The sequence below is a fragment of the Hermetia illucens genome, chromosome 3 (assembly GCF_905115235.1).
Source record: "Hermetia illucens chromosome 3, iHerIll2.2.curated.20191125, whole genome shotgun sequence".
Classification (NCBI taxonomy): domain Eukaryota; kingdom Metazoa; phylum Arthropoda; class Insecta; order Diptera; family Stratiomyidae; genus Hermetia; species Hermetia illucens.
In genome coordinates, this window is record NC_051851.1 from 101,822,212 (window position 1) to 102,065,301 (window position 243,090).

General features: G+C 42.1%; 2 protein-coding genes across 2 annotated transcripts; one reads left to right on the forward strand and one right to left on the reverse strand.

Annotated features, from left to right (window-relative positions):
- Positions 1-31,824: 31,824 nt before the first annotated feature.
- LOC119652496 (glucose dehydrogenase [FAD, quinone]-like) lies at positions 31,825-33,528 on the forward strand. Its single transcript, XM_038056678.1, has 2 exons — positions 31,825-31,953; positions 32,005-33,528. The coding sequence occupies exon 2, from the start codon at positions 32,089-32,091 to the stop codon at positions 33,526-33,528; it is 1,440 nt and encodes a 479-aa protein (XP_037912606.1). The 5' UTR covers positions 31,825-31,953; positions 32,005-32,088.
- Positions 33,529-59,306: 25,778 nt separating this feature from the next.
- Positions 59,307-181,924, reverse strand: LOC119651044 (serine/threonine-protein kinase D3). Its single transcript, XM_038054366.1, has 10 exons — positions 180,825-181,924; positions 136,549-136,864; positions 115,370-115,514; positions 115,092-115,232; positions 96,650-96,816; positions 89,578-90,538; positions 88,774-88,985; positions 86,464-86,809; positions 62,808-62,990; positions 59,307-62,749 (listed from the first exon to the last, which is right to left on the reverse strand). Exons 2-10 carry the CDS (start codon positions 136,672-136,674, stop codon positions 62,550-62,552), a joined length of 2,481 nt encoding a protein of 826 aa, XP_037910294.1. The 5' UTR covers positions 136,675-136,864; positions 180,825-181,924; the 3' UTR covers positions 59,307-62,549.
- Between the last annotated feature and the right edge of the window lie 61,166 nt (positions 181,925-243,090).

Sequence of the window (243,090 nt, forward strand, 5' to 3'; positions counted from 1 at the left end):
GTTGTCGTAAAGCACCCCAGACATCCAAATGCAACGTAAAAATGGGGATGTTTCTCACGGTGTTTCTCCATGAGTAACTGCGCAGCGGATCACCCCCGTCAGTAGTTCCGCAGCTCTTGAAACCCGAGTTGATTCACGGATACTTGAACGATCATCCTACTGGGCTACCTTCCTTTTCCCATCTTGCAACTGTAGGGCTTTGTTGCCAGTCAGATTGTGTTCTACCTTAATCAATAACCCGATTTAAGTACTCACTGAGCCACGGTGTTGGGTCGCAGCTCTTCGCTTTCCAGAGCTCAAATGTGATGTCGTCAGGACCTGTTGTTATCCCCGATTTCATGTGTGCTATATATCCATGAAGGTCTGCTTATCCAGTGCTTTTGCGGACTAACCTTATATCCGTCTCGACTTTGAGTATATTATTTGCCTACTGTGCGGCTGCCTTCTTAGTTTGAAGATAATTGCCTGGTTATTGATGTGGGTATAGTCCTCGCTAAAGTCCCTGGACATGTAAGACGTCAGTGCAGAGCTAACAAAAGTCAGATCTACGATTAAAGCAGATCCTTCTTTCCGAAAAGCACTTACATAACATTGGCCAGGACTATATCTAACTGGGCAAGAGCCTCTAATTGCCTTTGGCATTCTACGTTAGAGTTGCTGCCTGTCTATCTGAGGGCCCACGCAACGACAATTAACTTCTAATTTCGTCCCCTTGGGTCGTCAGCAAAGTTGTAAAGATGTCTCGAAACCTAGATAATGTGAGACTGGGTGCATACCAATATAAAACCACTGGTCGACTGGCCCATGTTGCATTATATAGCTTGCCTGCAGCAAGTCCAAACATGAGGCAATTGAATGAAACCTGCTCTCTCAGACGCAGATACCCCACCAGATTCGAACTTTCCTTGCAGTATTAGGTTCTGCACTGCCTGCACTGAGACTTTCTTCATACTCACAATGGATTCTTCACCCAGTTCGCCCAACATAAATTGCCTTTTCAACGAAGTGTAAATTTCTCCTCTGTATGTTACTTCATCGAGGTCGTTGTACTGTATATAGATCTCATATTTTTATGCCCGAACTGTGGCATTCTCCCAAAGTGAGTTGGTAATTTGGTTAAGAAAGCCGGTAGTTTTGTCCAAACTTTTTTATGATCGGCGTACGACAGATCTCGCTTGCTGGAGATAACAAATTCCTCTGGACGAAACGGCAACTTCGATTTCTTCTTCGCGTCTTCGCGAATTATCCCGTTAGGGCTCTCCCTATGAAACCTGACCAGATCACCCGTGTTATCCAATGTGCTTTCCGGATTGTTTTTTGCATCAATTATATCTAGATATAGTGTAGAATATATATGCAAAGTGATTGTTTGATATTCGGAGTCGTTCGGAAATTATAGTGTCAAACCCGTGATAAGTAACATGCCAGATTTACGTCGATCGCCGTAATAAAGCACATATTTATCGATCCGAATGACGTTTGAATGACTTCGCTAAAAGGACAAAAATTGAACCCAAGGCTGCACATGTGTTTCTTCAAGAAACCTAAGGTTTATGGATTAGGTATAGCATAATGGTCAGTTAAGGTTTTATGACTAAAAATCACACTCTACTTTTTAAATGCGTTTTTCTCGAAACTGCATGTTGAAAATCAGCTGCTACCATGCAATCTATCCAACGAAATTGTATGAAATTTTCACGAATTATTGAGAACATGTTTCTACTGTCCGCAAACTAAAAAAGCCAAAAAAACGGTCTTCACATGGGATGACCTCCTTAACACCAAATTTTTGTATCCCCATTTATGAGGTTTAGCAGGTTTATATTGCTCCAATAATGTCTGGGCGCTGGTAATTTCACTGAATGGCCCAACTACCAATCATTTCGGTTTTGCCCCGAGGTCTACCACTGTAATGTTCCTAAAAGCTCTTTGCGTCCTAACCTACCCCATCGTTCCATCTCAGGCAACGTCTTCCTTTTCTACCATAGATATTGCCCTTACAGACTTTTCGGGCTGGATCATACTCATCCACCCGCATGGTATCGCTCATTTCGTCGATATGTAGGCTATGGAATCGTCCATCCTCATGTTGAGAGGATATTTCTCTCGGACGCGGCCAAGAGTTCACAACTTTTCCTGCTGAGAACTCAGGTCTCGGGTGAATACATAAGGACTGGCAAGATCATTGTCTTGTTCCGTAAGACCTTTGACCCTACGGTGAGACCGTTCGAGCAGAATAGTTTTTCTAAGCTGCAATAGGCTCTGTTGCCAACCAACAATCGTGTAGGGATTTCATCATCATATATTTTATTGATTGTGATTTTTTACACTAGATAGGACACATTTTAAGCGGTCTCAAAGTTGTCTTCCATCTTTATTGTTTGCGTTTGACCAGTGCCATTCCATGTTATTTGTTCTTTGACGCTGACGTTGCCGCCATGTACTTCGTCTTACCTTCATTACTGTGGAGTTCGAGATCTCGTGCCGTCTGCTCGATGTGGATGAAGGGCGACTGTACATCTCGGGTTGTTTTTCCCATAATTTCAATATCGTCAGCGTAGGCCAGTACTTGAAGGGAACGGTACTTCTTGCATTCACACCTGCATTGCGAATCACTTTCTCCAGGGCCAGGTTAATGCGGATGCATGATAGGGCATCCCCTTGTGATATACCGTTATAGATGGTACTCAGCAACGTGATACCTCTTAATTGCTGCACTGCGTGATATCCCCCTCTTTATATATGGGACCCATAATGCCCCGTCGCCAGCCGTTAGGCATTGATTCGCTATGAGGTTTGGTTTTTGTGTGGTATTTGTAGTCTATAGATATAGATAGACAAGGGTAGCTTCCTCCAAACTACAACTTTTAACGACTTTGGTTTTCGAAGATCACTTACCGCTTCCTTGATGTGTTCATTAAATCTAGTCATTATCAGGCGTTTAGCGTGTCCTAAGTATATCCTATAACAGTCACTGCATGTTATTCGGTAGATCCCGCCTTGCCAGGCTCTGCATGAACGAAAACTATTTTACGTTTCGGGACAGATTCTACAAAACTACTTCGGGAGTAGCGACGGGGAGCCCCCTCTCGCCGTTACTCACTCAAAGGTTCATGTCATCAATCGAAGAAGAAATTTATTCGAGTGGAATAATGCCTAAAGTATGACTTAGGTATGTAGGCGACGTATTTGCAATTGTTAGAGGAGACAACGATATCGACATCATGGGAAGAACCACCCGAGACGTACAAACTGCCTTCATCCAGATAGAGCAGGCGGCCCGAAATCTTGGGCTGCACATAAATGAAGGCAAGACAAAGTATATGGTGGCAATGTCAGCATCAAAAACCAACCAACCAACAACGTCAAACCGCACTGGTCAAACGAGAAGAATGAAGATAGGAGAATACTATTTTGAGACCGTTGATAATTTCTCGTATCTAGGGTCGAAAATCACAACCGATGACAGCTACGATGATGAAATCCGCACACTGTTGTTAGCAGCCAACAGCGCCTATTTCAGTTTACAAAAACTGTTCCGCTCGAAACGTCTCACCATAGGGTCAAAGCTCTTACTGTACAATGATCTTGCCAGTCCTCATGTATTCCTCGGAGACTTGGGTTCTTAGCAAGAAGGATTGCGAACTCTTCGCCACGTTCGAGAGAAGAATCCTCCGAAGAATTTTGACCCCCTACATGGATGGTAGAAAAAGAAGACGGGGCAGACCCTGCCTTAGATGGAGCGATGGCGTAGGTCAGGGCGTCAGAGAGCTGTTGGGGATATCGAATTGGTGGACCTCGGCGCAAAACCGGGATATGTGGAGTTCCTTATTAAGACAGGCCTAGATCGGATACCGGTTGTTGCGCCGTTGATGAGAGGACACAATATCGACATGGTCATCTCCTGCCGACACGCCGACCGCGGTTTCTGTCCAGCGAATCTCTCGCAACGCTGTTACATCAGGGGCTACAGGGACAGGGTATCAGCTAGCTGCTGAGCAGCATTTGGTATGTTATACATGCCGGTATAATAATTTTATCGTGGAGAGCCTTCAGATTTGATTGTTCCACTATTAAATTTATCAATCCTTGGGCGAAAAGAAAACTGAATAAGTCGGGAAACCGTAAGCTGGACGGTTCAGGTAAGAAAGGTTTTGTGTACTTCTTTCATAAAGACATTTCGGTGTGTGTTTATCAGATTAGTATGTAGCACGTAATATATGCAGATATTATTTGAAAATATCCACTTCCATTTTGAATTGAACATTGAAAGTCTTGAATTTGAACAGAAGCGACAAGTTGGACCTATTACAAGTTTGTTAGCAACAATGCGATATCCACCAAACCTGCAGGATTCAAATTTTATGGTACTAGGATGAAATTAGGGTGGATTTTAAAGCCAATTACTAAACATTATAATAATATATATTAATAACTACCTACTATTATCAACTTTATTTGAACAGATATCGGTATGGAGGGTATTTTGGAGCATAGGCACTATATAGTGGTAGCCCTTTTTTAAGGTTTTGTGTAAATCTTATTAAAATCGATTCAATGCCTGTCTGTCTGTCCGTCTGTCTATCTGTCTGCCTGTCTGTCACACACTTTTCTCCAAAACGGCTATCTGAACGAAATTTGGAGGAGAGATTGGAACTGTAAAATCCCACGCATGCAGCCAGTGGCATAAATTTAGGTGGAGTTTAAAGGGGGGCTCCCCATACATGCAAAAGGGGGATTTAAAAAAAATTTTCATTGGATATAGTCATGTAAGGTATCAAATGAGAGGTCTCGATTTGTGATTTCCGAAACTGGCATTGGTTTCGACGTGAACTGCAAAGTGCGTGAGTAAGGAGTCAAAATGTACGCACTTAAAGTGAGACAGGACCCATTGTCGGAAACTACCCAATCCAAAAATCCGAAAAAAAATCAGAACGGTGCGATTAGATAAAATCTAGGCTTCAAAATATGTCCCATTCCGATATCTGCTCAAATAAGCTTACTAATAGTATATTACTAACTTTCAGAAATTTACTGAAAAACCCCCCTTAAATTCATCCTAGGACTTCCAAATTTTGTACCAGCATAGAGGACAATATTTCGTATATTCGTGATAAATTTCATGGAAATCGGGCTATTAATGCCAAACTAATAGCAATTAACTGCCTTGCAACTCTGAAAGACCACCCACAAGCTCGATGAACGGGAGCAGCCTGTTGTATATCACCCTCTCCAACATCTTCCCCGTGGTGTCTAAGAGACAAATAGGGCGATATGAAGAGGGCACGCCGGGTGGTTTTCGAGGCTTCGGTAGCAAGACCAGTTTCTGCCTCTTCCACTGGGCGGGAAACACTCCTTCCGCCATGCACGATTCGAATGTGCTTGCGAACCACCTTGGTCTGGCCTTGACCGCCACCTTCAGAGCCCTGTTCGGAATTCCGTCCAATCCCGGAGCCTTGCTGTCCCCAATACGTCTGCAGATTTCCCAAAGTTCCTCTTCGGTAACATCAGGGATCGAGAAGACGTCCTGCTGAGCTGCCAGTTGGGGTTCCCTTTCGTCCTGCTCCTGCTGCGAGAAAAGAGTTGCAATTATTTGCAACAAGAGCCGTGGGCATGTCACCTGAGGTGATTTTCGACCGCGGATCTTCTTCATTACAACTTGGTAGGCTGTACCCCACGGATTCGTATTAGCCTCCATGCAGAGCTTCTGGTAGCATTCCCGCTTGCTTCTCCGAATGGCCTTCTTAAGGTTGCTTCGCATATCCCACATATCTCACGCTCCTGGTGCTCTGGCCTTCCTCTTGTCCTGTGGGAAAGTCTCCTCGCTCGGAGACAAGAGGATCTCAGGGCAGCGATCTCCGTGTTCCACCAGTAGTTTGGCCTCTTGCCGTGGTGCAAACGTCGTCGTGGCATCGTAGCGTCGCATGCTTCGGTTACACGCTGAGGCAGCTGTGTGACCCTTTCCACCGCTGTTCCATCCGGATCATGGGCTCCCTCCAATGCGGCCAGGAATGTCTCCTCGTCGAAAACTCCGATAGGCCAGCCAACTACCTTAGCCTTTCCACCTCCAGAGCGTCGTTGACTGCTTCCCCGGTTCCCAATGTGGAGGAAGATGGCCTGGTGGTCACTGTGGGTGTAGTGCTCGCTCACTTGCCAAACCATCCCCCTCACCAGTGAAGTGCTAACAAATGTCAGGTCAACGATCGAACCCGACCCTCTTCCTCGAAAGGTGGGCACGCATCCAACGTTGGCCAGCACGATGTCCAGCTCCGCAAATGACTCCAACAGAATTTGACCTCTGGTGTTCGTCGATCGGCTTCCCCACTCCAGGGCCCACGCGTTGAAATCGCCCGCAATGATTTTAGGGCTGCGGTCTCTAGCATCCAACACCAGACTGTCTAACATCTCCTCATATTGTGCTAAGGTTGCACTAGGAGGAGCGTAGCAGCTGTAAATATGGACACCGTTGACCTTCGCCCTTATAAAACCGGCTGCCGAGGGGGCCATGACTTCCTGAATGGCCTGTCTTCCGCACGCCCAGATTGCCGCGTTACCAGACGTATCCACCGCCCAAGCCGCCGTAGTTTCTGTACGGCTCGCAAATAACCGCGACATCGACATTCGACTCTCGAATGGTTTGCGAGAGCAGGTCCTGAGCTGCCTCACAGTGATTGAGATTGATTTGTATCAATCTCATTTTCCTGTGCGGTTCAGCTCCCTCCTATATACCGGACATCTGCTGCTTCCCGCAATATGCCGGCCGTCCACGCCCTCTTTCCCACTACATAACATACACCGTGGATCTCGGGTGCAATCTTTGATGAGATGGCCCTCTTCCCCACACTTCCTGCAACTCCTCGACCTATCATGCTGGTTATTGCATGCCGCCGCAAAATGGCCGAAATCGAGGCATCTGAAGCATCTCTTTAGAGAGATTTGTTCCCTGAGCCTGCACACGACCCAACCTACTCTTACCTTGCCCGCGGTAATCAACTTAATAGCTGATTCCGCCGGCAAACTAATAATAGCGGTCTGTGTGCCGCCATATGCCTTCTTCATCCTTTTTATGGCACTCTGGTCTATATCGCCAAGGTTGAACTGCTGCTTTAGCGCAGATGTCCTTCCGTGAGGTGACTTCATCTAGGTCCTTGCACTCAACCACTATCTCCTGTTTCCGAGCTCTTACCTCAGTCTCCAAGTACACTTTCCACCTTCCCGCGGAAGTTATCGGCCAACTTGTCGGCGGATTTACTTAACTCCAGCATCAGATCCCCTTTCTGTGTTCGCCTAATACGGCTCACATTATCCCCCAAATCCTTCAATTGCGGGTCTGACTTCACCTTTCGGAGGATGTCGGCATAGGACATATTTCCCTTCTTGGAAATAATTATTATTTCCGGGCGGAGCTTCTTTTTGTCCTTTTGCCTCTTGTTGCTCACCTTAGTCCATTGTTCGGGCCTCCGGGCATTGGTTTTTTCCACTTTTGTAGGTGTAGTGGCTGCAATCGTGAGATTACCGACTTTCGCGAGTACTCTCGCCGGCTCCGCCTTCTTTGGTGAAGAGGCTTTTTTCTTCTTCGGGACTTGCTGTGGTCCAAGAGGCTCGCTGGTACCATCTCTAGCCCGTTTTCCTGTCTCCCCGCCTGCTTTATCACGGGGAGGCGTCACCTGCGTTTCCGTTGTGACCTTGCCAACTGACGCTTGGGAATTCTTTTCTTCGAGTACCCTGATATAAGACAATTTAATGCCTCTTATCAAGGCTCGAATATTTTGGTGGATATTCCGCCTCTCCTTGATGAACTCGCACAGTTCATTTATTCGTTCCCCGAGTGTAACGAACGCCATTCCGGTATGTTCCCGTTTGCTCTCGCGCCTTGCGCCACAAGGAATGATCTCGATTAAGGGACTATTCGTATTTCTTTCAGAGTCCCGCGACGAATCTCGACTACCAAAAAGAACCATTGTTCTCGGTGGTGATCTCCCAAGCTTCGAACTCCTCCTAAAGGGATCCGGTGTGGACCTAATTTCCACTCCACCATTATCTCTTGTAGCATTAGATGCCACAGTAGCCAAGTTTCCCACTACTGAGGCACTGCGGTCGTTGGATATCGACGGCCGGGAGCCCGCTTGCTCACTCCCAAAAACCGCCGGCACTGGGTTTCCGAAGCCCTGCACCGTAAAAAAAACTACTTTTCTCCTCTTCCATATTTGGTTTAATTTCTGGGTGTCCTTCCCATAGCCAATTTTTATCCACGGGTGGGCGTTTACTTCCCACCTACCCGGCCTGCGCATAAGCATGCCCATACACGCACATCTCCGGATGCGTGCATGTGCATGCCCATGACACATTCGCCGAGCATTCCCTTATCCGCACGAAGGGACGCGCCTGATGGGAGATTTGGCAACTCCACACAGAGAGAGCACAGAGCGGCAATATGGGTTTCGGCGAACAGTAGCAAAGGTCGTGGAATTGGCTCGTAATGCGATGGCCATGGGCAAATGCTGTGCTCTGGTGACGCTGGACGTCAAAAACGCTTTTAACTCAGCCAACTGGGGCTGGATTAAGGGCGTTTTGGCCAAACTGGGTGTTCCTAGCTACTTGGCTCGGCTCATCGAGAGTTACTTTTCGGATAGACTTCTCTGGTACGAGACGGACGACGGGCCGAAGGAGTACATTGTGACAGCAGGTGTGCCTCAAGGTTCTGTATTGGGACCGCTGCTGTGGAACATAATGTACGATGGAGTGCTTGGCCTTCGCGTGCCGGAGGAGACAACGCTGATTGGTTTTGCGGACGACTTGGCGGTAGTTGCAATTGCAAAGCATCCCGAGGACGTGGAGCTTTATGCAAATGAAGCCATTCATACCATCAAGTCATGGTTACGAATGGTCAAGCTGGACCTGGCGGACGAAAAGACGGAGGCGGTCCTCATTACCAACCGTAGGAAGAACAACACGGTTACCATCCGGGTTGGTAATCGTGAGGTCGTCTCAAAATCGGTTGTCAAATACCTGGGGGTGATGATCGATGGCAAGCTGAGTTTCAAGAGACACTTGGATTATGCGCGAGAAAAGGCAGCAAATGCCAGCTCATCCCTTGCAAGGATGATGCCTAACGTGGGAGGGCCGAAGTATAGTCGCAGGCTACTCATCGCGGGAGTGGTGAGGTCGATCCTGCTATACGCGGCCCCTGTCTGGGCGGGAGCGTTGAACCACGCTGCCAACCGGAGGAAGATATGTTCGGCATACCGGCCAATTGCGCTAAGGGTGTGCAGCGCATTTAGGACGGCGTCGACGGAGGCAGTGTGTGTTATCGCAGGAATGATTTCTATAGATCTTCTAGCGAGCGAGGCACACTGGCTCTACGAAAAACGGAAGTCAAATCCAGCCGAGGTGAATGCAGATTTCCGAAAAGCCATCAGGAGAGAGTTGGGTGGCAAGTGGCAACAACGATGCGATAACTCCGACAAGGGCAGGTGGACCCATACATTGATCCCGTGCATCGAGAAATGGGTCAACCGAAAGCACGGAGAATTGAATTACCACCTGACACAGTTCCTTACGGGACACGGTGGCTATAGGAAGTACTTGCATCGCTTCGAGTTGGACGAGTCTCCCAACTGTCCTGAATGCGGTGCTACACTCGAGGACCCGGAACACGTTATGTTCTATTGTCCCAAATTTCTGCAGCAGAAAAGGAGGTTGAACAGCATCTTAGGGGCGGACATCGAGCCTCCAACCTGGTGGAAGAGATGTTGAAGTCGGAGGAAAACTGGATGGCGGTAAATGAGGCAGTAGCCGTGGTGCAGACAAAACTCCTGGAGTTGGATCGAGCTCGGAAGGCGGCGCTGACGGAGACGTAACATGGACGAGCTGGTATAGCGAACCAGAGCCTCCCCTGCGAAGTAATACTTCACGGTGGTCCCGCGGGGAGGGGCGGAAGAGTGGGGGCGGTTTTAGTGGGTGTTAATCCCACACACTGCTGCAACCTGGCGCAGCAGCGTCTTTCTAAGATTTCCACCTCCATCCATAAAACAAAAAAAAAAAAAAAACTGCCTTGCAAATAAGATACTGATGTCATAGTTAACGGGAATAATTGACATTCGCGTGAAATATTAAAGTCGCATTTATGAAGAATCTACTTATTTGCAGCGCTTTCTAAGGTTTTGGGTAAAACACTTATGTGAAATCTAATCTTCGAGAGATGTCCCATTCCGGTATTTGCTCAAATAAATTTACTAATAGTATATTATCAACTTATAGAAATTGACTGAAAAACTCCCCTTAAGTTCATCCTGGGTATGCTAAGTTCAATTTTGAATTCACAGAAAAAGTGGACTTACCGGAACGTTTAAATGGTTTGCAAATGGTGCAAATGCACACTTCGACACAATTTTATCATTTTTCACTACACTTCTTCGTTTCTTCGTAGAAGCTGATGTTAGGTTGACGTCGATAACTTGCTATTCATCATGCAAGGATTCACTTTCTGTTTCGAAGATGGTTAGTGATTCCCTTCCAAATTCAAGCACCTGCGGGACATAACATTCGTCATCCGAATCTGATGCAAAGACATCGTCACTTTCAGAACGAAGCCACATATGGCTTCTGTAAAACTATCACCAAAAACCACCCAACAATTTTTAAAACACTTTGCTTCTGAAGAAAAACCTGAAGCGTAGCAATTACAAAATAATTTTGTTACTTTTATACTTACTTCTCAATTAAAGTGAAAAGTTTTTGAAATTACCACTTTTCAAAAACTTGTAACACTGACTTACACTGGCCCGAGACAAACACGTTATGTTATGACACAAAGGCACAGCAAACCAAATGGATGAAATTTTAGATATAAGGATGCATCTCACCTTGTGAATGCGATTTGGGTCACTTGCAGCGACTTAAATAAAAAAGGATAATGAATTTGAAGAGTCATATATGGTTTCGTATGCAGTTTTTTTACCTAATATAGTTATGTTGGGTATCAAATGAAAAACCTCGATTAGTAGTCAGTCTTAGTTTTGTCAATCGTTGGAAAGGCGGAGAGTGTGGGGGTAGAAAGTGATGATTTCTTTAACGGGGCCATTCTCAGAAACTACCCAACCAAAACAAATCTGAAAAAATCATGAAGCTGCGTGTCCAGGCGTTAAAATACTATCCATGTCGGTGTGTGCTCCAATTAAATTAATAATAGTATATTGCTTTTTCGAGAAGAAATGGATTAGAAACCCCCTTAATTTTATCCTACAGTTACAAAAGTAGGCAGTAATATAGACTGTAGTATGAAGCATGATATTCCCAAGTTTGATCAAAATCGTACTAATACTAATAAAGTCACAGTAGCTCAAAATTGTCTTTTCTATGTGAACTTACTGCAACCCAAAATGTGAATATCACATTAAAGTGAGTAAGCTAACGTGCAAAATACATATACATTACGGGCTACGTAGAAATAGGATTATTCTGCACTCAAATATACTGACATCGGAAAGAAACAAAACCTTTCTTACCTGAAGCGTCCAGCTTCGGGTTTCCCGATTTGTTTAGCTTTTTTTAGTTATTTGTATATCAATATTAATTACACGAGAGAAACATATGTATGGTATGTGATAGAGTACAAGAGGATAGACTGTGTGCACGTTAGTACCAGCGGTATTTACTTTAATTAGGATGGGCAACGTTTATTTATTTAGGATTAGCGCATGTGCATCTGGAGTTTAGCAATTAATGAAAGAATATTTTACATTTTTAGCTATGTAAGAATGGAAAACCGTGCATTGGGAGTTCCTCACATAAAATGAACACAAAACCTTCTACCCGAAACGCGGAAATTCCTCTATCCTGACTTGTTTTTGTTCTCACGGACAAATATATGTCCGGGTGTCGTCATTCCAAAGCCAAATATATCGATTCATGAACCACTTACCAGCCCAATATGTCCAGCGTTTGGTCGATCCATGCAACGAAGAGTGAAGGCCGTATATGACGCTAAAAGTCTCTATTTGGACTATTAACTATTTAATCTCTTTTCGTTCTTCTCTCTTTTCGTTTTGTGCAAAACGAAACCATATCAAAATCGATTCACTGTCTGTCTGTCTGTCACATGCACTTTTCTCCAAATAGAGGCATAGAGGACAGCATCGTACATACGCACTCCAAGTTTCATGAAAATCCAACTATTAATGTCAAAGTTATAGAAGTACAGGATGAAGGCGAGTCTCCCCAAAATGGAACACCAGTTGGTCCTCTATGTTGGGGGTTGGGTAGTGCTAAGAACACTACACGAAAAACAACTTTTTATCAAGCCACAATAGAAGCCTCAGACCGGAGGCATAACACAACGACGAACCCGATAATGACAAAGTAATAACGATTTGCGCATTTTCTCATGGAACGTGCGCTCCCTGTACAGAGATGGAGCTGCCAAGCAGCTAGATGATGGCCTGTCTCAATATAGGGCTGATGTAACAGCGTTGCAGGAGGTGCGTTGGACGGGGACAGGTTTAATGTAGAAGAGCCGCTACACCATATATTATAACAGCCATCCAGTAAACCATGTGCTCGGAGTGGGTTTCTTAGCCAAAAAATGAAACCCGCTGTCATCGGCTTTGAAAACATAAGCCAACGGCTATGCGCTCTGCGCTTGCGAGGCAAATTTAGAAATATAAGCCTCATTAACATTCACGCCTCTACAGAGGAGACTGCAGATTCGGAAAAAGATACCTTCTATGAGGCACTAGAACCCTTGAATCCTGTCCCAGATATGATATCAAAATCATACTTAGGGATTTTAACAGCCAAGTAGGCACAGAGCCCATATTCAAGCAATACGTTGGCTCCGATAGCTTACATCAAAATACAAATGACAAGGGACTGTGATTATTCAGTGTCACGCGAAATGTTTGTTGAAAGTACCTGGTACCTGGAAAGCGGTCCAAAAAAATACGTGGGCCTCTCCAGATGGGACCACTTTCAACCAAATTGACCACGTGTTGATCGAACGCCGTCACCTCTCAGCCTTCATGAATGTCAGAACATAGAGGGGGCCAATATAGACTCGGATCACTATCTCGTTGGCATAGTCCTCCGAGCTCGAATAATAACACCACACAGAATCCCCTCCGACAATCGTGTGAGACACTGAAGCCATCCACAACACAGCCCTCAGCAACACTTATAAGAGCGAAATGGATGACGCAGTAACCGCAGTCAACAGAGATCCTATAGATGAAGCATCAACGAATAATCTTCACAATCACCTCAAGAATGTTATCGTAAATACGGCCCAAAAATAATTGGGCTCAGCCGCAAAAAGAGTCGGAACGGCTGGTTTGATGTTAAATGTAAGTTAGCAACGGAACGGAAGCAATGTTGCATTCGCAAAGAACGCGGGCACGCGCAGAGACTTATCACGAACTCCGTCGAGCGGAGAAGCGACTTCACAGACGGAAAAAGGAAGCATGGGAGAACCAACAAGTCTGTGAATTAGAAAAGTACAGGGAGCAACCGCACCAGGCGCGGAAGTTTTACCAACAAGTCGGCAGGATGAAGCTTTATACACCTCGATGCTCACCCTGCCGAGACAAAGCGGGAAATCTGATTTTCGACATAATGGGCATTTTGGAGCGATGGGTTGAGTACTTTGATGAGCTACTGAACAACCAGAACATCGGCGAGTTGGAGGTCCCGCCAACTGAAGACGACGGACAAATACTGCCACCACCAAGTTTAGGAGAAACAGTCCGTGCAATTCATGGGCTAAAAAATCATAAGTCGCCAGGAGCCGATGGAATTACAGCCGAATTGGTTAAATATGGAGGCGACCAGTTACACCAACTGGTTCATCGACTTGTGCTCAATTTGTGGAACAGCGAATCAATGCCTGACGACTGGCAAAGAGGCATTATGTGGTCCATACATAAAAAGGGAGATATCACGCAGTACAGTAATTATAGAGGTAGGACGTTGCTGATTACCATCTATAAGATATTCTCCGATATCTTACTAGGCCGGATAACCCCATACTCCCAGAACATTATTGGCCGATACCAAAGAGGCTTCATTTCAGGCAAATCAGCAACAGATCAGATTTTCTCTCTGCGGCAATCGATGGAAAAACTGCTAGAATATGCACATCAGTTGCACCATCACGGCCATGAGAGAATTCGGTATCCCAACGAAATTGATAAGACTGACTAGGCTGACCCTAACCAATGTGCGAGGCCAAATAAAAGTAACACAAGACCATTCGACATTAACAACGGGCTACGAAAAGGGGATGCCCTGTCATTCGTCCTCTTTAACCTGGCTGATTCGTGATGCCGAGGTAAATGCGAGGAGTACGATCCTCTTTAAGTCCACCCAACTGTTGACCTATCCTGACAATATTGACATCATGGGAGGAACAATCCGAGACGTACAAACTGCTGTCATCTAGATCGAGCAGGTGGCGAGAGATCTTGGGCTGCATATCAATGAAGGTAAGATAAAATATATGGTGGCAATATCAGTACCAAAAACCAACCAAACAACAACATCAAACCGCACTGGTCAAACCGAAAGAATAAAGATAAAGGAGACTACAAGTTTGAGACTGTTGATAATTTCTCGTATCTAGGGTCGAAAATCACAACCGATAACAGCTACGATGATGAAATCCGCACACGGTTGTTTTCAGCCAACAGAGCCTATTTCAGCTTACAAAAACTATTCCGCCCGAAACGTCTCACCATAGGGTCAAAGCTCTTACTGTGCAAGACAATGATCTCGCCGGTCCTTATGTATTCCTAGGAGACTTGGGTTCTTAGCAAGAAAAATTGCGAACTCTTGGCCGCGTTCCAGAAAAGAATCCTCTGAAGAAGTGTTGGTCCCCTACTTGAAGATGGACGGTTCCGTAGCCTACATAACGACAAAATCTATGAGCGACACCATGACCGTCAGGTTGTGGATAGAATCCGGCTCAATAGGTTAGATGCAGCCGGAAAGTTTAAAAGGGGGAGGGGGTGGGTGGTTGCCACACAGCTTTTAGGGATATCGAATTGGTGGACCCCAGCACAAAACAGGGATGTCTGGAGCTCCTTATTAAGGCAGGCCTAGACCGGATACCGGCTGTTGCTTCGTTGATGATGATGATATAGCAGTTCAAACTTATCAATTTGATGCGAATTAACTGCATCCTAAGCCATACAAATAAGATGCTGACGTCATAATTAACGAGAATATTTGGCATTCGAATGAAATATTAAAATAATTTTCATGGAGAATCTAGTTCTCCCCAGGCCTTTTAAGGTTTTGTGTGAAAAAGAAACTTTATTAGAATCGAGACGGTGTCTGTCTGTCCGTCTGTCTTTCTTTTTAAGGAGGCGGAAATTTTCAAAAGACTCTGGCCTGGGCACCCCAGAGTGTGGGATTTTTACTTATTAAAACCACCCCCGACTCCCCCCTACCCCGTGGAATTACCTTTAGGTATTACATCACGGGGCGGAGTTAGCTAACTTTAGCTAGGTCTCCTTCCGTCTTCCCGCGAGGTTCGTAACCGCGCCTTCCTGTGTTTCTCCTGGATTACTGCAATCATGGAATTGATCGCATCCCAGTGTTCCTGGCAAGCTACCATTCTCGGGACAAAATTTTCTGGTGATAGCACTTCACCTAGAGTTTCCTCTAGGTTCCTCCTTTCTTCCACGAACCTAGGACATTGGAAGAATGCGTGCGATGGGTCCTCTGGGACCGCGTCGCAGTTTGGACAATTAGGTGAGGTGTCCAATTTAAACCTGTACAGTCTGTCTGTCTGTCACACCCGATTTATTCGGAAACGGCTAGACCAGTTATCATGAAAATTGGTGAGAGTATGTAAATTGGTGTTCCCTTTACATGCAGTAAGTGGCGCCATTTTGTGTTAAGTTTAAGGGGGGCTCGTCATACATATGGGGTATCAAATGAAAGGTCTCAATTAGTACTTTTCAAAACTGGTTCAATATTTGATATCACTGTGTGCATCTCTACGAAATCTAGGCCTCAAAATATATCGGGTTCCGATATCTGCACAAATAAAGTTAATAATAGTATATTTCCACATTTTAGAAATTTACCCCGAGCACCCCCCCCCCCTTATGTTCATCCCAGAAGTACAAAATTTGGCATGCGTGTAATGAAATACATAATGCACAATTTGGTCAAGTTTGGAGAAAATCCAACTATTATTAACACCTTATCATTTTTTGCGAATTTCGTGCACTCTACAAACTGCATGGCGTCATCATCCCATTGTAGTTTGGGAAAATATGAAGGAATATGTTGAATTTGTAGCTATATACGGATAGAAAAATGTGCGTTGAATTTTCTTACATAAGATAAACACAAAACCTTTATACCCAAAGCGCGAGCTTCCGGTATTCCGACTTGTTTGTATCTGTTGTAGGTTAAGTTCTTCAGATTTGCTAATATTATTAAATTTCGAGGGTGAAGCGTATGGGGTTGACTATTTTCAATGCAGTGCTTTCCATCAAATGATTTATTTATAATAAATTGCTTTCTAAAAAATAGAGGGCAATGGAATTTGTAACTATGTGACACGCAACTGCCATACACTCATCGCTCCTCATATCTTCTTCTTTTCGGTTTCGCCATTTTATTTTATCAAATGCCTCATCGGGATGTAATCGTGAGGCTTTTCAATTCCCATCCAGCGTAACAACCCCCCTTTGCTTGGGTCAGCCTTTTGGTCGTTTAGCGTCGACTTCGATTTTCAGACTAATTTTGGCAAGTGAATTCTCATTAGCGCGAATTACGTAACCATAGCATCGGGGACGCGTCTCCCGCAATTTTTCCCCGTTCGGTTCAACCCCATATCGATCGCGGATATTCTCATTTCGGATGTGATCAAGACGTGTCACACCACTAATCCAATGCGACATCTTCGTCTCCATTAGCGCAAGACGCCATTTATTGTCTTTATAATAGTCCGTCAACCCTCAAAACCATAGAGAGCGACAGGACGGACGACATTGCGGTAAATTTTAAATTTGAGACATTCGCTGATGCATCGATCACAAAGAACACCAGCTGTGGAACGCCACTTCATCCAGGTTGCGTGAAGCAATTTCATTACGCAGTTTTCCATTGGCTGATAGCATTGACGGTAGATACAGACAAAACTGAGCGATTTAAATATCCCGAGTCAATGCTATCAACCAATGGAGAACTGCGTTATGCTCCTTACATAGGGATACATGCAATCTTTTATACCCCAAGCTTCAAGTTTCCCGACCTGTGATATCATTATTATCATTTTTTAGCACGATCCCCATTTCAATTTTCCCATTAAAAATGAAGTTTCTTTTCCTTTTCGTCGTCAGTAAGGGTTTTACTTTATCCACTTTCATTAATTTCCTTCGCATTGTGTCCAGCAGACTGTACGCTACGTTCTAGTAACAAAATACAGGGTGCGGCAGCATAACTTCCTTTTTTCAAAACTTAATAAAAACTATGCATCGGAAAATATTTATTTATTTTTTATAATGTAGGTACATGTCTAAAGTTTTTATTTACATTGTTTTGAAGATCAAATCTGTTAGGTGACATCCCCCATTCTCCATACATTGCGTAAACCGATTTCTGGCGTTTGTCATGACTCTTGTTAGCATAGCAGGTGTTATGTTGGCAATTTCTTCTTGGATGTTGGTCTTCAAATCTTGTAGGGTTGTAGGGGTGGACGGTTCACATAAACACGGGATTTCAAAAAATCCCATAGAACCAAGTGTCCCCCAAATCCAAATTTTCTAGCCGTGGGAAAAAAAAATTCTGTAGCATGTTTACATACCGGTCCGAATTCACTGTTACTGTAACCTCATTTTCCTCAAAAAGCCAGGGACCAATAATTCCAGCTGAGGAAATTGTACACCACACTGTGACTTTGGGTGAATGCAAAGGCTTTTGATGCAATTCTCGAGGGTTGGTGTCAGCCCAGTAACGCATGTTTTGTTTGTTAACCGACCCACACAAATGAAAATGGGCTTTGATCGCTAAAAAAAACAATAGCACCCTCGGGAACGACATCAAGAAGAAGCTCACACGCGTTCATCCGAGAATTGAAGTCACGTTCTGAAAGTTCGTGCACTATCGCCATCTTATAGGGATGAAAATGAAGATCATCACGAAGAATTCTTCTCACAGAACGATCGGATAGTCCAAGGGCAGATGCGTGTTTGCGCGCAGAATGCCGTGGCGATCGCAACATTGACGCTCTCACTGCTTCAATGTTCTTATGTGATCTAACGGGCCATGTAACAATTGATTTGCGGTCTGGGACGGGAGCCAACGGGGCTAAATTAAAGCGATTCCAAAATGCACGCTGTGTTGCAATAACCGAACATCCGCTTGAAAAGTAAACCTCAACGGCAAAGGCACGCTCCTCAGTATTCCAACGCATGATGGCGACTGAACCGTGTCGGGACAAAACTTTACAGTATCACCTCTTGAACGAAACCACTAGCGCTCCGCTATGACATCAACTAACTGAGTGGCGCGCATTTTAAAAAAAGAAATTTTGCTGCCGCACCCTGTACATACAACCCCTTTTACCTTTTGAAGACTTATTTCTTACGATGGTGTCCGGATTTCAATTTTGCTCACTATATGTATGTCCCGTGGCAAGACACTGCGAATAATATACAAATAAGTAATAAAAGTTAAAAAAGTCAAAATAATGTCTTAAAGCCTTCGTACGCATATGTATGTATATGGTTCTCTTGTATCTCAGTCCCTTAAAGTTATTGCGGCATTGTGGTGCTATATACTTCAAACATATTCTATATTCTATGTATGACGTCTTGTTATTGTAGGATTTACTTGAAACTTGCCTTGATTATGGTCCATATTACTGTTTATATGGATACGTTCAAGTGTTTCTCTGTGATTTTTTTTAGATTTTTCGATTGAGTAGGTTCTGGCAACGAGACATGTTACACTTTATGATACTAGGATTTTGGTTCTGAAACGTAAGGGAAGTACCCTTACGTTTCAGCTGACAGACAAGCAGATAGACTATACTATATTCTATATGTATAATGATATATATTATTGTCACAATGAAGTAAACCGTCTGAGATTATAAGAGCCGATATATACGAGGACTGCATGGGACCATCTCATTTCTATACAAGCCATAATAAGAAATAATTTAGATGCATACATACATATGTATATATGTGTGCACTTGTAGTCGATAATTGACAATGTTTGTTTATGGTCAGCATATTATGTCTTCAAAGTGAATATAAGTATGTTTAACTTGGACTTTCGAAATATATGGTGGAATATTTTGGATTTATAGCGACGTACGTACGGAAAACGCTTCAATATACGTTTTCCGTACTCCATATTACCATTCAGCAGTGCTAATTTCTAAAATTTCAGCAAACCGTTGCACAACACTATTCTAATATCCTTCTTCGACTGGTTTACAAAATTTTCATTCACGTAAAATTTAGCAATCTTTTTGTTAAAGCCAAAATGGTGGGTACTAATGAAAAGCACATACAAATAATTTTTAGATTAACAAGATTCATTACCGAAACAAGATATTACTTTTCCGACGTTGTGTCAAATTTACTCAGTTTACCGTGATTTTTCCGAGGTGTAACCAAAAAGGATTAATAAACATATTCATTGGTTAGATATCCTCCAATACCCAATTGTTTTATTACCCATTCATGTGTTTCATAGTGTAAATATATTCCTGTAAGTCGTAGAGGCAATTCTACCGCGTTTCAACAGGGCACTTTACTATGATTTTCAATTAAAGTCGATTCAATGTCTGTCCGTTTGTTACACCTGCCTGAACAAATTTTCACGAAATTTGGGGTGAACATTAGCTCTGCAATTCCCTTCACATATAGCAAGGCGCGAAGTTCGGGGGAAGTCTTCCCATACATGTGAAAGGGGGTGTAAAATGTTTTTTCATCGAATGTGGCCGTGAGGGATATAAAATGAAAGGGCTGATGTTGGATAAGGCGTAGAGAAGGAGGGACTCAAAATGTGAGTCTAAAATTGAAACAGGTCTCATTCTCAGAACCTATCCAACCGCAAAATCTGAAAAGAGTCTCAAAAATGTACATATGTGAAATCAAAATACATCCCCTTCCGATATCTGCATAAATAAAGTTAATTTTATATACTGATATATTACCATATTTTAGAACCTAGACCCCTTAAGTCTTACCCTAGGTATACAAAATAAGATCAATCAAAATATGGTGCCATAGGTATAGGTGATATTATGGGGCATAATCTAAATCCACCCTAAACCATCAGTAAACTAGTTATATAAAGCCAAAATGTTGTATTTCATTGGAATTTATTTCACTTTAAGACGTGTATAACGTCATCAACATACAAAGTGAACTCATATGAAAAGCGAGCTCCATGGAAACGCCTTAGTTTTCCGTTTTCTTTTCTTAAGGTATCGTGTAACACAAAACCTTATTAAAATCGACAAATGGCTGCCATAGACAATTCGACCTCCATTCATCGATCAGCTCTTGGTCGGGCTTCCGCCCACTCAGACGATTGAAAGATCGATCCTTGAGGTTAAGTGAAGTCAATCCATAGTCTGCCTTACAGACAGCCGCGTGCAAAGGACTCGTTTGCTCTTGGCTGTACAAATAAGCGCGCAGCGAGTCGACTTCACGATGATGTCGTGCCGCCACGTCAACCACGCCCCTACTTCCGATGTCACTTCTGTTCCGCTCCACGGCAGACTTTGGATAATGCATTCGGAATTTGGATATAGTTGTCCGTATCCGCCGCTGGACGTTTTCCAGATCGGTCTTCGTCCACGGCAATATTCCGAATGCATAAGCCAGTGAAGGGATAGCGAATACATTCAACGCGCTTATTTTATTCTTCCCCGAGAGATGCGATTTCAGCACCAGCTTTTCACGTCGCAGGAATTCGGACAGCAGAACATCCTTCAAATCATCAACTCGAGCATGGGTTCCATGCAGAATTCCTAGGTACTTGCAGAAGTAGCTTCGATGTGAAGATCATGTCCAGCATGCGGCTCGCGATGACCTTTGCAGGTGGTTTGGATTCGAAACTTGTATAATCCAAACTCCATCCGAATATCACGGATGAACATGTCTATTATTCGCAACAGACTTCTAAGATGGTTGTCAGTACCAGCATACCTCTTGATGTCATCTAAATACATCAAGTGTGTCAGTTCGCACTTAGAACGTAGGCCATATTTTATTGGAAAACCATGCCCTCTAGCATCATTCAGTAGCCATGAAAGGGGGTTCAGTGCCATATAAAACCAAAGGGGTTCAACGAATCCCCTCGGAAGATGCCCCTCCGTATACGGATGGGCTCTGTGTTATTAGCACCCTCAAATGTACGCACTGATAAGGTGGTATGTCACCCTTCCATAACTGTCGCCAAAAACTTACTGTGTATGCCGTTAAATTTCTTATACCAGAAATTCTGCACCCGATCCAGTCCTGGGCCCCTCCAGTTCTTCGAGCTGTTTATGGCTCATCGAACTTCCTCTTCGGTAACATCCGCAAAATTCATGCCGGGCGTATTGGCATGGCGGGTGTCTTCGGCGGTGATCCACTCAGCATGCTTAGCATGCTGGGCGGATAACCCCCAAAGTCCACCCCAAAATTCTTTCGCTTACGTTACCGAAAACTGCAGTGTCTGGACGCTCTGTTGGGATTCGTTGAGAGATCTGAAAAAGCTCCGCTGATTCCTCCCGTATGTTGCACTCTGGACACGTCCGGAATGACTTTCGCCATACCGTCGTAACCGACTGCATATGACAGAAAGTTTCTATTTTATTGTATCCAGAATTTTAACTACGGGTATCTCACTGGAGATGGCATAGTTCTGGTAAACCCTCTGTACTTTATTTCTCACTCGTCTGCTAGCATTGCCAGTGCTGATCTGAATCAATCTGGCAATGCCCTGCCTTAGTGAATCCCACCGACGTTCCAGACAAATTTTCTATGGTGGGTCTCATTGGCAACTCAAAGGAAGAACATGAAAGCGAATCTTCTGACCGTGCAATTCGATGCAACTGCACCCCAATACACGAGTGATTGTAGTTGCAGCAGCGACATATCAGCACACAGCCTGAGCGGAAACCTTAGCTGGACGGTGGAGAAGAGTGCTTTGGCGAGTACTGAAACTGTTGCCTGCAGTGCGGCGTGGTGTTGTTGATGTCGCCGCCTCTGCCCCCCTTGATTCTCGGTCATCAATTTCCCCGATGACTTCAAGTCGAACACGCTCCCTGATGGTGACCGGGATTGTCTCGCTGCGAATAATAAAACGGTACTGGTCTGCGACTCGCTGCACAGTTGCGTGCTCGAATTGAGGGAAACGTCCGAAGAATCTCTGGTGCAACAAGGGGCGGTAAGATGTTGTACCCGCCCCGCCGTTATTTCGTAGTAGGAGCGGTTGATGAAGAGGTTTATATCTTTAGTGCATTTCATCCGCTGCCCACGCGAACCTGCTGAAGTGGTCGCCACAGAATGTGGCGAAACAGCTGCAGCAGGCGGAGAAATGCTCCTTGTCGTCGTGCTGCCTAGACGTCGAACCGCCCCACGACTAGCGGGTTCAACGCCGTGCTGTCCATTACGAGAGCCCGACCCATTCACCAAGCCAGACGACTCAAGCCGGTTATCCGTATCGGACCTTAAGTTTCTCCTTCTTCTCATTAAGTTGATTTGCACTTTATACCTAACTGCCAGTTGTGGGGATAGCTTCCTCAGTGGGTAATCTGCCAGACTGCAAAGCTCCTGCACTTTCCTCACCTACCCCCTGAGACGCTGCGGTGGCGTACAGCCATTCAGACTGAAGCTATCCATCCCTCCTCCTTTCACAACCGGGCTTGGGACCAGCTATTTCTTAAATCGCAATTCTTTCAAAACATCGTTTTAATCAAATACGCCACGCAAAAGTAACATTAGTCAGTAGTTATAAATTATTTATTTGAAAGTGGCATATTTTTCGTACTGAAAAATGGCAGTTTTTCAAAGACCATCTGTAATCATTTATACAGAATGAGGTAGCAAATCCGATTACATTTGCTCGAAAGTTGACATCAATATTCTTAAATATGTAACGCAAATTCTTAAATACCTCGAAGTCAATACAAAAGAACTAATGCCATATTCAAATATCGGTTTTGCCATTGGATCAAAATGTTGTTCATATAATGGAACTTGAGAATACTCGTATTCATTAGCACATCAAACTACTAAATATTATATCAAATATTAAGCGTGCATGCAATAAAAACCGACACTAGAAATATGGTTGATTTGCGAAGTTTAAGCATACAGATGTATAAACATATAGTGACAGCTGAAAGTTTGCACGAAAAAACAGTGGATAATTGGCGGCAGAGAAAGTATTGAAATTCTAACTCTCCCAAACCTGGTTTCCGGACAAAAGTGACATCTTTCATGAACAGATACTTTTTGTATTATAATAAAAGCGTTATTCGCTTTTATTGTCTGACATTTCTTTCTTTCTTCTCATTAAGATATTTCTGTAATAACTGAGGGGCCATTTTCTATCAATTATAGACATTCTGCGTACTGTCATATAATTCATGAGTCTTTGATTATTCCAACTGAAGCTATTTACGACCTCAAATCACGGAATATATATTCAAAGCTGATTTTGTTCTGTTACCATAAAACAGAATCGGCTTGCTTTGAGTGTTTTCACCTTATTAGGTGTCCTACTCAATTCTAATAGGCTTCAATAGAAAGCTGGTGCTGCTCAGTTAAGGCCAAATACTCATTTTAAACTCTCGTTTTACTGAAGCCATCTTCGATTACAGATTCTTTTCTTCAAAATATGCAAATTTCTATACACGAGGTAGTGATTTAAAACGCAACGAATGGAGCGTTCTAATTATCAATGACCTACATACGTATTTATGGATGTAATTTTTTCAGAACATCCAAAGTTCATTGAGAGGAATTCCTAAAGCTTTGATCAAATATGAAGATCAACATGGCTCAAAGAAAGCTATCCCAAATTTGATCGTCTTACAACATTATAAAAGAACTAAAGATTCCGCTACCAATTGGTAAAAATTACATATACATATATTATGTTAAAAGATCTCGGCCCAATAGTTTACATATTTCGCCTCCGGAATATTTTTTGGATTGTGCCTCTATAAATGGCCGCTTTTCATAATTTTTATTCAGTTTAATTCGATTCTACTTTACGCTCCCGATATTCACGAAGATTGAAAGTTATTCGATTCTTATAATAATACACAATCGTAGTCTGTAATTGTGAATGTAATGTAATAAAAATTGCGGATCAAAATGGATTTTTTAACCTCAGCATGCGCAGCCAGAAGTCTCGGACCAGCTAACACCTTGATCAACACATTTCTTTCGACTATGATCGCAATCCATTGTAATATATCGACCACGCAAATATGGCCTAAAGATTACGGAGAACACGCTTTAGTGTATGGTGAGCCTATTTTATGTAATCGTGATTATTATTGCCTGTGCTTCCAAAAACTTCTGTCATGTTGACAAATCTACTTCTCCTTATTACTATGAAAGAAAACGTTGAGCATGATTTCCTGAATTTTTCTCTTCTTTAGTCTGTGCTCCTTTCGGTAGCGGGGTCAGCCCATCTAGATAAAATTCGCCAATTTTCTCGGTAATCGACCGTGCCAAGCGATCGCTTTTTCGGTCGGCCTTTTGATTTTCCTCGTCGACTTGAATGCTATAGCCCACTGTAGAGTCCCCAATAGCGAGGATAATATACCATGCCGTCAAGGATGCCTTGCTTGCAATTTTTCGATGGTAAATCCACGTTATACCATCGATAATGTCCTCATTTCGGACTAGATCTTAGTGTGTTATTCTACTGATTTAGAACATCTTTGTCCGCATTGCCGCGAAGGGGTTGGTGGGTCGATAGCAGTTGAAACTGTGGAAGACAACAAGACGAACGCAATAAAAAAATCCTTATTTCCATGGAGTCTCTACGATGCAGCAACGGAAGCCAGCATTTCAGCTGGCGTATAATAAATCAGCCTACCGTCGACAGCCCATGTCTTATAGCTATTGACCAAGTGACTGATTAGTTTAGTGGCCGCTTTAAAATGCTGTAAATATTTTTTTGCTATATTGGACGTCCGGGCAATACGACCAAAAAGAAGCCTTGCCAGCCCTTGCCTTGTATCGAGCGATGTCGTAAACGCAAAAACCGGAATGTCTGGAATTCCTTATTAATGTAGATGTAGACCGGATACTGATTGTTTCGCCATTGATGATGATGATGATATTGAACCTCATCTCTACTTCACATGAAAGTGAAGTGGGCCACGCTTCCCGGTTACTGACTTTGACAACCCGCTTGACTATTTCTGAAAATGGATCTTTGATAAGTGCACACCCAACCACTCCACTTTCCAAACAATTTCAAAACTAAGATCAGATCGAATATCTTTCATTTAATAACTCATATATCAGAGTCGAAACTTCTCGCCTTGGAATGAGTTTCCCCCTATTTTCTTCGCACCGCCCACAATCAAGAAAAAGCGAATTGGTATCGTAGCACAAGAAGCATCAATCGTTGGATTCAAAACCTTCATTTGCCGCTAAGGACTGAGTTCCGATTAGATTGGTTCCCTATCTGGGTCTTGACACAGGTTTTCTGCTTTTCGTTGTTCTATTTTGATTTGACTTAAGTGTTCACAGTTGATTGCAATGGCCTTGATTTGATTTGAATTGCAGTTCATCTCGGTGGAGCCCCTTGTTGCTGAAGCTAGAGGTCGTCTGTTAACAAAAATTTAATGTTCCCGGTTCAATTTGAGCTTTCTTCTCCTTCTAATTTCTTCCTTTTTAAAACGAACCGGTTCAAAGTCTGTCTTTGGGTATGTCGGTCTGTCACACGCACTTTTCTCAGAAACGACTATACCGATTGACACGAAATTTGATGAGAAGGTGGGAACTATGAACTCCCAAACATGCAGTGACTTACATCTTTCTATGTTGAGATTAGGGGGGGAGGAGGGTTCGTCATACATGAAAAAAGGGAATGTAAAAGTTTTTTTTCACATAATATAGTCATGTAGGATATCAAATGAAAGGTTTCTATTAGTACTTTTAGTACATTTGCTGGAAAGACAGGGAATTCGGGGGTCGAGAGTGACGATTTCTTCAACAGATCCATTCTTAGAAACTACCGAACCAAAAAATCTGAAAAAAAATTATAAAACTGCCTCTATACGGTGTCAAAATACTCTCCATGTCGATATCTGCTCAAATTAAGTTAATAATCGTATATTCCTATATTTACGTGGCGGGATATACGAAAGTCTTCTACACCGATGGTTCAAAAACAGAAGAGGGTTCTGGAGCCGGAGTCTACCTCTCGAATAAAAACGAGAAGTGGGCTTTTCCTTGATGACAGGTGGCAGAGCCTAAATGCTGCTCGACACACCAAACTTTTCCTGCCAGAACCGAACATACGTACCGCAAAGTTTATCCTGTCGAAAAGCAGGAGGACTTGCAGGTGTATTGTGGGCATTCTGACAGGCCATAATTCACTAGCTGGGCATATGTTCAGAATAGGAGTTACCGAAGATGATACGTGTCCCTCCTGTAATGAGGAAGCGGTAGCATTTCCTATGTGAATGCCCCGCCTATGGACGCATCAAGCATCATATCTTTGGTGCCGATGTTCTCCAATTGCGACGGGTAGCATCACATCCACTAACGGGAATCTTGCGATACGCTAACGAATCCGGAATATTCCGTTAGACGGGGGAGGCGAGTACAATGGGCCAACACGGCCTGAGTGGTTAGAAGTTGTAGCTTCTCCCCCACCATACACACACACACACCTATATTTGTGAGGAAATTGACTAGAAACTAAGTTGCTCCCGAAATATATATACATAATAAAATAAAATTGTAGTTTGGAGTAAGCTACTGGTCTATCAATTTTAGAAACTCGCTTTAAGTTTACTCTAGAATTATATTGCAGAAGAGTAGATTATATTATGAAGCATGTTATATCCAAGTTTCATCAAAATCATGCTATTAGTAACAAAGTTACAGTAGCTCAAAGTTGTCTTTACCGTATACAATCTTAAGTACTTAATATCAATATCGCACTAAAGTGAGTCGTCTGACATGCTAAATGCATATACATTACATCAAATATACTCACACAAACAAACAAAATCGTTCATACCTGAAACGCCGAGCTTTCGGTTTCTCGACTTATTATGGTTTTGTTAGCGCGCGACAGGATGGAGGACACTGCGGTAATTTTTTTTTATTGAGACGTTCGCTGATACGTCGATTACAAAGAATACCAGTTATGAAGCACCACTTCATCCAGGTTTCGCTAATGCTCTCTATTTGCCGATAGCATCAACCGGAGATATTTAAATCGTTCAGTTCTGGGTAGATTATAGCCACTAATAGTGCTTCCTTCATGGGAGTCAGTCCACCAAAATTGTTACAATAAGCGATCATTCCATTTTTAGACAAGTTGCTCAAAATCATTTTTGCTATGAGACGCTACATAGAGCGCTAGACGTTGCATGACCCGTTTGTTGGTTTCCATAAAAAGAACAAAGAGGAGTGGCTGGTTCGAGCTCTTTTGGCAATAGGAGTTATCGTAGACCAAATGCCTTCTCTAGAGACAAACATTCAACGCAAAGATGGTGATGCTGCTCACGATGTTTCTCCATGAGTAACCGGGTAGTGTGTATTGCGTCAATAGTTCCGCAGTTCTGGACAGACTCGACTTGATTCACGGTTATTTGAACGATGTCGCGAATACGATTGTCATGAATGCGTTCAAAAATCTTCATTGTATGGGACAGCAACCCAATCGGACGGCATCCCATATTAGATCTGTGGTACTGTCTTACCAATCAAATGGTGTTCTAGCTTCATCAATAACCCGACTAAAGAATTCACTGAGCCACAGTGTTGACTTAAACTCACTCACTTCGCCTTCCAGAGTTCAAAAATGAAATCGTCAGGTCCTTGTTTCAACGTCGGCGCTAACAGTTGGTATTGCTCCAAATGTCAGCAATGCTAGTGGAAGTGAAGAATAAACAAATTCTTCACCTGAAATCTGCTCGTCGTGGTTCATCGATAAGCAAAGTACCATTCTCGTCATTAACGCAACAAAAGTTTTCGATATCCTGTGTGTGTGTTGATGTCGGCTGTTAACAAGTCGATACAAATTTGTCTCACTATCACAAGTGTCCAATTTATCGTAAAGATCTTTGTAATGGGCCACTCGAATCACAGCGATTGCGTTCTTTATTTCCCAGTTGGCAGTCTGTAAATTTGCCAATTGGCCAGCGTTTTATTGTCGAGAAACTTATGGTAGAGGCTTTTCTTTTCACAGACTTTCATTTCAACATCGTCATTCTAAAGCCAAGTATCTCGGTTGGTGAACCGCTTACCTGTCTTCAAGCCCCGAAGTGCACAACCCTCGGGCTGCTTTGTGGACCGTGTCTTCAAATTAATTCCATCATTCTTCCACATTCGTAGCAGTCGGTAATCGCATAAGTGAGATCAGTTCTTCTTTCTTCTCACGAAATCGTCACCATTTAATGCGCGGCAGGTCCGTGCATTCCACACGCAGTTTTATCGGTGGTTTCTTCCACAAGGCAGTAATCAGCCGCCGGTGTTGAGATCCAGTCCGTGACAGTGGCAAAATATAGACGACTTACGGGAGTATACACGTTTCCGTTTTACTGTTCCCACTATAAAACGTAGGAAGATGAGACGTTTGATGAACTGTGAATTCACAATTACAAGGTCATGGGTGTCTGCAAAATCGACTATATGCTCGCCACCTTCATTGCGTACTCTACCCCCTTTCCCACATGACACCTGTTGCCATTTGCCTCTTCACCCGCATTCCTATTAAGATCATCCGCAATCACGCAGCACGTCAAAGTTTCTTGTGTCAAAAAGTTGCCAGGATGCATCTTCTGGGGATCAGGTGTCTGTGGTGAGTAGTGCCAGTCATTAAATCGTTGGGAAATTTTAATGGCACCACGAAAACCCTCAGAGATGGCAATGCCAACACCGTATTGAGTGTGTGGGCTACCAAAATAGAGAAGCTTATAAGCATTTTTACCGCGTTTGTGTTCTATATCGCAGCTTTTGGCACCAGAGCATCGGGTTTATTTTAGAGCACAGATACCAAGGGCTCTTGCAAGTTCCTCGGTTTTTCGGTCAACGGTGCAACAAGCGGTATTCGGTATGGGCCTGCCTTAATAAGGAGCTCCAAACATACCAACTTTGCTCAGAGATCCACCAATTCGATATCCCTGGAAGCTGTTTGCCATACTGGCCTAAGCCATCACTCCGATCCAGACAGGGTCTACCACAACTTTCAGAGCTGAATCATCCTCACCCCTACGGATTAAATAACTTGCCCGCAATAACCTACTGAGCCACATTTTATCCATAACCAGACAGGCGTGGTATCACTTATAGATTTCCTCGATATATAGGCTACGGAATTGTCAATCCTCTCTTGAACGCGACTAAGAGGTCGCAATTTTTCTAAGTAAAAACCCAAGACTCCAAGGAATACACGAGGACCATCAAGATCATTATCTTGTACAGTAAGAGCTTTGACCCTATGGTGAGACGTTTTGAGCGTAGTAGTTTTGCAAGCTGAAATATGCTCAGTTGCAGCCAACAACCGTTTGCAGATTCTCTCGTGGTAGCGGTTATCCTCTGACCCCAGATAAGAGAAATTATCAGCAATCTAACAGTTGAAGTTTCCTATCTGTACATGTTCTCATTTGACCAATGCCATTTGTTGTTTTTGATGCTTTGGTTTTTGGCGTTGACGTTGAAACCATATATTACATCTTGCCTTCCTTGATTTACAGCCCAAAATCTCGCGCTAATTACCACCTGGTGGACATGAAGAAAACACTTCCTGTCGCATTTTCTTCAGCATCACGGACCACTTTTTCCAGGGCCAGGATGCAAAAAAGGGCGTTCCCTTATCTTAGGCCGTTGTTCATGCCGAATGGTCTCTAGAGTGATCTTGCTGCTTTTAGCTGGCCTCGAAGGTTGGCCTTGTCGATTTAGTGGAGACACCGAATTCTCCTTCCCATGGCCGTGTTCACTTTTATCCTGGCTATGCTATCATAGTGTCCGGATGGCTCAAGTGGTTAGAGCGCTGGGCTGTCGTAGCGGAAGGTCGCGGTTCAAATCTCTCTGGGGGCAGAGGAATTTGTTATCGTGATTGGATATCGGACACCAGTCGACTCAGCTGTGAATGAGTACCTGAGTCAAATCAGGGTAATAATCTCGGGCGAGCGCAATGCTGACCACATTGCCTCCCACAGTGTACTGTGGTGTACCGTTACGGTCTTGAATGAAGTGCTCTAACACACTTCAAGGCCTTGATCCAATATGGATTGTTGCGCCAACGATTATTATTATTATTATGCTATCATAGGCGGCCTTGAAGTCGACGAAAAGATGCTGCAGTTAATGGCCATATTTCCATCTTTTCTGCAGAGGAAATCTAATCTATTGCTGATTTACCTGTCTCTTTGGTATGGGCTGATGATGTTCTGGGCATATAGGCTTACCCGTTCTAGCGATAGCGATAAATAGCGGAGAATATCTTATAGATGGTAATCAGCAATGTAATACCTTTACAATTGCTGTACTTTGTGATATCTCCCTTTTTATATATGAGACAGATAATGCCTCTTCGACAATCGTCAGGCATTGATTCGCTTTCCCACACTTTCAACATAAGTTGATGAATCGCTTGGTGAAAATGATCATTTCAATATTTAAACAGTTCGGATTGCACTGACTGTTTCTTCCATGCTTGTTGGCACTGATGGCATTATTTGTCCGTCGCCTTCAATTGGTAGGATCTCCTACTCGCCAATATTCTGTTGGTTGTACAGTTTATCAAAGTACTTCGGTCCAACATGCCCATTCTGCCGGAAATCGGATTTCCACTTTTCTCGGCAGGATGAGCATCGACGCATATAAAGCTACATCCTACTAATTTTTTAGTAAAACTTGCATGCCATGTACTTTTCGGGTACATAGACTTGTTGGTTCTCCCAGGTTTCCTTTTTCTGTCCGTGAAGTCGATTCTTCACTCGACGGAATTCGTGATAGGCCTCTGCGTGTACCCGCCTTTTTTTGAGCTTTCAGCATTGGCCGCTATGCAGAATTCTTCCATTCTATTGCTAGCTTAACATTCATTTATCGTCAAACCAATCGTATTGTTTTTTTTGCGACTGTGGCTAAGTATATTAGTGGCCGTTTCAATGATAACGCTCTTCAGGTGGTAGTGAAGATCATTTGTAGATGCTTCATTTTCAGTATCACTGTTAACTTCTATTGCGACATCCATTTCCCATTTATAGGTGTTATAGCTGTAGTTCGAGCCGAATGAATCTGAAAGTGATCCTGTCTGAAGAGGCCTATGTAACTTCTATGGAACTTCCAACAAACATTTCATGCAATACTGCTATTTGAATAATCTGCAGTCCGTTATCATTGGTGTTTTTATGTAAGCTATGGGAGCCGACGTATCCCTACTTGACTGTCAAACTCTCCAAGTATGATTTTGATATCATCCTGAGGTTAGTTGGCAAGCTTATACAGAGTATCCTTGTTAGATCATACTTCTTAATAATAGATAAAAAAAAAAAGTAACTTTCTGCTGAGATCGTTCTGAGTTGAACTCTTTAAGTTTCCTCAACTTCAAAGGAATCTCTATTAGTAGGAATGTTTGTAATTTAAAGGTCTCGACGATTACGACTACGTCATTATTGGAGCTGGATCGGCAGGATCAGTTGTTGCAGGACGGTTAGCAGAAAACATCGACAGCAAAATTCTCTTAATTGAAGCCGGGGGAAATACTTTTATTGAAAATGAGGTAATTATTTTTCTTAGCTGCTCCTCATGTAAGTAAGTAAATAACCCTCAGATCCCTGGACTGGCATTCTCCACATTTGGATCAGAAGTCGATTGGAATTACCCCACAAGGTCAAATAAAAATTATTGCTTGGGTATGAAGGACGAAACCTGTATATGGAACAAGGGTAAACTTCTCGGCGGCTCACATTCAATTAACGCAATGCTCTACCTTCGCGGTAATCCTCGCGACTACCAAGATTGGGTGAATGAAGGCAATCCAGCGTGGAGCTGGAATGATATCCAGTATTATTTCCAAAAGACAGAGAAGTTTAAAGGTAATCAAAGTGGAGTCCATGGAACCTATGGCCCAATGAATGTCGAAACATATCGCGGACCAAAGCTTGACGAATTTATGTTTATGAAAGCTGCTAAAGAGCTAGGATATAATGCAGTTGAAGACTTTTCCGCAGGACCATATTTGGGCTTTGGAAGAGTTTACGGTACGTTAAAAAATGGCAGAAGAATGACTACGGCAAAGGCGTTTTTAACTCAAAAACGACCAAATCTGCATATTATCAAACATGCTGTTGCTCGGAAAATCAAATTTACTCGAAAACTAAAGGCAGAAACAGTTAGTTTCGTTTATAAAGGTCGGTATCAAATGGAGGTAAAAGCACGGAAGGAAATCATTTTATGCGCAGGGTCCATTGAGACTCCAAAGCTATTGATGCTTTCTGGTCTCGGCCCCAGAATACATCTAAAAGCACTAGGGCTTCCAGTCATTAAAAATTTGCCTGTGGGAAACAATCTTCAGGATCACGTGAGAGTTGACCTTTTCTTCAAACTGAAAATTAAGCAAACGCTAGGAATGGACTCTGAATTTCTTGATTCAGTTTACAGTCAATGGGTGTACCGAAATGGACCGTTCGGAAAACCTGGCCTTGACATCACAGGCTTCATCAACACGGATGGAGTTGGGCTATATCCTGACATCCAATTAATATTATCGCGCATTGATAACATTACAGCATTCCAACCGAACTGGAAGCCATATATACTCCAAAGCTTTGAGAATCAGATTCATCCACCAGACACGATCTTCTTTATCTCGGTGATATTAGTTCGACCAAGATCTAGAGGTCTAGTCCGGCTTCAAAGTTTAGATTACCGGCATAATCCGTTTATACTTCCAAACTATTTTCAAGATGCAGACGATATGAGAAGATTAGTAAGAGGTATCCACAAGGTACTCGAATTTCCAAATACACCGATCCTAAACGATTTTGACGCAGAATTTTTGAGACCGAATTTGCCAACATGTGACGAACACGAGTATCAAAGCACGAGATATTGGAAGTGTTACTCCAGATATATGACAAATACAGTTTGGCATCCCTGCGGAACTGCAAAGATGGGTCCAAGGAATAGTAAAAGTGCAGTCGTGGATTCAGAATTGAGAGTCCATGGCGTGAAAGGTCTGAGAATAATTGATGCGAGCGTCATGCCCAACTTGGTGAGTTCCAACATTAATGCGGCGGTAATTATGATTGGAGAAAAAGGTGCGGATTTAGTGAAAACAGATAAAACAATATAAAGGATTTAAAAATTCAAAAAATTCAAATAATTAAGATTTTTCCTAATCATACGGCTTGTTAAGTTTGTTAATGTGACAAATAAAAGAATTGAAAACAATTTGAAATAAAGAAGAGTCTCTGGAGCATATTTTAGTAACATTTATGATAAAAATCTGAAGTCTAGACAAGGTCAAACATGTCACTCAATTATATATGCCTTCAATGTTTCCTCTTGGCAATTAGTGAGATTTCTCAACCAATTTTCAATTCTTTCTAAATGTTTGGTGTCAGGCGAGTTTTAAGTTCACCCACTGCCACGTTTCAGCGCAATCTGGATGAATTAAAACAATTGACAATTGGCTGCGATAACGCATCAATGAACCTCCCAAATCCAAAATGTACAATATGTAGAGCTATCCGTGCTGTCGCACTCTAGAAGGCATTGTCATCAGTCTTAATATCAGAATTACTGACTTGAATTTAAATAATAATAATAATAATAATCGTTGGCGCAACAATCCATGTTGGATCAGGGCCTTGAAGTGTGTTAGAGCACTTCATTCAAGACCGTAACGGTACACTAGGAGGCAATGTGGTCAGCATTGCGCTCGCCCGAGATTATTACCCTGATTTGACTCAGGTACTCATTCACAGCTGAGTCGACTGGTATCCGACGTCAAATCACGATACAAATTCCACTGCCACCAGTGAGATTTGAACCGCGACCTTCCGTACGACAGCCTTGCGCTCTAACCACTCAGCTATCCGGACACAATTTAAATATTTCACTAAAATCGGTCATTTTGGTCGAACTGATGGCAGACTGATAGTATAGCGCATGTTATCATTTTGTGGTCAGCAATCCAAAGCATCGGTACATCAAATTGTCGGTGTCAATCGATCGTTTCTGATTGTGAGGGAAATTTCAAATATGCTGTCACTTTCATGTGTTTTTCCACTGCCTAGGTTGAGACGTCAGAATAAAATTAGAACCTTTTTGTGCCAGACCGTGGCTTCCTTCTATTGAAAGTTATATCCCAAGCTAATCGATTTTTAATGTTTTGTTGAAAACAAAACGTTTGGATTGTCCGCTTGTTTGCTTGTCCGCCTGTCTGTCACACTCAATTTACTCGGAAAGAGATTAACCGATTGTCTTGAAATTTGTTGAGAATGTGTGGTTGTGTGTCCTTTTACATGTAGTAAGTAGCATTATTTTGTGTTGGGGTTAAGGTGGGCTCCACGTATATGCGAGAGGGGGTTCAGATTTTTTTGACTAAATAGAATCATGTGCGGTATCAAATGAAAGGTATCGATTAGTATTCTTCAAAACTGATCTTATCTTTAACACTGGATGAAAAACGGAGAAGTGAAGACTTAAAATGTTTGCCGGAAAAGCGAAACAGGTGCCGCTCTCAGAACCCACCCATCCGAAAAATCTGAAAAAAAATCACAATTTGCGGAACCACCTGTGGACTACGTTTTAGGCGGCCAAGCCTTCCGTTCTTCGTACTATACCATATACCAGTTTCCCTCCGACTTCAATACTTCCCCGGCAATTTTCTGAGCACTTGTGCTGATTTTCAGGAAGTATTCAAGGCTCCTCTTCTCTGAGCAGAATTGTGGACAGTAAAATATAACATGCTCCGGGTCCTCCGTGCGTAACCACATACAGGGTAAAAGAGGGAATCATCCAGCCTAAATCGGTTCAGATACTTCCTGTAACCACAATGTCCTGACAGGTACTAGTTAATTTCGTCGTGTCGTTGCTAAATCCACTCAGAGTCCGGCGAGCCTTCTACGAGTATTCCCACCGTTTCTCTCACTTTTCCAGCGACTCTCGCCTTGCCGCCCTTCGGTATTCAGTGTCCTTCTTAAATTAATTTATTCTATTTTTCAGATACATTTGCCAAAATGTCCATCGGAACTATTTTCGCAATAACACACGATGCCTCGCCTGAGATTCTTCTGAGACACTCTTAGCGCCACTAAGCGGTGAAACAAGCAGAACTGAGCGATTTAAGCGTGTCAACGCTATCAGCCAATGGAGAACTACGTTTTGAAATTGCTTCACGCATTAACGCAACCTGGATGAAGTGGCGTTCCACAACTGGTGTTCTTTGTGATCGACGTATCAATGAACGTCTTAAATCTAAAATTTACCGCAATGTCGTCCGTCCAGTCCCTCTCTATGGTTCTGAGTGTTGGTCGACTATAAAAGACAATGAACGGCATCTTGTGGTAATGGAGACGAAGATGTTACGTTGAACTAGTGGCATCACACGTTTAGATCACATCCGACATGACATCGTTATGGGGTTGCACCGATCGTGGAAAAGTTGCGAGAGAGGCATCTTCGATGGTATGGTCACGCAACTCGTGCCAACGAGAATTCACTTGCCAAGATTGGTCTGAACATCGAAGTCGATGGTAAACGACCAAAAAGCAGACCTAAACAACGGTGGCTTGATACGCTAGATGGGAATTTGAAAGCCTCCAGATTGCACCCAGAGCAGGCATTCGATAGAGCCAAATGGCGAAGCCGATCACGACGAGCCGACCCCGCTTGTGAACGGGACAAAGGCTGAAGTAAAAGAAGAGAATAATATCCTGGTGATCGCTATGAGTATAGTATTGACCGACCAACCAAACTATTCTTTTCGTCAATATGATACTCATATATTATGTCAGATCAACTATAAAGCCCGATCCTGTTCCACGAAATGTGGATTCATCTTCGGGATTTACAAGCACCAATTCTAGCTCCGTGATAAACTCGAGCAAAATTCGGCCCCTAGTTCGACTTCCCGAATCCACAGTCCACCCGTTGAAATCACCCGAACTATTTTCCAGGGCCACGTGTATATTCTCTTTCGCCGTGATTTCATCAATGACTTCATATTGGATCACAATCTCAAGTCTTTTGGCCCGTACTTATTCCCGATCCCCTAAGGATTTCTCCACCTTGCCGAGGAGATTTTCAGCCGTTTTGGCCGGGGGCTTCTTTAGCTACAGCATCAAATTTCCTTTTCGGGAGCCCACATATGCTAAAGGGAGGAGCAGAATTTCTTTTCACAGAATATGGTCATGTGGGTTAAGAAATGAAAGGTCTCAATTTGTACTTTTCGAAGAATGATTGAGGGCTCAAAATGTGTGCCCCCAAACGTGAAACAAGTCTCGTTCTGAAAAAATATCCAACCGAAAAATGATGCATCTATATAAAGCCTAGGATTCAAAATACATCCCGTTTCGATATCGGCACAAATAAAGTTAATCGTATAATACCATTCCAAAAGGCCCATGTTTTAGAAATTTACCGGAAACCCACCATAAGTTCATCCATCATCATATAAAGCGACCTTATGTGAACGAAAGGGTCAACGGGGACATTTTAGTTCCTGTTTTTTGGCTCTTCTGGTTATTTGCATACCAGTGTCAATTATTGGAGATAAGCATGTGTATGTATACGATTATGTATGGGCAAATGATAGTATTCAAAAGGATGGGCGTGTATATACGTTACTACCAGCGGTATTTAGGTTCTCCTTTTTCTTCAACCTTTGTGCCGTTCACAAGCGGGGCCGGCTCGCCGTGATCGATTTCGCCGGCTCACAGTGGCATCGAAATCTCTTACGATGCTAACAGTTAGGTCCACAGCCTTCTCCATTTCGCATCATCACGATCTTATGGTAGAGTAATTTACTGCATGTTCGCGGACTCAGCTGTGAATGAGTACCGGAGTAAAATCAGGGTAACAATTACGGGGATAAGTTTGAAGGCCTTGATCTAATTGGATTATCGCGCCAGCGATTATTATTAATCTATCTTTAGATGAATGCTCAGTAGTACTTCAGTTTCCCGATCACAAAGAGGAATAGACGAAAGAATAGCACCATGAGGGTGACCCGGTCTGATTATGCTTCAGGTTAAAGTTGCATAATTGGGCAAGTCCTCACACGACCTCCGCGTGATGGCCGCTGAACACCGTCTTCGGGCGGGCCAACAGTGTGTAGGGCCGGGCTGGGAGTAGGCTCATCGAACTGACGAGGATCTGCTTGTCTGCTGGTCATGTGTTAGGGGCAAGTAGATCTGGCAGGGGGATAGACTGAAGCAACAGCCCGGGGATCGTCCTCCCTGCACCGGAGAAGGTGCTAATGGGACCCCAAGCCAAGGTGGAACAGCATACGCGTGGCCAATGGGGAGCTTGGTGTTTAGTATGCGAACTCTCTCTACCTTGGGCACCTTCAGTTTCAAATAAGACCCTTACCCTGGTGGCCGGCCAGCCACGGTGGACATTCTTCCCGGACTACTCGTGGGACCAAGCCATGGACTCAATTATCAAAAAAAACAAAAACGACGATAGAAGAGGAGGCGATGATGCCAGGCGAATCATCGGAGGACGAGCTGCTGGCCTCCAGCCAGGAGACAGTGGCCGTCGAGAGTAGTACACTCGATGCCAGCCGTAGCACCGTTGTGCTGAAACCAACCGCAGGGACCTTCCGGGGCGAGACGTCAGACGGACTAGTGCCTTCCAGCCTGGAACCCACTGCCGTCAAGCTGGGTGTAGCGAGTACCAGACATAGTACTGCGGACCCGAAGCCCTCAGAGTGGGCAAGAGCGCAGACGCTAAGCAACATCCGAAGGAAATTGTACAGCAACCGTCAGCCGGCGAGCCACGTACTGCGGAACCCTTCAGCGACGTGGCCAGGAGTCACTTACGTGTGGCGCTGGCGGATGGCAATTCTGCTGCGAAACTAACGCTGAAGGTGTGGACCAGTGTTGAGGCTAGGCTGTCGGGCATGGTCTATGAGCATCTCCTGAAGACCGGAGGCAAACACCCGGGACTCACCCCCCACTTCGATTCATCTCAAGTGGTCCGTGGGTTCCACGTAATAGCTTGCATGGACCAGTTCTCTAAGGACTTTCTCGGTTCATGCCTCGCTAAGATCAGCGACGCCTGGGAGGGCGTTAAGCCGGTCGCTCGCGTCCGGTTGCCGAAGATCCGCATGGAGAAGGACAAGTTCGTCCATTTCCTGCGCCTTCACAACCCCGGGATTCCCATGGACGACTGGGTTGTTATCAAGGAAAAGGAACCTCAGATAAACAGCCAGCCTGTACTACTCCGCATAAACGAGGAGTGAATAGAGGCACTGAAAAGTAAAAGTGTTCCGCTCTGCAAAACCAGACGACGACCTAGACCCAATCGATGCCGCCAACGAGCTGTTGGAGGGGATAACGATCGACGGTCCGACGGGGGCTGACAAACCACCCACGACAGCGGATCATGCTGAGTACCCTCAGATAAATCTGCAGCAGATGAAGTGCGCTTCGGCTAATCTGCTCGTCTTCCTCTTAGAGGAAGACATTGAAATCGCATTAATACAGGAGCCCTGGGTCGGAAGCGACCGAACCATCAAAGGGCTCCAAAGCAAATATTTTAATTTATTCCACAGCACGGGAGATGCTGATCAGGATAGAGCTAGAGCATGTATTCTTGCGAGGAAGAGTCTGCACGCTTTCCTGTGCCCGGACCTGAGTTCCAGTGACCTAGTTGTGGTCAAGCTAGAGCAGGCAGGGGCAGAGAACGTGTATATTTCCTCGGCTTACTTGGCTAAAGACCGATCAGCTCCGCCAGAAGAACCACAGCATCTGACGAACACCATAACAACAAAGAAAGCCAACCTGCTGATAGGCTGCGACGCGAATGCAAGGCATACGCTTCGGGGCAGCTCCGAAATCAACGAAAGAGGTGAGTCATTCTTTGATTTTATTATTACTTCAAATCTATCGGTGTGTAACAGGGGCAGTACACCAACCTTCCATTTCCCTTGCTCGGAGAACTGCGACGATTGGGAGGAGGTCCTTGATATCACCCTAATAACCGACAACGGGATTCTTAGGGTGGAGGACTGGAGAGTGTCTGACCAGAGATCCTTCTCTGACCGCAGTTGGATACTCTTCAGTCTAGATCTCGCCGCAGAGGTCTCAAAGCCCTTTAGAGACCCCAGGAGGATCGACTGGAGAAAGTTTGGTCAGGTAATTAAGAACAAACTCTCCGGTGCGCAAATTGGTAGGATTGGCACGACAGACGAACTGGAGTCAAAGACCGGGGCTCTGAAGAAGGTATTTGACACCGCCTTCAAAGTCTCTAACCCTGCTAAGTACAGCAAAAAGACCCTGCCACCGTGGTGGAACGAAGATCTCTCTAGTCTCAGGAAGCTGACCAGAGAAATCTTCAGCATCTGCTACAGGCAAAACTACTGGCAGCCATACAAGGACTGCCTGAAGAAGTACAAGTCGTCCATCAGGACCGCCAAGAGGCAGTCTTGGCTAGACTATTGTCAGAGCATTGAAAGCACTAGTGAATCCGCGAGCCTCAGTAAGATTCTGTCCAAGGAATATAAGAGTCCATCCTTCCTTAAAAAGTCGGAAGGCTCCTAGACGGAATCTTCTAGCGAAACTTTGGAGCTTTGCAAACGCACTTTCCCTCCAGCGAGGAGGACTGTGAGTCAGAACCTTGCTTGGAGGGTTTGCGGCAACCCCAGCTGTGCGAGACTATCAAATCGGTAATTACCGAGGATAGGATCGGCTGGGCTATAAACAGCTTTTCCGCATACAAATCTCCAGGCCCAAACGGCATAAGTCCCAGCATGCCTACCTCAAAGAAAAATCCACAGAAACCGCCCTCCACGAGGTAATGGGCACAGTTGAGCGGTCGCTGCAGCACAAGCAGTATACCCTTGCTGCCTTCTTGGATATAGAGGGAGCTTTCAACAACGTCAGTACCAACGTCATCAAGGAAGCCTTGACCGGTATTGGATTGGAAGGGTATCTTACGCATTGGATTATATCCATGCTGAGTACCAGGATAATCCAGTCCGATCTGGGAGGCAACCACTTGACCAGAGCTGTGAACAGAGGCACGCCCCAGGGTGGTGCCATCTCACCGGTGCTCTGGTTAATAGTAATGGACAAAATTTTACGTACATTAAACAGCAGCGGGGTGAAGGTGGTGGCGTATGCCGACGACTTGGTGATACTAGTATCAGGGATGTTTCTGTCCATTATGAGCGACATCATGCAACGAGCGTTCCGAAAGGTGTGCCTGGCAGGCTTTGGAGAAGAAATACAATAGAACGAAGCTTAATAGGATTCAAAGAACCGCGTGTGCAGGTGCTACGGGGGCTCTGTAGTCCTGCCCGGCAGATGCTCTCAATGTACTCCTGCATCTCCTCCCCCTAGACCTCCACATCAAATATGTTGCAGCGTGCAGTACCGTCAGACTACATGAGTCCGGATGCTGGACAGCAAAGTCCTACGGCCACAGCAACATCCTAGATGAAATACCTCGAGAAATCTGGGCATCCCCCACGGACTATGTCACACGCAAGCTGAACTTCACGAGAAACTTTGCTGTGGACCTTGCAACCAGGGCCAAGTGGAAGACCGGCGGCGTGTTGCAAGACTGTGACACGGTATTCTTTACGGACGGATCAAAGATGGCCTATGGAGTCGGCGCGGGGGTTTTCTCGAATACACACGGTGTATCCAAGTCGTATGGTCTCCCAGGTTTCGCCAGTGTATTCCAGGCGGTAGTACTGGCGATATTGGAAGTCTGTCGATGGCTGGAGCGTAATTCGGGCCCCAACCGTAACATAGCCATTCTGACCGACAGCCAAGCGGCCATCAAGGCCTTGTACTCAACGACGACATCTTCCCGGTTGGTGGGGCAGTGCAGAAACGCGCTCAACCATCTGGGCGACACGCTCAAGGTCACTCTCCTCTGGGTTCCAGGGCATAGGAACATAGAGGGAAATGAGCGGGCTGACGGATTGGCCGGGCAAGGCTTTGCTATTAGCATTCCCTCGGCGAATACAGTCGGTGTTCCGCTGTCGGGGGCCGAGTCTACTCGCACTACCTAGCCGCGGGCCTGAGATGGCGAAGGCTTACAAGCTATGCCAAGTCAAGGAGAATTTGGCCCGCTTATAACATAGGCCTTTCACGAGAGCTCCTGTGTCAGACGTGCAAATGCATTCAAGATTACGGCAGTCTGCACGGGGCACTGGCCCATAGGGGACCATGCCGCTAGGCTCGGCTTACCCTACAACTCGCATTGCCGAAGCTGCGGAGAACGAAGGGAAACCCTCATGCACTTTCTCTGCGATTGCCCAGCTCTGGCTAGAGTCAGGCTGCGGACACTGGGTAAACCATTCTTTGGGGACCCCAGAGAGATTTCTAGCTGCTTTCCTTCGTGAATGCTACGGGCTGGCTCTGAAGATCCGAACCGGCTGGACTCTGCTTCCCTGCTCCCATAACAACAGTCACGGTCTTAGGAGTTTGTGGCATCAAAACGGTGCACCGAAGCGCTAATTGGGCTGCTCGAAGCGGCCACTGATACCTACCTACCTACCAGCACCATGAGTGCCTGTCCATTTTCACAATTATAAAGCACTGTTACTAGTTCTCACTAGAGGTTTTTAATATATAGTTTCTCCGCCGGTTAGTAATTCGTTTGTATAAAAATTCGGTTTTATTGATCCTACATGCAAATATAACTTTTCATCCTCTGCTAATTGATGCTGGGTGTATACAACGCTGGTTACTAGATTAAGAATTTCATTATTATGAAAATACTGTAGTGATATCAGATATATCCGGTTCCGATATCTCCAAGAATAAAGTTAATAATAGTATATTTCCACATTTTAGAAATTTTCCCGGCAACCCCCCTTAAGTTCATCCCAGAAGTACAAAATTTGGCATGCGTATAATGCACAATTCAAGTTAAGTTTGAAGAAAATCCAACTATTATTAACAAAGTTATAGGGGGTAAAATTTTACCATTTTCTCTGAATTTCGTAGGCTCTAGAACTCATAGATAGACTCATCATCACATATCAATTCGTCATACCACAACGAAGTGAGTTCTTATGAATGAAAGAATTATTTTGTTTTAGTTTTTTAGTCGTTTGTATATAATAATATAATATCAATTACTTCAACCAGATATGTGTATGTACATATATAGTATATGTATGCTAATGAACTTTGCGGGGAGTGCCTAATTCAGATAGATGTAAGAAGTAAATCGGAATTATGGGTACGATCAATATACGTGCATATATGTGTACAGTATTCGGAAATAGGCAGTTTGTTTCTTTAGGGTGAGCATAATATCTATGGCTGTAATATGTACGTATGCCTCCTAGTTTGGAAAAATATGAAGGAATATTTTGGATTTGTAGCTACATACGGATAGTAAAATGTTTGTTGAAATTTCTTACATAAGATTAACACAAAACCTTTATAACCGAAGCACAAGCTTTCGACTTGTTTATATTTGATGTTGGTTAAATTCTTGGCATTTGCTGATAATGTTAAATTCAGAGTGTGACTATTACCAATAAAGGGCTTTCCATCAAATGATTTCGTTAAAACGCGTTCTAGAAAATAGACAGGAATGGAATTTTTAGCTGTGTGACACGGAAGTGCCGTGCACTCGTCGATCCTCACATCTTTTTCTTTTTCTTCAGCCTTCAGTTCACAAGCGGGGTCGGCTCGTCGTGATCGGTTTCGTCATTTTATTTCATCAAATGTCTGATCAGGATGTAATCACGAGACCTTTAAATCCCCATCCAGTGTATCAAGCCACCATTGTTTTGTTGTTGTTGTTGTTTTGGCCGGCTTTTTGGTTGCTTACCATTGACTTCGATGTTCTGACCAATACTGGTTATTGAATTCTCGTTAGAGTGAATTACGTGACCACAACGCCTCTCTCGCAGTTTTTTCACGATCGGTGTAAACCCATATCGATCGCGGATATTCTCATTTCAGACGTGATCAAAACGTGTCACGCCACCAGTGCAATGCAACATCTTCGTCCCCATTACCGCAAGACGCCGTTCATTGTCCTTTATAGTCGGCCAACACTCAGAACTGTAGAGAGCGGCAGACGGATGACATTGCAGTAAATTCTATATTTGGGACGTGCGCTAATATGTCGATCACAAAGAACGCCAGTTGGGGAATGTTCACTTTATCTAGGTTATGTTAATGCGGAAAAACAATTTCATTACGCAGTTCTCCATTGGCTGATAGCATTGACTCGAAATATTTAAATCGCTGAGTTCTGGCACTGGCAATAACCTGCCCTTCGATATATTTAAATCGCTCAGTTCTGGCAATGGCAGTAACCTGCCCAGAACTGAACGATTTCAATATCTCGTGTCAATGCTATAAGCCAATGGAGAACTACGTTATGCTCCTCACATAGGGAAACACAAAACCTTTTATACTTGAAGCGTCAAGCTTCCGGTTTCCCGACTTGTTATATATATAATACTGCAGCCGCTGAATTTCTCACCGTTACTTGAGCCGTGAGCACTAGCATCAGTTGTGAATCCTATTCGCATCAAGTATTAACCAATTGATGGTTGGTTCAAAAAACGATTAACCGGTTGGTAGCTTTTTCGAGTTTTTGTTGCCGAGTAACTTCTGGTATAGATTTCTGCATGTACTGTACATATAATTCTAGAAATACACGGGCATTTGTTGGTCACAAGTCCTTTTTTGGGCAGCGGAAACATAACTGATGCCTTCTCACCGAATCCCCCGTTATCTTAAGGAGTTAAATGGGTTTCAAAGGCTTAAAGCGGGTACATTTTTACGATTTTTTGTTTTATATCCCCAGTGAAATATTTAATTCAAATATTTCATCATATAAAAGATGCATGTTTGTTAAGTACTTTGTGAAATTTTTATTAAAAAATTTTAAAAATTCAGTAGACCCCATCTTTTGTGACTTTTAAAAAAAGTTCTCTCGGCGTAGCCAGGATAACTCATGGCAGATTCATCTAAAATTCAAAAGCTAAAAATTTCCTATTAGTGGATGCCTATAGCTTATGCCTAAACGAGTTTAAAATTTGCCATAGCGACTTGTTTAGAATTCCACAAACTTACAAACTGCCCGAACTGGGTATATCTATAGAGGTCTCAACCGGTGATTGCCATAATTGTCGATATTTACAGTTCACTATTTGTGTAATTCAATATATTCTGAGTGTATTCCAATGGACTATACGTACACAGGTCAATTGTGCCCATGTTTGGTGGAAATTCAGCCGTCACCTCCATATACTGTCGTAAACTCAAAACGTAGTGGAACGGGGAGCAAAGCAGCAATGATATCAGCGCGCAAAGCATCGAAAACAAACAAAGGCCGACGTATGGGACAGCGTATAGTGGACCTGTTACCTCCTTCACTGGTTTGATATGGCTATGGTCAAAAATCAGCGCTGATAAGAACTGCTAATTAAGAAAGCTTTAACATCAAAATCGGCGGGAAACGGGCGATACTATTGAGCATGTTGGCCCCGGGAAAACTAACAAAAAAAACAGAAAATAAAATACAAGTCGAGAAATGCAAAATTATGACCTTCTATAAATTTGTTAGTAACGGTTAGATTGCTTTCAAACGTTCAAGAATTATGTCCTTTATTATCGCCTATATCGAATTTGGTACTTCAAGGACTAACTTAAGGGGGTTTCCTAAAATATCCTAATATACCATTGTTAACTTCATTTGTGCGGATATCAGAATGGGATGGACTTTGAGACCTAGATTTCATAAAGTTGATACACCACTATGATCTTTCGGGCTTTTTCAGTTGGATTGATTCTGAGAGCGAAATCAGTTTTACTTTTTAGGGCCTCACTCCCCTATGTTTCGCATATATGGCATACGCTACTTAAACGCAACACAAAGCGATGCCACTCCTTGCACATGTAGCGGTTCACAGATCTAAGAATATGTGAATTTCGTGACCATAGCTCCAGTCGTTTCGAAGTGAGTCTCGTGTGACAGACAGAGAGACAAACATTGGATCGATTTGCTTCACACAAAATCTTAAAAAGTGAAAGAAATGGTACTCAATAACTATTATACTAGCCTAGAGGAGATTGCTAGAGAACTTGCCAGAGTATATGGAACCGCGCAACTTATTATGGTGAAAATTTTCCGTATGAGACGTATCCCACCCCGTGGCGTCAAAAAGATCTGAATTTCATTCAAAAACAACATCTAAAGACGGATGCTGAGGACATGATTTCTGAAGCGAATAATGAGACGATCTTCATGAAACGCATAATTACTGGTGATGAGACGTGGTTCTACGAGTTTAAAAAGCAGACAAGCCAACAATCGTCCGAGAGTTGTTGGAATCTTCGGTCTTCTTTAAGGTTACTTCGTTTAAAATGTTGGTTGTCATTTTGACTCATGGTTGCACTTTTGAGTCAAAATGGGCTGCGTTTGGTGCTAATTTCCATTTTTAAGGTTTTGTGTGAAACAAAATCTTATTAGAATCGAGTCGATGTCCGTCCGTTTTTAAGGAGGTGGAAATCTTCAAAAGACCCTGGCCTGGGCACGCCAGAGTGTGAGATTTTTACCCACTAAAACCTCTCTCTATTGCCATCTGCCCATGGATCTCTCCCTTTAGGCTTTTTTCACCTGCGATAAGGGAGAGATGGACCTGGTGTTATAAATGTTCATCATTTCAATTGCCAGGATGTCAATCGGCATCATTCTCGAGATGACCAAAGTTGCATCGTCTGAGACGGTCCTGAAGGTAGAACACACGCTTAGGGATGTTCTTCTGTAAACCGAACTCAGTTTAAATGCATTGCCTAAAACCTGCAGCGCGTTTCCCCAAACTGGAACTGCATACAGCATGATAGAGCTCACCACCCTGGCTATGGCTATGGCCTCGCACGTTTGGTATCATCCTTGCCAGAGCAATACTCGTGGTGGATGCTCTTTTACAAGTATGCTCTATGTGCTGCTTAAAATTAAGTCCTCCCTCTATCACCACCCCAAAGTATTTGATGGGCGGCTTGGAAGTGATGATACGATTCCCGATTGTAATACAGCCATAATTTCTTTTGCGGCGCTTAGTAATGAGAACCGCTTCCGTCTTTTCCTCCGCGAGTACCAGTGCAGCACTCTCTAACCAAGCCTTAACAACACTGATTGCTTCGCTTGAGTACAACTCAGCATCCTCGAGACGCTTTGCGACCACAACCATTGCCATATCATCGGCGTAGCCCACCACCGTGGCCTCCTCTGGAACCGGAAGGTTAAGCACATCATTATATATGATGCTCCACAGTAGTGCGCCCAGTACAGAGCCCTGTGGGACACCCGCGGAGGCAATGTACTCCTTGGGTCCATCATCGGTATTATACCAAAGTGTTCGCAAATAGCGATTTTTAATAGCGGCGAGATAGGTGGGAACACCAATGGTCACCAGAGACTTTCGTATAAGGTTCCAATTGATCGGGTTGAATACATTCCTCACATCCGGGGTGACCACCACGCAATATTTGCCCTTCCGTGAATTGCATTTTCGGCCAAGCCAGTAACCATTTTGACGGCATCAATGGTTGATCTGGCTTTACGGAACCCATACTGCCTATCTGAAAGTCCCCCTTGGCTCTCCTCGACTCTATTATAAAGAACCCGCTCCAACATTTCCCCATAGTGTCTAGAAGACATACGGGTCTATAGGAGGACAGCTCCCCTGGCGGTTTGCAAGCCTTAGGCAGCAGCACCAGCTCCTGTCGCTTCCACGATGCTGGAAAGATACACTCAGACATGATCGATCCTACCTATTGCCCTGTGAGCCGTTCGTCTGGCTCTCTGGCAAATCGATCGAAGGCTGGCAAGCTCACTATTCCACCAATAATTGGGTCTTCTAGTGGGAAATGAGCATCTCCTAGGCATCGACGTGTCATATGCTTTAGAGATGCTTTGTGTAACATGGTGAGCTCTATCCGTGGAGGTACCTGCTTTGCTAGGCAGGTCTAGCCACACTTCCATGAATGTCTCCCCATCCATCGCTTTTGCAGACCATCCTGGTGTTCTTTTGGATTTCGGCTTCAGACTTGCGGGTATCCTGCCGTGTGGCTCCGTCCTTAGTTCAAAGGTGTTTGCCGGGTGGTAGCTGTACGTGAATTCCTCGCTAACTTGCCAGGACATGTCACGTGCCAGCGCAGGGCTGACGAAAGTCAGATGTACAATTGAACCAGTTCCCCCTTTCCGATAAGTGTTTACATCGCCTTCGTTGGCCGGAACTACATCTAAGTGGGCAAATGCTTCTAATAAGCACCGCCCCCTTGCGTTAGTGTCTTTGCTGCCCCACTGTTCGTCCGTCCGTCTGTCTGTTTATCCGTCCGACCGATTATCACGAAAATTGGTAAGAGTATGTGATCTGGTGTTCCTGTTACATGCAGCAAGTGGCGTCATTTTGTGTCAACTTTAAGGGGGCGCTCCCCATACATGTGAATGGAGGGTGCAAATTTTTTTTTGTAAAATGTGGCCATGTGAGGTATCAAATTAAAAGGCTCAATTAGTACTTATCGAAACTGGTTTCATATTTGATATAGGGAAGTGAGGACCCAAAATATGACCATCAAAAAGTGGTAGGTCACGTTCTCAGAACCTACCCAACCGAATAATCTGAAAAAAATCACGGTGGTGCATCTCTATTAAATCTAGCCCTCAAAATACATCCAGTTCCGATATCTACACAAATAAAGTTAATAATAGTATATTTCCACAGTTTAGAAATTTACCCTTATGTTCATCCCAGAAGTGTAATGAAGAACATAATGCACACAAACTTGACCAAATGTTTGATGAAAATCCAACCAAGGGGGCGAAAATTTACCATTTTTTGTGAATTTCGTGCATTCTACAACCTATAAATTGAAAAAGTGATGTCCCAAAAAGAAAACGCCTTAGGCGCATTTATGGACATCGAAGGTGCCTTCAATTATGCCTCATTCGCGGCAATTTGCGATGCGCCAAGACAGCATGGAATCGAACCGCTGCTAATCAGTTGGATCCTTCACATGCTACAGTGGAGAAAAATCCACATATCGGTCGGCCAGAAGTCTATTGAAGCGGATGTCTCAGGGGCTGCCCACAGGGAGGCGTTCTCTGTTATGGCTCTTGGTGATGAATACCCTGCTGTAGCTCCTGGAGGCCAAAAAAGTCTTCGCGCAAGCATTTGCGAACGAAATAGCCGTAATAATTACCGGCAAGTTTGCGGACACAGTATGTGACCGCTTGAATGCAACTCTGCATGTAATCCATAGCTGGTGCCTCCGCAATGGACTCACGGTGAACGCTAGGAAGACTGGACTAGTTATGTTCACTAGGAACGGCGGCTATACGCTACCCACCTTACCAGGGGCGGAAATCCAGCTGGCACAAACAGTGAAGTACTTAGGAGTACATTTCGACTTCAAGTTAACGTGGAAGCATCATATCCAGGAACAATATCAGAAATCCTGCAGATTGCTCTGGTGCTGTAAGAATACGATAGGTAAGACCTGGGGACTTTCACCTAAACGGATATACTGGATGTATACATCCATAATAAAACCCATTTTGATGTATGCATGCATCGTCTGGTAGCCAAGACTGAACTTTGCTAACAGCAGGAAGCTGCTAACGCAGATTCAGAGACTTGGTTGCCTAAGTATTACTGGAGCAATGAGTACCGACGGGTCAGTCATGGAGGGTGGACCGGGTGCAGGAGTGTTCTCGAAGAATCCGATTATAGAACTGGCCCGACCCCTCGGAAAAATGACAACCATATTCCAGGCGGAGATATATGCCATTTCATTGGCAGCAGAAGAATGTCTACGACAAAAATGCAGGGGTCGCACCATTCGAACACTCACCGAGGGTCTAGATCCACAATGGGGGGGTCAGAACCAGCTCTTGGAATCCGACCATCTACGGTCAAGTCTACTCTGAAGGGTGAAATTGCAAGGATTCACGCAACCGAGTGGAGAAATTTGGACTCTTGTCGGCAAGCAAAAATCCTTGTGAAGGAGCCTAGGGCCACTAAAGCGGCATTTTCGTGGTCCCTTAAGAAGAGGGACATGAAAACCCTAGTAGGGCTTTTGACGGGACACTGCCCCTAAACTACCATATGGAAAAGATTGGGGTAGTGGTTTCGGCTGTGTGCAGTCAATGTGAGGAGGAGGAGGAGACGGCCCTGCACTTTTTATGCAGCTGCCCGGCATTTTCAGATCTCAGATGAAGACACCTTGGTTTTCCTAGGTTTTCTTCAATGAAGAATCTGCACACTCTCTGCCTCTGGAGAATGTTCTCAGATTCGCTAAAGCCTGCGAACACCGTAGGCGGGAAGCCATTGAATAGGCAACTTACGGGGATAGTACAACGGGCCTAATAATGGCCTGAGTGCTCGGAGCTGCGGCTCCCCCCAGTTAACTAAATTTGACTACTTACGAACTGCCTTGCGGATAAGTACCCGGTAGCTCGGATCAGTCTACTTCTGATGAGCTTCCCGAGCCGGTATGCTGGCCTCCGCAGAACCACGATTTTCCGGGTGACAAGCTTATAGCCAAGTCCCCATGGGTCCTCATTCACCTCGTTGACAAGTTTCTGCCAGCCGTCAGCTTTACTTGTTAATTTGTTGAATGCAGATCATGCCATTTGCATCCTAGCCCTTTCCAATTCGGTCCTGAAGATTGGACACACACGCAGTGTGTGCAACGCTCTCGCCAGGCTCTCTACAGAACGCCACGTCAACGTCCCTTTCATTGCAGGTCTTTGCTTGATGATCTACTTGGCCGCATCTCCGGCAGGCTGCCCGGTCCCTTGCAAGTTGCTGGCGTGTGTCCATAGTGCAGATACCTGTAGCATTTGGTGGGGATTTTCCGCATTCGTACCCTGCATACTATCCATCCAATTTTTATTCTCCCGCTGTTAAGGTGCTCAGAGGTGGCGGTGAGGAAGACGGGGCGGCAAACCTGTCGGTTGAACCAAAACCAAGTGGCCGAGGAGATCCTCCATAATGGTGGCACCGGGAGACGCTGTACTCACTTTGGTTTGCCGGCCGTGATGCAGTAGGCGAATGCTCCAAAGGCCTAATTAGGGCGATCAGACCCGAGTCTGCACGGGGACTCATCTGAAGTGGCAAATTGGTCACGAAACCTTACCTATGGTATACTGGTACCATGGGAACCGGGAAAATCCCTGGGCTCTCATACTTCGGGTGAACTCCTGTTGTATGTGAGTACTGCTCGGTTATTTGCGGTTGGCCCCCCTAGTGGGAGTTTCATGGTGGTTGTGGTTGTGCTCAAGCGAGAAGAGACCTTCGGGCCTCGGCGTGATGTTGTGTTTCAACACGGTTGCCACACTCCTTAGTTCGATAGAGATTGAGGTAATTCTTGCATCCACCAGTATGAATGCTAAGCCATGCGCTTGGTATAGACTGGTACCGTTGTTGCTTGTCTCAGCGGAGCTCTGATGTGGTCACAAAATCAATCCCTGTCTGAAGACGACCGTAGGATTAAGTCTCCATGACAGGTTCCTACGTTAAACACCCAAGGGCTTAACTTCCTTACCCCCGGTGCTCAGAGGTGACGGTGAGGAAGACGTGGCGGCAACCCTGTCGGTTGAACCAAAACCAAGTGGCCGAAGGGAACCTCCATAGTGGTGGCATCGGGAGACGCAGTATCGCATTTGCTTGCCGATCGTAATGCAGTAGGCGAATGCTCCAAAGGCCTAATTAGAGTGATCAGACTCGAGCCTGCACGGGGACTCATCTGAAGTGGCAATTGGTCACGAAACCTTACCAGGGGTTTACTGGTACCATGGGAACCGAGATAACCCCTGGACTCATTAGTAGGCTGACATTTGTAGAGAACGGACGTGTCTACAAATTAATATTATTAATAAAAGTAATTTAAAATTGAAATTAAATTAACTTTTATCAAGAATATAAAAGATATTTATATTACTTAATTAATAATATATAATTTAAAACTTAATTGAAGCTAATTTACTTTTGATTTGTTATCTAAGTTACTTTTTCCTTAAAAAAATTGATTGAGAAAAAAATGTTTTTTTTGGCTTGGCGGAAATGAGCGGCGAGCCGCCGGCGGGTGGCGGACTGAAGCAGATGGTAAGGAAACAACTTTCTGTGTCAACTGCGGAAGCAGAGGGCATTCGGCTTCGTGCCGTGGATGTCCTGCATACCGCAATGTTAAGGTCACAGGGCAGCAGGCACCGAGATCGGCCAAAAAAAATCAGGTGTTAGCGGCGTTGAACGGTACCGTCCCTTCGGCACCAATTGTCTCGAGGATCCCATTTGCAGAAGTAGTTTGACAAAGGGGAACTAAGAAGCCCCAACAAGATGGAAGTGGCGGGATGAACACCATTCTCAATAAAATACTAACCATGTGTGAAAACATGCAGCATACGCTACACGTACACAATACAAAAATAAATAGCATAACAGAATATTTACACAAACAGCATGCCCGCTGCAAGGTCTGCAGTCACAGCGGTACCACTGGATGGTCTCCGGATCATCGCGATTAATGTGAATTCCATCGTAGGAATCCACCGAAGAGCGGAGCTCCTTGATTTCGCTGCCAGACAACAGACTGACATAGTCTTGATTTCAGAAACCCACCTCAATCCGAGGCATTCGATAACATTCAAGGATTTTGAATTCGTGAGGAACGATAGACGAAATTGTGATGGGGGAGGTGGTACCGGAATACTTGTGGGTCACCATTATCGTTTCAGGCATATTAATAGGCCTGAATTTGAAACCCTTGAGTGTATCGAAGTCTCATGTATTCTGTTTTCACTGCCTAGAGGAGGGAATTTATACATTCTGTCAGTCTATGCAGTGGGAAACAACCGAGCCAAGTTCAAGGAGGAATTCCATTCTCTGTTCACGATACTCGAACTGAATAGGCTGCATAATTATTATATTATAGCTGGCGAATTGAATGCTAAGCATACCTCGTGGCTAAACGCGACAAACAATCCTAGAGGGGTATTCCTCAAATCTTGGATAGAGCAATACCAGATAGAGTATAAATGCGAATTATATGGGTCAGAGAGTCCAATCTGGCCCAGGGCAAATTCCTATCTGGATTTGTGCATTGCTGACGCGCGCTTGAACTTTAATTTTAGGAATACTCAACGGAAACTACAGACTCTTCCTTACGATAGCGACCATAACGCTATTCTTATTGAAGCTCTGTTTGATGGACGAAGAAATGGAGGAAATACTTCAGTATCTTCTCAAGCTGGAGAACTTGACGCTGGAAACAATTGAACAAGTCGTCCCTAAAATTAAACCTCGCAATAATATGGAAGGATATGAAACTGCAGCCATAAAACGGTTGAAAAAAGTGAAAAGCCTTCTGCTCACTCGCGTCAACAAAATCTATAGGAGATATGGGGACTATCATCATCCCATATTGGTTGAGTTCAAATCACTTCTAAAGATCGCGCGGGATCTTATCCGTCAACATTACGGAAATGAAGTGAACTTCCAATGGCGGGAGAAGTTAAAGGGTATTTCACCAAGCGGTCCAGATTCCATGTTTACGAAGATAAATACGTTATTCCGGAAGAAGTCACGAATAACTGTACCGAGAATTAAAGTCGGTGGCAGCGAGATACAACACCATATTGACTCAGGTATAGACACGAATAGTGTAACTACTGATGCGCAAGGCATCATGATGGGTGATGCTCTGAAACTCGAACTTATAGGGGAGCACTTTGAATCGGTGAATCGGTGCATCGGCCCAGAACGGACTTAGAGCCAACGCGACTTTCGGAAATTGTAGAACGAGATGTCCACAATTTCTAATATAGCCTGAACGATACCACAGTTCTCCAATTTAGCTCTGCGTTGCAGGCTGATCTCATACCGAGTGATAACCTGCTTGATTACTTTGTCTCATGTGTAGAGTTAACTTCCATATTCAGAAGAGTAAACAATAAGAGATCATCCGGTATGGATGGCATTCCCAACGTGGTCCTCAGGCATTTACCAGACATTGCCATTCGTTATTATTGCATTTTGTTCAATAATTTATGGAACAATTCCTTCTTTCCAGAACAATGGAAGAAAGCCCGAGTATTCCCGATTTTAAAGAGGGGGAAGGATTCATCCAGCCTTCAAAGCTACCGCCCAATCAGTTTGCTGCCTAATATCAGCAAGGTGTGTGAGGTGTTGGTATTGAAAGCCTTGAACGGACATATCAAGAAGAAGGAATTATTGCCGAACGCGCAATTCGGATTTCGATCTGGACTTTCGACAATACATGCAATAACGAAGGTAACGCCTGATATTTGCTGGCGGATTAACAATGGTGAGTGCGTAGGCGCTTGCCTTATAGACATGGAGAAAGCCTTTGATACCGTCTGGTTGGATGGACTGATTTTCAGGCTCCTGAAGAATGAGTTTCCCAGCCACCTCGTAGCGATGATGTGTAGTATGCTGTATGGCAAGTGCATTGCCATTACGGACGGAAATCTCACTACTAGCAGAGAATTTCATGTTCTGAATGGATTACAGCAAGGGACAGTGACTGCGCCTACACTTTTTGCGGTATTTGCCGGCGAATTACTCAAATCTTTCGATTTTAATAAATCTCCGAAAAGGTTGTTGGTTGCCTTTGCTGACGATCTGATAGCCTACACGGCACACAAGAAGGTAACTGAGGTGCAAGTTGAACTTCAGAAGATGTTCAATGATATTAAGTTCTTCACGAACAGTTGGCGGATGAAAATCAATGCGCAAAAGTGTGGAACGATTCTGTTTCGAAATTCCGTGGCGTATGCCGGTAGGAACTTGAAAAGGAATTGGAGAGATTTCCACATTGTCACGAACGAGGATAGTTCTGAGCGCATTTCTCGTAAGCAATGCGTTAGATACCTGGGTGTGCGTCTTGACGAGCGTCTCCAATTTAACGAGCACGTTAAAGTCGCACTAGAAAGCGCTCGCAAAGCATTCATGTCTCTTCGAAGACTCTTTTATGCTCCACATCTTAGCCGGAAGGTTAAGATTATTTGCTATCTTACTTTGGTTAGACCGGCGCTCACCTACGGGTGTGCTACCTGGTTTAATTTGAGTGCTAGTCAAATGGAGAAAATAAGGATCTTTGAAAGGAAATGTCTGCGTGCTTGCACGGGGCTTAATAGGACTGCTTCGTCAAACTATGAGCACTATGTAACTAATGAAGTGATGTATGCAGCTGCTGCTGTGCCAAGAATCGACACAGTTATCGTCAGATTGATTCGGAATCATATAGTGCGATCTGCTTCGCACGGTGAGAACCCTTGGGTTTCGCAGCCGTTCTACCCAAATGATGGGTATTTCGAGAAAACTCTCACGACAGGCTTCATTCCTCCCGAAGCGTTCGTGTATCTTGACAGGAATGGTATAATTCTTGATTCCGCCGGTGATCCGGTTATGTATCATATACATAGACTGGCCACGGACAAAAGGATAGAATACCTCCCGAATTTGACAGTGGGGGCTCCGGAGTTCGACTGGAGATACTCCAGAGCGAGAGCAATTGATATTAAGCGGGATGAAAAAGAGAAATCCTGGTACTGGTGGCTGCGGGATTCCGGCTAACAGTGGCCGTGCTCAGTTCTGCCATTTGTTTCTTGGTGGGGCTTCGTAATACATATTGAACCGGTGCTGATACGTTATTATTCATTATTTCTTTGTAAATATTACAACTGTTATTATTACCTTTTATAACTATGGATGTTATTGTAAAAAAAAATATATAATATAAAATATATAATTATGATAGTTTTAAGCACAATAATTTGAGTTAAAAGTATCTTTTGAAGCGATAAAACATTTATTACTATTATTACTTTTATACAGGGTGCGGCAGCATAACTTCCTTTTTTCAAAACTCAATAAAAACTTATAATGTAGGTACATGTCTAAAGTTTTTATTTACATTGTTTTTAAGATCAAATCTGTTAGGCGACGTCCCCCATTCTCCATACATTGCGTAAACCGATTTCTGGCGTTTGTCATGACTCTTGTTAGCATAGCAGGTGTTATGTTGGCAATTTCTTCTTGGATGTTGGTCTTCAAATCTTGTAGGCTTCTTGGACGGTTCACATAAACACGGGATTTCAAAAAACCCCATAGAAAAAAATCACAAGGGACAGATCGGGAGAGCGTGCCGGCCATTCCAAATCGCTTCTAATTGAGATAAGGCGCTCTGGAAAGTGTTCCCTCAAAACAGCAATCGATGCTCTTGAAGTGTGTGCTGTTGCACCGTCTTGTTGGAACCAAGTGTCCCCAAAATCCAAATTTTCTAGCCGTGAGAAAAAAAAATTCTGTAGCATGTTTACATACTGGTCCGAATTCACTGTCACTGTAACCTCATTTTCCTCAAAAAACCAGGGACCAATAATTCCAGCTGAGGAAATTGCACACCACACTGTGACTTTGGGTGAATGCAAAGGCTTTTGATGCAATTCTCGAGGGTTGGTGACAGCCCAGTAGCGCATGTTTTGTTTGTTAACCGACCCACACAAATGAAAATGGGCTTGATCGCTAAAAAAAACAATAGCACCCTCGGAAACGACATCAAGAAGAAGCTCACACGCGTTCATCCGAGAATGGAAGTCACGTTCTGAAAGTTCCTCCACTATCGCCATCTTATAGGGATGAAAATGAAGATCATCACGAAGAATTCTTCTGACAGAACGATCGGATAGTCCAAGGGCAGATGCGTGTTTGCGCGCAGAACGCCGTGGCGATCGCAACATTGACGCTCTCATTGCTTCAATGTTCTCAGGTGATCTAACGGGCCGAGGGACTCCAGTTCTTCCTTTTGTCGCACTTGCAGTTTGTCTGAATGTAGTGACCCATGTAACAATTGATTCGCGGTCTGGGACGGGAGCCAACGGGGCTAAATTAAAGCGATTCCGAAATGCACGCTGTGTTGCAATAACCGAACATCCGCTTGAAAAGTAAACCTCAACGGCAAAGGCACGCTCCTCACTATTCCAACGCATGATGGCGACTGAACCGTGTCGGGACAAAACTTTACAGTATCCCCTCCGCTCCGCTATGACATCAACGAAATGAGTGGCACGCATTTGAAAAAAGGAAGTTATGCTGCCGCACCCTGTATTTCTTTATTTGCCACTAAGGCCAAGTGAATTCTGTCGGATTTTTTACTGTTTCCCGACAACTTATTGTAAAATTAGATTTTTATTTCTTACTGTTTCTCTTCTCTGCCTGTAAATTGTGATTCGAAAACTTTGAGAGCCCACAGTGGCCAGTAGATTTAAGTTATTTTTGTTATTTTAAAAGATTCTGTTTTATTGTTCATTTTTTCAATCTATATGCTATTGTTACCTATTTCTTAAAAATAAAAATGATTTTAAAAACAAAAACAAAACAACACATCCTTCAAGAGAATTCCTGTTGTATGTGCGTATAGCTCGGTTGTTTGCGGTTGGCCCTCTATTGGGAGCTTCATGGGGGTTGTGGTGCCGTTCAAGCGAACAGAGACCTTCGGGTCTCAGTGTGGGGTTGCGTTTCAACACGGCTGCCGTACTCCTCAGTTCAGAAAAGATTTAGGTAAGTCTTGCATCCACCAGTATGAATGCTGAACCATGCACTTGGTATAGACTGGTACCGCTGTTGCTTGTCACAGCGGGGCTCTGATTGTGGTGACAAAATCAATCCGTGTCTTAAGAAGACCGTGGGATTAAGTCTCCATGAAAGGTACTCACGAAAACCCCCCTAGGACTCAGTTCCTTACCCCACTTCTAAGGGGGCATGGAAGTTTTCATTCTTACCAGCACATTAGGAAGATGCGATCTCTTGATTGTGTGTTCTGCAATGAAAAGGCGGACGACGCTGAACACACCTTTTTCTCTTGTTAGAGGGAGGCGCCCCTTGCGTAAACGCATTTACCTATCCTACTCCCCAAAAAAAAAATGGTCGTGTTGATGAAAAGGCAAATGACAATGCATATCATGGGAGAAAGGGGCTTGGGACATGACGTTAGGCCGACCAACGCATAGTTCATTTTGCGGAAATTCACGATCTTGTATTTGTCAATACAACGTTTATTAAACCGCTGCCCCGTTGTCCCACATTTTATAATTAGAACAGTAAAACGTAAATCTTGCGAATCAAAACACCTTTAAGCAACGTGAGCAGCGCGTTGGCTTACCACCATTAGAATGATGGTTATTTCGTAACAAAAGAGAAAAAATGATATCACTTACGCAATTGCCATCCATTATAAACGTTAAAGAAACGCAGAATCAAACTGAAAAAATGACCCACAAAGCAACCCTCGGGGTGACTAGCCCTGGCAAGCGTTTCAAATGAAGGCCCTCCCTCCATATTGTGGGGAGAGCTCGTTGTGAGCTTAATGGAAGAGGTTGCCCTCTCCAAGTCGGGCGTCATCGCTGGCTTAGAAACGACAGGACTCTGATTGTGATTGCCAAATCAATCCGTGTCCGAAGAGAACTATAGGATTATGCCTACATGGCACATTTAGAGCCAGAAGTCGAGGAAGAAATAGAACCATTGAAGTCGAGCAAAACCACAGGGTCTGACGACATCGCACCGTTATTAAGAAGAATAGGATACCATCTGATTGGTAAGAAAGTATGACTATTAAAAAGGAAAGGGAGTCTAACAGAATGTTCAAATTACTTTCCCATTCGATTTTTGTCTCCTAATATAAAGATTTTTGCACGCATTCGTGTCAACCCTACATTTTTGCGACATCGTTCAAATAACCGTGCGCCAAGCTGAATTTGTACGGGCACTAATGAAGAGACACTATGAGAAGTATCATTCTCCCTACATTACATTTCTGTATCTAAAAAAGGCGTATAACCTTGTGCAATAAAAACTCATTTGATACGCTTTGCCTAGTGCCTAAGGGTCTGGGTGAAATTGTTTTACCCCAGGTGACAGCTATATTGAAGGCACTTGGTGTCTCTGTCGGGGTCCATCAAGAAAGTGGCCTGGGCCCTCTGCTCTTTATTAGTGTTATGGACACTGTTACACGGAACATCCGACATCCAGTGCTCTACCACCTCTTCTATGTATATAGAAGATGATTTCCTAGCATCTCATAACAAAGCTGATGTCGAAGAACTTGTCCAAAAGTCAAATCATTGCCTCATGCAACACGATCTGAGGCTGAACCTGAACAATACAAAAATTTTGACGAGCGACCCCAATGAAACAGACCTTATCACTGTCAACGGCAGCGACCTTTTAAGAACTCAGCGATGAAAATATTTTGCATCAATGATGTCAGCCAATGGTGAAGTACGATATAAAATTACTTCAATGATCGGTGCGTTTTGGTAGTGAAAACAAAGCAAAACTGCGAGAGGCGTCTCCGATATTCTCGACATGCAAATTGCGTTAACGAGAACTCACTTGCTAAGATTAGTATAGGCATCGAAGTCGAAGGAAAACGACCAAAATGCTGACCGAAACAGCGTGATTTGAAAGTGAAAATTGGCGCAATCATTCGAGACGAGCAGACCCCACTTCTAAATGGGACAAAGGTTAAGAAGAAAAAGAAGCGGTGCGGTCGGTGTGTAAGTGAATTGTAACGTGGCTGGCAGTGAGCTTTCAGGTTTATGGGTTGCTTTACGATCTCCCTTTATGTTCAATTAAGCTGATAATTACCTTTATGTAAAAGTCTAAGCTTCTACCAATTTCGCGTTTGTTTGCATTCGACCCTCCACACAGCAATCTGAGCTTTTTTCTGAAACTTAGAATGGCCCCCAAGAAATACATAGCCTCGAGCAACTCGAAATTTAAATGAAATCGTTCTGCCTCTTTCCTCACAATGTATACATGAAAGAGAAAATGATGAAAAGTAATAAATGATGATAAGTTGACCAGAGAAATAAGTGAAACAATTGTGGTTAAATGGAAAAAAAATTTATTAAATAATACACTCTGCTCTCCATAATAATATTTCGTAACTAATTTGACACATCAAGTTCACCCATTTGTTCTTGTTCATTTTATGATAAGACTAAATTCAAAGTTCTGTAGGCACTTCACAACATTTTTATTTACCTGGTGTGCAATTCAGCATTATCGCACTTACTTTCCCAATTCGCATTTACTTATATTTAAAGAAAAGTAAATGGAGTTCGAGATTGTTTTCGTTTCTGACTACTTATCTTTTCGTAGAGAAAAATACATAAGTAATTACATATCGATTTCGCATTGTATTTTATAATCTTTATTACGTGAGTAGTGGGTTGGATTAAGATTGAAGAGATAGAAACCTGTTGGCTTTTGGCATAAGTCTTATTTTACACATATGTATATAAATATATCAATTCACATATTATTTAAGTATATGCACAAAATAATAGGATATTTCTTAGGGTTTTGTATTGATTTGTTGAATATCGTCAATAATATAAAGTGAAAAGCGTAACCAAGGTGTTCCCTCCATATACGTCTAAGAGGAAGCCAACTTAACCATTGTACTGGGCAGCCCAGCTACATTTTCTAATCTAAATTTCGTCCTTTCCAAAATTCTTCGACTTAAATGCTTACAGACTACATAGTGAGTTGTATATTATGTATGTATATATATTGGAGTATATCCAGAGTATTTTGACCTAATAAAGTAATCAATAATAGTAGAAGGAAATGTTCCCTTCAACTTGGAGTTTTAACTGATATCCCGTAAGTTCCAGGAGTAATCATCATTGTACATATTGTTTAGAGAAAAGTATTATAGTACGGTTAATTCAAGGAATTCAAATATTTGATTTAATTATTTTTAAATCATAACATCGCACGTCAAGATGCCCCAACTCGTCCGGTATGACGGATAATTTCTCACTCGCACATGGAAAGTCAAAATATAATATAATATATTGGTTTGTATCCCTATTTCATTACTTTCCTGCAAAATAATGACTGCATTGCTTTCATTATTTTCTTTGTCCAAAGTTGCATGATTTTTAAAATGAGCCTTTTTTGTCAAAACATGATCAAATGATCAACTTTATAACGGATGCATTCTCTTGCACAGAACCGAATACCGTGGAAAGGTGCTAAAAAATATGCATGAGCAATTAAACTTCATTTTGAACTCACTTCCTAGGAGACTGACTTTCAGCCTTAACTAGCGTAAACAATGCTGAAGTTAATATGAAAAACATAAACAGGTAGAAAACCGAAAGGTTTTGTAACTTAGGTGAGCTTTTTCTTTTGCACATAGCTTCTACGTCGTAATATAATGTAATGTATGATGCTGACATTCTGTGATATTTCAGGGTACAAAAAAATAACTTGGGGGCATTATCATAATTTCATTTAAGAAAATTTACACCGATTGTCTGGCTAGCCCTTCGTCACTTTAAACTCAGTATTGAATAATGTCACACAGTATTCGTGGCGCTTAATAGAGGAGTCACCCTCTCAAGTAAGGTCAAATTATCACAGAAAATTTACAGTCAACAACCAGAAAAACAGAAAACCAGATATAAAACCAAGCGTTTTTAAAAAGTTTTTTTCCTACAAACCTACATTCAAAAAAATTATTTTGCAACGAATTTGACATCCAGCACGTTTTGACAGCTGAACTCACAACGCTTTGATATAACTATTTCATGGTATGGTATGGTAATTTCGGAAAATCATACAAGAAGCAAGTCCTCCATCATCACATGAAATATTTGTAAAAAAAATAAGATTAAAGTTAGCAGCAGGTAACCACCATGTTAAGAACATCGCATTGCTTTCACGTAAAAAGGACGCACGTCATACGCATGTGATATGCCCCGGTGCCATAAAGAATTAAATTATTTTTTATATACTCATATGTATGTGAATGGATATGAATGCTTGCGAATCCATCAAACTATGATGTATAGAAATGTGCTTTTTTTAAGTTACAAACAAGAATCATAAAAGGGTTTGATCGTCATGGCATGTCGGTAGTCCTCCGCACGAGGAGGTAACACTTAATGTGTTACCTCGGATGAAGCCGGTCGTTAGGATAACTTTTAAGCACTAACGTAATAGAGCATTTTTTCAAATAAAGGTTTTCCCACAATAGCACTTCATATGTCAGGGGGCAACTATTGAAACCATAAAATTCGAACAAATTGAACATAAGCTGAGATTCATTGTTCAAAGGTTGACAGCAGTTTTTCACTAGCCTACTTAGTAGCTATTTTTAACGTATTAAATAGAAGGCAATTGATGAATAATATGTAAGTATCTAGGTATTTGCAATATCTAAAATTCACAATACGCGAGAAATCACTCCGCACCTCTTTAGAAATCTACGCTTAAGATATTCGGAATGTTGAACAAAGAGTAAAAACAGATAAAATATCGCAAGACAATTAGAAAGTTTCTAGAAGCACAACTATGATGGTTCTGTAGCCTACCCGTACGCTACAAAAAAGCTAATAAATGTCGTTCACATTAGAGGTTTGTTTCCACTTTCGCATATTAGTCAATTTTTCATTCAAAATTTCAATAGGTTTGTTTCAATTTTTCATCAAGGACAACTTTGTACACGTAAAGTTCATTGATTATTTTAGTCAATTTAGGCCACAAAGCACCAAAAAGCCCTCACAATTACTAAGTCAACATGAACATGTGGTGTATGTGTCCGTTTCCTGAGAATTTAAAAATTTGCGCTTACTCTTCACAAACTAAACGTGAAATACAGAGAAGTTGTATTAAGTGCAACTACATCAACTCTCGTTTTTGTTGTAGCAAATCAATCTCAATTCCCTGACTTATCTAGGCGATTCTACATGATGGGACACTACCAACTTTGAGACTGTGAAGATAGAGTCCATTGTCAGAAAAACCAACCCTCCAACGGTATGAGTTTTTAAGGGTACTTTATCGATTTGGCCATCTGAAGCAATTCCTTTGTGTTACATTTAAGTATAATTCTAGATTTAAAATATTTGTTAAAGATTCTAAGATTCCAACCTTAAAAATATTTAGGCCTTTAGATTGCGGCACAATCGCCCACGCACCCATTTGAAAGCCTTTCCGCTGATTGCCTCGTATTTTGGAGTGCTAGGTAGACTATTGCAAATATTGTTTGACTTGCTTTCATCGGGGTCACTTTCTTCACAACTTATTCTACTGCTATTAGCTGATCGGCAAGGTGGTCAGGAGTGGTGATCCCCACAAGCGGCCCATCTGGCATCGTCCGTTTCATGAGTTAGATAACGGATCCCTACTGAAGCCTCCAACGCTCTTAGGTCCTGGTAAGTTTGCTTATCTTGTAGCCAATAATGTTGCAAACTCTTGTCCACTGTGTAACGTTTCCGCTGTTTTACTTGAAGCAAATTGTTGATTAAATCAATTGCTGAAATGGAAGCTTACTATAACAACAGTTCTTCTAGAATTCCGACAAAATTGCTCACCATTCGAAGATATTTCTTTCCAAGGGTTAGGAGGGTACATGAATCCAGCATTTTGAATTTGATCGTTGATATCTTCTTCTTCGTTGAAAGGAAACGTTCCGCTCAAACTAACATAGATTATGACTCCCACACTCCACATATCCAAAGATCGGTTATAGCCTTTATTCCGTAGAACTTCGGGAGCTAAAAAGTTGAAAACAGGTCAAGGTAAAATCATTGAAAAGCATTTATATGGGAACATCGTCTACACTCTCCTCTATAATCATATTAAATAGGACCAAAGTATACTGGTGGTTTTTCGAAAAGGTGGCAGCACTGTCAGGCAGACTTACATCTCCTTTTCAAAACGAGACGAATTTGAGGTCACTATGTTTTGAAGCAGGATCATTTTTTCCGAAAAATTGCCCAGTACACCCTTAAAACCAAACAAGTCGTATAAAGGTAGGTATAAAGGTATAAAGGTTATGTATTCATAGTAAAAAAAAATAAATTCACAGGAAATACCCAATTTTTAACTAAAACTTTATCAATAATAGTTGGGTTTTCTTCTTAAAATTTTGTATTTACTATGAAGTTAGTTCTTTTAAACTTTAATATGCTATTATCAACTTTATTTAAGCAGATATCGGAGTGGGACGTATTCTGTAACCTAAAGTTCGTACAGCTGCACCACCATAAATTTTTTCAGATTTCCCGATTTGCTAGGTTGGGTAGAACGAGATCTGTTACACTTTGCGAGGCACACATTTTGAGCCCTCACTACCCCATGTTTCACCCAATATCAGTAATAAGTTAAGTTTCGAAAAGTACTAATTGAGCCCTTTCCTTTGATACTCCACATGATAATATTCTATGAAAAAAATTGTACGCTCTCCTTTCACAGGTATTGGGAGCCTCCCCCTTAAACTCAATACAAAATTGCGCTAGTTTTAGTTCAAAAAGCCCACGGACCCTCTTCCCGCCCAACCGGACCGAGGGGCGACCAACCTAAGGATGGGCTGAAGGCAACATCCAAAGGCCCGCATCACAGCGATGATGCGTTTTAACGCAAAGTGTGTGCGACCATGTGAAAATGTATTACTACATCCCGATTGTCGCAAACACTTCAGCCAATGACGCGGAGGTTCTACACTACAGAGACATGGATCTTATATTGACGACAGTGCGGATCAAGACTGAAACCCATTAGGTCAGATTGTTACCGGACAGGACTCTTCGGACTATAGCACAGGTTGCAAGGATAACCGCTTTTTGCATCTCCATGTGTAGTCCAGCCCTAAGATCGAGCGTTTTCAGCGCTTTATGTAAGTTCTGCGGGACTAATCCCGTCGCTGAAATTACTACTGGGACTACTTCGATCTTTTGTAGTCTCCAAGTCTGCTTCATATCGTCTGCCAAGGGGCCGTAGTTCCGGATTTTTTCGTGCTGTTTTTCAACAGTGTTCCGGTCCAACGGTACGGCTACATCGATTATAAAGCACGCTCGTTCTTCCTTCAGAAGCAGAACTAGATCGGGTCTGTTATGATTAACACTGTGGTCAATAGTGTGATCCCACAGTAGTTTGACCCGATCATTTTCCAAGATTCTCTGCGGAGTATACTTATAGTAAGGATGGTAGGTTGCCACTAAGTTATACTTCAACGCAAGGTTCTGATGGAGAATCTTGCAGACGGAGTTATGACGATTGGTGTACTCGGTACCGCTCAACATCCTGCACGCAGATGTTATGTGCTGGATGGTCTCCTCTTCACAGTTGCATAACCTACAACTGGAGTTGGTGATTGAAGAGTCGTGAAGAATGTACCGTTTGTAATTTTTTGTTGGGAGCGAAGCATCCTGAATTGAAGTTAGGAATGCTTCGGTCTCATAGAAAAGTACACCATTTGTCAACCATTTGTTGGAGGCTTCGATGTCAATGCCTGACAACAACAAATTTTTTATATGACCTCCGTGCATGGGTTTCTCTTTCCACATGTCGATCTTCTGTTGGACTGAAGTAACATTCGACATGAGATCCCATTCTCTGCTTCTCAAGTTCAAAGGAGATAATTTATTATCTGCCATGACGGTAGCCTGATGTAGAGAGGCTAGAGGCTAGAGGATTGTTTCTCATAGAAAAACTCACGAAGAGAATGCACTTGATTGTAGTGCAATGTTTTTAAATCAAGTACCCCCCTTCCTCCCTGATGACGTGGGATAGTGATCCTCAATTTTTCGGCAGCTCTATTGTGCATGTTGTTGTTTGCAAGAACTACCCTTACTTACTACCCGTCTATTGACAGATTCTAAATCGGTATTACTCCACTGTATCACACCGAAAGTGTATAGAAGGACGGGAATGGCGAAGGTGTTGATTGCCATGATTTTATTTTTCCCGTACAGCTCAGTTTTAACGACAAGATCCAGACGCCGTGCAAATTCCCCCAGCAACTTAGATTTGATTATTGCCACAGCAGGTGTTGTTGCTTGCAATATGCCGAGGTATATGTAGACGTCGTCCGAATCCATGCCCTCAATTCGGATGTTATTTTGACTGTATCCTTCGTTGTCGATGTGTTTTCCCCGAACAATTGTTTTTATGCGACATTTCTCCAAACCCAACTGCATGCCGATATCCCTGCTGAACTGGATGGTGATGTCCAGCAAGGAGCGAAGTTGGTTCTCGTCTTTGGCATACAATTTGATGTCGTCAATGTACATTAAATGGCTTAATGTACATTTCGACAATATGCCATGCTTGACTTGGAACCCGTATTTGCTTTCATGCAAAAGATGGGATAACGGATTCAAAGCCAAACAAAACCACAGTGGGCTTAGAGAGTCGCCTTGGAAAATGCCATGCCTGATTGGTATCTCTCCTGATGTTTGCTAAGATACCGATAGCTTCGTGCTCCAATTCTTCATTACTGTTCTCAGTAGAAGAACGACATTCGGGTTGATTTTATACAAGCGTAACACTTGTAGTAACCACGAATATGATATGGAGTCAAAGGCTGATTTATAATCGATGTAGGCTGTCGAGATGTTTCGTTTTTGGTGGACAGCCTGCTTTACAGCAACCGTATCAATTATAAGCTGTTCTTTGCAGCCTCGGGAGCCTTTTGCGCATCCTTTTTGCTCCTCAGCTATCAATTTATGAACATTAAGATGTTTTGAGATGTTCGCGCACAGAACTGAAGTGAAGACCTTGTAGATGGTAGGAAACCAGTAGTTGGTCGACATTTTGAAGGGCAAGAGACACCCTGTTCCTTGGGGATGAGGAAAGTTATCCTCTTGGTGAAAAATGGTGGAACTAAATCAGGATCGGCAATCATCTGATTAAATTGATTTGCCAATATCCTGTGAGTGCTCTTGAACCGCTTCAGCCAGAAGTTGTGAATCTTGTCAACTCCTGGCGCCTTCCAGTTACCTGCCTTCTCAAGGGCTGCTTCAACGTCGACTTCAGTTACGTCAGGCATGGTCATTTCGGGGAGGGCCTCGCATGAACGCATAAGGTGTGGGAGCCACGCTGCTTCTAAATTGCAACGGCTACATTCGCTCCAAACACTTCTCCAGAAGTCTTCTGCCTGATCCAGATCGAGGTTACTTTTCCTATCTGAGCTGGTGAGATTTTTGTAGAATCTTCGTTGGTTCTGGAAGAACAAGGTGTTGTCTGTCCTTCGCTGAAAGCTTTTCTGATACCTACGGATGCGATTGGAGCATACCGCAAGTTTCTGCTTCAGCACCTCGAGGATTTCTTCGGTTGGCATATCATTGGACAGATGGTAGTTTCTAATGATGTTCGCAATGCATCTGTGCACTCTTGGTGATGGATTTCCAAGGAGTGCTTGCGTCACACGACCAATCTCCTTTCTCAACTTTTCGACTCTTTTGTTGAGTCGAAACACCCAGAACGGTAAAGTCCTTCTGCGCATACCTCTGTTATTCGCTCTAAGATGTTGGTTATGGAGACGAATAACCGTGGCAGCTGCAACGTAGATCAGGCTGTGAACCTCCGTAGCAGTAATCTCGCTAGCCAAACGATCAGCCAAAATTCTGTCAACGGCAGCAATGATGTTAGTAGTTGCCGAAGTAAACTTCAGTTTTGGGATCTTTGGCCTAGCGTCTGGGAGAATCTCAGCATACTCTGTGAATGCGACCTGAAATGCGGTCAAAGCCTCATTATAAATTGGGTCGACATCCCCAGTTACTAAGCTTCTCCTGACTACTGGATTCATGGAGTGCCTTACAGGTGGAGTACTTGTGTTACTCCTTTGACTAGTCCGGTAATTTGATGACTCCATGCCGAGCTCAAGTGAAACCTCTTGGAAGATTTGTTGCCTAGTTGGTAAGGCAACTCGGTTGTTATTCACGATCACCCGGTACTGGTTGACGACGTTCTGTTCCGGAACATGACTTAGCTCCGGAAATCGGGTTATGAACGCGTCATGTAGTCGATGTCTGTACCCTGATGGATTCCGTTCCAAATCCGTGACACGGTAATAGGCGCGGACGATAAATTCGTTGAGTTGGTTCGTCCAAACCATACGACGCCTAGGTCTCCCGTCCCTGGTGGTTGACGCATAACCGCCAAAACATCCAAGGGCGAAGAGCCGCTCTGATGTTGGTGAACGACCCTTAACCGTGTTGGGTACTGTCTTCGTGTCCCTGGGGTCCCATTTAAAGAATTTAAACAAAAGTCCCCAATTTTATTCCCACGAGTAATGGGGAACCAGTCAGCCCTGCAACAGAGCCCCAATGTTGCAATGCCCCACGGTTACCTCCAAAGGTAGGGAAGGTATTTGGAGGGGAGCCGCTGAAATACAGTGTAACGTCACTGCAATTCATCCGATAGGCGCGTCGATCCCTTCACCCCGGATTACGGATTTGTTAAGGAGGTTTACTCCCCCTGAACGGGAAGAATCGGTAAGGGAGGACGAACACAAAGGGAAACGTTCTGCTTGTTCGCGGCGACTTATTTACAAGACTAACTTGCGATATTCGTAGCTGACCCGGTGGGTCATGTCATTATCCGCAACCCATGACACGCGCCTGGTCGCATGCAGCTCTGCGTTTGCAACTCAGGTGAGGATAAACCTGGTACGCCAGGCATATATATATATATATAAAGGGATTCCAAGACCACAGCTCCTCGTCAAATTTCGTGACAATAATTTCAGCCGTTTCCGAGTAGATCGGGTGTGACAGGCATACGGACAACCTGTCTTTGAATCTATTTTAATGAAGTTTTGTTTAACACAAAACATTAAAAATCATTCAACATCAACATTCGTGTTTTGGAACCAGAAAAACAAAATTTTATTTGAATATCTGGCTGAGAGATCATAAAAAAATTTAAAGGGCGATTCATGCTGCACGACAATTCAATATCATACCCAACCAACGATACAAAACTACTCCTGGACTCTTTTGTATAAGACGTTTTTAACCACCACCCGCATCCTCCTGACCTGACGTCTTCAGATTCCCATCTCTTCCCTAAATGCCTGTATGAGTGGAAAAAGAAAGAGAAATGGGTAAAGGAACTGGCAGAAAACCTTCCCAAGGAGGCAAAGAAAATTATCCCCGAGCTTAGCACCTGCATCGAAATGGATGACGACCATGTTCAAACAATTCAAATAACTTGCGTAGGTACAAATTCACTTTGCGCGGCGTCATTAAAGGTTTACCCTGAGCAAGTACAAACCAGAGTTGGGCAAAATCATAATCATGATTATGATTGCATTAAAATCGGAAATGAGCGTGATTTTGTGATTACACGATTGTAATCAAAATCACATCATAATCAAGTAATCATGAAATAAGTCCGCCATGCTATTAACATAGTGAGCTGGTCCCAAGCCCAGGTAAAGGAGGAGGGTTTGAGGCAACGTAATCTGTACTATCCTCAAAAATAAAATGCTCAGGTGAGGGAAAGAGATAAATAAAGTACAATTGGAGTTATTTCATTATGCTAGATCCTACCTGATCTTTCTTGGTGGCAGACCCCGCGACAAGCCTGTCAGAAGATACATCTAATGTCGTTAGAAACAAGATGATCGCACCAAGTCACAAGCCATGGAAAAAATGCTAGGGCCTCCACCTCAGTCGACGCGGCAGGACGGGCCCCGATGCTGTCGAGAAATGGGCAAGGGTTCTTGACCCATGGACGGCGTCAGGGCGTAAGTAAGTTAGTCCGAGCAAAAGTAAAACAAATAAATGTCTGCATGCTAAATATTGGTACCCTAACTGGAAAGGCCGAGGAACTCGGAAGAGCTCTTCGAAAAAAGTGCATTGATATCTACGCTCTGCAAGAATCCGATGGTCTGGTGCCAAAAGCTGTGACATTGAACGCGAATACGGTAAAAATGACTATAAACTTCTCTATTTTGGTAGCCCACACACTCAATACGGTGTTGGCATTGCCATTTCAGAGGGTTTCCGTGATGCCATTAAAGAAATCGACCTATTTGATGATCGACTGATGAAGCTCAACATAATATCAGCTGATCGCACTATTTACTTCCTCACCTATACGCACCACAGACAGGTCGACCTGATGCCGAGAAAGATGCCTTCTGGCAACTTCTCGATGAAAAGACTTGTCAAGTGCCTGCTGACGACTACATAATCATTGCCGGCGACCTTAATTGTCATTTGGGTGAAAAGGCAGACGGTAACAGTTGCCATGAAAGTTGCCAGGAAAGGGGTTTGGAGTACGCAATGAAGGTGGCGAGCGTATAATCGATTTTGCTGACACTCATGACCTTGTACTTATGAATACCTGGTTCATCAAACGATTATCTCATCTTCCTACATTTTATAGTGGGAACAGTAAAACATAAATCGACTATATTCTCGTAAGACGATTCCTATGAGACCATCGCACCTCAACATCGGCCGTTGATTGCCGCCCTGCGAAATAAGCCACCGATAAAACAGCGTGAAGAATGCACTGGCCCGCCGCGCATTAAATGGTGGCGATTTCGTGAGAAGAAAGAAGAAATGATTTCACTAACGCGATTACCAACCAGTACGAATGTGGAAGAATCGTGGAACCAAATGAAAGATACGATCCATAAAGCGGCCTCAGAGTCAGCAAGTCAGGCAAGCGGTAACTTAACCGAAATACTTGGCTTTGGAATGACGATGTTGAAATAAAGGTCCGTGAAAAGAAACGCCTCTACCATAAGTTTCTCGACTATAAAACGCTGGTCAATTGGAAAATTTATAAGAATGCCAACTGGGAAGCAAAGAGAGCGATCGCTTTCACCCGAGCGAACCATTACAAAAGTCTTTACGATAAACTGGACACTCGGAATATCGACCGCTTCTGTTGCGTTAATGTCAAGAACGGTACTTTGCTTACCAATTGTCGAGTCGCGACGGATAGATGGCGAGAATACTTCGAGCAGATTTCAACTGAAGAATTTGCTCATCCTCCACTTCCACAATCATTGCCGACATTTGGAGCAGTTCCACCTGTCAGCGCAACTCCCACATACTCGAGGAGGGCGATCAGACTCGAGTCTGCAAGGGACTCCTCTGAAGTGGCCCTGCCACGAAGCCTCACCGGAGGATATTTGGTACCATGGGAACCGGGATGGCCCTCTAAGAGCATATGCTCCAGGAGAATTCCTGGAGGATGTGTTCTCGGCCCGGTTATTTGCGGTTGGCCCCCTAGTGGGAGTTTCATGGTGGTTGTGGTTATGCCTAACTCGCGGGCAGAGCTCCTCTGAGCTCGAGCGTGGAGTTGCGCTGTACAACTCGGGTGCCGTACTCCTTAGTTGCGGCAGAGGTGTTAGATAGGCCTCGCATCCACTGAATGCTGAGCTTGCACTCAGTATAAACCAATACCGCTGTGCTTGCATGGCGGAGCTCTGATTGTGGTCCCAAAATCAATCCGTGTCCGAAGAGGACCGTGGGATTTTGCCTTCACGTCAGGTACTCACGTTAAACCCCCAGAACTTTCATGTCAGCCCAACTGATGCTCAGAGGTGGCGGTGAGGAAGATGGGGCGGCACCCCTGTCGGCCAAACCAAAACCATGTGGCCGAGGAGAACCTCCATAGTGGTGGCACCGGGAGACGCTGTACTCACTTTGGTGTGCCGGCCGTGATGCAATAGGCGAATGCTCCAAAGGCCTAATTAGGGCGATCAGACCCGAGTCTTCACGGGGACTCATCTGAAGTGGCAAATTGGTTACGAAACCTTACCAGGGGTATACTGGTACCATGGGAACCAGGATAGCCCCTACTCACATACTTCAGGAGAATTTCTGTTGTATGTGCGTACAGTTTGGTTGTTTGCGGTTGGCCCCCTAGTGGGAGCTTCATGGAGGTTGTGGTTGCATTCAAGCGGGAAGAGACCGGGCTCTGATTGTGGTGACAAAATCAATCCGTGTCTCAAGAAGACCGTGAACCCCTAGGACTGACTGTCAATCCAACTAAAATCGAGGAGGCAATAAAACGAATGAAATCGGGGAAAGCCACAGGACCTGACGACATCGCATCTGAGCTCTGGAAAAGAAGAGCTGGGACCCAACACTGTGGCTCAGTGAATTCTTTAATCGGGTTATTCAGGAAGATAGAACACCATATGATTGACAGGAAAGTACCACAGTTCCAATATGGAAAAAGAAAAGGTAGTCCAGCAGAATGTTCAAATTGCCGTCCGATCCGATTACTATCCCATTCCATGAAGATTATCGAACGCATTCTTGACAACCATATTCGCAAAGTCGCTGAAATAACCGTGAATCAAACCGGGTTTGTCGACAGCTGCGGAACTACTAATGTAATACACACTACGTGGTTACTCATGGAGAAACACTTTTTACATTGCATTTCTGGATCTAGGGAAAGCGTTTGACCGCGTGTTATACGAACTCCTGTGATATGCTCTACGACACCACTTAGTGCGAGAAGAACTTGTACGCTGGGTTCAATTGCTCTACCACGATCCGAAAAGGAAAGTTCGAAATGTGGCGGGTGTATCAAAACCGCTTCGTGTCTCTGTTGGTGTTTATCAAGGAAGCGTCTCCTCATCATTGCTCTTTGTTCTTGTTATGGACACCGTCACACGGGACATCCACCGCAATATCGTCCGTCCTGTCGCTCTCTGTCGTTCTGAGTGTTAGCCGACTATAAAAGACAATAAACGGCCTCTTGCGGTAATGGAGACGAAGATGTTGCGTTGGATTATTGGCGTGACACGTTTTGAACATATATATATATATATATATATATATATATGTTTCTGAACTGGGCAATATTGAAAAATTTGGGTGATATTTGCGAAGGAATGCTGGATTAATGTTGCCGCCTTTGTTTTTATGAGGATGTCGTAATCAATGATATTATTTTGGGTGAAACGGTTGTACCTAGGAATGCCGCTTCGATTTTTTAGGCTGTAAATTTTCGGAAAAAATGTTGCTGTTTGGGAATTTCCGGCAAAGTGAATATTGCGACCTTCGGTGACGGTCAGCAGATTTTCATTTGGCAGACAATTCTCAAATGGCAACCCTTTTTTAACATTAATTAATATTAAATCTTAAAATTAATTATAATAAATAATAATCGTTGGCGTAACAATCCATATTGGATCAGGGCCTTAAAGTGTGTTAAAGCACTTCATTCAAGGTCGTGACGGTACACTACAGTATACCGGCAGAAGGCAATGTGGTCAGCATTGCGCTCGCTCGGGATTATTACCCTGATTTGACTCAGGTACTCATTCACAGCTGAGTCGACTGATATCCGACGTGAAATCACGATACAAATTTCACTACCACCAGTGAGATTTGAACCGCGACCTTCCGTACGACAGCCTTGTGCTCTTACCACTCAGCTACCCGGACACTAATTATGATAATTAATTACGATATTAGCCAAATAATGCTGCACAACATTAGTTCTCTCAAATGCGCCAAGCAATATTTTATCATTGCCAATATTGCTCCAAAAAATCTGCCGTGGCGTGTCGTGCTGTAACCATTGGGTGCGCTACTTGAAGGTCCAACGATCAGTTCTGAATGTCATTTGCACCTGAGATGAAAAAAACCGGCATGTGTGCGCGTTGATGCGGACTGTCGACGGTCGTCGCACACAAGTTGTACAGGCAGAGAGCAAGAACTTCATGTTTGTTTTGATTGTGAGCAAGAAATTCATGGATATCTTCATCGTTGGTAAACATTTTTTATAAATCCTCACACACAAAAGTATCTCAAATTTGCATCTGAAAGCCTTCCAAGCCAAGGTTAAACCAATGTTGCTGCTTGGCTTACCCATACATGGATGGTGCTTTCACTGAACTGAACGTGGATGCCGGCCTTAAGGCACAAAATCAATTGTAGTGATGACCACAGTTAGATATTAGACAGCTACCTCACTCCCCCTTGCCCCTCAAGGGGGGAAATCAGTGCGAGTACACACGATTTCAAATTGTTTTGCCTTTGAGCATGAGCGAGATGTACCGAAAACCCGATCAGCTGTGTTTGACATACCGCCCGGACTTGCCAATATATTGGTGAGATTGGCAATTTTTTGCTTAAGTATAAGTGAATACGTCAAACAACTTTTTGCTATATGGGTGAGCACGCCGTAGTACCAGAATAGCAAAAACTCACCGATCTCTCTCTTACCAATACGATTTGACGAAGATTATGCCTTTTCCTTGTTTAGCGTCTCTGATGTGTACAGATAAGCTTCTGCAAGCACATTTGCAAGTGGGGTCATTTTTGTAAGGGTACTGCCTACAGTAGATCACTGTGGTGATGACCACGAGAATTGACAACTGCGGCTGTGGTTGCAGTACAAAAATATATTTATATATATTTCAATTCACCATTTCGGCTGCTGCGATCACGGCTGTAGATATGTATTTGCAAACAAACTATAAAGCGCAAATAACCCTATACCGCGCGCATATAGGTGACCTGAAATGGGGATGAGGTCGATTGCTTTCAATTTGTCGGCATATACATGTAATGTATTTATTTCAAACAGGCATTTATATGGAAAGACACAGACATTTGTCTAATAGTGATTTCAATACGCGTATCCTGCCACGCAATATTCTGTCGTGTTGTGTCACTCAAATGTACCAAACTAAATTATCTTTAAAAACTTTAAAAACATACCAAAAACAAACTTACAAAATAATGCTCCAAACCAAAAATCCTAAAAGTACAAATCTCCAATAACTCGATTGTAAAGTATGTGTGTAATCGGTCTAGGCCTGCCTAAATAAGGAACTCCAGACATTCCGGTTTTGCGCCGAGGTCCACCAATTTGATATCCCTAAAAGCTCTGTGGCGTCCTGACCTACACCATCGCTCCATCTTAGGCAGGGTCTGCCTCGTCTTCTTTTTTTACCATAGATATTGCCCTTATAGACTTTCCGGGTGGGATCATCCTCATCCATACGGATTAAGTGACCCGCCCACCGTAACCTATTGAGCCGGATTTTATAAACAACCGGACGGTCATGGTATCGCTCATAGATTTCGTCATTGTATAGGCTACGGGATCGTCCATCCTCATGTAGGGAGCCAAAAATTCTTCGGAGGATTCTTCTCTCGAACGCGGCCAAGAGTTCGCAATTTTTCTTGCTAAGAACCCAAGTTTCCGAGGAATACATGAGGACTGGCAAGATCATAGTCTTGTACAGTAAGAGCTTTGACCCTATGGTGAGACGTTTCGAGCGGAGCAGTCTTTGTAAGCTGAAATAGGCTCTGTTGGCTGAGAACAACCGTGCGCGGATTTCATCATCGTAGCTGTTATCGGTTGTGATTTTCGACCCTAGATAGGAGAAATTGTCAACGGTCTCAAAGTTGTATTCTCCTATCCTTATTCTTCTTCGTGTTTGACTAGTGCGGTTTGATGTTATTGATTGATTCGTCGTCGGTGCTGACGTTGCCACCATATATTTTGTCTTGCTTGCATTGATGTGCAGGCCGAGATCTCGCGCCGCCTGCTCGATCTGGATGAAGGCAATTTGTACGCTTCGGGTGGCTATTCCCATGATGTCGATATCATCTGCATAGGCCAGTAGTTGAGCGGACTTGAAGAGGATCGTACCTCTTGCATTTACCTCAGCATCACGGATCACTTTCTCGAGGGCCAGGTTAAAGAGGACGCATGATAGGGCATCCCCTTGTTGTAGACCGTTGTTGATGTCGAATGGTCTTGAGACTGATCCTGCTGCTTTCATCTGGCCTCGCACATTAGTCAGGGTCAGCCTAGTCAGTCTTATTAATTTCGTTGGGATACCGAATTCTCCCATGACCGTGTACAGTTTTACCCTGGCTATGCTATCATAGGCGGCTTTAAAGTCGATGAATAGATGGTGCAACTGTTGTACATATTCCAACAGTTTTTCCAGCGCTTGCCGCACAGAGAAAATCTGATCTGTTACTGATTTGCCTGGAGTGAAGCCTCTTTGGTATGGGCCAATGATGTTCTGGGCATATGGGGCTATCCGGCCTAGCAAGATAGTGGAGAATATCTTATAGATGGTACTCAGCAACGTGACACCTCTATAATTGCTGCACTATATGATATCTCCCTTTTTATGTATGAAACAGATAATGTCTCGTTGCTAATCGTCAGACATTGATTCGCTGTCCCATACCTTGAGCACAAGTTGATGAACCATTTGGTGTAACTGGTCGCCTCCATATTTAACCAATTCGGCCGTAATTCCATCGGCTCCTCACGACTTATGATTTTTTAGCCGATGAATTGCACGGACTGTTTCTCCTAAACTTGGTGGTGGCAGTATTTGTTCGTCTTCAGTTGGCGGGACTTCCAACTCGTCGATGTTCTGGTTGTTGAGTAGCTCATCAAAGTACTCAATGTATCGCTCCAATATGCCCATTCTGTCGGACATCAGATTTTCCTCTTTGTGTCGGCAGGATGTGCATCGAAGTGTATAAGGCTTCATCCTGCTGACTTGTTGGTAAAACTTCCGTGCCTGGTGCGGTTGCTCCCTGTACTTTTCTAGTTCACAGCCTTGTTGGTTCTCCCAGGCTTCCTTTTTCCGTCTGTGAAGTTGCTTCCCAGCTCGACGGAGTTCCTGATAAGTCTCTGCGCGTGCCCGCGTTCTTTGAGAATGCAACATTACTCGGTATGCGGCATTTTTCCGTTCCGTTGCTAGCTTACATTCATCATCAAACCCGCCGTGCCGACCCATTTTGCGGCTGGGGCCAAGTATGTTTGTGGCCGTATCCATTATAACGTTCTTCAGGTGATTGTGAAGATCATTTGTTGATGCTTCATCTCCAGGTCCTCTGTTGACTGCAGTTATTGCGGCATCCATTTCCCTCTTATATGTGTCGCGAAGGGTTGTGTTGTGGATGGCTTCAGTGTTCACTCTCACCTGATTGTCAGAGGGGATTCTAAGTGGTATTGTTATTCGAGCTCGGAGCACCATGCCAACGAGATAGTGGTCCGAGTCTATATTGGCCCCCCTATATGTTTTGTCATTCATCAAGGCTGAGAGGTGGCGGCGTTCGATCAACACGTGGTCAATTTGGTTGAAAGTGGTCCCGTCTGGAGAGGCCCACGTATGTTTGTGGACCGCTTTCCGCGCAAACCAGGTACTTCCAGCAACCATTTCGTATGACCCTGCTAATTGAATAGTCCGCAGTCCGTTATCATTTGTTTTTTCGTGTAAGCTATGGGAGCCAACGTATCGCCTGAATAAGGGTTCCTTCCCTACTTGTCTGTTAAAATCCCCAAGTATGATTTTAATATCATATCTGGGACAGGCTTCGAGGTTTCGTTCTAGTGCCTCGTAGAAGGTATCCTTCTCCGACTCTGAAGTCTCCTCTGTAGGGGCGTGAACGTTAATGAGGCTTATATTTCTAAACTTGCCTCGCAAGCGCAAAGTGCATAGCCGTTCGCTTATGTTTTCAAAGCCGATAACAGTAGGTTTCATTTTTTGGCTGACTAAGAAACCTACTCCGAGCACATGGTTTACTGGATGACCGCTATAATATATGGTATAGCGGCTCTTCTCCAGGAAATCGGTCCCTATAGCCCTATATCAGCTTTATCTCTGTACAGGGAGCGCACATTCAATGAGAAAATGCGCAAATCGTTAGTCGGTTGTCGTTGCCGGGTTCGTCGTTGTAAAGTCCTGTCCGTGGCTCTGTAACATCGGTTTTCCGTGTAGAGTTTTCAGCCCTACCCAACCCCCAACCTGGAGGACCAATTGGTACAGTTTGTCCCGTTTTTAGGCGCGGGAGACTCGCCTTCATCCTTCTCCGTCTGCAGCTTTTCGTTACGAAAGAGCTGCCAGCGGTCACCACGTGGAGGTGGAGATAGGGTTTGGTAGTAGAGCTGTTGGTGTTGGTTCAGCAGGCATTTCCCAGGTTTTATGCTCCATCGTGGGAACCAATCCACGATTCGCCCTGGGACCTATATTACCCTTTGACCACTCTCACACAACTCTTATATGATTACATATTCTATTCCCTCTAGCGATTTCTTATGACTGATGATAAAATCAAAAATCACCAAGCGCAAAAAAGCATATTTAAATCATTCCTTCGAACTCATCTCAGCTGAAAGTCATGCCAATATTCACTTTCTTAAACAGCGAAATAAGGCAATCACATCTTAAAATGCAGAATTATGACTATATGATTACGTGATTACAACCTTTTTGCCTACGTGTTAGTAAATTCTTTAATAATTTGGTAGCTACTTTTGCTTTTTGGGTGACCACGGCAGTTCGATTGTTGTTTTCATCTCTGTCTTATCAACAGGCTTTGACGAAGAATCTGCCCTGTCCTTGCATGGGTGCTATGATGTGTATACATATATAGCTTGGGAAAATGCATTCACCACTCCGTACTGAGTATTGTACCTACCTATAGTACGAGTTAGCTATAAAGAACTGTTTGGTGATACAGTAAAATCCCTATATTTTATATCCCGTTTATTCGTATTTCTGACTAACTCATACAAATTTGCGGGTCGCCAGGGAAAATTTCAATAAGCGGTATAAAAACAATGCATTTAAACCCCTTAGTAATTCGCATCACGCTATCGAAATCTTTATCAAAGTCAGTGCAGTGACGGTCTAAACTCAGTGCCCTGCTCCAAAATTATTCGTAGGGTGTTGATGTGGTCAATGCAGGAAGATCCCGAGTGGAAATCATCCTGCTCTCTGTCGATCAAATTTTCGAGATGTTCTTTGGTGCGTTCCAGAATTAGTTTAGCCATTATCTTTGCAACAGCAGGGAGCACGCAGATACCCCTACAATTCTCACAGTCAAAACAGAATCTTGACGAACATCTCCTACTTCGATTCTCTGGGAAAGGTCTCAGATTCCCAACATTTCTGTGCGTACAAACAGCTGATCTGCAGTAACTGCAGGTGCAGCGATAGATAAATCTGAGGGGAGATCGTCAAGGCCAGTAAATTTATTCCGTTTGAGGGCATTGATGACCGAATAAATTTCCCTTCTGCTTGCAGGAACAGTCTGTATCCGCATATTACGGTGACTAGTTATTCTATCCACAAGAGGAGGAACTTCACCGGATGTGATACGATTAAAGACCGTGGTGAAGTGTTCTTTCCATCTATTCAGTTGTTCGTCATCGTGAATGAGAAGCCGACCGTTAACGACCTTCACAAGACCATCCAAAGATTTGCAACCACATGCAAGCTCTTTGTCATGCGATATGCATTCCCGAAACCATTGCGGAAAGGTTCGGTTGCGAATGGAATCGAGGAGCGAAGAGAAAGACTAAAGCTATATCCGCCACGCGACGAAATATTTTGCGGCGATTCCGTGGGGAAGAGGGCAGGAATCAGGGCGGTTTTAATTGGAAGAAATTTAAAACCAGATTTGATGCCCCACAATGGCAATATTGAATAAAAAAAACTTGTACACCCCTCCCTTGCATATATGTAGACTCGCCCCTTTAAAATTCCACATAGAACGATGTAGCTCTGGATGCGTGGGTCACAGCCCCCATCCTTCCACGAAATTTGGTGTCAATCGGTACAGCCACTTCTGAGAAAAGTGCATGTGAAAAGCGGGCAGGCAACCGGACAGGCACACAGTAAACCGATTTTAATTCGGTTTTGATTTACACAAAACCTAAAAAAGCAGAAACATCAGAATCTAAAACCCTTCCCTGAGAATCGAAAATCCATAAAATACTTTTTTTTGGAGAGCGACGAAAAAGGTCAATAAGCCAATCCTGCGCAAATCACCAATCCGAATCGGACGGAAGCTGGGTGAGGAGTGATGAGAAATATCCCGACCGATTCGCTTCAAAGTTGACGAATTGTTATTTTCGCTGTCAAAAATTGTTTTTCGATGTCACGGCCACTCCGATTCGCACTTGCGTGCGTTCGACACACAAGTTGCTCGCTCCACAACAACACTCCACCACCAACCGAAACCAAAGAGGGTTTCACCGAGAAACCAGATACACGGCTCCCTCAACTTGGATGCCTCAATGGATGCCTTTCCCTCTGATTGCGCTTTCTTCCTGGAAGAAGCCCTTTAGTCGGGCCAAGGAGAGGGTTCTCCCCCTGACGTTGGTGCTCAGAGGTGGCGGCGAGGAAGATGGGGCGGCAACCCTATCGGCCAAACCAAAACCAAGTGGCCGAGGATGCTGTAATCACTTTCGTTTGCCGGCCGTGATTCAGTAGGCGAATGCTCCGAAGGCCTAATCAGGGCGATCAGACCCGAGTCTGCACGGGGACTCATCTGAAGTGGCAAATTGGTCACGAAACATTACCAGGGGTATACTGGCACCATGGGAACCGGGAAAGCCTCTGGACTCACATACTTCGGGTGAACTCCTGTTGTATGTGAGGACAGCTCGGTTATTTGCGGTTGGCCCCTCTAGTAGGAGTTTCATGGTGGTTGTGCTCAAGCGAGAAGAAACCTTCGGGCCTCGACGTGGTGTTACGTATCAACACGGGTGCCGTACTCCATACTTCGGTAGAGATTTAGGTAATTCTTGCATCCACCAGTATGAATGCTGAGCCATGCACTTGGTATAGACTGGTACCGTTGTTGCTTGTCTCAGCGGGGCTCTGATTGTGGTCACAAAATCAATCCGTGTCTTAAGAGGACCGTAAGATTAAGTCTCACGACAGGTGCCTACATAAAACACCATGGGCTTCCCCCTGACGTTGAGGCTAGAATAGTGTGGGCCTCGATCGAGAACTTCGGAGGGGCCCCAGCAAGGTCGCTGCAGCAGCTTCCGAAAGGCATCCGTCCTAATTAAGATCTGCGTGCACGACTCGAAATTTCTGGTCACATCAGACAAGGTTTCCCCTGATTGGCGGATAGTGACGGCGTCAGTTTCGACAGTGTTGAGGTTCTCGTCGTATACCAGCTCAGTGGAACTTGCAGCAAGTTCGTCGCGACTAGCTGTCCGGAGGCCTAGTAGAACGAATGACAGGCCTGCACCCACGATAGGTCGCCTCGGGCTATTGCAGCGGCTTTCAGCGTCCTGTGCCACCTTTCAAGCATCCCATTGGACTGCGGGTGGTACGAGGAAACGGCGTCTGAAGCCGACAAGTTTGTCCAACTGTGACAAAACGGAGGACTCGAACTGTATTCCCAGGTTTATGATTATAATTGCCGCCACACCAAAGCGTAGAATCCATTCGATTCGGACAGAGCGCCTCAACAAGATTGTGCAGTAATGTCCTTCAGTGGTATCCCCACAAGCCACTGCGGGAAGCTATCGATGATTGTGAGGCAATACCTGAAACTGTGCGTGATCTCCAAATGGATTCTTTGGTAACACTTGGTTGACCGAGGGAACACTCCTACCTCTTTAATTACATGCTTTGTAGTCTTGCACTTCTGGCATGCGATGCACTGTCTAGCCCAAGAATTAACGACCTTGTTCATGGACGGCCAGAAATACTTTGCGGTGACCAACTGATTAGTTGCCCGAATGTATGGGAGAGATGTCTTTCGGAAATCGGCCGGAATATATGGCCTTGGTCCCTTGCCTGAGGTCTCGCAGTATATATTGGATGTCGATGCGAAGATAGGAAATTCCCCCCTGACAAAACGTCAGGAACCGCCTTATCTTTTCCAGATATGTGCTGAATGTCGGAAGTGGACTGGCTGATAAAACTCAAGTGGCACAGTTGGCGAAGAGACGCTTTGTCGGGCTTTTGTTTCAAAGCAAAAGTGAGTGACTTATGGTCCGTGAACACTGTGAATGGCATGCCTTTAAGGATGCCTTTAATACCGGAAATATTTAATTGCAACGTACGCAGTTAATAACTCACGATCGAAAGTGCTGTACTCTGTTGTGACCGGGATTCAGTTTGTTAGAGAAGAAGCTCACTGACTGCCAGATTTAGTTCACTTTTTGGTGAAAAGCGGCACCTACAGCAATGTCTGAGGCATTGACGAATACAGCTGAGAGGGCATTTTCCTGCGGGAATGCCTGAAGTGTAATATCCACCAGCTGTTGTTTGGTTATCTCAAACGCCTGAACAGTCTCCATTACTGCGAGGCGCCGTTCATTGTCTTTTAACATACAGTCGGCCAATACTCAGAGCCATATAGGGCGGCAGGGCGAACGACACCCGTTCATTGACACGTCCATCACAAAGAACACCACTTGTGGAACGCCACTTCCAAGTTGCGCTAATGCGTAAAGCAGCTTCATAACGCAGTTCTCCATTGGCTGATAGCATTGACCCGAGATATTTGCACAGCTCAGTTCTCACCAGGCCACTGCCGCTGACAGTGATTGTGCCTGTTTCATTAGAATCGGTCGTCAGAAATTCAGCTTTATTTTGATTCAGTCTGAGACCGTTTTGCATAAGGCGAGCATACCATTTTTGGCCAAGTTGCTTGAGATCAACTTCGCTATGAGAAGCGAGGTATAGGGCAGGAAGTGAATCGGATGTCAATTTGAACATTCTGCTGGACTACCTTTCCTTTTCCTTACTAGAACTGTGGTACTTTCTTGCCAGTCAGATGGTGCTTCTTCTTATTTCTGATAATACTACTGATACTATACTCTTCTTACCAATTGGAGACGCACATATTAGAACCCTACACCACAAATCATTCCATTACATTATCAACTACTAAAACGAATTCGCTATCTGGGAGCTGGCTTGGTATGTAAGACGCGCCGTCGCGTTAAGCAATACAGATTGCAACGTTTTGATGGGGGCCATACGGTATTTTTATTTGCATTTTTTTGCCTTTTACTCAATTGCAAAATAAATCCATAAGAAAACATATACAATAGAATCCCGATAATTCGTGCAGTCAAGAGACTGAGGATTCGGTACGAAATATCGGAATTACCAATTACGGGGAATGCAAAATAAAGAAAATTAACTCTGAGCACCGACAAATTTAAACGAATTAACCGAAAATACGAATTATCGATGTCCGCATTATGGGGATTTCACTGTAGTACCATTAAATTGGAATTAGCAAATGTGTCAAATTCGTCATCTTCGTTGGAACTTACTGGATTCGAAAATATTAGAAAATATCAGCGCCACATTGAAGCCAATATTCTGAAAAACGCTACACCAGAGTCCTATACGTATATGAAACGAACGTGTTTTTACTACCTCTAAATTATTGGAAAATTTCTTTAAAACGCTTTCAGGATAAAACCATTTACTAAATGTACATATTACCAATGATATAGGAGCTTATCCTGTTTTGGACCGGACAACGGTTAAAGAAGAAGAAAAACAGAATTGCCAGTTGCATATACACACCACCTAAAATTATCAAATATTGAAACCACTGAGGATTCGTTTACGTATTACCTAAAAGTGTGGATTTTGTGAGATTATAGTGATTACACCTTAAGCAGGCCAGATGTGAATTCAGAAAAAAGACATGTTTGCCTTTTTAAGGTTTTGTGTAGAACAAAACCTTATTAAAATCGATTCAATGTCTGTCTGTCTGTCTGTCACACACATTTTTGTGCAAAACGGCTAAACCGATCCGAACGAAATTTGGTGGACGGATGGGAACTATGAACTCCCACGCATACAGCGAGTGGCATAAATTTAGGTGGAGTTCCCCATACATACAAAGGGGGGATTCAAAAATTTAGTTCACCGGATATTGTCGTGTAGGGTATCAAATGAAAGGTCTCGATTTGTACTTTACTGACATTAGTTTTGGCGTGAATTGCAAAGTGCGTAAGTAAGGAGTCAAAACGTACGCACTTAAAGTGAGACAGGACTCATTTTCGGAAACTACCCAACCTAAAAATCCGAAAATCAGGGTGGTGCGCTTAGATGAAATCTAGGCCTCAAAATATGTCCCATTCCGATATCTGGTCAAATAAACTTACTAATAGTATATTACTACTTTTTAGAAATTTATTGAAAAACCCCCCTTCAATTCATCCTAGGACAATGCTGGACTTTGTACCAGCATAGAGGACAATATTTCCTATATACGTGCTAGATTTTGGGGGAACCTCGCAAATAACGCCAAAGGTATAGCAGGGGAGCAGCGGGAATTTACTGCTTCCAAAGCCAAGCAAATAAGATGCTAACGTCACAATTAACCGGAATAATTGACACTCGCGTGAAATATTAAAGTCGCATTTATGAAGAATCTATAATATAGTACTTATCTGCAGCCCTTTTTAAGGTTTTGCGTAAAACACTTATGTGAAATCTAATCTTCGAGAGATGTCCCATTCCGGTATCTTCTCAAATAAATTTAATAATAGTATATTATCAACTATTAGAAACTGACTAAAAAACTCCCCTTAAGTTCGTCCTAGATGTACTAAATTGCACCGACTAGGTGTACTAATTGCACCGTTTGCACCGACAGTTCCGTGCATACACATGCCGAGTTACATGAAAATCCAACTATTAGTGTCAAAGTTATAGAAGTTCAAACTTGTCAATTTCGTGCTAATTAACAGCGTCCTAAGCCATACAAATAAGATGCAGACGTCAAAATTAACGAGAATTATTGAAATTCGAGTGAAATATTAAAATTCCATTCAAAAAGAATCTAATTCTCCCTAGCCTTTTTTTATATTTGATGTTGGTTAAATTCTTGGCATTTACTAATAATATTAAACTCAGATTGTGAAGCGTATGAGGTTGCCTATTATCAATACAGGGGTTTCCATCAAATGATTTATTTAAATCGCTTTCTAGAAAATAGAGGGCACTCGTCGCTCCTCACATCTTTTTCTTTTTCTTCAGCCTTCATTTCACAAGCAAGGTCGGCTCGTCGTGATCGGTTTCGCCATTTTATTTCATCAAGTGCCTGATAAGGATGTAATCGCAAGACCTTTAAATCCTCATCCAGTTTATCAAGACAACATTGTTTTGGCCGGCTTTTTATTGCTTACCATCGACTTCGATGCTCTGAGCGTGAATTACGTGACCACACCGTCGAAAACGCCTCTCTCGCAGTTTTTGCAAGCCCATATCGATCGCGGATATTCTCATTTCAGACGTGATCAAAACGTGTCATGCCACCAGTGCAATGCAACATCTTCGTCCCCATTACCGCAAGACGCCGGTCATTGTCTTTTATAGTCGGCCAACACTCAGAACTATAGAGAGCGGCAGACGGACGACATTGCGGTAAATTTTAGATTAGTGACGTGCGCTGATACGTCGATCACAAAAAACACCAGTTAGGGAATGCCATTTTATCCAGGTTGCGTTAATGTGTGAAACAATTTCATTACGCAGTTCTCCATTGGCTGATAGCATTGACTCAAGATATTTAAATCGCTGAGTTCTGGCAATGGTAGTAACCTGCCCTTCGAGATATTTAAATCGCTCAATTCTGGCAATGGCAGTAACCTGCCCAGAACTGAGCGATTTCAATATCTCGGGTCAATGCTATAAGCCAATGGCGAACTACTTTTTGCTCCTCACATAGGGAAACACAAAACATTTTATACCTGAAGCGTCAAGCTTCCGGTTTCCCGACTTGTTTGAAAATAGATTCATTGATTTAAAGGAAATTTGGTAGGTATGAATTTATGTAAAGTTTAAAGGGGTTTGTCTATACATGCAAAAGAGTGGTACACATCTTTTCATTCCGAATATACTCGTATGGAGAATTAAATGAAAGGTCTCAATCATTACTTACACGATACTTTTAAATTGCTCAGTTCTGGCAATGGCAATAATCTGCCCAGAACTGAGCATTTTCAAGATCTCGGGTCAATGCTATAAGCCAATGGAGAACTACGTTATGCTCCTTACATAGGGAAACACAAAATCTTTTATACTTGATGCGTCGAGCTTCCGGTTTCCCTACTTGTTTAAGGTTTTGCGGGAAACTAAACCTTATTAAAATTGATTCAATGTTTGTCACACCCGATTTACTCGGAAAAGGCTGAATCGATTGTCACGAAATTAGCTGAGAACCCCTGCCCCTTTACATGCAATGGGCGGCATTATTTTCTGTTCAGTTTCACTGAATATGGCCTTGTCGGGTACCAAACGAAAGGGAGAATTTCATGGGGGCGTTTCACTTAACTTTTCTTACCTTTTTTAAGATTTTGTGTGAAACAAAACCTTATTAGAATCGAGTCGATGTGAGTCTATCCGTCTCTCTGCCGATTTATTCGAAGACGGCAGGACCGATTGTCACGAAAGTTGGTGAGAATGTGTGGTCTGTGGATCTCTTTACATAAAGCAAGTGGCACCATTTTGTGTTGAGTTTAAGGGGGAATGGTGCACAATTTGTTTTCACAGAATGTCTACAGGTCCCATATTTTATCTCGGATGAAAAATAAGGGAGTGAAGGCTCAAAATATGACCCTTGAAAAGTGTAACAGGTCTCGTTCTCAAAACTATAATATCTAACCGAAAATACATCCCGTTCTGAAATCTGCATAGATAAAGTTAATAATAGTATATTAGCATATTTGAGAAATTTAACCCGAAAGCCCCATGTTCCCGCTAGAAGTAGAAAACTCGGCAGTGGTGTAAGGGACACCATAAGCCATAACTATGGGGATTTTAACGGAAACCCAATTATTATTAACAAAGAAAGCGAAAGGTATTCAATATACGTACTTTGTATATACATATGCATCCTGTAATGCACGGAGTAAATGAAAAAGATATGAAGGAAATTTTGGGTTGTTAGCCGCATACGAATGAAAAAATGTGCGTGGAAAGTTTCTCAAATTAGATGAATACAAAACCTTTATACCCAAAGCGCCAGCTCCCGGTATTCCGACTTGTTTTTTTAATTATTTGTATATCAGTATCGATTACTTAAGATAGACATGCTAATGAAGTTTACGGATAGTGCACTATAAGATGGGCATGTGTACACGTATGTACCAGCGGTATTTAATTTATGCATATATGCGTATGCTTTTTAGCACGGGGTTTACATAAAATTTCTATTACGCATTGGATTGAATTCGGCAGTTCAAAAAAATTATTTTTTTAACGCGGCAATATCGCCGCCATTTTGGAGTAAAAAAAGACATTTTTTTTTATAATTTAATATATAATCGTTGTAATTTAACTAATAGCTCATTTATTCATGATAAATAAGTTTAGCAGTTGGCTCTTCAAGGAAGAGTTCAGCATTTAAGAAGATTTCCAGTATCTATTCTTTAATTACTTAAAAAATGTGGTGAATAGCACTGCAACCATTAAGCAATGTTAGAATTAAATATACTTACCTAAATATGCTGGTGTCCCCACCACCGATCTTCTGAATGATTTCTCTCCTATAATCCGCGCATAACCAAAGTCGCATAGTTTTACCTGCGGGAATTCTGCATCGGATGATAGTAGTACGTTCTCTGGCTTCAAATCACAATGCACAATATTTTTGCTATGTAAATGCTTCAAAGCGATCAATATTTGCGTGATTAGGAATTTCGTGACTCGTTCACTCAACCGCCCTCGTTCACTTGACAAAATCATCTCCAACATATCTCCTTTCAATTTCTCCATCACGACGAAAATCCTTTCTGGTGTTTCAAACATCCGTTCTAGATTCACTACGCCGCAATGAGAAATGTTCTGTAGAGGAAAAGGTAGTTAACACAAACAACGTCAAAGATAAAAAACCGAAGATGAAAATGGCAAATGAATCCTAACGCTACAAAACAACAGTAGCCGCTCGAAACTCGCCTTAAGGAGCCTTCAAACCAGGAAATTCGTTCTCCCAAAGGAGGAAGAGGAAGGAGGACGCTTCTTACAATGCTTGATTCTGTAGCACATAACACTCACATACATACCAAAATAAATTTTTATACAAAATATATATTACGTAAAACAGATCTTAGAACGCTTCAAATGGAGGAGGGGTTAACCGCTGTAGAATCAAAACGAATTTAAATATTGACTCACATATTCTTTAGTTACTATTCTATCGAAATATGTAACAAAAAACAAAACAATTAGGGGAATCGGTAGCAGGGCGGTTTAGGTATGAAAGGTTTTGTCTATTTCTTTTATAAAAAGAATATCCAGTTTCGGGTGATACTGACATTCATAGTCTTGAATTTGCATAGAAGCGACAAGTTTGACCTATTGTAACTTTGATCATGTTCTATGTTACAGCCAACATTGTTGCGCATTTTCGTGATTCTAGGATGAACTTAAGGTGATTTTGCAGTAAAATACTAAAAATTATATAATAGTAATATACCATTATTAACGACTGTTTCTACAAAATACGATCTATTGGGAAAGGTGCTAAGAATTCAAATCTGCTCTTAAATTCTCCATATTACTTTATCCCCCATTTGAGTAGATAAGGACAGAAGGTTTGAAAATGCTGGTGCTAGTGGAAATTTTAAAAGGAACAGAGCATGCAAAGACCAAAAAGGTGATGAAGTTGATTTCGAATGGTTCAGTTCAGTGTAAAGAATTTGGCGATCAGTTAAAACTTGCTGGTCCCAATACATGCTGTAAGAAGGAGCCTGCGCCTGCGACTCATGTCGGTAAACCGGACATATTCCCGTGACTAGTCCATGCTTGTATGCAAGGTCTTGATGAATCAGCTTACATACAAGCATTGTACCTGTTCGTGTACTGCACCGGTGCCATTACAGTGCAGGCAGAATTGAGATAGCCCAACGTCTCTAACCCCGAATCACATATTCTGCACTGGTCGTTCTCCACTTGCTCTTTCATTATGAGCTTTTTATCAACTCAGGTGGCAATGACGCCCACCAAATGCAAATCGACAAATGGCTGCCAAAGACAATTCACGTGTTTGCCGTGTAATTCGTTCGACTTCCATTCATCGACCCGCTCTTGGTCGGACTTCCCCCACTCAAAGGATTGAAAGATCGATCCTTTAATTTAAGTGGAGTCAGCCCACAGTCTGCCTTATAGATAGCTGCATACAAGGGACTCGCCTGCTCTTTGCTGTAAAATAAGCACATAGCCAATCGACTCGGCGATGATGTTGTGCCGCCACGTCAGCCACGCCCCTACCACAGATGTCACGAGGCAGGTTCATCCGCTCCACGGCAGAGTTTGGATGATGCATTCGGAATTTGGACATAGTAGTCTGTATCCGCCGCTGGACGTTTTCTAGATCGGTTTTCGTCCACGGCAATATTCCGAATGCATAAGCCAGAGAAGGGATAAATTTATTGTTTGTTTCAAGTATGGAATCTTGAAATTTCATTTCACATACATGCATATTTCGCTCTTGTATGCCTCCTTTGTATTAAATATTTTTAATTATTCAAGTCGCAATCTCTTAACTCGAACAATTTTTCCTGGCAAATTCGACTTAACGAGGTTCCATCCAATCCGATGGCCAATGATACGCAAAACATTATGCACAGACAGTTAATTTGTTCAGTATAAAACACAACAACAAAGTCATCATATTCTCATTGTTTTTATTTACGACAGTAGATTGTACCCACGACAGCAACAGAATCTCACGACAATTTAATGAATTTTGGATGAAGTGAGAAAGCATACAAATAAACACAAACGAACAAAAGATCGAAAACACTTACTTGTAATATGGCCACTTCGTTCTTAAGTTGAGCCTCTTGTTTGGTTGGAAATCGCAATTTGTCGATAACTTTTATGGCCACCTCTCGTTGTGATTTTTTATGGATGCCACCATAAACAACACCAAATTGTCCTGATCCGAGAACTTCGTCTGGAAATATTTGATAAAGTTGCCCCATGTCCTGAACATTTTCCTCGGAATCGCAGCATGATTCTGAAAATGTACGAATAGGGAAAGTGTATATTTCGGAGAAGAAGTAACGAATTCCCATGATTTATGAGGCGCATATCATGTTTTATTTCAAACCGTGTTAAGAAAGCACGAGCTCAATAATCCTATTTATTACCTCACGCCTGCACGGGGCTCAAGTCAGGTAAGTTTCCTCGGAACTTCTTAATGCGAGCAAATTTTATGATAAATGCGTTTTCATTAAGTAACTTTTTCATCTCATGATAAATGTAGCATTGACTACCTTGCGCAATGAACACAAGGTTTGCACGTGCTGGTGGAATGTTTATTAAACAAAGTTTTTTACATAGCGTCAGGACAATAACAACTCTCAATCAAATCTTAATTAAACACCCACCGCCAAAGAATCAGCCTAAGTAATTGAATTGAACTATCTAAATGAACTGCTAATTGTTATGTGCCACTGTGATTTGCAAAAGTTTGAAATGTGTTTAGATTTTAGAATTCACAAATTCTGCAAATGCTTTGTAACCCGATCTAGGCGTGCAAAGTCTTCCGCTGGTAAAAACGGAGTAAGTTGAATTATTAAGCTCGGAATATAGTAATGGATACGTACGTGTATTTGTCACATGCATATATGCCTGTCGAATAGATGTCTCCCAGCTTTTTGCGATATCGGTTCCGATTCCACTGTCAGGAGGTGGGATTCTTACAGGTTCCTCGGTGCAACCTACCATTGGATCTTGCCCGACGAAATAGTCAACATTCGCAGTTCGAATCTCAAAGCAATGATTTTTTTCCTTCGACACATCCTTATTTGTATCTATAGTCAATATTTCACTTAAAGGAATTTCTTTATGGTACTTGCTTCCTTGGTCAGCCATAAACAGTGTAATGGCTTTCGAGTCGAGTCGCCAAAAGTAGCGTTTAACCGTCTTGTCGAGGTTCGTGTAATGGACCAGCCACCCTTCCTTCAAGGCCTGTCCACCTCGTTTTTTTGTATGTTTTACAGATTGAACAATACGCATGAGAGGGATATTTGCACTAGGGGAGAGTGGGGAACCACTCCCGATTTTTGTCGATAGCGGTTCTGATTGTATTCCATCTATGTTCCCGTTTATTTTGGGCATTTCCATATTCCGTCGATTACTGTAGTTTAAGAACGAAGTGTCATCAAAGTCACTGTCGTCAAACTCATCCTTGAAGAAAGAGTCCCGTTCATTACTCACAGCTCCGTCGCTTAAATCTATACTCTGATTCTCTCCAGTACAATCTTGTGGAACCTTTTCAATACACTTTTTATGTGCGTTGTAATGACAATCGCGACACTGAACACCTTGTTTGAAAAGTCCTTTTAAAAGCTTTTTGCAATATTGGCAGACGGTAGGGAAGCGGTAGGTGTGAACCATAAAAGTGTGTGGTATTCTTATTCGACCAGGCATCATAAAGCCTGCAGCACCACCTGTGACTCCGGTGAATACTCCTCCGCCTGCTGTAACACCAATACCAGGACTTGAGCCACCACTTCTGCTTCCAAACGACGGCGAACGGTTTTGGCGATTTAATAGTGGCACTTGCTGGAACGATAAAAATAATATTATACATATTAAGTAGCACGCAAAACATGGGAACATAAAAGCTGTGATTACAAACCAGAACTGGTCAATTTATTATTAGCTTTGATATAATACAAAGCAATTTGCCACATCCACTACGAAGCAAGATAGTGGTCACTTCATATTGTATTGTAACAATTTACGATATCATTTTTAAGGTTTTGTGTAAAACAAAATCAGTTCAATATTTGTCTGCCTTTCTGTCTTTCAGTTTGTCGGTCACACCCAATTTACTCGAGAACGGCCAAAGCTAATGTCACTAGATTTCGTGAAATTATGTAGTCTTAGCATCCAATTAGTTGTACGAATTTATGCTGAGTTTGAAAGGGGGTTTCCGCATATATGGAAAAGTAAAGTGGACATTTTTTTTTCCAGGATATAATTATGTTTCACGTCTAATGAAAGGGTTCAGTTATTACTTGTGGTTGGTCCTCAAATAAAGTAAATAATAGCAAATTAAATTTACAAGAAAACTCTCCTTACATGCATTATAGGGGTATATGTGTGCTTAACATATGTTATATGACGACAATAGTCTGGCGAGTTAGGCTATCGGAGCAGAAATCGTGGTTCAAATCTTGCTGCTGGCAGAGGGATTTGTACCGTGTCGTCTATATTATGCCTCGGTAAATTAACTGGGCTAGATAATAGCAAACTGGTTTATCCAGGTGGTTTTGTAATTGGTTAAATTGAACTGCCGACTAGGGCTATTTCCCGGTGAAAATGAAAAAAGTCATCGATTATTGGTCGGAGTTTGCCCATTATGAAATATTTCTGAAATCTTTATTAAAGTTGAATGTCTTGTAAAATATTTCAAGCAACACTTTATTCTGAAATGTTTCGGGAATCTAGGGCAAAATTAAAAATTTGCGGAAATATTTCAGGTGGCGATGATGTCATGGTTGAAGTCACCGTGGCAATCGTAATTATTTTAATTTTCAGTTAATCAAATATTCTTCTTTTTTTATTTAACTGCAATTGATTAATAATTTTATAAACTTAAATTCACACATTTAAACGCCAAATATCATTGACCCACTTTTGCGCCAGGCAAAAATTTCGTGAAACCAAGTACTTTGTCCAATCTTTTTGCTATTTTTTCAGAGTTTTGTATATTATAGTTTGGCATTGTTTCTATTTCGTTTATATTCTTTTTCAGATTTGATTCCGCAGTTACTTATTAAGGTTTTGTGTAAAACAAAACCTTATTAAAATCGATTCAATGTCTGTCTGTCTGTGAACGAAATTTGGTGGACAGATGAGAACTATGAAATCCCACGCAAACAGCGAGTGGCATAAATTTAGGTGGAGTTTAAAGGGGGGCTCCCCATACATGCAAAGGAGGGATTCAAAAAATTTTTTCACCGGATATAGTTGTGTAGGGTATCAAATGAAAGGTTTCGATTTGCACTTTCCGAGACTGGCATTAGTTTTGGCATAAAGTGCAAAGTGCGTGAGTAAGGAGTCAAAATGTACGCACTTGAAGTGAGACAGGACTCATTTTCGGAAACTACCCAACCTAAAAATCCGAGAAAAATCAGGGTGGTGCGTCTAGATGAAATCTAGGCCTCAAAATATGTCCCATTCCGATATCTGCTCAAATAAACTTACTAATAGTATATAACTACTTTTTAGAAATTTACTGAAAAACCCCCCTTAGATTCATCGTAGCACTTCCGAATTTTGTACCAGCATACGGGACACTATTTCGTATATATGTGCTAAATTTCATGGAAATCAGGCAATTAACGCCAAAGTTATAGCAGTTCAAACTTAGCAATTTCGCGCGAGTTTACTGTTTCCAAAGCCATGCAAATCAGATGCTGACGTCATAATTACCCGGAATAATTGACATTCGCGTGGAATATTAAAGTCACATTTATGAAGAATCTACTTATCTGCAGCCCTTTTTAAGGTTTTGTGTAAAACACTTATGTGAAATCTAATCTTAAAGAGATGTCCCATTCCGGTATCTGCTCAAAAAAATTACTAATATAATAGTATATTATCAACTTTTAGAAATAGACTAAAAAACTCCCCTTAAGTTCATCCTAATTGTACTAAATTTTGCACCGACATAGAGGACAGCCTCGTGCATACACATGCAAACTTTCATGAGAATCCAACTATTATTGGGAAAGTTATAGCAGTTCAAACTTATCACTTTCGTGCTAATTAACAGCATTCTAAGCCATACAAATAAAATGCTGACGTCATAATTAACGAGAATAATTGAAATTCGAGTGAAATATTAAAATTCCATTCAAGAAAAATCTAATTCTCCCTAGCCCTTTTTTATATTTGATGTTGGTTAAATTGTTTTCATTCGCTAATAATATTAACCTGAGGGCGTGAAGCGTATGAGGTTGACCATTATCAACACAGGGCTTTCCATCAAATGATTTATTTAAATCGCTTTCTAGAAAATAGAGGGCAATGGAGTTTTTAGCTATATTACACGGAGCTGTCGTGCACTCGTCGCTCCTCACATCGTTTCCTTTTTCTTCAGCCTTCGATTCAGAAGCGGGGTCGGCTCGTGGTGATCGGTTTCGTCATTTTATTTTATCAAATGCCTGATCAGAATGTAATCGCGAGACCTTTAAATCCCCATCCAGCTTATCAAGCCACCATTGTTTTGGCCGGCTTTTTGGTTGCTTACCATTGCTTTCGATGTTCTGATCAATACTGGTTGTTGAATTCTCGTTGGCGTGAATTACGTGACCACACCATCGAAAACGCCTCTCTTGCAGTTTTTCCACGATCGATGCAAACCCATATCGATCGCGGATATTCTCATTTCAGACGTAATCAAAACTTGTCACGCCACCAGTGCAATTACCGCAAGACGCCATTCATTGTCATTTATAGTCGGCCAACACTCAGAACTATAGAGAAGAGCAGACGGACGATATTGCAGTAAATTTTAGATTTGGGACGTGCGCTGATACGTCGATCACAAAGAACACCAGTTGAGGAATGCCACTTCATCCAGGTTGCATTAATGCGTGAAACAATTTCATTATGCAGTTCTCCATTGGCTGATATCGTTGACTCGAGATTTTTAAATCGCTGAGTTCTGGCAATGGCAGTAACCTGCCGAGAACTGAATGATTTCAATATCTCGGGTCAATGCTATAAGCCAATGGAGAACTACGTTATGCTCCTCACATAGGGAAACACAAAACCTTTTATACCTGAAGCGTCAAGCTTCCGGTTTCCCGACTTGTTATTATGTATACTTATTTTAAATTACTTTACATTTTATAATTTTCATATTATTTGCATATTTTTCCCTAAGTTTTTAGTAGTATTCGGTTTTATAACTTTCTGCCCCAAATTTCCTTTTCATTCCTCAAATGTCAAGCTTCCGGCTTCCAGCTTGCTCTACATCTATCCTTTTTTAAGGTTTCAAACAAAGTCTTATTTAAATCGGTTTGCTATCTGCCTGCCCGTCCGTATATCTGTTTGCCCATCTGTCACACCCGAAATTTGGTTGAAAGGTGACAACTGTGAATTTTCTTGCAAGTAGTGAGTAACATTGCTCTAGGTTGAGTCTAAGGGGTGTAATTTTCTTTTTCACCAAATATAGTCGTGCGGAGTATCAAATGAAAGGTCTCGATTAGTACTATCGAAGCCGATCTAAGTTTGAACATTGGTTGAAAAGAGGATGAGTGCGGCGGTCCGAAGCGGGTCAATCAAAAACCCGTTCTCTGAAACTATCCAACCGAATAAACTGAAAAAGTTATGGCAATCCATTCACATAGTATCTAAGCCTCAAATTACTGCTACTTTATTCTAGAATTACCAACTTTTGTAGTAGTATAGGCTATATCAGTGAGTTTAAGTTTGTTGTAAATCACACTGTCACGAACAATCTTATATGAGTCAAACTTGTCTTTGTGCAAATTTATTGCAATCTAACACTTTAAACGTTAGCATCACACTAAAATAAATAATCTGACAGATTAAATGCATAAACATTACTAGCTAAGTACAAATGCCCATTCAAATATTCTCATATAATAGACATACAAAACCTCAAGAACATTGTGTTAAAATTTCAATTCGATCGGAAAAAATTGACGAAGTTATGAGGAATTCAACGTCCGTTGCTCTAGGCCGGGTCTTTTAGTCTGCAAAACTTTAAATCGCTTTTTCTAAACTTGCTATTTTAATTTTTTTTTTAAATATGGGGTGCTAAGTCCGCATCAACTTAATGCCGGACCGAACCAAATAGAAAGCAACTTACTCCCTCTTTTTTTGTAGTCCATGCACCCCTTGTTTAGGGCTTAGTACCCAAACTTTAAAAAAATATCCTCACATTTTTTTGCTCCTTTTTAAAACTCAATATCTACTGTCCAAATCGTTTTGAAACGTTGCTTGTTTTTATTTAATATTTTTTTATTTTAAATTTGTTTAAATTAGCCGATTTTTCAGCAAAAATCGGGTTTTTGGCCTCCAAGTGCCACGGAAAAAAATCCTCACTGAGTTACTTCGAGAACTATCTCCTTTATCGAATGCATTGTGATTTTTATGTTCCGGGTGATTCTATCGCGAGACATTTCCCGAAGTGCCTCCAACGATTAACAGTCACACATTCAATTTTAAATTTTTTGCAATAGAAATTTCGAAAAATATTGTTGGGTTGTTCACTATTATATGGAAATTGACTAAATAAGTTTGCACATCAGCATTCGCAAAAAAAAATCGTAAAAGCATCCAACGTTTTCACCGAATTAACCTTAACCTTTCATATAATACTCCACATGACTGGGCTCAATGAAAATAATAATAATCAGAACGCAAATGCCAGTGAAGGAATAGCAAGCACATTCACCGCCCCCATCTCATTCTTCCCTTTTAGCTCTAAACGTCCGAGAAATTCGAACAAGAAAACCTCCTTCAAATTACCAATTAAAGCACTCAATCTTCGCGATACCAACATATTATATCACCCTTTCATTACTGCCTCCCGCGAATTTACTAGGTCCAGATCATTGCGTACTGATCCCCCGATCGATAATGCTCCATGTTCCTTATGATTTTATAGAGAAGTTATCCATCTTTCATGTGCAGGCTTCCTTTTCCAGAGAAGGTAGATATTTCGCGCAGTGAAAAAGGCTAGAAATTCCTCCGTCCGATGACCTGGTTTATTCTATGTGCCATGGTAAGCCATTATATACGAGTACCTAATCAACTAATTTCCAATACATTATAGTTTTGCAAATTCCAGCGTTGTTCCGACAACTACAGTATCAGAATGAAAATGGACTGTCTTATGGACAACATATAAAATGCGACATAAATATTGGCGGAAATTCACTTCAGTACAATAGGATTTAGGATAGACAGGATCTGGTAAATTGGCATTTAAATTATAGAAACGAATGCAATAAAAACGAAATTTTCAAAATGAACCCTTTTATTCCAAAAAATAATCAATGTACATCAAAATACAATTACAAAAAAATAGGTAAATTGGTTTTCATTGTAAAAAAATGTGGAATTATAATATATAATTTTTCGATTTGATACAGAAGGGGGAAGTGGATTACTATATAATTTAGAGCCACAGTGACCAGACCATATCTAACAATGCTAAAATCTTTAACTTTCTTGAGTTCTTATTATCCATCACCATGCAGGGATATAGAAAAAATATTCCAAGAATATATAGAAAAACAATCCTTTGATACTTATGCTTAAAATATAGGTATCCTTAAAAATTATGTTAAGTAAATGGGCGGAATATTTGTCATTATTATAATTCACGAGAACTCAATCTGTGCAATACCTTACATTTTGCTCTTTGAAATAATTATAATTTAATGCGAAATCACGAAATGTTATAAACTTGTCAGCTTGACCGACCGACTGCTAATTTTTGGCAAAAATAAACAATTAAACTTAATCACTTTAATTGCAAATTTGGAAAACTGATTCGTACTAGGGAAATGTGATGCAAATTTTACATGCAAAAAAAACTGTTGAAAAAATGGAATGTCTCGAATTGTTGAGGGTTTTAGGGTTTTAATTCGTTATATCGTTCATAAGTTGTTGCATCTTTCTTACCAATGATGATCCCGTATTTGATTGTTCCTCGGAAATTAAAGAATTTGATGAGCCGCCCGAAGGACTTCTTGGGGGCTGCAGAGTAGATGAACGTCGAGTATTGTCTATTCTGTTGCAATTATTAGGAATTTTAACAACACATCGTTTGTGATAGTTTTGTCCACAACCTGTAATGAAGGAAAAAGTAAATTAATTTTTAGGTCAAATATTTAGCGCAATTAAGTAGCAGTAAAAGGCATAATTTTGGGTAGTTTAACATTTTTTTCCGTATATAGCCGTGTTGGGTGCCAAATGATAAATCCTAATTAGTACCGGCGGCGTAACATGAATGGGATGCAGTTGGCCTGTCAGTTTTGATTGTTCAGGTGGTCCATGATCGAATGAAAAATGATTCGGCCAACCGGCTAGACATGTTTGTTTAGGCTTTATCGTGCTCACACACAAAAATATCGCAAATTCTCGTCTGAATTGTCCAGAATTAAACTAATGATGTTGCAGCTTGCCGGTACGTGGATGGTGCTTTTAGTTGAACGGCGGCTGGGTGCATTGCGGGCTTTTCTGGCGAAACAGATAGGTCGAAATGCACGTGGATGGATGGCTTAACGTTAGATGAGCTGGAGCTAAGGCTTTTCTTATTATTTAGATTATATTTTTTGTGTGAGAATATTTGTGCGCACGATGGTTCCATTTGCACCTGCCTTGTAGTGTATATGCTTTGAGATTGTCATTTCAATAAGACACTGACATTCTATTCTTTAGTGTGCTGCAAATTTACCGGTAAATGGCAACTTTCATCTGTTAAAACTTTGTTCATAAAAATGAGATTTCCAACACAACAAATGATGTTCCACATCATGACCTGTGGTACCACAAAATATTATGATTCTGGAAGGATATTACGCGAGGTTTTAGAACAAATTTACAAACTAGACTAATATACATTTATGAACTTTATTTGGACAGATATCGAAATGGAGGGAGTTTTGAGAACTATAGCGCCGGTTGGGTAGTTCGTGAATGTAGGCCATTATAATAAATGATCTTAGACTTTTAGTATTCAGTTATGTGGTCTGTTGAGAATCGATTAAATTGGAGCTCCCAAGCGACTGGAATGAATAGACTGGTATTTATTTACTAGAACAGAAAAAAAAGTATACTCTAATATGATGTGGTTTGAGCCCCTTCTGAGGCATAGAGTAATACTTTATCTTCCAGTAGGACAACGATACAAAGTTTACCTCCTTCTCGACACGAGAATGGCCATTATATAATGTCCCGCACCGATTCTATATACCTCCCAAATCGATAGCTTTAACCTGGTTAAACAACTGTAGGATTTACTGAAACTACAGGCCCATATACGGCACATCTCCTCAAAAAATTGTAGGAAGCTAGAAAGGAAATTTCGCCCAATTTGATTCAACAACTCTCCAATTCGATGCAGTATTGTCTGTAACTGCGTACATAACATTAAAATTGAAATCCGAATTTGGTGGTGTTTAATTAAAATCCATTCATTTTTCTTACTGCGTCAATACTGCACTCGGTTATGCTTTCTTTCCCTTCATTGTGTGTATGTGACCTAATTTCTTTTTTGCTTGAAGTCAAGTACATTCATAACAAAGTACCCTCTAAGACTTTTTGCCACATTTTTTGAAATCATAATTTTTCCGATTCCAAAAACAACTTATTGTGATTAAAGGGCGTGTGATATACTGGCAGACAGACTGATAATGAATCGATTCTACTAAAATTTTATTTGCCACAAAGCATTAAAAATGGCAAAGTGAATTAATGGAGAACCTACGATCCATTCTATCTGAAGCGCAAAATTTAACATAAACATCAAAGCTTGAAAGTATTTATTAAAACCTAATGAGAGTTGACCTACTTATGGAACCATCCGCACCGTCGGCATCTTTTAACGACCGGCATAAACCCTGGTTCTAAATAATAATAAACGAAGATGCATCTGCGCATCTTCTTTCCTCCGTATGACCCTTATAAATATTTCGGTCTTTATCATTTGCCATATCTCGTCATACCCGACTCAGGTCAAATGTTTTCTTTCACAACATGTCCTGTTGTTGAATAATAAACGAAGGTGCATTTGCGCATCCTCGCCGCTCACCTGACCCTAATAAAAGGATTGGATTTTACGCAGATAAGAAGGATTTTTCGTAGATAAGAACCATATGTTAATATGTGTTATGTATTAGATAGTTTCATAGAAGATAAGGAACATATGTATATTATGTAAATAATTTTAAGGAAATATAAATACGAGGTGACCGAGAAGGAACCTCAGTCTTGTTTCGATATTACAATAGTCTTGTTTCTATATCGCAGTACGGAAGTAGTAAAAGAAACAAATGTGTAACAAATACACACTACGTGTTGTTACTTAACTGGCGCAGTCGGTTCGCGGTTTAACCGTGAAAAAGAATCTCGTTCGTAAGTTGTTTTTTTTTGGTCTTTGTGCGACGACAAGAAACCGGGAAGATCGAGAAACTGGAAGAATTATTAGAAAAAAAAATTCGATTCAGTCCAAATAAAAACAAACAAGTCGGGAAACCGGAAGCTGGACGCTTCAGGTACGAAAGGTTTTGTGTATTTCTTAGTACGTAGCACGTAATATATCCATATATTATGTGAGAGTATCCACTTTCGGGTGATATTGACATTCATAGTCTTCAATTTTGAAAGAAGCAACAAATTTGAGGTATTATAACTTTGTTAGTATAATAATAGTGCAATTTCCACCAAACTTGGTAAGATCATGCTCTTTATTATAGCCTATATCACTGCATGGTACTAGGATGAACTTAAGGGGGGTTTCTAACCAATTACAAAAAATTGCAGTAATATACTATTATTAACTTTATTTAAACAGATATCGGCATCGAAGGTATTTTGGAGCCCAGGCACCATATAGTGGCAGCCTCCTGATTTTTTTCAGATTTTTCGGTTTGGTAGTTTATGAGAATGGCCCCCTTAAAGAAGTGATCACTTTCAACCCCCGCGCTCCCCACGCTTCCAACGAATGTCAAAACTAAGATCGGCCTTGAAAAATACTAATCGAGACCTTTAATTTGATATTTCTTCTTCTTCTCTGTTGACTATATTTGATGAAAAAAAAATTTACACCTCCCTTTTGCATGTATGGGGACTCCCCCTTAAATTCGACGGAAAAGGATATAATTCACTGTATTCGTGAGCGTTCACACGTTTTGTGTTTACACAAAACCTTAAAAAGGACTAGGGAGAATTAAATTCTTCTTGAATGGAATTTTAATATTTCACTCGAATTTCAATTATTCTCGTTAATTATTAAGTTTGAACTGCTATAACTTTCCCAATAATAGTTGGATTTTCATGAAACCTGATATGTGTATGCACGAGGCTGTCCTCTATGTCGGTGCACTTAGTACACTTAGGATGAACTTAAGGGGAGTTTTTAGTCTATTTCTAAAAGTTGGTAATATACTATTAGTAAATTTTTTGAACAGATACCGGAATGGGAAATCTCTCGAAGATTAGATTTCACATAAGTGTTTTACACAAAAGCTTAAAAAGGGCTGCAGATAAATAGATTCTTCATAAATGTGACTTTAATATTCCACGCGAATGTCAATTATTCCAGGTAATTATGACGTCAGCATCTGATTTGCATGGCTTTGGAAACAGTAAACTCGCGCGAAATTGCTAAGTTTGAACTGCTATAACTTTGGCGTTAATTGCCTGATTTCCATGAAATTTAGCATATATATACAGAATATTGTCCCCTATAATAATAATAATAATAATCGTAATAAGTCCCAAGCCCGGTTGTGACAGGAGGAGGGATGGATAGCTTCAGTCTGAATGGCTGTACGCCACCGCAGCGTCTCAGGGGGTAGGTGAGGAAAGTGCAGGAACTTTGCAGACTTGCAGATTACTCACTAAGGAAGCTATCTACACACCTGGCAGCTAGGGATAAAATGCATCACCAAAAATGAGAAGAAGGAGAAATTTAAGGTCCGGTACGGATAACCGGCGGGAGTCGTCTGACTTGGTGACTGGGTCGGGCTCTCGTAATGGACAGCACGGCGTCGAAACCGCTAGTCGTGGGGCGGTTCGACGTCTAGGCGCCACGACGACCAGGAGCACAGCTCCGCCTGCTGCAACTGTTTCGCCACAACCTGTGGCGACCACTTCAGCAGGTTCGCGTAGGAAGCGGATGAAATGGACTGAAGAAATGAACCTCTTCATCATCCGCTCCTACTACGAAATAACGGCGGGGGCGGGTACAACATCTTACCGCCCCTTGTTGCACCAGAGATTCGTCGAGCGTTTCCCGCAATTCGCGCACGTGACTGTGCAGCGAGTCGCAGACCAGTACCGCTTTATTACTCGCAGCGACACAATCCCGGCCACCATCAGGGAACGTGTTCGACTTGAAGTCATCGGGGAAACTGGTGACCGAGAGTCGATGGGGGCAGAGGCGGCGGCATCAACAACACCACGCCGCACTGCTGGCAACAGGTTCAGTACTCGCCGAAGCACTCTTCTCCACCGTCCAGCTGAGGTTTCCGCTGAGGTTCGGGACGAATTCCAAAGAGCGTGTATAGAATTCTCGGATATGGATCCTTTGCATAGACCAGGCATTCCCAGGCTCTATGCATCTCCAGCAACTCCGGGAATTCTATCTCAAATCAATGATGAGATTGCATCTCGACTGTGTGCTGATATGTCGCTGCTGCAACTACAATCACTTGTGTATTGTGGTGCAGTTGCGGCTATCAGATTGCACGGTCAGAAGATTCGCTTTCGTGTTATTGGTTTGAGTGACAAAAGAGATCCACCATGGAAAATTCGTCTGGAACGTCGGCGGGACTCACTAAGGCAGGACATTGCTAGACTGATTCAGATCAGCACTGGCAATGCCAGCCGACGGGTGAGAAACAAAGTGCAGAGGGTTTACCGGAACTATGCCATCCCCTGTGAGACACCCGTTGTTGAAATTCTGGACACACTAAAACAGAAACTTTCTGTCATATGCAGTCGGTTACGGCGGTATGGCGAAAGTTATTCCAGACGTGTCCAGAATGCAACATACGCGAGGAACCAGCGGAGCTTTTTCAGATCTCTCAACGAATCCCAACAGAGCGCCCAGACAATACAGTTCTCGGTGACGGAAGCGAAAGAGTATTGGGGTGGACTTTGGGGGTTACCTGCCCAGCATGCTGAGCATGCTGAGTGGATCACCGCCGAAGGCACCCGCCATGTCAATACACCTGGCATGAATTTCGCGGATGTTACCGAAGAGGAAGTTCGAGGAGCCATAAACAGCTCGAAGAACTGGAGGGGCCCAGGTCTGGATCGGGTGCAGAATTTCTGGTATAAGAAATTTACCAGCGTACACAGTCGGTTGGCACGCAGTATAAATGAGGTCATGAGTCGGCCGGAGGAATTTCCACCTTTCCTCACTGCGGGGATTACCTACCTTATCCCTAAGAAGGACACGGTGCAGGACCCCGCAGACACAAGACCGATCACTTGCTTACCAACCCTCTACAAATTCATCACGTCCATTATTAGTGGAAGGATCAATGCGCACCTCGAGACCAACAACATTCTGTCCGAGGAGCAGAAGGGCTGCCGAGTTGGGTCAAGGGGTTGCAAAGAGCAACTCATTATCGACTCGGTAGTTGTAGGACAAGCAACTAGAGGCCAAAGAAACCTCTTCAGTTGCTATATCGATTATGCCAAGGCTTTTGATAGCGTTCCGCATACCTGGCTAATCGATATCCTACATCTGTATCGCATTGATCCGAAACTAATAAAGTTTTTGGCGACAGTCATGGAAGGGTGGCATACCACCTTATCAGTCCGTACATCTGAGGGTGCTAATACCTCAGAGCCCATCCGTATACGGAGGGGCATCTTCCAGGGGGATTCATTGAGTCCTCTTTGGTTTTGTATGGCACTGAACCCCCTTTCATGGCTACTGAATGATGCTAGAGGGCATGGTTTTGCAATAAAATATGGCCTACGTGCTAAGTGCGAACTGACACACTTGATGTACCTAGATGACATCAAGCTGTATGCTGGTACTGACAACCATCTTAGAAGTCTGTTGAGAATAATAGACATGTTCAGCCGTGATATTCGGATGGAGTTTGGATTAGACAAATGTCGAATCCAAGCCATCCGCAAAGGTCATCACGAGCCGCATGCCGGGCATAGCATTGGTGACCTCCACATCGAAGCTATGACCGAGACAGACTTCTACAAGTACCTAGGAATTCTGCAAGGAACCCATGCTCGAGTTGGTGATCTGAAGGAAGCTCTGCTGTCCGAATTCCTGCGACGTGTAAAGCTGGTGCTGAAATCGCATCTCTCGGGGAAAAATAAAATAGGCGCGTTGAATGTATTCGCTATCCCTTCACTGGCTTATGCATTCGGAATATTGCCGTGGACGAAGACCGACCTGGAAAACGTCCAGCGGCGGATACGGACAACTATGTCCAAATTCCGAATGCATCACCCAAAGTCTGCCGTGGAGCGGATGAACCTGCCTCGTGACATCGGAGGTAGGGGAGTGGTTGACGTGGCGGCACAACATCATCGCCAAGTCGACTCGCTGCGCGCTTATTTTTACAGCAAAGAGCAGGCGAGTCCCTTGCATGCGGCTGTCTGTAAGGCAGACTGTGGACTGACTCCACTTAACTTGAAGGATCGATCTTTCAATCCTCTGAGTGGGGTGAAGTCGGACCAAGAGCGGATCGAGGAATGGAAGTCGAAGGCAATGCACGGTAAGCACGTGAATTGTCTTTGGCAGCCATTTGTCGATTTGCACCTGTCGAACAGATGGCTGTGTGCTGGGGAGCTCTTTGCTGAGACGGAGGGGTTCATGTGTGCCATTCAGGATGGCGTGGTCGCCACCCGAGCTTATAAAAAGCTCATCAAGAAAGAACGGGTGGAGAACGACCAGTGCAGAATGTGTGGTTCGGCGTTAGAGACGTTGGACCATCTCATTTCTGGCTGTACTGTTATGGCACCGGTGCAGTACATCACCAGGCATAATGCTGTATGTAAGGTTATCCATCAAAACCTTGCATACAAGCATGGGCTGATCACGGGGACATGTCCGGTTTACCGATACGAGCCGCAAGCAGTACTTGATAGTTCTGCTTACAGCATGTATTGGGACAGGCAAGTTCTGACTGATCGCCATACCGCACACAACAAGCCTGACGTACTGTTAGTTGACAAGACAGGTCGCTCCGCGTATATTATTGATGTTGCTATCCCCCATAATAGCAACATTGAACGGAAATACGTGGAGAAGAAGGTGAACTATGAGCCATTGGCTCGTGAAATCAAAGAAATTTGGCGTCTCGAGCGGGTGGTTGTAGTTCCCATAATATTGTCAGCTACAGGTATTGTACCTAAATCCCTCACGGCTTCCCTTGATGTCCTGGGACTTTCGCACAGTCTGGTTCAAACCATGCAGAAGTACACCATTCTGCATACGTGCTCGATGTTGCGGGGAGTACTCGACGGATTCTCCCACTGAAACAAAAAAAAAAAAAACCTACCACCGGCCACCACCACCAGTGCCCCTTTAGTTTTTAAGTAGGTAGGATCGTCCGAGCCTAAATGCTTGGCACTTAGTGCTAGTATTAGGTAAAATCCGGCATCTGCCGAGATTGTGATAACTCGGAAGTAATAATAATAATAATCCCCTATGCTGGTACAAAATTCGGAAGTCCTAGGATGAATTCAAAGGGGGTTTTTCAGTAAATTTCTAAAAAGTAGTAATATACTATTAGTAAGTTTATTTGAGCAGATATCGGAATGGGACATATTTTGAGGCCTAGATTTCATCTAGGCGCACCACCCTGATTTTTTTTGGATTTTTAGGTTGGGTAGTTTCCGAAAATGAGTCCTGTCTCACTTCAAGTGCGTACATTTTGACCCATTGCTCACGCATTTTGCAATTTATGCCAAAACTAATATCAGTTTCGGTAAGTACAAATCGAGACCTTTCATTTGATACCCTACACAACTATATCCGGTGAAAAAAAATTTTGAATCCCTCTTTTGCATGTATGGGGAGGCCCCCTTTAAACTCCACCTAAATTTATGCCACTCGCTGTATGCGTGAGAATTCATAGTTGCCATCTGTCCGCCAAATTTCGTTCGGATCGGTTTAGCCGTTTTGGAGAAAAATGCGTGTGACAGACAGACAGACAGACATTGAATCGATTTTAATAAGGTTTTGTTTTACACAAAACCTTAAAAATGGATTGCTAGATCCAATCAAAACAGAAAACACGTTTATCTTGACGACAAATATAAAAGGATTTTCCAAATAATAAGTTAGATTTGAGATATGTAGTTGATAAACATAATTCTAACACACACCCTCAACGACAGAAAAAGCTAAGAAAACATCACAATATTTACAGGGATACTGGTGGTGATGCTAACAATATTCCCAGTTCTGGTTAGAACACAAATCACGATAAATGTATTCTTAGCATAATCACTGGAAACCCAAACAATTGTACTTTGATTGAAAACACACAAGAATCAATCACCCAAATTTCAAATACAATGTTTTTGTTAATAAATATTAAAGATAAGTATTCACAAACATTTTGTAACGAATCAAAATCTGTATACATAGAGTCTAAAAATTTCTTATTACAATCAAATAACTGTATTTTCTCTTGAGAACAACAATTAGCAATTATATACCTACTTTGAAACCTCAATTGTATCCTATGACGAACATAAGTTATATGGAACCAATTTCCATGCATTATATCCAAAACTTAGAAAATAAGACAGTAAATTTGTTAAACATAACTAAATTGGAAACACTTAAGGAAAATAATTTTAACTTATCAGTAGCCATATCATTACCCATAATCGTATTCGCCTTCATTATGATAATACTTTTCGTAAAATTTGTTTGTAAGAAAAAATCTGTAAAAATAACCATAAACAGTAACAGACAAAGTTGAGGACAACTTCAATCTTAAGGAGGGAGGAGTTATGGAACCGTCCGCACCGTCGGCATCTTTTAACGACCAGCATAAACCCTGGTTCTAAATAATAATAAACGAAGATGCATCTGCGCATCTTCTTTCCTCCGTATGACCCTTATAAATATTTCGGTCTTTATCATTTGCCATATCTCGTCATACCCGACTCAGGTCAAATGTTTTCTTTCACAACATGTCCTGTTGTTGAATAATAAACGAAGGTGCATTTGCGCATCTTCGCCGCTCACCTGACCCTAATAAAAGGATTGGATTTTACACAGATAGGAAGGATTTTTCGTAGATAAGAACCATATGTTAATATGTGTTATGTATTAGATAGTTTCATAGAAGATAAGGAACATATGTATATTATGTAAATAATTTTAAGGAAATATAAATACGAGGTGACCGAGAAGGAACCTCAGTCTTGTTTCGATATTACAATAGTCTTGTTTCTATATCGCAGTACGGAAGTACTAAAAGAAACAAATGTGTAGCAAATACACACTACGTGGTGTTACTTAACTGACCTTTCAGAGAATATTTTCTTAAAGTTCAATTGAAAACCAGCCTTGACGAAGAATCCAGCAAATCCCTAAAACCTCTGCAAGTCTATAAGAAGTTTACTTCATTGCAAACAAGAAAGCATTCAGGTATACATTGAAATGAAGCCAAAATATTATATTCAATTTTCATATAATAAAATCAAACTTAAACCGCAATTGTCTAAAAAATATATATATATTTCAATCAATAATTGGCTTAACATATCAGCTTCGTAGAGTGATAATCTACAGATCAAAGGATTTGTGAAATTCAATATTCACAACAATTCGGAGTAGCTCGACGCTTCAGGTATAAAGGTTTTGTGTCTTATGTGAGCAATTCTCAATTCACGCTTTTCCATTCCATAGCTAAGAATGCAAAATTTTCGATCATCATTGCCAAACAAAATATGCATATACACATATATATAAATGACATAAATATTGTACTCAAAACTGACCTTACGCATCTTAATGCCATTTCCATTTTACTCTGTGCAAGAAAGCATATATAAGTACACATACGTTTAACTTAGTGAACACTACCCGCAAATTTCACTAACATATAAAAATCCACACATGCCTGTCTCTAGTAATTGATACTGATATTAAAACTAAAAACGAAAAGCTGGATCCTTCCGCTCATATAAGTTCACTTCATATCATGATGACGTCATACACGTCCCAGAGTTCAGTAAATTTACGTGAAACGCTGGATTGCATTCAAACTTTCCATTATGTCCTGTATTATCAACTAAACTGGTGCCAAATCTTGTACTTGCAGGTTGAACTTAAGGGGGGCTTTCGGGTAAGTTTCCAAAATATGGTAATATACTATTATTATTTTTTTTTAGCAGATATCGGAATGTGTCTATCGGAGTGGGGTATACTTTGAGGCGTAGATTTTGTATAGATGCATCACTGTGATTTTTCGCAGAAGTTTCGGCTGGGTAGATTTAAGAACGAGACCTGTTTCACTTTCTAGAGCCCTCACTCCACTATGTTTCACCTAATGTCAGAAATATGATTAGTTTCGGAAAGAGCCTTTTCGATTCATGTTAATGTTACCATATTCTGGGAAAAAATTTACACCCTCCTTTCACATGTATGAGGAGCCCCATTCAAACTCTCCACAAAATAGCACTACCGGAGTAAATCGGGTGTGACAGCCAGACAGACGGACAGGCGGACAGACATACATTGAATGGATTTTAATAAGGTTTTGTTTCATAAAACTTTAAAAAGTGATGTTATTTCCACAGGAAACTAATCCATTGTAGTAAATTTACAGGGAAAAGACAACTTTGAGCTGCTGTAACTTTATCAGTAATATCAAACTGGGGGTATCATGCTTCATACTATAGTCTACATTACTGCAAATTTTTATAACTCTAGGCTAAAGTTAATGTCGGTTTCTAGTCAATTTGCCCAAAAACATAATCTTATACAACTATTAACTTAATTTGAGTAGATATCGATGTGGAGAGTATTTTGAGGCTTGGACACTGTATAGAGGCAATTTTGGGATTTTTTTCAGATTTCTCGGTTGATTTCTGAGAATGCGTCCGTCAAAAAATCATCATTTTCGACCCCCCGCGCTCCCCGCCTTTCCAACAAATGTTATAAGTAAAACTTGACTCAAAAAGTACTAATGAAGACCTTTCACTTGGTACCCTACATGACTATATATTTCAAAAAATTTACACCCCCTTTTTCCCTGGATGTATTTTACAAACAAAACCTTAAAAATGTAAATACACTGTGTTAATTAAATCATCACACACAGCCAAATTACCAATTAAATTCCCAGTTTTTTATTTATGAATTAAAGGTAAGGAAAAGGGAAATATGATTATGCTAATATATCCGTTTCAAAATGTTAGGAGAAATTCGTTACTCATAATTTCCGGAATTCTCCGCAGCGGACGCAAATATATGGAAATAAAGTTATCACATAGCAAAAAGAATATATGCTCTGTGTGTGTTGCTCTTCACAGGAATTTCAAATTTCACCTTATTTTTTCGCAGGTGTGTGTGGACTTTACTGTACATGCATTTAGCATATCAGACTACTCACTTTAGTTCGATATTGATATTTAGCACTTTGAGTTGCCATAAATTTACACGGCAAAGACAATTTTGAGTTTCTATAACTTCATCAGTAATAGTACGGTTTTGATCAAACTTGAGGATAACATGCTTCATGCTATAATCTGTATTACTGTTTATATAACTCTAGGATAAATTTAAGGGGGCTCCTAATAAATTTGCCAAAAACATAGTAATATAAGGATTATTAGCGTATAAACAAAAACAAAAGAGCTAGGAAGGAATAGATTCTTCATAAATGGTAAGTTTGGACCGCTATAACTTTGATACTAATAGTCGCCACGAAACTTGGTAGTATAATAACGTCTCCTGATTCTTACAATTTTTAGTTGCTTAGTGGTTATGTTTAATTGATAAAAATCTAAATTATCAATAGCTGGCTTGAATTTCGATTTCCCTATTTTAATTAAGACATACTTTATTAAAATGATAAACTTTACTTGCTGGCAGCTCCTTTTAGCAGCAGAATATAGCAGTATTAATCACTTTGAAGTATGATGTGAATTCCATCATAAAGTGAATTATTATATAATGCACTTATACTTATGAAATGCACTTTATAATAGCATACCGGGAGAATCAAGAACTAAACCATCCCTGTCTAGATACATGAGCATTTGATGAATAATGAACCCTGTGGTAAAAGTTGCAAAGCCTAAATGATTCCAGATTAATCACACCTTAGCCGTATTGATTGTATGACACAGCAGCAGTTGCATACATATACTCGTTAGTTGCATTGTGCTTGCAATTTAATGAAGCTGTCTTGCTAACGACCACACGAGCACAAAAGCAATCCCTTAATTTTTCCAGCACTCATGTCAGTACATGTCAGTGGAAAATAGCTAGTTACTTGAATTTTCTGCCTGTCTATATGAAGCGAAGGGCGATTTCTAGCGCGCCTTTAATGTATTTCTTAACCATCTTCGTCCTCAATAATATGAAAATCACTCCTATTCTTCCTCAAATCTTCCTAACATACGCGAAGGAGTTTTTATGTTGTGTGTTAGTATACTTGGGAATTTTGGCATAGTTTATTAAATGGATTTTACTAGGAGTGAAACGACTGTTAAGTACATATTTTACAGCTAGCAAGAATAGTGCGGATTGGTACCCACGATGAAGTGCAGAATCTGAAAAACGCCTATTGAACTAATACCAACCGTTCTGCTTCCAAGTCCTATCTTAACTCCACGTGATGATCACAAGGGGTTCTTTTTTAACGAAAAACTGCAGAGAACTGGAGAAGGATGAAAGTGGGTCTTCCCTGCCTAAAAATGGAACAAAAAGTACCAGCTAGTCTCTAGATTGGTCCTTAGGTAAGGCGAATATGTGAATAGGCATTGCCTCTTTTACCGTCACAGAATTATAGCGTTTTTCATGAATAGTGTCAAAAAGCTTGACCTTCCCAACAAAATCAAAATTTTCCACTCCCTCGACATTTAATCCCCGATTTGATACCTTTTCAGAAACTACATCAAATTTCTTATAAATGGATACTTTTCAATTGTAAAGACGGCCATGACTTCGAAGATACTTCAAACTTTAAAGAAATTTCGAAATAAATTTTCCATCTAAATTTCAAAATGCAGTATCGAATGGTACTTTAAACTTACAAACCTTCAAAGTCAATAAAAGTTGATGGGTTTAATTATGACAAAAGCTGAAACAAGTAGGAATCCCAGAAACTGGTCGCTTTGGGTATAAAGGTTTTGTGTTCATGTTATGCTTCTATGCACGTTTCCGAGTGAATCGGGTGTGACACACAGTCAAACCTTTAAAAGATTAGTAGTTCAAGCATCATATACCGCCATATATTCGACCAAACGATGGACATATGCCGCTAGAATTTTTCTCCATTATTCGAAGCGACGTTCCATCAAGTATTTTCACAAAACCTATCGCCGACAAAATCTGGCAGGTTCTTACTTATATTGGAGTCCGAGGATCGTGAAGAGGTTTTGAGTAAGTTCAGACAATCAAACAATACCACATGCGCGTTTTTCACGTTTTATATTTCGGAAAAAAAGGTTTTGTTTCCTATAGAGTATTTTTAAGAAAATGTTTGTATAATAGGCACGTTTTGCCAGGTGGGTTGCAAAGAAAAATAGAACCAACGTTGGAGAAGGGAACATGATGAGTAGATCGCATTTTTCTATTCGAATGGTGATTCGAAACTAGAAATCGTTCGGTTCGCATAAAAGTTCTACGCTTTAGATATGCTAAAGGTATCAAGGATAGCTTTCGGAAGACTGTGATGTGAAGTGATACTATGTGCAAAACTTTAAATAGAGGTGATTATCGTTTCCGAGCCGCACGGAGAAATCGCTTTCGTAAAAGAGTAAATTTTGTATTTTTGAACGAAAGCTCGTCTGGAGAAAAATAGGTACAGCGTTGAATAATGAAAATCTCGTATCCACTGTCAAACACGGCTATGGTAGCGTTATAGTGTATGGGTCTATATGCCAATGGTGTAGGTAATATAACTTTATTGAGTAAAAAATAGACAAAAGAATATATTTGGATATATTTAAAGCCAATTTGAAGCAAGGTGTTGCAAAATTGGATTGGGCAAATGGATTCATGTTCCAGCAGGTCAACGACCCAAAACACGTTGCGGGAATTGCTAAGCTTTCGCTGTTAAAATCTTCAGATCTCAGTCCTATTGATTATCTTTGGGACTTAGCCTAGTATTCGAGACCACAATATTTCATTCAAAGAAATGCTTAAGGACAAAATTAATCAATAATGGAGCAATATAACGTCTTAAGAGACGCCTAGCAGAAGTTGTCAAACGCAGAGAATATCCAAGAAGTCGTTAATAAAAATAATAATAAACTAATAAAGTTCTTGGCGACAGTCATGGAAGGGTGGCATACCACCTTATCAGTCCGTACATCTGAGGGTGCTAATACCTCAGAGCCCATCCGTATATGGACGGGCATCTTCCAAGGGGATTCGTTGAGTCCCCTTTGGTTTTGTATGGCACTGATCCCCCTTTCATGGCTACTGAATGATGCTAGACGGCATGGTTTTACAATAAAGTATGGCCTACGTGCTAAGTGCGAACTGGCACACTTGATGTACCTAGATGACATCAAGCTGTATGCTGGTACTGACAACCATCTGAGAAGTCTGTTGCGAATAATAGACATGTTCAGCCGTGATATTCGGATGGAGTTTGGATTAGACAAGTGTCGAATCCAAGCCATCCGCAAAGATCATCACGAGCCGCATGCCGGATATAACATTGGTGACCTCCACATCGAAGCTATGACCGAGACAGACTTCTACAAGTACCTAGGAATTCTGCAAGGAACCCATGCTCGAGTTGGTGATCTGAAGGAAGCTCTGCTGTCCGAATTTCTGCGACGTGTAAAGCTGAAATCGCATCTCTCAGGGAAGAACAAAATAAGCGCGTTGAATTTAGTCGCTATCCCTTCACTGGCTTATGCATTCGGAATATTGCCGTGGACGAAGACCGATCTGGAAAACGTCCAGCGGCGGATACGGACAACTATGTCCAAATTCCGAATGCATCACCCAAAGTCTGCCGTGGAGCGGATGAACCTGCCTCGTGACATCGGAGGTAGGGGCGTGGTTGACGTGGCGGCACAACATCATCGCCAAGTCGACTCGCTGCGCGCTTATTTTTACAGTAAAGAGCAGACGGGCCCCTTGCATGCGGCTGTCTGTAAGGCAGACTGTGGGCTGACTCCACTTAACTTGAAGGATCGGTCTTTCAATCCTCTGAGTGGGGTGAAGTCGGACCAAGAGCGGATCGATGAATGGAAGTCAAAGGCAATGCACGGTAAACACGTGAATTGTCTTTGGCAGCCATTTGTCGATTTGCATTTGTCGAACAGATGGCTGTGTGCTGGGAAGCTCTTTGCTGAGACGGAGGGGTTCATGTGTGCCATTCAGGACAGAGTGGTCGCCACCTGAGCTTGTAAAAAGCTCATCATGAAAGAACGGGTGGAGAACGACCAGTACAGAATATGTGGTTCGGCGTTAGAGACGTTGGACCATCTCATTTCTGGCTATACTGTTATGGCACCAGTGCAATACATCACCAGGCATAATGCTCTATGTAAGGTTATCCAGCAAAACCTTGCATACAAGCATGGGCTGATCACGGGAACATGTCTGGTTTACCGATATGAGCCGCAAGCAGTACTTGATAGTTCTGCTTACAGCATGTATTGGGACCGGTAAGTTCTGACTGATCGCCATACCGCACACAACAAGCCTGACGTACTGTTAGTTGACAAGACGGGTCGCTCCGCGTATGTTATTGATGTTGCTATCCCCCATAATAGCAACATCGAACGGAAATACGTGGAGAAGAAGGTGAACTATGAGCCATTGGCTCGGGAAATCAAAGAAATTTGGCGTCTCGAGCGGGTGGTTGTAGTGCCCATAATATTGTCAACTACGGGTATTGTACCTAAATCCCTCACGGCTTCCCTTGATGTCCTGGGACTTTCGCACAGTCTGGTTCAAACCATGCAGAAGTACACCATTCTGCATACGTGCTCGATGTTGCGGGGAGTACTCGACGGATTCTCCCACTGACCTGCCACCGGCCACCACCACCAGTGCCCCTTTAGTTTTTAAGTAGGTAGGATCGTCCGAGCCTAAATGCTTGGCACTTAGTGCTAGTATTAGGTAAAATCCAGCATCTGCCGAGATTATGATAACTCGGAAATAATCGTTGGCGTAACAATCCATATTGGATCAGGGCCTTGAAGTGTGTTAGAGCACTTCATTCAAGACCGTAACGGTACACTACAGTATATTATAGGAGACAATGTGGCCAGCATTGCGTTCGCCCGAGATTATTACCCTGATTTGATTCAAGTACTCATTCACAGCTGAGTCGACTGGTATCCGACGTCAAATCACGATACAAATCCCATTGCCACCAGTGAGATTTGAACCGTACGACAGCCTTGTGCTCTAACCACTCAGCTATCCGGACACAAGAAGTTATTATTTAAATTAAATAATTCTATTTTTAAATATTTTTTCTTGTATACAAACTTTTTCTGAAATATTTTTCGTGTACACTATACATTATTGTTTCTGTATCCCTTATTTTTCCTTTAATGCTTTTAAACTGTTTATGTTAACGAAGAATGAATTCCATTTAATGATCACAATATATATAAATCTACGTTTTTTAAAACTAGTTTTCTGGGAGTTTTTTACGTTTTCTTTACGATTCGATTACGATTCGTGTATACGCTAACTTTTTCTGACTAATGTATGAATATTTTAGAATTTGGCAATATATGAAGGAAGATTTTGTATTCTATGTACGAATGAAAAAACTTGCTAAGAGAGTTCCTCCCATAAGATGAACACAAAACCTTTATACCCGGAGCGCCGAGCTTTCGGCATTTCGACTTGTTAAAATTACTGACGCGAACTTGAATGCTGAGGACAATACTAAAATTTTTCTTTGAAGTTGACGCTGATTAAACCATATTTTAGATAATAATAGATAATAAGAGGTTTAAAAAAAAAATTGCTTTTTTGGTCCTATCCCATATACAACGTTCTTTCTGGATTGTTAAAAACGGAGGAAGTAATTATAAAAGTAATTTTTTTAATTTAAGAACCCCTCCTCTCCTCTCTCTCTCTCTCTCGTCCTCTTATTTAAACCTCCGTTATATAGAGGGGTGTTTTAACAGATTAGGACTGGACAAAAAAGCAGGATAAAGACAGTATGAGCCGCATTTCATTTTCGTTGATTTCGTGGATCTTTCACGACTGGGGCAACCCAGTACCCTTTTACATTTCATTAGAGACTAGCGATGTTACTGCAATGTTAGTTTTGTTCTGGGTCTTCTCTGGATTTAGGATATTAATTTTTGTAAATGACCCCGACCCGAACTGGCTAGCAGAGGTAGGCAAACACATGGGTTAGCGGGTCTGGACTGTTGTGAATTTTTGGTTTGTATCATAGCTCTGGCCTCGTGATTGACAATAGTCAACTTACATATATTATTGCATGGCTGAATATAATGTTTTGTAATCAATTTCCAGGTTAGGTCTTCCCGAATGTACAATAATAAATTTACAGATGGCTTATAATTCAGGGCAGCAGTACAATGCAATGGCCGAAATTTGGACGCTATTCCATTTATATTTAAAACAAGAAAATAATACAGGCTCGTTTTGAAATTTGAATATGATTAGAATAGAAGCTTAAACTATACAAACGAAGTATTTGTTTACTTAATCTTTCATTTATTTCTTCTTGACAAGATGATTTCACTCGGGGAAACAAAGTCTTTGTGGTAATCCAAATTAAAAAAAATGTATTTCTTTCTATTCTGAAGACTTGTCCCAATATGTGGAACTTGAAGTAAGTGAATACTTTTTAAAAACAACTCATGGCAAATTTATGAATTTTTTTAAAAATGTTTGTTATGCCAAATAGTTAAAACAAATATTTATTATTTCAAGATTAAATATTTTTGAGGTATCACATATCAACCTGGGTGTATAGAATATTGTATAGGCTTCTGTTTCATTTCAAAACGAACATCAACCAATTACGCGACTCGAGGCATTGTTTGCATGGTGAACATCAAGGGACTACAACTTGAAATTGTCATGTTGAATTCAATTCAACACTATCCGGACTGACCAACTTTAATAGCTCTAACTATTCCTGTTAAAGTTTCGGCCTCATTGAAAAAATATAGTTAAAAAAAAAAAAAATCTGTAGTCATTACTCACCTTCACATTTCAGTCCCTGGCGAACTAAACCAAAAAGCATTTCACCACAGAAATCACAGAACGTTGGAGCTTTGTACGAGTGTACATTGAGCGAATGCGGTCGCACCGTTGGCACGCTGTCCACAATTGGATAGGTAAGTGCTAATGCGTTCCAAGATTGTCCAAAAGAAGGTGCCAGCCAAGAAAGGAATGAAAAAGAAAAATAAACACATGGAATGTTTTGGGTTGTTCATTCATTGTAATTAAATGCGGTCAATCTGAATTCATGGAATACTTACGGCTAGCGGTTAAAACTATTTCTACAAGCGTCTCATCCACAATCTCGGCCGCTGAGTTGATTAACTGAAGAACGTTTGTGCTGTTGTAATCGTGCCTGAAGAGCAACAAACGTTCCGAAAGATGACTTAGTCCATTCTCGGGAATCTAAAATTCAGAAAAATTGCATATTTGAGATTTTATGGAAGAAATACCAATTATATATATTAGACTGAGAAAATGACAGAACTTTGACTTCCGAAATACCAAAAAAATAATCGAATTACATAGAATCCCTGACGCGTGTCCAATCTTTGGGAAATCCATGTTAATGACACCCATGCTATGATATATATACAATATATAGTACAAAACCTCTGTGAACCTCTACCCGACTAGAAATTTCAAGCCAACGAAAAACATTCTATTCTCTGCAGAGTGATCCACTTCACCGAGAATACACAATTTTAAGGCGAAATATATTCAATTCAATTGGCACAAAACACGGAAATGAAATTTACTAAAGTAAAACGAACTATCGGCTATGAGTGGAAAGTATCAAGGTAAAATATTGCAATGTGTAAGTTAAATATATAGTATACAAAGTAAAAACAAGTCGGAAACCGGAAGCTAGACGCTTCAGGTATGAAAGGTTTTGTGTATTTCTTTTATAAAGAGATTTGAGTGTGCATTTGTCCCATTAGCATGTAGCACGCAAAATATGCATATATTATGTGAAAATATCCACTTTCAAGTGATATTGACATTCATAGTCTTGAATTTGCAGAGGAGCGATAGTTTTGACCTACTATAACTTTATTAGTAATAGTGCGATTTTCACCAAATTTGGCAGAATCATGCTCTATATGGTAGCCTATATTGCTGCAAAATTTTGTGGTTCTAGGGTAAACTTAAAGGGGGTTTTCCTCTAAATTACTAAAAATTATAGTAATGTACTATTATTAACTTTATTTAAACAGGTATCGGTATGGAGGGTATTTCGGAGCCTAGGCAGCATATAGTGGCAGCCCCCTGATTTTTTTCAGATTTTTCGGTTGGTAGTTTCTGAGAATGGGTTCGTTAAAAAAAATACCACTTTCAACCCCCCGGACTCCCCACCTTTTCAACAAATGTCAAAACTAAGACCGGCTTCGAAAAGTACTAACCGAGACCTTTAATTTGATACCCCACATGACTATATTTGATGAAAAAAAAATTTACACCCTCCTTTCGCATGTATGGGGACCTCCCCTTAAATTCGTCGCAAAAGGATGTAACTCACTATATGCGTGAGCGTTCACAGTTCCCACATTTCTACCAAATTTGGTGCCAATCGCTACAACCGTCTCCGAGAAAAATGCGTGTGACGGACAGACAGACAGACAGACAGACATACAGACAGACAGTAAACCGATTTTAATAAGGTTTTGTGTTTACACAAAACCTTAAAAAGAGAATTATAAAAAAAATCAGTATCGTACATAATTACTCTACTGGCGAATGATTGCACAATATTCAACTCAATTTTCCTGCTAGCCATCCCTACTGGTAAAGAATAATTGGAGCCCAGACTTATGATATGTCTGGCCTTCATTCTGACAAATCTTGTGCAAAGAAGGATATTCTTCCGTTCTGTTTTATAACTGCTTTCAGGGACAGAAAGGGGGCTGCGTGATTTATCGAACCTGCCTTTACCTCCTTTACATCACATCTTCCATCCCGAATGGTCAAGAGACCTCAAGTGAATTCCCAACGTATTGCGTAACTTTCTACAGACGCGAAATTATTCAACACGAAGTGAGGTATTCCCTATTGGCTGCCAAGTGAGGCAGCTTTCAGCACGGTTACACAGAGAATGAGGCATGGACCAGCACAGGACATATTATAGACCATATCTGTAAGGATTGTCGCCGCTAGTTTTTGATCAATTCCCGTATAAATGAAATGTGTTAGTCCTTCTGAAGGGCAGAGGGCGAAGTGTCTCACACAGGAACTTGATTTTTGTAGAACGCTTGAAGGATCATGATCATACTTTCGGCTAATGAGGGGAACAGAGATCCACGACACGCCTTTCACTGTTGGTGAGAGTAGATTCGACTGCATTGGGTAGACTGCAATTGTCGGCCCTCCCAAATGTGGGGCTTATCCACTGCCACTTCCGTCTTTCGATTACAGTACATACGAGTGCCAGAGATATGTGCCGACAAAGTTCTTCGTTTGAGATAGTGTCAGGCCAGCATACCCCAATGGCAAATGGGGTTGCGATAACTGCATTTTCAGTCCCAATTCTAGTACAGGGCAGCGAAAGCAGATTAAGCGCTGTTAACGCATGGGGCAACACCGTCCGCAGAAATCACGCTTCCTAGATAAACAAGTTGATCGACGTCTTCGGTGATATGCTCATTAATGCAGATAAGGGAGTTCGATGACCCGTCAGATTGAGAACCTTGGTTGTGGTGGTGTTGATCGTCAGTCCAACTCTAGTTGCCTCTCTTTCCAAATGCAGAGCTGTTTGGCCAAGGTCCATTTCCCGATGGGACAGCAAACAGATGTCATTAGCGTAATCGAAGTGTTTGATTAAATATGTCATAGTCGCTTGAGCTCCCATACGCCATCCGAACAGCGCAGCATAAAGAACATCAAAGATAACAAGAAGAAATAATATCGGTGATAAGATGCAACCCTAGCGGACTCTACTTTGGACCTTAAAGTCTTTCTCGTTTTTATCTCGGTGCAGCATCTTTGCGATGGCAGGGAGCACGGAGATATTCCCGCGATTATCACAGTCAAAACTTTTGCACTTCTTTGTCTTTGAGAGCAGAGTCGGTCAGGGATCCATCTTGTCACCGATATTATTTTTACTTGTTATCGATGACATCCTGCATGCTGCGTTGTCCAGGGGACTATAGGAGTTCAATGGACTATGACTTATTTAATCAAACACTTCGACTACGCTGATGACATCTGTTTTCTGTCTGGACCTTGGTCAAAAGTCTATGGATTTCGAAAGAAAGGCAAGTAGAATTGGACTGGAGATAAACACCAAGAAAACCAAGGTTCTCAATTTGACGGGTCGTCGTACTCTCCCTATCTGCTTAGTTGAAAAGGTGGGGAATGCGAGGGGTTGAAAGTGATGATTTCTTTCAGAAACTATATACCAAATCGAAAAATTTAGAAAAAATCAGGAGGATGCCACTGTATGGTACCTAAGCTCCGAAATACCCTCCATACTGATATCTGTTCAAATAAAGTTATTAATGGTATATTACTATAATTTTTATTATTTTACTGCAAAATCATTTTAAGTTCATCCTAGAATCACGAAACTGCGCAACAATGTCGGCTGTAACATGGAGGATGACCCGGCTACCAAGTTTAGTGGAAAATACACTATTATTAACAAAGTTATAATAGGTCAAAGTTGTCGGTTTTGTGCAAATTCAAGACTTCGAATGTCAGTATCACGCTTGTATATTCTCATATAATATATGCACATGTTACGTGCTAGGTTCCAATGGGGCAAATGCTCGCTCAAATGTTTTTATAAAAGAAATACACAAAATCTTTCATACCAGGAGCATCCAGCTTCCGGTTTCCAGACTTGTTTTCTTTCTTCCTTTTCTAATTTTCTAGAAACAAGTGTAGACATTGGAGTCTACACTTTTAATTACCTGTGGGCGATATGATCAGAAGGCAGAATTGGTAATAGATAGGTCACACATTAAAGGGGGGGGGGGGGGATGCTTGACATTTTCATTGCTGATTTACACACAGTTGAACCTAATCTTTTAAGATGCCCGACGATAGTGCGTAGATGGAGTTAAGGCGCTATGCCGGGGAGAAGGGCAACCATATATAAATGTGCGAAATTCACTGAAATTCGCCTTTCTGTGGAGAGCCAGTCCCTTCTGTAGTAGCGCCACATGTTATTTGGAAAAATGTCCTGGTTTACAATTTAGTAACACATATTGGATTCGAAAAAGCGAAAACTAATAACAAAGTCCGAGTAGCCCAAATCCGCTACTCCTAATGTGCCGCGAAATACCTGGTCGTCTACAATCAACTCAGCCGTCCTAATCGCTTAAGAATTGATCGACACTCTCAAGTCAGGACTCATCCGTATTTCAATTAGGTTGGAATTGAGTACCTTGTCATTGAAAGGAACATTAATTCAAGGGAAACTTCTGGGGTATATAAGGACCTTAACCGGAATAGTACTGTCGTTTATAATTGGCCACGCACCTCATAACATCATCACTTTTCAAATTAAACGTTGCAAAATACTTCCACGTATTTGAAGCTTTAAGCTAAAACTTGCTTCCCCAGAACAACTTGTAAAGCGGCAGCTAACAACAGGTCATTACCTGAAAACTTCGCGGTTGATCTGAAGCTTCTTAAATAGAGCAACTTATAAAAAGCAATTCGTGTAGTTCCAATATTTCTCTCAATACTTAGCAACAGTTCCGAGAAACTCTGCCATTACCTTTTTGGTTCAAACCCTTAGGGAGTAGCAATTTGATACGAAAGAGGCAATTCCGACCTATCATAACTTTTATAATTATAGTAAGATTTCCACCAAACTTTCCAGTATGGTGTTTCATATTAGTAATCTTATAATGCAAAATTTTACGGATCTAGGGCGAATTTAGGGGGGGGGCGCAGTAAATTTTCAAAATATGATAATATTCTATTATAAACTTCATTTGAACAGATATCATAACGGAGTGCATTTTGAGGCCTAGATATGTGTATGCATGTGTATGGACTACCATGATTTTTTTAGATTTTTCGGCTAGATAGTTTCTGAGACTGGGTCCTTAAAGGAATTGACCCTTTTCGGGCTCCCCTCACCCCTCCCTTGGAAAGTACTATTCGAGATTTTTCATTTGATAACCAACATGGCTATATTCGGTGAAAAAAAAATTTGCACCCTTCATGTAGGTGTATGGGTACTCCCCCTTAAGTTCAACGTGCAACATTGTAATTCACCGCATGTGTGGGGGTTCACGGCTCAAACTTTTCTACCGAATTGGCGACAAGATTCTATAAGCACGGCTAGCAAAGCCTAAATGCCAGCAAACACGCCACCACAAGCACACCAAGCTTTTCATCTCAGAATCAAGTTTATTGCAAAGTGTACACTATCGGAAAACGGGGAACATGCAAAGGTATTGTGGGCATTCTATGTTGGGAATAGGAACCTTACAAGATACCATTCCATTCTGTAATGAACAAGCGGAACATTTTCTATGTGTATGCTCTGGTTTGTGGCATCAAAACGGCGCAACACAGCGCTAATTGGGCTCCTCGAAGCGCCCACTGATACCTACCCTACCCACCCAGGTGCCCAGGAAATCGTACGTTATATAAACTGTAGCAGATCAAGCATTTTCAATTAAATGGGTGCGTCGAATAAAAAGGCCACTAACATCTGAATGCTCATCTTACTCACATACAATACACAATTAACTGTTTTTTGAGAAGCTATCGGACATGAATTTTACAGATTTTTTTGTTTCCGAAAACAGGTTTTGTCCCAGTTTCAACTTGTATTTTTTGTCCTTTACACGGTTATTCTGCGATGGATATCAAAACGAAGATCTGCTCGTGTAAGTAATGATTGGGACCTTTCATATCTGGAATGAAAAGATGTGTACCACAATTTTGCAGGTATAGACAAACCCCTTTAAACTTCACATAAATTCATACCTACCAAATTTCCTTTAAATCAATGAATCTATTTTCAAAAAAGAGTACATTTGACAGGCAATCAACCAATTTTAATAAGTTTCTGTTTAACGCATAACCTTAGAAATGGACGTCTTCTGATTACAAGTATACTGAGCCCTAGTTAAACCTAAACTACATGCGCAGTGATTTACATTTCCAATATATTATCAAATTCATTGTCATTAACTATCACTATTTTCATTTACATGTAACAGACGGGTTACCCTAAACCTTAAAAAGAACATGGCAAATTTTCAGGTACAACTCAACTTTAAATTCCAGTCTGGCAAAGAGGCCAAGTTCACAAGTATGCATTATCCTTCCAATGTCCCACCAGAATATCCTTTACTAGATTGAAAGGCAAGCAACCTTCTCTCGTTAGATGAAAGCACACATCACCGTTGTGAAGAAGTCAACTCACATGCCTTCTAAGGATCCCATCTTACTCGAGAAGAAAAGAATGAAATTGCCAGCAACGCTCACAGCATGATTGGCCATTAGGAAATTGTAAACGTCAAGAATGATGCAAAGCACTACAAACAAAACGTTTTATTTAGTTTGCTTTCTTGTGAAACTTCAGATGGAATTCATTCGCTCCACACCAATTAAGCTTCTTCATTCGTGCTGCGTTCATTGTCCATCGCAAAAACAAGGCTGCGGTAATTTATAGTTCATTAACACCTAATCTAACGCAGCAATGAAAAATATCAACACCATTTACAATGGGATGCCATTATGGGACAATAAATTGTTGACTTCATTAAACATGACAACATGAAATCATAGGAATGGGAACAGCATTTAATTTTGCTGATAGCCATTAGAATTACAATGCTCTCGTATGTGCAAATCGTGTACTAAATCCATTAATGGTTCCATTAAATTTATTTCATTCACCGCACTGGTTGTTGGCTTATCCAGATACGGCACAAACAATGGGCAAATCTTCGTATGAATTTATTAACATGAATGATTTGTTCCTTTCATTTTTATTTGAACGTTCATTGCCTTTTGGTGACATTCATAGCCAAAAGTTTAGACCAACCAGGGTATGCGTTCGGGTTTCTTTCACATTACATATATAAATGGGATATGAGGCATAGAATGCACTTGATTCCTCTTGAAGAGTTTTAACGTTAGGCCATTAAGCTAAGGGTAAAGACGCATATATTTATAGTTTCGATCAAAATGGTCATTAGGCACAGTTTCCAATCTCCCCAAAGACAAAATGCGATATGAAGTGAATTGTTTGAAACAATGTCGCACATTGATCTCGGAAAGTATTAGGTTGGGGAAAAAGTAATGTCGTTTTTTGTTAATAGATGGCGACACTTAAACATATCTTGTGTTGTACTTATCGCATCGGGTCATACTATACGGCGATTTGAAGACGACAATCTGGGCTACAGGTGTCTCTTTGACAGTTTTATGATCGTACGTTTCAGTCTCAAGTTGTAGCGCGTCGAAGCTGGAGTCCACCAGGGAAGAAATTCGTCATATTTTACAAATCATCCAAGTAGACCGGCATATGAGCATTCACTCGATTGGCCAAGAACTGGGTAAGGACCATAAAACCGTTTGGAACCATTTGCAGGAGATTGGATTCCAAAAAAATCTCTTGGGCCGAAGGATCACGTACGAAAATCCCAAGCGAAAAAGATCGTGGTCGAAGCGCGGCGAGCCGGCCCAAACACGGATTGACGGCCAGGAAGATTTTGCTGTGTGTTTGGTGGAAGTGGAAGAGAGTCATCCACTATGACCAGATCCTCAATTCGGTCCTCTAATGTGCGCAACTCGACCGTTTGAAGCAGGCGATTGACCAGAAGCGGCCAGGATTGGTCAATAGGAATGGTGTTCTGTTCCACCAGGACAACGCTCGGCTTCACACATCTTTGATGACCCGCCAGAAGCTACGGGAGCTCGGATTGGATATCCTATCGCACCCACCGTATAATCCGGATCTGGCACCAAGTGATTACCATCTCCTCCGGTCCATTCAAAACGCCCTTGTTTCTATTAAGTTGGCCTCAAAAGAGGCCTGCGAAAACTGGTTGTCTGAGTTTTTTGCAAAAAAAAGGTGGGGAAGGGTGGGATAATAAAGTTGCCTTCTAAATGGCAACAAGTTTGCGAACAAAACGGCGCATATTTGGCTTAAATCTGATAATTCTAAGTATACGACATTACTTTTTCCCCAACCCAATATTACAGAAAACTGATCAAAACTTCTGAAGCATCATCGAAAGAAAAAAGCAAAGTGTGTTTCTAAATTTAGAACTCACACTTTTGACGATTCAACATTTATAAGGTTTTGTGTGGAACAAAACCTTATTAAAATCGGTTCAATGTCTGTCTGTCTATCACACCTGATTTACTAAGGAACAACTCCCGCGATTATCACGAAATTTGCTGAAAAGATGTGATCTTTGCGCATGCTGTGGGTGGTGCGATTTTGTATTGAGTCTGAAGGTGGGCGAAAGGAGGGTATAAATTTTTTTTCATCGAATATGATAATGCAGGGTATCAAATGAAATGGCTCGATTAGTACTTCCCGAAACTTCTGACATTGGGTGCAACATAGGGGAGTGAGGGCTCAAAATGCGTGCCCGAAAAAGTGAAACAGGTCTCAGAACCTACCCAACGCAAAAATCTTGAAAAAATCTCAATGATGCTACTATATGAAATCTAGACTTAAAAATACATCCCATTCTGATATCTGCACAAATAAAGTTAATAATAGTATATTACTATCTTTTAGAAATTTAGCGGAAACCCGCTTTAAGTTGATCCCAGAAGTACGAAATTCGGCATCAGCATCGACAATAATTTAGAACATAATTTTGAAAAGTGTGATGGAAATCCGACTATTATTAACAAAGTTATAGACGTGTATGACGTCACTATCATATAAAGTGAACTTATATGAACGGTAGGGGTCCAGGGCGACGTTTTAGTTTCCCTTTTTGGCTTTTTTAGTTATTTGCATATCAGTGTCAATTGCTTACTTTTCATTTACGTACCTAACGTATGTATGTATGATTTTGTGCACGGAGCAAAGACGCATTTTCAATGTGTTGAGATCCGTTAGATCAATTTACAAGCGCACATATCGTCGCATCGTCACGCGGTAGTAGAAAATGTATGCTTATTTAAGATGTGTATCTTGGAGTTTGACAAAATATGGCGGAATATTTTGTATTTTTAGCTATGTATGAACGGAAAATTGTGCATAGAGAGTTTTTTATATAAGATGAATACAAAACCTTTATATCCGAAGCGCCCAGCTTCCGGTGTCCTGACTTGTTAATAGATTTGTACTGAAAGTTATGCAGTGGAACACATTTTCCAATCAGCAACTGAGGCACTCTCCAATTAAGGGGGAAACACGTTCGGAAGTTTTCAGATTCGAATTGTTTTTTGTTGCACAGATCGTTAATTTACCTACCGCAGACTACTCTATAAATTTCCAAGGGAGATTCAAACTCCTTTCGATTTTATAAGGATAGAAACGAGGGATTATCGGATTCAGGCACAGGCTTGAACGCCCAGGAGGTAGTCACTTTATGTCCTTATGTAATCTTGGGAGCACCAGGTAAATAGTTTATTTATAACTAATTTATAAGACGTCTGTATTTGTTGTGTCTATATTTTATTTGTAATTAAGAGTGAGAAATGTCATCATATCCGAAAGGCTAGTTTACAAAAACAAAATGACTTTTTTCACAATTGCGGGAATTGTAACTCAAAAAGTAATAAGCCGATCATTATACAATTTGAAGGTATAATTCTTTGTAAAATTACCAAGAGTATGTGTTTTTTTTGCACAAATTGTAAAAAAGTGAAAATTTAAAAAAAAAAAATTCTATCATCTGCAAAATTATTTTCACCCCCATTCAGGTTCATTTTTTCTAGAAAATAAGTTAGTAATGTAAAAATTAATGTTCAGCAGCTGAAGAACTCTAGTTATGAATCAAATCACAACTTTCTTATTTTTGTTCAAATTTCTAAACAAATTTCCTAATAGTTATTCGGAAGATGACCAATATAATGTCTACATTTGTTGAGTCCGAACAAAAAATCCCAAAAGCATATGTGAAAATAAACCTTCTCTTAAAGTGGAAAGAAGAAAAGTTATTACAATACATCGAATTAGGAAAGAAAGCAAATCTAACCATCCAATGTAAATTGCACTACTTTTTTCCCGTAACAACGAAAATTTTGTTGTGGTAAAATGAAGTAAATTTCGAAAATGTGGTAAATATTATACTATTAATACTTTACCCAAACAAAAAAAAAACCAAAACACGGTTTAATAAATCTAGTTTAATTTTACTCTAACAGGAATTATATTTTGAATCTGATTTCACATACTTGGTTAATCGTGTTGAAAAATTAGATTTTCTTTTTCTTTTTTCACACCAATATAACCTAGTCCTTACTTCATTCGCAAAAACGTTCATGCATATACGCACAAGGATGTGAAGTGAATTATCCCTCGTAATGAGAATATAACTATATAGATATGTATGTTATATGCACCCAAACTTCGTACGCATGCCTCTAGTAACTGAGAATGAGATACAAATGACTAAACTATTACTACCATAACTGATGATTCCCCTTGTACATAGTGTAGTGTATATGCATTGGGTATGTCCGACTATTATTTCAATCTTTTTTCTTCAGTCTTTGTCCCGTTCACAAGCGGGATCGGCTCGTCGTGATCCGTTTCGCCATTTGGCTCTATCGAATGCCTGATCTGGGTGCAATCTCGAGGCTTTCAAATCCCCATCTAGAGTATCAAGCCACTGTTGTTTAGGTCTGCCTTTTGGTCGTTTACCATCGACTTGTTCGATGTTCAGACCAATCTTGGCAAGTGAATTCTCGTTGGCACGAGTTGCGTGACCATACCATCGAAAGCGCCTCTCTCGCAACTTTTCCACGATCAGTGCAACCCCATAACGATGGGGGATATCCTCATTTCGGATGTGATCTAAACGTGTGACGCCACTAGTCCAACGTATCATCTTCGTCTCCATTACCGCAAGACGCCATTCGTTGTCTTTTATGGTCGGCCAGCACTCAAAACTTTAGAGAGCGACCAGACGGACGACATTGCGGTAAATTTTAGATTTGAGACGTTCGTTGATACGTCGATCACAATGTACACCAGTTGTGGAACGCCACTTCATCCTGATTGCATTAATGCGTGAAGCAATTTCATAACGCAGCTCTCCATTGACTGGTAGCGTTGACCCGAGGTATTTAAATCGCTTAGTTCTGGGCAGATCACTGCCGCTGACAGTGATTGTGCCTGTTTCATGTGGATCGGTCGTCAAAAATTCAGTTTTGTTTAAATTCAATCTGAAACCGTGTTGCATGAGGCGATCATTCCATTTTTGAACAAGTTGCTCGAGATCATTTTTGCTATCAAATGCTAGGAAAACATCAGCTGCATAAAGCAGTGTGTAAGGCGCTGGACGTTGGATATCCCGTGTGACGGTGTCCATAACAAGAACAAAGAGGAGTGGTGAGAGGGCGCTTCCTTGATGAACACCAACAGAGACCCGAAGCGGTTTTGATACACCCGCCATACTTCGAACTTTACTTTTCGGATCGTGGTAGAGCAATTGAACCCAGCGCACGAGTTCTTCTGGCACAAAGTGCTGCCGTAAAGCATACCAGATGAGTTCGTGTGGTACACGGTCAAACGCTTTCTCTAGATCCAGAAAGGCAATGTAAAGAGGTCGATGCTTCTCACGGTGTTTCTCCATGATTAACCGCGCAGTGTGTATTGCGTCAGTATTTCCGCAGTTATTGACAAATCCGGCTTGATTCACGGTTATTTCAACAATTTCGCGAATACGGTTGTCAAGAATGCGTTCAAAAATTTTCATGGTATGGGAAAGTAACCGAATCGGACGGCAATTTGAGCATTCTGCTGGACTACCTTTCTTTCTCCATATTGGAACAGTGGTACTTTCTTGCTAATCAGATGGTGTTCTTCCTTCCTGAATAACCCGGTTAAAGAATTCACTGAGCCACCGTGTTGGGTCCCAGCTCTTCGCTTTCCAGAAATCAGATGCGATGTCGTCAGGTCCTGTTACTTTCCCCGACTTCATTTGTTTTAGTGCCTCCTCGACTTCAGTTGCGCCGACTGGTGGAACTGGTCCAAATGTCGGCAATGATTGTGGAAGTGGAGGATGAGCAAATTCTTCAGTTGTCTGCTCGAAGTATTCTCGCCATCTATCCGTTGCGGCTCGACGGTTGGTAAGCAAAGTACCGTTCTTGTCATTAACACAACAGAAGTGTTCGATATCCTGTGTGCGTTCATTATGGCTTTTAGCAAGTCGATACAGATCTCTCTCGCCATCCCGAGTGTCCAGTTTGTAGTAAAGGTTTTTGAAATGGTTCGCTCGGGTGACAGCGACCGCTTTCTTTGCTTCCCGGTTGGCATTCTTATAAATTTGCCAATTAGCAGGCGTTTTATCGTCGAGAAATTTGTGGTAAGGGCGTTTCTTTTCACAGACCTTCATTTCAACATCATCATTCCAAAGCCAAGTATCTCGGTTGATGTACCGCTTACCCGGCTTGGTGACCCCGAGGGTTGCAGAGGCCGCTTTGTGGATCGTGTCTTTCATTTGGTTCCATGATTCTTCCACATTCGTAATGGTCGGCAATCGTTTCTTCTTTCTTTTCACGATATCGCCACCATTTAATGCGTCGCGGGCCAGTGCGTTCTTCACGCTGTTTTATCGGTGGCTTAATTCGCAGGACGGCAATCAACGGCCGATGTTGAGGTGCGATGGTCTCATAGAGAACGACTTTGCAATCAATGACAGTGGTAAAATGTTGGCGTCTTATGACAATATAGTCGATTTTCGTTTTACTGCTCCCACTATAAAATGTAGGAAGATGAAATAATCGTTTGATGAACCAGGTATTCATAAGTGCAAGGTCATGGGTGTCCTCAAAATCGATTATACGCTCACCACCCTCATTGCGCGCTCCGAACCCCTTTCGCCCATGGCACCTGTTATCGTCTGCCTTTTCACCCACATGACCATTAAGGTCGCCGGCAATAATAATATAGTCGTCAGCAGGCACGTGACAAGTCTTTTCTTCGAGAAGTTGCCAGAATACATCTTTCTCGGTATCAGGTCGACCTGTCTGTGAATAGTGCGATCAGTTGATATAATGGTGAGCTTCATCAGCTGATCATCAAATCGTTCGACTTCTTTAATGGCATCACGGAAACCCTCTGAGATGGCAATGCCAACACCATATTGGCGGTTTCTGCAAACCCTTCAATCCGGAGGTGTTGCAAGGGGAATTGGGACACTGCAAGAGCGGTTGTTACCAATAAAAAAGCGAAAGCTGCTATACTATAATTTGAACACTTCAAACCACCTGTTATGGGTGGCATCTACCCAGCGATGCTAAAGGAGGGTAAAGAGTACTTAGAGAAACTTCTAAGAAATATTTTTCGAGGATGTCTTGCTCTGAGCTACGAGCTTTCCTCTTGGCAGAAGGTGAAGGTAGTCTTCATACCAAAGCCTGAAAAAGATGACTATTCTAATCCAAAGAACTTCAGACAAATCAGCCTAACATCATTTTCGCTGAAATGCCTGGAGAGATTGGTTGAGCGTCACATTCGAGAGAAGGCGCTAAAGTCGCACCCCCTTAATGAAAAGAGAGGCTTTTGGCTGTGCGCCCTTCCAAAAACTTTGTGATGCCGCCAGAGAACGTGGTGTTGACGAAACTCTAATAAAGTGGATCTACGCTATGCTAACGCAAAGATTATTGTGTGCTGAAGTGGGTGTTGATCGCTACTTAACAAGGCATTGGAAGAGGCATTGGGATAACTGAATCTAGTTTCGCAGATCCCCATATATCTGTTTGGTAGAAAATATGATGTTATCTTGAAACGGAGAGAAAACTGGGACGAACCAGAAGAATGCGTGTCAGAATATACTGACGTCTTCTGCACCGATGGCTCAAAGACAGAAAATGGTTCTGGAGCAGTTCTCAAATAAAAACGAGAAGTGGGCTTTTCCTTTGGGACAATACACAACGGTCTCTCAGGCTGAAGTGTATATGATCCTAAAGGCTGCAACCTGGATGATTGACGAGCAGTTGAAGGGCAGGCGCATCGCAATCTGTAGCAATAGTCAAGGTGCATTTAGCGCGTTGAGTAGTACTTTGATCACTTCCAAAATCCAAAATTCCAGGTTCAATACGCTGGATTTACTCTGGGTACATGGTCATTGTGGTGTAGAGGGAAATGTAATCTCGGATGCGTTAGCAAAAGAGGCTTCAACTTTCTTCATGCCCGGACTGGAACCACCAATTGAGGTGTCAGTAGCATTGGTTGATGCTGCTATCAAAAACTGGGAACAAGCTTCCCATAATGACAGGTGGAACATTTTCTATGTGAGTGCCCCGCTTACGGACGCATCAGACATCAAATTTTTGTTGCTGATGTGCTCCAACTGCAGCGGATAGCATCACATCCACTAGCGGATATCCTGCGATACATAAATGAATCCGTGATATTCCGTTAGACGGGAGAATCGAGTACAATGGACCACTAAGGTCTGAGTACTCAGAGGCTTTACCTCTCCCCCACCTCAAACACACATACACACACACACACACACACACACAATATCACAGGGCCATTTACCTACAATCGCTTTCTTCAAAAGACTTTGGATCACAGAAAAAGGATACCCGATCACCAATTCGGATTCAGGTCCTATAATAATACAATTGAGCAAGCCCACAAAATAGTTAATTACATCAAAAGCGAAGAAATGAGATACTATCATTCAGAAAATAAACACTTGCTTATCCCCAAAATTTTACAAGGTCCTCTCCAACTATTTGCAACGACGGGGTGGCCTGAATTCTGTCCTCCGCTCCTTTTGGACTACTCCTTTGAGTTGCCCAACTTGTGTGTGGTCGAGTGCATTCAAGTGATGCAATGAAGCCTCCAACCAGTATTCGATGATATCGCATACATAGATACTACCCATACTACTTATACAGGCCGTATATCCATTATACAATTGGTTACAAAGCTTTTTTAAAGTTGTAATTCTTTAAGTTTGTAATTGTTGGCGTTAGAATATTCTCATCGACCTACATATATACACACATTTGTATCTAAACAATGCATATTTAGACTAGAGAATGTTCGAAATAAGCGAAACACCTTTTTTAAATGATAGTTTTTTATATTGTAATATAATTAATAAAAGCATAGTAAGCTGCAAAAGAAAGCTTACATATTATAATTGAACACAATTTTTTATCAATATAAGGTTTTTTTTTTATTTTTTAGAAACAAATAATTACAAACGGGCCCAATCATACATGAAACCTTTCGGGTCCCACATTCGCAACTCCCGCTGCCCTGCCCAGTTATCCCCTCCGTCCATTAAATTCTCTGGCTTCTCAGCTAACTCCCCCCAACTATCTTGTGATTTACTCTGCCGCTACTTTTCGTCAGTCTATGTTCCCCCTCCTTCCTCCGAATCCCTCCCTCCTCCGAATCCCTCCCGATAGTGGATGTACCCTGCCCCGCATCGCCTACCATTCCCCTTTTTATCCCTATCCTTGTCGAATACCTCATTGACAAACTTGATGCCAATGTCGGACCTGGCTACGATGGTCTTCCAAACCTCCTTTTGCTCAAAACTGGTAAGTCCATCTCCCTTCCCCTATCTCTTATTTCTTTAAACTTTCCTCGGGTCTGATGGACTGCTTCGCCGCTGACGAGATCACCTTATAACACACGTAGCGCAGACATTTTCAACGTGCCCTTCACAGAGCTCGAAGTCTACTTTCATTCCCCGATTCCTAGACTTTGCCGAAATTATAATGCAGAACAGCTTGGTCCTTTTAACTTCCCTACTTTCAGCAGTTTTAAACGTAGGATAAGTTTTTTGCTTTCTCCTCCTCCTGAGGACAATAATTAATTGGAATTTACTCTGGTTGTTGTCCGTAAAATTAAATAAAAAAAATAAATAAATTGTTTACACAATAGCTATTTAATTATTATCGATAAGTTCATTATTGCTTAATTGTTAACCCTGATTGATAATTTTGCAAACTCGATCGGAATTTCGTTATTATGTGGAATTTTTTACCTAAACTTGATTTTGTTAATAGAATTTTTAATGTTTTAGGTAAGGTAAAAAAAACTTATTAAAATCGATTCACTGCCTGTTTGTCTGTCACACCGATTCAAACGAAATTTCGTAGACATATAGGAACTATAAAATCCCATGCATACAGTGAGTGATATAAACTTAACCCCTAACTGGTATCGATATTTTTAGCTATGTAATTGAAGTCACAGGTTCAAAATGACCCCCATTGGAAAAAAGCAAATAGATCTGTCATGGCATATTTACTTGTTACTTAAAGCCTTCGATTTTTAGTATCTTTTTTAAGTGTGTACTTTAGGTAGTTAAAAAAATATGAAAAAGCGACGAAAAAACAAAGCAAATACCTTTTTAGCTCTAATTAGGCTCTGAACTAAAATAAAACAAAAAATTTTTTTCACAGAGATCCATGAAATATGAAAAAATAACAAACTGAACGTAATTTCAAAATAATAGCGAAAACAAAGCGAGTTTCTTAGAATATTTTTACAGCTACTTATATTTGACATTTAGAACGCGCTACCGTCTTTACTAAACAACTTTTACAAATATGTTGGCAACATTTGAAACATTGTTGAGGTTATTTTTGGTTCTTTATTTGGTCACATAGATAGTAATGCCCTCTTTTGTGTTCAAATTTTTCCATGATGCCCACACCTAGATTTTCACTGATGCAAAGGTGTCAACATGTTTCGTATGCTCTAAAAAGTTTTCTATTCGCTTTTTGAAATCAATGAAATATTACCGAGCATTTAATATGCTTTTGGTGAACAAATTGTGTAAATCTATGTAAATATCAATATTGACTTATTGATTACATTTCATAGGTTTTTTTAAATTAGAAGATTTTTACAAAACTAACTATTTGCATCGATTCTTGCCTCGAAAACATCCTAAACCCACAGCGCGCGTTACTTTCCTTTTAAAAGCTAACCACATGGATAATTACACCGTCTTCCGAGTAACTAACATCCTAGCCTTCTTTTCTATCAGCAATACGTCAAAATTAATGAAAAAATAAAAAATTACATTTATAAATTCAAATTTAAAAAAAATATACAGAACCGGTGTCGTGGGTCCATTTGGATGCCAAGCCATTGTATTTCTGCTTCTAGCAAAGACTAACCGCCCTACGTTCTGCAACCACCGCAGCACGTGACGTAATGAGATTACTTAAATGGGCGAGGGCTTAAGTTAAAAAATGTAAATATTAAAGCAAAATTGCGGACAATGGAGTTCATTTAGACCCCACGACTTTAGTTAAGGGTTAAGTGGAGTCTAAAGGGAAGTTCCCCATACATGCAAAGGAGGATGTAATTTTTTTTTCACCTAATGCACCGATATGGGGTATCATATGAAAAACCTCAATCAGTACTTTCACAGAAGCGCTCAGCTTCCAGTACTTCGATTTGTGCTTACCACCAGAAGAGTCTGGTGCAGGATTATCTTTTTTTTAAATATATTAATGAGATTGGGGACGAAAGTTTCATCAATTAAGGCATCAATGAAACACGGAAAGTGGAAATTTTCCACGTTGGATTTTTTGTAAATTAAGTGGGAAGGGCTTAGTATATTATTCAGTACAAGCTGTAGACCGGCTCATACCGATTTTAAGAAAATATGAAAAAAAAACAAGGTTGAAAAAGTCCTAATTATTGCAAAACAAATTAAAAGTTGTATATCAGTAAAATAGTAAAGGTGTTTGGAACGTGTTAATCATGACCGAAACATGACATATTAAGGCACCGTCTGTGAATTTTATTTTTATTATATAAATAATTTGTACGATTGGATAAGTGTCTTGCTATCACTTTCTAAGCAAGTCGGAATACCGGAAACTCGCGCTTCGGGTATAAAGGTTTGGTGTTCATCTTATGTAAGAAATTTCAACGCACATTTTTCTATCCGTATATAGTTACAAATCCAATATATTCCTTCATATTTTTACAAACTACAAGACATACGTACATGTTCCAGCCATAGATATTATCCTCACCCTAAACAAATAAACCACCTCTTTCCGAATAATACATATATATGTATATGCACGTATATAAATTGATCGTGCCCATATTTCCCATTTACTTCGGGCGCAAAAGCATGCATATATACATATATAGTACGTATATTAAATACGATTGGTTTAATGTACAAATGTATCTATCTGAATTAGACACTACCCGCAAACTTCATTAGCACGCATATATTATATATATACATACACACATGTCTGTTTGGAGTAATTGATATACAAATGACTAAAAAACTAGAACAAAATAATTCTTTAAGACCCCATTCATAAACATTCATTTCGATGTGGTATTGACGAATTGATGTGGTGATGACGTCATACAGGTTGTAGAATGCACGAAATTCACAAAAATGGCAAAGTTTCACCCCCTATAACTTTGTTTATAATAGTTGGATCCCTTACACCCAATGCCAATTTTGTACTTCTAGGATGAACTTAAGGGGGATTTCCGGGTAAATTTCTAAAATGTGGAAATATACTATTATTAACCTTATTTATGTAGATATCAGAACGGGATGTACTTCGATGCCAAAATTTCGTAGAGATCCACCACTGTGATTTTCTCAGATTTTACGGTTGGATAGGTTTTGAGAACGAGACCTGTTGCTCTTTTTGAGGGTGATATTTTGAGCCCCCACTCGCATACTTTTCAGTGGATATCAAATATCGGAATAGTTTCAGAAGGTACCAGTTAAACCCTTTCATTCCATACCCCACATGGCCATTTTCTGTGGAAAAAATTTTGCGCCCCCCTTTAGCATGCAATTCAACACAAAATAGCGCCACTTGCTGTTTGTAAAGGGATTTACAGACCACACGTTCCAGACTTCGTGACAATCTGTCCTGCCGTTTCCGAATAAATCGGGTGCGACTGACAGACAGATAAATGAACAGACAGACGTCGAATCGATTCTAATAAGGTTTTGTTTCACAAAAAACCTTAAAAAGAACGGGAAAAAAAGCAACAACCATTAAATATTGTAAAAAAAAAAACAACATTCAAATTTGTCAGCGTTGAACCTTGAAAGCTCATCAAAAATTTTAAGACATAATTATCGAACCACACTAAGAAGATAGCAAGAACAATTTTGCAATATACATAACTCATTGATAAAACGTTTCGCCTCACATAAAAGCTTGTTGGATTGCCACTCATCCATACCAAGCCTGCATGACAGTGAGATCATTAAATCATCAGTCGAAATCATATTAATTCATTGCCGACATGATTAACCACGTAGCGGTACGAAATTATGCCTCAACACTAAACAGTTCCCAAAATTAATTATCGAAAGTTCTGCAACTAATTTAATAGACTTCAATAAACTTTCCACAAATTGCACGGATCACAGCAATGAAACATGAAGGCAGGGTCGAATCTGCTAGCTGTTTCATTGTCAGAACATTATATCAACTTTCGATGGGAAATAATTTAGTGTCGATAGAAGTTCTAATACTTCCTAGAACCGTGAATGAAAGTAATTCCCAGGAGGCTTAGTATAAATAAAAGGTTGCAAGTGGCTTCACAATTTCCTAACGGAACGACACATAAGTATTTGAGTCGGAAGGATATTCATAAAGATGATAAATTCGCAGCATTCTGTTTACTTGGAAGATAGTGCCAAACACGCGAAGACACAAAATGGAGGGAAAATAGAAAGCAAACTTTACATAATTGATGAATAGGTAGTACGAAATTTATATTTACTTATATATTAATTTCCATAAAAGAGAAGAAAAAAAAATTAAAAACCTACAGAGTGCAGTTTGCATACTCTTCTTAGTAAATCGGAATATCCCAGCTCCATATCAAAGATCACCATGGAATTGAAAGAGTTTATAATTGTTAAGGTTTTGTTTGTAGGTTTTGTGTGCACTGAGTGACATCCTTCTAGGTTAAATTTAGGGGCCATACATGTAAATGGGGGGTGTAAAATTGTTTTTCACCGAATGTAGTCAGGTGGGATATCAAATGAAAGGTCTCGATTAGTACTTTTCGAAACCGGACTTAGTTTTGAGATTTGGTGGAAAAGCGGGTAGTGGGAGGGGTGGAAGGTGATGATTTCTTTAACGGACCCATTCTCAGAAACTACCCAACCGAAAAATCTGAAAAAAATCATGAAGCTGCCTCTGTATGGTGCCCCGGCCTCAAAATACTCTCCATATCGATATCCGTTCAAATTAAGTTAATAATAATGTATTACAATATTTTCAGGGAAATTGAGTAAAACCCCCCTTGGGTTTATCCCCGAGTTATAGAACTTGGAAGTAGTATAAAATATAATATGGAGCATATTATCTCCGAGTTTGATCAAAATCATACTATTAGTAATAAAGTTACAGTAGCTCAAAGTTGTCTTTACCGTGTAAACTTACAACCCGAAGTATTATACTAATTCTGACATGCTAAATGCATATACATAACGGGCTACGTACGAATGGGATAATTCTACACTCAAATATACTTACAGAAGAAGCAAACAAAACCTTTCATACCTGAAGTGCCCAGCTTTCGGTTTCCCGACTTGTTATGATATGTAATTATAGAAAATCCAGCCGTTCAGGATTTCTACGTTTATGAAACCTACTCTGTAATAGAAATATTGCATGGTATAACTGAGCAAAAGTCGAGAAAACCCTTAAAAAGGCGCCCGAAACTTAAATTAGGCTATCAGATTATAATTATTCGAAGTATCTACTAAGTTGTTAACAGCAGATGAAATCAAATTAGGTAAAGGAATTCCCGAAAAGGTCATCTGATAATTTTCTTCTCCAAAATTGTTTTTAAATTAGGTGCGTCCTGGGGAATGAAGGGGAAAATTTAAGAAGGCATGAAAGATGAGAGGCATAAAAACAGGAAAACGTAACATATAACAGAAACGAAGTCTGGGGATAATGAAAAAGGCTAGCTTTACTGGCGTCACGAATGAAGTTTCGTATCTGCGAATAGAATTAAAGGTATGTAAAAAATTTTCGCTTTCATATCCCATTACTAAATTGCTTCCCTTCAGCATGTTGACTACTCACAAATTTTAGTATTCATAAGTATTTGCATATTCCAGCAAAAATGAGTATTAGCATTTTACCGAAAGTAATATACTTTAATCAACTTTGTCCAAGTTTTAATTACTTTGGAAAGTGGGTTACCCCTGGCACATCCATATTATGGTTGAATTTGTTTGTAGACTTATTCACTCGAAACACTCCTTTATCATTCCATGCATATTACGTGCAAACAAAAGACTTAAAAGTCAAATCAGTCTTATCTCACCTTAGTATTGATAAATTCACACGCCATATCCTTGAGAGATTTAAGATTCAGAGCTGGAGCTGGTACCGACGCAGCATCTCTTAAATTTCCAAACTGAAACAAAAATGTTATTTCTGGTCCTTCCATTTTTGTTTGAATTGAAGCTTGCGGGTCGTTATTTGTGTGATTAGAAAAAGTTGGAAAAGTTTATATGAGTTTTCTGCTACGGTTCTAGCTTATTATTGATGCGTTAATAGCGAGTTTCCTTCCGTTCCAGTTTCGCGTAAATAGTTGTATGTGTTCCAGTGTAATTTTAGAGCAGCTTTTGTTGCAATCACTGAAAAAAAATTAACCAAAATTTTAGTATCATGTCAGCTAATAATAACTTACAAGTACATAAAGACTTAATCGACTTAAATCGAGTTGGCTCCTATAGAACCGAACTAAGTAGATGTAGGTAATTTCCAAAAAACCAAGGCACAACTCTTCTCCCCAGTTTTTGATTTAAAAATGTATGGGTTGCACTTGACTCTTCTTTTTGATAAAATTAAACTTTCAAATGAGCTGATTTTGCTTCGGGAGAAAGATTTCGATTGTGGTTTTCCGAAGTTGACTTCCATAGAAACAACAAATTACTACAAAAGTATTTCATCTAGAATACATTACTAAAAGACAAGTTATTCGTAATTGCAGAATCTTATAAAACCTGGCGGCGGTTGTAGTTGATACGCACCTCGTGTATGTGGAACCATACGGTAATGAAATCATTCATGCGTTATAGGAATTACTTCGATTCAGATTGGAAGAGTCTCTTAACTGTCCCAAATGTGTCGCTATACCCGAGGTTCCGAGCATATTATGTTTCATTGTCTATGATTCATGGGTGAAAGAAGGAGATTGTACGACAATCTAAACGTAGTCATCGGACCCCACAATCTCGTAGAGGGGGTGCTGAGGTCAGAAGTGAATTAAAACAAGGCAACAATAACCGTGAGACAAAAGAAGGTCCAAGAACTGGATAGTGCCCGGTAAACGGATGTGTGATTTGAACATGTTAGTGAAAATCAGAGTAATACTTCACGGCCGTCTCGCGGGGTTCCTAAACCTTATTGAGAGCAAGGTATATGGTGATGTGGCCTAACTAATTTTAATACATTGGCCGCGTTCAGAAAGGACTATGAAAGCTAAAAGACAACCTACACTGAGATGTTGGGTAGTAAACTCCTTGGAAGTACAGGTACCCTGACAGATACTACAATCGGCGCCATTAACTAGTATTATGAAATCCTGGTTCTAACAAAGCACGATTTTGGGTTATACATATACATTCCCACCTGAAGTCAAAAGATGAGCGACCATACTAACCATACTATCTAATGATATCTTGACCGATTTGCTTATTATGGTTACTAAGGTGCCAGCGGTTTTGTCTCAGACACCACTTTGTCGTAGTGGGGTAATTTTTAGTGGTTCTTTACTATACTAAGAGCATCAGATGAATGGTGAAGATAAGAATTTGTACTCTTCAAATGACAGGATATCCCAGACTTAGAATCTACCGCCGATTTTCAACAACTCTCTAGCAGCAGCAGAAACATGTTTCTCCACGGAATAATCTATGGAAGATATGCTCTTCCCTTAAGTGGAGGGCATGCACCTAATGCCTATGGCGCAGTCCGGCAGAAAGGACTTTACAGCAACTCACATAATAGGAGAAACTCGGAATCCGATTACGGCAGGGCATTTTTGCCTAAATGTAAATCGAAAAAACACGGCACAACTGAAGAAAACATCAGCCACAAATGAAGAACAACTAAAATTTACCTGTCAGAACCTTCCCTTCCGCCACTGCCATGAAGAGCGGAAGAAAGGGAAGCTGCTGATGTGGATCCAACTGGTCTGGTACTGTTAACCTTGAAAGTTGCCAGCCGACGGCATAGGAAGATACTCCAAAAGCCTCGCCTTGCCTACTGGCACGAAGGCTGTTGAGCAAAGCTTCAGGACTGACCTTACATTTTTCTGGAACATATTTTTCACGGGTTCGGTTAAATGTAGTATGGATCAGTAAAAAGGACTTGAGCGTTCTGCAATGAAATATACACGAGTTGTGTGAAATTAGCTAGAAGCAACCAGGATAAGAAAATTCCGTGTACAGGATCAAGCTGCAGTCATCGTACAATACCAAGCTCATGATAAGAGAAAAAATTGCATAGTTGTTTCTAAGTGATCTGGTATGATTTGCGGAGTCAAGTAGTCTTAAACTTCCAATATACTGAGAGGGACTGGAGGACGAAACACATACTTTTAGGCTACGCAAGGGCCTTAAACAGATGAATAAACCACGTTGGGTTCTCTGAGAAAACGGAAGTGTAATTTTACAAATCCCAGAGCTAAGCCAGCGCATCCATTCCTTGACTTCCAAATACGAGGATGCTACTCTACTTTCAGAGTTGCTAGCCTCTGTGAATGAGCGATGGGGCCGTTCGTGAACATTTCAAGGGTTTCAACTACGAGCCCATCCAAGAACGTTATGATGCTGCTTATGTTATGCTACGCTAAAGTGGAGAATGCTGTGCGAACAACAGGAACTACGAAAGGCTTCCCCAAGGAGGTGTGCTACCTCACTTCACTACTATGTGAACTGCAACGGTTGCCAATACACGCTTAAGCACATGCGGTGACGTGACTATGTTGTTGATTGTAACCTCGGGACAGCGAATGAAAAACGTGTCGTTAAAATGACGATCTTGTTATTTACAGAAAACATGAAACTGCACGGTGCTTCCCTCTTTAAAAATAAGAGGAATAGCTTAACCATGTAAAGACAAAGATGAAACGACTACTCACAGCCTATGGGCTATGCGGGCGGACCTTTGCCGGGGGCTCAAGTCTCATGTGATAATGATGATATACTTTCCTATCATTAAGCCGATGTTCGCCTATGCATCCGTAGTGTGGTGGATTATGGCGAGACAAAAAGTGTTCAGTGTAACCATGGGGACCGTTCCGAACATCGTCAACTTGTATCCATCGTTCGTTTTATTGAAAATGTCAATGGATGTGAAACAATTATCTGATATTATATGTCTGCTGGCATTATACTTTGGCCGTCATAAAATTCGCACATAATTATCAGGGAGAGATTCTCCGCGTTCAGTATTGACTTTGCCAATATACGGGATAGCATGGAACGCTTTAGCATCATTGAGGGTGACAATTTTGATGTCGTACTTCGCATCTTTCGATTTTATGTGCGAAATGCATAAGTGTTCAGAGAGTGGAGTAAAAGAGTTGTATGTGTTTTGTTTTATTCTACAAGGACGTAACTTATAGCCTGTTGGATAAATGCAAAGAAAATCAACAGAAAATTATAGAATAAAACCCTTGTTGAGGGCAAATAAGAAAATAAACTCTATTTTCGTGTGCAAAATTAAAATCTGGTCAGTGCTTCAAAATCATAATAATCACTGCAAATGAGGGTTCCGCCAAACGATGGACATATGCGGCTAGAATTTTTCTTCAATATTCGAAGAGACGTTCCATCAAGTATTTCTTGCTCGAAATGGGACCTTCGCGAAGTCTGTCGTCGACATACAGGTTCCCACAAATATTGCAGTCCGACGACCGTTGACAGGTGTTGAGTGACTTGAGACAATGGAACACTACCACATGCGTGTTTTTCAGGCTTCATGTTCCATTAGCTACTTCGTACTTAACCCACGTTTTTGCATTTCATGCCGCCTAGAAACTCGATTTGCTCCTCCTTTATATAGTCTTCTAGGACTTATCCTATTCATAAAAGTGGTAACAAATCGTGCGAGATTTTAAATTATTGCTGCTATCTACATGTATGAATATGTTATTAAAGATAATCGGAAGAAGCGCACACTTATCATTGCAGAGTACCGTTGTCAAAAACAAGTGAGCGTTTTTACACAGGAAATCAATAACCAACACGTGCAATCAGACGAACGACTCGTACGAACTATCGAACAACTCGAAATACCAGAAGCTGAACGCTTCGGGTATAAAGGTATTGTGTTTATCTTGTGTGATGTACGTTTTTCTACTCGTACACAGCTGATAATTCAAAATATTCCTTGTTATGTCTGTTCGTGAGTTCACATTTTATGATGATGATGTCATAATCTTAGAGAGCGACAAAACTCCCGTGAGAACCTAAACTTTGACCTCGTGTGTGACAGATAGACACACAGACGAACAGACAAAGACTTCGTAGACGACATCGGAGTGACTATCGTGGCACAAGATATTGGTGAGATCGAGGCACATACAAACGAGGCAATTTTTGAAATCAGGTCTTGACTAGAGGAAGCTTTTGATCATTAAGCGAAAGAAGCAAAGGTCAGGATTGGTAAACACGTCATACAGTCGCACCCAACGCTTAAATACTTAGGAGTGATGGTCGACCAAAGACCGAAATGCGAGTCTCATTTTGAAAATTCAGAAACCAAAGCTTCCGGGGTGGCTACATTGTTGGCAAGAATGTTAGCAAATATAGGTGGACCTAGTTAAAGCGGTCGGCTCCTTATCTCTAGAGTTGTCAGCTCCATCTTACTTTATGCAGCTCTGGACATCGTCTTTGAAGTTGGAAGCAAATAGAAGGAAAGTCGCAGCTCCATGTCGATTGAGTGCATTGCGAACGTCGTGCGCTTACCGTACAACATCAGACGAAGCAGTCGATATGCTAGCAAGCATGTTCCCCATCGACATCTTGGCGAACGAGGGTCGGCGTCTCTATGACCCATCACATGTAATCGGCGAGTCCTATACCTATACGAAGTGAATCTATTTGGGAGTGGCAAAAAAGAAAAAGGATGATTCACCTAAAGGACACTGGACACACAGGATTATTCCAGATGTCTCAAAATGGGTCAAACGAAGGCACCGTGAGGTTAGATACCACCTAACTCCATTCCTAAGCGGACACGGAGGGTACCCTGCATACCTTTATCGCTTCGGACGTGACGACTCTCCATATTACCAGACATACGTGATGATTCCGGAGGATGGGGAACATGTTGCACGGTTAACAGCCGCGAATATCGTGGACCACATGCTAGCCTCTGAAACATATTGGAGGGCGGTGGAAAAATTAATGAAGGCAATCCACAATCTGCTGAGGAAGAGGGAGCTTGGGAGGAAAGTTACAGATAACGACACGAGGCGCAGTTCGTAACTGATCCTGCCCCGCGACGTGATAATGAAATGGCAGTCCCGCGGGGAAAGTGAAGGAGAAGGATGTGGTTTTAGTGAGTAAAAGTCCAGCGGTAGGTTTTGAACCTTTCCACCTTCCAAAGTATAAAAAAAAGCCAGAGAGATAGTAAACCGATTTTAATAAGGTTTTATTTTACACAAAACCTTTAAAATGACTTGCAAGTCTAGAAAATCCCTTGATAATTCTGTACTCTTAACCGCAATTACATAAAATACTTCATCAATAAATATGGTATACATAATATCCACACAAAATATTTCTATGTTCGAATTTCAATTAGCTGGGCACAAACAACACAATATACAGATGAACACAAAAAGTAAAATCTTATAGCGCACAAAGGAGGAATTTTCTTAGGCGGTCACAACATACACTAGTCAGAAAAAGTTAGAATACACATGAATCTCGTAAAGAAAACTTAATTTATATTGTAGTCATTAAATGTATTTCAGTATGCAACAATTTAGAAGAATTAAAGGAAAAGTAAAGGATACAGAAACAATAATATATAGTGTACATGAAACATATTTCTGAAAAAGGTTGCGTACAGAAAGAAAACATATTATTATTATTATTATTTTCGTTGTTACCAATAATTAATAGCAAATTGGATATCCTTTGCATTCGATAACTTCTGGTAAGCGCATAGGAACAGAATTTATCAACTTTGTTGTCTCTTAGGACGTCAGTCTTGCTTAATCTATTTTTCTGTTAACATGTAAAATAAAGTGCTTCTCGGCAACGATAACAACTTTTCTTTGCTATTTTGCAGACCGTATCACCACAAAGAGACTACCGAAAGTTATCCTTGATATCCTTAGCAATTTCTAGCGCCTTTATTTTAGGGTTTCGTCGCACTTTTTTAAAAATATGACGATGTTCACATTCACTGAATTTAGGTGGGCGTTTAGAACAATGTCTCGATGCGGTACATCCGACCGATTTGAAGTTTTCAATCAACCTCTGAACAGAAGAAAGAGATCAACTCTCCAATTTCCCAATTTCCGGGAAAGTGTTACCTTCCTTTCACGGCTTAATTAAAATTTCACCTACTCCAACGCTGGGCCTGTTTTTCTTTACACCCATCTGACAAAAAATAGCAAACGGTCTATAAGAAACAAAATCGTCCCTTTTTGAAATCCTTGGTGGACTGTTGTTTATGGAAAAATTTCCAAAAAAATTTGTTTTCAGTTTTGAACGCAAATTTTTTCTGCGGTTGTACCAGTGGTTTACATATTCTTTCCCAAAAAATACAGTTCTACCAGATAATTAAAAAAATAAAAAGTCCTTAAAAAGAGGCACTACAGTTGTCTCTAAGAATTTCATTTGAAATAATGATTAGTCATAAACCTCTGTAAACGTGAGGAGACATGCAGCTTACGATTCATTTTGTACGCAAACTTTTTCTGACTAGTGTATACAGCCATATACCTCGAAGCGATCCTCAAGGAATTATCATTTTAGTTTCTCAGGACAATTGGTTGTTATTAGTCTGCGCAATGCAAACGGCTTTTCAGGTACTCTTCTGTATCTCTTCTGTAGCCTTATCTTTTATTTATAGGATATTTAGACAAGCATTTGGGGGAACAGGACCTGTTTTCAACTATGTAAGCCGGCATAATTTGCTTTCGTGTGTACAAATTAGTTTACAAGTAGGAACGACTATATTAAATAAAAATTTTGTATACCTTCAAGGATGCTTGAAGCCGATATCTGCCTTGCCCTTCTTAATATTTATATTTGTTATGCTCCTTCAGTTTCTTTGAAGGACAATACCATTATACCCGTCTATGTACATATGAGGCTACCGCTTAAGATTTATTTTTGTTGCTACACTTGAGGCTAAAGGTAAAATGTCGAAATGGTTTTTTTTCGAAAAACATAACAAACTCCAAGAAAACTTATAGGAAGCCGCACCCCCAACTATGTAGCTCGGTGTTACTATGCCATCAAACACGGTGGATGGGTGAGCAAGAAATTATGATTTGAGTGACACTTTTCGAAATGGTATTGCGATAACATTTCTCTGCAAGGGTGTCTTCTGGTCGACATACGCCTGACGTATGCATAAAATGAGCATGTTAGTGAAATCTAAGGATGTATCCATTGATAAGGGTTGATGTCATTTTGTTTCTGTTCGGCAAAAAGTGAACATGTTCAATGAGCATATTACCTTTTCCTCATGAATGAATTTGGCACCACTTATTTAATGAATTCATTCCCACAGCAGGCATGGATACAATTATGTGTATGTAAATAGAATATGGATGGCACAAGGTAGTTGACAAAATAGCAATTTTACGGGAAATGAAAAAACTGTATAGTATTAGGCGCTTGAATTATTAAACCCTGCCTAAAAATAGTTTGGCTGTTTTCCTCTCTACCGTTATTAAATTTTAGTAGGTAGGAGGCATCACATTCTCAACTTACCCCCTTTTCTAAACTACTGCATTCAAGAAATGTAACGTTTTTTTTTTTTTCTGAAAATCAATTTGTAGTAAAGAATAAGGATTATGAGTTGCTCAATAAAATGGGAAATTATACTTAAACTATTTATGGACAAGATTATCAAAGTATGAAGGTTTTATGTTAAACCAAACAGTATTAAAATCAATTTACTGCCTTTCTGTCACACGCACTTTTGCATACATGCAAAAATGAGTTGTAAAATTTTTTTTTGAGGTTTCCAGGATTTTCGTATAAGGGAAGGTAGCAAATATGAAGAAACTGCAGGAACAGCATTGTGAGAGAGAGCAGAGAAACCGCCAAGCGCAGTGCCTTTACTCCGATTGAGTGCATTATTGGCCGAAATGTTTCTCTTTTGCTTGGAGGAGTAGTCCCCATCCGCATGTAAACATCGAATGATTTGCATGCAAGCTCTTTCGCGATGCGGTATATACTACTGAAATCATTGTGTTCTACGGCGTGTTCCGCCCCCTTGTTGTTACGACACACAATATGTCGAATTTAATGAGATTGCGCTCGATACCGGAGTTCGAGCGCATCACGCCGGTCTTCAATCGCAGCGGTCAATAGGGCCTTCAACCTGGGTAGCACTTGAGAAAAGAACATTTTTTATGGCAGCCCAATATTATCTATATTTTAGAAGGGTTACTGTATGTGCCATCCGATTAGCGAGATAGCTCCCCCATTGTAGAGCGAGAAATGGATCATACAAGTGATCGATGTTGAACTTGTGGGTGGCAGTTCTCCCACCCTGCGGTAAGTGGCGAACGCAACACGCAAGCAAACATAAACAACCATCAGATGGTGATACCGAGGCCGATATCAGCGCCTCTCTTGTTACCCACATGTTCTAATAGGTTTGTATCCGATTTTTCGTTAAAAGGCAATGCCGTTCATAGTTATTTTGCTAAACATGTGACATGAGCCTATTTCTGTGTTTCTCGACCTTTTCAAAGTTTTGTGTAAAACAAAACCTTACTAAAAATCGGTTCACTGTGTGTCTGTCACACGCACTTTTCTCCAAAAGGGCTAAACCGTTCCGAACGAAATTTGGTGAACATATGGGAACTATGAAATCCCACGCAAGAGGCGAGTGACATAAATCTACACGGTGTTTAAACGAGGGCTCCCCATACACGCAAAGAGGGTATGTAAATTTTTTTTTCACCAGATATAGCCATGCAGATTATTAAATGAAAGGTCTCGATTAGTACTTTCCGAGACTGATCTTAATTTTGGCGTCAATTGTAAAATGCGTGAGTAAGGACTGTGCACACTTAAAGTGAGACAGGACTCATTTTCGGAAACTACTCAACCCGAACATTTGAAAAATATCAGAGTATTGCACTTATATGGAATGTAGGCCGCGAAATATGTCCCATTCCTATATCCGCTCAAATAAACTTACTAATAGCATATTTCCAACTTTGAGAAATTCCATGAAAAGTCCCCGTTAAGTTTGTCGTAGGAGTACTAAATTGCACCAGCATATAAGACAGTATCGTGCATATATTTGGCAAGTTTCATGGTGATCCGCTTAGTAGTGTCAAAAAATTATAACCGTTCAAACTTATCAATTTCACGCGAATTTACTGCATCTTAAGTCATGCAAATAAAATTCGGACGTCGTAATTAGCGAGAATAATTCATATTCGAATGAAATATCGAAATTCCATTCATGAAGCATCTTCTATCCCCCCAGCCCTTTTTAAGGTTTAGTGTGAAACAAAATTCGAGTCGGTGTCTGTCTGTCAGCCTGCCACACTCGACTTATTCACTAAAATTGGTGAGAGACTTTACATCCACCAAATGAAGCCATTTTATAATAAGTTTAAGGGTGGGCCCTACATACATGCAAATGGAGGGTGCAAAATTTTATTCCACAGAATGTGGCCAAGTGGAGTATCAAATGAAAGGACTCAATTAGTACTTTTTGAAGCTGCACAAATGAAGTAAATACTAGTATATTAACATATTTTAAAAATCCAGGCGGCAACCCCCCTTAACTTCATGAAAAACTACAAAATTTGGCACTTGCATAAGGGATGCGCATAAGACATAACTTTGGGAAGTTTGGAGGAAACCCAATTATTATTAACAAGGTTATAGAAGGTGAAACTTTTACATTTTGTGTGAATTTCGTGTATTCTAAAATGTGTATGACGTTATCATAACAATTCTTAAACAAAATTGTATTTTTGCCTCGTCCGGCCTAGGCCAAAAATTTTACAAGGCGGATTTGTGTTCGTTATAATTCATACACATAACATGTTTTGAGTTAATAAAGGGGAGCAAATACCGCCTTGCAACCACTTCGGTCACGCTGCTCCCAGGGCAGAGATAAGGCAGCGTATGATAAGTTGCTTCTGCCCTGGACGAAACCGCAAGTCTTAAATTTTGCATCTTGGGTGCTAGCACAAGGATGAGAGTTCCGTGGACCACAACCGCGAGAGCATATTGCTTTCCAACTGGTCCGGTCCGCCAATAAGTGGATGGCGGACTTAGGAATCTGTCAATTCTTAAACAAAAAAACTTTACAAACATCCATGACCGAGTAGCTTTCGAACTGAGGATAACAAGATCGAGAGGCAATTAGCAGAAAACTTAAAATATATAATCTTGTATTTTAAGGAAGCTTACAATGCAAGATGATTCATCAGAATTCATATTGTTCCTTTCAAATTGACTGCAACGCACTTATACCAGCGATTATACCGATGCTCGATTGAACAGAAGGAAATTCCAGAAAGCCAAATCAGGTGAATTCGATGGCTTTGAGTGGTATTCGTTGCGAATTGAGTGGAAAATCCGCAGATAATATAATATCGTAATGCAAACTCAACGAGTTATTTGCTCACAAATCTTATTATTTTTTACCAACTACTTCACATAAATGTCGCATAAAGAATATTTCTTATTGACTGTCTGACTTTCCCGTGATCATCACCTTCTTTTCGACTGCAAACTACGTTACTTTTCCGTTCTCGGCTTATTCATAGCACGTTCTGCACTCGCCCGATGTCTGATTAGCGTACTGTACTCATAAATTCAATTATATGGACTAATAATAAGGTGTGGCTGACGCACTGTACTCCGCCAAGGGGTAACTTGTAACTACGTACACTCATAGAAAAATAAGAACACCTATTACATAGTACATATATCGTAATTGGACACTCATAAGACGATTTATGCTTTTTAAAACAAATGTATTAGCTCTCCCTCAAGTAAAATAATTACTGCATTGCTAAAGGTTATATAGAAAATCACACATTTGTACAAACAAGTCGGGAAATCGGAAGCCCGGCTTTTCAGGTATGAAAGGTTTTGTTTGTTTCTTGTGTGAGTATATTTAAGTGCAAAACTATCCCATTTGTATTTATCCCGTAATGTATTATATATGCATTTGGCATATCAGACTACTCACTTTAGTGTAAATACAACTTTCAGCTACTGTAACTTTGGCAGTAATAGGACGATATTGATCAAAATTGGAGATAATATCCTTCATACTATAATATATATTGCTTTATAACCCTGGGATAAACTTAAGGGGGATTTCTAGCCAATTTCCCCAAAAACATAGTAATATACTATTATTAACTTAATTTGAGCAGATATCGATATGGAGAGTATTTTGAGGCCTGGACACAGTATAGAGGCAGCTTTCAGGTTTTTTCCAGATTTTCCGGATGGGTAGTTTCTTAGAATGGGTCCGTTAAGGAAATTACGACTCTCGATCAGCGCACTCCCCGCGTTTCCAAGGAATTTCAAAACTAAGACTGGTTTCGGAAGGTACTAATCGAGACCTTTCGTTTGATGTCCAACAGAACTATATTCAGTGAAAAAAAAATGTTACCCTGCTTTTGCATGAATGAGGGCCCCCCTTTAATCTCAACGTAGAAAGATGTAACTTAGTTCACGTTTGGGCGTCTGGGCGACAGACAGACATTGAACCGATTGCAAGCAAAACCTTAAAAACTAACTTAACTATTAGGTTAGAACCCCGGCCAAATAAATAAGAACAGTATAACATTTATTAAAATATCTTGTTGCAACAACCAAATGGCATCTTCCAAGATATTTTTATATGTCAATGACATTATGATATCGAGAATGAGATATATTTTACCAAAGTCATACCGAAAACATATCGGAATACCGAAAGGTGGACGCTTTGGGTATAAAGGTTTTTTGTTCATCTTGTATGTGAAATTTCCTATTCACGTTTTCCCATTTGCATATACCTCCAGTTCAAAAGATTCCTTGATATAGATATGTATTCGTAAACTCCAACTCCGCCGTTCATATGAACTCACTTTATTTGATGATAAATTTAGGTGAAGTTTGAAAGGGGGCTCCCCATACATGCAAAGCGGGGATTTAAAAAAAAATTCACCGGATAGAGTCGTAAGATAGCAAATGAAAGGTTCCCGAAACTGACATTAGTTTTGTTTAGTGAATTGCAAAGTGCGTGAGCAAGGGGTGACAATGTACGCACTTAAAATAGGACTCATTTTTGGAAACCACCCATCCTAAAAATCCGACAAAATCAGAAAAGTGTGCTTAGATGAAATCTTGGCCTCAAAATATGTCCCATTCCGATATCTGCTCAAATAATCTTACTAATAGTATATCACCAACTTTTAAAAATTGACTAAAAAAACCCCCAAGTTCATCCTAGGAGTACTATATTTTGGACCGACATAGAGGGCATACGCATGCCGAGTTTCATGAAAATCCAACTATTAGTGTTAATGTTTTAGCAGTTCAGACTAATCAATTTCGTGCGAATTAACAGCACCCTAAACCATACAAATAAGACGCTGACGTCATAATTAACGAGAATAATTGACATTCGAACCAAATATTCAAATTTCATTCAAGAAGAATCTAACTCTGCCCAACCCTTTCTAAGGTTTTGTTTACAAAACATCACACACACGTATTACATCACGGGGCGGAGTCACCTCATTCAGATTAGTCGCCTTTCTTCTATACGCGGCGCACGCGACCGTACTTTTCTCCTCTCCTTTGCTTTTCGTAGTTTGATTTGGATAGATGCGATCATGGAGTTCGCCGCATCCCAATTTTCTTGATGTGCTAGCATTTTCGGTACCAGATTTCCTGGTACCAATACGTCTCCTAGAGTGTCCTCTAGTTTCCTCCTTTCTTCCACAAATCTCGGACAGTGAAAGAATACATGCTCTGGGGCCTCTGGGACTCCATCGCAATTTGGACAGTCGGGTGATGTCTCCAATTTAAACCTGTTTAGGTATTGGCGATATCCCCCATGCCCCGTGAGAAATTGGGTGAGATTATATAATAATTAATCTCACCGTGTCGTTTCTCCAACTACTCCTTGATGGCAGGAATGAGCCTGTGAGTCCACCGACCCTTTCTCGAGCGTTCCCACCGCTCTTGCCATCTATTTATGGATCTTTCCCACTCAGCGTTGTTCATTTGTAATAAGGAAGAGATTGGCTTCGCATTGTATATATTCGCCATCTCATCTGCCAAGATGTCAATCGGCATCATTCCAGAGATGACGAATGCTGCATCATCTGAGACAGTCCTGAAGGCAGAGCATACCCTCAAGGGTGTCCTCCTGTATACTGCACTCAGTTTGTTAGTGTTAACTGACATCCGCAAGGCCTCCCTCCAAACTGGGGTTGCATAAAGCATGATTGTGGCCACCATCCTGGCTATAAGAAACCTAGAGGTATGCCATGGCCCTCCTACGTTCGGCATCATCCTCGCCAGGGCGATACTAGCAGTGGACGATCTATCGCAAACATACTGCACGTGTTGCTTATAACTGAGCTTCCTGTCTATCACCACCCCCAGGATTTGATAGTCGGCTTGGAACTAATGATATGATTCCCGGTTCTTATATAGGTGTAGTTTCTCTTCCGACGCTTAGTGATGAGGACCGCTTCTGTTTTTTCCTCCGCAAGTGTCAGACCTGAGTTCTCTAACCAACTCTTAACAGCACTGATTGCCTCGCTTGAATATAACTCAGCATCTTCGAGATGCTTTGCGACAACAACCAGCGCTATGTCGTCAGCATAACCCATGATGTTCCACAGTAGTGGGCCCAATACGGAGCACTGCGGGACGCCCGGGGAAACAACGTACTCATGGGGTCCGTCATCGGTGTCGTACCAGAGCCTCCTTTCAGTTAAGTAACTATCGACGATAGCAGCGAGACAGGCGGGAATACCAACCTTCGCTAGGGATTTCCGTATTAGATAGTATTAGATGGCCGAATTCAATGCATTTTTCACGTCCAGGGTTACTACCACGTAATATTTGCTGGTACTACCCTTTCCATGGATTGCATCTTCGGCCTAGTCAGTAACCAATTTGATGGCATCAATGGTTGATCTGGCTTTACGGAACCCATACTACCGATCTGAAAGGCCGCGTTGGCTCTCAACAACGGAGTAATCTATTATAGATTACCCGCTCTAACATTTTCCCCAGTACGTCCAAAAGACATATGGGTCGGTATGAAGATGCTTCACCTGGAGGCTTACCAGGCTTAGGCAGAAGGTGGCACCTGTGGACCCCCAGACATGCAGTGAGTGACATCCTTCTACGTTGAGATTTAGGGGGGGTCCCCATACATGTAAAAGGGGGGTGTAACATTTTTTTTCACCCAATATAGTCATGTGGGGTATCAAATGAAGGCTCTCGATTAGTACTTTTCGATGTTGGTCTTAGTTTTGAGGTTTGTTAGAAAGGCGGGGAGTGGGAGGGGTGCAAAGTGATAATTTATTTAACGGACCCATTCTCAGAAACTACTAAATCGAAAAATCTGAAAAAAATCATAAGGGTGCCTCTATATAGTGCCCAGGCCGCAAAATACTCTCCATATCGATATCTGTTCAAATTAGAGTATTAGTAACAAAGTTACAGTAGCTCAAAGTTGTCTTTACCGTGCAAATTTACAAGCCGAAGTACTAAATCTCATATGCTACATGCATATACATAACGGGCTACGTACAAATGGTATAGTTCTACACTCAAATATACTCACAGAAGAAGCAATCAAAACCTTTCATACCTGAAGCGCCCAGATGTAGGTTAAATTCTTCGAATTTCCTAATAACATTAAACTCAGAGTGTGATACGTATGAGGTTGACTATTATCAATACAGGTCTTTGCATTAAATGATTTATTTAAATCGCTTTCTAAAAAACAGTGGGCAATGGAATTTTTAACTATGTGACACGGAGCTGTCATGCACTCGCCGCTCATCACATCTTCTTTTTCTTCAGCTTTTGTCCCGTTCACAAGCGGGGTCGGCTCGTCGTGATCGGTTTCGCCATTTTATTTTATCAAATGCTCGATCTGGATGTAATCGCGAGGGTTTTAAATCCCCATCCAGCGTATCAAGCCACCGTCATTTCGGCCGGCCTTTTGGTCACTTACTACTGACTTTGATGTTCAGAACAATATTGTAAGTGAATTCTCGTTAGCGCGAATAACGTGACCACACCATCCAAAACGCCTCACTCAAGATATTTAAATCGCTAAGTTCTGGGCAGGTTACTGCCATTGAAAGAACTGAGTGATTTAAATATCTCGAATCAATGTTATCAGCCAATGTAGAACTGCCTTATGCTCCTCACATAAGGAAACACAAAACCTTTTATACTTGAAGCGTCAAGCTTCCGGTTTCCCGGAAGGACCGATCATCATAAAGCCTTTTGATCCAAGTTGTAAGACCCACTGTCTTTCTTCTGGCTATGAATGCTTCCTGCGTCCAACATACAATGTAATTTGTATTTATTCTGCAAAATAACATTTCTACTTCAGCCGAAAATGCAAATAGTTTACATAAATCACTGGAATGTCGCAAAATTTTAAGGTAATTGTATTTGTTCTTTTCTATTTGTCTATTTGTTTTAGGTGGGGAAGAAAAGTACACACTAAACGAAAATAAGGTGGAACCGTCTGTTAACTTCTAATTAATACAGTAATGCCAGTAACAAATTTTTAAAAAAGATTAATTCATATTTACAAAATCAATCTGTCCATGAGTGTATATATAAAATTAAGTTTCTACTCGGGACAGAATTCGTCGATCGTGGGAGTCCTGAGTTTCAGGCTTCCACGCGAGCGGCCGTGGCAGTATTTTTTAAGGTTGTATGTAACTCTGTAAAATTACATATACCAAGTGGCACCATTTTGTGTTGAGTTTGAAGGGGGCTCCCTACATATGCGAAACGAGGGTAAAATTTTTTTTGTCACAATATGTGGGGTATCAAATCAAAAGGCTCAATTAGTTCTTTTTGAAAATCTTATTTCTGATATTGGGTAAAATAGATAAATAGGGCTCAATATGTGTTGTCCAAAAAGTGAAACAGATTTCTCAGAATCAAGTCAAAGTTTTTCATTTCAGGGAAATTTTAGGTTTCTCAGAACCAAGTCAAAGTTTTTCACTTCAGGGAAATTTATTGCGCTCTAAGGCATGTATGACGTCACCATCATATAAGTGAACTTATAGGAACAGCGGGGTCCATGGGGATATTTGAGTTTTAGTTTTTTGGCTTTTTCTAGTTATTTGCATGACAGTGTCAATTACTCGAGGCAGAAATATGTATGTATAACAGAATATTTATGGCTTTGATATGTATGCACATATGTGTATCTGAGTTTGGCAAGGTCTTCAGAGCCAGCCCGTAGCATTCACGAAGGAAAGCAGCTCTCCCACCCTGCAGCTAGAAATCTCTCTGAGGTCCCCAAATGAATGGTTTACCCAGTGTCCGCAGCCTAACTCTAGCCAGAGCTGGGCAATCGCAGAGAAAGTGCATTAGGGTTTCCCTTCCTTCTCCGCAGTTTCGGCAATGTGAGTTGTAGGGTATGCCGAGCCTAGCGGCATGGTCCCCTATGGGCCAGTGCCCCGTGCAGACCGCTGTAATCTTGAATGCATTTGCACGTGTCTAGCACAGGAGCTCTCGTGATCGGGCTATGTTATAAGCGGGCCAAATTCTCCTTGACTTGGCACAGCTTGTAAGACTTCGCCATCTCAGCAAATATTTTGTATTCTTAGTTATGTACGAATGGCAAATGTGCATCGAGAGTTTCTCACATAAGATGAACATAAAACCTTTATATTTGAAGCGCCCAACATCCCCCCCCCCCCTTCAATCAAACTATGCGAACTGCACCTTCCGAAATGACAAATACATGTACATATTTATCTTTGCAAAAACTTTCACTAAACAGTGAAAGTTTATGATAATAATCAATCTCAATAGTGAATTAATGAAAAAGAGACATTGCTTTGTTAGCAGCAGGATGATTATGTCCACAACTTTTCAAATTTCAAGACACATAGCACACGAGCATCAGATTCAATGTACAGATATTATGTGTCATAACTCTTGAAACATCATCCTCATTGTAATACGTTCTTTGTTATACGTAATAGCACTCTCGTCAGACGCGGCGTAAATGTCATATGTATGAACCTAGTGTCTACATCTAGGCATATAGGGCAAAGAACCCTCATTAGTACTAATGACATACTTTCAAGATATTATCAGATAACTTAGGTCATTACCATGAGTGTATACTCATTTTCGTCCGTTAATGATGGATGTTTTCCATTTATTTTCTTAGTAACCGAAACCAAAATAATATGAATTACGTGGAAGTAAAAACCGTTCCCAAAAATGCAAAATGTTTTGCCCTGCTGAGTGCAATTATAACCGCAGAGGAGTGAAGCTAGCTATGCTTAACAATTGCCCAAATGTAATCGAAATAGTTGCGAAAACTGCAAGTCATTACCTAGAATTACTGCCATCGACACACTCATGGCTCAGATTTATAGAGAAACAACTCAGCGATTCTCTCGTTCCGAGCAAAACTAGGACCTGTAGAACTGTGTCTCACTCCAAATAGCAGAAATACCGAAATGCTCGCTACCAGCACTAGCATTAAGCAATCAAGTGAAATGCTTTGAATACCTGAGAAGTAAACCAACAAATATTTGAGCCGATAGCAAATGGTAACAGAACACGAAAAATTAAACTCTAATTTCATTTACAAATAACTAAAGTAAATCGAAGTTCCAACAAAAAGCAGAAATTAATTTGCTCTACTTCAAAGTCAGCACTTTTCCAGAGAGCTCTGAGCGAGTCGAATCCGCATAATGTACACCTAAAATTCATTACAAAGTGGTTGTGAGAGGTGCGTGCACTCGGAGCTAGATAGGAATTTTGTATATTTAATTTGCGGCAGTTTCCAGAGCTTTACACCGCCCGTGATTTTGAAGCAAATAGGAATTCGATCGTATTTAGGAAGTTTCCTCTCGCTCCTATCCCGCCTTACTTTCAGATTAAAACACACGGGCCAGGTGGGTGTAGTTATTTCCTGAATCTAGTGGTACGGGGTTAACATCATTGTGTGATGTGTCATCTCATAAATAAAAGACAACTTTTGATAAAAGCTCAAACGATAATAGACAAAATATATGATACATTCAATTGCTGTCGACGATGTATCCAGTGGCCCGATTTTTCCTGAACGTGTAACTCAATTTCACCCTCTGAAGGGTATACGTAAAATGAAAATTGTATTTCCCTTGAGTTCAATCAAAACGTACCGCGCATATGCGCGAAGGTTGCCATTATTATTGCCGTAAAGCATTCACAACCCTGATGAAGAACATATTGCTGCACAGGAAATCGAACTGAATTGAAAATTACATCAGTCGAAATCAAATTCAGAAATGCTCGTCAAACTAAAGCAGCTCCGAAAGACTTCAGGAAAAATGCATTTTGGTAGTTAAGAGTACTTGGTTTCAATATTTGATAAAAATACACTTTTGTGAATAAAATTCCTTTTGCATGTCATTAGGAACATTGTGGAATATAATTTTATAACTGTGACTACAAACATTAACATTTTCTTGTTAAACTAGCCGGCCCCGTGCCCCAAACTGAACTCCATCGAGCATTCTAAAGTATTCTGAAACGCCAAGGCGCATATCATCACCTCTAAAACAATACTCAACAAGTCGAGAAAGTGGACGCACCAGGTATGAAAGGTTTTGTGTTTCCTTATGTGGGACATGATAGTTGCATGTGTACGTAGTCGCGCTATTTTCTAAAGGGCCATTTACGCAAGTAACTTGAACTGGAAAAAGTTCTATACAGATAATATTCAAGTGTACGCTTCACACTACACCTAAAGCAGATACAAAGAAGGACAGGGCAAAAGTAACTTCTACACATATAGGACTTTTCACTTGTTTATCAATTATCCTCGCTAATTATTTCCATGACTTAAGATGCATTTCTCAGATTTTTAAATTGGGTAGTTTCCAAAAATGAGACCTGTTTCAATTTAAGTTTGCACATTTTCACCCCTTACTCACTCATTTTGCAATTTCCATTGAAAATAAAATCTGCATAAAAAAGACTTAGTTTATACCTAACATGCGAAGCCGCAGGACGGGCCCGGTTCCGATGGGGAAATGGGCAAAGAATTTTCGACGCATGGACAGCGTCAGGACATAAGCAAATTAGTCGGAAAAGACGCATTGATATGTGCGCTCTACAAAAAACCTGATGGTCTGGTCCCAAAAGCTGTGATATAGAAAGCGAACGCGGTAAAAGTGTCTATAAACTTCTATATTTTGGTAGCCCACACACTCAATACGGCGTTGATATTGCCATCTCAGAGGATTTCTGTAATGCAATTAACGGAGTAGAACGATTTCATGATCGGCTGACAAGCTCACCATTATATCAGCAGATCGCATACGCACCCCAGGCAGGGCTTTTCGATGCAAAAACTTGTAACGTGCCTACTGATGACTATATTATCATTGCGAACGATCTTAGTGGTTATGTGGGTGAAAAGGCAGAGTTTTACAAAAACGGCGATTCGGTAACTGTAGCGCGTAGAAAATTCTGCAGTATTCGAGGTTTTCGCCACTTAAATGATGCACATTCCTCTCATTCGACATTGGGCTAAAAAGCTTGAAGAGACTGGTACAACGCTGGATAAATCAAAATCCGGGCGGCCATCAAGAACGGTAGAAAACGTCAATTAGTCTGTTCGTGACGACCCGAACCTTTCAATTCAAAAGCGCGCAAGTGCTTTAAATGTGCATAGATCATCATTATATCGCATTATGCACAAAGACCTAAAGCTACCTACAAAATTCAATTGGTGCAAGAATTACAGCCCCAAGATGCCAGTCAAAGGCTTAATTTCGTAAATCAGGTGATTGAGCGATTTTCAACGTTTACCGACATTTTGTTTTCGGATGAAACCCATTTTCATCTTAATGACCACGTAAATAAGCAGAATTGCCGCTACTGGAGTGCAACGAAACCGAAACGCAAACATCAAAAACCCCTACATTCACCTAAAGTGACCGTATGGGCTGCGATATCGGCGCGAGGAATTATCGGCCCTTACTTTTTTGAAGACGAAAGGGGGCGTGCTGTTACAGTGAATTCAGAGCGTTATGTGGAGATGTTAGACAGCTTTTTGGTACCTGAACTGCAAAACTTTTGGGGTTATAACCAAAGAACATGGTTCCAACAGGACGGAGCAACTTCACACGCGTCCAATATGTGAAATTTTCTCAGGCAAATTGATCTCCCGGAGAGGTGACATAAATTGACCTCCACGCAGTCCACATTTAACCCCTATGGACTTTTTGCTATGGGATTATCTTAAATCTAAAGTGTACGCCAATAAATCAACTTCACTGGCACATTTGAAAGAAAATATCCGTCACGAAATGGCAGCCATCCCTGAGTCCACCTGCCAAGACGTCATAAGTAATTTTACTGTTCGATTAAATGAGTGCCGAGAACGCGAGGGTCTACATTTAGACGATATTATTTTTAAGAAATAAATCCCCAAAAAGTGTATTTTAATCATTAATAAACATTTTTTCTATATACGGCTTACTTTTTGTTTAATCGATCCTCTAAATATAAAACTTCTTTTGAGACACCTTGTATTTTTTTTCAAATTCAAGAAATCCGTACATATTACAGATGAAGATAGTATGTTCACGCTAAACAAACAAACATTGCCTATTATCGAATACTGTATTCTATATGCGTGGTTCTAAATTGATCGTACACCTATTTTCGATTAACTATGGGACCAGTTTCAAAAAGTACTAATTCTCTTTCATTTGGCCACATTTTATGAAAAAAATTTTTACACCAAATCCATTCACATGTAAGCGGAGTATCCCCTTAAACTTAACATAAAATGGCGCTACTTGCTATATGTAAAGGGAACAGCAGACCACACGCTCTCGCCAATTTTCGTGACACTGAGTCCTGCTGTTTCCAAATAAATCCGGTGACAGACAGACAGACGGACAGCTAGACAGACATCGATTCGATTCTAATAAGGTTTTATTTCACACAAAACCTTAAAAAGAAGAAATGATTTCGCTTATGCATATACCAACCATTATGAATGTGGAAAAAAAATGGAACCAAGTTAAAGACACGATCCACAAAGGGGCCTCTACAACCCTAGGGATCACCAAGCTAGGTAAGTGGTTCATCGATTCGAATCGCTCATTACGATCATAACACCTTTTAGAAGCCTTAACAGCGCGTAATTGCTCGTAGAAAGCATCTTTCTCTACTGTATCAGAATTTGGGTTCTATGTGTTGTGATGTTCCTTAACCTGCACCGGAGTCTTGAAGTCAGAATCCTGTCAGAAACCCACGTGAAGTGAGCGCTCCTTGCGGAGCCATCAGAAATAACCCGACACCGGATTCGCGTCTGCTACTTGGCTTTCCAAAGTACAAAAGCACAGGGCTAGATATTTACGATAAACTGTACATTTGCGTTGGCAAGAGACTGATAGCGAACTTTAAGGCTCTATTCTACTACAAAGGAGTAATGATGCTCCTAGAATGAACATAAGGGGATTTTTTATTCAATTCAAAAATGTTGGTAATCTACTATTATGTAGATATTTTAACGTATGTATATCGGAATAAGATCTATTTTGCGGCCTATCTCACCTAAAATTTACACCTTTTAAATCCTTACCCCTCAGTTTTGCAATTTAAGTCGAAAATATATACATCGCCCTTGGCATGCATGGGAAGCCCCTTCAAACAAACAGTTTTGTTGTACACAGAGCCTTACAAAAATCAGAGAAAATAGTAAGCGAAGTTAAATGGGCAAACAAAAAGAAACAATGGCTCGACCACGCCCGTGAAGCCGTGTGGCGGATTTCGAACGTCAACTGAATAGAATCAGTAATTCTTCCAAACCTTCAGTTCCTCGTAATTTCAATGGGCCCAATCTTTCATGCAACAAAGTGCTAAACACTCCATGTATAATACATGCCTCCTACGACAAAGTCCTTCCCACGTCAGATCCTTGAGGAAGTCGTGCAATGACATTAACGGCCGTGGGTGTAACAATGTAAATATTAATTACTATAAGAAAAATAAAATAATTACTATACGAAATAAGTCAGCCTTAATGATCTGCCGTTTCAAGAGTTGGTTAATCGCTACTCTGGAATCGTTTGAGGGGAACTGGATCTGAGAAGGAGTTCCGTTTCCTAAGCGTTGGTTTTCGAATTAACATTCCGAAAATTTCCCCTCAAGGCAACACTTGGCAGTATGGTGTAGACAGTGCGGTAAGATGAATGGAGTCCTCGTTGACAACAACTTGTATACAGAATTCATTCCAGCCTATAATTTCCATTTAAATGAGAGTTGTTACTCGGTGAGCATTCCTTCAGGATTTTAAGATTGATGCGATTATTTATTTAAGTGAAATCAACATCATCACTTGAAAATCGACGCTATATTTTAATATTGTAGAATAGAGAATTCGGAAATGGAATGGTGATAATAATAAAAGGCACTATATTAGTAAGAGAAGTACCGCGGATACTACACTTATTGTAACCTCTCACGTCTTACACTCGAATGTTCGTTTATATTATAGTTATATAATATTGAAAACCGATTTTCCTCTCCAAAGCATAAAGTTCTGAATACAACATAACATACTTCTTCTGTTTATAATCTGTTCCATTCATAGTTTAGCATTACTGTTGTGTAATAATGTAAACATTGTTAGTAAGGGACATTCCTCAGTGGAATTCCTTTTCTACTGTATTTAATTTACGCTGTTGAATTGAATTTTCAGTTTCAATTTTGATTGTTTTTAAACGACGGTGTGACATACTATTTGGCAATCACTCTACACATGTGCAGATCCAAGTAAAATAAGTTTTTCACTCTCTGTAATCATTTTTTTGCTCAATGAAAACTGTGAGCTGCCATCAATGTACCAGTAACATAATTGATTTTAAATTTCATTGGAAAAGTTATTCTTCAAACTCATGCCGATAATAAGTTGCAGCTGTTGATCTGGAGCCAACCAGACCGACCAGATGTCTTCATGTTAACCAAATAAAATATAAAAATAATGGTACAAAGAAAAAGAAAATTAATTTAGGGGTTATATACAGTTGCGTGAATGATACGGAGGCATTTTCTCTATTTCTTCGACAGCTTAGTACATGTTTATTAAAAAACTAGTAATGCCCATTAATACATAATATTCTGACGTAAAAGTGTTTAAAAAAAGAATATACAATTGTTTTCCAAGAGTTCTTTGCTTTGTGATGGTTTGCAATGGACAAAATGACTCGATAACGGTTCATCGGAATTTTCTCCGGGTCTTTAATTTCCTATTTTTGTACGTAAACAAATATTTTGTAAAAGAATTGAAAATTCTTCGCTCAATAAATAACTATTATAATAATAACTAAGTGATCAAAATTTGGCATTGTTTGGACTAGTGCAAAGGCACTTTTACAAAAACGGGATTCTGAGATCGTGTTTAAAGTTTCAAGTTTGTGTTTCTCAATTGAAAAATAAAATTATTTATTTACATCAAGTCCTCGATTCCGGGCCATACAGTATTCCTTCTGCAGACTCCAAAACATCGATTTGATGCTGACTACAAGCCATTGTAGTTTCTCTTCCGGCTGCAACTACAAACAGCATATATGCTGATGATGGTTCGAAAGTCTATGCAAAAATACACCGGAGCGGCGAATTACCGCAATATAAACAGGTATAGCTTCGGACCTAATGCTAATGAAAGTTAGTGTGAACATCCTTAAGATAATATACTTAAAGAATATACAATAAATTTTTTCCCCGACCATCAAAATTATATATAACCCCATAAAGAACTGTGAATAGTCCAAACGTTTTTTTTTTGTATATTTAGGATGTGAATGTGAATAAAAATACCAATTAACAGTAAAAAGTCAATGTCCCGTCGAAATTAGGAAAAAATCCTCCATCTGGATAATTTAGTAGAATGATGATTAGTTCCCGCAAAGTCTTTACGGGCATTTTTCACTTGAGAGCTAATATATTAGGTTGGGGAAAAAGTAATGTCGTATTTTGTCAATAGATGGCGACACTTAAACATATCTTGTATTGTACTTATCGCATTGGGTCATACTGTACGGCGATTTGAAGACGACAGTCTGGGCTACAGGTGTCTCTTTGACAGTCTTATGATCGTACGTTTCAGTCTTAAGTTATAGCGTGTCAAAGATGGAGTCCACCAAGGAAGAAATTCGTCATATTTTAGATTTTTACTACCTGAGGTAAAAATGCAACGAAGGCGGCCAAAAAAAATTGTGAAGTTTATGGGTCCGATACTGTAACGATTTGCACAGCACAGCGTTGGTTCGATCGATTTCGTTCTGGTGTAGTGGATGTCGAAGATACACCCCGTACTGATAGGCCAATCCTCGTAGAAGAGAGAGCATGTGAACATTCGCTCGATTGGCCAGGAACTGGGTAAGGACCATAAAACCGTTGGAACCATTTTCAAAAGATTGAATTCCAAAAAAAGCTGGATGTTTGGGTGCCAAAAGTTGACGGAAAAAAATCTCTTGGACCGAATCAACGCCTGCGATGCACTGCTGAAACAGAACGAATTCGACTCATTTTTGAACCGGATGGTGACTGGTGCTGAAAAGTGGATCACGTACGAAAATCTCAAGCGAAAAAGATCGTGTCCAAAGCGCGGCGGGCCGGCACAAACCATCGCCAAGCCCGGATTGACGGCCAGGAAGGTTCTGCTGTGTGTTTGGTGAGATTGGGAGGGTGCTGTGTGTTTGGTGGGAAGGGAGTCATCCACTATGAGCTGCTCAACTATGGCCACACCCTCAATTCGGTCCTCTACTGTGAGCAACTCGACCGTTTGAAGCAGCCGATTGACCAGAAGCAGCCAGGATTGGTCAATAGGAATGGCGTTCTGTTCCACCAGGACAACGCTCGGCCTCACACATCTTTGATGACCCGCCAGAAGCTACGGGAACTGGGATGGGATGTCCTATCGCACCCACCGTATAGTCCGGACCTGGCACCATGATGCAATGATTACCACCTCTTCCGGTCCATGCAAAACGCTCTTGGTGTTACTAAGTTGGCCTCAAAAGAGCCTTGCGACAACTGGCTGTCTGAGCTTTTTGCAAATAAGGAGGGGGGGGGGGGGGTAATAGTGCAATTTCCACCAAACTTGGTAAGATATTATATTATAGCCTATATCACTACAAAATTTCATGGTACTAGGATGAACTTAAGGGGGGTTTCTAACCAATTACAAAAAATTTTAGTAATATACTATTATCAACTTTATTTAAACAGACATCGGCATGGAAGGTATTTCGCAGCTCAGGCACCATATAGTGTCAGCCTCCTGATTTTTTTCAGATTTTTCGGTTTGGTAGTTTCTGAGAATGGCCCCCTTAAAGAAGTGATCACTTTCAACCCCCCGCGCTCCCCACCCTTCCAACAAATGTCAAAACTAAGATGTGTTTACACAAAACCTTAAAAAGGGCTAGGGAGAATTAGATTCTTCTTGAATGGAATTTTAATATTTTACTCGAATTTCAATTATTCTCGTTAATTATGACGTCACCATCTTATTTGTATGGTTTAGGATGCTGTTAATTAGCACGAAATTGATAAGTTTGAACTGCTATAACTTTCCCAGTAATAGTTGGATTTTCATGAAACTTGGCATGTGTATGCACGAAGCTGTCCTCTATGTCGATGCAAAATTTAGTACACTTAGGATGAACTTAAGGGGAGTTTTTTAGTGAATTTCTAAAAGTTGATAATATACTATTAGTAAATTTTTTGAGCAGATACCGGAATAGGACATCTCTCCAAGATTAGATTTCACATACGTGTTTTACGCAAAATTTTAAAAAGTGCTGCAGTTAAGTAGATTCTTCATAAATGCGACTTTAATATTTCACGCGAATGTCAATTATTCCGGGTAATTATGACGTCAGCATCTGATTTGCATGGCTTTGGAAGCGGTAAAATCGCGCGAAATTGCTAAGTTTGAACTGCTATAACTTTGGCGTTAATTGCCAGATTTCTACAAAATTTTGCAGGTATACACAAAATATTGTCCTCTATGCTGGTACAAAATTCCGAAGTCCTAGGATGAATTTAAAGGGGGTTTTTCAGTAAATTTCTAAAAAATAGTAATATACTATTAGTAAGTTTATTTGAGCAGATATCGGAATGGGACATATCTTGAGGCCTAGATTTCATCTAGGCGCACCACCCTGATTTTTTTCGGATTTTTAGGTTGAGTAGTTTCCGAAAATGAGTCCTGTCTCACTTCAAGTGCGTACATTTTGACTCCTTACTCACGCACCTTGCAATTTATGCCAAAACTAATGTCAGTTTCGCAAAGTACAAATCGAGACCTTTCATTTGATACCCTACACAACTATATCCGGTGAAAAAATTTTTGAATCCCCCCTTTGCATGTATGGGGAGCCCCCCTTTAAACTCCACCTAAATTTATGCCACTCGCTGTATGCGTGGATCGGATCGGTTTAGCCGTTTTGGAGAAAAATGCGTGTGACAGACAGACAGACAGACATTGAATCGATTTTAATAAGGTTTTGTTTTACACAAAACCTTAAAAAACCGCCCTATCCAAAATCTTCGTAGAAAAGCCGCGTAACTCACTTGGCGTTCGGCAGAATCAGAATTAACAAAAAAATAGACACACAGAAACATACTACAATCTACCAAGTGTTTGCATCATTTGTAAGAATCTGCCGGAAATAGATAATTGGAAAAAAAATAAGGAGACACTAGTGCCAAAAAATGCAGCAATTGTCGTGGAGCACACACACGCACGAATAACAGTTTATTCCTGAAACGTTTTGAAAGCCAAGCAAATAGAAGCTTACCACCCCATAGTCTGAAAAGGCTTCTTCTTACAATGACTCAAATAATAAACCGTTCGTGGTCTCAAAACATGATGCGTAATTAGAGCCAGGTTTTTACGATGTTATGGCTGAGATGATTTCAAGACCTCGACGTCATCCCCAGGTTCGAATACTGACTATATTCATCGATGTTTGCGATTTTTTAAAGGGGTTAGTACAGTGGGTCTATTAAAGGTCTTAATGCTGGAACTACGGTTCTCCTTTTCTTTTTAGAAGCAAGTAAATCAATTCAAAAAACGGCTCAGAAATGCAAATGGCTTCAACCAGCATAAACAATGCTTCTGTAAAAATGAAATCGACATTACATCAAAGATTAGATGGTTTTAGAAATTACAATGATTCCTAAATGTGGGAAAGACCAAACTCAGATTGCATGTTACAGGTCCATAAGATTGCTACCCATCCTCAACATCTATCGGTAAACTATGTAATTTTTGTGGCATGAAGTTGCTTCCAGTACAGTTGCATGGAATCCCTTCTCTTCGGGTGTAAACTTAGAATGAAATACATCATGTATCACATCATGTCCCGCGACTATACTATCCAAGTTCGGATTTTAAATCTACCAACTAGCCCTGACCTGAGAACATCAATGTTTCCAGGTGATAGTGCCCTTTTAAGTATCAATTCCATCTTCTATTTCCATAAAAAACTGGTGCCTGCAAATCCAAGACGAATCGGAAGTACGATCACACCACATATCTCGGTGTGCACAGATCAATACCAAAACACTGCAAATGAAGCTGGAAAAAAACTTGCATTGCCTTCGAAATAAAACTTGCAAGTAGGGATCCTAGTACAAACACTTACTCTCTCGAGTTGCTAAGGAGACCCCTTCCCGGGATACTACGAACTATCACCGATGTACCTTGTTATATGAGAAATGTAAACAGCCACAGCGACCTGAAAAATGCGACAGTAGGAGAGGAGATCTCATTCCAGGCGACGAAGTATAAAGGAAGGTTAGCTTCTCGCATAAAGGAAGGTTAGCTTCTCACAGTAAGGAGGCTGCTTCAGCACCTTATTGTCCACCAATTAAAAAAAAATTAGTTAAACAATGAAACAATCTTCGTACGTTTGGAACAGAATATATTGTTCAGCATTAGCGAGGAATACACATTAAGTTCAGGTGTAAGATTTGCAAACATACTGAATGAGAAAGCCGACGAACAAATTAAACCCTCGGAACGAAATTGAATAAATCCAGCAAAAGCAAATTTTGCCGGAAAATGGTGAAAATTATGAGCCAGCAAGTATTATAGAATAGTAGTGCTTAGAGCATACTTCCATTAAAAGCATGAAAAATGCGTACACAAACATACAAGCTACTGCAATATATTAGCCCGCTACTTAGAAATCCTCCATTTGTAGCAGCATCAGTTACTGACCAAAACAAACATTTAGGAAAAATTCAACTGAAGCAGTTGCAACGTGGAGAAAGGAAATTGCCTGAATGGAAAAAGCAGAAATTTCTTGTCAGATCGGGTACAATCAGGGTGGCTTCAAATCCGGATGAATAGACCAGTTATTCTCAGTGAAATACACGCCCGAAAAAATTAATGTCACACATTCCGTGAATTATGCCGAGTACTTCCGGTATCCCGACTTGTTCCTGAAATCCGCTTCCTAAATACAGTACGCAGGATATACTCCCTGTTCACACTATTGAAAGCTTTCTGGAAATCGGTGAAGAGCAGAAGAAACAAAGATCCACACCACGTACACTATTCCAAAATGATCCATACGGTGTTGATGTGGTCAATGCAGTCGATCAAGTTTTCGAGGTGTTCCTTGATACTGACCGGAATTATATCAGCTATTATCCTTGCGATGTCAGGGGTACGCAGACTCCCTGCAATCAAAATGGGTGAATTTCTGACCACATGCCAGTGAATTCGTGATCTGCGGCAACTTCTGTTTCCCTGACAAGGTGCAATAAAAAATTCTCTTCTGTCACGGTGAACACTACGTCGAATTGCTCGGGATTTCGCAGGATTTCGGAGCTCAGGCGCGTCGTGCTTGCTGCCAATTGCAGCAATCAGTTGCTTTTGTTCAAAGATTCGCTTCCATGATCCCGCAATCAGCCAGATTTTGTGAAGCCCCTTCGGGACGTAGCGAGTTATCAGGCGTCTGATTAGTAAAGATAATTCTGCCAGCTCCGCCGAGCAACAGCTGAGCCATATAATCGCTGGAAAATTTTTTTTAATAAGGGCCCATTCGCCTATCTAGAAATCTTACTCTCGAAAAGCCCCTAAACTATGCATTTCATATGCACCATACGCTATAAGTCAACGTTGCAGAAATTTCTCGAAATCAATGAAAACCAGGAGAAGCGGACATAGTAGAAAGTTGATGGGATCAATATAGGAAAACCCAGCCCGAAAACCAGCATGCCCCTTATCGACCATCTGAAAAGATTTTTCGTCCCTTGCAGGATCATTATATGTGTTATTTTGTTTTTGTTTTTTTCCACATATATACACATATATACATTAGATTAAAATACCAAGTGACTTTTATAAATCCATTCTAGAATTCACGATATCCATTTGGATTCACCACAATTGGCCAATTGAAAAAGGCATGAAAATATTTCAGCGTTTCCACACAATATTCCTGAAAAATTTAGGGAAAGGGCCTAAGTTCCAAGCAGAATTTTGTGAAATCATAATAAAAGTGCGTGCATATCCACTATTAGACATGAATAATAAACAGAATATGCAGTAAATTAGTTGAGTTAAAGAATTTCTAGTTTAGTTTCCATTGTAGTTTCTCACCATGTTTCAAAAAACTGAAGAGTATATATGTCTGTATATTTTGGAACTCGAGGATTCAGCGTGAACTTGATGTCCCCAGTACCTTCGGAATCAACTTAAGGGGGTTATCCCGTGTGAAGGCCTTTTTTTCGCAGTTTTTAGAAAGTTTTTGTGAAGAACTGGATAAAGATACAAATACGAACTTTTCACCATATATTTATTAATATTTTGAGCATGGGTAGTAATTTTTCCAGTACGATAGCATTGGTCGTTATTAAAATACAGAGCAACTTATACATCCATCGGTTGAACGGTTAAGGGAACTATACTGGGCGGGCCTACCAGGGATGGAGCAGTCCAGGGTGCTTATTGGGGGATACGAACCCATACGCACAAAGGATTGCTTGAACCTCACCAAAAACAACCTCCGAATCATAGTGGGAATTCTCACTGGTCATTGTCGGCTGAACTATCACCTAGGGAAGCTAGGGATATCTACAGGCACTTCCTGCAGGTGAGGAGGAGGACGAAACCTCTATACACGTCCTGGGGCAGTGTCCGGCACTTGTAAAAAGTAGGTCGAGGCATCTGGGAGAACACTTAAAACCAGATGCAAAGCTGAAAGATCTAGAAGTAGGGAACATACTAAAGTTCCTAACGGTTGTAGGCCTGCTTGAGATACTATGATCAATAGGTACACTATAACCAGTAAAAGGGACACAATAGTTCTTCAAGGACGCGGTGCGACTTTCTCTTAACAGAATAATAATAATATGCACCTATCTTCAAAAAAAGGTGTTTTCCTGCTGCCACGCTAGAGGGCGCTGTGATTACCTTAAAGAAAAAAAGTAAACGGCATTTTAACGTCAAGACTTAATTACAGTCCGCAAACTAGGATTATTAAAAAATATTAAAAACTAAATTTTTGTTCCCGTGTTAAATTTTTTTTGGTAAATTTTAGTGTTTATTTAAGGCTTCTTTATTGAATAAAAAAAAACTACTGAATGAATCCCAATTATCCTAGTTTGCGGACCGTAGAAATATGTTATGAATAAGTCGTGAAAATTTCAAAGAATTTCGTTGGATAGATTTTGAGCTATGGTGGCAGCCGATTTTCAACATACAGTTTCGAGAAAAACGCATTTAGAAAGTAGAATGCGATTTTGAGCCATAAAACCTTAACTGACCATTAATCTGCTATATCTAATCTATAAACCTTAGGTTTCTTCGAGAAACACATGTACAGCCTTGGCTTCAATTCTGGTCCTTTTAGTGAAGTCATTCGAAAGTCATTCGGACCGATAAATACGCGTTTTACGGCGATCAACATAAATCTGGCATGTGACTTATTACGTGTTTAACACCGTAATTTCCGAACGACTCCGAATATCAAAAAATCACTTTGCCCATATATTCTACATTATAATAATAATAATCGTTGGCACAACAATCCATATTGGATCAGAGCCTTGAAGTATGTTAGAGCACTTCATTCAAGACCGTAACGGTACACTACAAAGCACTGTAGGAGGCAATGTGGTCAGCATTACGCTCGCCCGAGATTATTACCCTGATTTGACTCAGGTACTCATTCACAGCTGAGTCGACTGATATCCGACGTCAAATCACGATACAAATCCCACTGCCGCCAGCGAGATTTGAACCGCGACCTTCCGTACGACAGCCTTGTGCTCTAACCACTCAGCTATCCGGAAACTACATTATATCTAGATATAATTCGAAACGTCTCACCATAGTCGAAGCTCTTACTGTACAAGACAATGATATTGCCAGTCCTCATGTATTCCTCGGAGACTTGGGTTCTTAGCAAGAAGAATTGCGAACTCTTGGCCGCGTTCGTGAGAAAGAAGAGTTTTTGGCCCCCTACATGAAGACGGACGATTCCGTAGCCTACATAACGACGAAATCTATGAGCGATACCATGACCGTCCGGTTGTGGATAAAATCCGACTCAATAGGTTACGGTGGGTGGGTCACTTAATCCGTATGGATGAGGATGATCCCACCCGGAAAGTCTATAAGGGCAATTTCTATGGTAGAAAAAGAAGACGAGGCAGACCCTGCCTAAGATTGAGCGATGGCGTAGGTCAGGACGCCAGAGAGCTAATAGGGATATCGAATTGGTGGACCTCGGCGCAAAATGGGGATGTCTGGAGTTCCTTATTAAGGCAGGCCTAGACCGGATACCGGTTGTTGCGCCGTTGATGATGATAATTGATGCTAGAAAAAAAATTCGACTCCTCGGCTGCGACACACGAGATGACCCCCTTAAAATAACGATTTACACAGGTTTACTAAATTTATATGAGCTAATTACGAGTGCGTTGAAAATCATTTGGAGTTACGTAATATGATCACACTAACTACGATTAGTCCATGGTTCACGCCCTTGGACTTTTCAGTTTCAATTGTAATTATGTTAATTTTTGAATAAATTCAGGAATATCTCTGCGATATACAAGTATTATTTAGATAAAGATAAATAAAATAAATAGGAGATTGAAAATTGGGCACTATATGTCTAAAAATTACTTTGTATTTTCTGATAAATAGCTTTTCATATGCTTTTACTTAGAGCAATTGGTCAGCGAGGATGTTATGCCAGATAAAGTTTAGTTGAGACAATATACCGGAAACAAATAGGCATGATTATAGCTGTTTCCCCGCGAGTCCACAAAGGAGTGGCAGAATATCCAATAAAATATCTGGGCCTTAGTAACGAGTGTGCAGAAACTAAACACCCAAGAGATAAGTGGAAATCGCATGGTTGCCAACGTGGACCATAGAATACCACCCATTGCTGGTGCCTTGAGCACTGTGTGTGTAAAAAGCATAGGGGAAATATTGACGAATGATGGTGATGAATTAGCGCTCCCCAGATGTACAAATGCCTTCGATCTTTCGTCCACATATAGGTCACAGTTTGGTTGATTAATCTTTAGATCGCCTACAGCTAAGATATATGCCTGGACGCAAGAGGAGGCAGATATCGTAAGCGTATCTGCAATGTTTTAGGTAAGATCAAATAATCCATTGAACTCTTCCTCGTTGTTTGACCAAAACAGCATTAGGCTCATCGCTGATAATAATAAAATATAATATCGTTGACAGAAGGGTGCGACTTCGAATTCCTTGGAGATTACATCTTACTGTAAATTACGGGATTTCTGTAGCTCTGAGCCCATTGAGCTGGCGTTCAAGAATGCACTACAAGGATTATCTGTTTGTTGGAAAGGGAGACTAAAAAGGACAAACCTGCAAATTTCAAAAATAGCTTCCTAATAAAATATCGAAATAATGGTTCAGATATGGACTAACTTCAGAACATCGAACTTGGACTAGCGAAAATGGTTTTTTATTGGTTTCTGGAATGTGCGCACGCTTCCAACCAGCCGTATGGTTTGTTTTCTCCAATATGTGCAAAAATATCGATAATATTAGCTGGACATTTTGAGCTTAAGCGAAGTGAGATAATGTGGTTTTGGAGAGTACTCCTCTTCCCTTGTGACAATATGTTTCAGAGTTCTATGCAAAAGCTAAGTGATAGTACGCACGAATCCTGTGTCGAAATATTGCTAACAACTACCGCAAGCGGCGCTCTCTTGCGTGGAAGCCTATTTCTAGCAGAATCTGGACTTCGGTGCAGGGTACGGAGAATCAGTAATTTACAGTGCGACACTAACGGATAAGTCCGATGTACAGGAGAAGCATGCTCTCTGCACGCAATTCAGGAGAGACATCATGAAGATGATATTGTAATTCTGATAGGAGGATTGAATATTAATGGGAGCTCTAACAATACCTGCTCGGACATGTGAAGGAGAGCATGATCTTGCGTTAAAAAGTTTGTAGATTTGGACCACTTTCAGAGCTTCGTCATCCGCAGTACAAATCCCTGCTGTAAGGTCAACCTGGTTACGACTCGGCAGAAAAGACCTTCCAATCAAATCAAGCATATCGCGATATGCAATAGATTGAGGAGTTGCCTGCTGAACGTGCGTCACAAGAGAGAAGATGATGATCATCTACTGGTCACCTCACTTTGTTTGCGTGCCGTACCGGGTATGTTGAGAGGGGGGTTATAGCATACTCCCCAAATTCAATACCGGTCGTTTCCGCGTCTTTTTGACCAAGGCGTGTTACGTCACTCGTCCAACGTAACATCTTCGACTCCATTATCGCAAGACGCCGTTCATTTTTTTTTATTATCGGCCAACACTCAGAAGCATAGAAGACAACAAGGCAGACGACACTGCGGTAAATTTTCGACTTGAAACGTTTATTGATACGTCGATCAAAAGGAACACCAGTTGTGGAATGCCATTTAATCCAGGTTGCGCTAGTTCGTGAAGCAATTTCATAACGCAATTCCGCAATTTTTCGACTCTGGGCAACAGTTCCATTACTGTGAGAAATTATAACACGAAACATACTCAGTGGAACTTCCGACTAGTCAATCCGTAAGGGAAGGAGCTTTGGAATCTTCTGAACGGTACAAAGAATGATGAGTTCATTCCATCTTTGAACCCAACTTTCTGGCCGACCGACCCCTGTAAAACTCCCGACCTTATCGATTCTAGAATTATAAAAAAAAATGTTCATCAAGAAACGATTTCAGCTGAACCGTGTTACCAGCTCTCATCTGATCTCTCCTGCCATCATACAGATTTTCGAACAGCGTTCTAAAGAAAGCGACGCGGAAGTTCTAATAATTTGCTAACTGGTTCAAATATCAGAATTGAGAACTTCTACCTATCCAATGGAACACCTTTCGAGAAGCGTTTCAACAACATCCTCTACCTGGCTACGCGACTACCTACGAAACTAAATTAGAGGGTGGCCGATCAATATATGCCCTCAAGGCGTATCCTAAAAATGATCAACATAAAACAAAATCTGAGATGGGCATGGCAAACGCATCGTTCCCCAAGGTTAAAAACTGAACTATCAGAGCCGACAGAAAGCCTGCGAAAACCCCTGAATGATAAAACTCAGCAGAGTTTGCAAAACTACCTAACTGTGATAGTGGGCACCCATTATTTTCTTTGGGAGGCGTTTAGGAATCTAAATTAATAAATGTGACAGTCAGATAGACAGACAGCCACGGGGACGGACAGTGAGACAATAAATCAATTTTAATAAAGTTGTTTTTAACATAAAACCTTAAAAACGAAACGGCATTTACCACATTTGCACCTAGAAAGTATTATAGTAGCTGGGTTTGTAATACCTGTGAAAAATGTGCTACACTCGCGGCCCATTTGGAAAATAGTTTTACACCGAATTAAGTGGAAAACAAAGTTCAGCTTCCAAAATGCTAATTCTCATCTATTAAAACTCATCTTAGCTTCAAAGGTGAAAATATCTTTCAAATCATCAGGGAACTCGATCCTAAGAAAGGACGTAGCCACGACTAAAATTACAAACAGATCTTCAATTCGATGACACATATTGGTTACTTTCTGAGCATGTGGGAAATTTCTGTTATAATTACTGTTGAAAAACCAGGAAAGTAGTATCCTACCGCCCGAAAAGCCTACTTCCTACCTTATCAAAAGTGTTTGAAAAACTGTTGGCATCAAAGATTCTGTCTCCGATCATCAATTCGACTTCCGAGAAAGGCACGACACAACAGAACAGGTTCAACGCTTTCAACCAAGGTAATGTTGTTCCACCAAGTTCCTCGATAATGCCAAGGCGTTTGACCAAATGTGGTACAAAAGGCTATTGTACAAGATTCGAAAAATTCTACCGGCAAATATGTATGGTATCTTCAGGTCCTTCAGATCGGTCGTTCCGATTAAGATCTCCAATGAAGCATACTAGGACTATTATTATTATTATAACTGGTATATGTTTCCAATCTGTCAGTTGACGATCATTTGTTTATATCTACGTTTGCGGACGACACGGCAATCCTTCCATAAAAGCTCTGAAGATACCTCCGAATCCCTAGAAATGCTAATAGCATGGAGAATTCGCACGAACCAGAGCTGTTGCGTTACCTTTACTCTGCATCGGAAAACTTGCCCACCCATTCCGATAAATGGAATCAATATTCTACAAAGTGATGTGATGATACAATGTTAGACATTTTGGCTTGTGCTTGGATCGGCGTTTAACTTGGAGGAGACACATCGAAATTAAAAGAATGCAAGTGAAACTAAAAGTCAAAAGTATATACTGGTTGATAATAATAATATTTTATCGCTAGAAAGTGAGCTATTAATTAAACCCACCTGGACCTTCGGAATTCAGTTATTGGATGCAACAAAACCTTCCAACATCAAACGGCTCCAATAAACGCAGTCGAAGGTCCTTCGAATAATAACTAATGAACTTTATTAATCAATAATAGTAGCTTGCTTCGAAATCTGAATGTTCCTCTCGTAGATGACGAAATAGAAATTAATAAATATTGTAAAAATTAAAAGATCATCCAAATATTCTTGCCAGAAAATTGTTAAAAAATTCTCATTGATTGATTAATCTTCGCCTCAGAATACTGTCAAAGATAACTTTATAATAATCAAAAAACTCAAACACTAAGGAGGAATTTATATTCGTTTTAGTCAATAAGATTACAGTATATATTATTACATCTGCGAGACGTGAAAGATACAATGATGAATGAACTTGGAAAAATGAAAACTAATGAGAGACCATAAGCTTATATGTCGCGGGCGAAAATTGTAACACTGATAGCTGTGATTCGGTTGACCTTCGTATCTCCAAGTCGGAATCACGGAGGCTGGACGCTTCGGGTGTAATGGTTTTGTGTTCATCTTGTGTCAACAATTTCCTATGCACGTTTTCCTATTCGTACATAGCTAAAAACTCTCCCTCAGGGATCGTCAACGATCCTTCATGGGTCGTTTACGATATGGGGAGTGGCGTCCCCGAGGTGCCCGAGCAAGTAGTTCTGACCCCCTAGCTGGCATAATACTTGCGTCCTAGGAGTCTGGAGCCGTCGGCAACTCCCTGTCGACGTCGATGGGGTGATGTGAGCCTAGCTCTGCCAAGGTGGTAGTTGTGGCGTGTATCAGGAGCCAGCCCCTTCGGGACCCTGGTCGGGTAGTGTGCATTGAACCGGTGTTAGTGGACCGTGTTGCCTCGAGCGAGCGCTGATCTGTCCGTGAATTCCGGGATCAGCTAAGCGTAGGTCAGGCCTCAGAGAACTGAGGTAGGGGCTGTGTCCCCGAAGGTATACCCGTTCCTGACTATTGCAGCCCGCTCCTTTGCACACGATGCGCTGGTAAACAACTCAAATGGAGAATAAAAACGAACGAAACGAGGAGATAGTGGAAACGGAGAGTGAGCTGGCTGCGTTTATTCGCAGCACGAAAATGCGCCGTTCGCCCCAGCGCCCAGCGAAGGTCGCAACAAGGGCTGAAATACCCGACGAGACATCGGGACGCGCAGACGGAGAGAAAGACTCAGAAAGTGATGCGGCACCTGCAACACAGACAGGAACCCAGACCATACCGCACAGTGCTGTAATTGGGGAAAGAGGCACAGTGGAAACTGCCGAAACTAATAAAATGGTTTCGAATATAAGCCGAGTGGGAGGACTGTCGATTACTCTGGCGCAAGCTAAAGAGGAAAGACTTATTAAAAAATGCACGGCAGTTGTGAAGCATATGCGATCTGCGACGTACCTCCAGAAAAACGTCGGTAAGGGGGTGAAAAACGGGCTAATGGAGCTGGAAGAGCTCCTGGACAGGATTTCATACTATAGGCGAGCATGGAAAGTAAGACAAAATCCGCAGGAAGCAGAAATAACCGCGCTTCCCGAGGAGAACACCACGAGTACCAAACGGATCGCTGACAGTTCATTGCAGAGCGAACTTGGTAAAAAACGAAAGGAGGAAGGGACATCTGAAGGAGACTTCACTCAGGTACTCTCCAGGGCTGAAAAGAAGAAGGCAAAGAGGATCAAAAGACAACAACACATCGCGCCATCAGAAAAACCTCTGCCTAAAATTAAGGCGGACACGAAGAACGGAGTGCCAAAAGAAAAGGTGGGGAGACGAAGGAGGACTAGACCGCCAGCTTTGCTTATTAAGCCGACGGAAGGTAAGACTTTTGCGGAAGTCCTCAGCGAAATTCGTTACAAAATCAAACCCGAAGACAACGGAGCGGAGGTGTCTTCCATACGTAAAACGAAGGGCGGTGGAGTCTTAGTCGAACTAGGCCCGAAGACTATAAATAAAGTCACGTTCTGTGAAGCAGTCAAGGGGCTTCTAGGAGAAAAAGCTTTGGTTTCTAGCCTGGAACCCACGTGTGCTTTAGAAATCCGAGACCTTGACTGTCTCACGGAAAAGAACGAGGTAGAAGAGGCCATCAAACGCGAATGCCCGGAGGTAACCAGTGTCCGGATTGGTATCACCTCCGCAAACTCCCGAGGCCAAAAACTCGCTGTGGTGGAAGTTGCCGAGCAATACGCGAGCAAGCTTCTAAACAGCGGGAAAATAAGAATTGGTTGGGTAGTGTGTAGGATACGAATTCGGGCCGCCCCAACCAAATGTTACAGATGTTTGGATTATGGGCACACATCTGCAAACTGTCGGGGACCTGACAGAAGGGCAACATGCCGTAAATGCGGTCAGGCAGGCCATAAACCGAATAGCTGCAATGAAAAGGAAAGCTGCGTCCTATGCAGGGACCGTGGCGCGACTGATGAGAGCATTGCGCACACTGCGGGATCGGGGCGGTGTCCAGTTTTCAGAGCAGAACTGGAAAGAGCTAGGATACGGTCAACATGATTCGCATCCTACAAATCAAAATGCACCGGAGTGCACCCGCTCAGGAGTTGCTAGCGCAGTTCGCTGCGGAGACCAAAGCTGATTTAGTACTCATCAGTGAGCAGTATCGAAACAAGGGCCCAGTTTCATGGCACCCAGACATATCAGGTACCGCTGCCATCTGGGTTCGGGACGGCACCCTCCTGGGGGTTCTTGCCCAAGGCCGAGGGGACGGCTTTGTCTGGATTCGGTGTTCAGGGATAACGTTTTTTAGTGTCTATCTTACGCCGAATGAGACGATGCCGGACTTTCGTCGGAGGCTTGATGCTTTGGAGGACGCTATCTTAAGCACAGATGGGTGGATCCTGGTCGGGGGTGACTTCAACGCTAGGGCACTTGAATGGGGCATGCCTCACACAGATTCCAGAGGGAAACGAATTCTGGAAATGGCGGCGAGAACAGGACTGGTAGTTCTAAACACCGGATCCACCCCAACGTTCCGGCGCCCGGGCTGCGAAGGAAGCATTCCAGACGTAACCTTCGCGTCGGAATCACTCGTGTCGCTGGTGGACGGGTGGCGAGTTCTGGAAGACTTTTCGGCAAGTGACCACCAATACATTGCTTTCGAAGTGGTGGACACAAACTCTCGGTGTGCGCCATCCCAGCAATCTTTCGGTATATGGAACGTCGCGAAAGTGAACACCGGGAAGTTTGTCGAAACTCTTGGAACAGGTGGGGCCACGCTGAAGGGTACTCCTGGGGGCGGTGGCGCCGCGGCTGACACTGTCGTAAATTCAGTTATGAACCTGATAACGACGGTCTGCGGAGCCTCCATGCCCAGGAAAACATCGAGGCGCGGCAAACCTTCCATGTATTGGTGGACAGTGGAAATAGCAGAGCTCCGGAAGGAGTGTCACAGACTCCGCCGCTTAACACAACGTCTAGGCGACCGGGGGGAGTGATGTACCATAATGATGGAGTACAAATCAGCCAAAAGGAGACTCCGCAGCGCAATAAACAAGAGCAAAGCTCGCTGCTGGCAAGATCTGATCGACGAGGTGAATGGGGATCCGTGGGGACTTGGTTACAAACTTGTAACCCGAAAAATCGGGGCTCTGCGGAAACCCTGTTCACTTAAGGCCGAACAGATGGACCGCATTGTGAGGGCACTCATCCCTGCCCACCCCGTATGGGATGGTGACGTCGGCGCGGAGAGCGCAGAGGACTGTCCACTTTTCTCTATAAAAGAGTTGGAACAGACAGTCCTCTCTATGAAAAACAAGAAGGCGCCTGGACCCGATGGTATTCCAGCAGAGGTATACAAACTGGTATTCCAACACCGGCCAGACCTACTGCTCGACGCATTCAACGCTTGCCTGAAAGAGGGCATTTTCCCTGCTCGTTGGAAAGTTGCGAGGCTTGCGCTGATCCCTAAAGGGAAAGGCGATCCCGAATTGCCGTCTTCATACCGCCCACTATGTATGCTTGATACTGCTGGGAAAGTACTCGAAAAGCTCATCAGAAGTAGACTCGCTGAAGTGATACGCGCTGCCGGAGATTTATCTCCCCGGCAGTTTGGTTTTAGGGCAGGGAGATCGACAATTGATGCTGTCATGCAGGTCGTGGACGCCGTTCGACGAGCAGAGGCACATAGCCGCCGAACTCGACGGGTGGTGCTCCTCGTAACGCTTGACGTCAGAAACGCCTTCAATACCGTAAGATGGAAAGACATTCTAGGCACACTAGACAATACCTTCAACGTGCCGAACTATCTCTTACGGATTTTGAGGGACTATCTGAGGAACCGCTCCCTGCTCTACGAAACACTAGAGGGTCAAAGGTGGATGGAGGTCACGTCGGGGGTAGCACAGGGATCCATCCTAGGGCCGGACCTCTGGAACGCTACCTATAACAGTCTGCTTAAACTCGACATGCCAGAAGAGTCGCGCCTAGTCGGCTACGCAGATGATGTCGCAGTGCTTGTTGCTGGAAGCACTGTCGAACAGGCGCAAAGCAGACTCGGCATATTGATGCGACGGGTAAGCGGATGGATGACTACTCATAGTTTCAACCTTGCACTGGAAAAAACCGAAGTAGTCATCCTGACTAAAAAGAGAATTCCGACCCTGCGTCCCATATCGTTCGGCGAGTCGATAATCGAGTCAAAATCAGCGGTAAAGTACCTCGGGTTGACTCTTGACTCAAAGATGACCTTTTCTGAGCAAATCCAAGCAGCAGCGAACAAGGCTGCTGCTGGAGTTTCGGCGTTAAGTAGGCTAATGGCAAACATTGGGGGTCCTACGTCTAGTAGGCGACGTCTCCTGATGAGCTCAACGCAGTCTGTCCTGCTCTACGGCGCAGAGGTATGGGCTGGCGCTCTTAACAAGGAGGTATATCGTAGACGCCTCGCGCAAATACAGAGACGGGGAGCTTTACGGGTGGCGTCTGCGTACCGCACAGTTTCTGAACCGGCCGTGATGGTGATCGCGGGAGTTATCCCCGTTGCCCTTCTTGCTAGGGAGCGTCAGGCCATATACAAGCGCAAGGGAGATGAGCCAAGGGAAGTGGTTGCTCGCGAAGAACGGCAACACACTCTAGACGAGTGGCAGCTCTCTTGGCAAAATGAAACTAGAGGCAGATGGACTGCGCGACTCATCGGCAACTTAGGTGCGTGGCTGAATCGAAAGCATGGTGAGACTGACTATTTCCTTACTCAATTTTTAAGTGGGCATGGAAGTTTTCAGTCTTACCTGCACAAGATTGGAAAGGCGCGTTCTCCGGATTGTGAGTTTTGCAATGGAGTTGTGGACGATGCCCACCACACTTTTTTTTCTTGTGGAAGGTGGGATGGGGTTCGTCAGCAGCTCTATTTAAACACAGGGGATCTCTCTCCAGACAACATTGTCGAAGAGATGCTGAGGACTGCTGACAGCTGGAACCGTGTTGCCCATTACGTTCGGGCCCTTCTCGTTGCTAAGAAGATAGAACTCGACCGGTGGAGGAGCTGGATGGCAGGGGGCTCCTTGAACTCACAGTTCCCTTCCTCCCCTCCCGTTGGTGAAAGGAATTCCCTGATTTGAAGGCTCCGCAAGGCGGGAGAGTTCGGGGGCTGGCCCGAAGTAATGTGACAAACGGTTCCAGGCTAGCTCTCTGATGATGGGGAGGTGTTTAGTTGGTAGTCGGACGACGTACCGAATCGGGAGTCCAACACTGTGTGCGTAAATGCATTCACCTGCTCTACCCCCAAAAAAAAAACAGCTAAAAACTCAAAATAGTCCTCGATATACATATGTATATGTATGTATATATATGAGTTCATTTTATATGATGATGATGTCATACAAATCTAAGAGAACGATAAATTCATGTGAAATTTTGTTGTGTTATAACTTTGTTGATAATAGCTAGATTTTCAAGCTTTCCAAAATTGTGTAGTATATCATTACTTATAAAGGTACCCAATTTTGCACTTCTATGATACGCTATTGTTAGCTTTATTTGCGTATATTTCACCTTGTATCAGAAATAAAATCAGTTTCGAAAAGTAGTAATTGAGCCCTTGCATTTGATGTCCCACATGATCATATTTTGTGTAAAAAAAGCACACTACCCTTTCGCTTGTATGGGGATTTCCTCCCTAAACCCAGTGCCAAATGATGCCACTCGTTGTACGCAAAAGGATTCATAAACCACACGTACTCACCGAATTTCGTCACAGGAGCATCAATCGTTTCCGAGCAAATCGGACAAATTTGCATCTATGCAATGCCCTGGACTTTTATACGTTTGGCCAGCAATGAAATCCTACAAAAGTCACAGTCGAGAATACTAAAGATTACTTCGCGCACCATTTACGTCAAAATCTCCAATATCTACCGGAACGCGCAGATTCCACTCGTTAAAGATGGAGCTCTGAGGTTGAAAAATGTTTACGTGAAAACCTTCCCGCCTACCCATACAACAAGTTCAAATTTCAATTAGTGCTAAGATTTGATTATTTATCTATTAATGAAAGATTCGGTGAATAAAACATTTTAAAAAAGAAAACTCATCATCTTTCGCTGCCACATTCCAATTGATATAATGAGTGTTTGGCATGCTTTCTTTTTGAATAAGTTATCTCATTTCCCAATAGTATCTCCGTTCAATGTACCCACAAATGTTTCCTGGGGCAGATTTTCCACTTTTACACCTTCCCCTGCACAACATTGCATGCGTGCGAAAGTATTTATCTTAATGGTCGCTTTTGAAACCCTAAAACCAGCGCTTCTGTTATGCTCCATAGCGATTCACTCAAAGCCGAACAAACGCCGTTTACCCGGTGAAGGTATTTGTGGAATGCAGATAACATGGAATGTTTGAATCTTCTCCAGAGAAGGCAGGTGCATTGGATCACTGTTAACATGGGAAGACACGAATAGCAACAAAGTGTTGCACACAAAACTGTTCTCAGCTTATTGTGGCGGTGAAGTGTTTATTTGATCAACATTATTGAATGCAGAATCAAACTTTCATTAGGCAGGCAGGATATACATATAAACACATGTGTGGGTACGTGCATACGTTCGTTTGGAAGTTCTTAGATATACTCGTCAGGTCGTTTGACCGCCTACAGATGACTTTCGATGCCAACCGAACGAAAGTCTTCCGCTAAAATAAGGGAATGGTACTGATTTTTTTCTGGGCTAAAACTCGGACCGCAACTTTTACTTTATGGTGGCATTATTTCCTCTGGACAACTACGTATGCCTAAATTACAGTAACGGGCTAAGGCGACCAAGCAATTAGCTTTAGGCGAAAATTGGAGTGGATATTTTAGTAAGTGCACCGTGCGCCCGCTGACTAATTAGGTGTTGGCATGCGGAGCGAGACGAGCCGGTCGCTGCTCAGCCACCCGAACAAAAGATTCCAGATTTCTTCGCCACTCACCCACATTTACCTTTTCGCCAACCGACTCTTACTTGCCGACACAGCAGTTACCCAGCCGTTACCACTCCATCAAGCCATTAAAATTGCTTCCGACTGCTGACGGCCACCTCCTCATGTCTTGGGTGTTATTTGTGCTGGCTAGGTAGGAACGCTCTCAACCCAAATGTATCTTTGTTTGTTTGTCGTGCGCCGTTCTATCGGCCTCGGCCGCTTTCCCTTAGCTACACACTTCGATTTCGTATGTGCCACGATAACAGTTTAAGGCATTCGACGGAAACATCTCCACAATGGAGTTTGGGACGGATCCGCGGCCCCCACATCACCTGCCCAGTAACCATCTGAACAAAAAGATGCCGAAGAGCAAAACAGGTATCCATCCACTCGTACGTATGTACAACTGTTCACCTTCCCTTCTCCGCCAGCCGACGTGACTGGAAGCGATGAGATGTTAACGTGTAAGAATTGCGCCCAGCGTTCTTAGCGACCACGGTTCGGCTAGGAACACGTTTGATTACATCTTAACCCACAAGCGTTGTTATCAGTGCGGGATTTGGTATGATTAGAGGCCAGTCGCGGCCTGGACCAAGCGCTTCTGAGTCAAGCAGCGGTGATACGGCGCCGCGGCAGCAGCACAACTTACAGACTGACGACGAGCGAACGGCCGTTCTCCATAGAAGTGAACGGTCCGCACGTTCGAAAGCTCTCCAGTAACAGATATTTGGTACCGTTACTGGTGACTAATTCCCCAGATATATGCAGCCGTCTAATTATCACCTAAAAGGACAAATTCGCGAATACTTGGATAGAGGAAGGCACTCACCGGGGGCGGGTACAGCTGCTCAGGAGAGGGCAGATCCAGCCTGGTTTTCTGCTCTGCCCAGCAAATGGTGCCCTGATTCAATGACTGGACAAGTTAACTTGGTGGCACTTGATTCCCGTCGACAACGCGCATCTACGAAACGCCAGCACTGAAGACCGCTCGAGGAAGACGGAACTAAGCTTGTCGAAAACCCAGCGACATGGGATAAATCGCCGAATAGACACCACTCCCAGACATCACTTATTCATCCACACTTGTTGTTGCTTTACTTCGCGAGGAGTCAAAGTCGGAGAAGCCGCACTTCAGCCTTTAACCCGTTCACTGCCCCGACACTGCTTCGCTGGGCGGTGAAGAGGTCTTCGCTGTTAGGATAACACGTCTAAGGTTGGCCGCACGCTGAGGGCTTCCGCTCGCACCATTCACCGCTGGGATTACGTTCCCTGGACTTTTCTCGACACTGACCGTGCACGCCACAACAACTTTCTCTCCACTTTCCGCCACTTGCGCTGGGAATGACGATTCCACGGCTTTGATTAACTCTTGAACTCTTGACACTGAACCAAATCACCTTCCGGCAATCAGCACGCGATTTGCAAGGCGAACCGGACTCGGACGATGCGAGCAGCACAAAGTTCCCGTGAACCAGGAGGAATCGGAAGAAGCGCGAGCGAACCTGGCATACACCCGACCGCTCCAACTACTATGCACAAAGTACCAGCGTAGAGGCCATGGCCCGCGAAAAGTATCTACAGTTTCACCATCACCTTCGGTAGCTTTTCAAATATTCCAAACTTCATAGCGGTCTAGCCACTTGATCCCCGCCGCCCGACGCACCCGGACTGGGTCTAGCATCTGAACCTCGCAAGACTGAAAACCTGTCGCGACTCACTCATGTGAGCAACGTTGGTATCATGTGCACACTCGATTCCTCCGAGATTCGCTGCGCGAGAATCCGGTACTTGGCCAGTAACTAGCGCAAACTGGGCCCGCCGAAGAGCTCCTACGCTAGATTCGCACCAGGCAGTCCACTATCTTCTCTGGGAGCAATTGTCATAGATGAATTCTTGGGCTCCAGTGGCAACGTCAATCCTCGGCCAGAATCTAACGCACACACACACGCACGTAAACGCGGAGAGCTGGAAAGCTTGCGTAGTGAAGAACACCTTTACCGCGCATGAGGTGTTTCTCTTCTTCTTCGCCTTCCATGTAAACAACAGATACATCTCCCGTCGGACCGCATCTTTCAGTTGGACGCAGGGGCGTAGGTGGATGGAGATTTTCGTTTGGAGAACGTTGCTACTGATTGTGCATAAATACGTAGCCTTGTAACGTTCACTAGCCGCGATAGATTCAATTCACTTGCAAGAATTTCGAACGAATTCAACTTAAATTACACTTTCCGCCTTAGTTTTGCTTCTTCCAAATTACGCAATTAATTTCAAAATTACCAACGATTTGGCTGTTATCGCTTGCTTACACATCAAAGCGCTAAGTTAACCCCAAAGCAGTCAAAGAAGAATTTTCTGAGCTTGTTAAAATCCCAATTGTTTGTAATTTCCTTAATCATTTAACATATTCCTCGGTTCTTTCTAAACAGTGGGGGGAGTTCTCGAATTTTACTTCTTATGCAAATACAATAATTCCATACAATTGCTGGACGTTTATGGGTAAGCTTTGGAATTGCCACAGCCTTAATATCTGCCAATTGAAAGTTGAATCTAAATATCTGCATTGAGGAGAAAAGGAAGATCAATTTTATTTACTTAATCCTTGGAAAACGCGTTTCGGCGTTTTGACCGTTTTATGTAAAACAAAACCTTATTAAAATGGGTTTACTGTTTGCCTGGCGGTTTTTTTTCTTGAGGGGGTGGAAATCTTTAACATTGGCCTGCCAGCGTGTGTGATTTTTACCTACTAAAATCACTCCTGGCTGCCCCCGTGTCCCGCGGAACCACCATTAGCGGAGCCAGCTTACTCCAACTTTGCCACCTTTCTTCTCAAAGCGGCGTACGTAACCGTGGTTTTCTCGTCTCCTCTGCCTTTCGCAGTTTGTTCTGGATAGATGCAATCATTAGGTTCACCGCACGGCATTCACTGTGCTAGCGTTTTTCTCACCAGATTTTCTTGTACCAGCACCTCTCCGAGAGTCTCCGATAGGTTCCTCCACAAATCTAAACAGTGAAAGAACACGCGCTCTGGGTACTCTGGGACTCCATCGCAGTTTGCACTTTAAACATGTACAGGTGCTGGCGATATCCTCTATGCCCCCGTGAGAAACTGTGAGTCCACCGACCCTTTCTCGAGCGTTCCCAAGGCTCTTGCCATCTATTCAGAGATCTCTCGCTTTCAGCGTTTTTGATCTGCCCTCCTTTGTGGCATGGATGGACTTCAATGATCCCTACTGGCATCTTGGCAGATGAGATCACGAACATATATAAGTTCGTCATCTCATCTGCCAAGATGTCAACGGGCATTATTCCCGAGATGATGCAGCATTATCTGAGGCAGCCCTAAAGGCAGAACACACCCTTAGGGCTGTCCTGCTGTAGATTGCTTTCAGTTTATGAGCATGAATTGCAATCTGCAATGCCTTTCCCCAAACTGGGGCTGCATATGCCCCTCACCTCTAAGCAACCTAGTAGTATGTCTTAGCCCTCCCATGTTCGGCATCATGTTTGGGAAGGCCATATTTGCCATTCTTCCAGTGAATGCTTTCTGGCCAAAATACTACATGTGTTGCTTAAAGCTGACCTTTACGTCAATCACCACTCCCAAGTATTTAATGGCCGGCTTAGGAGTAATGACATAATCCCGAATTTGAATAAGAGCATAATTTCTTTTACGGCGCTTGGTAATAAGGACCCGTTTCCTCAGCAAGTACACAAGCAACTCCCTAGCCAAACCTTAACAGCACTGATTGCTTCGCATAAGTATAACTTCACATCTCCAAGATGCTTGCAACCAAAAACACTGCTATGTCGTCGTCATAACACACCACCGCGACTCCCTCCCGGATCAGAAGATTAAGCACATCGTTGTACAAGATGTTCTAGAGCAGTAAGAAGGCCTGTGGAACACCGGCAGGGACAACGTACTCCTGGGGTCCGTCATCGGTTTCTTGCCAGAGCCTCCGTTCTTGTTAGTAGCTATTAACAATAGCGAGATAAGCGGGAATACCAATCTTTGCCAAGCATTTCTGTATTAGGTGACCGAATTGACCTGTCACACATGCATCTTTTTCAGAAACGGTTATATATTAACCCTAAATTTGGTGGAAAGGTGGGGACTGTGAACGCCCACGCATACATTCTACGTGGAATATAAGGGGAGGGGTAGGCATTCAAAAGGGGGTTGTGAATTTTTCTTTCACCAAATATAGTCATGCGATATTTATTGCACAAAGGGTAGTATAGGTCCCAGGGCGAAACGTGGATTGGTACCCACGATGGAGCATAAAAACTGGGAAACGCCTGCTAAACCAACACTAACAGCTCTACTACCAAACCCTATCTCCACCTCCACGTGGTGATCGCTAGGAGTTCTTTCTTTATGAAAACTACAGACGGAGAAGGATGAAGGCGAGTCTCCCGCGCCTAAAAACGGGACAAATTGTACCAACTGGTCCTCCAGGTTCGGGTTTGGGTAGGGCTGACAACCCTGCACGGAAAACAACTTGTTACGAAGCCACAACAGGAGCCTCGGACTGGACGAATTTTACGACGACGAGCCCGGCAACGACAAAGGAATAACGATTTGCGCATTTTCTCATGGAACGTGCGCTCCCTGCACAGGGATGAAGCTGCTGAGCAGCTAGTCGATACCCTGTCCCAATATAGGACTGATGTAACAGCGTTACAGGAGATGCGTTGGATAGGAACCGGTTTCCTGGAGAAGAGCCGCTACACCATATATTATAGTGGATATCCAGTAAACCATGTGCTCGGAGTAGGTTGTCCTAGATATGATATCAAAATCATACTGGGGTGTTTTAACAACCAAGTAGGGAAGGAGCCCGTATTCAGGCGATACGTTGGCTCCCCTAGCTTACACCAAAATACAAATGATAACGGACTACGGATTATTCAATTAGAAGTGTCACACGAAATGGTTGTTGGAAGTACCTGGTTTGCGCGGAAAGCGGTTCAGAAACATACGTGGACCTCTCCAGACGGGACCACTTTCAATCAAATTGACCACGTGTTGATCGAACGCCGTCACCTCTCGGCCTTCATGAATGTCAGAGCAAGTGGGGCGCCAATATAGACTCGGGCCACTATCTCGTTGGCATGGTGCTCCAAGCTCGAATTACGGCTCCACCTACAATCCTTTCTGGCAATCAGGTGAGAGTGAATACTGAAGCCATCCACAACACTGCCCTCCGCGACACTTATAAGAGGGAAATGGAGGCCGCAATAACCGCAGTCAACAGAGGTCCTGGAGATGAAGCATCAACAAATGATCTTCACAATTACCTGAAGAACGTTATAATTGATACGGCCACAAAGATACTTGGCTCCAGCCACAAAAACAGTTGGAACGGCTGGTTTGACGATGCAAGTAAGCAACGGAACGGAAGAATGCCGCATACCGAGTAATGTTGCATTATCAAAGAACGGCATGCGCAGAGACTTATCACGAACTCCGTCGAGCGGCGAAGCAACTTTACAGACGGAAAAAGGTAGCCTGGGAGAACCAACAGGTCTATGAACTCGAAAAGTACAAGGAGCAACCGCACCAGGCACGGAAGTTTTACCAACAAGTCAGCAGGATGAAGCCTTATACACCTCGATGCTCATCCACCCAAAAAAAAGAGGGAAACCTGATTTCCGACAGAGTAGGCATATTGGAGCGATGGGTTGAGTACTTTGATGAGCTACTGAACAACTAGAACATCGGTGAGTTGGAGGTCCCGCCAACTAAAGACGACGGACAAATACTGCCACCACCAAGTATAGGAGAAACTGTCCGTGCAATTCATCGGCTTAAAAATCATAAGTCGCCAGAAGCGGATGGAATTACAGATGAATTAGTTAAATATGGAAGCAACCAGTTACACCTAGTGGTTCATCAGCTTGTGCTTAAGGTATGGGGCAGCGAATCAATGCCTGACGATTGGCAACGAGGCATTATCTGTCTCATACATAAAAAGGGAGATATCATACAGTGCAGTTATAGAGGTATCACGTTGCTGAGTACCATCTATCAGATATTCTCCGCTATCTTGCTAGGCCGGATAGCCCCATACGCCCAGAACATCATTGGCCCATACCAAAGAGGCTTCACTCCAGGCAAATCAGCAACAGGTCAGATTTTCTCTCTGCGGCAACAAATGGAATAACTGTAGAATATGGACAATAGTTGCACCATCTGTTCATCGACTTTAAAGCCGCCTATGATAGCATAGCCAGGGTAAAACTGTACACGGCCATGAGAGAATTCGGTATCCCGACGGAATTAATAAGACTGACTAGGCTGACCCTGACTAATGTGCGAGGCCAGATAAAAGCAGCAGGATCACTCTCAAGACCATTCGACATCAACAACGGTCTACGACAAGGGGATGCCCTATCATGCGTCCTCTTTAACCTGGCCCTCGAGAAAGTGATCCGGGATGCTGAGGTAAATGCAAGAGGTATGATCCTCTTTAATTCCACCCAACTACTGGCCTATGCTGACGATATTAACATCATGAAGATCGAGTAGACGGCACTAGATCTTGGGCTGCACATCAATGAAGGCAAGACAAAGTATATGGTGGCAAAGTCAGCACCGAAAACCAACCAACCGACGACATCAAACCGCACTGGTCAAACAGGAAGAATAAGGATAGGAGAATACAACTTTGAGACCGTTGATAATTTCTCCTATCTAAGGTCGAAAATCACAACCGATAACAGCTACGACGATAAAATCCGCGCACGGTTGTTGTCAGCCAACAGAGCCTATTTCAGCTTACAAAAACTCTTCCGCTCGGAACGTCTCACCATAGGGTCAAAGCTCTTACTGTACAAGACTATGATCTTGCCAGTCCTCATGTATTCCTCAAAGACTTGGGTTCTTAGCAAGAAAAATTGCGAACTCTTGGCCGCGTTCGAGAGAAGAATCCTCGGAAGAATTTTTGGCCCCCAAAATGAGGATGGACGATCCCGTAGTCTACATAACGACGAAATCTATGAGCGATACCATGATCGTCAGGTTGTGGATAAAATCTGGCTCAATAGGTTACGGTTGGCGGGTCACTTAATCCATATGGAAAGTCTATAAGAGCAATATCTATGGTAGAAAAAGATGACGAGGCAGACCCTGCCTAAGATGGAGCAATGACGTAGGTCAGGATGCCAGACAGCTTTTAGGGATGTCGAATTGGTGGACGTCGACGCAAACCGAGATGTCGGGAGTTCCTTATTAAGGCAGGACTAGGACTAGAACTAGAAACAGAAGTCCAGAAATAATATTTATTGCACACAAGGGGACGCGGGGCTGAAAATTGGTCACTTCTTTCAAAGGCCCATTCTCACAACCTACTCAAATGAAAATCTCCTAAAAATCGCGAAGCTGCCACTACAGCGTGCCTAGGCTCCGAAGTAACTTCCATGCCAAAATTTATTCAAATAAAGTTAATAATAGAAAGTTACTGTAATTTTTAGTATTTGACTGCGAAACCCTCCTTAAGTTCTACAATTATGAAATGATTGCGCGGTAGTATAGGGTATAATATAAAGCATAATCGTACGAAGTTTAGTGCAAAATGCACTGTTACTAACAAAGTTATAATATGTCAAAATTGTCGCTTCTATGTAAATTTTGAGACTTTGAATGCGAGTAGCACGCTAGGTACTAATAGCCGGAAAGTCCATGATTGATTTCTGGAATGTACGCAGATTCGCCGACAACAATATCGAGGGTCCCCATGGAATGCTCGTTTTCGTCAACTCTAGCGGGAATTCAAACGATATAGGCTGGACAATCTGGGCCTAAGTGATATAAAATGGTGGGACTCTAGATAGTACTTCTTCCCCTTTTGCGCGATGTGCTTTTATATTCTGAAAACAGTAGAGTGGTAGCAGACATAAATCATGTATTTTTTCTGACGGCTGCCTCAAGACATGCTATTTTGATTTAAGAGTCGGTTTCTGACAGAATTCTAATTGCAAGATCCGGGTCCATATTAAGAAGCTTGTCAATTGTACAATGCAATGCACCATCGGAGACCTCCGATAGAGTGGAGAAGGACGCTTTCTACGCGCAATTACAGGCAGTTCAGATGATCGCGATGGAGGATCTGAACACCAAAATGGCTCTAATAACACGTTACTACTCGAGATATGGGGAGGGGGGAGAACGATCTTTGTCAGCATAACGATAATGAACATTGTTCCAACACAGAACCTGACATAAGGTTAGTTGGGTTTAAATTGACCGACACCGTATGAGTAATCAGGTTGTCCACTTTGCGATTAGCAGTACATTTAGGGGTCTGTCTTCAGGATGAGCGCTGACATCGGGTTCGAAAGGGATGATCATCTGATGATCGGTTACGTTACGTTCTCACCGCAGAGTTATTTATCTTTGCACTTACCGCCTCCGCAGATTTGCTATTTCGACTTGTACTGAAGTCTCGGGAATCTGAGACTTTTCCTGGAGAATGGAAGAAGGGAATGGTATTTAAAATTTCAAATAAGGGTACCCGTTCTGAGTGTGGCAATCGGAAAGGTATCTATGTACTGCCTGCCCTCGCAAATATAATATCTGAAATTACTCTAGAACTCATCAAAGAACATCTAAAAAGCTTGATAGACAGAGAGCAGGCTTGTTTTCCGCTCTGGACATTGACCATATCAACAACCAACGACGTATTTTGGAACAGCGTGGCGGAGTTTAGATTTTCACTTCGCATGCTCTTCACTAACTTCGAGAAAGCTTTCGATAGTGTGAACTAATAGCTGTCATCAGAGCGACATATGATGGTGCAAAAAGTAGCGTGCTCCATAGCAGTCAAATCAGGGTAATAATCTCGGGCGAGCGCAATGATGACCACGTTGCTGCTATAGAGTAATATAATAATAATAATAATATAGTCTTAAATGAAGTGCTCTAACACACCTCGCACTGGTGATTGTTGCGCTAACGATTATTATTATTATTTATTTCAACATCGTCATTCCAAAGCCAAGTATTTCGGTTGATGAACAGCTTACCCGGCTTGGTAACCCCGAGGTTTGCATAGGCCGCTTTTTGGATCGCGTCTTTAATTTGGTTTCATGATTCTTCCATATTCGTAATCGTCTATTATCAGTGGTTTTTACTATCGCACCACAGCAGTAGAGGTGAGTAGATATGGTATCATAGTCTTTTCTGGCTTAAAGGGCGGCACCGGTGTTTAAGTTCTTCCGGATAGTGTTATCCGCCTCTTAAATGAGAAATTCAGTAGAAGCCTGCTTTCAGAGAATTAATCTGCCCTTGCACAGTGGCATGTTGGGCGTCTGCGATCAAGAACGTAGAGTTGAATAGAATGACGTTTAATTTCATTAATTCGTAATAAGTTTGGTAGCAACGAATTGCCGCTGTTAATTATTTTGGACTGAAGCTGACCAAAATAGTCTTTTTTTTTTAGAAAAAATATACCTATTTTTTTATATATTTTGATAAACTAAACTAACAAATAAATACCTGTTCAAAATTATTAGCCAGCATTTAAATTCGTTTTGTTTCTACAGCATTCAAGAGACTAGTCTACATTTGAAGACCAAAGCCAATTTTTATGAACTTTTTTCTCAGCTTCTTTACTAAATGTCACCATACAATTTTCTCCTACATTAACCCATCCTTTGCGAGTAAACCCAAATAGTTTTTTTATTCTCATTAACCCATCCTTTGCGAGTAAACCCAAATAGTTTTTTTATTCTCATTATTATTTAGTTATTTTACAGGGGGCCCAAAGTTCATACCTCAAAAGGACCGCTTCAAATAGCCGCTTCTTAATCTAAAAATTGGCAAGACTGAAACAAAAAATTCAAGTTGGGTTTTTAAAGAGCAAAGTCCTTTACGTGACAATTCGCTTATAAAAAATTGATGAAGAAGAAAAGTCCTTTTTTTTATACTACTACTATATGATGCCTAGGCTCCGAAATACCCTCCATATCGATACCTGTTCAAATAAAGTTAATAATAGTACATTACTATAATTTTTAGCAATTGAAAGGAAAACCCCCCTTAAGTTCACCCTAGAATCACAAAATTTTACGAGAAGGTAGGCCACAGCATAGAGCATGATCCTGCCAAATTTGGTGAAAATCGCAGTGTTACTAACAAAGTTATACTAGGTCAAATCTGTCGCTCCTCTGCAAATTCAAGACTATGAATGTCAATATCACTTGAAAGTGGCTATTTTCATATAATATATGCATATTTTACGTGCTACATGCTAATGGGACAAATGCACACCCAAATCTCTTTATAAAAGAAATACACAAAACCTTTCATACCTGAAGCGTCTAGCTTTCAGTTTCCCGACTTGTTTTTAGCGTAATTGTGGTGAATTATCATATGTTAACAAACAAAACAACTCAAATTTTTGTTTAAGAATCGAGGGATTCCTAAGTCCGCCATCCACTTAATGGTGGACCGGACCAGTTGCATAGCAAGCAAGTCCTAAAAATTTTACAAGGCGGATTTGTGTTCGTTATAATTCATAAAAATGACGTGTTTTTGAATAAATAAAAGGGAGCAAATACCAGCTTATAACCACTTCGGTCACGTTGCTCTCAGGGCAAAGGTGAGGCAGCGTCTGATTGAGTGATAACATGGTTGATGAATCTGCTGTCCGTGCGCCATATTAAAGGAAGCCTCCTTCTGTGTAAGCCAATATGGAATCGAGGCCATGAGACTGCGAGTGTAGCTGTGAAGCGCCGAAAATACGCTCGGAGCTAAATCTGTTTTGTTCGAATTTTCCCAAAGTATTTGAAGAGGTCATTTTTGAACGTCGAAGCTGAAACATTAAAAAAACACAATACCAGCTATTTGAAATTTGTAATGTAAACTAGTGCCTTAATTCCCCTTCAATTCTACTATAGTTTTAGGAGCATAAGTAGCTTTAAAGCTGTTTTAATAATATGCATATATCTATGTACTTTGTAGAAGCATGTTGTTATAACTAGTATGTATGTGAATACTGTGTGCTACATATTGTATGTCTTGTAGTATTCATCCAAATTTCGGTACATATACATCACAAGATAGAGTTAAAAAAAATACGGTTTAATTTTGGAGATTCAGATAGTGTTAGAAAATTAAATAATTAAATGATAATTTTATAGATCTGGATACTACTGTCTTTGATACGCTTCAAAGTATTCTCAGATGTAAAGCATATGACAGCGACATAACATTTAAGAAAAGTAGACCTCAATGGTCAAATTGGCGGATGGGAAAGGTACATATTGCCAGGCAAGATTGGCATTTTTATTAATTTTCCGGAAAATTCAATTGTAAACGCGTTAAACGCGTTTTCCGCAAAACGCTCTTTTTTTGGACCGTGATTGAAATTGTAAGAAAATATGGACTGATTATTTTTTGGCATTTGGCAGAAAAATAACCATTTTTAAGATTTTGTGTAAAACAAAACCTTATTAAAATCGGTTTACTGTCACGCATTTTTCTCGGAGACGGTTGTAGCGATTGACACCAAATTTTGTTGAAAGGTGTGAACGCTCACGCATACCGTGAGTTATATCATTCTAGGTCCAAATTAAGGGGGACATGCAAAAGCGGGGGTGTAAATTTTTTTTCACCAAATATAATCATGTGGAGTCTCGATCAGTACTTTCCGAAGCCGGTCTTAATTTTGACATTTATTAGAAAGGTGGGAAGTGAGGGGGGTTGAAAGTGATCAACAGGGCCATTCTCAGAAACAATTCAACCGAAAAATTTGAAAAAAACCAAGAGGCTGCCACTATATGCCTAGACTCCGAAATACTTCATACCGATATCTGTTCAAATAAAGTTAATAATAATATACTACTATAATTTTCAGTAATTGGCTGCAGAACCCCTTTAAGTTCATCGTTGCACCATTGAAATTGCAGCAATGTAGGGTATGATATAGAGCATAATGCTACCAAGGTTAGTGAAAATCGTACTATTACTAACAAAATTATAATGAGTCAAATTTCTCACTTCTTTCCAAATTCAAGACTTTGAGTGTCAATATCACTTGAATACGTACTAATGGGACAAATGCACTCTCAAATCCTTTATAAAAGAAATATACAAAACCTTTCATACCTGAAGCGTCCAACTTCCGGTTTCCCAACTTGCTGTCAATTTAAAAGTCGAAAAACAGAGGCTCGGTAGTTCAAGTAAGAAACTAGCTTTTTAGGCTCACGTATTTAGTATGTCAGACTATTCACTTTAGTGTGCTACTGACATTCTGACTTAGATCGCAGTAAATTTTCCCAAAAGAGACAACTTTGACATATTAAAACTGTGGCAATAATAGTACCAATTACGCTAAACTTCGTGACATTATTCTCTATATTAAAGCTTATATTGCAATCAGAAATATGGCAATAATTATTAACTTTATTTAAACAGATATCGGTTTTGAGGGTTTTTGAGGTCTAGACACCATATAATGCGATCATTGCATTTTTTTTCAGATTTTTCGACTGAGTAGTTTCGGTGAACTAGCCTGTGAAAGAAATTATCACTTTCCAGGTCCCGGCTGTGGATACAATCCGGCTCAATAGGTTACGGTGGACCGGTCACTTAATCCGTATGGATGAAGATGATCCCGCCCGGAAAGTCTATAAGGGAAATATCTATGGTAGGAAAAGAAGATGAGGCAGACCCTGCCTAAGATGGAGCGATGGCGTAGGCCAGGATGCCAGACAGCTTTTAGGGATATCGAATTGGTGGACCGCGGCGCAAAACCGGGATGTCTGGAGTTCCTTATTAAGGCAGGCCTAGACCGGATACCGGTTGTTGCGCCGTTGATAATGATGAGTGGTGTATTGGATAGGAAGGAAAGTTTTTATTCGTCTAAAACGGGACAGTGTGTTGCGCTGATTATAATCTGAAATAACAGATTTTTTAAATATTATACATATAGTTGAGTAGTTTCGTCAAGTTTTTCTCGTCAGAAACTGTTAAAGCGTGCCATTTTATACAGCCGTCATTTTGTTTTTTTTTATTTTTTAAGTAAAATTGTTAACTTCGAAGTATAATAAATGAGCATTGAAAATTTCAAATCGACAGCTTTTGTCAGGTTAGAAAACCGGGTCATTTTCGTGTTTTAACAGTGAACTACCTCTTAAAACAAAGGGATACAAAGCAATTTTTTAAACCATCTGAGTCTCTTGATTCACCATTTGTATTTTTGATCCTATCTGGAATGGGTAGGCTTATAAGAAAGTGTATGCGCGGCTAATTATTTCTGCTTTGCATGGATAGACACATTCTTACATAAGTTTCTTACGTAAGTTTGCAAGACAGATTAAGAAAACTATTAAGAATTCAACTCGCATCCTTAAAAAAGCAACCTTTTATAAGAAACATTTTTCATTTGTTATATCCCAAGTCGTTACACAGACTTAGGATATAACTTCATATCTAGATGTGGCGACGAATTTTAGAACTTTACAGCAAGACAAAATCTCCCATTATCACGAAAATATTGTTGGTAACATTATTTTTTTAGTTGCGTTTAATGATGAATGCTTCTACTAACTTTTTAGTTTCTTCACTATATGTATTCGTTCACTCTGGATATTAGATTTGATAAATTCGTTCAAATGTCACCAATGCTTTTATTGTTTGCCGTTTGGAAAATGGGGAACCCAATCCCGATCTATGCAATGATCTTAAAGTGCTACATTCCACTATGTCAACTCAGCACTCCTTTCTGACCTTAAATGGCAACTAGAAGAGACAGAAATTTGTGTGCAAGCAACCCGTAAATATCGATTAGGAACTTTAGCTATTGTACTAGGACATGGGTTGCACTTTTTGCAGGTTGCTTATACTCCTAAACAACAGTATGAAGGGCCCCACAATGCTACCTTTCTCCACCTTGAGTGAGAGTTTAAGTGCTACAGACTGGACTGAGATTCTGAAAAACACTTAAAGGTGACATTATGAATGCCACGGTCGGCTCTGACTATACTTTACTCGAGATGAAATGGAGAGACACGGTCTTGGGGACCGTAACAATATTAGTGGGAGGTTTAAAGATTTCTGCAGCTTTTTCATTCAACATTTCATCATTTCATTGACACATTATTCCACCATAGAGCTACCACGACGACAAACGAGCAATCAGAATGACTCCATTGCTGTCAGTATTAGGCTTAAGAGCTATCTTCTGATTATGTTTAATAAAAAAGAATACTGACAACTGTCGCGAGAGTGGTTATCATCTAATGTATTGCGTTCTCCATTCCTTGCATGGTTCGAGAGCTTCCACCATTAAAGTTCAACACTGATAGTGGGAAACTATCTTGTTAATCGGAGGGCAAATGTACTGAATAATCCGCCGGAAATTATTGATGAACATTAGCTCGTCATCAAAAATGCTTTTTTTCGCAGGAGCCTCTCAGGTTTTCGGCCATGGAAGCAAATTAAAGAACGTAGACAACGGGATGTTATTAAGCTTGAATACGGGGCAATGTGCAAATTCACTGTGTTGGTCGGAGAAGCCGCCGCAAATAGAGCGAAAGAATTTGCAGGAGGTCAGAAATTTTCCTATAACTCAGTCAAGGGCATTAATGAGTGAGTAATTAAAGAGAGGGAGGGAGCACTTCATCACTGTTCTTAACAGTATAACACCAACTGATGTTACGCCTCTCAATGAAGACAGCGAAAAACTACAGATAGAGTGTGGGACAGAGTTGTGTAAATGTTATTTACATTCAAGACTGTTTATGAATTGTTCCAAATCGAAACGTAAATTAAAAAAAAACTTTTTATGGTTTACGAGAGACAATTTAATGCAGCTAATACAAAAATCAAAAAGCGGTAAAAATATATTTAAGTAAAAAACAATGAAATCCATTTTGTGCTATTTACACAATTTTGACGCAGAAAAAAATCTTTATTATTGATACTTTGTGTACGACCCTTTTGGTTTAATAACGGCCTGGATACGAGACGGTATGCTTTCAACTGGTTTGTGACACTCTTCTTGAGAAATGGAAATCCGTACTTCATTCCAGCGCTCTCTAAGTTCATTTGGATTTTGAAAAGCGCTTTGATAATTATAAAATAGCTTTTCCAGAATGCCCCACCAATTCTCTATAGGATTTACGTCCGGTGACCTTGGTCGTCATTCTAGCGCTGATGTTTTTTTATTCCTTAAGAACGTTTTTTTTTGTTTATATTTGTGGTCGTTGTCTTGTTGCATTGTTGGGCATTCAAATGTTAGCGTCCATATTTCCATTGATTCGATACAGCGCACCTACATGTTCTGCACAAAAACATCCCCAAAATAATAACTTTCCGCAGCCAAATTTCATTGTAGGGATTACGCCGCAGTTTCCTTTTGGCATTTTGGGTTTTTTATATACATATTTTGCTTCATCACGCCCAAACAAGTTGATATTGGACTCATCTGTCCAAATAACTTCCTCCTAGTTCCGTTTTACCAAGTTTATATATTTTTTTGGCAAACACAAGCTTTTACACATTTCTATCCTGCACTCTATATAACGTAGTGAACACTTGAACGAATTAATGTAATCCCAGGGTCCAGTACTGTCTGCAACCCTTTTCTCTCTGCTCACCGCAGACATCCCCAAACCACCTCCACACCCGTGTCCCATCCAGATCCTCCAATACGCGGATGACCTAATCATATGCACGGCCACCAAAGACATCTCCTGTGGTGAAGCGCGTCTGAATGCTTATTTGGACGAACTTTACCACTATTTCACCCGTTGGAAACTTTCCCTAAATCCCGACAAGTGTAGGACCATCGTCTTCCATGGAGACATCAGAATGACACCGAAGATGTGGAGTGACACCAGATCATTATCACTCACAATCCACGACCAGCCCATTCCCACTGTTAAAGAAGTCACCTACCTCGGGGTGACAATGAACTCCCGCCTCTCCCACGTACCACACATAACGAAGGCACTAGGCCGTGCAATTGGAGCCTTCCGGTCCCTGTATCCTATCCTTAAATATAACATCCCGACTCCAAAAAAGGTTAAGCTGTTTTGCTATAAATAGCTTATCCACCCACTCATCTTCGGCGTCATTTTCTGGTCCGATTGCTCCCCATCCCAAATCGAGCGACTCCGCCTCAGAGAGCGCAGGATCTTTCGCCACAGCGCCAACATCTTTAAGAACGAGGACCGCTCCAAGTACATTTCCAACCAGATCCTCTATGAATCCTGCCAAACCCCAGATCCTCCTTTCCCTCCAGTCACAGAACCGTCTGTTCGATCCCCTAGGCAGAGTAGTCTTCTACACGGGCAACTTCTCCGACTCCCAATTTTGGAAACCTTCCCATCATTAACACCCCTCCCAGCTTTTAATTACCATCCCTCCCCCGCACCTCACCCATCCTATCCCAGTCCCTTTTCCCTCCCACCCCCACTCCATTTTTATATATGCTCAACAAGTGGAGGTTTTTTCCAACTTTTCCTCCAAAATGCAATGTAGATATTTTCTTCACATAATCTGTTAGTAATAAGTTAGGTTAAGCGTTTGTTATACCTTAGATTAAGTTTAACTGTTAAGGTAGTCCCTAAGTTAGTTATAAGCATATTGTCATCAAATCTAGTAAATAAAAAATTGTTGTTTTGCAAAAATTGTTGTTTTGCAACGAATTAATGTAAAAAGAGACAAAAGGGCTATTAAATTGAAGAATATTACCGAGTTTGTGAATATACATTTTAGAACCCATCAAAATAATCAATTTACTATCAGGGTTAATTTTACTAATAAACACTTCAGAATTTTAGCCACCATTTCTCTTGCTTTAACTCTATAAGTTAAATAAAGGTTGGTAAATTATGACATTCGCATCTACAGTTACACAGCATTAATAAGAAAAAAGTAAATCTCTCGTCGTTGGCTACTTTTATAAATAGAGAAGTTTTGGAAAAAATCCCCTTGAAGAGGTTCGACAAACAAACAAAGCTCATCGCAAGAAGTGAACCCAAGTATTTATGTTGCAAACATATTTTGGGATCAAGGCCGCACCCGCTGAACGATAATTTGAACCAGATTCCAATTTGAAAACAAGAAGAAATCACGCTCAACCTTCTTCCATATCGGCTCGGTCAAGATTTGGAGTATTGATAATGAACGTCTAACTTTTGACTGTGACTGTAACTAAAGCCACTACGAAGCGTCACCACACCTTATGTGCATGTCTCAGATAAAAGGTTGTTATAGTGGAAAATCGAAAGATTGTTTCGTCGAAGGTTGCAGTATATGCTATGTTGGAATAATATCTTAAGTGTATGAGCTTTCAAGGGTAGGAAGTAGTAACAAGGGTTTTTGTTCAATAATGAGCCAATAATGGAAAACTAAACTAAATCGGAAACGTGTGGAAAGCTGGAACTTCGGATCTGAGAGGTTTTGTGGTTTTTGTACTAATTATGCGTAGCTGGAAATTCTAATACGGTTAGAGCCAGAGTGAGCCAACCCTCATTTTCAATAATAATAACAATCGTTGGCGCAACAATGCATATTGGACCAGGGCCTTGAAGTGTGTTAGAGTGTGGCGCGGCAGGATTCGCAGCATTCGAAATTTATTTCGAATGTTGCGAATGCGAACAAATAGATGGCGCGGAACTTTCCACTTTGTAGAGCTCGCCACGGGAGTGGAGGGCTAGCGAGGAAAGTGTGCCATGAGTTAGGGGGCAGAAAGAAACACATGAAGGGAGATCGTTCTCTTCTGCCTCTAACGTTTGGATAGTCGGTTATCACGCGGTGCAGTTTTTAATTAATTTAAACTCATTCATTAAAGTTAGTAAAGTTTTAGTTTGTGCATACAGAGTATAGACATGATTAAATAATTCTGATCAAGTATTTATGGGTGTTTCCGTATCCGTTATTTTGGGCAATTTCAAAGTCAGCAATTTGCGCTCAATGCAAAGTTAGCTAAAGTCAATACAAAGTTAGTTAAAAGAGCACTTCATTCAAGACCGTAACGGTACACTACAGTACACTCTAGGAGGCAATGTGATCAGCACTTGTTTTGTAGTTTTGGTATTTGTCCCGCTGTGCAGGGTTATCACTTGCAAGCATTAAATGTGGAAAGATAGTGAAACTAGAACAGCCTCACTGTGTGCATGTCTTATACTCCACAAAGGTGTAAAACTGGAAACATGGGAAAAACAACAATGAATACCTTAGGCCGTATTCTAGGTTCAGCCTGCATTGCCGCCAGTTCGTAAAAGATACGTCCCAGACTTGTAACAAGTCCAGCACATCAACCGAGAGTGAGTTAGATGAGAAGAGTTCGGGGTACACCGCAGGAAGATTGAAAAAGCTGAAGGAAGTAGAGACGATGCTACTGTGCTAGCGTTTGATCTCATGAAAACTCTACCAACTCCTGTATTGTCCACGCAAATAGCTAAAATATAGTATTCATAAGTCGAAGTGATAAACTTCTTCTTGAAAATTCGATACACTTACATAAAATTAAACAGATAAAAAAGATGTTTGACTTATAGAAGTTTACCTGCTGATGATTTAATAAAAAACAGATTTTACTTTGATTAATTAACCTAACCCTGAGCCATCCTTATATGAAATCTAAATCATATCAGATCCAGATCTCTCCCACTGCAAAACTATTAAAGTTCGTAACTTTATTTGTTTTGTTCAATTCCCTTATAAACAAGTTGGAATACCGGAAGCTCGCGCTTCGGGTATAAAGGTTTTGTGTTCATTTTATGTAAGAAATTTCAATGCACATTTTTCTATCCGTATATAGCTACAAATCAAACATATTCCTTCATACTTTTCCAAACTACGAGACATACGTACATATTATAGCCATAGATATTACGCTCACCTTAAACAAAGAAGCTGCCTATTTCCCAATACTGTACACATATATGCACGTATATAAATGGATTGTCCCCATATGGGGAAATATTTCCGATTTACTTCTTATATCTATTTGAATTAGGCACTACCCGCAAAGTTCATTAGCATGCATATATTAATAATAATAATAATCGTTGGCGCAACAATCCATGTTGGATCAGGGCCTTGAAGTGTGTTAGAGCACTTCATTCAAGACCGTAACGGTACACTACAATGTTCTGTAGGAGGCAATGTGGTCAGCATTGCGCTCGCCCGAGATTATTACCCTGATTTGACTCAGGTACTCATTCACAGCTGAGTCGACTGGTATCCGACGTCAAATCACGATACAAATTACACGACAGCCTTGCGCTCTAACCACTCAGCTATCCGGACACTTACGCATATATTATATACCTATATACACACATGTCTGGTTGACAAATAACTAAAAAACTGAAACAAAATAATTCTCTGCGACCCAATTCATAAGAACTCATTTCGTTGTATTGACGAATTGATATGTGACGATGGCGTCATGCAGGTTGTAGAGTGGACGAAATTCACAAAAAATTGTAAAGTTTTACCCCCTATAACTTTGTTAATAATAGTTGGATTTCCTTCAAACTAGACCAAACTGTGCATTATGTTCTTCGTTACCTATGCCAAATTTTGTAATTCTCGGATGAACATAAGGGGGGTGCCGGGTAAATTTCTAAAATGTGGAAATATACTATTTATTTGTGCAGATATCGGAACCGGATATATTTTGAGGCCTAGATTTCGTAGAGATGCACCACTGTGATTTTTTTCAGGTTTGTCGGTTGGATAGATTCCGAAAACGAGACCTGTTACACTTTTTGGAGGTCATATTTTGAGTCCTCACTCCCCTATGTTTTACCCAACATCAAATATTGAACCAGTTTAGAAAAGTACTAATTGAGACCTTTCATTTGATACCCCGCGTAGCCACATTCTGTGAAAAAAAATTTGCACCCTCCATACACATGTATGGGGAGCCCCTCCTTAAACTTAACGCAAGATGACGCCACTTACTGCTTGTAAAGGGAACACGAGATTACATACTCTCACCAATTTTCGCGACAATCGATTTAGCCGTTTCCGAATAAATCGGGTGTGAAAGCCAGACAGACAGACAGGCCTGTGTCGAGTTGCCAAATCTCCCATCAGGCGCGTCCCTTCGTGCGGATAAGGGAATGCTAGGCGAATGTGTCATGGCCATGCGCATGCACGCTTCCGGAGATGTGCGTCGATATCCAACGACCGCAGTGCCTCAGTAGTGGGAACCTTGGCTACTGTGGCATCTAATGTTACAAACGTACAGGAGGAACTTGAACTGGCTCCAGGGACGGACCCGTTCAGAAGGAGCTCGATTTTTTGCAGATCCCCTCCCACACGGGCACAAACCCCCACGATCGCTACCCCCGGTGGGAAGCGTATAGCGGTAGTCTTCGATGACTAAAGCCGATCCATCCGAGAGATGTTTTGGGCAATGATCAGTCTGCAGCTGCTTTTACTGCCCTCGGTAAAAAGATCATGGAGCTGTGTGAGTTTATAAAGGAGCGCAGGAACATTCACCAAAATATAGGGGCCATGATAAGAGGCATCTGTTTGACGTACGGCAAGGCCCAAGATGAACGAGTAGGGAAGTCGCCGATTGGAAAAGTGAATCAGGCAACTCAAATAACGTCGGTTCTAAACACAAAAGGGGAGAAACCGAAGAAGAGGCTGCGCGAGAAACTGAATGACTCAACAGGCCAGCATATCCCGAAAAGAGAAAAGGACTCAACTTCCAAAAAGGCGGAGTTCATGAAAAGTACGTCTGAAGCTGCCAGTGAAAATATTGCAGTGGCTACCTCGAGAAAAGGGATCGAACCTTCAAAGGCGGATGCGGAAGCTTGGAGAAAGGTAGAACCGCGGAAAAGAAATGATCGGAGGAAGATAAGACCGGTGATTTTCATTTCCAAACGAGGCGAAGGGTCATACGCCAACTTTCTCAGGAAAGTGAAGGCAGACCCCGAACTCACCAATTTGGGAGACAACGTCAGCCGCATTAGACGGTCCCAGAAGGGAGATCTTATGTTGGAGCTTGAGAAATCCAAGGATGTAACCGCGGACAAATTCTTAAGGCAAATCGGGAAGACTTTAGGGCAGGGAGCCGACATAACAGCTTGCAGGCCGGAGATCACTATAATCTGCATATATAGATATAGATGAAATCACGACGAAGGAGGAGGTTCGTGAAGCATTGGAGAAATAGTTTGATCGTGCTGGACTACAAGAGTCAGTGGTGAAAACGCTAAGGAAAGCCTATGGGGGAACACAAACCGCCATCATCAGCCTACCAGTGGAGAACGCACTCAAACTGTTAGCAGCAAGGAGAGTGAGAATAGACTGGATTATGTGCCGCCTTAGGAAACAGGTGGGGCTAAAACGGTGCTTTAGATGCCTTGGCTTCGGTCACATTGCGAAGGCATGCACTAACCCAAATGACAGGTCAAAGCAATGCAGGAGATGCGGATTGGAAGACCACAGCAAGGACTGCGGAGCTGACCCAAATTGTCTACTGTGCAAAGGAAAGGAGTGTGTGGACCATCGTTACATTGCGGACAGCAGCAGGTGCCCGGAATACAGGAGGGCCCTTATCACAAATCGCAGATGAGGTTGATACAAATCAAGGCATGTCAGTGAGGACTATACAGCGACCATCAGGCAATCTGCATAGGGATCAAGGGCGGATCGAACTCGAAAAAGAGTTTTCGCAGAATGCCGGGTGGTATGCTTGGCTGGACAGTGAAAGCTTTCGAGGGGGACACGTTTTCTGCGGTGCTCAAATCCGACATATCCCTGAATGGTACGGCTGGAGAGAAAGCCACCCAGATCACTCGATGGGTGACGAAAGCATGCGATGCTACTATGCCCAGAAGTGGAATGACGAAATCGCAAGTTTGCGAGCTGCTTGTTTTCGGGCAAGGAGGCTTTGCCAGAGGCTCAGGGGAAAACCCGGTGGCGACGGTCGAGAGGAGGCACACAAGCAATTGCGTGGCCGCCTAAGGGAAGCCATTCGGAGGAGCAAAAATAACTGCTTCAAACAGCTGTGCGACCATGCCGACATAAACCCTTGGGGCGAGGCTTACAGAGTTGTGATGAAAAGGCTGCGGAAATCACCCCAGGTGACCTGTCCGCACCTCCTGAAACAGATTGTTACCGCTCTGTTCTCTCACCACGAAAATAGGAGAAGGCAAATTTTTGTCCAGCGAAATGACGGCATAATACCGCCTGTAACTGTGGAGGACCTGCGGGAAATATGTGGTAGGTTCGGTGACAACAAGGCCCCAGGTTTGGATGGCATCCCCAACCGAGCTTTGAAACTGGCAGTGAAGACTAGGCCCGACCTTTTCGCCAACACCTTCCAGGCGTGCCTAAAAGAAGGAATATTCCCTGCCCAGTGGAAACAGCAAAAGTTGGTGTTGCTTCCGAAGCCTGGCAAGCCACCTGGAAACCCAGCGTCGTATCGTCCTATCTGCCTGTTGGATACAATGGGGAAGATGATGGAGAGAGTCATCTACAACAGACTCCTGCCCATCGTCGAAGCCAGCAATGGTTTGTCGGAACCCCGGTTTGGTTTCCGACGCGCCCACTCTACGGTGGACGCAATTAACATGGTAGTAAACCTGGCAAAAGGTGCAGTGATTTCTGGCGGCTGCTGTGCCGCGGTGGCGCAGAAAAAATAACACTATGAAAGTGGAGGTCGGTGGACATACGGTCGTATCAAAGCCGGCTATTAAATACCTGGGGGTAATAATTGACACCAGATTGAGTTTTAGGGAACACCTAGGCTATGCACTGGCTGCCTGCCACCACGGCACTTGCAAAAATGTCACCAAATATTGGTGGACCGAAACATTGCCGGAGATTGGTGCTAGCCGGAGTGGTGCGCTCTATCCTGCTCTACTCGCCGCCTGTGTGGGCGGAGGCACTTGCAATCTCTCAGCGACGGAAGCAGGTGAACTCGGTTTATCGGCGGATGACTTTGAGGGTTTGCAGTGCTTTTAGAACCACATCAGATGAGGCAGTATTGGTGGTGGCAGGCATGATCCCGGTTGACATTCTGGCCAAAGAAATGAGTGTCCTGTACAATGCAAGACATATGGAGGGGCATGCACAGTGTAGAAATGCGGCAAGGTCAGAGTCGCTTGATCTCTGGCAACGCAGATGGGACGAGTCTACGAAAGGTCGGTGGACGCACAGGCTCATTCCCAACATTAGGGTGTGGCTTGAGCGAAAACATGGGGAGACCAACTACCACATTACTCAGTTCCTCACGGGACACGGTGGTTGCTACAGGCAGTATCTGCACCGCTTTGGGTTGGATGATTCTCCGAACTGTCCAAGATGCGATGGCATACCGGAGGATCCAGAGCATGTGATGTTTCACTGCCCACGATTTGCGATGGAGAGAGGGAGCGTAAACCAGGTGCTGGGCAGGAGCGGGACCCCGGAGAGCTTGGTTACTGAGATGCTGGAGTCCGAGGAGAAGTGGCTTGCGGTTGGTTCCGTAATTATCCAAATGCAGGAGGAGTTGCTGAAGGAACAAAGAAGGAGGAAAGCTGCAAATAGGAGAAGGATGAGTGCCTAAGAGCAAACCTACCCCGCGAAGTAATACCTTAATGGTGGTCCCGCGGGGCTGGGGCTGGAGAGGCCGGGGGTGGTTTTTAGTGGGTGTGAATCCCACACGCGAGTTACATATACCAACAACACGAATAAACACGCGAAAATATTTCAAGATGTAAAACTATACCTAGACCAAACAAAGGGTCAACATTAACATTCCAAAGTGCAGACATTGCGTCAGCATCTTTTTCATTTGTTTCCGGTAAATCACTTAATCAGCAAAATTGCAGTTTCCATAAATGTGGTGTACATGTAGCTTCCCGCGCCCAGTTGTTGTATATTCGCCACCGACGCGGTAACGCTGCCCGTTAAAGTATTAATCTGTAAAGTTGAATTATAAGTTCTGTTGTGTGTAATAAAGTTCGATTTGAAAGTGATCCTTTTGTGTTTATTTTTTTTAATACTCCCCTCCGCTCAACACCAAAACTGGCGCAGTCGGTAAACTTCACGTAACGCCGCGAAGGAAAAACGTGAAGATAAAAAACTAAACTATCATATTAATCGCGAAGGTTAATGGTAATTAAACCAAAGTTAATAAATCGTATTCGGGACGCCGCGGGCGAACGAAAGTAAGTTCTTCAAATGACTGGTGAGGCTGCCAGAAACCCAAAATATTAAAAAAAAAAGATAATAATAAATCAATAAACAAACAAAAGTGAGTGACTCAAACAATAAACGTTTAAGTGAAAGTGAATAGAAGCCGAAAGTGAATAGAAGCTGAAAGCGAATCGAATTAAAAGCAGCAGAAAAAAAAAGGGGTAAGCTGAATAGAAATAAAATTTTTTGCTGAAAACTTACTAGACGTGGAGCAACTACGAAGGAAATTACAAAGGAGGAGTGTCCATAACGAAAGACGAATAGAATCAGAAAATATGGACCAACAAATCGCGGTATTACAGCAGCAACTGCAACAGAAAGATGAACAGATAGAGCAGTTAGCAGCAGCGTTTGAGCAGTTACGCCAACAACAGAATGCACAAAATCAAGCACAGATTTATAATGGACGGACAAAAGTTCTAAAAGAATTAAAATATATGTCCAATTTTTCGGGGAACGGCGAAATCAAAATAAATGCATTCATCAATACCATGGAACATTACTTAAACGGAATCTCTGACTTTGAAACTCGTAGAACCGCAATAAGGACAATTTTCTTCGAGAAAATAACTGGCGAAGCAAAAGAATCCATCATCGATATTAGAGAGACAGACAATTGGGACCTCATCAAGGACAAACTAAAACTTCGATTCCGACCTGAAATGGCACCGACAGAAATATTTCGAAGGATCCACGCAATAAAAGCAAACACCGTAGACGAACTTATTTTGGAAATTCAGAAATTAAAAATCAAAGGAGACGAATTATTAACCTACTATTCAGGAGAAAATCATATAGATTTAAGCACATTTGAAATTATATTAGCTAACAAAGTGAAAGAAATTACACAGGGTGTACTTCTAGATAAAATTTTACACGAACGCGATATAGACGAAATTATTAAAATAATGCAAAGTAGAAACTTTGAAGATTTGTGTATTAGAAAAGAATTCAAAAAATTTTACAAAGTTAATAAATATAATGCAAAATCAAATGGAAAACAAAGTGGTTATCAGAAAAATGAACGAAATTATACAACAAACCAACAGACAAATGACACAGACAATACAGAACAATACAGAAGACATTCTGATAATAATCATAGGACGAGACGAAATTCTTACACATTTAATACAAATTCTAACCAATCTGGCCAATCCAATAATCAGAATAATAATTTTCGAAATAATAATTCCACACAATCTAGAAGGAGAAATTTTTCGAAACAAACTAGACAAAATTCAGATTCTAGGAGACATCGAGAAGAACCAATGGAAGTTGACAATGTTCAGAGCCAAACCAATAATAATGAGGTTTCGCACGAACATCAACAAAATTTCGTAACCCGAACTCAATCCACTAACACTGGTCAAAATAATAATATCGATAACAATAACTCCAAATTTTTTATAAACTAGCCTCGGACGATCTTCCAACTATTCTTATTACAATCAACAATACCAAATACACAGCACTAATAGATACCGGGTCGTCATTTAGCATTATAAATGAAAATCTTACTTCCTTTCAGAAAATTCCAATTAAACCTTTAAGTTTCAGCACAATTACAGGTGAAGATTTCATAAAGTATGAAGTACATACATCAGCTCCAGAGGAACTGAAATTACCAAAAGGAGCCTTGATCCGCTGGAAAGCTCAAAGACTTAATAAAAGGAATTATGAATTCATCATAGGTATAGATCTGCTCACTAATCTAGACGCTCTAATAGACCTAGAAGCGGAAACAATTAGGCTTAACAATCAAGTGATAAAATTTGCAAGCAATCCCTATTCCGCTAACCAAATCTGTACCCTCGAAAAAGTTGAAAAAAATTACTTAGACCACTTACACCTCAATCATCTTAATGAAGAAGAATATGGAATATGGAATAACCAAAATAATTAGGAAATACGAAAATATTTTTTTCAAAGAAGGAGATATTTTAACAAGCACTCCAAAGATAAAACACGAAATAGTAACAACAACCGATAGGCAAATCAATTCGAAACTCTACAGATACCCTCCGAAACACGAGGAAGAAGTTAGAAGACAGATAAAGGAAATGGAGGAACAGGGCATAATCCAGAAAAGTTTCTCTAGATATTCCAGTCCTCTAATAGTTGTTCCTAAAAAGAAGGACAATTCTGGTCAACAGAAATTTCGAATAGTCATTGATTATAGAAAACTCAATGAGGTGACGGTAGACGATAAGTTTCCATTACCAAACATTGATTCTATCTTAGACAAATTGGGAAGGGCACAATATTTTTCCACCCTCGATTTAGCCAAAGGTTATCATCAAATCCTTATCAAGGAGCAAGACCGAGAGAAAACGGCTTTTGTAACTCCACACGGTTTATACGAGTTTATAAGGATGCCTTTTGGACTGAAAAATGCTCCGGCAACTTTCCAGAGGCTAATGAACGACATCCTCAGGGACTACATTAACAAAACATGCGTAGTCTATTTGGATGATATCCTCATATTCAGCACTTCTCTGCAGGAACACTTAAGAGCAATAACCAATATTTTCAAAGTCTTAGAAAGTCACAAACTCTTCTTCTTTTTCTTCAGCCTTTGTCCCGTTCACAAGCGGGGTCGGCTTGTTGTGATCGGCTTCGCCATTTGGCTCTATCGAATGCCTGATCTGGGTGCAATCTCGAGGCTTTCAAATCCCCATCCAGCGTATCAAGCCACCGTTGCTTAGGTCTGCCTTTTGGTCGTTTACCATCGACTTCGATGTTCAGACCAATCTTTGCAAGTGAATTCTCGTTTGCACGAATTGCGTGACCATACCATCGAAGACGCCTCTCTCGCAACTTTTCCACGATCGGTGCAACCCCATAACGATCGCGGATATCCTCATTTCGGATGTGATCTAAACGTGTGATGCCACTAGTCCAACGTAGCATCTTCGTCTCCATTACCGCGAGACGCCGTTCATTGTCTTTTATGGTCGGCCAACACTCAGAACCATAGAGAGCGACTGGACGGACAACATTGCGGTAAATTTTAGATTTGAGACGTTCGTTGATACGTCGATCACAAAGGACACCAGTTGTGGAACGCCACTTCATCCAGGTTGCGTTAATGCGTGAAGCAACTTCATAACGCAGCTCTCCATTGGCTGATAGCGTTGACCCGAGGTATTTAAATCGCTCAGATCTGGGCAGATCACTGCCGCTGACAGTGATTGTGCCTGTTTCATGGGGATCGGTCGTCAAAAATTCAGTTTTGTTTAAATTCAATCTGAGACCGTGTTGCATGAGGCGATCATTCCATTTTTGAACAAGTTGCTCGAGATCATTTTTGCTATCAGATGCTAGGAAAACATCATCTGCATAAAGCAGTGTGTAGGGCGCTGGACGTTGGATATCCCGTGTAACGGTGTCCATAACAAGGACAAAGAGGAGTGGTGAGAGGGCACTTCCTTGATGAACTCCAACAGAGACACGAAGCGGTTTTGATACACCCGCCATACTTCGAACTTTACTTTTCGGATCGTGGTAGAGCAATTGAACCCAGCGCACGAGTTCTTCTGGCACGAAGTGTTGTCGTAAAGCATACCAGATGAGTTCGTGTGGTACACGGTCAAACGCTTTCTCTAGATCCAGAAAGGCAATGTAAAGAGGGCGATGCTTCTCACGGTGTTTCTCCATGAGTAACCGCGCAGCGTGTATTGCGTCAGTAGTTCCGCAGTTCTTGACAAATCCGGCTTGATTCACGGTTATTTCAACGATTTCGCGAATACGGTTGTCAAGAATGCGTTCAAAAATCTTCATGGTATGGGAAAGTAACCGGATCGGACGGTAATTTGAACATTCTGCTGGACTACCTTTCTTTTTCCATATTGGAACAGTGGTACTTTCTTGCCAGTCAGATGGTGTTCTTCCTTCCTGAATAACCCGGTTAAAGAATTCACTCAGCCACGGTGTTGGGTCCCAGCTCTTTGCTTTCCAGAGCTCAGATGCAATGTCGTCAGGTCCTGTTGCTTTCCCCGATTTCATTTGTTTTATTGCCTCCTCGACTTCAGTTGCGCTGACTGGTGGAACTGCTCCAAATGTCGGCAATGATTGTGGAAGTGGAGGATGAGCAAATTCTTCAGTTGAAATCTGCTCGAAGTATTCTCGCCATCTATCCGTCGCGGCTCGACGATCAGTAAGCAAAGTACCGTTCTTGTCATTAACACAACAGAAGTGTTCGATATCCTGTGTGCGTTCATCACGGCTTTTAGCAAGTCGGTACAGATCTCTCTCGCCATCCCGAGTGTCCAGTTTATCATAAAGATTTTTGAAATGGTTCGCTCGGGTGACAGCGACCGCTTTCTTTGCTTCCCGGTTGGCATTCTTATAAATTTTCCAATTAGCAGGCGTTTTATCGTCGAGAAATTTGTGGTAGAGGCGTTTCTTTTCACGGACCTTCATTTCAACATCATCATTCCAAAGCCAAGTATCTCGGTTGATGTACCGCTTACCCGGCTTGGTGACCCCGAGGGTTGCAGAGGCCGCTTTGTGGATCGTGTCTTTCATTTGGTTCCACGATTCTTCCACATTCGTAATGGTTGGCAATCGTATGAGTGAGACCGTTTCTTCGTTCTTCTCACCAAATCGCCACCATTTAATGCGCGGCGGGCCAGTGCGTTCCTCACGCCGTTTTATCGGTGGCTTAATTCGCAGGACAGCAATCAACGGCCGATGTTGAGGTGCGATGGTCTCATAGGGAACGACTTTGCAATCAGTGACAGTGGTAAAATGTTGACGTCTTATGAGAATATAGTCGATTTGCGTTTTATTGTTCCCACTATAAAATGTGGGAAGATGAGACAATCGTTTGATGAACCATGTATTCATAAGTACAAGGTCATGGGTGTCCGCAAAATCGATTATACGCTCGCCACCTTCGTTGCGCGCTCCGAACCCCTTTCCTCCATGGCACCTGTTACCGTCTGCCTTTTCACCCACATGACCATTAAGGTCGCCGGCAATGATTATGTAATCGTCAGCAGGCACGTGACAAGTCTTTTCATCGAGAAGTTGCCAGAAGGCATCTTTCTCGGCATCAGGTCGACCTGTCTGTGGTGCATACGCGGTGAAGAAGTGAATAGTGCGATCAGCTGATATAATGGTGAGCTTCATCAGCCGATCATCAAATCGTTCGACTTCTTTAATGGCATCACGGAAACCCTCTGAGATGGCAATGCCAACACCATATTGAGTGTGTGGGTTACCAAAATAGAGAAGTTTGTAGCCATTTTTACCGCGTTCGCGTTCAATGTCGCAGCTTTTGGAACCAGACCATCGGGTTTCTTGCAGAGCGCAGATGTCAATGCACCTTTTCCGAAGGGCTCTTGCGAGTTCCTCGGTCTTTCCAGTTAGTGTACCAACATTTAGCGTGCAGACACGTATTTGTTTTGTTCGTTGTGTGCGGACTAACTTGCTTACGTCCTGACGCCGTCCATGCGTCAAGAACCCTTGCCCATTTCTCGACAGGACCGGGGCCCGTCCTGCCGCGTCGACTGAGGTGGACGCCCTAGCATTTCTCCGAGGCCTGTGACTTAATCCGATCATCATGTTTGTAACGACATTCTATGCATTTTCTTGGTCGACCTGTCGCGGGGCCTGTCACCAAGAGAGATCAGGTAGGATTTAGCAAAGTGGAATAACTCCAGCTATACTTTATTTATCTCTTTCCCTGATCTCAGCATTTTATTTTTGTTTTACTGAGGATAGTACAGAGTACGTTGCCTCAAACCCTCCTCCTTTATCTGGGCTTGGGACCAGCATACTATGTTAATAGCATGGCGGAGTTAAAGTCACAAACTAAAAGTGCAGATTGATAAATGCGCTTTTATGAAAAAAGAAACCGCCTTTTTAGGACACGTTATTACAAAAGATGGCTTAAAGCCAAACCCTGACAAAGTTGATGTCATACAAAAAGTAGAATTACCAAGGACAGAGAAACAACTAAAAAGTTTTCTCGGATTAACGGGGTACTATAGGAAATTTATTCGGGACTACGCAAAAGTGGCCTAATCACTTACCAAATTTCTTAAAAAAGGTACCAAAGTCAATCCTAAGGATCCGAATTATATAGAGGCGTTTGAAAAATTAAAAACACTCATTAGTTCCCATCTTATTTTACGCTTTCCAAACTTTAATAAACAATTTAATTTAACCACCGATGCATCAAATTACGCAATAGGTGCCGTCTTGCCGCAAGAGGGACACCCTATTTGCTATGCATCAAGGACGCTGAATTCGCATGAGCGAAACTATTCAGCGACCGACAAAGAATTTCTAGCCATAATATGGTCTGTAAACTACTTCAGACCATATCTTTATGGTAACAAATTCAAAATTTTTACCGACCATCAACCTATCAAATATTTACATGCTAAATATAAAGGCAAAGATTTATCACCACGTCATCAACGTTGGCTTTTAAAACTTGGGGAATATCAATTTGAAATTGAATATTTAAAAGGAAAAGAAAACAAGGTTGCAGATTTTCTAAGTAGAATCGACCTTATGAAAGAAACTAATGAGAATTCAAGTGAATCACCTGATAAAACCAATTCGTATTCTGATTTTGGAATTTTGTTTAATATCGAAGAAGATAATGACGCTACAATGGCCACAGTTCACTCGGCAGAAGAGGAATTGTTGGACCATATTCCGATCAAGGAAGAAATCGTCAATAAATACAAAACGCAAATCATTTTAACGAATAACAAAGTAAAAGAAATGGAGGTAATACACAAGAAAAAAATAATATATATTGCTGAGTATGACTTCGAAATGTTAGAAGATATTCTCAAACGATATATCAGAAAAGGCATAACTGGCATCTACTCAGAAATTTCAGATCACAAATATAATTTTGTTCAAGAAAAACTAAGGGAAATGTTTTCAAACGATAAAACAATCAAATTCATTAGATGTTCTTTTCGAGCACAAGATTTACGAACAGAAGTCGAAGCTGTTAAACAAATCTTTTTTTATCATGTAAGGGAAAGCCTGCACTCAGGGATTCAAGAAACTTTTGCAGCAATCAAAAACAAAATTTACTACCCTAAATTGTTGGAATTAATAAACATTGTAATAAACCAATGTGAAGTCTGTCAAGAGGTCAAATACGACCGCAAACCCATTAAACCTAAATTCTATTTAACTGAAACGGCAACAGACATAAACCAAATCGTTCATATTGATATCTATATAATAATGAAACATTCGTTTCTCACCGTCATAGACAAATTCTCTAAATTTGCCGCTGCTTATTATTTACCTGACAGAAATCATGTCACTATCATTGAACAGTTAGAAGATCATTTCGCAAAAATTGGCAAACCTGAAAAAATAGTCGCTGGAAACGAATTCAACTGTGTCCAGATAAAAGATTTCTTACAAGAAGAAAACGTTTCCTTACATTTGACGAAAGCTCACAGCCATACAGGTATTGCAGATGTTGCAAGTTTACATAGAACCTTAGCAGAAAAGTTTAGAACTCTCATATATCAAAAAGTTAAAATTTCGACTAGGCGAATAATACAAAAGGCCGTCATCAACTATAACCAACGATTTCACTCAACAATTAAAGCTACGCCAATAGATGTTCAAAACCGTGAAGTAAATTTTGATAAAATCAGAAAAAATCTACAAATTACCAAAGAGAAAGTGATTGAAAAGCGAAATCAAACTAGGGAAGATTACATTGAAACCAGATCAACAGGTTTAGTAAAGAATTATAAGGCTACAAGGCAGAAACATTTACCCAAATTTCGAAAAGTGAAACTTCATAATGTTCATCCAGTGAACATAAAACGTAAATTAAAGTTTACAGACCAAGCTAAAGAGCTTGAAATCCCTTTCACGGAAGAAGAAAAATCAATTATTGATAAAGCAATTAATAACGGACCACTTAGTGAGATCCTAATATCAAAATTTAACATCAGTATATCAAGAAGAGATATTAAAACATTAATCGGAGAAGAATGGTTGAATGACCAAATTATAAATTTCTACTTAAATCTTTTGAAAGAACGTAGTGAACAAAACGGAACAGGAGTATTGCCAAAAGTTCACGTAATGAACACATTCTTTATTCCATGTCTCTTACGTTCGGGATATAATGCAGTTCGCAGATGGACCAGAAAAATAGATATTTTTTCCTACGATCTTATAATGATCCCAGTTCATGTGAATGAAGTCCACTGGTGTATGGCAGTTATTGATTTTAGAAATAATAAAATTCAATATTATGATCCAATGAGAAAGGAAAATCCTAATATTTTATACAAACTAGAGGAATACTTGAGGGAAAAGTCGCTTGACAAACGACAAGTACTATTCGATACTACAGTATTCATTAAAGAAAACATCTCAAATGCCCCACTCCAAGAAAATGGAAGCGATTGTGGAGTATTTAGTTGCATTTTTGCAGAAAATGTTTCACGAAATTGCCAACCAACATTTACACAAGGCCAAATGCCTTATCTTCGTCAAAGAATGATATTAGAAGTAGTCCAGGGCAAATTAATATTCTAATAATATATCCGCGTTTCCAATCAACTCAATTTAATATAAATCTATATCTTACAAAAAAAAAAATATTTTTTTTTAAATCTACAGATGATCATGATTTTGTTAACATTCCTACTGGCAACAACTTCAGTTAAAGGACAGCTTGACATTTACCCGATAACGGAACAGTCAGGGTTCGCCGATATTAAATTAAATCAGGCTGATATTGTTAGCAAAACCAGCTTAATAGCTCATATTATAAATATTCAAGAAATTCTAGATTTGATTAACAACTTTTCAAAAAATATAGCTCATTTAGATGAAGAGCATAGGAACTTTCTTCAAAATGAGTTATCCCATCTAAATAATAAAGTCAAAACTATGATCCCTAATGAAAAACGAAAAAGGAGAGGTTTAATAAACTTAGTAGGTAGTACACAAAAATGGCTTTTTGGTACGATGGACGACCAAGACAGACAAGACTTAGAAAACCATTTGAAGACAATTGACACTAATAACCACAATGTAATTTCAAGTCTAAATCAACAGATAACTATAAATAATCATTTTAATGAAACCTTCAAACAACTTAAGACGATTGTTGAAAAAGACAGAAAAATATTTTTGGGAGAAATAAATAGTTTAAATAAAAATGTTGCAAGTAATAGTTTATATTATGATCAGTTTTTCAAAATTCAACTACTAAAAAACAAAATAGATCATATTCTAGATAACCTAGCCTCCGCAAAATATGGTATTATGCACCCTAACATCCTAACTGATGAAGAAATGCAAACCTACAAAGTAGATTTAACCAAAATCGAAAATTTAAAATTGGGAATTATACAATTCGAAAAGAATTTACTGATTTTTGTTATTAAAGTACCTACAGAATATATTACAGTTGATTTGAGAATAATTTTACCTTTGCCAAATAAATTCAAGAAAGAAATAGACTCACCCAGAGAAATCATATTTAAATACAATGAACTAATATACAAATATGAAAAATCAACATTTTTAAACGAATTGAGTCTGAGTAAACATTGTATTTACAAACAAGATTGTAAATTAACAACCAATGAACTTACTGAAATTATCCAGATCGATGAAGAAACAATTGTAATAAAAAATGCAAATGATATACTAATTAATCAGACCTGTGACAATCGAAAACTAACATTGAGAGAAAATGATCTCATTCATTTCAATAATTGTTCAATTAAAATTCTAGATCATCAATTTTCAAACCGAAAACAGAAATTCCAACAACGTTTCTATTATCCTGTAAACGAAAATTCTTATAATTTTTCAAATAAAATCACTTTTGATGAAATAATATTAGATAATTTTAATAATATTGAAAAAATTCAAGAATTAGAATTCCACAAAACAGTGTCATATGGATTCAACACGATCTTCATCATATTTATCGTACTTTTGACCTTTGGAATAATTGTATACATAAAAACAAAAAAAATTATAATATTAAAATAGGTCAACGAATTCAGGAGAATTCTAATCTAGAGGAGAGGGAAGTAACATATACCAACAACACGAATAAACACGCGAAAATATTTCAAGATGTAAAACTATACCTAGACCAAACAAAGGGTCAACATTAACATTCCAAAGTGCAGACATTGCGTCAGCATCTTTTTCATTTGTTTCCGGTAAATCACTTAATCAGCAAAATTGCAGTTTCCATAAATGTGGTGTACATGTAGCTTCCCGCGCCCAGTTGTTCTATATTCGCCACCGACGCGGTAACGCTGCCCGTTAAAGTATTAATCTGTAAAGTTGAATTATAAGTTCTGTTGTGTGTAATAAAGTAAAGTTGAATTATAAGTTCTGTTGTGTGTAATAAAGTTCGATTTGAAAGTGATCCTTTTGTGTTTATTTTTTTTAATACTCCCCTCCGCTCAACACCAAAACTCACGCCCGAGTTTTGTTGGTGGGTAGCCGAGCGGATAAAATAAAAAAAAGAGAAACTCCGCATTTCACTAAAATAATTTACACCAGTTTCTACTTCATTAACAAAACTTTATTAATTTTACAATACCTACACCTTGCTATGTATAATCAGACGTATTTATTCGTGTAAAGTGCTGATGTTAGCGCCTGCACTTAGAGTTTGTGTCCACCACTTCGAAAGCAATGTATTGATGGTCGCTTGCCGAGAAGTCTTCCAGAACTCGCCACCAGTCCACCAGCGCCACCAGTGATTCCGACGCGAAGGTTTCGTCTGGAAAGCTTCCCTCACAGCCCAGGCGCCTGAACGTTGGGGTGGATCCGGTGTTTAGAACTGTCAGGCCTGTTCTCGCCGCCATTTCCAGAATTCGTTCTATGTTCTAATCTGATTTGGATGAACTATTATTAAATTGATTTGAACATGGATGGAGGATATTTCGGATCCTAGGCCCTATATAGTGGAAGCCCCATGATTTTCTTCAGGTTTATCGGTTAGGTAGTTTCTTAGACTGGGTCTGTGAAAGAAATAACCACTTTTGCCCCCCCGCACTCCCCCCTTTCCAACAAATGTCAAAACTAAGACCCGTTTCTGAAAGTACTAACCGAGATATTTTTTCTGACATGACTATATTTAGAGAAAAAGATTTATACCCCGCTTTTGTATGTATGTTTGTTCTACACAATTTTGGATGGAATTTTAATATTTCACTCGAATGTCAATTATTCACGTTAATTATAACGTCAGCATCTTATTTGCCTGGTTTAAGATGCAGCAAATTCGCGCGAAATTGATAAGTTTAAACTGCTATAACTTTGACACTAATAACCAAATTTCCATGAAACTTGCGACGATTATACGCGATATTGTCTTTTATGCTACTTAACTTAAGGGTTTTTTCAATCAATTTATTTGAGCAGATATCAGAATGGGACATATTTTGAGGCCTAGATATATGGAATAAGCGCACCACCCTAATCTTTTTCCAAACTTTTGGGTTGGGTAGTTTCCGAAAATGAATCCTGCCTCACTTTAAGTGTAGACATTTGGCTGCTTACTCGCGTACTTTACAATTCCCGTGGAAATAGATATCAATTTTGCAGCTTGTTAATCGAGGCCTATCATTTGATACCCCGGATGTATGGCGAACCCTTCTTTAAACTCCACGTAAATTGATGTCGCTCACTGTATGCGTGGGATTTTATACGTCCCATATGTCCACCAAATTTACTTCGGATCGGTTCAACCGTTTTGGAGAAAAGGTCGTGTGACAGACAATGAATCAATTTTAAGGTTTTGTGTGAATTGAGTCGATATCTGTCTGTCCGTCTGTCTGTCTGCCTGTCTGTCTTTTTAAGGAAGTGGAAATCTTCAAAAGACTCTGGACTCTCTCATGGAGTTGATCGCATCGCAATTCTCCTGGCAAGCTGCAATACTCCGGACAAAATTTTCTGGTGATAGCACTTCACCTAGAGTTTCCTCTAGGTTCTTCCTTCTTCCACGAACCTAGGATATTTGAAAAATGCGTGCGCTGGATTCCCTGTAAAGGTGCTGACGATATCCTCCATGGCCGGTGAGTAATCGGGTGAAATTATAATTGATCTCCCCATACTTTATCTCTGGCCACTTTCCGATGGAAAGGGTTGACCTGTAAGTCCAACGACCTTTTTCTAACTGGTCCCATCGCTGTTGCCATCAGCTTATGGATCCCGTTCGGCTTTTTTCACCTGCGAAAAGATGGATCTGGTGTTATATATGTTCATAATCTCGGTCGCCAGGATGTCAATCGGCATCATTCCCGAGATAACAAACGCTGCATCACTGAGACGGTCCTGAAGGCCAGAACACACACTTAAGGTTGTCCTTTTATAGACTGTACTCTGGCTATAAGCAGCCTGCAAGTATGCCGCGGTCCTGTTACGTTCGGCATTATCCTCGCCAGAGCCATACTCGTCGTGGACGCTTTTTCGCAAATATGCTCAATATGCTGTTTAAAATCATCACCCCCAAGTATTTGATGGCCGCCTTGGTGGTTATGATATGATTCCGGTTCCTAATGCAGGCGTAATTTCTCTTGCTGCGCTTAGTGATGAGGACAGCTTCCGTCTTTTCCTCCACGAGTGCCAATAGCAGCGAGGTACGTGGGAACACTAATCGTCGGCAGTGACTTTGGTATAAAGTTAAAATTGGCGCAGTTGAATACATTTCTCACATTCAAGGTTACCACCGCGAAATATTTTTTGGTACAACCCCTTCCGTGAATTGCATTTTCGGCCGAGCCAATGACTATTTTGATAGCATCTATAGGAAGATGGTTCCCCAGGATGTTTGCTAGCCTCAGGCAGCCGCACCATCTTTTACCGCTACCATGATGCAAGAAAGATGCCCTCGGGCATGCACGCTTCGAATAAAGGCGCGAACATCGCCTCCGTTGGTCAGAACTACATCCAACTGGGCGAATGCTTTTAATAAGCACCGGCCCTTTGCGTTAGTCTATTTGCATCTAACAGGTCTTCAAACTAAGGCAGTGTGAGGCTTGGTGGGGCATAGCAGATCTATACGAATGTACCGCTTATAGTTGCCCACACAAAGCCACTAGCCGCCTGACCATGCTATATTGTATGGCTTGACGACCGCAAGCCCATATGGGCACTCCAGCAGTCGAATCTGTGACTCATGCACGACCGTCAAGCTTTCTGTATGATTCACTAATAATAGCCCCTTGTTCCGAGTCCCTGCACCGTAACTTGACTCCTTCTCAATTTGTTCATGTTGGTTTTATTTTCTGGGTATCCTTCTCATAGCGATTTTGGTCCACCAGAGATGAGGAAATACTGGTGCGGTGCATGAACACATCAATAGGTATGTCCCTATCCGTCACCTGGGGCGCGCGGAGATCTGCTAACTCCTCACAGGTCTGTATGTCACACCCTTTACATACTGTAAGTCGCGCCATTTTGTGTCGAGTTTAAGGGCGGCTCTCCATACATGCGAATGGAGGGTGCAACATTTTTTTTTTCACATGTGCCATGTGGGGTATTAAATGAAAGGTTGCAATTAGTACTTTCCGAAACTGGTCCCGTATTTGATCTCGGGAGAAACGTAGGATAGTGATGGCTCAAAATATGACCTTATAAAAGTGTAATAGGTTTCGTTTTAAGAACCTATCCAACCGAAAAATCCAAACCAAATCTAGGACTCAAAATATATCGCCTTCTGATTTATTTGTAATCTAGAGTGTGTGGGTGTTGTGTCGGATGCCAAGTGGTTTTTAAGCCGTCGGGGTGTCTTACAATTGCTCAATTAAGAGCTTGTGAAGCATATTGAGAAATTGAAATCACGAAAGACGGCCAGTGCGTTAAGGAAAGTGAAGAGTAATCGGGTGGTTGATCACTCATATGGACATGTGGGGTATCAGATGAAGGGCCTCGATAAGTGCTTTGTGCATAAATTGTAAAAGGAGGAAGTGTCGGGGCTAGAAGTGGTATACTGATTATGGTATCGCTCATAGATTTCGTCGTTATGTAGTCTACGGAATCGTCCATCATCCTTGGCTTTCAAAATTTTTCGGAGGATTTTTCTCTCGAACGCGGCCAAGAGTCCTTATGTATCCCACGGAGACTTGGGTTCCTAGCAAGAAAAATTGCGTTCTTGCTAAGAACCCAAGTCTCCGAAGAGTACATAAGGACTGGCAAGATCATTGTCTTGCACAGTAAGAGCTTTGACCTGAAACAGTCTTTGTAAGCTGAAATAGGTTCTATTGTCAACCAATAACCGTGTCCGGATTTCATCGCCGCAGCTGTTATCGGCTGTGATTTTCGAACTTAGTTAGGAAAAATTATGAACGAGCTCAAAGTTGTAGTCTCCTACCTTAATTCTTCCCGTTTGACCAGTGCGGTTTGATGTTGTTGGTTGATTGTTTTTGGTGCTGACCCAAACCATGATGTGCAGCCCAAGATCTCGCGTCTATTGCATCCTCCTCGATCTGGAGAAGGCAGTTTGTACGTATCGGGTCGTTCTCCCCCTGGTATCGATATCGTCAGCTTAGGACAATAGTGGGGTGGACTTCAAGGGTATCGTGCCCTTTGCAGGGCCAAGTTAAAGGGGACGCATCCCCTTGTTTTAGACAGTTGTTGATGTCGAATGGTCTCGAGAGTGATTCTGCTGCTTTTATGTGGCCTCGCACAGTCGCCTTGTCAATCTTATCAATTTCGTCGAAATACCGAATTTTCTCATGGCCGTGTACAGTTTCACCCTGGCTATGCTATCATAGGCGGCTTTAAAGTCGATGAATAGATGATGCAACTAGTGTCCATATTCCAACAGTTTTTACATCGCTTGCTGTAGAGACAAAATCTGATCTGTTGCTGATTTGCCTGGAGTGAATCCTCTTCGATATGGACCAATAATGTTCTGGGCGTATGGGACTATCCGGCCTAGCAAGATAGAGGAGAATATCTTATAGGTGGTGCTCAAAAATGTGGTATCTACATATATAATTGCTGCACTGGGTGATATCTCCATTTTAAGGTTTTGTGTAAAACAAAACCTTATTAAAATCGATTCAATGTCTGTCTGTCTGTCTGTCATACGCATTTTTCTCCAAAACGGCTAAACCGATCCGAACGAAATTTGGTGGACAGATGGGAACTATGAACACACAACACAACATGTATACAGCGAGTGGCATAAATTTAGGTGGAGTTTAAAGGGGGGCTCCCCATACATGCAAAAGGGGGATTCAAAAATTTTTTTCACCGGATATAGTTGTGTAGGGTATCAAATGAAAGGTCTCGATTTGTACTTTCCCAAACTGACATTAGTTTTGGCATAAATTGCAAAGTGCGTGAGTAAGAAGTCAAAATGTACGCACTTGAAGTGAGACAGGACTCATTTTCGGAAACTACCCAACCGAAAAATCCAAAAAAAAATCTGGGTGGTGCGCCTAGATGAAATCTAGGCCTCAAAATATGTCCCATTCCGATATCTGCTCAAATAAACTTACTAATAGTATATTACTACTTTTTAGAAATTCACTGAAAAACCCGCCTTAAATTCATCCTAGGACTTCCGAATTTTGCATACGGGACAATATTTTGTATATATGTGCTAAATTTCATGGAAATCAGGCAATTAACGCCAAAGTTACAGCAGTTCAAACTTAGCAATTTCGCAGGAGTTTACTGCTTCCAAAGCCATGCAAATCAGATGCTGACGTCATAATTACCCGGAATAATTGACATTCGCCTGGAATATTAAAGTCACATTTATGAAAAATCTATTTATCTGCAGCCCTTTTTAAGGTTTTTCGTAAAACGCTTATGTGAAATCTAATCTTCGAGAGATGTCCCATTCCGGTATCTGCTTAAAAAATTTACTAATAGTATATTATCAACTTTTAGAAATAGACTAAAACACTCTCCTTAGGTTCATCCTAAGTGTACTAAATTTTGCACCGACATAGAGGACAGCAGTTCAAACTTATCAATTTCGTGCTAATTAACAGCATTCTAAACCATACAAATAAGATGCTGACGTCATAATTAACGAGAATAATTGAAATTCGAGTGAAATATTAAAATTCCATTCAAGAAGAATCTAATTCTCCTTAGCCCTTTTTAAGGTTTTGTGTGAAACAAAACCTTATTAGAATCGAGACGGTGTCTGTCTGTCCGTCTGTCTGTCTTTTTTTTTTTTTTTGAGGAGGTGGAAATCTTCAAAAAGACACTGGTCTGGACACACCAGCGTGTGGGATTTTTACCCACTAAAACCACCCCCGACACCCTCCCTGCCCCGCGGAACCACCACAAGGTATTACATCACGGGGCGGAGTCAGCTCACTCCAGCTTTGTCACCTTTCTTCTATACGCGGCGCACGTGACCGCGTTTTTCTCCTCTCCTCTGCTTTTCGCAGTTTATTTTGGATAGATGCGATCATGAAGTTTACCGCATCCCAATTCTCTTGATGTGCTAGCATTTTCGGCACCAGATTTTCTGGTACCAGCACCTCCAGCTTCCTCCTTTCTTCCACAAATCTCGGACAGTGGAAGAATACATGCTCTGGGTCCTCTGGGACTCCATTGCAATCTGGACAGTCGAGTGAGGTCTCCAATTTAAACCTGTGAAGGTATTGGAGATATCCTCCGTGCCTCGTGAGAAACTGGGTGAGATTATAATTCATCTCACCATGTCGTCTCTCCAACCGCTCCTTGATGGCAGGAATGAGCCTGTGAGTCCACCGGCCCTTTCCCGAGCGTTCCTACCGCTCTTGCCATCTATTTATGGATCTCTCCCTTTCAGTCTTCTTCGTCCGCGATGAGGAAGAGGTTGGCTTTGCATTGTATATGTTCGCCATCTCATCTGCCAAGATGTCAATCGGCATCATTCCAGAGATGACGAATGCCGTATCATCTGAGACAGTCCTGAAGGCAGAGCGTACCCTCAGGGCTGTCCTCCTGTAGACTGAACTCAGTTTGGTAGCGTTCCCTGACATCCACAACGCCTCCCTCCAAACTGGGGTTGCATAGAGCATGATCGAGGTCACCACCCTGGCTATAAGCAACCTAGAGGTATGCCGTGGCCCTCCAACGTTCGGCATCATCCTTGCCAGGGCCATACTTGCAGTGGATGATTTGTCGCAAACATACCGCACATGTTGCACAAGTATTTGATGGTCGGCTTGGAAGTGATAATATGATTCCCGATTCTAATACAGGCGTAATTTCTCTTCCGGCGCTTACTGATGAGGACCGCTTCCGTTTTTTCCTCCGCAAGTGTCAGACCAGAGCTCTTTAGCCAACTTTTAACAGCACCGATTGCTTCACTTGAGTATAACTCAGCATCTTCAAAATGCTTTGCGACAACAACCAGTGCTATGTCGTCAGCGTAACCCACCACTGTGGCTTCCCCCGGAAGGGGAAGATTAAATACATCGTTGTACATGATGTTCCACAGTAGTGGGCCCAATACGGAGCCCTGCGGGACACCCGCGGAAACAACGTACTCCTGGGGTCCGTCATCGGTGTCATACCAGAGCCTCCTTTCAGTTATATAGCTATCGACGATAACAGCGAGATAGGCGGGAATACCAACCTTCGCTAAAGATTTCCGTATTAGATTCCAATTGGCCGAATTGAATGCATTTTTCACATCCAGGGTTACCACCACGCAATATTTGCTGGTACTACCCTTTCCGTGAATTGCATCTCCGGCCAAGCCAGTAACCAATTTGATGGCGTCAATGGTTGATCTGGCTTTACGGAACCCATACTGCCTATCTGAAAGGCCGCCTTGACTCTCAACAACCGGGAGTAATCTATTATAGATTACCCGCTCTAACATCTTCCCCACCGTGTCCAAAAGACATATGGGTCGATATGAGGATGGTTCACCTGGAGGTTTACCTGGTTTAGGCAGAAGTACCAACTTCTGCCCCTTCCATGCCACTGGAAATACTCCCTCGGACATGCACGCTTCGAACAAGTCAGCAAACATGTCCGGTCTGGATTTCACGGCAAGCTTAAGGGCCTTATTCGGTACTCCGTCCAGGCCCGGTGCTTTATTGTCTCTGGTGACTGGCGGAATTGCCGCCACATTCAGAGGTGGTTGGAATGTTTCGGTGCTCTCCTCTTGCGAGGGGAATAACCCCTGGATGATTTTTAGCAAGAGGGTGGGGCACGTGATCTGCGGAGATGAACGGCCTCTCAATCGTCCCATCACGATTCTGTAGGCATTCCCCCACGGGTTTATGTTCGCTTCTGAGCAGAGCTCCTTAAAGCACTCCCTCTTGCTTCGCTGGATGGCGAGCTTGAGGTTTTTGCAGGCTGCCTTATAGACGCGCTCTTTTTGCCCCTGTTCGACTTTACCTACCGCCCTCTGAGCCACTCTTCTGGCTCGGTGGCAGGCTGATCGAAGGCCGGTCAGTTCATCATTCCACCAGTAGTTTGGTCTTCTACTGGGGAATGGACACCTTCTAGGCATGGACGCGTCACACGCTTTGGCAATGCATTGAGCCAGATGGACGGCTCTTTCCGTAGAGGTGCCTGCTTTATCAGGCTGATCTAACCACACCTCTATGAAGGTCTCCTCATCCAAAGATTTTGCCAGCCTGAAATCTTTCTCGGTTTCGGGCATGATAGCTCTTTGGCCTGTGGCTCGACATATGTCTCAAAGAAGATTGCCTGGTGATCGCTGTGGGTGTAGCGTTCACTGACGCACCAGGACATACCACGCGCCAGCGAAGGGCTGACAAAGGTCGGGTCTACAACTGAGCCTGACCCCCCTTTCTGGAAGGTGTTTACAGCACCTTCGTTAGCCAAAACTATGTCCATCTGCGCAAAAGCTTCTAATAAACTGCGCCCCCTAGCATTTGATTCCCTACTACCCCACTCTAGGGCCCAAGCATTGAAATCACCAGCAATCACCTTTGGACTTCGTCCCTTCGCGTCGAGAACAAGATTATCAAGCATTTGCTCGAATTCAGACAGCGTCAAACTTGGCGGGGCGTAGCAGCTGTATACATATACACCACTTATTTTCGCCCACACGAAGCCACTGCCTGCCTGACTTGCAGTACATTGTATGGCCTGTCGACCGCAAGCCCATATCGTCACTCCACCAGTCGAATCTTTGACCTGTTGTGTCTTCTCTTTATATTATCCCGCGCCAGAAGGTTCAAACGGACTTCCACTTGCAAGTTGCTTCAAATAAGACAATAAAAGTATTTCAATTTATAGTCAACCTCTAAGTAACTTTCACTCCGGATGTTTGCATTTAGAGTAATTTCCAGTTGAGCGCGTTAGTTAGCAAAACAGAAAATGAAATCAGTGGGAAATCCATTCAGCTTTAATTTAATTTAATATTTTTAGCCTTTTTTAGGATTTACATAAGTTTAATTAAAACAAAGCACCGAAACCGATCAAGAAGACACGTCTGCTTACACCGCCGCGGTTGGAACACCAGAGACCGACTTATTTCCATGCGGTCCTTACTGTCCCAACCAACGGCATATTTTTCGCGGCTAATTCTCCACTCCCCCGGTGCGTTCGGAAAATTAGTGAGTGGAGAGTTCGCCATCTACCCGTCCGCATCCGCAACATTCGAAATAAATTTCGAATGCCGCAGATCCTGCCGCGCCACATCACTCCACCCCCAGACGAAACCTAGGGGGTTTCGGCGACGGATCCCCGAACTTCGTTCGCCGTTAATCCACAAAGCGGACACGACGCTGCTTCGGGGCGCACACGGGTTTCAGCCTGGACAAAGAGACCGCCTTTTCGTGACCACCGATCTCGAGCTGGAAGAAATGCATCCGTCCTGATCAGCACGTGCGTGCATGTGTCCAGTTCCTTGGGCGAACAAGCAGGTATGGACGAGTGTCGAGTGGGTGGTGGCGCTTTGATGCGTCGGAGATTGTCCCTCAGCAGACGCACCAACCCCGACTCCGTGAGACCCGATCTCTTGTCGGAGACCGGATCGCTTGGGAGTCTTGGGTTCTCCCCGTATACCAGCTCCGCGGGGCTGGCAGTAAATTCCTCTCGGCGGGTTGTACGAAGGCCGAGTAGGACAAGAGGCAAGACTTGAGTCCAGGACGGGTCGTCGCGTGCCATAATGGCGGCTTTCAGCGTCCGGTGCCAACGTTCCAGCATCCCATTGGATTGCGGGTGGTATGCCGTAGTCCGCTGGCGTTTAAAACCCAGGAGTTTGCCTAACTCCGAGAAAAGGGTGGACTCAAATTGCATTCCCTGGTCAGTGATGACCACTGCAGGGACGCCAAAGCGAGGTATCCACTCTCGGCAGAGGGCTTCGACACAAGATTGCGCCGTAATGTCTTTCAGAGGTATTGCCTCAGGCCACCGCGTGAACCTGTCGATGATTGTGAGGCAATACTTGTAACCGTGCGAGTCTCGCAAAGGCCCTATTATGTCGAGGTGTATGGTGTGGAAACGCTTGGTAGTGCGGGGCAATGAGCCCACTTCTTTCCTTACATGCCTGGAGACTTTACACTTCTGGCATGCGATGCACTCTCTGGCCCAGGAATTGATATCCTTGTTCATGGAGGGCCAGAAGTATTTTCCGGTGACTAACCGGTTTGTTGTCCTGATGCCGGGATGCGCCAAGTCGTGAACTGCGTGGAACACTTCCTTGCGAAATGTGGCCGGAATGTATGGCCGAGGTCCCTTTTCCGAGTCTTCGCAGCAGAGCGAGAGGTTTGAGCCGAAGATGGGCAACTCCCGAAATTTGTATTTGGGGTTGGACTTGAGGCTCTGAAGTGCTGCGTCATCCACCTGCGCCTTGGCAATAGCCGAGAAATCGAGTGAGGCGGGGATGTTAAGTTCGGAGACACGAGACAAAGCGTCAGCAACAATGTTGTCCTTCCCGGACACGTGCTGGATGTCTGACGTCAACTGGCTTATGAAGCTCAGGTGTCGAAGCTGACGAGGGGACGCTTTGTCGGGCTTCTGTTTCAAAGCAAACGTGAGAGGCTTATGGTCCGTGAACACTGTGAACGGCCTGCCTTCTAGGGAGAAACGGAAGTACTTGATGGACAGGTATGCGGCGAGCAGTTCGCGATCGTAGGTGCTGTAGTTCCGTTGAGCGGGATTCAACTGCTTCGAGAAGAAGCTCAACGGCTGCCAAACTTGGTCCACCTTTTGGTGAAGGGCAGCACCTACTGCGATGTCAGAGGCATCAACAAAAACGGCTAGGGGTGCATCTTGTAGAGGAAATGCCAAGAGTGTAGCATCAGCCAGTTGCTGCAGACAGCCTCTTCAGACCACACAATCTCTCGTGTGTCTTTTGTTTTGGGGCCAGACAAGTACGCGTTCAAAACGGACTGGTGATGGGCGGCCTTGGGCAGGAAACGACGGTAAAAGTTTAGCATGCCCAAGAACCTCCTCAACTCCCTCACTGTTTTTGGACGCGGGAAGCTTGTGATTGCTTGCACCTTGTCTGGGTCGGGCTGTATTCCTTCAGAGGAAATGGAGTGGTCGAGGAATCTCACCTGTTGTTGAAGGAATTTGCATTTCTCAACGTTTAGGACTAAACCGGCCTCAAGGAGACGTTGAAAAATGCACTCGAGATGGGCTAAGTGCTCAGACTCAGTGGAAGAAGCGACCAAAACATCATCCAAATAGACGAAACAGAAATCAAGGTTTCGCAGGACTGAGTGGATGAACCTTTGAAAGGTTTGCGCCGCATTGCACAATCCGAAAGTCATTCGGGTGAACTCGAAGAGTCCAAAGGGTGTGCATATTGCCGTCTTTGGGATGTCTTCAGGAGCTACTGGGATTTGGTGGTAGGCCTTGGCTAAGTCCAAGGTCGAAAAGATGCGGCAATTCGCGAGGTGATGCGCAAAGTCGTGGATGAGTGGAATCGGATATCGGTCAGGAACAGTCTGTGCGTTTAGCCTTCTGTAATCCCCACAGGGACGCCATTCGCCATTTGGCTTAGGGACCATATGTAAAGGGGAAGACCAACAGCTGTTTGAGGGCCTGCAGATACCCTGTTGAACAAGTTGTTCAAATTCTTTCCGCGCGATAGCCAGTTTCTGGGGTGGTAGAGGACGCACCTTTGAGAAAATCGGGGAACCAGTAGTATTTATGTGGTGCTGCACATTGTGCTTCACTGGTTTCGAGAGACTACACTCGGTAGTAATCTGGCTGAACTTTTGGAGAAGTGTCCGAACACGAGAGTCGGAGATGTCTTCCAAAAGAACGGAAAGGTTATTGTCAGCGTGAGATACCACTTGGCCCGACGAATTTAGGTTGGTTGTGGGGTCTATAAGGGACTTATTTTGCAAGTCCACCAGCAACCCATAGTGACACAAGAAGTCTGCGCCTAATATGGGGAAGCTGACATCCGCCAGGATGAAACGCCACGGAAACGTCCTACGCAAGCCAAGACTCACGTCCACTTGCCTGTACCCGTATGTATTGATGCGGGAGGAATTTGCTGCCGCCAGTTTGAGGGGTTATGGATATAGTCGATGATGCTGGGGTACGGGAAGAACCGAAACCTCCGCACCCGTGTCGACGAGGTAGTTGCGCCTGCTGAGGGGGTCGAAAATAGTTAGGCGACGTGGCGCTGCGCTCTGGGTGGCCGTCGCCAAGACCCCCCGCGGACGGAGAAAAACGACGACCGAAGCGGACGCTCTCCAGCGCAGACCAAAAACACCAAGGAAATGGAGAACCCGCGATGCGAAACACTTCAACGCCGTCTCTTGCAGCGATTTTTGGTTATTATTATCACAATTTTAACTTTAAATATAATTAACAATTAGTGCGATAACAATTAAATTTGATATGGATATAAATGAATATAGAGATGGGATAATAATAATTTCACTTGATATAATAATAAATTATTTATAACTATTTATTTTTTTATAATTTATTATTATAACTCCGCCGAAGCCGGTCCCAAGCCCGGTTGTGAAAGGAGGAGGGATAGATAGCTTCAGTCTGAATGGCTGTACGCCACCGCAGCGTCTCAGGGGGTAGGTGAGGAAAGTGCAGGAACTTTGCAGTCTTGCAGATTACTCACTAAGGAAGCTATCTACACACCTGGCAGCTAGGGATAAAATGCACCACCAAAAAATGAGAAGAAGGAGAAATTTAAGGTCCGGTACGGATAACCGGCGGGAGTCGTCTGACTTGGTGACTGGGTCGGGCTCTCGTAATGGACAGCACGGCGTCGAAACCGCTAGTCGCGGGGCGGTTCGACGTCTAGGCGCCACGACGACCAGGAGCACAGCTCCGCCTGCTGCAGCTGTTTCGCCACAATCTGTGGCGACCACTTCAGCAGGTTCGCGTAGGAAGCGGATGAAATGGACTGAAGAAATGAACCTCTTCATCATCCGCTCCTACTACGAAATAACGGCGGGGGCGGGTACAACATCTTACCGCCCCTTGTTGCACCAGAGATTCGTCGAGCGTTTCCCGCAATTCGCGCACGTGACTGTGCAGCGAGTCGCAGACCAGTACCGCTTCATCACTCGCAGTGACACAATCCCGGCCACCATCAGGGAACGTGTTCGACTTGAAGTCATCGGGGAAACTGGTGACCGAGAGTCGATGGGGGCAGAGGCGGCGGCATCAACAACACCACGCCGCACTGCAGGCAACAGGTTCAGTACTCGCCGAAGCACTCTTCTCCACCGTCCAGCTGAGGTTTCCGCTGAAGTTCGGGACGAATTCCAAAGAGCGTGTATAGAATTCTCGGATATGGATCCTTTGCATAGACCAGGTATTCCCAGGCTCTATGCATCTCCAGCAACTCCGGGAATTCTATCTCAAATCAATGGTGAGATTGCGTCTCGACTGTGTGCTGATATGTCGCTGCTGCAACTACAATCACTTGTGTATTGTGGTGCAGTTGCGGCTATCAGATTGCACGGTCAGAAGATTCGCTTTCGCGTTATTGGTTTGAGTGACAAAAGAGATCCACCATGGAAAATTCGTCTGGAAGGTCGGCGGGACTCACTAAGGCAGGACATTGCTAGACTGATTCAGATCAGCACTGGCAATGCCAGCCGACGGGTGAGAAATAAAGTGCAGAGGGTTTACCGGAACTATGCCATCCCCTGTGAGACACCCGTAGTTGAAATTCTGGACACACTAAAACAGAAACTTTCTGTCATATGCAGTCGGTTACGACGGTATGGCGAAAGTTATTCCAGACGTGTCCAGAATGCAACATACGCGAGGAACCAGCGGAGCTTTTTCAGATCTCTCAACGAATCCCAACAGAGCGCCCAGACAATACAGTTCTCGGTGACGGAAGCGAAAGAGTATTGGGGTGGACTTTGGGGGTTACCTGCCCAGCATGCTGAGCATGCTGAGTGGATCACCGCCGAAGGCACCCGCCATGCCAATACACCTGGCATGAATTTCGCGGATGTTACCGAAGAGGAAGTTCGACGAGCTATAAACATCTCGAAGAACTGGAGGGGCCCAGGTCTGGATCGGGTGCAGAATTTCTGGTATAAGAAATTTACCAGCGTACACAGTCGATTGGCACGCAGTATAAATGAGGTCATGAGTCGGCCGGAGGAATTTCCACCTTTCCTCACTGCGGGAATTACCTACCTTATCCCTAAGAAGGACACGGTGCAGGACCCCGCAGACACAAGACCGATCACTTGCTTACCAACCCTCTACAAATTCATCACGTCCATTATTAGTGGAAGGATCAATGCGCACCTCGAGACCAACAACATTCTGTCCGAGGAGCAGAAGGGCTGCCGAGTTGGGTCAAGGGGTTGCAAAGAGCAACTCATTATCGACTCGGTAGTTGTAGGACAAGCAACTAGAGGCCAAAGAAACCTCTTCAGTTGCTGTATCGATTATGCCAAGGCTTTTGATAGCGTTCCGCACACCTGGCTAATCGACATTCTACATCTGTGTCACATTGATCCGAAACTAATAAAGTTTTTGGCGACACTCATGGAAGGGTGGCATACCACCTTATCGGTGCGTACATCTGGGGGTTCTAATACCTCAGAGCCCATCCGTATACGGCGGGGCATCTTCCAGGGGGATTCATTGAGTCCCCTTTGGTTTTGTATGGCACTGAATCCCCTTTCATGGCTACTGAATGATGCTAGAGGGCATGGTTTTGTAATAAAATATGGCCTACGTGCTAAGTGCGAACTGACACACTTGATGTACCTAGATGACATCAAGCTGTATGCTGGTACTGACAACCATCTTAGAAGTCTGTTGCGAATAATAGACATGTTCAGCCGTGATATTCGGATGGAGTTTGGATTAGACAAATGTCGAATCCAAGCCATTCGCAAAGGTCATCACGAGCCGCATGCCGGACATAGCATTGGTGACCTCCACATCGAAGCTATGACCGAGACAGACTTCTACAAGTACCTAGGAATTCTGCAAGGAACCCATGCTCGAGTTGGTGATCTGAAGGAAGCTCTGCTGTCCGAATTCCTGCGACGTGTAAAGCTGGTGCTGAAATCGCATCTCTCGGGGAAGAATAAAATAAGCGCGTTGAATGTATTCGCTATCCCTTCACTGGCTTATGCATTCGGAATATTGCCGTGGACGAAGACCGACCTGGAAAACGTCCAGCGGCGGATACGGACAACTATGTCCAAATTCCGAATGCATCACCCAAAGTCTGCCGTGGAGCGGATGAACCTGCCTCGTGACATCGGAGGTAGGGGCGTGGTCGACGTAGCGGCACAACATCATCGCCAAGTCGACTCGCTGCGCGCTTATTTTTACAGCAAGGAGCAGGCGAGTCCCATGCATGCGGCTGTCTGTAAGGCAGACTGTGGACTGACTCCACTTAACTTGAAGGATCGATCCTTCAATCCTCTGAGTGGGGTGAAGTCGGACCAAGAGCGGATCGATGAATGGAAGTCGAAGGCAATGCACGGTAAACACGTGAATTGTCTTTGGCAGCCATTTGTCGATTTGCATCTGTCGAACAGGTGGCTGTGTGCTGGGGAGCTCTTTGCTGAGACGGAGGGGTTTATGTGTGCCATTCAGGATGGCGTGGTCGCCACCCGAGCTTATAAAAAGCTCATCATGAAAGAACGGGTGGAGAACGACCAGTGCAGAATGTGTGGTTCGGCGTTAGAGACGTTGGACCATCTCATTTCTCGCTGTACTGTTATGGCACCGGTGCAATACATCACCAGGCATAATGCTGTATTTAAGGTTATCCATCAAAACCTTACATATAAGCATGGGCTGATCACGGGAACATGTCCGGTTTACCGATATGAGCCGCAAGCAGTACTTGATAGTTCTGCTTACAGCATGTATTGGGACCGGCAAGTTCTGACTGATCGCCATACCGCACACAACAAGCCTGACGTACTGCTAGTTGACAAGACGGGTCGCTCCGCGTATATTATTGATGTTGCTATCCCCCATAATAGCAACATTGAACGGAAATACGTGGAGAAGAAGATGAACTATGAGCCATTGGCTCGTGAAATCAAAGAAATTTGGCGTCTCGAGCGGGTGGTTGTAGTTCCCATAATATTGTCAGCTACAGGTATTGTACCTAAATCCCTGACGGCTTCTCTTGATGTCCTGGGACTTTCGCACAGTCTGGTTCAAACCATGCAGAAGTACACCATTCTGCATACGTGATCGATGTTGCGGGGAGTACTCGACGGATTCTCCCACTGACCTACCACCGGCCACCACCACCAGCGCCCCTTTAGTTTTTAAGTAGGTAGGATCGTCCGAGCCTAAATGCTTGGCACTTAGTGCTGGTATTAGGTAAAATCCGGCATCTGCCGAGATTGTGATAACTCGGAAATAATTAAATAAATTTGAAATTGATATTACTAGCTGTCCTCGACGGCGGCGCTGGTTCGAATTCGTCGGGCTGTAGCTGCGGCGTTGGCGGTGCTAGGGACGGCCGTTTGCTGCTGTTGTTGGGTATAATTGTCTGCTGATCTTTGTGCTGCTGTTGCTGGACAACTGGCTGACTGGACCCGTAGACGGACGGGGATGTATGCGCTTATGCGAAGTGCCTGCCTATGCCCGTCGTAGAGTGCGGAAGGTTTGCTATGCGACGTTGTTTACGTCGTCGGCTCGTAGCACAGTTGTATTGTGCGTAGAAAAGATGTTGATGAATCGCAGCTATTTCCTGCCCTTGGTGGCCTTTTCGTCTTGATGGTGGCGATGATTGTGGCGGCGGCGCTTGTGCGTGTTCAAATCACGTCGGGTTCACCACTGTTGTGTCTTCTCTTTATATTATCCCGCGCCAGAAGGTTCAAACGGACTTCCACTTGCAAGTTGCTTCAAATAAGACAATAAAAGTATTTCAATTTATAGTCAACCTCTAAGTAACTTTCACTCCGGATGTTTGCATTTAGAGTAATTTCCAGTTGAGCGCGTTAGTTAGCAACACAGAAAATGAAATCAGTGGGAAATCCATTCAGCTTTAATTTAATTTAATAATTTTAGCCTTTTTTAGGATTTACATAAGTTTAATTAAAACAAAGCACCGAAACCGATCAAGAAGACACGTCTGCTTACACCGCCGCGGTTGGAACACCAGAGACCGACTTATTTCCATGCGGTCCTTACTGTCCCAACCAACGGCATATTTTTCGCGGCTAATTCTCCACTCCCCCGGTGCGTTCGGAAAATTAGTGAGTGGAGAGTTCGCCATCTACCCGTCCGCATCCGCAACATTCGAAATAAATTTCGAATGCCGCAGATCCTGCCGCGCCACAGACCCATATGCCACCGTGACGGTGTCTATACGGTTCGCTTATGATGGCGATTTCCATCTCAGATTCGAACGTGGCCTGCTCAAGTAAATCCTGAGCGACCCTGCAATGATTCAGGTTTATTTGAATAAACCTCATTTTCTCATTGCAGTGAGCGCCTTCCTAAATTCTGGACATTTACCACTTCTGGCAATATGCCGGTTATCCTGTCCCTCTTTTACTTCGCACAATAGGCACTTGGGGTCCCTATTGCACTCTCTGGCAATATGGCCTTTCTCCCCACACCTTCTGCATCGATCGGATCGATCAATGCTGCTGGTGCATGCCTTCGCGAAGTGTCCAAACATGAGGCATTTAAAGCACCTCTTCAGTGAAATTTGTTCCCTTAAACGGCAGACAACCCATCCAATCCGAACCCTTCCGGCAGCCAATAACATCTGTGCTGCCTCCGCTGGTACTCGTGTTGTGGCTGTTTGAGTACCACCATAGGCTTTTCGTAAGCCGACAATTGAAGGTAGATCTCATGTTTTTGGGCACGCACTGCGGCATTCTCCCCAAGTGAGTTTTTCACTTGAGTGCGAAAGTCATCAATTTTGCCCACGCTGGATCTTTTCAGCTCAAACATGAGATCCCCTTTCTGGGTTCTTCGGATTCGGTTTACATTTCCGCTCAGATCTTTTAGGTCGGGATCCGCTTTGACCTTTTTGAGTATCTCCGCGTAGGACAGATTGCCCTTACTGGAGATAACAATTACATCTGGACGAGTTCGCACTTTTGCCTTTCGTTCCGCTTTTTTGTTTGTAACTTTAGTCCATCCATCGTTTTCGCTGGTCTTAGGCTTCGCAACGCTGGTCGAGTTTCCTAGATTCGCTGTACGGTTTCCTCCTTCTGACCTGTTGGTGTTGGTTTTCCGGATGTCCTGTCCGGCTTTTTTTCTCTTAGGCGCCTGCTGATTACTTAAAGGATCCCCATCTTTTTCACGTACTCGCTTATTTCGCTGGGATTCGATGGTAGTACGGTTAGGCGTCACTTGGGTCGCTTGTGATACTGTTGGCACAGCGGGGTTCGGCGTGTTCTTATTATTCTTTTCCTCCATCTGTGATCTATTATAGAGAACTCTAATAGCCCTCACCATATTCTTTATGGCTTGGTGCACGTTGTGCTTGTCCTTGATAAACTCGGACAGCTCAACTATTTTTGCCCCAAGCTGGGTGAAGGGTAATTCCTCCGGATCGGGACTCTGCTCCCTATAAGTTCCGGCAGGGTTACTCCTTTTACATGGTACTTCACTTTTGGCCTGTACTTTATCCTTCATCGTCTTTGGCATTGGTGGAGATCTCAAAGTTGATGAGCTTCTTTTGAATGGATCTCTTCCTTGTTCCTGGAGCACCTCCTGCTGTCGCGCATCTTGAACATGTGCGGTGGGTGTTGTCACGGTTTCTGTTGTCCAAAAAGCTGCTTTTAGTTCATCTTTGTTTGGTCTTGTTATTGGTGTTCTCGGTAAAGTCGTACTTCGCTTGAATACTTCCTTCTGCAGATCCAAATCACTTGTAGCATTATATGCCAAGGTGGCCAAGTTGTCCACCACCGAGGCACTGCGGTCGAGGGATATCGACGACCGGGAGCCCGCTTGCTCACTCCCAAAAGCCGCCGGTACTGGGGTTCCGAGCCCCTGCACCGTAAGTTTCCTTCTTCTCTCGTCTTCCATGCTGGTTTTATGTTCTGGGTATCCTTCCCATAGCCATTTTGGTCCGCGCACCAGAGATGAGCAAACACTAGCCCATGCACAATCAAAAAAGAAAAGTGCATGAACACATATTTACACATCAATAGGTATGCCCCTATCCGCCAGCTGGGGTCGCGCCTGATGGGAGATCTGGCCACTCCTCACAGGTCCGTCTGTCTGTCTGTCTGTCACACCCGATTTATTCGGAAACGGCTAGACCGATTGTCACGAAAATTGGTGAGAGTATGTAATCTGGTGATCCCTTTACATGCAGTAAGTGGCGCCATCTTGTATTAAGTTTAAGGGGGGGCTCCCCATACATGTGAATGGGGGGTGCAAATTTTTTTTTCACAGAATGTAGCCGTGTGGAGTATCAAATGAAAGGTCTCAATTAGTACTTTTCGAAACTGGTTCAATATTTAATATTGGGTGAAAAATGGAGGAGTGAGGGCTTAAAATATGACCCCCAAAAAGTGTAACAGGTCTCGTTCTCAGAACCTATCCAACCGAAAAATCTGAAAAAAATCACAGTGGTGCATCTCTACGAAATCTAGGCCTCAAAATATATCCGGCTCCGATATCTGCACAAATAAAGTTAATAATAGTATATTTCCACATTTTAGAAATTCACCCGGCACCCCCCTTATATTCATCCCAGAATTACAAAATTCGGCATGCGTATAGAGAAGAACCAAGTTGGTTAAGTTTGACAAAAGTCCAACTATTATTAACAAAGTTATAGGGAGTGAAACTTCACATTTTTTTGCGAATTTTGTGCACTCTACAACCTGCATGACGTCATCATCACATATCAATTCGTCAATACCACAACAAAATGACTTCTTATGAATGGGGTCGGGAAGAATTATTTTGTTTTAGTTTTTTATTCATTTGTATATGAATATTAAATACTCCAACCAGACATGTGTGTATGTAGGTATATAGTATATGCGTGCTAATGAACTTTGCGGGTAGTGCCTAATTCAGGTAGATATAAGAAGTAAATCGGAAATATGGGTACGATCAATTTATATACGTGCATATATGTGTACAGTATTCGGAAATAGGCAGTTTGTTTGTTTAGGGTGAGCGTAATATCTATAGCTGTAATATGGACGTATGTCTCGTAGTTAGGAAAAATATGAAAGATTATGTTGGATTTGTAGCTATATACGGATAGAAAAATGTGCGTTGAAATTTCTTACATAAGATGAACACAAAACCTTTATACCCGAAGCGCGAGCTTCCGGTATTCCGACTTGTTTATATTTGATGTTGGTTAAATTGTTTTCATTCGCTAATAATATTAACCTGAGGACGTGAAGCGTATGAGGTTGACCATTATCAAAACAGGGCTTTCCATCAAATAATTTATTTAAATTGCTTTCTAGAAAATAGAGGGCAATGGAGTTTTTAGCTATATTACACGGAGCTGTCGTGCACTCGTCGCTCCTCACATCTTTTTCTTTTCCTTCAGCCTTCAGTTCACAAGCGGGGTCGGCTCGCGGTGATCGGTTTCGTCATTTTATTTTATCAAATGCCTGATCAGGATGTAATCGCGAGACCTTTAAATCCCCATCCAGCGTATCAAGCCACCATTGTTTTGGCCGGCTTTTTGGTTGCTTACCATTACTTTCGATGTTCTGATCAATACTGGTTGTTGAATTCTCGTTAGCGTGAATTACGTGAAAACGCCTCTCTTGCAGTTTTTCCACGATCGATGCAAACCCATATCGATCGCGGATATTATCATTTCAGACGTATTCAAAACGTGTCATGCCACCAGTGCAATGCAACATCTTCGTCCCCATTACCGCAAGACGCCGTTCATTGTCCTTTATAGTCGGCCAACACTCAGAACTATAGAGAGTGGCAGACGGACGACATTGCAGTAAATTTTAGATTTGGGACGTGCGCTGATACGTCGATCACAAAGAACACCAGTTGGGGAATGCCACTTCATCCAGGTTGCATTAATGCGTGAAACAATTTCATTACGCAGTTCTCCATTGGCTGATAGCGTTGACTCGAGATTTTTACATCGCTGAGTTCTGGCAATGGCAGTAACCTGCCCTTCGAGATACTTAAATCGCTCAATTCTGGCAATGGCAGTAACCTGCCCAGAACTGAACGATTTCAATATCTCGGGTCAATGCTATAAGCCAATGGAGAACTACGTTATGCTCCTCACATAGGGAAACACAAAGCCTTTTATACCTGAAGCGTGAAGCTTCCGGTTTCCCGACTTGTTTATGTATGAGACAGATAATGCCTCGTTGCCAGTCGCCAGGCAGTAGTTTGCTGTCCCACACCGTGAGTATAAGTCGATGAACCGCTTGGTGTAATTAGTCACCTCCATATTTAACCGACTGCAATTCCATCGGCTCCTGCCGACTTATGATTTTTAAGCCGTTGAATTGCAAGAACTGTTTCTTCTATACTTGATGGTGACAATATTAGTCCGTCGTCTTTAGTTGGTGTGATCTCCAACTCGTCGATCAAAGTACTCAACCCATAGCTCCAATATGTCCACTCTATCGGATATCAGATTTCTATCTTTGTCTCGGCAGGCGGCCCACATATGTTCGTGGATCGCTTTCCGCGCAAACCAGGTACTTCCAACAACCATTTCGTGTGAAACTGCTGATTGAATAATCCGCAGTCCGTTATTATTTGTATTTTGGTGTAAGCTATGGAAGCTAACTTATCGCCTGAATATGGGCTCGGCCCCGACTTGGGTGTTAAAATCCCTAAGCATGATTTCGATATCATACCTGGGACAGGCTTCGAGGGTTCGTTCTACTGCTTCGTAAGAAGGTATCCTTCTCTGACTCTGCAGTCTCCTCTGTAGGGGCGTGAACTTTAATGAGGCCTATATTTCTAAATTTCTATATTGGGACAGGGTATCAGATAGCTACTTGGCAGCTCCATCTCTGTACAGGGAGCGTACTTTCCATGAGAAAATACACTAATCGTTATTCCGTTCATGCTGCCGGGTTCATCGTTGTGGTTTCGTAACAAATTGTTTTCCGTGTGGAATTGTCAGCCCTGCCCAACTACCAACCTGGAGGACCAGTTGGTACAATTTGTCCCGTTTTTAGGCACGAAAGACTCGCCTTCATCCTTCTCCGTCTGCAGCTTTCCGTTAAGAAAGAGCTCCCAGCGGTCACCACCTGGAGGTGGAGGTGGATAAGGTTTGTTGTTGGTTCAGCAGGCGTCTCCCAGGTTTTATGCTCCATCGTGGGTACCAATTCACGTTTCGCCCTGGGACCTATACTACCACCAGAGCCTTACTGGGTGATGTTAAAATTGTCACTTACATTAATAGCATTATACATTGAGATACAGTTATTAAAGGAAGTCTAATTAAGCGGGTCATATTAACAAACGAATTTTCAAATTCGAAATCTGAAATTCGGTCGGTGAGTGGTCATTGGGGTTGAGCATTCTAAACAAAGATAAGAAAAGAGAGAGAACTAGCCATTGCCTTTCATTATGGAACTTAAAGAATTTTTGTCTTTAGTCGTCTTTACAGAGCATAATATTTACTGGAGATTCTATGTATTACCAGCAAAGTTATGGTAATTAGAAAATGTCTGCATTACATAAAGTGTAGTCAAGGCGCGAGGTTTAAGATTTGTTTGGTACGGTATTAGATAGTAGTATGAATGAAATGAGGACTTTATTTTCACCTTTTCTTGTTTTCTTTTTTACCACAGTCAATTATGAAGCAGATTTCTAACATTCGCTACGATACTAGAAATTTTTCGGGAAACCCGGCAATAATTAACAAAGTTAGAGCCTGCCAAAGTTGTCTTTTTCGATTATCTTCCGTTAAGCGTTATTTTAAGTGGTAAGTACTTCTGTACTCAGAGGGGATTATAAATCAGAACGCTTTATTTTGTTACCTTTATAGTCAATTCCAAAAAAGATGCTCAAATTTTGTTATAAAGACAGATATAACACAGAAGGACTTCTGAAAAAATATCTTGAAACGTGTGAGTTTGGGCTTAAGAATGCATTCAAAGTTTTCCCGCTTGTCTGAAAAGGTCAGTGAAAGGGATAGAAATCTGTGAGCTAGCAACCTGCAATCTTACTACCACCGAAACGTCAACAATGCTTCGGAAAGAGACTACCCTCACGACAAAGCTTTTTGGCTATCGAAAACGGTCTATGACTAATTTCTGGAATGTGCGCACATTTCTCGACAAAGGTATCTAGGGTCCCTAGGTGCTCTGGTACTCTGGAAAACTAAATTATAGCAAACGCGAATCCGATGTCGGATTGTTCTTGACGGCTACAGCAAGGTTGGTTTCTTACAGGACTGTGACCGTAAGATTTCCGCCCAAGTTGAGGAGAATCACAATAGTACAGTACTAGGCGCCAATAGAGATTTCTGATATAATGCGTCGTCCTGGGAGTTTAACCTGGGTACGTTCGCACAAGGATTGACTCGCCGCGATTGACTCGCAGCACAACGCCTATCTAACACTTCTACCGCAACCAAGGAGTAGGTCGCCTAAAACCTCTGCCCGCGATAGGAGCACAACACACCTTGCTCGGAGAAGCTCGATTTTGGCGACCGTAACGATAATGGTTGGAGGCTTATGGATTTTTGCCGCTTCGACCGCCTCGTCATTGGTGGAACATTCTTCGAAAATAGAGCTGACAGTGTACAAGTAATCAAATTGAAGACATTGCGATCAGGAATAAAGCCTCGAAAGGGATCACTATCTGATGGTCGCGTACCTTGGCTGTTGAGTGGGGGAGCTTGCAATCCTTCCAAGGCTAACATTGACCGTTTATGTGCTCCAGTTATCACTTGTGTGAGTGATGGCGGGAAAGTGAAACATAGCGTGCACCATGATAAAAGGGAGTTTGTTATTGCATTGATGGGGGAAGCGGAAGATGTCGCAGAACGCAATGATTTGAGATGTGTATACCATATCACGAAAGAACATCCATATGGGACCAAATCGTTCGATCCTGTAAAATGAACATATGTAGTACGCTAACTACTTACCCACGAGGATAAGCAGCGGAAGTGGTGGAAAGAACATTTCACTACTATTCTTAATTTGCGGTACAATTAAGAAGTGATGAAGTTCCGCCTCTTCTGGATCTAATGACTAGTCACCGTAACATGCATACACGACTTGTTCCTTCAAGCAAAAGAGACATCATTACAACCATCAACACACTCAAACGAAGTAAAGCCGGTTAGTTCGACTTTCTCCCGCTGAATATGAAATTACTGCAGATCTGCCACTCGTTTGGAAATGCTGGTAATCCGATAGCTTTCGCAGAGAGTGGAAGAAGGCGATGATCGTTAAGGCTCCCAAAAATGGCTCCCGTTTTAAGTGTGACAGTTGAATGCGTGTCTACGTGCTCCTCTAACACCTAAAATAATTCGGAAACGCATAAACTAACATCTTACTTATCATGACGCCAAATGTCACGTGTTGTTTCAGGTAAAATCCTAGAGGAATTTGAAGTTCAAAGCGGAGTTCGGCAGGGTTGTTACTGATATTATTTCCTGTTGACGTTCATCATGCTGTACTTCCCCACGACTACGCTGTTGGCATCTGTTCGCCCTACCAGCGAGTAATGGATCTTGGAAAAATAGCTCTGGAGTTGGAAAGTGAGGCAAATAGAGTTGGACAAAAGATAAATACCAATACCACCCTGAATTAATTGGCAAAGTATCAAAGGCAATTTACACATTCAGGAAGCATGTTTTCTACCAATGGTGTCACCCATATTCAATGAGGTAGGAAGGCGGAATTGGCTGTGAATAGGCATAGCTTAATTGCATTGTAGTAAAACCCATTCTACCAAGATAGTCGACAAGTGGGTCAGCCAAAAGCATTTCGTGCAGAACAGTAGAGAAGGGTGGGCATCTTGGGAAGTCCTGTGGAGAACTGACCCGCGAGCGACGATGCGTAGGCGTAATCTACGTGCTCTACTCCACCAAAGAAGTGAATAGCAACCGTATATATATAATTAAAAAAGTCCATGAACTCTCTTGCTGCCAATCGGACCGAGGAGCGACCAACCTAAGGATGGGCTGAAGGCAACATCCAAAGGTCCGCACCACAGCGATGACGCGTTTCAACGCAAGATGTGTACAACCGTGCGAAAATCTGTTGATACATCCCTAACACTAGTATCACACAGGTTACAAGGATGACCGCCTTTTACGCCTCCATGTATAGTCCAGTTCTAAAATCGAGTGTTCTGAGGGTTTTATGTAAATTCTGTGGGACTAATCATATCGGTGAAGTTACCGCTGAGACTCGTTCGATCTTTTGTAGACTTCAAGTCTAATTTATATCGTCCACCAAGAGCCGTAGTTCCGGATTTTTTCTTGCTGTTTTTCAACAGTATTTCCGTTCGCCGCCCCCCGGGACGGCTACGTCGATTATGAAGCTCGCTCGTTCCTCCTCACTGTGGTCGATGACAATAGTGTGATCCTACAGTTGTTTGGTTCGATCATTTTCCAAGATTCCCTGCGGAGTGTAGGTGGTAGGTTGCCACTACGTTACACTTCATCGTAAGATTTTGATGGAGAATCTTGCAGAGGGAGTTATGGTGGGTGGTTTACTCGGTGCAGCTTAACATCCTGCATGCGGATGTAATGTGCTTGATGAGCTCCTTATTGCATAACCTACAACTGGAGTTGGTGATTAAGGAGTCGTAAAGAATGTGCCGTTTATAATTTTTTATTGCGATTGAAGCATTGTGAATTGAAGTTAGGTCTCATGGAATAACACACCATTAGTTAACCATTTGTTGGAAGCTTCGATGTCAATGGCTGGCAACAACAAATTCTTTATATGACCTTCGTGACCGGGTTTCTCTTTCCAGATGGCGATCTCCTGTTGGACTGAAGTAGCATTCGATAAGGGATCCCATTCTTTGCTTGTCAAGTTTAAAGGAGACAATTTATTACCTGGCATCACAGTAGCCTAATGTATTTGGCTAGAGGGTTGCTTCTCATAGAAAAACTTACGAAGAGAACGCGTTTGATTGTCGTGATTACGTGGGATAGTGACCTTCAATTTTTCAGCAGCTCTGTTGGGCATGTTGTTGTTTGCAAGAACTACCCTTACCCGTCTATTGTCAGATTATTCCACTTTATCACACCGAAAGCATATAGAAGGACGGGAATGGCGAAGGTGTTGATTTTTGTTCAAGGGTAATACTTGTAGTAACCACGAATGTGATATAGAGTCAAAGGCTGACTTATAATCGATGTAGGCTGTCAAGATATTTCGTTTTTGATGGATAACCTGCATTACAGCTACCGAATCAATTATAAGCTGTTCGTTACAACACCGAGAGCCATTCGGGCATCTTTCCTGCTCCTCAGCTATCAATTTGGGAACATCAAAATGTTTTGAGACGTTCGCGCAGAGAACTGAAGTGAAAACTTTGTAGATGGTAGGAACAATAATTTCGGATCGGAAATCATCTGATTTAAATGATTTGTCAATACCCTGTGACTGCTCTTAAACCACTTTAACCAGAAGTTGTAGGCGCCTTCCAATTACGTGGCTTTTCAAGAGCTGCCTCTAGGTCGACTTCAGTTATATCAGGCATGGTCATTTCGGGGAAGGCCTCGCATGAATGCATAAAATGTGGAAGCCATGCTCCAAATACTCTAGAAGTCTACTGCCTGATCCAGATCGAGGTTACTTTCCCGGCCTGAGTTAGTGAGACGTTTCGAGCGGAACAGTCTTTGTAAGCTGAAATAGCCTCTGTTGGCTGACAACAACCGTGCGTGGATTTCATCATCGTAGCTGTTATCGGTTGTGATTTTCGACCCTACATAGGAGAAATTATCAACGGACTCAAAATTGTATTCTCCTATCTTCATTCTTCCCGTTTGACCAGTGCGATTTGCTGTTGTTGGCTGGTTGGTTGGTCTTCGGTGCTGACGTTGCCACCATATACTTTGTCTTGCCTTCATTGATGTGCATCCCAAGATCTCGGGCAGCCTGCTCGATCTGGATGAAGACTGTTAGGGCATCCCCTTGTCGTAGCCACTTGTTGGTGTCGAAAGGTCTTGAGAGTGATCCTGCTGCTTTTATCACACACATTGGTCAGGGTCAGCCTTGTCAATCTTATTAGTTTCATCGGGATACCGAATTCTCTCATGGCCGTGTACAGTTTTACCCTGGATATGCTACATAGGCGGCTTTAAAGTCGATGAATAGATGGTGCAACTGCTGTCCATATTCCAACAGTTTTTCCATCGCTTGCCGCAGAGAGAAAATCTGATCTGTTGCTGAATTGCCTGGAGTGAAACCTCTTTGGTCTGGGCCAATGATGTTCTGGGCGTAAGGGGCTGTCCGGCCTAGCAAGATAGAGGAGAATATCTTACAGATGGTACTCAGCAACGTGATATCTTTATAATTGCTGCACTGTGTGATATCTCCCTTTTTATGTATGAGACAGATAATGGCTCTTTGCCAGTCGTCAGGCATTGATTCGCTGTCCCATACCTTAAGCACAAGTTGATGAGCCACTTGGTGTAACTGGTTGCCTCCATATTTAACCAATTCGACTGTAATTCCATAGGCTCCTGGCGACTTATGATTTTTTAGACGATGAATTGCACGGACTGTTTCTCCTAAACTTGGTAGTATTTGTCCGTCGTTTTCAGTTGACGCGACCTCCAACTCGCCGATGTTCTGGTTGTTAAGTAGTTCATCAAAGTACTCAACCCATCGCTCTAATATGCCCATTCTGTCGGAAATCAGATTTCCCTCTTTGTCTCGGCAGGATGAGCATCGAGGTGTATAAGGCTTCATCCTGCTGATTTGTTGGTAAAACTTCCGCGCCTGGTGCGGTTGCTCGCTGTACTTTTCTAGTTCACAGACTTATAGTTTCTCCCAGGCTTTCTTTTCCGTCTGTGAAGTCGCTTCTCCGCTCGACGGAGTTCGTGATAAGGCTTTGCGCGTGTCCGCGTTCTTTGAGAATGCAACATTACTCGGTATGCGGCATTCTTCCGTTCGGTTGCTAGCTTACATTCATCGCCAAACCAGCCATTCCGACTCCTTTTACGGCTGGTGCCAAGTATGTTTGTGGCCGTATCCATGATAACGTTCTTCAGGTGATTGTGAAGATAATTTGTTGATGCTGCATCTTCAGGTCCTCTGTTGACTGCAGTTATTGTGGCATGCATTTCCCTCTTATAGGTGTCGCGGAGCGCAGAGCTCGGAGCACCATGCCAACGAGATAGTGATCCGAGTCTATACTGACCCCGCTATATGTTAAGGCTGAGAGGTGGCGGCGTTAGATCAACACGTGGTCCATTTGGTTGAAAGTGGTCCCGTCTGGAGGGGCCCATGTATGTTTGTGGACTTGTATGGATTTGTACACGTAGGGGACGTAGGGGAGTGAGGGCTGTTGTATGTAAAGGGAACAACAGACCACACGCTCTCACCGATTTGTGACAATCAGTCCAGCCGTTTCCGAATAAATCGTG

What these genes read in the sequence shown, in the direction of transcription:
- LOC119652496 (XM_038056678.1), top strand. Translation starts at nt 32,089, where the DNA reads ATGAAGGACGAAACCTGTATATGGAACAAGGGTAAACTTCTCGGCGGC.
- LOC119651044 (XM_038054366.1), bottom strand. Translation starts at nt 136,674, where the DNA reads ATGGAAGGACCAGAAATAACATTTTTGTTTCAGTTTGGAAATTTAAGA. An exon ending in CCAGGGACTGAAATGTGAAG is followed by an intron (nt 96,817 to 115,091) that starts GTGAGTAATGAC and finishes CCTTCATTACAG; the next exon opens with GTTGTGGACAAAACTATCAC. An exon ending in GGGGACACCAGCATATTTAG is followed by an intron (nt 62,991 to 86,463) that starts GTAAGTATATTT and finishes TCAACTTTTTAG; the next exon opens with CTCCCGAAGTTCTACGGAAT.